At 48.3% G+C, this 247,638-nt stretch overlaps 2 protein-coding genes across 10 annotated transcripts; one reads left to right on the forward strand and one right to left on the reverse strand.

The window, feature by feature from the left end:
* The first annotated feature begins 29,087 nt into the window (after positions 1-29,087).
* TOX2 (TOX high mobility group box family member 2) lies at positions 29,088-164,553 on the forward strand. 9 transcript variants are annotated; one of them, XM_086702269.1, is made up of 9 exons: positions 29,088-29,236; positions 80,947-81,012; positions 115,520-115,765; positions 156,422-156,661; positions 159,058-159,285; positions 159,732-159,812; positions 160,491-160,886; positions 161,581-161,711; positions 164,199-164,553. In XM_086702269.1, exons 1-9 carry the CDS (start codon positions 29,138-29,140, stop codon positions 164,233-164,235), a joined length of 1,524 nt encoding a protein of 507 aa, XP_086558395.1. In that variant the 5' UTR covers positions 29,088-29,137; the 3' UTR covers positions 164,236-164,553. The 9 variants fall into 9 exon arrangements, with proteins under 9 accessions (XP_086558395.1, XP_086558396.1, XP_086558398.1 ...); XM_086702272.1 differs by lacking the exon at positions 29,088-29,236 and adding an exon at positions 30,417-30,573; XM_086702268.1 differs by lacking the exon at positions 29,088-29,236 and adding an exon at positions 39,015-39,176.
* Positions 164,554-169,834: 5,281 nt separating this feature from the next.
* On the reverse strand, positions 169,835-243,270 carry JPH2 (junctophilin 2). The gene is made up of 6 exons (XM_086702265.1): positions 242,081-243,270; positions 220,148-220,943; positions 179,337-179,455; positions 176,833-177,512; positions 175,946-176,040; positions 169,835-174,772 (listed from the first exon to the last, which is right to left on the reverse strand). Exons 1-5 carry the CDS (start codon positions 242,457-242,459, stop codon positions 175,960-175,962), a joined length of 2,055 nt encoding a protein of 684 aa, XP_086558391.1. The 5' UTR covers positions 242,460-243,270; the 3' UTR covers positions 169,835-174,772; positions 175,946-175,959.
* Between the last annotated feature and the right edge of the window lie 4,368 nt (positions 243,271-247,638).

Raw genomic sequence — 247,638 nt, forward strand, 5'->3', positions numbered from 1 at the left:
TGTGTGATGTGTGTTCTGGTGTGTGTGGGGGGCGGTCTGTGTGAATGTGTGCAGGCTCATGTATATTGAGGGGTAGGAGACAGGGCAAACAGAGGCAATGGTGGGAAGATAGAGCAGTGATTCTCAATCCTGGCTGCACATTAAATGTCATCTGAGAAAGCTCTTAAAAGTATTCACAGATAACAGTGATATGTAGGAGAATGTCCTCGTTCCTACGACCTTTGTATTGAAGTATTAGGGATGAAAAGTTATGACATCTGCAACCTACTTTCACTGGTTCAGCAAAACAAAACCAACACCCTCACCCCCACCAGAGAGAGAGGAAGCAAATGTGGCAACATTTGGCGAAGCAAGGTAAAGACCATACCCGTGTTCATTGTATTATTTTTTTCAACTGTTTTATAGGTTTGAAAATTTTTTTTCAGAATACAATGTCAAGAAAATGTATGCTCACCTCCTGACCCAATCCCAGACATTCTGATTTTATTAATGTGTGGTGAGGTGGCTTTTTTTTTTCAACTTCACATCCAATTGTAATGTTGAACCAGGGTTAAAACCTGTTGGGTTGGAGGAAAGCTTTTAAAAGTTCTGTTCTTGCTACTCCTCCTGAAATGCCCTGCTGTCTTTGACAGCCATTTCACCATAGAAGTTGGAAGCAGCAGCCCAGACCTCCAGTGTCAGTGGAATAACAGGGACAGCTAGGTGCTCTGCTGGCCAGGTGGAACCTTGAACTCACAGGCCAAAGCATCGAGACACTGGAGAAGTACATCTGTTATGAAAGAAAGGTGAGAAATTGAATGTATCCCAGCTGAAGCAGAATTATTGAGACAGATGGATCTAGAATTTAAAATAAACATTATAAAAAGAATTAAGGAAATAAAAGGGAAAGGTTAGGAATATGTAGAAAAATTAAGAAATTGTTTAAAAATCAAGTGGAAATGTTAAGCGTGGAAAATATAGTAGTCGAGGTAAAAGGATACAGGAATTGGAATTGATAGCAGGATAGAAACAGCTGAAGAACAAGTTAATGAAATGGAAGATCAGGTTGAAGAACTTGCCCAAGAAGCAGTAGCAAATGATAAAGGGGGAAAATATATACCATTAAAAATGCTTTGGGGGGCACCTGGGTGGCTCAGTCAATTGAGCATCCCCAGGTCATGATCCCAGGGTCATGGGATCAAGCCCCTTGTTGAGCTCTGTGCTGAGCGTGGAGCCTGCTTGAGATTCTCTCTCTCTCTTTCTCCCTCTGCCCTTTGCCCCTTCTCTCTTTATCTCTCTCTCTCTCAAAAAATTCTTTAAAATAGGGAAGATAGGGGCGCCTGGGTGGCGCAGTCGGTTAAGCGTCCGACTTCAGCCAGGTCACGATCTCGCGGTCCGTGAGTTCGAGCCCCGCGTCAGGCTCTGGGCTGATGGCTCAGAGCCTGGAGCCTGTTTCCGATTCTGTGTCTCCCTCTCTCTCTGCCCCTCCCCCGTTCATGCTCTGTCTCCCTCTGTCCCAAAAATAAATAAACGTTGAAAAAAAAATTAAAAAAAATAAATAAAATAGGGAAGATAGAAGTAGAATTGCCAACATTCAGAAAAATAAGAACTCTAGGAGAAGAGGAAAATGGAGAGGATAAAATATTTGGAGAAATAGTAAAAGTTCAACTTTCTGAATCAAAGACAAGAGGTCCTGGCTTGAAAAGGCTTCTAGAACACCATACAAAAAGAGATAGAGAAAAACCTTCACCTGCTTTAGGGTAAAACATAAGAACAGCACAGACACATCCTAAATATTTCTGGAAATGAAGCAGATTGTCAACAAACAAGAATCAGACTGACATCAAGAAGACACTACAAGTAATATGGAAAACAAGGAGGAGTAGGTATAAATATTGTCAAGTTCAAGAAATAAATAAGGGAAATTAAACTTGAGTAGGAGGTTTTTTTTGTTTTGTTTTGTTTTGTTTTGTTTTTTGCGGGGGAGGGGAGAGGAAGGGGCAGAAGGAGAGAGAATCTTAAGCAAGCTCCATGCCTAGCGTGGACCTGACTCAGGGCTCAATCTCACGACTATACATCAAGAATCAGATGTTTAACCATCTGAGTTACCCACGTGCCCCATGAGTATGAGTTTTAAAGACTACTGTAGTGGTTACTACTGACCACAATAAGACCAAAAGCAAAATATGTAGCTTTTTAAATCAGCAAAAGGAAATTCTCCCTATCCAATAGAAACCAAGAAAGAAAGAAAAAGAAAAAAATCCTTATAAGTTGTGAAATTCATATGTTCTAATCTAACAATAATTGCAATAAATGCAGATGAATTAAACTTACTTATTAAAAGATACCTAAGATTAGATGTTTTAAAGAAACAGTCAATATTATTATTTTTTAAAATAAGAAATACACAACATGAAAAGGCAAAGAAAGCAAGGACTGGATTCTAGGCAAATATTAAGAGATCTAGGGTAGCAATTTTAATATGAGACAAAACAACATTTAGGATAAAAATACAATAAACATAGCAAGAGGTTGTATACTAGTAAAAGGAATAGTAAAAAAATCATTACCAACAGGAAACTATATGCCCTTAAAAGTGTACAAATACATCAACAATTAACAGAATCCCAGGGAGATGCTGGTAATCATTATTTGTCATTGGATGTATTATCATATTCCTCTCAGAGTGGACAGATTAGTTAGTGGTCTAAAAATAATCAGAGCTATCTTGAAAAAATCTCTGCTACTGGTGTTTTGAAATTTTATGATGATATGCTATAGCATTGAGTCCATTTTTGTCCATCTTGCTGGGTCCTCACAGGCTTTTTTCAATGTGGCAATTGATGGCCTTCTCTGTGGGGAAAATTGTTATTGTTTTGTTAATGACATTTTGTGATATTGTGAATTATAATAAGAAATATGTATTTGGTCTTCAACCAATTCCTAGCACTGAGCTCTCAAAATCTTTGACATTACCCATGATCAAAGTGTCTTATTATGTTAATGAGGTGACTTTTAGAAAGCCCTTTAGGTAACTTAAGGATGGGGGCTCGTTGCAGGGGGCGGGGGGTGTGTGGAGGGTACTAATCATGTAACCAGAGGTTTGGAACTTTTAGCACCCCACCCCACCCCACCCTCAGAGGATGAGATCAGGGCTGGAAGTTGAATCTATTGCCAATGGCCAGTGATTTAACCATCTTGACCATGGCCTCCATAAAGACCCAGAAGGAAGGGGTTTGGAGAGCTTCTGGGTTGATGAACACCTGGAGATGTGGGGAAAGTGGTGCTCCTAGAGTGGGCATGGAAGCTCTGTGCCCCTTCCCTAGAGCTTGCCCTATGCAACTCTTCCATCTGGCTGTTCTGGAGTTATATCCTTTTATAATCAGCTAGTGATCTGGTAAGTAAATTGTTTCTCTGAGTTCTGTGAGCCACTGTAGCAAATTAATCCAGCCAAAGGAGGGGTCATCAGAACCTTTGATTTACAGCCAGTGGGTGAGAAGTACAGGTAATAACTTGGGCCTGTGATTGGTGTCTGAAGTGGGGCAGGGAGCAGTCTTGTAGGACTGAAATTTTATCTTGTGGAATCTGATGCTGTTTCTAGGTAGGTGGTGTTGGAACAGAGTTGAACTGTAGGACAGCCACCTGGTGCCCAAGAGTTGTTTGTTGGTGTTCAAACTGGTACTTTAACCTATTTACATATTGCCCTCTGTTTCTCTGGAACTCCTCTTATTTAAATGAGGCATCTTCTAGAGAGTTTCTTATCTTTTCTTGCATATTTTCTCTATCTTTTTAATGTACTTTCTGGGAAATTTCCTCACCTGTTTCTTCCAACTCTGCTGCTGACTTTTTGAAATTTCTCCTATCTTTTAACTTCAAGAGCACTTTTTTGTTGTCCGAATGTTGCTTTTCTTAAAAGAGAATCCTGTTCCTAGATCATGCTTGCAATACTTCATTTCTTTGAGGCAATGAATGCTTTTTAAAAAGAAATTCTCCTCTTCTGAAACATCTGTTTCTTGAAATCCCCCTGTATTTGGTTTTTATTGATGCTACAATGAATTAGCACAACTGTAATGTATTGTCTTACTATTCCATAGGTAGAAGTTCAATACGGATTTCACTGGGCTAACATCATGGCATCTGAAGGGCTATGTTTCCTTCTAGAGGCTCTAGGGAAGAATCTGTTTTCTTGCCTTTTCCAGCATTTTAGAGACCACCCACCTTCCTCGACTCATCTTCAAAACTAGTAACCCACATCTCTCTGGCTCTTTGTTTGTTGTCATAGCTCTCTCTGACCATGGCCAGGACGAGTTCTTAGTTTTTAAGGAGGCATGTGATTAGACTGGGTTCATCCAGATACTCCAGGATAATTTCATCTTAGGATCCACTGATGAACAACCTTAATTGCGTTTGTAGGCTTCAAACTGCAAAAGTGCCGTGTCATGTAATATATTCATGGGTTCTAGGATTAGGACATGGACATTTTGTGGGTGCCATCATCCTGCCTGTCTTTTTTTTTTTTAGAGTCATCTCTATGCTCAGTGTGAGGCTTGAACTCATGAGCCTGAGATCATAAGTCACACACTCCTTTGACTGAGCCAGCCAGGCACCCCTATCCTACCTGTCTAATCTCCTTCTCTCTCTCTCTCTCTCTCTCTTTTTTTCTCTGATTTTCACATTAGAGGATTTCCTCAGATGTCTGGTAGTCCTTAGTTATCTGAACATGGTCTTCATCATTCACCCCATTACCATGGCCTCAGAGTGCTGTCTGTGTAGGAAAACGGATCTCTGATTTTCTCATGGCCCATCTGTGTCTTTGTCCTCATGCCTCCAAATTGGAGATAGTGCCATAACTTTTCACTTAGTTTTATAGCCATAGGAATATCCAACACCACATATGCTTAAATTGAGGACAACCAGAATGTAAAGCACCTCCATCCATTTTCCTATTTAGAATAGTCTCCAAATTCTTGGCCAACTTACATATAAAAAACCATTGCAACATAATTGAAATAGATATTTACTTCTAAATTTTATTGGGATAATTTCATTACATATACACATTTACAATGATATATTAGAAAACAATGTACTGCTTTTTTCCTCTTGTATATATTTTTAACTTTTTTTTTTTTTTTTTTTAATTTATTTACTTTTGAGACAGAGAGAGACAGAGCATGAACGGGGGAGGGGCAGAGAGAGAGGAAGACACAGAATCGGAAACAGGCTCCAGGCTCTGAGCCATCAGCCCAGAGCCCGACGCGGGGCTCGAACTCACGGACCGCGAGATCGTGACCTGGCTGAAGTCGGACGCTTAACCGACTGAGCCACCCAGGCGCCCCTATTTTTAACTTTTTAAAAAATGTTTATTTATTTTTGAGAAAGAGGGATAGAGACAGAGCATGAGCAGGGGAGGGGCAGAGAGAGAGGGAGACATAGAATCCAAAGCAGGCTCCAGGCTCTGAGCTGTCAGCATTCATGAGCTATGAGATCATGACCTGAGCTGAAGTCAGACACTTAACCGAATGGGCCACCCGGGCGCCCCTCCACTTATATTTTAAGAAACAATTGTATTCAGACTCTTCACCAGCATCTTGGACATCCGTGTCTTCATCATCAGTAAAGCCATGTTTTGAAACTCCACAGTACATCGTCTTTATTTCCATTTGGGGCATTTGACATACATTAATCTTTGAATCTATATTTTTGCTATCACTGAAATTTGTATCCCAAACCACAATAATCCATGTCAGGACAGGGTTTTGGTTGTTTAATTTGTCCTAGTGGTATATGTGCGTGACTTCCACAGACAACCATTCCCTGTATTGATTTTAAAGTGAGCGTTAAAGGCTTGTTTACAAAGACATGTGACACTTGTAATTGTGAGGTGCTACCTCCAGCAATAATTACTAAATCTGTGTCAAATTTCTTTTGCCTTCTTTATTTACTGATTCTGTCAGGTGCCATCCCTAATCATCCCAAACCAGTATTGATTGAGGTCATTTCAGGTTGATGTTTCCTCTCCAAACAGGATTTTTGTTCAAAATAAGGAAATTGAGAATATATTCCCAATAATGTGAGGGATTTTGTAAGAACTCAGATTTGGGGCAATTCTTTTCTGAGAGATAATTTTTAGAAATATATGATATTTGGAGTGAATTTCATCCTAAATCAGTTTTATTGCTTATTCTCAGTTCCCTCTTATGATCTTCTCATTTCTGGTTGCACATTTTGATCCATCAATCAGCAGCTTTTAAGGATAGGGGTTCTAAATATCATTTACACACTCTATTTTCTACCTCAAGTCCTGCCATTCCCTTCATCTTCAGGTACATATTCACCTGGCAACTCAATACCTCTGATTGATGTGATTGATGTCTATTAGGCATCTCCAACTGATAATGTCCAAAACAGAACACGGAAGTAGCAATGGACCTTCTTGCCCCTTCCAGAACTGTTCCCCCCCTGCCTTCCCATTTCCGTTAACAATGCCATCATTCATCCTGTTACTCACGTTCAGACACCTAAAAGGTATTCTTGAGTCTTCTCTTTCCCTTATCAACTCCCACACTGGATTCCTCCCCAGTTCTATTAACCTGAAGACCACTAGTCTGACCACTTCTGACTTCCTCCACCGCCCCCACCCTGGTTCCAGCGCTCATCTCTCTTCTCTGACTTTTGTAAAAAGCGTCAACACTGGCTTCCCTGTTTTCACTTTCAACTCCAAACAGCCTACACACCACACAACAGCCAGAGGGATCCTTTTTAAAACATAAGTCCTTTGCTCACATCCCTCCTGTGGATTCTTTTCACATGTAGAATAAAATCCAAAGCCTTCAAGTGGCTGACAACAGTGCCTCTCCGTCTTTAACAGGCATCCAAATCATCAGGGGATTTGTTAAAATACAAATCCTGATGCCATAATTCTGGAGCAGAGTCTGAGATTTTGCATTAAGCTTTCAGGTGACGCCCATGCTCTTGGTCTACAGATGGCACTTAGAATGACAGTGGTCTTTAAAACCATTCACAACCTGGCTGCTGTCTTTGTGAGCTCATTCCTACCACGCTGGCTCTTCCTCAGTTTGTACCAGCCATCCTGGGCTTCTTCCTTTTGCATGAAAATGCCTCTTCCTGTGCTATCTCCTCTTTCTTAAATACTTTCCCTCCAGATACACACAGGACTCTTGCTTCATTCAGGTCTGTGCTTAGATCTCATCTTCCCAACTATAGCTTGGTCACACTCTTTCACTTTCAACTTTTCTGTGTCCTATTTTAGATCTATCTCTTGTTAAAGAGCATATAGCATGAGTGTTACACTTTTTATATAGTCTATCTTTGTCTCTTATTTTGGTCATTTAGCCCATGTGTATTTAATGTAGTTATGGGTGTGCTTGAGTTTATATCTACCATTTTACTATGTGATTTATCTTTTTTTCTGTCATATATTTTTTTCTGTTGGATTTGGTGTGTGTGTGTGTGTGTGTGTGTGTGTGTGTGTGTGTGTGTGTGTGTTCTCCCCCTCTGTTATCTTAGTAATGATACATTCTTTTACTATTGTTTTAAAGGCTACCATAGAGATTATAGCATGTATCTTTCATTTATCAAACTCTAATGTTAGTGGGTACTTTTATCTTCTTCCCAGTTAATGCAACTGGGAACCCCACAGCACTGCTTACCTTCTCCCAGCCTATATGCTATTATTGTCACTTATTTCAATATATATCTTGAGCCCCATAAGCCATTATCATTATTATTTTTTTTATAAAGTCAATAATTTATTTCAATCTATCCGTATGTTTATCCTTTCCATTGCTCTTCATCTTTCTTACATCTCTGAGCTTTTCTCTCGGATCATTTTCCTTCTGCAAGACCCGTGGTAATTTTCTTTGTGTGAGTCTACTAATGACAGATTTTCTACATCTTGTGTTTGTTAAGACTTCTGAGACAGAATTCCAGGTTGGAGGGTTTTTTGTTTGTTTGTTTGTTTGTTTTTTGGCCCCTACAGCATATTGAAGATGCCATTCGATTTTCTTCAGCTCATGTTTCCGGTTTTAAGAAGGCAGTTGTAAGTCTGTGTTGCTCTTTCAAAGGTAGTCTGTCTTCTTCCCTTGATGTTTACAAAAGATGTTCTTTGTTATTGGTTTTCAGCAGTTTCAGTTTATTGTGCCCAAGTGTGGATTCTTTTTATTTATTCTGCTTTGTCTTTGCCATGCTTCTTGAAACTATAGGTTGATATCTTTCAACGGTTTTGGAAAATTCTGAGCCCTTGTCTCCTCCAGGATTATTTAAGGGCCATTCTTTCTTTTCCTCCTGACACTCCAATTACACATATGCTGGATATTCTCACTTTATTCTCTATGCTCACTGTTCTCTTTCCTGCGTCTTCCCTCCATTCTTCTCTTACAGAGTGAATATACCTCTGTGTATTTTCTTTTGTTCTGACTTCCAGTTTACTAATTCTGTGTTCTGGTGGGTCTCTTATGTTCTTTAACCCCATCCATAGGGTTCCTCATTTTGGTTACTGTCTTTTTAAAGTTCTAGTATTAATATTGAGTTCTTTTACAACTATGCTATTTTTATTTTAAAAATATGTCCAGTTCTGGGGTGCCTGGGTGGCTCAGTCGGTTGAGCGTCAGACTTGGCCTCAGGTCATGATCTCACTGTTTCTGGGTTCAAGCCCCGTATTGGTTCTGTGCTGACAGCTCAGAGCCTGGAACCTGCTTTGGATTCTGTGTCTCCCTCTCTCTCTGCCCTTCCCCTGCTCACATTGTCTCTCTCCCTCTGTCTCAAAAATAAACATTAAAAACATTAAAAATAAATAAATAAATAAATAAATAAATAAATAAATAAATAATATGTCCAGTCCTATAATGAAATTCTTCATGTTTCCTTTTATTTTACATTTGTATCTGAGTACTCCAAAATCCAGAGTTGCTGTGGGACCATCTCTTTATCCGTTGTTTCTGCTGGTTTTGTGTATGCTGTATCATTGCCTATTTCTTTTGAGAGGTCTGGGTTCGCACCAAAAATCTGATATTAAAGCACTGTTCAAAAATCTTGATTGGCTTTCCATTGCATTCTAAACAAGAGCCTGAGTTTTGGTCTAACACCCATATCTCTCCAGAATATGGTCCCCACTTACCTGTTCAGCCTCCTGTGCAGTTCTCCCCCGGCGTCTACCGTCCCTCTTTGGTTCACCCTTCAAACGGTGCATCGAACCTGCCATTCCACACAATGCAGCAGAGACCATGGAGCTGAGATGCAGGAGACCTGCCACTGACCAGCTGTGTGACCTTGAGAAAGTCGCTTCAACTTTTCAAGTTTTAGTTTGGTCAGCTGTCACAATGGTGACTCAGTCTGCCTATCTCACTCTGTGGTTGTGAGGCTGAAATGCAATAGGTTATGTGAAGAGCCACAGAGGACAGATTTTGCTTAGTCCCACATTCCTCTCTTTTGGGGGAGAGGCTTCTTGTCCTGCTTCTGCCCTTCGCTTGTGTGGGATATCAGTCATTGCAGCTTACTTCCCCGGGCCAATCAGAAGCCTTCCTGGGAGATTTTAAATTCGAATTAAAGGAAGAGATACGGCATCTCTCAGGTGGGAGAGGTGGCAATGCGAGGCAGGGTGTTGGTGTTGGTGGGTTTCTAGTAGGCCCAGAAAGCCCACCTCAGAGTGAAGCCTCTCTGGGTTCTGGAGGCATTTAACTTTGGGATCTGGGTATTTCTGAGGCCAGCTGCAGCTCTTTCCACAGTAAGCAAATTCACCCATCGATGATTCTTTTTGCCCAAGCTAGATTGCTATTCGGTTTTGACTCTTGCGTGAAGTCACCTGACTAACTCAGGGGTCAGAGATCAAGGGACTCCCAGATGAGGTCACTTTCCTCGTCCGTTCTCTCCCCTCCTCAGCGCCCTCATCAGGCCAGTTTTGTCTTGTTGTCCCCTCTGATTCTTATCTTCCCACCAGACCCGAGGCTGTGTGTGAGCAGAAAAATAGTCATCTGACTTGGTGTTCCTGGTGAGCTAGGATGGGGATGTCAGTGGTTGAGGATGAGTTTACTAACTCACAGGCTCAGACAGCGTCAGCAGGCCCTCAGAGTCCTTGCCAGGGAGCAGATACTAGAAAGCTCCAGTGTGGTTTCCAGGACCTTTGGCAGCTTCCAAGGAGGGCTGAATTTGGATTTCTATGAATGTCAATGGCTAAACTACCTTCATTTCTACTCAGATCCACCAAATGCATGTTTCTGGAAGTGGAGCTCAGAGTCTGCATGTCTGTCAAGCATTGGGGACATTTTAATATAACCAGAACTAGAGAATCTCTGAGCTGGGTTTTTTCTGATGCTTTGAGTTAATAGTTTTACTCCTTCAGACCCCTGAGCAGAGAGCAGTTTAGGGAAAGTTATGACCAAAGCAAGCCAGTGAACTTCGCTTCTTGTGTTAATGGTCATAGAGGCCTCATAATGACAGGATAACACAAGTGTCCCGTAATTAGCGTCTGCTGTTCTGTTCCCTGAGGTCAATTGTTCTGCAACAATGGCCATGCTCAGCACTGGACAGCCAGCAGCTCAGCTCGCTCCCCTCCACATTCCATTCTCCTGAGAGAAGAGCCCCTGGGTTCTCGGGACTTTAACCCTCTCCTGCCAGGATCCCAAGGACCAGCACTGAGGTGGGGGAGGTTTATGATCTGGGACTGGGCACCCAGGGAGGTGGAAGAAAGATTTTACAGAATGACTATTTGGGTCGGCGAGCACTTTGCATCTAACTCTGTGTTTCCCAGACCCAACACGCCACCTTTCGGGACCGAGGCACAGGGGTGCTCCTGGGGATTTTGACTGCACCAGGATCTGAGACACACTGACCGATTCCCTACCTCTTCCATGCCGAAGAGTTGGCTGAGACATGTCTCTGTCACTCAGACCGCAAGAACAGCTTTCCCTATCTCAGTGGGATTATGAGTGACCAGCAGCAAAGTGGTGTGGTGACCAGAACACGCATTTGACCCTAAAGCCTGTGTCAGTTCCTGGCTGCCAGTCATCAGCTATGCGATTTCAGGGAAGTTGTTTAATCTCCGAGCTGCAGATTCCTCATCTGTAAAATGAGGCTAAGGATGCTCACCTCTCTTATTTGCGTATTTAGATTGTTTCCAGTTGTTTTCTTCTTTTTTTCTTGGCATTAGCAGTTCAGCATTCAAGGTTCTGGCCACATTGAGGTGTCCACGAAAATCACCTGGGGAACTTTTATGAAACAAAGACCTAGATCCATTGAGTGGAAATCCATGAGGACCCAACTACTTGGAGAATGGGTACTGGGAGAAAGCGCTGCAGGCCCTCCTGAGGGACACCGTTTGTTGAAACCCATCTCTGAGAGACTTGCAAGGACTGTGACATGTAAAAAAAAAAAAAAAGTGTGATTTTGCAGAGGCATCAGTTTCAAGTGTGCACACTGCTCTGTTGGAGCAAACTAGCGAAGAGTGAGCCTAGCCAAGTGCCCAGCATAGACTTGTCTGTCTCTCTCAGGCTCACAATGGTTTCAACACTTTACTTGACTCCCTTATTTAACCTCAAATTTCTATTGCTGGTCTGGGCCGCTGCCCTGAGCTCCAGACCCATGTATCCAGCTACCTGCCGGCTCTCTCCGCTTCGAAGTGGACACTCCTCTCCGGCGGGATTTGTCCCAGCAAAGTTCCTGATCTCCCCAATGCCATTCCACCGTCAGTCTCAGGGGCAACTCACTTCATGGCAATTCTTGCAGTCTCTCAGGCTGAACATTTTGGTCCTCTCCATACTCATGATAAGATAAGAACCTCATGGTTCCTGCTGCATCCTAAGCCACTGTCACCTGTCTCCTGAATAAGTGCTGTAGCATCTGAACGATCTCCCTGTTCATTGCCACCTTAATGGGAGTCCTTCCACAAATGTCCCCCTCAGGTGCAGCCCCCTTCCTCCATTTCATGTTCCTGCTTTGTTTTTCTTTTTTGCACTTACTATTAGCTCTCATTATTTTGTTTATTTTGTGGTTGTCTGAACTCTGATGATATAAGTTCCACAAAGGCATAGATTTTTGTCTCTTTTATCATTACTGGGTCCCCAGTATTTAAAACCATGCCAAGTGATAGACACTCAATATATATTTGTTGAGTGAATAAATGAATTGCCTGCAACATCTAGGCATTATTGTCTTCACTTTATTGGCCAGGAAATGGAGGTTCAGAAGATGAGTTATTTTTTCCAAGGCCACACCATGAGTTGAGAGAAAAGCTGAGTTTTGAAATTAGGACTGACATACTCCAGAGATCATTTTTCCACATGTGGACGAGGGGCCATTTTTGCAGTCTACCACAATTTCCTTCTAAATGTCGCTCCTGCATTTGCATTTCAAATCGAGATTGCTGTACTTATAGAGCAACCCGAAAGCTTAACTTGAAGACAAAGGGGCTTTCTTACCCCAGTCTCCCAAAACTCTGTGCTCTGGACCCAGGTAACCCTGAAGGAAACCACACAGCTGTTGTTGGTACTGACATGATGAGGAGTTGTACCCTCCGTGGCTCTTATGTCCACTGTTCGCACTGGTGAGGAATCATAAGGAGGAAAATACACAAACCATGGCAAGACCCATTTACACAATATTTACCATGGAATTACTCACTCGGTAGAATCCTTGAGAGTTTTAAGTCTGGGCTCCAGGGTCCAATGTTAAGAGGTTCTGGGAGAAGAGAAGGAACCCGAACAGATACCAAAAAGGAGTGACCTGAGAGGTAGAAGGAAGAACAGAGAAGTGTGGTGTCCTGAAAGTCAAGTAAAAAGTGCAGCAAGGAGGATTCTTAGAAACAAGATCAGGAAATGGTCTTATACGGAGAAAATGATGAACTTGCACTGAAGGATATAAAATAGGACCTTAATAAATATAATGGTAAGTAAACAATAGGACTTCCTATCTGGATAAGCAGATTTAGTATTATAAGGATGTTCGTTCTTCTTATGTTAGCCTTTAATTCAATGTAATCCCAATAAACACACATACACATACCCTCACATTGATGGCATTTAATGAGATTATTGTAAATCTGGAACAATGGGTATGAAGAAATAGAATGAAATTTTCTGAAAAGGAAGCATAATCAGTGGGACTTACCTTATCCTTTTCCCAAACCATGTTGTAAAGTAATGAAAACCACAAAAGAGACATGGATGCTGAGAACAGGGCCCAGAGTGTAGGTATAGACCCAAGGACCCATGGCTGTTGGGCGTAGAAGGAAGTTGGTGTTTCACCTTTGGGAAGGAATTGATGAATTATTCAGTAACTCGTATCTAAATTGGCTAGTCATTTGGATTAAAAAGTTAAGCTAGAAACTATTCTCAGGTCTTTACTCCAAAATAAACTTCAGAACTAGATCAAAGATGAAAAGAGAAAAAAAAATGGATCTGTAAATCCATGCAGTATTAAAAAAAAAAAAAAAGAATATTTCAGAAAACTTTAGAAAAACTAAAGGAAAAGATGTACCATTTAATTGCCTGAAGATAGATTTCTACAGAACAAAAGAAGTTATAAAGTTAAAAGATAAGTACCAATGTGGAAGAAAAACTTTTAAAATATGTACGAAGAGGGGCGCCTGGGTGGCTCAGGTGGTTAAGCGTCTGACTTTGGCTCAGGTCATTATCTCATAGTTCGTGAGTTTGAGCCTCACGTTGGGTTCCGTGCTGGCAGCTTGGAGCCTGGAGCCTGCTTCAAATTCTATGTCTCCCTCTCTCTTTGCTCCTCCCCCGCTCATACTCTGTCTCTCTCTCTCTCCTTCAAAAATAAATAGAAACATTAAAAAAAATAAAATATATATAAAGGAAAGGGTTAATATCATTACTATTAATTAGGAGTAGGGATAAAGTTGGGGGCAAATAAATACTTAGGTGGGGAAGGAAGAGCCTTAGGCTCTGTCCACCCCCACTTCTTACAGGTGTTCACCTCTTTGAACCCCTACTAGTAGCTTGCAAGTGGGCAGGCTGGGCCATCAGGATGTTTCTAAATACCAGAAGCTGAACCCTCCTGTCCCCAAACCAATCCTCCATCCAGGGACCCTACGGTTCCTTCCTCTTCCCCAAGTGGTCATCATGGGGACCAGGAGGAGTCCTGTGAGTCCTCTTCCCCTCAGAGAATGAACCTAGGGGACTTGAGGCCTTGCTGGGCATCGGAGTGAGGTGGGGGTGGGGGGTAGGGGGGCTAGGGCTGCTGGGTAGGGGAAGAGGTGGGGTGCAGAGTCCAAGGTTTAAGGTTACAGGTGTGGGGAGGAGATCTGAAGGTCATGAGCAGCATCTGGGAGGGGAGTTGAGGAGAGGAAGATTTGGCGGTAGGGGCCCAGCAAGTAAGATTCAGGAGCAGAGCAGATGCGGGGTGGGTATTGTAGGCCATGATTTGCAATGAGTCCCCTTTGCTAAGGGGAAGTTACCTTCGTGTCCTGTTTTTAGGAAATAATGTGATGTGTGAAAACCCATCTTGAGACATTACTTCTTTGGTTCATTCATTCAACACATCATTTATTATTTACTCTGAGCCACGGGAGCAAGGCTCTGGGATAGTGTATTCCTGTGTGTTCATAAATTTTAAGGCAACGTGAGAATATTTGGATTTAACATCAGATACCACAAATAACCAACCCCCGGCTCTAATTTGCTGCCTTTCACTGGGGTCAGAGAAACACAGGGTGTGTGTGGGTTTCTGTCTTAAGTTTATTAAACCTGCTGTGTGCCAAGCACTGGGTGAGGCACTGGGGGTAGAGGGCTGATGATCCTTGATTCTGGTTTATTTAATTAATTAATTAATTTATTTATTTAAAAAAATTTTTTTTAACATTTATTTATTTTTGAGAGACAGAGACAGAGCATGAGCGGGGGAGGGGCAGAGAGGGAGAAGGAGACACAGAATCTGAAGCAGGCTGCAGGCTCTGAGCAAGTTGTCAGCACAGAGCCTGATGCAAGGCTCAAACCCACAAACTGTGAGATCATGACCTGAGCCAAAGTCGGATGCTCAACCGACTAAGCCACCCAGGCGCCCCTGGCTTATTTAGTTTAATATGAGGTCCCAAAACAGGGTCACAGAGTATCCAAAGTGAAACAGCCTTTGTGACACAGTCTGTTTCAAAGCATTTGAGATCAGTTGCCTTTTTGGCATTTGACTTTTGGTGCTGGGCCAGAAAAAGGTATGTGTGTGGTGGGGGGGGGGGGGGGGGGGACAGACAGAAAGACTTTTACCAAATGCAGCTATTTAATCCACTGTCACTTTGTATGAGTCCCATTGAATTTTTAATGGAGGAGATGTTTTTGTGTGGGTCCAACTTCAGGACAAAGGGAAATGTAATGAACACAGGGCAGAGTTGATAGTGTTTAAAAACATGTTCAAAGATCTTATACTTTGTAACTGAGTTGCTGAGCAATAATGGAAGAATTCCTGACACAGCAGGGTGAGCCTGGCTAAGCCTTGCCCACTGACAACTGGGAGGAGGAGCTTTTATTCCCTAGCAGAATGCAGGCTGGATTTCAACTCCACTCACCTCCTTTGTACAGTACACAACCTATACAACTGTGCATGGTCACCTTGGCTTTGAGCTCCTAAGCCCCAGTTGTGGGCTCCTCCCTCTGGCTTTGCCTCTCCAGCTATATCCAGACCCTGTCTTCCAGGTTCTATCTTCTCTACCAATAGCTGGCTTCATGGGGTGCTCTGCATGTAACAAGTTACTTCATACCACTCTGCCCTTGCTTTTACTGTTTCTTCTGACCGAAGCTCAGCCAGCTCCCAGTCATTCCCAAGACTTTGTTTGGGAAGGTCTTTATCCTGCAAGTCCATCTGTATTCCTTCCATCCTCCCTTCTTACCTCCTGCAGCCTCCATCCCCAATACCTGCAGCCCCTGGGTTACCCCCTTTGGCACTCACTGCCTCCCACTATTGTGTCTGCCCACACATCTGTCTAAACGCAGCTGCTCTAGGGCAAGGATCACCTCTGCCATCTTGGTAGCCTGCCTCAGCCCTGGACCTGGCCACAGAGGAGAGCAGGAAATGGAATCAGATGAGGAAATGGCTTCAGCCTGAAAAAGTGGTTGATAGGATGCAGTGAGTCCACACTGTAGATAAAGTCAGTCATGATTCATTGGTTCAACAAATGCTGTCTGAGTACATGCCGTGTGCCAGGCCCTGTGCTGGCCCCTGGTGCACACTGAGTAACAAGATACTGTTTCCGGCTCTGCTGGGGTCTCAGCTTCCACACACATCACTGGGACAGAGAGAAGTGTGAAGTGGTGATTCTGCTCGGAGGAGCGACAGGGGGAAGAAAAGGGGCTCTGAGAGCCTCAAATGGGCCTAACCTGGCAGGTACAGGGCGTGGAGCCCATGGCTCTGGGAGCAGGAGGAGGGCAGCAGCCCGGGCTGGATGCTGTTTCCTACCCTCCCGTGACCTTTAAGAGCTAGGCCTTCCTCTCAGGTGACCAGCTCAGCCAGCCTGGGCCGGGCACTACCTACCACCGCCCGCCCCCCAATTCCCCACTGCACCTTTGAGGAGGGAGGAGCGTCCCAGGCTGAATGCACTTGAGCCCCAGGTCTGATCCGACCAGTACCTGGTCGGAGCGGGGGGCTGCCCTTAACGCAAGCCCCTTGCTCTCAAGTACAGAGGCTACCCCAGAGCCGAGGGCAGTCAGGCTCCCTTTCTGGGCCGGGGCCAGGCTGCTTGCTAAAATTTGAAGAGCCCATCTGCTCACCTACTGCTGCTAGAGTTGCCATTTTAATAACCAAGTTTAGGAGATTCAATTAAGATTGGGAGCCTCATCCCTCTTCCAGGGAGGCCATACAATTGGTGTTTTTCTTTTCAGGAGCATGAGTGGGGCCCTTTGCAGGGGTTTTTGTACAGCAAACGGCGCAGAGAGAGAAAAGAGAAAAACAACTTTGGTTCAAAGATGCCAATAATAGGGGATTGCTTTTCTCAGTCTCCCCATGGAGGGTTGTCAACGGCACAGGCATAATCAGGCCGGCGGCTGCCCTGCTCCGAGAGGGGGACGTGTGCTCCTTTGTCATGACGGGCTGAATAGGATGTCCCTGCACCCAGACCTGGCCTCCCGGCTGACAAAGGGCCCCTTTGTCACCCCGGGCAAAGAGTGCTGCAGAGGTTGCCACAGCAACTCAGGGACACAGACTTAGCGTGCAAGTGACATTTCAGATGGGAAGCGGGTATCAAAAATTCAAATTTCTTTATGTATAGTGGTTTCCCTCTCTGGATATTTTAAAGAAACAATGTGGCAAATGAAATGAAAACAAGCCAGCGATAAACACATAACCAAGCAAGCAAACATCACTGCCAGTCAGCATGCTGCTTCATCCTCCCTCAATGGGTAAAAAGCCATCGTTGGAGCAAGCTGTGGGTTCTTCTTATCCAAAAGGCAACTGGACACCATTACAGAAAGTTTGAAAAAAAAAATCGTCTGCAATTGCACTTGCTGAACCCAGGACACTTTTTCCTTGTCTCTGTCTCTGCACTCCTTCAGCAGTCGTGGATGATCCACTCCATGCCAGCCCAAGAGCTGGGGCGGGGGATGCAAAGATAAATGAGGTTCTTGTCTGCAAGGGTGTTGGTATAGTGGGGGTGCCCGTGTGCATGTGATCTCCATGCAACTCTACTCAGCCTTTCCTTGGGGTCTAGACAGTGCCCATCAGAGGCACTAACCCATGCTGTATGGGGAAAGGGGGTGAGCAGAGCTTTATGGGGGAGGAGAAATCCGAGAAGTGATTTGCTGCCAGCTGGGCACTTTGTTGGCACTTTGTTGCTATTTGCTGGATGAAATGAGGGAGGAAGGGCTATCTTTGTGTTGTTTTAAAGGAGAAAGCATAGTAAACAGCAGCAGGCAGGTGAAAGTGTCCAATGCAAATGTCTTCTCACAGTAGCTGGTGCAACACCAGAGACACCCCCCCCCCCCAACGTTTTATTTTGGACAGTTTAACAAACACTGTTGAAAGAATGTTACAAGTGAACACCTGACTATGCACTGCTTAGATTTGTTAGCCTTAGCATTTTACTCTCCTGGCTTTATCCTAATACATTTATCCATCTAGCCATTTCTCTGTCCATCCATCGTCCATCTTATTTTTTTTTTCCTGGACGCAATTCAAGCACATCCTTTGACCCTGAAACACATCAGTATGAAATCATTAACGAGAGTCCAGAATTTGTTTACATTTTTTCTTTTGATTTGAAATTTACATGCAATGAAATGGACAAATCTTAAATGTCCATTAACTGAGATTTGACAACCGCATCTGCCTATGTAATCCAAACCTTTATGAAGATATAGGACACTGTGGTCACTCCAGAAGGTTCCCCCGTGCTCCTCCCAAGTCAAGCCCTGCCACACACAAGCTCTCTCACACACACATACCATTTTGTCATTTGCTTCGCACTTACTATTACAGTATAATTACTTCCCGTGTCGCTTCCTGGTCTTCATAGCAATTCATTCTTCTGTAACTCACTTCACCCTTTAGTCACCCAGGGTCTGCTCTCCTCCCATGTGCTGGGGACATGAACCCATATGAGCTGGTGGATCAGAGTTCCAGAGCCAGGTTGTCTGGGTTGAGTCTCAGGGCCAGAGTTGTGTAGGGCTAACCTCACCTAACCTCTCTGAGCTTTGCTTTCCTGACTTAGCCTAGAGACGGATGGTAAGAGCAACCTCCCATAGGTGGCTGGGAGGATTAGGGGAGTAATACATGTCAAACGCTTAATATGTAGTAAGTGCTCAATAAATGGTTTCTTTGAGAGAGTCCACAGCTAAGTGGTTGCTGTCAGCACTGCGGGACTGTGAAACCCTTCTTTTCATGTCCATTAACCAAACTGCTGTCTCTGTCCTATTTAAGACCTAAGTCTTACTCCTCTGGGCTAGGAGATTAGGGCTTCTGCAGGATGATTTCCTGACGCCTCCCGGAGGAGACTTGGAAGGGAGTGGTCAGAAAGTTGTACATCTTTTATTTTAATGTACTGATGTTTCCCATAAGGCTGTGCCTCTACAAAGCCACCAGCAGTTGGGGAGTAACTGTTACTATAAGGAATTTTGCCAGAGTCTTCCTTAAGGTGAGAAGTAGCAACCATTTCTATCTTTATTCTCCTTTGTCCAGGCCAGTACATGACTGAAGCCACTGTAGGTGATAGAAAATACCAGGTGGGTCAGCTGACAATGGGCCCAAGGGTAGAGCTAAGAGACACCCATCTTTTTCATCTGCCTAACTCCTACTCATCCTGCCAGGCCCCACTCAACATCACTTCCTTCAGGAAGCCCTCCTTTCTGTTCCCATTCCACTTTGTACTCACCTTTCTTATGTTGATCACATTGTATTTAAGTGACTATTTGCTTGTCTGTCTCCCCAGTTCAGCTGTAAGCTCCTTGAGAGGACAAACTATGTCTCAATTATAATTGACTAGTCTCTGCCATGTGCTCAAAAATATTTTTCCTATATAAACTTAATGAGTATTTGCCAAAAGCTAAGTTCCAGTTACTTTACAACTATTTTCTTTGTTTTAAAAAATATTAATATTAGGGGCACCTGGGTGGCTCAGTCAGTTAAGCGCCCAACTTCGGCTCAGGTCATGATCTTGTGGTCTGAGTTCAAGCCCCACATGGGGCTCTGTGCTGACAGCTCAGAGCCTGGAGCCTGCTACAGATTATGTGTCTCCGTCTCTCTCTGCCCTCCCCTGCTCACACTCTGTCTCTCTCTCTCTCTCCAAAATAAATAAATGTTAAAACATTTTTTAATGTTAATATAAAAAAACCCAAGTAACTGTAGAAAATTTAGAGTAAAGGAAAATATAGAAAATATAGAATATAGAAAAAAAATATAGTCTAGTGACGTATAGAATATAGAAAAAATATAGTCTAGTGACATAGACAAACCTTGAGCATGATTGATTAAGAAAAAAGGAGGGGCGCCTGGGTGGCTCAGTCTGTTAAGCGTCTGACTTCGGCTCAGGTCATGATCTCATGGTTCACGGGTTCGAGCCCCGCGTCGGGCTCTGTGCTGACAGCTCAGAGGCTGGAGCCTGTTCCGGATTCTGTGTCTCCCTCTCTCTCTGCCCCTCCCCCACTTGCACTCTGTCTCTATCTGTCTCAAAAATAAATAAAAAAAACATTAAAAAAAATTTTTTTTAAAGAAAAAAGGAAAAAAAACATTGATAATAGATACAGTAGAATTTTTTTATTGAAGTATAGTTGACACACAGTGTTACATTAGTTTCAGGTGTACAACTTAGTGATTTGACAAGTCTCTACAGGTTGTGTTCACGGCAAGTGTAGCCACCACCTGTCAGCATACAACACTGTTACAGTTACCATTGGCTATATTCCCTATGCTGTGCCTTTCATCCCTGTGATTTATTCACTCCAGAACTGGAAGTGATACAGAAGAATTTATAAAACCGTAAAATAGTACTAAAGACACCTTTGCACCAATCCATTTGAAAAGTTAGACGAAATGAACAACTTTCTAAAAAAGTATAGTTTACCAACACTTACTGGAGAAAAATATAAGACATAATGATCCAATTATAATTTAAGAAGTTGAACCAGTTACTAAAATTCTTCTTCCCCAAGTCACTAGGCAAAAATAATGATAACCTTGACACACAAAATTTGGCAACAACAGCATAAAAAAAGTACAACCAATTTTAATTATTAACATAGTTATAAACTGAAATAATTTTCTAAATGAAAATTCTAAATGAAATAATATCAAATGGAATTTAGCAGAATTAAAAAAACAAATTACAACCATATATAAGTTCCAGCAGTTTTTGCCAGGAATTCAAGGATGGTTCAATATTAGCTTAGAACATAAAATCCAAATGATTATTTCAATAGATGCTCAAAAAGCATTGTAAACCCTAACTAATGCCAGAAAAAAATTTCTTAGCAGACTAAAAACAAAAAGAAACTATTAATTGATAAGAAGAATTACCAAAAGTTCACAGAAGTATCTTACTTAATGGCTTAATGGTAAATGTAAACAGTGTGTTTATTGAAGTAAATAATAAGACAAAAATTCCTGACATCAACACTTCTATTTAACATTGGTTCTAGTGGTGATGGATAATTTTCCTTCTAGCAGTAAGGAAAAACAAGTGGTAAGATGCTTGGAAAGGAAGAATCTCTCTCTCTGCAGATTACATGATCATTTACACAGAAAATCCAAGCTAATCTACAGAAAGAAAAAAAAATGTTGGCACAAGTAAGAGAATTTGTAAGTTTCTTGGGTACAAGAGAAGCATTCAAAGTTTTCCTAGTATCCTTATACGTTGATATATGTGTACATATATACCTACACACACATATGTACATGTGCATATATAAATCTATATAAAAATATATATTGTATTGACTATTGTCAATATATATGACACTGTCAAATATATATTGACTATGGGATATTTTAAATACATTACATTAAATTTACATTACGTAAATTAAATATACATTATATTAAACATATTAAAATATAATTTATAAATATATATGCAACCTCAATAGATTGAAAGGCTTTATTAAGAAATTTTGGTTCTCCCCAGTTTATCAATTAAGTGTAATTCCAATAAAAACATGAACAGGGTTTTCTTTTTTGCTTAAGCTGAAATTTGTATGTAAGATCAGAGGTGTAGTGAGGTCCAGCAGTCAGGAGTGTGGGCTTTGAGCCAATCCTGGCCACAAGATGTATGTACTAACTGTACGTAAGATACTTGGCCTCTCTGTGCCGAATTTTCCTTACTTCGAAAACAGGGATAATAGTAGTACCTACCTCATGGGGTTTTATCAAGATGACTAGAGGTAAAGCACTTAGCACAGAGTCTGGCACACGTCTGGCACTCAGTAGTTCTTAGCTGTTAGGCATGCTTCTTTTGATTTCCCTGCAGATAGCTGCACCCAGTGATTTCTTTTTTCTTTTTTGAATGGGGTTCAGTCACATTTAACTTTCTTGGCTTCTCTCCGTATTTAACCAGCACACTCTAATACACAGGTGTGCACTTGGCAGACAAAGTTCAGACCTTGACAATTCTCAGGGAGTGTGTTCCAGATAACTCACCCGTTAGAAGCTCCTTGTATTGTAAGACAATAAGCACCATGTAATTTAAACTCAAGTGTCGTGTGTTGTAGAAGGAGCATGGATTTCAACTATGAACCCTAGCTCCGAGAAGTCCTGGCTATTACAACAGCAATATATTGGGACAGACCATAGCTGTACTTGTGGTGAGCACACCGTAATGTGTCAACTTGTGGAATCACTATGTTGCACACCTGAAACTAATGTAACATTGTGCATCAACTACACTCAAAAGAAAGAAGAAGTCTTGGCTCTGGCTGTATGGCCGAGGCTCCAGGCCTTCTCTCTGAGCCTCAGTTTCCTCATTTGTAAAAAAATGCTTTATAAATATCGTTCACTTTGAAGGCTGGTGAGAGTGTCCCAAAAGCTCAGGTGCTGGTTCTCAGCAGGTGCTCCATGAACTTCCCATGGACTCTCCACCCTCACTCCTTACATCCAGCCTTCACTTCCTCTCTGTGGGAAACCCCGAGGAGCGTGGAGTCTCCCAGATGGACCTTGGCATTGCCTTTCTGGAAAGATGGAGAGGAATTCAAGGGTGGGGACTTCAGAATCCTTGACTAGGAAAACATCACTTAATGACTCACAAGTTAATAGTGCTTCAGAGATTTAAAGTGCTTTGCTATTTCATCATTGCTTCTTACAACAAACCCATGGAGTCAGCATTACCACCCCATTTTGCAGAAGTGGAAACTGAGACTCAAAGAGGTGTAGTGACTTGGCCAAGGTCAAACGGAGTTGAAAAGAACTCAGGACTTGAATTCAGAGCCCTTGGCATCTCACGCTTTTTTTCTGTGTAGGGGCCTGAGTGAATCGTCTTGTGCCAAAGCCTCTGCCGCGTGGGCATTGGTCCATTTGCTCTTTGGTCCAGCAGACGTTTGGAATGGAAGCTGTGTGCCATGCTGGCTGCTTCTCAGAGATAAAGGACAGACTGGAATGCGAGGGACACGATGGCCAGGGACCTAGGAATGCCTGGCTACTGCCCCGGATGGTAGTCACCCACCTCAACCAGGTTCCCAAAGAACATGCACACACATAGAGTGAGCATGCCTGAGGGAGTGGGAGTTCTGCCCTGTGACTGGATGGCCTGGAGCCCTGTGGCAGACACTTTCGGTGCTCTGTCCACATCCCCACAAACCTCACCACTCCAGCACACGACCAGCTGCTGAGTGCTGGTACCTGTGTCTCTTCGTCTAATGGCTTTCTCTGGTTGCCAGAGCCCCATTCTGCCTGCCAGGCTGAACTGCCTGGGAATAAGGTCCTTTGGGAAAAGCCTGCAACCAAAACTTTTAGGAGTTGGTGGGTAAAGACCCAACTCCTTGCCCCTCAAGTGAGATAACTCTGGGCACGTGTTCCACGTTGTTTTCCAGAATTGTGCAGTGAAGTTAATTTTCCACAGTGGCCATTTACTTTTTATTGACTGTCTTCCTTTTCTCCTCTTACTTTCCCACCCCCCTGCCTGTGTGTCCTGGGATCACTCTCCAATCAGCTACTTGCACTAGGATCCTTGTGTCAGGATCTGCTAAACTCAGAGAGGTGAGCTTTCCCTTGGGTTCCTCTGTCTTCCACACCCCAATCCAGCTTAACACATCTCACCACATCTTAACCCGAGTCAGATCTTACTGGCCACCAGGAATGCAGAGACAAAGGAGCAGCTATAGCTGGGCTTCTAAATTGTGACCCCCTCTCCCCACCTGCTCACCGGTAAGTGTATCCTGGAATCTGAACAATTTAGAGGCTACTTCTTCCTCTGTGTGTGTGTGTGTGTGTGTGTGTGTGTGTGTGTGTGTGTGTAGATGGGAAGGTCGTTCAAAGCTCTGTCTCCCCTGGAAGAGGGCATGAAGCATCCATGCTGTCTTAGCTCCTGTGCTAATCACTGGAGGCACCAAGATGAGTGAGCCCTTGTCCCTGCCCTGAAGATACTCATGGAGCAAATGCATTATTATGGTTTGGTAACACTTCTGAGTGCAGGCCGTTATTGGGGCAGCAGACTGAAACACTGAGTTGGAGTCTTGCAGCCAAGTCTTCATTAAGAGGTGTCGCTTGAGTTGGGTCCTAGAGGCAGAGCTGGAATTTGTTAGTGTTTCCATGGTGGACAGAAAAGAGAATAGGGTCAAATATGCCCAGATCCTTAAAGCTCCTGCCCAGAAGGGACAAATAGCATTTCCACTTATGTTCCCGTGGCTAATGCGAGTCATACTGTCATACCTAAGTTCAAGAGTGGGGGGGAAGTATAATTCCTCCAAATGCCCATAAGAAGGATGAGACAGAGTATTAATGATGAGACCTAAGGACTCCCACAGCTGGCTACATAGCTTCTCTGCCACAGTTGTTTCTGAAATGTTGGCTGTTTTGATTTAAAGCCAAGACATTCCTCAGGTAAAGGGGCCATAGTTGGAGTAGGACTCCTTTCTCTCTGGGATCCCATGGCTAAGTGGACGTGCCTTGTATGAACCATGTCTTTTCTGTATTTGATGCTTTGACATCTGGGGCCTTGCAGACCCTGGACGGACTGCCCCTTCTAGGGTTAGCCAGTACCTAGAGATAGTCAACAGCTCTGCTGTGCATGTATTTTTCAAATGTACACCAGCCAATCCAGAGCCCATACCAGCAACCTCCTCCTTTACTGAGCTCTCACAACCCATGCCGCTGGCTATCCACCTGCCCTCATCACCCAGGGCCAGGTACCACACAACGAGGGATAGTCCCTAGGCCCAGAGCCCACTGAAATTATTCGAATTAGCCAATCCTAAATCTTCCTGCCTCGCCTGTTCTTTTCCACAGGAGTTCTTTTCCAGACAGTAAACGCTTTTGCCCACACTTCTCCTCTCTCCCTCTGCCTCCTGAACAATGCATATGCTTTCCTGTGTGCCCTGCCCCACCCCACCTCCATGGCGTGGTGTGCCTCCTTCTCTTGGGAGCTGTAAAAAACTGTCTTTTCAATGACCATCGTCTCCTGATCTGTTTGCCTTGCCATATCTACATAATAAAACATATTAAGACATATATGTATTCTGCTATCTCAGCTATTTATGATACTAGAAGCTGAGAACTGGAAGATGTACAAGCAGATATTCTGGGTCCCCTAACTGGCTTGCTGCACGCAGGGCATGACCAAGCTGTCCTGAGCCAGCTGGTCAGGACTCAGGATCTCAGGTGACACCTGAGATTCCCCTCTCGCAGATTCTGTATGGGGTCAAGAGGAAGAGAGGAAGGCTCAAGCCCGACTCCCATCCTGAGGACAACAAATGAGGCTGGCTATTTCTTTGGGGGAACTGAGTCATCAACTTCCTATCTGATCAACTGCCAACGTGAAAGGGCAAGTCCAAGCTTTGGGTCTGCGTGATTTCCTTGCTGGGCTCCCTCCTGGCCTTCCCGGAGACCTCCTTGGTGCTGACCCTCTCCTTAGGGAAGGGAGTGGACAAAAGTGACTGTGTTGGTGGTGTTGCTCCTGGCAGACCCTTAAAGAAGCCAATGGCTGGCTGTAGCTGATTCATTGCACATGGCCTCCAGCCTCTCACGGATGTAGTTCTATAGCTCTGGTCAGAGTTAGTGAGACCAAGACTGTGGAAATATGGGCATCAGGAAGTGCTCCAGGTGAGAGATCTAGGTTTACATACTGCTAATTAGTCCTGCTGTTAAGACTGTGATGTTGAGCATTCCTCCCTGGACCTTATTCTTATCATCTGCAAAATGGCCAAAGTAGTCTTATTTGCTGACCCAGAGGATTGCTGTGAAGATTGACCTCCCCAGCCCACAGCAGAGGTGTCTACAAAAAACCGAAAACAAAACAAAAAAAAACATAACAAAATTAAACAAAAAATGATAGCAAGCTTTATAATCAATTGTGAAATATTGATAGCTTTCCTTCTGAGATCAGGAATGAGATAAGGATGTCTGTTATTATTACTTCTTTCCAACACTGTACTGGTAATACTAGCCAGTGCAACAAAGCAAGAGAAAGAAATAAATGTATAGGGATTGAAAAGGAAAGAACTCTCATTGTTACAAATGAGACAGAATGTGGTATATATATTTTTTAAAGCCACAGAATCTACAGATAAATTGGTAGCCTAAGTGAGTCTAGCAATGTTGCTGAATACAAGGGCAGTATACAAAAATATATATATGTTCCAGATCTATATTGCCAAGTAATAATCTCTAATAGTTTCTGTACATTTAGGATTTGGGAAGGGCTCAGCTGGATGGTCCAGTTTTTCATATGGCTGTAGCCAAACAGTGGCTAGAACTGGAACCGCAGGGGGATGATCCAACTGGAGACTGGCAAGCCATCTTACTCTCCTTTTTAGTCTCAGGGTTGCTGCGTATGGATTCTCTGTGTCAGTTACTTCAGGCTTCTTTATTTTTTAAAAAAAATTATTTATTTTAATTTTATTTTTTATTTTTTAAAACTTACATCCAAATTAATTAGCATATGGTGCAACAGTGATTTCAGGAGTAGATTCCTTAGTGCCCCTTACTCATTTAGCCCATCCCCCCTCCCACCACTCCTCCAGGAACCCTCAGTTTATTCTCCATATTTATGAGTCTCTTCTGTTTTGTCCCCCTCCCTGTTTTTATGTTATTTTGGTTTCCCTTCCCTTATGTTCCTCTGTTTTGTCTCTTAAAGTCCTCATATGAGTGAAGTCATATGATTTTTGTCTTTCTCTGACTGACTAATTTCACTTAGCATAATACCCTCCAGTTCCATCCATGCAGTTGCAAATGGCAAGATTTCATTCTTTTTGATTGTACTTCAGGCTTCTTTAAAGCACAACAGCCTGGGACTTCTTGCCTAGTGGCTGAGGGTTCCAAAAACAAATAACCCAAGAGAGGGAGCCAGGCACAAGTTGTATCAACTTTCATGACCTAGACTCAGAAGCCATGTGTCATTTCTGCCATATTCTATTTGTTAAAAACCATTCACTAAGCCCATCCCTTTTATAGGGGAAAGTTATTAGACCCCCACTCCATGGGAAGAGTGAGGGAATTTGTTGACTTGTCTTAAAATTGCCACATTGTACTTGCAACAAACAGAAAAATAAAAACCTATATAAAGAAACCATTTATAATAGCATCAAAAGTATAAAACACTCAGAACTAAATCTAATAAAAGATGTGCAAGATCTTTACATAGAAAACTACAAAAAAAAAACAAACAAACAAACTACAAAACAATGCTGAGAGAACTTAAAAAAAGAAAACTAAACAAATGAAGGGACATACCATGTTTATGGATAGCAAGACTTAATACTAAAAATGTTGATTTTCAAATTGATCTAAAGATTCAATGTGATAGCAACATAGTAATCAAAATCCCAGCAGGACTGTGTGTGTGTGTGTAAACAGACTGGCTGATTTTAAAATGTCTGTGGAAGTGCAAATGTCAGGAATAGCCAAGGCAGTCCTGAAGATAAGAGTGTGTAGACTTATTCTATGGGGCACTTATTATAAAGCTACAGAAATTCAGACAGTGTGATAATGGCACGGGAAGAGAAAAATAGGCTGATGGAACAGACTCGAGAATTCAGAAATAATACATACACATATGGACGACTTGATTTATAACAAAATCAACACTGTAGAGAAGTGGGAGGAAAGGTGATCTTTTCAATAAAGAGTGCTGGGTCGGTTGGATGTCCAGATGGAAAAAAAAAAAAAAAAAAAAGTAGAGGGGCCAATGGGAAATTCCTTCTGATGAGATATGGCAGTGCATTTCTAGAAACAATGACTGCTGAAATTTATTTGGAATTTTTTCCTTTCTGAGCAGTAATTTCCCTCTGTTGTTCCCAGACCTTTAGCGAAAGCCTGTTTCCCACACCAGTCTTGTATTAGTGGATCTTTGTGGTTACAAATAGTAGTCACAGCTCATGGTCAGGACCAACAAAGCTGTTGGTCAAGAAGCTGTTGGGAGCTCTGTTGTAAGTTGTCTCCTGAGCAGGCAACAGGCTCACTCGCTTTTCTCCAAATAGCATCAAATGTCCAGCTGCCATCCAACAATATCATTGTGACCCGCTTCTGGCTCCCGGCATCCCAGTGTGTCAGAGCCAGGAACCAGTGCACCAGTCGGTAGAGGTGCACCAGTCGGTAGAGGTGAGGGAATAGAGACTGCCAGTGTAGACAATTCTTGGTTGAGAAGGGGAGGAGCAACAGGCCAGCTGCCTGTGATGTGAAGAGTTAGGGAGCTTTTCTTCTGTGGGAGAGGAGCCTGCTTCCCTCACCTTTCTGTTCCACCATGGGAGCCATCCCATTTCTGTTCTCAGGAGACCTTGGGGTAGGGGTGGAGGGGTAAATTCTGGACCCGTCCTCAGGACTTCAGCTTCTAGGCCATCTCTGTGGCCCTCCCTCTACTATCATTAAACGGGTCAGGGTCCTCTGCCTTCTCCCGGTTGTCTCAGACCTGGATCCTCTGGGGGCCGTGGGCCCACACACTTGGAGCTCCGTTACTGAAGTCACCGTCCTTGCCTCAGTTTCCTCATAGGTAAAGTGAGAGTTTAACAGCAGCAACTCCCAGACCTCCAACGGCAGTGACTCAGGATCAGTGGGACAAGGAGGGAAGCCATCCTAAGATCAGTTGCAGGCGCTGGGCCTGGTCCCCCGGGCAAGGCAGCACCCATCTTCGAAAGTGTTCCTGTCACCGCCTTCCTCCCCCGCCCCCACGCCCTAATTATTTAGGGTGGGCAGTGTCCCACTTCTGGGGAGGGGTATCAACCGGGCTTCTCCCTCCCCTCGCCCTTGGTGGCGAAAGGCGGGACGGGAAAGGGCCGTCTGGACAGGCGCGCAGCCCTCCCGGACCCCCAGGGGTGCAGGGCCAGGCGGGGGACCCCGCGGCGGCCCGGCCCGAAGGAGGGGGCCCCCCTCCCCTGGGCCCGGGCCCCCGGCCCTCCGCGGCGCCCGAGGCCGGAACAATAGCGCGCGCGGGCGGGGCGGGGGCGGGGCGCTCCGCCGGGCCCCGCCCCCGGCCCGCCCCCCGCGCTCGCACACCCGCTCGCACACTGGCTCCCACCCGCCGCCCGCCCAGGCACTGCCCGCGGGAGCCGCCGCCGCCGCCGCCGCGCCCGCCATGGACGTCCGCCTGTACCCCTCGGCGCCCGCGGTGGGCGCGCGGCCTGGGGCCGAGCCGGCCGGCCTGGCGCACCTGGACTATTACCACTGCGGCAAGGTAGGCGGGGGCCGGGGGTGGGCGCCGAGGCGGGCGCGGCCTGCCCGCGCCTTCGGACCCCGCGCCGCGGCCGGAGCGTCCCGGGCTGGAGCGCGGGGCAGGAGACACCTGGCGGCTCGGGACCGGGCACTGTCGGAGACCCACGGGGGGAGGTGCCGGCGGTGCCAGCGCGCGGGGGACCCGCACGCATCCGCCCCGCCGACGGGCACATGCCGGTCACACCGATACGTTCGCCGTTACCCTCCGGCCCCGAGTTATTCCGTTCACCGGCAAGAGTCACCTCGACGGCCACTCACACGATGACACAGTGACACGCCCTCCCACGGCCCCCTGACAGCCTCACGCTCATTCCCAGGCTGACACACGGGGACCTACTGTCGCACACACAGACAGCCCTGCACCTGTCTTACCGTCCCGCGCAAGTCACCCTGACAGTCATTGATACACAATGACATGTAGTCACTCGCCCACGCACGCTGTCACATAGACACACACAAGTCACCCATCCACACAGCACGATGCCACACACTCTGATTCATGCCCCCGGTCGCCTGTCACACCCAGCCACAACTGGGGACAGGCACACAAAGAAGTTGCTCCGACAGTCACACGCTCACACTCCCCACGACTCACACGGGCGCGCACTGTCACGCACAGCCACCCATGCACGGTGAACCCGAGAACCACACAGCCACACGCGGTCACACCCGGCCTCCGCGCCGCCCCAGCCCTCACCCCGGTTACCAACTCGCGCGTCGGGGCTTCAACTTCCCGGCGCCCAGACGCACTAATTGGCCGTTCACTAATTGGCCGTCACTCGCCCGGCGGGGCCTGGGATTCCGAGTTGACAGTGGCCAATCGAGGCCTGTCGCTTCCCGGGGACGGTGAGCGGGAGTCCTCACCACCCCCCCCCCCACCCGCCCCCCGCCCCCAGGCTGGGGCCTGCGGTGACGGCCAGCCGCCCCCACCCCCGGCCTTTCCCGAGAGGGCCGCCCCAGCCCGCGGCCGGGTCCCCGCTGTGCTGTCCTGGCGCGTCCTCCCGATGGAAGCTCGCGTGCCCGGTTCCCCGAACCAGGGGCGTGCGACCCCCGCTGCCCAGGCGGAGGCCGGCCCGGGACGCTGAGGTGCGGCGGCGCCGTCCCCGTCTCTCGCCTAGCCGGGGAGGGAACTTTCAAACTTAGTTAGCAGGCCCGACGGTGGGTGCGTCCGGCGGTCGGCGCGTTGGTCCGGGGCCGGAGCCGGGAGCGGCTTTTCGTCACTCGGAGCCCGGATTGAACGGCGCGCGTGGGTCTCCCCGCGGCCCTACCGCAGACGCACGGGCCCCGCGGCGCTGCGTGGTGAGTGCGCGTCGGTGGTCGGCTGGGCGGCCCTCCCGGGGTCTCGGCCTCCGCCTACACCTCCGGAGCTCCTGACCGAGCCCCTTGCTGTGTGGGTGCTGCGGGAAGGGGGCGGCCCCGCGCGGACCGCGGAGTCTGTGGGCTGGGCCTCGCAGAGCGCGTCCTCGGGCGCTGGGGAGCGGTTTCTAGGGTCGCAGGGCAAAGCCCTCCGCAGTTCGCCCAGGGTGAGGGAGTGGGGTCCTGGGCCGCCAGGACCTGGGCGGCGGCGTGGGGACGAGGTGGGGGAGAAGTGAGGTCTCCCAGGAGGTGGGTGTGATTATCTTCTGTCCGGTGACTGGCAAAGTTAGAAGCGGGAGAGGGGGATGGTGTCTTTAAGAGAAGGCCTGTTCTGGGGCTATTTCCAGTCGGATGGAGGGAAAATTGATTACAAGTAGCAAGTGGAGTCTTGAGGGAGAAGAACACCGTTGGATGAGGGGGCAGTTGGTCTGTCTTCTGCCCGTGGCTTTGTTACTTTTTTGAATATCAAGTTGGCAAGGTTCCAGTCCGTGGTTTCAGGGTGTGCTCAGGGGATGCAGGATTTGTGCCTCAGAGTCTGGATGGGTGGATGACCGTTAGCCTGGAGTGCTCCTTTCTGGGGTGGTGTTTCTGTAAATCCCTACAGAGTGGGGTGGTCCCATATGTGGGCCTTTGGGGGGACCTCTGAGGGGGGGCCTTTTGGCACTTAGTTGAGGCCCCAGCTTTACTCGGATAACTCCACAAAGCTCTGACTCAGCACCAAGAACCAGTGTGAAACCCGGCCAGGGAGAGAACCGCTCAGGGAATGAGAAGCCGGGTGATTCTGGTTTCTAAAGTCTGTGACCTAGGACCCCTGGACCAGAGCTAAGCGCATGTCCAGATGAAGGAGGGTGGCAGCTGGGCCACTAAGATAGGTGAGAGAAAGGTCTGACCTTGTACTTGGATGTGAGCCCTGCTTCTCAGGCTTCAGGCTTGTGTCAGGATGAGGCCGGGGAAGTCACTTGGCTCAGCTCGGGTGGGTCAGATGCCTGTTGGTAGCAGATGTCAAGTGGGCAGTCACCTTTAGTGCCGGTGGTTTGGAGGTGGAGCACATTGTGGCCGGGACCTGATGGTGAGGGACTGCCCGGGCTCCCTTCGTACAGCTGATCACTATCAGAACTGGAGGGGAAACTAAGGCCCAAGGCACAGCCATGACCACACTTGGAGCCTGTGAATTGGGCTGCAAAGCTAGGACACAGCCTGCACACTGGGGGCTTGGCCCTGGCAGTCCACATAGGAGGCTCGCCTCCACGGGGAGCTGGGCCTGCGAAACACAAGGGCAAGCTTTTGCCCAAGTGATGCTTGATAACCATGGGACAGATGACCTGGAAGGGCCCTTGGCGACTGTTCCCTTGGTGACTGTCCCCTTAGTGATCCTCTACACAGAGATTCCAGCCACTTTAAACCAAAGTCATGAGCAGTGGCTGTTCTTTTGGTATCTTTTGTTTGAGAAAATACATAATGGCAAAAGCTGCTATGGTTTCATTTTTGCTTTGAAATAGATGTTATTTTATTAATCACAGTAATATTAGCATGCATTTGAAAAATAGCTTACCAGACATGAGGCGGGCACATTACTCATTTCATGTAATAACAGTGCCTGGTGAGCATAGGGGCCTGTGGCCCTGTGGCTCCCAGGATCTGTGGCCCCACTGATCCTCTCCTTCTCCCCTGCTTCACAGAAGGGGCAGCTGAGTCACAGAGTAGTGTACTCACAGGTTACATAGCATGTGAAGAGCAGAATTGAGGCCTGAGCCCAAGTTTCTTGACTCCCAGCTTGACACTTCTGTGGCCCTCAAGTCTCTGCCATGGTTTAGGGGTGGGGAGTGCATTGTGACTTCCTCCTAGGGTATATGTGAGGTGCCTTCGTTCTGATTTTGGCAAGGCACTTTACCTGGCTGAGGGCACTGCTTAGGGCTTCCCACTCAGCTATGGCAGACTCGTGTAAACAGGTCATTGGAATTGGGCAAACCTGGGTTCAAATCTCTAGTTGTGGCTTTGTGACCTAGGGTACATGACTTATAGCTCATTTTTTTTTTTTTACTGAGATATGATTGACATAAAATTAAATGCAAATTTTAAGTGTACAGTTCCAAGAGTTTTGACAAATGTAAACACCCATGTAACCATGATCCCAATCCCCATATAGCCCATTTTCCATGCCCCAGAAAGTTCCCTTATGTTCCTTTCCAGCCTACATTCTTCATCCCCACCTTTATAGGAAATGACTTATCTGATTTCTGTTATCAGCACTTTATTTAAGTTCAGTTTAAGTGTACTAAGTATGTTTAAGTTCTAGAATTTCATGGGCAGCATGTACAGTTTTGCATCTGGTTTCCTTTAGCTTCTTGACATAGTGTCAAGATTCATCTGTGTTGTGTATATCCAGAGTTGTGTTTTATTGCTAAGAAATATTACATTGTATGCCTATGGCTCAGTTGGTTTATCTGTTTACCTGCCAATGGATGTTTGGCTTTGTTTCCTGGTTGGGCTGTGGTAAATAAAGCCTCTGTGAACATTTTTACATAAGCCTTTTTGTGAGAATTGCACATCTAATGAACTCCAGGGTGATGTGCCGGGCGGTCCAGCGACCACACTTCATGTAGCAGTGGTTTGGTTGTTTGTGTACAGGTTTCTGTGGGGCTCCCAGCACCTGGCACCATGCCTGACCCATAACTACTCAGGAAGTATGTGCTGGTGGGTGAGTGATGCAACTTCCCACCCACACAGCCCCGGGCACAGCATCTTATATCTTGATGGGGATAAACACAAGCTCCGCTAGTGAATCACTGGAGTCTCCTTGGGATGAAGATCCACGAAGCGGGGTTGCTGTCTCCGCCTCACCTGTACTTGAGGTTTATTAGTCCTGCTCTGTGTTTCTGGTGGATGAGGTCCCACTGCTTCTCTGTGCAGGGGCACAGGTGGCTGTGAGCCAGGTGAGCTCTGAGCTGAGATGGCTGGTCCCGGGGACTCTGGAGGCTGTTAGGAAGCTCTTCTACTTTTCACCTAAATGTGTTTTCTGTAGCCCCTCCCCTAGTCTGTCTCGAAGGGTCCTTACACCAAAACTCCTGTACCTTATGAATGTCAGGAGCCACAGCCCAGGCTTGGCACTGCTGCCTCCAGTCTCCTGGGTGACCTTGAGCATAACAGTGCCCTTCTCTGGGCCTCTGTTCCCCTCTTGGCAAAGGGCAAGCAAATCAGCAAACATCGGTCTAGTGAGAAGGAGAGCTGTGGTGTGGAGATATAATGAATGAAGGCTGGGTATGGCCTTTGTGACTGTAGAGTGTGGTATACCTAAGAAGGATGAGAATGATGCTTTTTGAGGAGATGGGCCCTCATAAGCTTCAGAGGGCAGGAACCACTGTGTCTATTTTCACTTTTGTATTCCTAGAGCCGGCCTGGCACATAGGTGCCCAATAAATATTTGCTGACTGACAGACTGACTGAATAAATTCAGGGCTCACCAGTTGTCCCCTGTAGCTTGAGGCACTTAGCATCTGTTTGGCTCTTATAAGATTTAGTGAGCCATCAAATCCAGGGCAGGGCAGGGGCCAAGACTCTTTTGGCTGACTGGTCATTCCTAGAAGAGCTTACCCAAGTAGGCCTGGAGTACAGAGCCCAGCACAGAGGGCAGTCAGTAAACCTGAAGAGCAGTTGAGACTATGCATACAGGACAGGGCCCCACACTTCACCCCTGTCCCAAGAATCCCCTTTAAGGACTGCTGGCCCCTTGTGATTCCATAGGGTCAGCTATCTTGCTTCTGATTTCCTAGAACTAGTCTCAACATATGAAGGCAGTGTAAGTTCTGGAACCCAGAGGAACTGGGTTTGAATGCTGCCTTCACCATCATCAGCATAGGCCAGTTATTTCCCTGTGCTTCAGTCTCCTCATCTACAAAATGGGCACAGCAACATTTCCCCTATGGGGTTGCCTTGAGGTTGGAGATCATGCATATATAGCATGTGGCCCCAGCAGGAAATGTTTTCATTTCTATTCATAAAGAGCTGCACAGTTGAAAGTCAAAAAGCTGGAGGAACCTGTTTCAGCACTAGATGCTGGAGGACTGACCAATCCCAGCTGCTGCAGGGGAAGGGTCTTCCTAACATCAGGTGTTTCCATTCCTGGGTCTCTGGATCTGATTTTTCCTGCATCTGGTTTGAGGCCGTCTCTCACTGGACTGCTCAGCATAATGAATTGATAAGGCGCTGCTCATTTCCTTGTGTTCTGTTTCCTTTTTGAATCTGTGTGGGAGCAGAGCTGGATTCATCAGGCAGAGAAGACTGGTTAATTACAGCCTCACCATTCTCTGGAGTGGGCTGGTGACCTCGTGCACATTATTTAACTGCTGCAGGTCTCAGTTTTCTCATCTGTACAAGGGGGCAGTAATGCCTTCCTCATACTGCTGCTACGAAGCTCAGATTAAAAAAACAGACATGGAAGTTCCCTTTGATCTAGAACGGTGTTTCCTAGCCTCGGCACTGTTGACACTTCCGACCTGATAATTCCTTGTTTGGGGGGCTGTCCTGCGCGTTATAGGATGTGTAGTAGCATCCCTGGCTTCCACTGCCAGCAGCCTCTCCTCCGTAGTCGTGATAGCCAAAAATATCCTCACACTTTGCTAAGTGTCTCCTGAGGAGCAGAAGTGCCCCTGTTTGAGAACCATTGGCCTGGAAAATGTGACACAGGTAAACTAGAAAGTGATGGGGATGAGAGTGACAGAGCTTTAGAGCTTGTGCTTTCTGTTCAGTATTTTAGTCCTGTGTCTCCCTGTCAGTAAATTCTGTGCCCACGTGGTTGGCAGTCATCCTATTTACATGGACCAAAAACCTGCATAGTGATTTTTCAGTGTGGTTTGGGAGCAGCAATAAACACATATGGTAAATAATTATTAACTTAATGAGTCGTGGTAAATTGTAATTTTATCTCTTAGTGAAAACATGCTGTATAACACAGGATAATAAATTTTGATCAATTATCCTGATGCTTAAACTTGCCACTGTATAACAACAAACTTCTGGTCCTGCTAGAATGAGCAACAAGACTGTGGTTTTTCACTATGTAATTACCCATTTACTGCTGGGCTTCTCAGATGTTTAGCAGGTTTTTATTGTGTGCCTACTGTGTGCCAGGGGATGCAGCCGTGTCTTGAAGGCTCAGCCACTTAACGGGAAACTTTTATTTGCTAGATGAAAGGCTGTGTGGGTCTGTAACATGGCTTAAAATGCAGAGTCATAATTAAATATATAATTGTCTGGGGATGTGGCAGGGCTGTGGGAAGGCCTCATACAGCAGAGTCTTACAGGATATGCCAGGCGGGCTATGTGGGGGGCATGTAGAATTCTTGGAACAGTGTCCTGGGCAGAGGGGAGAGCAATTATTGCAAGGGGGCCTGGAGGGTGATTTGGGGATACTGTAGCCTAAGGCAGGGAGGCCTGCCTACAGGGGAGCTGAGACACCAGCAGAGATTGTCATAAAGGGTGTCACATCCCAGCTGGTTGGGTTTTAAGTAAAGGAGTGCCTTGGAGCCAGAGGTGTGGAGCAGAGTATGGAATGCTTCATGTTGCTGAATCAGGCTGTTATCAGCAGCTGTCCCTTGGTCTTCTGCTGATGGAAAAGTTTAATGACTTGTGTTTCATTTCACCCAGTAGTCATAGAGGCTCTGCTTCTCAAACTTTAGTGCAATAGAATCACCTGGACAGAGGGCAGTTGAAACACAGATTGCTAGGTGCTGCTCTCAGAAGTTCTGACTCAGGAGGTTTGGGGAGAGGCTGAAAATGTGCAGCGCTAATAACAAGTGATGCTGATGTTGCTGGGAACTTATTGTTGGACTGGGCCATGTGGCCTTGGCTCAGACACAGTCAGGTATCCCAGAGACCCCTGCCTTCTTTAGGCCCTCTGTAGTTACGGGGAGAGTCTCCTGCACCTTGGAGAGTCTTACATCGGGCTTCTTGGAAACAGACTCTGAGATGGAGGGTTGCCTGTGGAAAGTTTTTTTGGGGGGAAGTTCCCAGGAAGTGTACCTGTAAGGAAGTAAGGGAAGCATGATTGTATGGAGGGAGAAGCTGGTCTGGAGCATGGTCACTAATCTGGAGTGGCTTTGTAGCGTTGTCTCAAACTGGGGCAAGGAGGGCTACCTGTGTCTTTGGTTCTTGCAACAAGCAGTCATTAGCTGTAGGGCATCTCCTTGGCCCAGGTGGCTCCGTATAGCAGAGAGGTTCCCAGTGGGGGCTACAGCTGGGACATCCCCATCAGCTGGGCATGAATGCATAGAAAGGGGAGCACTATAGTGCCTGTTTCAGGGAGATGCAACATAGGGAGAAAACTCATCCTTCTCTTGGTTCCCAGGAAATCAAGGGCCAGCATGTTGATGATTTATAGAGACTTTGAGTCACTTGCTGAAGATTCTTCCTTATCTCATGATGTGAGTGAGAACTGTAGGATAATTGCTTCTTAGGTCTGAGTGAAGAAAAATTATAATTAATGGGATTTTCTAGGGCCCAAAGAGATTCTATTACTGAGATGTCACGTACTTTCCTGTGTGGCGGGGAGGACTCCACACTGATTTCTGAGAAACTTCTGGGCCATGCCTCAGGGAGTCAGCTCTGGGCAGGGGACAGTGGCTTTCTCCTTGGGCTGGAGTCCTGTCACAGCTTCAATAAGAGGCTCTTCACCTGGCCCCTGCCTCAGTGTCAGCCCTTGTCCATGGCTGTCCTATCCCCATTGTCTTCACCTTCTCTGAGCTCCCAGGAAGCTCAGAGGTAAATGAGCAGATCATCTGTAGCTATAACATAGGATAGATATCACACACGTCTTTTGCTTATTAACTCCCAATTTCATTTTGCTTTTCTGTCATTTTCCCACTTGATCTTGAGTCCCACCTTTTTTTTTTTTAATTTGTTTTTGTTCTTTGTAAGATACACAGAAATATGGTAGAATATAAAGGAAAACATGGGGGTCCTGCTCGTTCTCATCCCCTCTCCCCACTGCCTTCCCTGCCCTACTCCCTAGGGCTAACCCCTGAGGGTATTGGGTGGAGGTACTTCTAGTCATCACTACTCTTCAGTTTACTTCTAATAAGTTTATTGTCTCTATTCTGTAATCACTTTTTCATTCACAGAATTTTGTATTATTTCTTGATTGATCTTGTATCAGAGTACCCCATTCCTTTTATAAAATGGATATGTGAATATCTTGAGTCTTTTTGAAGATTATAATACAGTTGTTTTTTTTTTTTTTTAAGTTATCTTCTGTTTCCTGCATTAACTCTGTTTTCTTGGTGGTTAGTTCTCTTCACCTTAGGCCTCTTTTTATGCTGATATTTTCTACACATGTCTGGTGATTCTTGATGGACATTTACTTGTAAACAGAGGTCTAGACTGATCTGCTCTGTAGTTGTAAGTTTCCTCAATGCCTGTGAAATCCACAGTTTTGTGGGTAAGCAATGTGAAGTTGATTTTAGGTGCCCTGGATGTGGTTTGTGTGTGGATACTTGAAGCTGGGGACTTCTATTAGCACATGGGACAAGTTCACTTGAGGTTGGGGGCATCTGTTTCCCATGTAGACCAGCAGTTACCCACGGGTACTGGTACACTTTGTTTCTCCTGCCTCATGCCTACCCACAGTGGGGATTCCCTGAGGCAGATCTCTCATTTAATTGGAATTCTCCTCCCTGGCTGGAGGCAGATCCTACAGTCAGCTTTTGTGAGGTCTGTTAAGCTGACACAAAGGTCCAGGTACATCCCTGGCCCAGGGCTTCCAGTCCCTGCTGCTTCTCTTCGGGGATCTTCTGGGGTTCAGTTAGGATAATAGTTTTCCCAAAGGACTGTGTTGGTGTGCTGGTGCCTCGGAGCTGATAGGCTTTCATTGTCAGTCTGACTTCTTACTGCCTGGCACTCTTGGTGTTTCTGATCCCCAGCCCTTTCTTGTGTTCTTCTGGGAGCTCTTTGGAGTTACTCCACTTTAATCCATCTATCTGTCTGAATTATGAATATTAATGTGTGTATATAAGAATTATGAATATATGTGTTATATGTGTGTATATCTTTTTTTTTCTATTCTAGTGTTATTTAGAAAAGAGGCAGAAAGTGTGTGCTCCTTCTGGCATCTTGAACAAAAAGTCCCCTCTCACTGATTTTTATTTTTTAAATTTTGTGCTATTTTATGAAGGAAAGTAGAGTAGAAATAAGTGCAGATTTATTTGCTGAGCATTTACCCATCTCAGGCTCATTCTCGTACCATCTCATTAAGCCTCCTAACTATGCCAGGCACGTGTGTCCCCATTTGTAGGTGACAAAACTGAGATCCAAGTAGATCACGTTACACAAGGCAGCAGAGGAGCTGGTTGGCAGAGCTGGAGTTCAGAGTGTGTTCTCTCTCCTCCTCTCTCCTGCAGCTTCCATGGTGCCGGGTGGAGCTCCTGCCCTCTGCACGGATGGAAGAGTGGATCAGCTTGCCCCTTGGTTTTACTGTTGACACCTTGGCTCTTCTAGGGGCCAGGGGATTCCCAGCTGGGCCTTCTGCCTTGGTTTTCAACTTCAAACATCCCTTGGTAATAGAATGCCTTCATATTACAGCTAATTAAAACGTGCTTATCTCGAAGTTGGGCCTCATTTGCAGAAATGATTTAGAAACTTGTTGGAAATGAATCCAACTCAGTAGTATAACCCAGGGTCAATCTCATGCATAAATTTTATTGTTCCATTTTGCTGTGTTTTGACTTGAACTGAACTTGATAATGTGGAATATGGAAGCTGGGCCTTTTTTTGCTCATTTATTTTGCAGATATTTACTGAGTGCCTAGTGGGTGGTATCTACATTATTTAAGGAGTCCCTTCACCCCAACCCCCATGCTTTTTTCTATTCTATTCATTCACCTGAGCTGTAAGTTAATTGTTTTGCAAAATCAGTGGATTCAAATGTGACTTTGAGTTCAGCGGAAGTGCCTGGCTTCCTATCCTTCCGCTTACAAGCTGTGTGACTTTGTACCTGTCACTTAACTTCTCTGATCTCCTGTGTTCTCACATAACCACACTTCCATCTCAGGTTTGTGGTGAGGCCTCCATGATTTACATGACCTCCCTCATTCCTGCTGCCTAGTACCATTCAGGTCATCTGGGCCCTCTGTAGGACAGCGAACATAGGCTCCATCCCAGGTTTTTTTTGTCTTTTATAAATGGCTGAGTCTCAGGAGCTTTCCCGTTCAGAATAGGTGTAGTGGTGGTTTTGGTTGGGATGGTTTCCTTTCTCTCCGTATCAGTTCCCTTATTTCTGGTTGTATATCCCACAGGGACTTGATGAGGTTCAATTAAACATTCAGACTCACAAGACACACATGGGCGACACTTGGTTCCTGTCTCCTTGAAGGAGCCACCTGCCAGCAGAGCATAGGATCTGTTCCTCTTCTGCAGGAGTAGTTCTAGCCACAGTCTCTGCCTTAGTCCATGGAGGTAGCCACCAGCTCCTCTGTTACCTGCCTCCCCACCCCCCGGGTTTTAGTTTAGGTGCAAGGGAATGAGACCCACAACCGGTAGGTTTGGAAGTCACCCTGCTCACAAGACTTATTCCTCAAATGACCCATATCTGTTGTAGCAATTCCATAGCCTTTAGTTCGAGGGTTTCTTGCAAGGGGGCATGTCAGTTATAAGAGTCACTGCACTCAGGAAAATCTAAAGTTTGGTTTCTTTATCAGATATTTATAATTTATTTATAGTTACTTCCAGTCCAGGTACAGTTTACCAGTCAGGGGTCATTTGTACCATAAGCAGAGTTGCCTAGTAACATAGTTAACATCCTACTTTAATCAGGTTTCCAGGGAGTTATGCTAGACAATTAACAAAGGTGAAATTCTCTTGCAGAAGGGAAAAGGATTTGCTTAACCCTCTACCCCACATACATCATCCTGTTTTCCCCAGAGAAGTGGTGCTTTTCGGCATCTCTTTTGGAGCCATGAATGAAGTCCTGAGTATGGTTATGATATATTCCATGCTTGTTTATGTTTTCTGATTGATCTGTATAAGACACAGACATAAACTCTGGCCAAGAGATATCCTGTGGAGTCAAATTGGCTTGGGATCAAATCCCGGCTTTGCAACTTATTAAGAGTGCATTCATTCATTCATTCAGCCATGCAAAGAACATTCACTGACTGCTGTCTGCAGGGCTTTATGGTAGATGCTAGGCAGGAACAGGTGATTAAGACCTGGTCCTTAACCCTTGAGGAGCCACAGTCTTATTAGAGAGATAGGCAAAGATAAGCAATTCCAAATGGGTGTGGGATTACCAGGCCAGGCTGAGGTGGTCAGGGAAGGCTTCCCAGAGGAGGGGGGACACCTGGTCTATGCTTGAAGGTGAATTGGCCAGGTGAAGAACGTTGAGAAAAGTATTCCAGATAGAAAGAACAACATTTACAAAGGCGTAGAAGGGGTTGAGAGTGTCAAGAGATAAAGCTCAAGAGGGAAACGAGGGCATTTAGAAAGCTACTTAATATCTCAGAACCTCAGTTTCCTCATCTACAAAATGGGGATTACCATTTTGGGATGGGATTAGATTCCTGCTTATGAAATTAAATGAGATAATAAGGTCTGCTTAAGCACCCGGGATAGGTTAATTTTAATTCCCTTTCCAAATCTGTCTATGGATGCCTAAGAGCCAAACTCTGACTTTGAATGAGAGACACGAGACAAGGAGAAACAAACAAACAAACAACCTGGAGGGCTTGGCCACCCACCTGTGCAATGCAAGCTTCTCCTCCAGTGACTCTTCTGTTAGTTGTCTTACCTCTTTTTTGGATGAAGCACTAAACGTTTGCGCTCTGTCTCAGATTATGTCTTAGAATATCAGTGAAGCACATAATTGTGTTTTCCTAATGGCTCGACATTAACAATAAGCCACGACCCTGTTGAGGCGTTCTCTGGGACAATTTTCCATCTGCCAACAGCCTTGTGCCCGTCTGATGCTCTGTCAACACATCCTGTCATTTGCTGCTTTGTCTTGCTTTTCTGAAAGGCGGCCCCCTCCCACACGCGAGCTGGGGATGCTTAGCTTTGGGGGATATTTACTATCTAGTGACCACAAGTCACATTAGGATGAGCTGAGGAGTTATCCCGGCCATGATCAAGATCTTTCTGATGTGTAAATTGGATCCTGTCATTTCTCTGGGTGAAACCACTCAACGGCTCTCTGTTACAGCTTGGTGAACTCTTACCAACCTAAATCAGACCTCTGCTTAAAACCTCCTAGTGGCTCCCTCTGGTGTGTAGATAACATCAAATACCTTTTTTTTTTGGGGGGGGCCCATAAATCCTGGTGTGATCTAGCCCCTGCCTGCTTTTCCAGCCTTACTCCCAGCTGCTCTGTCTGAGGCACCAGACTTTGTGCTGGGGATACGGTGGTGAGCAAAGACAACCTCCCCATGGTTGACCTCATTCTAGCCGTCCTGGCCTTCTTGCTTCCAGCCCCCTCATGCCTCCAGTCTCCCCTACCATGCTCTTTTTAGCTTGAGGGGCTTTGCAAATGCTATTCCCTTTGCCTGGAATGTTCTTGCCTTCACTCTTCACATGACTGGCTCTTACTCATTTTTTTTCGCCTTTTCAAAGACTCTGACCTTCTAATCACTGCGGTTATCCCATTATTTTCCATCACAGCCTCTAGTGTATTTTTTCCCCATCGCACAATGTGTCTATGAGATTACTTGAGTGTCTGTTCCACCTTTCAGACCACTGGGGGTCATGTTTGTTTTCTTTACCACTGAGTCCCCAGCACCTCAGTATGGTGTCTGCTATAAAGTAGGTGCTCAATAAAAAGTTGTTGAAAGAATATATGAGTCAGTGTGGAGGTTATGTTTTCTAGAGATGGCCACTATAACATAACTTAGGCTGTGTTTCCAAGAATAAGTCACTCGCTGTCTCTGGGCCTTTACATGTCTTATGTGTATATTGTTGTCAGGAGGATTAAACATATAAACGTGAGAGGCAGTGTCTGGGGTCTGCAAGCGTTTTGTTTGTTTGTTTTTTGCTTTAGCTTTTTTTTATTTATTTATTTATTTATTTATTTATTTATTTATTTATTTATTTATTTAAAGTAATCCCTACACAACAACATGGGGCTCGAACACACGACCCCGACATCAAGAGTCGCATGCTCTTCCGACTGAGCCAGCCAGGCGCCCCAGCCTGCAACTGTTAATAAATGTGAATTCCCACTGTTACCACATGCCACCCTCCCCTCCAGCTGAGCCCAAGAAAGAAAGTTGAAGTGTAAGTCAAGAGGGATGACGTTTAAAATCGTCTGGATTTTAATCAATGCTTGGCTCTCTGGGGCAAGGGCTGGTAGACCTCAGCCCCCTGTTTTGTCCGCCTCCCATCTCCCTGCCGGTGGTGACCTTGCCGCTTTCAAGGGGAGGGTATCACTCCCTGTTGCCTGGGTTGGGGTATCTGGGGCACGGTGGGCCTGGCCTTCAGAGATAGCACAATCTCCAGCTCGTGGGAACGTTTCTGTTGAGCAAGCAGGAATTTTGGGTGACTTCTCTCCTGAAGGGAGGACCCCCTTCTTTTTATTAAACTGTAAATTATAAAGATTATGTTACCTGCCCAAACGTTTAGGGAATGGGGGAGATCCCCTGCCACGACCCCACCGTGCAGACGAAAGAACAGTGTTGATTTGGGTCCTTTCCTTTCTGAATATTCAGTGCAGACTGTTCTGCCCCACCCGGGTCCTCCAGGAACCCCTTACCTGTCTCATCTTTTCTCTTTTCATGGAACATAACTTGCATTTCTTGTTTATGTCCCACCCCCACTGCTAGAATATCAGCTTCACAAGGACGGGGGTCTGTGGGAGCAGCTCTGATTGCTCTGCCTCTGGTTTGGGCATTTCCCACCTGCCTGGCAAACTCCTGCCCATGTGTCTTCTAGGTTTCTTCTCAAGGGCCAACCCCCCCCCACCCCAGGTCTTTACTGCTGTTCTCTGTGCCGCTGTCATTGCCCCTTCAACACCTGGAACACCTTAGGCTCCCTGAGAGGTGGGATGCTCCCTGTCCCCAGGAGATAGGGCCTTGAAGGCCATGTCTAGGAGCTTGGACTTTGTATCAAAGGGCAGCGGGAGCTGAGGTGTATTGCATTTTAGAAGAATCTTGGCGGCTGTCTTCTGGGGAAAACTTTGGATGAGGGCGAGAGTGGATGCAGGTCCTATTGTTTAGGAGAGACTCGATGATGGCTTCCTGCACTGTCCAACATGATAGCCACTGGCCACATGTGGCTATTTATTTTTTATTTTTTTTAAACGTTTATTTATTTTTAAGACAGAGAGAGACAGAGCATGAACGGGGGAGGGTCAGAAAGAGAGAGGCAGACACAGAATCGGAAACAGGCTCCAGGCTCTGAGCTGTCAGCACAGAGCCCAACGCGGGGCTTGAACTCACAAACCGCAAGATCATGACCTGAGCCGAAGTCGGACGCTTAACCGACCAAGCCACCCAGGCGCCCCCACATGTGGCTATTTAAATTCAATATCAAATCAAATCAAATTGAACTCCTAGGTCACACTAGTGCTTGATAGCCACTGGGCTGTGCAGATACAGAACATTCACACCATTGCAGAAAGACCCAGGCTGTTGGCTGTGGGCCAAAGTAGAACCCAAAGTGAACATTTTTATGGCTCTTGATTTGGATTGTCATGTCATTTTCCAGAAGAGTCATCCACATTCCCTAGCAGCAAGAGAAAGCGTCCATTTTGTCCCACCCTTCTGACGCGGCTTATCGTCTTTTGAGGAACCTTCAATTGTGTATATGCCTCTTGTCAAACCTGCCTTCACTTAGGGTGTAACATGTGGACCATGAGGTCTTTGTGATCAGGGAATTATATGTATATTAATGCAGATTTCAATAAAAAGAGTTATGTTTGCCATTGCGGTACGGTCTGATGCTGTTTAAATGCCTTTGGTAATATCTTCAATCAGATGGCAAATAGAAAACAGGAAAGTTAGTAATAAAAAATGAATTAGGACGATTAGCAAAAGGTGAAGCGCTTCCCTCCTCAGGCAACAGGCAGAGTTGACGGAGCTTTGCAGGGTGTTCCTGTCCAAACACACGTCTGGATTATTGCAGTCTCCGGGGCTGGCCCTGGGGTCTGCTCAGCACATAGGACTTGGTTATTGCCTTTAGTTTTGCAAAGGTCATGGACAACCCCTTAGAGGGTCTCTGAGGGACTCACACCAGGATGAGGGGGCTCATACCCTGGGGTGGCTGGATGGGGCTTCTGAAGAGGGGTTTCTGACTCAGGGCAGGCCAGGAATTTGCTTCTTCCAGGGCAGAGACATCCATGGCCTTGTTCCCCCTCCCTACCCACCAGGATCTTGGAGAATCCTAGCCTCCCCTCTTTCTAGCATCTTCTGCAGGGGTGCCCTTGGGGAACTTTTCTTCGCTGTCTGGTGTTAGGGGTGCGGTCCCCTCAAGAAGGGGTAGAGGCAAAGGCTTTAACTGACTAATGCAGACACTCGACTCATTCCAAAGAGAAACAGAATTCTGGTGACCAAGTAGGGTGTGGGGTTGGAGCTCAGGCCAGAAGGACATGGAGCTTGTATCTTGCTAATGTTGTAACTCACACTCACCAGAGGGTGGGCCATGGAGATAACACACTGGTGTGTGGGGTGGTTATGTCCACATTAGCTGGCTCACCTCCACAGTCAATAATCAGGGTTGGATAATGCCCACGTTAGCTGTATAATTGCTGTAACAGATGGGCGCGTGTTAATACCATGTTTGCTGGATGGTCCCGCAGTTGGCTGGTGACTACCTACCTTAAGCCAGAGCTTCTCAAAACTTGAACGTGCATGTAGATCACATAGAGTCTTGTTAAAATGCAGATCCAGATTTGGGAGACCTGGAGTAGGGCCAGAGATTTTTCAGCTCTTAACAAGGTCTGGAAGATGCTGGGCTGCTGGTCAGCGGACCACAATTTGAGAATCAAGTCCTTTGTGTCAGGCTGAGCTCCCAAGAAGCAGAGCCTGAGACAAGGATGCTTATCAAAGAGATCCAGTGGGGTGCCCTCCTGAGAAGGGTCATGGGGGCCCAGGACAAGCCTGGGGGAGGAGGGGAGCAAGAAGGTGGTCTCAGCTGGAGACCTGCTTCAGCCTGATCCTGCGGGGAACCCTGGAGCAAGAGTGGCACTACAGAGCTGATCCCGTCTTGAGGTCAGGGCTGGGGGTGGCCTTTTGCACACCCTTGTCAGTTGGTCACTGGCCATAGGCTTCCTCAGGGAGGGGTGGGGGAGGGGTGATATGCTTCCTATGCTTTTCTCCTATCAGCCAAGGGCTCTTCTGCAGAGGAAGGGACATTAGCACTCATTTACTGGGGGATGGGTACAGAGCTGAAAAGGGAGATCTGGGTAAGACCCCATCAGTATCCACACACTGTATCCTTGGCTGATAGCCTTGAGAGTGTGGACAAGGAGGCAGGACTGTTTGCTCTTGTTTGAATTTTGCTATGCGACCTTGGGTAAGCCACTTCTGCTCTCTGGGCACTGTGCTGCAGCCTCACAAGGTTTTGCTCATGATTGGTCCTTGGTCTTTGTCCTTAGGTTGTGATGGAGCCTGCAGGTAGGGATGGGCAGATAGGTGGGGCTCTGTACAGGATAAGACAACTCTTACTTCAGAGCTGAAGGGGTGGGGAGGAGGGAGAGAGGAAAAAGAGAGGGAAGAGGGTGGGAGAAGGGAAGATAAAGGGAGGGAGGAGGAGAGGGAGAGAGAGAGAGAGAATCCCTGAGACCTGTAGTGTTCAGGGAGGACTTCCTGGCAGAGGGAGGCATTTAGGCAGGACCTCCAAGAAGGATAGGATGAGGACCTATAGAGGAGGGGAGAGCAGAAGAGCCATTAATTTAGTATCTATCATGGGATGGGTATTTCACTTACATTATTTATTTACTCTTTGCAACCACACTTGGAGTAGAAGCTGATCCCACTGTGCAGATAAGCTGAGGCACCAGGAGTGTGGTGACTGGGCCCTGGTCACACTGGGACTGGAACCCAAACCTGTGAGCTAGGACCCCCATTTTTGGCCTCCATGACTGCACCAAGCAGGGAGGGGGTGTGACCAAGGCCAGAGGGACCAGTGGCTTAGGGAACTATGGCAGAGCTGTCTGGATGGGTATAGGCTTGTGTGGAAGAAGAGGCAAAACCTGCAACTTGGGAAGGGCATTGAGTGCCAGGCCCTGGAGTTTGGGGCCTATAGGGGGGATCCGCAGAGGGCTTTGGGGCAGGCGTGGTGTGTGCAAGGGGAGTGAGCCAGTGTTGTGCCCCTCTGCTCTGGGGCCCTTCCTGGTGCATCTATCTTCCCTGATTCAGCTTATTCATCAGTGTGTGCGTGCGTGCGTGCGTGTGTGTGTCTATGTGTGTACATGTGCATGTGGGGTGGGGTGGGGTGGGGTGGGGTGGAGTCCATCCTCGACCCTTTCTGTAGACCATTTTCTGGGCATTTGGGGTCCTTGGGGCAGAGGGGCTTCCGCTTTTGCTGTAGGCGCTCTGTGGGACGGAAGGCCTGGAATAACACTGCTACCCAGCAGTCTCAGTGTAGGGAAGAGCTGGTTGCCTCTGTGACAAGCCCCCCTTCCTGCCTCCCTCCTTCCTGCGTGGCCAGCCCCAGGCCACACACCCCGTGCCTTGGAGGCAAAGGGAGGAAGGACCACAGACAATTATCCCAGATGAAGGTAGATGTGGGCTCGGGTGTGTCAAGACTTTAAGGCTGAGGATTCAGGTCTGAATCATCTTCAGCCTTCTTTACTCTCTTATCCGTGGCCCGAGTTTTTTCTCCCCCAGTAGAATCTGGCAATACCCAGCTCTTTCTCATTCTTCATGTAAACCTCTCTCTCTCTCTCTCTCTGGATGTTATGTAAGCTACAGTCACAACTTGGCACCTGGCACAAGATGTTGATATCAAACATGGAAACTGTTACTGCCAAGTTGGGTGGCAAGGGGAGTGGTGTGAGAGGTACCCGCTAAGTGGGGGTGGGGACAGAGGAGGAGCTACTATTTACTGGATCCATACTATGTGCCAGGGGTCTTATGTATACTGTTTTACTTAACCCTCACAAGAGTCCTGCAAGGTACATATTATTTTTGCCATGTCACAGACACCTGACACCTGGTCAGGTGACACCAGAAGCTCGGATAGAGAACTTGTCTAAGGTCACACAGCATGCAGGTAGCAGAATGGATCACGAACCAGAATCTGTCTAGCTCTGAAGTCATGATGCTTATTCTGCACCATATGCAAAGTATCTTTAGCTTCCTTTGAGGGGCCCTTTTACATGTGTTCCCTGCTTAGACTCAAACCATCTCAACCTAGAAGACTTGGAGTAGGATGTGTTGTTCCCACTGCACAGACAGAGGTGAGTGCCTGCCTTGTCCAGGCTCAAACCAAGGTCATAGGCCAGTAGGGCTCAAACCCAGGGTTTTAGCTGCTTTCTACGTCCCAAGAGGCATTTGTTGTTCTCAGCTTGATGTTGTATAGACCAGACACACTTGTTCTTTGGCTGTGAGCGTATCGTGGCCAATGCTCTTCTCTTAGCTCCTGTATCAGTTGTCTGTTGCTGCATACAAAGCCACCTAAGATTAGTGCTTCAAAGCAACTGTTTTGTTTAGCTCACAATCTGTGGGTTAGCTGAAGACTCTCTGGGCATGGGCTGGCTGGTCTCTGCGGGGCTCCCTCCTGCATCTGTGATCAGTCGGTCATTTATCTAGCAGCTGGATGATCTAGGATGGCCACACTCACCTGTTTGGTGGTTGGCAGGCTGCTGGCCGGGAGCTGGCTGAATGTTGGCTGGGCTTTCCCCAAAACCTCTTCCTCCAGCAGGCCAGCTCAGGCTCCTTCACTTAGCGCTTCAGGGCTCCTGGCGCAGCAAGACAAGATGCTCTAGTTCACAAGTGCTGTTCAAGTTTTTCCTTATGAAACACTTGCTGCTGTCTCAGTGACCGCATAAAGTCACATGGCTAAGCCCACCTTCAAGGTGTGAAGAAAGACTCCATCTCTTGATAAGAGGAGCAGTGACGTCACTGTGCAGAGGGCCCATGTGTAGAAACGGGAGGACTTGCATTCATCTTTATAATCTATCATGGCTGGCAGCAAACCTTTATGGAGCCCCTGCTGTGTGCCAGGCACTGTGGCAGGAACTCCAGGGTGAACAAGAGACCTATAATGACATAATGGAACACAAAATGGGAGCATGACAAGGTTGGTCAGGAGAGCTGCACAAGTGCTATGAGGCCAGGTAACGGAGGGTCAGAAAGGACTTCAGGAGTTACAGGAAGACGCGTTGCTAGGTGGTGGGGGCAGGGTAGGCATTCTAGATAGAGAGAACAGCATGTGCAAAGGTCCTGTGGAAGGAGAGACTTGGCACATTTAAGCACCCATTGATGTGCCAGTTCCCTCTAAGTGTCAGCATGCTTGGGCTGCGAAAGGAACTTGGGTTCATAGATGTCCCTTGAGCAGCCCCCATGTGACACAGTTTCACTAGGGAGGTGGTGAGAGACCTTTCCATGGGCAACTTATACATTGTGTAGCTGGGCTTGGTGGCCTTTGGGAAGAGGGAGAGATTAATGCTCACGTAGGCACCCAGGAAATCCTGTGGAAGAGGAGGGATTTGGGCGTCGGAAATGACAAGGAGGCAGTGAGGGAGAAGTCATAGGTATAGGATTGAGAGGCAGGTCTAGGGTGCTGGGTTAAGTAAGGGTTTGTATTTAGTTCTGTTGGTCAGTGATCTTTGAACCATGAACTGAGAATGGTATCAGATCTGGGGTGGGGACCTGAGTGCCCAGCCCCCTGGGGAACCACCTACTTACTCCCGTGAGCTGCCTTCGATGTCCCTGAGCCTTCAGCAGGCTCTCTCAAGGCATATCAGACGGTGCAGTTTTAGAAAGGCCTGATCATAAATGAGCCAGCACAGAAGTGGAAAAATGGGACAGGTCAGACAAATTCAAGTTTGAATTCCTGCTCCTTATGACATCACCATGAACCTCCAGGCAAGTGCCACCAGCCTCAAGCCTTGGTTTTCTCATCTGAAAATGGGGGCCTGGTCCCATCCACCCTGGGTTGGACTGAGCCCCTGTGGGGCGGAGTTAATCTTAGTGCCTGTTCTATGCATGCAGGCTCTTCCTGAGTGCAGCCAAGGACAGTGCAGGGGCCTAGGTGACTGCCAAGTCGGAGTATAGCAAATACTCCTCTGTACCGGGCCCCAGAAAAAACAGAAACCACGGCAACTGGGATGCATCACATGGCCGGCAGCCCATCTTGTTGCTGATGGCCAGGGGATGTCACAGATGCCCACCACCGGTGGGGTGACCCTTGGGAACTCCCTTAGCCCTCCTCTCTGCCTGAGGTAGGACCGAGTAGTTCTAGCAAAATCAATCCTGACTTTGGGTTTTATCCAACCTCATATTTTATTATTTAATTTTATTTTTTCAGTCTTGTCCCAGAAAGCATGTCCTAAATGAGATAAGTTGGAGCAAACCTCCCTGCCCTCTCCTTCCCTCTGTCATCTCCTGTTGGATGCCCTGGAAGGAGTTGCCAGGATGCTGCTGGAGGCCAGCACCGAAATAGCAACGCGTCTATTCTGGGAGTGTGGGCACAGGGCCAGTGGTCTCTGCCAGTGTCCACAGACATCCAGCAAGGTGGTGGCATTAATCCCCTACTTTGCAGAGAGGCTCACCCTTACCTGAGAGGTTCACAGCTACTAGCAGAGCTGGGATTTGAACCTGGGTCTTCATGCTTCAGAACTCATTTCCATACTGTCTTTGGTTGAACTGGGGGTTCAGGCACCAGTAGAGCTAGGAAGAGTGTGTTTATCAGCTCCCCATGTGGGGGCCGCTGGCTTGCGATGCCTGCCCCACCACACAGGGGTCCAGGGCAGTGATGGTGGTGGTGGAGGGGCGGCTAAGGTGGCCTTGGAGACTGAGAAGGTTTCCAGTCCTTGTGCTTCAGCCTGTCAGCCTCCTTGTGCACCTCTGGCAGGAGTGGACCTGGACCTTTGCTTCCAGAAGCATGGCTTTGCCTTGGCTGGATGTTGAGAGTGGGGCTTTCTGGAGCCACTGGCTTCTCTCTCTACATCTGCAGCCATCCAGACTGGAGAGTCAAAGTCCAGGCTAGGGTGATCCCTTTGTCTCTTGGAACCTTGACTCATCTGTAAAATGAGGGATCTGGTGACTCAGTTGACAACACCACAGTGAGCGTGGACGGCAGGCCCAGAACCTTCCTTCCAGTCCTGTCTGTGACACTTACTAGCTGTGAGCATCCAGCAAGTTACTTAACTTCTCTGTGCCTTAGTTTCCTCCTCTGTGATATGGGGATAATAATCGCATCTACCTAACAGGGTTGTCTTGAGAACCAATATGTGTAAATGCAGGAAGCAGTACCTGGGACAGAGTATGTGCTGCTGTAAGCGTTACCTTGTGTTGGGAAGTTAGTGTGGCTATCACAGGACCTGTCCCTGTGCTTGGCAGGAAGCAAATGCTCAGAAACTGCTTTTGGCTGAGGAGGGGAGGAAGAAGGTGACACCGCCAGGCCTGCTGTGGGACCTGGGACACCCACCTAACCTCTCAGGGTCTCACTTTTGGTGGTTCCTTGTTTATTTTTGGTTATTCAGTGACAAGAACACATATGAAGCTATAAGAGTATATTTAATACATTCCAAAATTAGAGGCGAAGAAAATATAAAACAGAAAAAATTCTAGGTGGAAAAATGAAAGCAGGTATGTTGGTCCTGGGGCTCTGCAGTTATAGAAATCGGCCTGCAAATCCAGCTCTGGGCTTCCTGGCAGATGAGTGAAAAGGGAAATAGATTTACCCCAGGATTTCTTTGATAAGGGGGAAGAGGCTTGACAGGTCCTCACAAGAAATACTGTCTTAACTGGCATTTGGAGCTGAAAGAAATTCCTCTCACCAGCCTCATGGAAGTTCTCAGGCTTCAGTTTCCCGTAAAATGGGGGGATGAGACCATTCTTCCTTGCTACTCCGGCTGATTGTGGGGATTACGTGGGTATAAAGTACCTGGTGTATGCCCAGTGAGTCGTGGGCTCAGAGGGCACACTTCTTGCCCGTCTGTCCTGTCATGGCTAACTCCTGCCAATTTCTGGATGAAAGCTGAAGTCCAAACATACCCGGCAGTGCCTGGAGAGCACAGCTCTGCTGTTGGGACCCAGTCAGGGGGAGTCTCGTGTGTGGGAGGTGGTGACTGTTTAATAACAGGACAGATGCCAAGGCCAGTGGGGCACTGTGACACAATGAGGCATAAGCCCCACAAGTGAGCATGTGCAGTGTGTCTGAGGACTACATGAAGGCCGCCTGGTGCAGTCAGACATGAGTTCGAATTCCGGGAGGGCTACGGGGTGGTGGAGAGAGTGTTAGGCATTTACAGAGGATGAAGGGAGGCAGGGTCCTGTGTACCGTCAGGTGTCCAGTGCGGCCCCGCAGTGGCTGGCAGTTTTGGCGAGGAGGCACATGGGATTAAGCCCACCACGGTGCCCCAGTGGGTGTGAGAATCCAGACAGGCACCACAGAGGCGCAAAGCGGCTTTAATCACTTCCCTTGGGCGAGATTTATTCAACAGCAGCTCAGAGCCTCCAGCATTTACAGGTGCTGACGGGGGCATCACAATATTGTGAAATTAAGCAGGGAGCCGACTTCATTACAGCTTACCTGGCAAGGAGGCAGCTGCCTTAGTTAGCAGCGATGGCTGGATGTGACAGAGCTAAAATTGAACTTGGCAATTAGGCTTGTGAGAGGTTCTCGGTGCTGTAAAAGGAAGTTCCATGGAAATCAACCCTGGTAATCACAGGGTTTACAATTAGTCAGTTACTATTAAGGTTGCCCTGTCAGCATATACTGCAGGGCAGTGCAGGGGAACAGGGATGGAAACTTGGGTTTTGACTGTCTCGGGTTACCATGTGCTCGCCTGGACCAGCTTTTTCTGTTTTAATGTTTGTTCCGGGGCAGAAGATTGACAGACCCTGTGTTAATGTCATGGTGCAGGTGCAGTGTGCCTATTTGCATTATGGATCATTTTAAAGTCCTTTTTTTTTTTTTAATTTTTTTGGCATGAGCTGGCACCTCTTTCTCATTTTTGGGTTTCTCCTGACTTGTGAGGAGTGTTTTCCCAAACAGCTTCGTATCTCTCCTTGGGATATTGCACATGAAGAGCTCAGCGTTTTGTTGACTCTTGGTACTGGAGAAAGGAATGATGCGATATTATTGAAGGTTTTTGAGCACCCTCATGGAATTATTTTTATTAAGCCATAACTAGAATATTTCAACAACCTCAGAATATTGTCCCCATTTTGCAGATAAAGGCAGTGAGGAGCTGGTGTGCACTTGGCTACTGGTGCTGAGAGAGGCAGACAGAAAGAAAGAACTTACACAGGTTCGCTGCTGAGTTGGCCTGGGGTGTGTGCACTGACCCTCTTGAATGGGAAGATGGAAACTCAAGCCACCTCATTGCTTTGAGCCCCAGTCAATTCATCCGTAAAATGGGAACTTGTGCCCGGCAGCATGTAAGGATTAAGTGAGATAATTCAGCCACAGTAGAAGGTCAGCACAGGTGGCTTTTGTTACTAACACTAATATTTATTGTCCACTCACTTTGTGCCATGAGTGATGGTGGCTTCGCACGAAGACCACATAAGGCAGTCTTAAGTAAACGCAGGCTCAGAGAGGGTATGACTTTGTCCAGGTCTTCTTAGTAAGGGATGGTGCCAGGATTCAGACTCAGGCAGTCAGGCACCCAGAGTCTGGCCCTTGCCCCTGCCCCCAACTCTGGGAGCAGTTGAATGTCAAGAAAACAAGGCAGCCTGGATGAGCTGCTTCTGTGGCTGAGAAGAGAGAAGCTTTAAAACAGAAATATCTTTCCAAAAGGCTTCGGCTCCTTCACATGAAGCTGAGTCATCTCTCTGTGTTTTGAACCGTAACCATCAAGCTGCCTCAAAATGCCCCAAATAAAAATAAAAATAAAAAATGCTGAGTTCTCCCAAGAGGAGCTGAGTAGAGGGTCTGAAGAGCTGGGACCCCTGCCACCCTGCACTGGGTACCTTGGCCCAAGTGTTTAAATGGAGCAGGCGCTCTCAGGGTGAATGGGTCCAGGTCGGGAAGCTGTTCTGTGCCTGAATGCATGGGGACAGCATGGTCACAACCCCAGAATTCCTGCACGTAATGGAGTTCAGTGTTTGATGGAGAATGCAGGGATTTTCTGCACCTGCCCCGTGTCACCCCACCTCTGCCTCTTAACATGCTTCCTCCCGTCTCTGTGTACCCAACCCTGCCCCTCCTTCCACACTCAGCCAATGACACTGAGGTTCTTAGCTGTGAGCACTGTCTCCCTTATATAATATTTTCTCACCTACATACATGAGCTGAGATGTCTTTGGGGTCAAGGACAGTGTCCTAATTACACACTGCCCTTGTGTCTGGAACTGTCCCTTGCATAGAGTAGGAAATAGGCAGAGGGAGGGAACAGAAAATGCTATTGACTGAATGAATTAATAAATGATAATTGAAGGCTTTTTACCTTCACACTTTCTCAGTCACAATAAATTATACCTTTTTCTTCTCAGTCTCTGATTCCCAGTTAGAAAGTTTAACATCCAGCAAGCACTATGGGCTTCTTTCCAGATCAGTGAACGCAGGTCATTTGTCTGGCTGCATACTATTCCATGGTACAGAGAGTTGTGGCTTATTGAGCCTATACCCTATCGATGGATTTTATTCTCATTTTCATTTTCTTATAAATAATGATGTAATAAAGAAATAAATGTCCCTGTGCAAATAAAGTTGAGCCTAGAAAGTCCTTTTCCATCTTAAGCCCATATAAGCATTCAAGGATGGACTTTTCTAGCACTCTCCCAGCTTTGTGTGTATGTTTCCAGATCTTCAGTATATCTGAAATTTCCACCTCTCTATCGTAGTGCAAAATGTACATCTCCCTCTCCTTCACACAAGTTCCATGCGCTTGGAACTAGGCCTTGGATCTACAGATTGTGTGTACTTTCTATTTGTTGAGCACCTGCTGTGTGTCAGGCCCTCTGCTAGGAGATGAGACCCAGAGATGAGCAAGGCAGAGGGGTCCTGGCCATCATGGAGTTCACAGCCTAGTGAAGAAGATGAACAATAAACAAATAAAAGCAGCCATCAAAACAAACAACCAGAAAACATTGGCTGGAGGGGTGTGCTGTGAACAGTGTAATTCAGGGTGGGTGAGTCAGAGGAGCCCTTTCTGGGAAGGAAGGAGATCTTTGAGCAGAATGCGAAGGATGCGAAGTCAGTTGTGTGAAGGCCTGGGCAAGGGAACAGCATGAGAAGGGTGTAGAGGTACGGATGCAAGACTTTTCCTCTCTGGAGCCCCGTCTAGTCCCCCTGCCCCCTCCTCACGCAGATATGCTGGTCATCGGTCTCTTTTATCACCATGTGTTCCCCAGGTCTTTCTTGTCACTTAGTTTATTATTGTTACAAGTGTTCAATATTGGGGTGATTCCCAGAACTCCTCTCACTGAGTTCTGAGTATCCTCAGCTCTGTGAGGCTTCCTCAGCAGCCTCTGGTGTTTCTAAAATGCCCAAAAATGAAAATTGGTTTAACAGGGCCTGGCACAGTACATGGCACTTAATAGGCACTGTCATCCCCATTTTACAGATGAAGAGACTAAGGCGCGGGGACGCTAATTGTTCCAGTAGGCAGAGCCAGGGTTTGAACCCAGTTCTGTCTTATTCCTAAGTCCACATTCTTCACGGAGCCGAGTTAACTGCCCTTGTGTGGAAGCTAATGAGCTTCAGACCGGCCCTGTCCCAAGCCTGATCCAGCCTCATGGTGGGTGACCTTGGGCCTTGGCCTGCTACCCCTCAGGAGTGAGAAGGAACCAGGCAGGCTCTCATGTTTTTGTTTTAAATTACAAATGTCATACATGCTTGTGGAAAAGAGAAAAGAAGAAGAAGAAGGAGAAGGAGAAGAAGAGGAGGAAAAAACAAGACAAGAAAGAAAAAGCAGCAACTGAAAATACCTCCTTATCCTACTCCCCAGGGTGACCACTATTCACAGTTTGGCATCTTTTACAGTGTATATCCAAACACACACACAGTTGTTGTTTTTATAAAAATGGGATCACGTCCTTGATTCTTTCTCCCAACCAGTCCCAAGTCAGTACCTGCAGACCTTCCTCATTCCATCATATTCCACGGAATGGATATATTTTAATCTGTGCAACGCAGCCCTGCTTTGAGACATTCAGCATGCCCCCGATTCTTGTCTGTAACAAACAACATCTGTGGGTGTGCACTGTGCATGCCAGTGCAGGTATTTCCGCAGGACGGATGCTCAGAAGTCTGACTGCCAAGTGAAACGGCATGCAACTTTCACGTGTTGACAGGTGCTGCCAGGCTGCCTTCCAGAAGCTTTTCCAGCTCAATACCTGCTCCCGAGGCAGCATGTGTGAGTGGGGAAGGCTCGTAAGCCACAAACGATGCAGAGCCAGGCTGCTTCCCCTTCCGCTCCCTGAGACCTGGCGTGGAGACCGCTGCCAGGAGCTCCGAACACTCAGGCCCAGATTGGGATAGAAGATGGATTTTGATAAAAGAGATTAAATAACAGGTTTTTCCATTTCACCTTATAGGAATGGGATGGGGGGGGGGGCGGGGGTGCCGGGCCTCCAGCCAATAGAGGACCAAGACTTGTCAGGAGGGCTTATAAAGCTTGCTATTTCTGGCATTTTTTCTCTTTCTCTGCTGATTATGCAGCAGAATCGCACAGAGGCTGTCGCGGGCGCGTTCTCTCGCTGCCAGGGCTTCTGTGGAATGAGACTCGGGCTCCTTCTACTTGGGAGACGCTGGTGCATTGCAGGTGTGTTTCAGCAGAAGGTAAGCAGCGGGTGCCCGCCACCTCCTGAGGTGGAGGCGGCCAGGCCGTTGCTGCGGGGTGAAGACAGACAGTGCCTGGGTGGGGGCAGGCAGCGACCTGGACTGGTGCCTGTCACGTTGTGGAATGAAGATGCTTTGGAGGGTTCCAGGAGGCCTGCACTTGGCAGCTCCTTCTTGAAAGGGAATTCTAAAAGTGGCTGGGATTGGCCCCTGGAGGGGCAGGTCTTGGTGCCCTGAGCATCATAGCTGCCCAGGGTACTCAGGAAGCATTTGTTCATTCACTCGTTCATTCATCCATTCAGCACACCCCGCAGTGGGCCTGGCCAGGTGTGGGTGGGGGGCCTGGCCAACTCAGACCAGAAACAAGGGTGGGGATAACACATGGTATGGCAGGGGCCCAGAAGATACCTAGGGTGAGGAGTGGGAGGGGCTTTTCAAGGCAGGAGGGGTGAGGAGTAGCTGGGGCTGTCACTTAGGAACCAAGTTTGAGCTGCTGCTTCCATTGGATTTTGGAGTTTGTAGAATCAATAAAACTTCCTCCCCAGATTTGCAAGTACCATCTTTTCCTTTTGTCTGTTAAGGATATTGAAAAATAAGCAGTTGGGATCTCCAGTTGCTGTCCTGTTGTAAAAGCAAGGACAGCAAAAGATAAGGAAGGACATTGTCACAGATTTTTTTTTTAAGTTTATTTTTATTTATTTTGAGAGAGAGATGGAGTGTAAGTGGGGGAGGAGCAGAGAGAGAGGGCAACATTGAATCCCAAGCAGGCTCTGCACCATCAGCATGGAGCCTGACCTGGGGCTTGAACTCATGAACCATGAGATCATGTCCTGAGTTGAAATCAAGAGTCGGAGGCTTTACCAACTGAGCCACCCAGGTGCCCTGACATTGTTACAGATTTAAAGGCAAACACATACACACATAATAGGCGACAGAGATTTTGAATGCAGAAACCTACTATTAATGACATTTTCCAGCTGTCGCTGGGGAGATTGTCTTTGTGGAGGGAGTTGGCTGAGCTGGAGGTGGGGCTTGTTGCAGGTGACAGGGCTGCACCCAGCTGAGCAGGAGGCCTGACCTCTTCTGGTGCTCTGATTTATCACAGTCGTTGTGGAGAAGCTGGCTTTGTGCACGTGTGTCCCAGAAACGGAAACCGCCCTCTCAAGCCTGCTTTCCCTTGCTTGGAATGTCCCAAGGGAACCAAGAGAGACCAAGAAAGAGGAGCTTCTGTGCCCCCTGGCGAGATCTCCACTTTCTGCATGCTGGTTCTAAAGGCAAGAGGACCCAGCCCCTTGGTCTGCGGGGGATGGCGTTGGAGCCAGCCAGCCACTGAGGAAACAGCCACGGAGTGCCTCCTGTGTACCAGGGTCTGGGTTAGGTACTGGTTTCAGATCTCAGCTCTGCCACACATACAGTCTGTGACATAGGGCCAGCTTTTGGAGCTTTGCAAGTCTCTGCCTGCTTATCCATAAAATGGGGACACTGATACCTCCCTCCTTGTGTTGTGATGATTGTGTGTTGTGCACACACATGTGCTGCCTAACACTTTGCCTTGTATGTGGTAGGACCTCCATAAACGTTGAGTGAATGAATGAGCAAATGACCCAGAACCCATAGCTCTGCTTAGGAGAACTTCGTGGCTAACACTGTGTGTGTGTGTGTGTGTGTGTGTGTGTGTGTGTGTGTGTGTGCGCACGCGCGCGCACACACACACATATGACCTGGGGAGCTCTCCCCCTTGTGCTTACAGCCAGAGACTTTGTGTTCTGGTTCTCTTCTTAGGGAGCTTGGATGCAGGGCCACATTCTGTTTCACAGTCCTGTCTGGTACGAATTTCTCTATGTCTCTGGTCACATCCATAGCTCTTGACTGGGAGAGGAGGAGTTAATTACAGGGACTTACTGGTTGTCTTGAAACAGGCTGAGTCTTATTTTTAATGCTTGCTGAGAGCCCAGGGTGGGAAGAAAGACTTTGGAAGGGAGATGGGAGTAGTCTTGGAGGGTGTGACTGGAGTATCACCATTCCTGAATACCCCCAGATCTGGAGAACAGAAGCTGAACCCAGGGTTGGTTTTTTTTTTTTTTTAAATGTTTTAGGTTTATTTTATTTTTTTAAAGATAATTTATTTTTGAGAGAGAGAAAGAGAGAGAGAGAGAGAGAGAGAGAGAGAGAGCGAGCAAGCGAGCAGGAGAGGGTCAGAGAGAGAAGAAAAGAGAGAATCCTAAGCAGTTTCCACACTGTCAGCACAGAACCTGATGCGGGCTCTAAACTCACTAACTGTGAGATCATGACCTGAGCCTAAATCAAGAGTTGGACACTTAAGCAAATGAGCCACCCAGGCACCCCTGAAGCCAGGTTGAAGACTTGGCTTTGAGTCCTGGCTCTGCTTTGTGTTTGCTCTGTGGTCTCTGGCAGGTCACTTACCTCTCTGAACCAGTTTCCTTTCCTATAAAATGACAGATTATTAGAATTAAATGGGATTAGGTATATAAAACACTGTGTTGGTGCTCAGTAAATAAAAATACTCTTCCCTCTTGGGGATGGACCCTGGAGCCTTTGACTGGGGCCCAGGGTATCTGCTGGCACACAGGGTTTGGCACACAGCAGATACCTAATGAATATTTATGGAGCGGGTGAAGGTGCCCAGGGAGTGGGAAGTCAGAGTTGTATGTTTATATCCTCCTGTGCAATTGCTTTGCGATCTTGAGTAAGTTCTTTGCCTTCCTTTGGTCTCTGATTCCCTTAGAAAAAAGTAGTTCAGGCTGGTCCTGCAAACTCCTACTATTCTGTTCTGTGTTGGAAATTCAAACATAAACTCATGTTTGAAATTAATTTCCTTTCTGCGATTAGTGGAACCCGTGATGACTGTCTCCCTCCTGCTGCCTCCTGCATTCGCAAACCAGTAATTAACAAAATTGGGAGCAGAGGCAGAGATGCAAGGTTTCCTGAGGAGGCCGCGCGGGCATGGCTGGGGCTCCCTCTGTGGTACCTGCTGTGATTGCCTCCAGGAGTCACCATCTGTGTCCAGTCAGGGGGCCTGGCAAGTGTTCACGTGTATGGATAATCACAAATGGAGCACTGAAATATCATAGATGGGCAGTGGTTTCTCCAGTTTCTCCCAGACCCTGGGGTGCTGTTTTCCAGGGAGGGTGTGGGGTCCTCCTGCTCTTGGGTGTCTGTCCAGATGGGCACTGATAGAGGAATCAGGTAGGCTGGGATCTTCAGTCTTCCCTTTCTTGATTTCTGGCTGAGACTTTAGGCAATGCGCTCACCATCTCTGGGTCTGCCTTGCTGTGCAGCCATGGGGGCAGCAGCCTGTTATGAATGGGGGGATCGTATAGAAAAGCCGCTTTGATTTACACCTTCTCTCCCCAGAGGATTCATCTGAAGAAGACAGTGGCTCTAAATGGTCCTTGTCTTGATTCACACGCCCCACCTTCCGACATGCCCTCCCCTGTCATGCCCATCTTGGTAAACACTGTGACTGTCTGCTCCTTGGCTTGCATCACTCCTGGCCCTTCTCTCTGCCTCACTGCCCGATGTCTGTACCTGCAGGGTAAAACCCCACCTCCCTACTTCACTATTACCTGTCGCTGGGTGATACAGGAACCTCTGCCCAGGCCTCCCTGCCTCCGCCTTCCTTGTAGAGTCCTCTCTCCTCACACAGCTAGCAGGATCTCTGTGAACCACTCCCCTGCTGAAAGCCTTTTGTTGGATGGTTGCTTGTAGCCTGTTGGGCCTGTTCCGATACCCTTAATGTGTATTAATGTGGCCACTTGGGGGGCTGGGACACCTGTCTGCTTTCAGTTTTTGCAGTCAGCAAGCTAGCTTCTGCCTCCTCCCTCCCAAGCAGAATCATTGCTGCTGTACAGCTTCCTGAAGCCCCCTCCCCCACTAACCAAGCTGTCATGCTTCTGGATTTATACATGCAGACCTTTTTGTCCAGAATGTTTCCTCTACCCCTTGAACTTCTGCTCATTATTGCAGACAGAGTTGTGGCATCACTGCTTTCCAGAAGCCTGCTCTGATTGTTCATTCCTCCCACCCCCAACAGTCTGGGCCAGGGACCCTTCCCTGCCCCCACCCCATTGTAATCCTCCTCATCAGTGCTCTGATGCTCTGGGGGACTGAAGCTGGGTATGATGCATTTTATCCTCACACCCTCTGGAAGGTGATGCAACACAGAGTATCTGCTTGGGAAACATTAGTTTAGGTGTAAATGCAAAGAACTCCTTGCAAATTAAAGGCCTTCAGACCTAGGCAGACTGGATTAGATCCTCAGCCTGTGGTTTGATTTGGCTTTGTTACCTTGGAGAAACCATCTAACCTCTCTGCTCTTGGAGGGTCATGAGGATGGACAAGATGACACTTACAACAAATTTCCTGTTATTTCCCGCCTGCTTGACTGTAAATGTCCCCAAAGGCACTTGGAACATTTAAATGGCTCCCCTACTTTGCTCTGAACAGAGCAAACCCAAAGAGGGGCCAGGCCCAGTGGCCCCCAGTACCGTGCACAGAGGAGCCCTGCACAGAACCTCAAACAGGAGCAAAAATAGCACCCATTCAGGCAACCTGAGATGCAGAAGCCACAGGAAGAAGCCGCAGGCCAAGCGGATGTCAGCTGCTCTGAGGCCCCACCGAGGCTCCTCCGATGTACCCAGCTATTGCAGGCTTCACACCTGCCCTTACTGGCTCCTCTGACCACAGCCATCAGATAAGGCCGAGGAAAAAAGTGCTGGCTTCCTCTCTCTGGGGAGGAGTAATCTCAGTGCCATCTGTGGGGTGCACTCCACTCTCTGTTGCCTCTCTGGCGTCTCTCCCCCTGCCTCCTTGCTCGCTTTGCTTACCTTACTGGTCTTCACCCATACAGTCCCACCTTCGGGCTTTTGCACAGGTGGTTTCTCCCCCATTTACTCGCCTGGCTTAGTCCCTTACCTCCTTTCAGTTTGCCCAACTGCCCCTTTCTTAGTGAGGCCCACCATGGCCACCCTCCTTAAACTCACATAGCCTCCATCCAGGCATTCCTGATTCATCTCACCTGCTCACCTTTTCCTTCCTTCCCTAATTCTTGAACCTTCTAACATACTGTGGAAGTGACTTAGTTACTATATTTAATGTTTGCTTTTTGTCTTCAATGCAAGAGGCAGGCTCCAGGGATCTTTGGTCTTAGAATAGTGCCTGGACCCAAGTAGATACTTAATAAATATTATTTCAGGAAATGGATGCATGAGTGAGGGGATAAGAACCAGCCCAGCCATCAGAAGGGGGTCGGGGTGGATTTGTTTGGATTCTTATTTCACATGCACACTCACATGTACGAACACACATGTGTGCTTGCATAGATATCTCTAGCCACTTTTTGAGCCTCTCAATGTTTGAGACAGGGCTGGTCTGAGGTCATCAAATGGCTCATCAAATGTTTGTATGAAGGAAAGGGAGATTGACAGCTGGGCCAGTGTGAAGGAGACCTCGTGCTTTAGGGAAAGGGACTTTCCAGGAGTGGGTCAGCCGGCAGGAGAGGAGAGGTCCAGTGGGAGATGGCAAGGGATGGGGCTAGAGAAAGTGGCAGGAATCAGGTCAAGCAGAACATTGGGACCAAAGAAAAGAGGTGGGAGCCTTTGAAGGACTTTAATCAAGGGAGTGACTTATTGATGATTTAAGACGGGGTTCTCCTGGTTTGTGATTAGGTGGGAAAATTCAGTCTTTGTTCTAAGAGTCAACTATATACCGGACACTCTTGGCTGTGCTTTTCATGAGGTTTCTCATGAACCCATTATGTAGGTGAAAAAATTGAGACTCATGGAAGGCAGTTTCACAGAATCCATCCTCCATATGACAGCCTGAGTCATCTTCTAAAATGTAAATCAGAGCATGCTACTCCTTTGCAAGAACTCTCCAGGGTCTTCCCATTTGGGATAAAACCCAAATCCCTACTATGGCCCCAGGTTTTCATATGCTTTGGCCCCTGCCGACCGCTCTGATCTCAACCTTGTCCCTCCCCTGTGCTCTAGCCACATTATTTCTCCCCCATGTGACAGCTTTCTGCTTGCTGACCTCAAGGACTTTGCCCTTGGTAATCCCTCTGCCCACAGTACTTTTTGAGCCCCTAGGGCTCCCCCAGTTTAACTGTTACCTCTAGAGAGAGATCTTTTCAAGTTGTTCCATGCTGTCTTCTATCTCTGCAAACAAGGGGTTGCTTCACAGCATTTTATCACAGTTGTGCCCATGTTTGTGTGTTTGCTTGTTTGTTGCCTGCCTTCCCCAGTAGGCTCTAAGGTCTGTGGGGGCTGGGATCATGTCTGTGGAGGATGTGGGGAGCTCTGGGCCTGTGTGGCCTGGATGGCTGCATGCCTCTGGACCTGCCTGAGAAGGCCAATGCCTTACGGGGACCCCTGGGAGGGGGGTGGGAAGCACCATGATTCCTGCTGCACCTGGTCTTGACTCACTCCCAATGCCGCCATATTCCCCATAAGATGTTCCACCTGGCATTTCAGCTGCCTGGAGTCCATGAATATATGTGGAAAGATGTCAGGTCTGGGCTCGAATCTCAGCTCAGCCACCTAATAGCTGTGAGATCTTGAGCACTTTCCTTTACCCTTTCTGAGCCTCACTTATCTCTTCTGTAAAATGGGCACACAGAGGGATGATCTGTCAACAAGGTCCTATCACCTGTGTGCCCAGTGCTTGGTTCAGCTCTCAAGTCCCTTATCTGAAATCCGAAAAGCTCCACCACCAAATACTGGTTTGTAAATATGCTGCGAACTCATTTGACCCCAGAACCTGATCTGAACTGACACAAAACTCTTCATAATTTTTACTTAATCCTTGTGTGGATATTCACAGGATATGAATGTGTTTTATTGCAGGTGTGGCCCTGGACCCCACTCCGGCTACTATGTAATTTGTGGGATTTTCACTTCCTTTTTGGAAATCAGAACACATTCTGAATTCTGGAATCCCATGAGTCTGGCTCAGGGGCTTGGATCCGTGTGTGCGAGCTGATACTGAAGACCCTCTTGGGGCCCGGGAGGGTCGGGGGGGCCTGTGACAGCTGTTGCATAGCCAGAAACCTCTTGTTTCCTCTCGGTTTCTTGGCGGCCAGTGTCTTTTTAGCTGCCTGGGGTTACGTTGGGTTTTGTTTGCTCAGGGGCAGAGGTTATGGCTTGGGCAGGGTGAGCTCAGGTGCTCGAGCATTTTTGGTTTGAATTTAAAAGGAGAATTTTTTTTCTTATGAATCATCAGAAAAAGAAATCAGAAGGAAGTGTGTGACCAAAGAGAGGAAATTAGGGTTTGCGAACTGCGTGAGTCACCCCCTCTCTGACTCCTAGGTGATCTCTTGCTCTTGGCAGTTTTCATTCATCTCTGAGACTCTCGGTTCTGTAGTTGGGAAAACATGCCAGGGACTGCCGTGGTTTTATTCTGGCTCCAGCCCCGCTTCCCTTTCTAGCCATCAACATAAATGTCTCTCTTTGAATCACTGCCACACTGTTTTACTTCTTACTGCTTTATCGAATGTTTCTTCTCTGCCCAGGCTCTGGGCAGGCTCCTGCTTGGCTTCCTGGACAGGTTCCAGTCTTACCTTTTCCAACCCATTCTCCATCCTGAAGCCAGAGGCCAGCTTCTAAAATGCAGCCGCCAACCCCCCCCCCCCCCCCGCCACTGCCAAAAGTAGAATAAAGTAAAGTAAAGTAAAGTAAAGTAAAGTAAAGTAAAGTAAAGTAAAGTAAAGTAAAGTAAAGTAAAGTAAAGTAAAGTAAGCAGCTTCATTCTGGGCTTCCAACTCCTTGGTGTAGCCCTGAAAGGCCTATCATGATAAGGTCCTGTTTGCCTTGCATCTCGGCTCTCACTGCCTCTCTGTTCAGTGAATGGGCCCCCTCTCCAGCCCCCAGGTCTTGGTGAGTGCTGTTCCCATGCCCTCTCCCTTCCATTGGTACCTTCTCTCGTCACCTGGCCAGTTATGCTCATGCTGCAGGTGGGTCTACTTAGAAGCCATCTCCTTCGTGAAGTCTTCTCACACGGCCCATCTCTAGGCTCCTGTGAACTCTGGCTCCCAGTACACTCACCATCCATGTTACAGTACCTGGTCCCATTCCCCTCAGTATACCACAAGCTCAGGAGGACAGAGACTGGGTCCCATCCATTGCTGGTACCACCTCCAGCCCTTAGGACAGAAGACCGTTTTTTTTTTTTTTTTTTTAATTTTTTTTTTCAACATTTATTTATTTTTGGGACAGAGAGAGACAGAGCATGAACGGGGGAGGGGCAGAGAGAGAGGGAGACACAGAATCAGAAACAGGCTCCAGGCTCTGAGCCATCAGCCCAGAGCCTGACGCGGGGCTCGAACTCACGGACCACGAGATCATGACCTGGCTGAAGTCGGACGCTTAACCGACTGCGCCACCCAGGCGCCCCTGGACAGAAGACCGTTTTAAGCAAGACTGGATGTACTTGAGACAAATAGGGAGTGTACTGGCAGGGTGACTCCTAAGGCAGGAGACAGGGGTCTTGGGTTTTCATCTACCTTGCTTCTGGCTGGCTGGCTGCCTTGGGAGTGGGTGCCATATTGCTTGCCAGTAGGCTGGAAACTGTTTTCCATGTCAGCAGTGGCATGAAACACCCCTTTCATTATAGTAGGTGTGTTTCGTGTATGTTTTTCTCCTGTCATCGTCAAATCAAGTGCACAGTTTCCCTATATATTTGTTTCTTGCATGATTTTCCTGTTTGTGTCCTGTGTCCTTTTGTTTATCAGCATCTTGCTGTCTCTTTAATTTGACTGAAATGTTTCTACGTCTTATATATTAACTGTCTCATAGTTGGTGCTGATATTTTCTTAGTCTGATGTCCTTTTCATTTTGGTTTTATTATGCTTCTTTCTACAGAAGATATTAATGCATATATATTTGAATCTGTCAATCTCCCTTCCTCTGTGATTGCTTCAAGGGCTGAGGAAGTTATCTTGGTGCCATAGATCTGATAAACATTCTGTTCTGTTTTCTGATTATTTCCCTATAACATGGCTTTTTATACTTAACTCTTTAATCTGTTTAGAGTACATTTTGGTGGGTGGCTTGCAGTGGGTATCTAGTTAAGTGTTCCTAAATAGAAACAGGATAGCCCTGTTATCCCCATTCTGTTTTTTAAATAATTGGTCTTTGTCTCTTTGTCTCCAAAAGGAGAGACAAAATAGAATAGTTGTTATGAGGGTGAACTTTGGCAGAGTTAAGATGCTGGTCTTGCCATTTTCTTTTTTTTTTTTTTTCAACGTTTATTTATTTTTGGGACAGAGAGAGACAGAGCATGAACGGGCGAGGGGCAGAGAGAGAGGGAGACACAGAATCGGAAACAGGCTCCAGGCTCTGAGCCATCAGCCCAGAGCCCGACACGGGGCTCGAACTCACGGACCGTGAGATCGTGACCTGGTTGAAGTCGGACGCTTAACCGACTGCGCCACCCAGGCGCCCCATGGTCTTGCCATTTTCTAGCTGTGTGACCTTTGTTGCTTAAATTTTACCATTAATTTTCTCCTCTGTAAAGTGGGATAATATCTCCCTCATAAGCTTGAGTGAAATATCGTATGGCAAGGCATGTCACATGGCACCTGACATATTGTGAGTGCCCTCTTTCACCATACATTTTCTTTTTTATTTTAATGTTTATTTATTTATTTTTGAGAGAGAGAGAGAGAGAGCCCAAGCTGGGGAGGGACAGAGGGGGGGGGGGGACACAGAATCTGAACCAGACTGTAGGCTCTGAGTTGTTAGCACAGAGCCTGATGCGGGGCTCGAACTCACAAACCATGAGATCATGACCTGAGCTGAAGTCGGATGCTTAACTGACTAAGCCACCCAAGCATCCCCATCATACATTTTCGTACAGAGTTGGGTCTGATTCTGCACTTTCTCTTCTGTTGCACTGATTTAAAGTTCTCCTTTGGCATCATTATCATTCTCCTTTGGTTGTTGCTTCACAGAAAGTTTTAGTCTCCTGCCAAACGAGGCCCCCGTCCACTACTCTTCATTTAGGAATATTGCTGCAAACTCTCCCTGTTTTTTTCAGTGAATGCTGATTCCTCCTGCCCCCTCTGCACTGCAGCCCACCTCAGTGATTTATAGACACCCTCCCGCCTCCCATCATTCATGCCTTGCCTTTGCTCCCTGTGGTCCCTCTGTCTGATAGGTGTGTGTCAGCTGCTCTCACCTGGCCTGTTTCAATCTAGTGCCTTGTCACCCCCACTCCCCCATCATCAGTGCTGGTGCCTGCACTCCCTATGGACCCCAAGCATCCCCAGGGATCATTTTTGTGACTAGTCCTCAGAGCCTGGCACATGGTCAGGTACGTCATAGGTACTCAGATCAGGGATTGGGGAAGGCAGGATAATCCCCATGACCTTCAGCTTTGAGGACAACCGGGCTAACTCTGGCTTCTTTTGGAGGCACAGGCTCAGGGGACCTAGTAACGTAGTGGTTGTAACCCTCAGCATGCTGTTGCCGATAACTGTAGGCCATCTACTAGCTCTGGCCTCAGGTTTCTCCATGGGATAAGGAGAAGGTCTCTGAGGCCCTTGATTTATCTTAAACTGGGTGGCTATAAAGTGATGATGAATTAGAAGAACTCACTGGCATATGCTGTGCCTTGGAGTTTGGGTTGCTCTCTCTTTCTGTTTTCTGGGGAGAAAAGGTCTGTTAGGACACAGGTTCCTCCATTTCCCTCCTGGCCTCTGTGCTTCAGGGACCTCAGGAGAGCCCAGACTTGGTGTGTAAGGGTTCAGTTGTCAAGAACAGAGGGATGGGGGTGGGAATGCAGCCTTCTAGGGCACCTCGGTGTGCCCTCACGCGGCCAGGCTGCCCTCCCAATCTGCCAGCTCCAGTCCTGTTTTATGGGGGAGAAGCCTGAGGTTCTGACAGGTGAGGTCCTTCCCTTGGCCACAGGGCCACTTGGCTGAGTGCGAGCCTGGGAGTGAGTGAACTCAGGGCTGCAGGCTTCCAGAGCTGCACCGCACCAGTGTTCTCAGCTCCCAAGTCCAAAGGCTGGTTTTAAGACGGCCCTTAAAAAATGAAGCAGCAGTGTTTACAAATATCATTTCCTGTGTTATCTGGTACTGACAGAAGGAAGTGAACTTGGTACTTTGTCTGTGTTAGGTTTTGGGGTTAGATGCATAAATGCCAAGTTCAGGTGACCTAGAAAACCTTTCTAGGTCAAATTACTATTTCAAAAGATTTTTTTTTTCTTTTCTTCCTTTTTTTTTTAACCGTCCCACGATTCGACGCTGTCGTTGAGACATATTTCCCCTCCAACAATGCAAGCCCTTTGTGGCATGATTGAGGGCTTGTTTTGTAGAGCCAGGGAGAAAATATCTCCCAAATCATCTGCTGCTCATTGTCTCAGGCACTTGCTCGCCCCACCCCCCACTCCATGCCCCAGTCCCACCCAACACACGCTCATGTGGCCTCTGGTTAATTGTCTTTGGCAAGGATCAGTTTTGGGACTTGTTCCCAACTGCTCGGAGGAAAGATAATTGTCAAGCACGAATACTGGCAGTACTGGCAACCTGAGGCTCTAGACCGCTGACCGCAACCCAGCCTCTGGGGAGGAGACTGGGATTGGCCAGCTCTGCCCTTGCAGCATAGCAGGGCAACACCACAAAAGTGGAGCAGCCTAACTGTTAGAGCATCGGCCCTGGAGGTGGACTTTCTGGGTTTGAGTCCTGATTCTACCACCTACCAGCTGTATGGCCTAGGGCAAGCCACTTACCCTCACTGAACCTCAGTTATCTCATCTGTAAAATGGGAGCCTTGAGAAGATGGTGTGAGTCAAAATTTACAAATCAATTAAAGGAGTGCCTGGCTTCTGCAAGCACTGTGTAAATGTTGCACAAATTAGTTAAAATAAATAAGTGCTCTCTTTTAAAAAAATTTTTTTTAATGTTTATTTTTGACAGAGAGAGAGACAGAGCATGAGTGGGGGGGGGGGGGCACAGAGAGAGAGGGAGACAGAATCTGAAGCAGGCTCCAGGCTCCGAGCTGTCAGCACAGAGCCTGACGTGGGGCTTGAACTTACAGACCGTGAGATCATGACATGAGCCAAAGTGGGATACTCAACCGACTGAGCCACCCAGGTACCCCAATAAATAAATGCTCTTAGCGGTAGCAGACATTATCGTAAGTCACCCATGTCCCTCCTCAACTGAAACACTCATTCTGCTGGCTGTTGAGAGTGGTGGCTGCTGTCGCCTCTCTGGGTATTGCCTTTGTGGAAGGAGGGGGCCTTTCCCAAGCTTCTCCCCCTCCCCTGGGGCAGCCTGAGTCCCGAGGGTGCCTTTATCACAGTTCAACTTGTCCCTTTGCCCAGTCCTGCCTCCCTGCCTTTCCTGTGGTGCCCCCAGTGAAACTCCTACCTTCACTCTCAAGGTCTATTCCCAGGACCTAAAACCACAGGTAGCCACCAGATGTTGAATGGATCTTGACATCCATTTTAAAACACATTTATATCACTTGCTTGCATTTCCAGAAGGTCTTTGAGGAGCAGCCTTGGGGTTTCTGCACCATCCCTGTCCCCCCACATCTCTGTGTGCACCATTGACCTGCCTTGGCAAACTTCCCCTGCTCTGTAGGGTCCTGGTGGAACGTTTGAAGGTAGGTTGGTGATTTCAGGACCCTCTTCTGGCAGAAGAGGAAGGTCTAACTCCGGGATAAACCACCAAAGTTAAGACCAACCAAACTGCTTAAGGGACCCACAGAACCTCACCCATTCAAACCCTTTATGTACAAAAAAGGAAAGTGAGGCTCAGAGAGAGGAAGGTATTGTTGGAAGCCACACAGCGAACAGGTGCCTCTCCTTTTCCCCCCAGAGGAGATAGTGCTTTGGGAAAAAGTGGGACAGGCTGGTCTTAGGAGTCAGACATGAAATAGTCGAGTATGGTGTTATGGTCCAATAAATGCTTTCATGGTGCCCCAAGCAGAGGGCAGCCAGTCTCTTTGGGGGCTTCCTGGACAGGGCAGCATGGAGTGAGTGGGAGTTAACTGCAAAGAAAGGGAAGGGAAGAGAGGTTTGGGGCTGGGGTGGGGGGAGTGCAGAGCCTGGGTGTGTGTGTGAGAGACCTCCTGGAAAGGCAGAGCAGGGGAGGAGCCCCAATGAGGGCCGGGAGGCCACCAGCATGTTTGGGTTGGCAGGGGGCAGGTTTTCAAGTGCTTTCAAAGACTTTGCCCCAGTGGGGAGGATGGGACTTGAAGGAGAGGGTCCTGGGCAGAACCAGACAGGGGCCTTATCTTTCCTGACCTCCTCACTGCCAGCTCAGGTCGCTGCTCAGGGAATAGTTACAGAAGAAATGAGTGAGCGGATGAGGGAAGGGAAGATTGTGCTGGAGAAAGATGGCTCCACTGCAGCGTGGGCAGGGCTGAGCGGAGGCTTTGAAGACACCAGCTCTGGGTTGGGGAGGGCATGCGGCTCCGAGCTGGGAGTTCAGGTCCCTGTCTTCCCTCCTCCCACCCCAGAGAGGCCCACTGGCGCCAGCTGAGAGGAGACTGTGGGCACACGAGGGGTGCAGGTGGGACCAGCTGAGAACACGCACGCCGGCATCTCCTGCCACAGAAGCCCGGTGGGAGGCCCTCCAAGTCTGAGCCAGATCTGATGGGGTCCTTGCCCTGCCCTTGGACAGCCTTTTCTGACCACACCCTGACCCACTTCCCAGCCTGCTCTCTCCAGCCACAGGCAGCGTCTGCAGTCCCCTCGGAAACATTCCCCCTCTCAGCGGCCAAATGAAAATGTTTGTTGAAAACAACATGTGCATAATTAAAGCTTAATGAGCGCTTGTCTGTTTGGAATGTGCAATTAGATTTATAATCGGGGATGGGAGCGAGCTCCAAATGGCTTTAAATGGAGCCGAGAGAGAGGATAATTTTTGCCATAAATCTGCGGTAGCGCGGATGGTGTGTAAGCCACCACCGGCCCCCCAGGCAGCCATGCTGTGCCCGCTGGGCTGCCCTGTCCATCCGGCTCTCCTGGCAGCTGCAGCTGGCCGATGGCCTGTGTGGGACTCACCAGGGGTCTTGAGGTGGTTCTGCTCCGGGCTGGAGCGGGAGCTCCCGTGTGTCTTCCTGCCTGCAGTCTCTGAGCACTGTGATCAGAGCTGACTGTGCAGAGAGGAGGGTTGGTGCCGAGTCCAGCTGCCCCGGTCTGTGAGGGCTTGGCCGAGCAAGGAATGCTGCACCCCCACCACATCACCCCTGGGCTGGGGGGTTGCCCCATGTTTTATTCTCTGCTGTAACCCAGTACCTAGAACTCAAGCAAAATATGAGTGGTGTGCCTCTGTCCCAAACTCTTGCCTTACATCACTCTCTGTGGGCCTCAGTTTCCCCATATCTATCACAGAGAATTCAGCTATTGGTGATGTGGACTCTTCTATCCCCAAGGTTCTGGGTCTACAGCAGAGAGTGGCTGCATCTCAAGCAGTGCTGTCCCGCAGAAATGTCATGCAAACCACATTTGTAATTTTAATTCTCTAGTAGCTACATTGAAAAAAGGAAAAACGGGGGATGCCTGGGTGGCTCAGTCAGTTAAGTATCCAGCTTCAGCTCAGGTTATGATCTCATGGTTGGTGAGTTCAAGCCCTGCATCAGACTGTCTACTGTCAGCGTGGAGCCTACTTCAGATCCTCTGTCCCCCTCTCTCTGCCTCTCTCTCTCTCTCTCTCTCAAAAATAAATAAACATATAAAAAGAGTAAAGAGAAACAGGTAAAATCAATTTTAACAATATATTTTAGGTAGCTTCATATATCCAGAGTGTTATCATTTCAGCACGTAATCGATAGAAACATATTGATGAGGCATTTTACATTCTTTTGTTGTTGTTCTAAATCTTTGAGACTGGTGTGTATTTTATACTAACACACATCTTAATTTGGACTAGCTGTGTTCCAAGTGCTCAGGGGCCGAATGTGGCTGGTGGCCACCATACTGGACAGCACAGGTCTAGATGGAGAATGGCTGGAGCCAGTTGAGAAGGGTCTGCTTCTCCATCTGTAAAATGGGGACACTGACTTCTATCTCCCAGAGGTGGCAGGTGCTGGGTAACCCCACCACTGGAGTTGTAGTGATCACTGTCTTTTTATGCTACCTCTCGGTGTATATTATGACTGAAACAGGAAGCACCATCCACGCCAACTCTTGTCAGCAGTGGGGAGGAGGGGCCTGCAGTAGCCACAGCACTGGGCTTGCTCACAAGCCTGCTCCCAGCCCCACTGGGCATTGTTTCCCCTTACTGGTAGATGAGGCCCCAGGCCCAGAGTTGTGCTCTGGTTCACCCAGCTGGGAAACGGTGGGGCTGGGAAGCCAATATAGGCTTTTAGGGGATCAGCAGCCTGGACTACAGACTCAGCTCTGCCATATCCTGGCCGTGTGGCCTTGGGCAGATCCCCTAACCTCTCAGCCAGTCATAGTGCTGGATTTCTCAGTGGGCAGAATAGGAATGTGCACTATGCCCAGCAATGTAGGTACACCAATAAGGAGAAAAACTTTTTTTGGAGAGAAATGATACTTGATATTTAGAAACAAAGCATGAAAGTCATCATCATGGAAAAGAATCAGCTCTCAGACTCTCTTAGAGATTTTAGTTTACAAATTTTATTTCAAATTATGTATGGCAGGTAGAGGCATTAGGGGGCTTTCCCATGTTTAAGACCTCAGAGGTTTGCATGTAGCCCCACTGTTTCCTCACCTATGGAATAGAGGTAGTTACAACGGCCTCCCAGGGTTGTTCTGAGGATTAAATATAAGTAATAGCTGACAATTATTGAGTTCTATCTGTGTACCGGGCAATGTTCTGAGTACTTTTGTATATTGACTTATTCAATCAAAATGATAGTCATACCCATTTTCCAGATGAGGAAACTGAGACACAGTAACTTAGTTAAAAAGTCACATAGCTTGAAGAGCAAGGCTGAGATTTGGACCTGGGCAGCCTGGCACCAGGGCCCATGTTTGTAACCACAACACTATCATGCTTCTCTAAGTGCATTTGCGCCTGAGGCTCTATCGCTGGCCCCCTTCCATCTGCCCTGTGCCTCTCTGCCCCTCCCTCCTGTCTCCCTGGTCCTGATGTGCATCTCTCTGTGATTCTGCCACGTAAAACCGCACTCTCGGCAGGCCCAGGGTGCAGCTGCCGCAGTCGCTGCCTCTAGCTTTTGAGCCGTGTTTTATCTGTGTAGAAGGAGTGTTCTCACGGCCCGACGTGGGGGCAGGCAGGTGCAGTGTAAGCTGCTTTGATTGTTTCCTCTTTAGATCTCTGTGAGGTGCATCTCTCCGTGTCTGCTACGGGCTGTGCTGGGGGCTGTGCATCCTTGGTCTTTGATCTGTGTCTCTGTGTGGGAGTGGGGAGCAGGGGGAAGAACTTCTATAGAACAACTGTTGCTTTGGTACCTGGAGTCAAGGCCAGGTTCAGAACTGGCTGGGTGGGTTTGGGCAAGCTCTCCAGCCACCCTGAGCCCCTGCCTTGGTCATCTCTATGACAGGGCTGGTCATGCAGCCCTGGCATTTCTGGGAGGGTTCCAGCGATGACCAGGCACAGCTCTCAAACGAGGTCTGGTAGGTGCTCACGGGCCTGAGCTCGCAGCAGCTTCGGATGCCGTGTTCCCTGCTCTTTGCCTCGCCAGCTCCTGTGTGTCATCTGTCATGGAGCTTCCAAGTTACCTTTTAAGGACGCCTCTCTTGAGAGGCCTTCTTCCTTGCTTCCACTCCCCTGTGATAACCTTATCCTGCCATTGTCACATTCATCAAAGAAGAAGCCATTACTTGATATCTGGAGTGCTGAAAACTCATTGCCGTACTTTGCAATGTTAGTCTCTCCAAATCAAGCATGAGCTGAGCTTTGTAGGGCTCCGGGGAAGCACAGAGTCCTAGAGTAGAGGGACTTTCATAAGCAGGAGGTTCTGGGACTAGCTGAGCCCCAGAGGTGGACGTGTGGCTATTGGAGTAAGACTGGCATTGATTGCTTGACTTCCAGAGGCTGGGTGAATGAGAAGCTGTCACTGACCAATTGGGACAGGCTTCAAACAAGTTTGTATAGTTACTTATTCCCATCTTAGGACCAGAACCGCCTGTCTTTGTCACATTTGGAGAGTGGGAACATTTTATTCTTTGAAACTTCTCCATAGAACTGGGGACTCCTTGAGGGCAGGGACTGTGTCAGAATCATTCCTGGGTGCCTTGTGTGTCACTACTATGTTGGGCACATAGTATACACTCTCTAGACGTTCAATAGACAGCAGTTGCCTTTTCTGTAACCTCAGAATCCCTTTGCTTTTGCATTTCTGTGCCTTGTGACAAGTTTTATTTATTGTAAATACTCAGTGGTTGGGAGTTCATTACTTGGTACATTCTGGGTGCTTTAAATATATGATATACAAGGGCATGGACTAATTTCATTTTGCTTCTGCGTATTTAAATTAGATCCTAGACCCAGGACAGAAAATAAGAGTGAATGAGGGGAAGACATGGGAGGGTGGGGTCGAGGTGAATGAGTTGACCTTGAACAGGATGGAGATACTTCACCTTTTCAGACAGAAAGGAAGGAGGTCAGGATGGGCGAGCTGTCAACAGTGTCAGGGAGGGGAGAGATTTGAAGGGGTAGCTAACAGCCTCAGTGACATAGGAGACATGGTCCTGTACTAGACGGAGGGGGTTGTGGCTGACATAGGGATAGGAGTTTAGCACATAATAGCAATGATAGTTTAAATCCAAGGTCACACACAACTGGTTACTGGTGGAAGTAAAACTCCAATTCAGGAATCCATGCTGTTGCCCAGTGTGCCACACTACATGTAGAAGTTGAATTAAGACCAGAGCAACTTGGGATGGAGGCTTTACGGTTGGGCCCAAGAATGCAAGTCTACAGAAGCAAGCAAGGCCACTAAGGGTGGAGCGCACAGCCAGAAACAAAAGACCTAGGGAGAGTTGGATTTCAGTGGGTAGAGAAGGGGAGGAGGGGGATGCTCCACACTGTCTATGGGACAATGTGTGTAAAGTCAGGGGCTCTGGAGGTTCCTGCAACCTTTAGGGAACACTGTGGGAGCTGAGGCTCAGGGGCAGTTGTCATGGAGGGTCCTGTATGGCACAGCTAATGATGTGGTGTCACTGCAGGGTTTTAATCTGAGCACCGAAGTGATCACTAGTGATAGCCAGGGTGGAGGGTGGATTGGGAGTGGGAGTAGCTGAGCACAAAGACACTGTGGGTGTTTGGATTAGGGAAACATAGGAGTGACAGGGTCTAGAGTCATCCTGGAGGTACTGCCTGTGTCCTATGCAGAGGGTGACATCTTCTCTCATGGTGGCAGACCACTTGGAGAAAGAGCAGGTTCATACCCGTGTCATGAGTTCAGTGTGGGGTGTGTGGAATTTGAGATGCTCATGGACCAGATGTCCAGAGGGAGATTGTATGTCAGAATCTGGAGGTAACTTGGCTGAAGATAAGCATTTGAGAGTCAGTGCTGTGTTATAACCCTAAGAAGCCATGACATTGTCCGGGGAAAGTGTGGCTCCAGTGAGAAGGAAATACCAGATACAGTTATCCACCCACGTATCCATCTCACTCACCCATTCAACCCATTCCATCAAACCGGGCATCCCACCCATCTCTCTGTCTCACCCACCATTCCAAGAATCTCCTCATACACCTACCTCTTCATTCTCTCCCCAGCATCCCATCTCATCCCAAATTCCACGCATCCATCCATCTTTCCTACCCTCCCGCATGTCCTGTCTTCTAAATCTGCTATCTAGTCACTGAGTCATCTGTTTATCCACCTTCTGGCCCATCAATTCCATTCATTCCTCCAAACCACTTATTTTCTCTACGCACCTGTCATCCATCTATCCATCAATCCCTTCCTCCTACCGACCCACCTATATACCTACCCACCATCCACCCACTCATTTTACCCATTACAACTATTTCCTTCTTTATTCACTATGTCAACCACCAGCCACATGTGACTTTTGAACACTTGAAGTGTGACTAAGTCTAAACTGAGAGGTGCTATAATGTAAAATACACACCAGATTTCAAAGACAGTACCAAAAAAAAAAAAAAAAAAAGACTGTGCACCATCTCATTCACAATTTTTCTGTTGATCACACGTTGTAATCATAGTCTGGTAAAAATATTGGGTTAAATAAACATGTCATTAAAATTAATTTCCCTTGTTTGTATTTGCTTTTTTAACTGTGACCACTAGAAAATTTAAAATGATATAATGTAACTTGCATTTGTGACTTGCATTATATTCCTATTAGACTGTGCTGATCTATACTATCTATCAGCCATCCATCCATCCATCCATCCATCCATCCATCCATCCATCCATCCATCCATCTTATCCTTCACTCCCTCACTTCTCCCATCCATTTATCCATCCAGTTATCTCATTTGTCCATCCCACAGGTATTTAATTTACAGCTAATATGAATCAGTGACTCTGTGGGTCATAGGAATGAGGAAACTGAGGCACAGAGCAGCTAGGGCACTTGCTCAGGGTAGTGCTGATGGAGCTGGCATCATCTGACTCTAAGATCAGGGCTCCCACCTTTCACCTTGGCTGCCTATTTGCTAAGTGTCCTTAAAGATAAAAATGGGATCTAGGTTGGGAGAGCTGTTGAATAGGAGCCCAGGAACCCCTCTTACCCAGGGACCACATGGCGTGGGGGGAGATACAGACTCTTTAGAAGCCTCTGTGAGCAGAGTCCCTGGTGGCCGTCATGAAAGGGTTATCCCCACACATTCGATATTTGCAAAAATGTGGGTCCTTTCAGATTCCAAAACTCATTTCCATGACAAAACTCTTGGGAAGAGAAGATGAAGGTCTGGCTTTTGCAGAACAATCTTCCAGCTGTAATGAGGACTGAAGATGGCGATGGGAAAAGGAATTATAATTAGAGTATGAAATGGGGAAAATTAATCTATTCCAGTCAGTGGTGAGAGGATGTTCTCCTGGCGTTTCGTGGAAATTCTTAGGCCCTTGTTTCCCCTGCATTCTCCCACTCCCCGATTTTAAAGCATACAGGAGGCTGTGTCGTGTGAAAAAAATATTTTTGGCTGAGGGACTGATAGACTGTGAAATATGCACAGAATTTAAGTTCTTGTGTATCTTTGCTTTGTGTATGTGTCTACATGCTTATGCCTTATATGTTTGTGTGCACATTTATGTGAGTTCTATTTATACAGCTGCAGGTGAATGTATATTTATACACATCTGGGCACCGTTTCTTGTCCGTGTGTGCATCCTGTGGGCATTGTGGTTCAGTCATGTAAAGAGTCCCATGCTTGTGCCGTAGACGCCTCTGTGTTGGTTTGTGTTACCCATGGATGTGGTACGTGTGTGACTAAGTGCATTCTTGAATGCTGTGTTGTGTGTGACATGGTTCCCCCACTGGTTTGTGGTGTGTATGTGGTCACCATGCTTGGGCACGCTGCGTCCATTGTGTTCACTTGTGTCCACATACACACTCAGCATTTGCTGTGTGGTGGCTGTCGATGTGGGCATTCATGATCTTGTGCACACAGAGGAGGAAGTAGCCCTGCTTTGCCCTTTGACTTCTCCCCTTGGCTTACAGGTTCTTTCCCCCAGAAAGCAACCTCCCCAAAAGGGCTGAGGAGGTAAGCCCCAGGCCATAGGACCTTGAGGGCCAAGCCAGAGGAAGCCTGGGACCCTCGGGACCATCCTCTCTCCTTCCTCCTCCTTGCAAGAAGTCTGGCATGGTGGAACACTGGATGGCAGGGGGGGAGCAGAGGACAGACGCCCCCACCCCACCACCACCTCGGGTTCTTGGCTGCTCAGTAGCCAGGTCCCAAGCACTGTGTGCTCCCGGTGGACCCTGCCAGACACCTGGGAGTAACCAGAGGCTGACCCAGGCCCTGCCTTGGGAACCTCTGCCAACTTCTCAGGTCCCTTGAAAGCAAGAAGCAAGCTTTACTTTGGTGTGGGGCAGCTCTTTCTTGGGTGAATAAACAAGTGAATGAATAAACCCCTAGAGGCAGGCTCTGGTGACCTCATGTGGTCCATGGGCCAACCCCCTTGCATCCTCCAGCATACACTCATCAAAATCCAGGGTTTTCTCTCCTCATGTCCCCAGAGCCATCCCCCACGGCTCACTGCAGATAATGCCTCCCTCCCTGAACCACTAACACATGCTTATTGTGTGCCACCTAGTATGTGCCAGGCCCAGGCTAATGATTGGTTCCATAGTGGGGTGCAGCAAAGCCTCGATCCCCCCTCTTGAGGAGCTTCCAGCCTAGTGGGAGAAACCAAACCAAAGAAGCAGACAAGAAGCTGTGAAGAAGCTGTCAAGAAGCTGTGAAGCCCAGCTTGTCACTAAGTGTGCAATTTTGAGGCAGCTGCTAATCCTTCCAACCTGTTTCCTTGGTTTTAAACAGGGAAAATAATACCTGCTTTCACTGGGTTTTTCTGAGGATGAAATAAGATCTTTTATGGAAAGTATTTTGCTCAGTGCCAAGCATATTCATTCATTAACCAAATATTTGTTGAGCGCCTGTTGTGTGCATTGGGGAGAGCAGACGTGTTCCTCCTTTTGTGGTGATTCCGTTGTAGTCAGCAGTTAATAACTGGGCTGTTTCTCGGGCTTTGGGGGGACAGCTTTCCCTTGCTTCTTTGATACATGTTCCTGTATTTTTAACCTCTGCCATACTGTTTGATTACTGTTGCTTTATCAATATTTCAGATATCTGATTAAACTCTAGTCCCCCTCCATTTCTAGTCATTCTTTCTTTTAGGACATACTTATAAATTACGTGTGGTTTTGAAAAACGTTCTACTTTTATAAAAGTAACAAATGGCCATGGTGACACATCAGAAAGTACCCAAGAGCTTAGTCCCTTCTGATGCCAGCCTGTTCCAGGTGCTTGGGGGTTTGGAGATGACTGGACACAGTTCTAGCCTCCATGCTGCTCCCACTCTGGGGCGGAAGACAGATGTGGAGATAATCTGTATTGTAAGAGAGACAGCCAGAGGAGGCGAGAGCATGGCAGGCCTCCTGAGGAGGTGATTTCTGAGCAGGGCCTTGAAGTGTGAGCTCAAGGTGCAATGTGGTGGATGGAGCCCTGCATTTGGGGCTCTAGGCATGCTGCAGCCTTTTCTTTTGTTAATCCTGCAGTCACTGAGGGACTCTGCCCATCCCTATGCCGGGAAGACATTTGGGAATAGCCATCAATCCTACTGCCTTGATGGGGAGACTGCACTAGGAAAAGACAATATGAATGGTGCAGTGGTTGCTTCATTCATTCATTCATTCATTCATTCATTCAACAAGCAATAATTTACTTTCTGCTTTGTGCCAGGCACTATTCTAGGTGCTTAGGAGGTAGCAAGACTAAAGTCCCTGACCTTTGAAAGCCTCAGTTTTAATAGGGGGAATCTACTATAAGCCACGAGCATGGTAAATAAGTAAATGATATAGAACGCTAGAAAGTAAAAGGGTCTATGGAGCAAAGAATGAGGTAGAGCAGGGCAAGGGAATCGGGAAGGATAGTGGTGGTGGGCTCGCAGGACCCACACAGGTAGGAGGCTGGCATCAGAGCCAGTTGTTGAGGAAAGCCTCTCTGAGTGACAAGGGTCCAGATGTCTTGTGCATGATTGTGGGAGGGTCGATTTTTACAGTCTCCATGAAGGTGCTTGGCGATGCCTATCAAAATTACAAATGCACACACAGTTGGACCTGTTATTATTATTCAAACTAATCCTACAGATAAACTCACACCCATGCGAAATGATTCGTGAGCGCACTGCTGGAACAGGGAAAGACTAGAAACAGCTCAATTGCCCGTGAGCTCACCTAGTTAAATATATCTGTTATATCCATACTATGGAATACTAGGTGCCAGAAGACAGAATTATGTTCTGATATAAACAAGTTCCCAAGATGTGTTGCTAGGATAAAAATGAGGTGCAAAACAGTGTGTGTAGTATGTTGCCATTTATGTGAAAGAAACTGCTCTAACATGTATATATGTGGACCATCTCTGAAAGGATATAAAGGAAGCTTGTAGGTACAGTGGTAGCCTCTGGAGAGGAGCGTTGGATGGCTGGGAGGTGGGGTGGGAAGCAGACTTTTCACTCTGTTGCTTTTTGTGCTTTGGAAATTTTGAACCATGTGAATATAACCTAATAAAACAATTAAATTTTCAATTAAAATAAAATGGCCAGCTGCCATTGGGGCCCCACCCAGAACACAGGATCCCTTTACCAGCCTGCACAGCAATCTCCCATCTGCTAGGAACATTGGCTGCAAATGGCTCACAACTGGCACAATTCTCTGGGGAACTGTCCTTGGCCAAATGGGGACTGCCCTGTTCAGAAGATTATGCCTTCCCCTGTCCCCTAAGGGCAGCCCACAGCCAGTGACTGACTTAACTCCGTGGTGCAATTCATGCCCCACAGCCCCCCCTGGGATCAGGCTACAGCAGGCCTCCAGCTGAGATTGTATCTTTGCTTAGGTACTTCCACTGCCCTGTCCTGCTTCCTTCCCTCCCTCATAGTTTCCTAAAGAGCACTTCTCAAAAATCACATGCATTTGAATCCTGGTCTTAGGCTCCAAATTTAGGGAACCTGATCCAAGACACCTATCTCAATGGAAGAGAACTTACTGGAAATGAGCTAAGTGCTCCACGTTTCCGTGAAGCACCCCATGGAGAGGAGACTACTGTCATTATCCTCATTAAACAGATGAGGGACCTCAGAAGTTCAGACCCCTACTCAAGATCACGCATCAGGGGAAACAGCCAGTGGCCCCAAAGCCCACACTTCTCCCACTATATCTTCCTCCTACTGCAGGGAGATCTTTCTGAATCCAGAGTTGGCAGCTTCTCAGAACACAGGATTGCAGTTTCTATGTGTGGTCTTTACCACAGTCCTCTCTGCCTGTGAACACGGGTGGCCTGAAGGGCAAATGTGAGGGGGGCAAAGCTTCTTAGGATGGTAAGACCTGGAGGGCATGTCTGGGGGAAGTGTCATGACCCCCAGGGCTCTGAAGACCTCAGTCCCTCTCCGTCATGTGGAATTCTAGCTCTAGCTGATAGTCTGATGTCATTTTGACCAAGAGAGATATTTGCATACTTCGAGGGAAGGGGAGCTCAGTATCTGACAAGGAACAGCTGCTGCATCTATGGACAGGGCAGAAGGGTTTTCCTCTCTTCATCCTAACTGTGATTAATGGTGCTAATCCAAGCCCACAGGGGCCACAGGACAGGGGCTGCTCGTTTCACCCCAGAGGGAATCCTGCTGAAATGGGATTTGAGCATCTTGGGCTGGAACTTTGCTTCTCTAGGCCCCACAGACAGACCTTGCCCCTCAGTGTATTCAGTCCCCTGACCTACTTGGGCTTCTCCAGGGGTCTTCTTGAAAACCTTACTCAGACCCGCTTCTCTCTCTTTCTCTGTTCCAGTTTGATGGTGACAGTGCCTACGTGGGGATGAGTGACGGGAACCCAGAGCTGCTATCGACCAGCCAGGTGGGTGCTCCACCCTCCCTGTGTGGGGGTCCAGCCTGGAGCTGGCTGGAGCTCAGCTGCTCCAGGGTGGGGCTGGGATGGTGCAGAGCAGCAGGGCATAGCCCACTACTGTCCTCTCTCACAATGATTAATATCAAGAGTCCCCTTAAAAGGGACAGTCCAACTGGGACTACAGTATTTTCTATAGATCACTGACCTGCCTACTGTTGGCTTAAAGTGAGCACCTTTGAAAACTTGGTAAAACTCAAAAGGTGTGACCCACATTCCCGGTGTACAGAGGAGAAATTTTCAGCTGTAGTGAGGCCTCTTGCCGCGACGCAGCACCCATGGGACATACACTGGCACGGAGGCACACACACCCATGAAAAGGCACACAGAGTTCTCCTGCCCACCTAGAGTTGTCTAGTGCCACTGGGGGGGATCGCGGGGTGTGGTACACAGGGAGGAGAGCAGAGGCTTCCTCCGCAGTCCTCCGTGCTCTTGAAGGAAACGGAGTCATCCTTAGGCAAGGCTGTCCTGGTCCCTAGCCCTCTGGGAGTCCCAGATGCCAGCTAGAATATGAATTTCCACTGAGTCTGGTCTCCAGAAGTTAAATTTTCTTTCATCCGGGAGCATCCTCATTGCAGCCTGGAATGAGGTTCTAACTGCAGCTGGGGAGGTTCTAACTGCAGGCTGAGATGCTGGGGAGGGTCCTCACTGCACACTGGGATACAGGGAGGGTCCTCACTACAGATTGGAATGTTGGGGGGGTGGTCCTCATTGTAGACTGGGATGCGAGGGAGGGTCCTCACTGCAGGCTGGGATGTTGGGGAGGGTCCTCACTGTAGGCTGGAGTACAGGGTAGGGTCCTCACTACAGATTAGAATGTTATGGGGGGGGTCCTCATTGTAAACTGGGATGCTAGGGTGGGTCCTCATTGCAGGCTGGGATACCAGGCAGGGTATTCACAGATTGGGATGCTGGGGAGGATCCTCACTACAGGCTGGGATGCTGGGGAGGGTCTTCATTGCAGAGTGGGATGCTGGGGTGGGTCCCCACTGCAGACTGGGATTCAGGGGAGGGTCCTCACTACAGACTGGGATAAGGGGAGGGTCTCACTGCAGACTGTAATGTTGGGGGGTTCTCATTGTAGACTGGGATGCTAGGGAGGGTCCTCACTGCAGGCTGGGACACCAGGCAGGGTATTCACTGCAAGATTGGATTCTGGGGAGGTCCTCACTGCAGGCTGGGATGCTGGGGAGGTTCCTCACTGCAGACTGGGATACAGGGGAGGGTCCTCACTGCAGACTGGGATGCTGGGGACCACATGAGCATCACAGTGCTGCTGCAGAGCTTTTCTATTGCACTGACTCGTGCCAACCTAAAAGACACTCTGCTGGGCAAGACTCCAGGTCCTGGAAATGCTCATTTTGGAAGAGACCACTGAAGTCATTTAATTGTCCATAATTAGCTTGGAAACGTGGTTGTCTCAAAAGAGCAGAGCTTCCTCCTGAACATCTTATCTGAGCCCTTTCACAGTGTTTCAGGTGCATCTTGCTAACACGCTGAGCCCTGGCTCTCAGAGCCATAGCATGGTGGGATCAGTGTGGCTTAAACCCTGATGGAGAGTGTTGGCGCTATACCCCCGTGAGAACGGAAGGTGGGGCTCCGTGTCTGCTCCAGGCTTGGGAGGGGAGTGCAGTCCTTTGGAGAGGAGACACAGGGCAAATTAGTGCCCCAACAAGCTGTTAACAGCTGCGCCCTCACCTGCCTACCCAGCATCTCATGGTTGCAAAACCTTTTCCTTGGTTATTTCACAACAGTCTTGAGAACGACTAGGTTGCCATTAATCCCATTTTATAGATGAGGAAGCTGAGCCTCAGGATATTGACTGGCTCATCCAGGGAGTGGGACAGCTGGGGCTCAAAGCTCCACACATCACTTTGCTGTGTCTGTGGAACACTCCGTTCCCACTCAACACCTGCCACCAACTTGCTTCAGCCTAAATGTCACTTTCTCAGAAAGCTGTTGGTGACCCTGAAATCCAGATTAGGTCCCATCCCCTTGATTCTCTCTCGTGGCACCATGTGCTGTTAATTCATAGCATTTGTCATTGTTTGTGATGGCCTGCTTATCTTATCTGTGTGACGACTTGGTAAACATCTGATTTCCACATTAGACTGTGCCCTCCGTAAGGGCAGGATCCAGTCTGTCGTTCACTGTTGTGTCCCCCAATGTGTTACAAAGCCTGGCACGTAGAAGGCACTCAGGAAAGGTTTGCGTAATGGGTAAATGTGGCCCCTTCTCTTTTCTGGACTTAAATTTCCCTGACAGTGAAATGAGGTAGTTGGATTCCCCAAGGATCCCTTTAAGTCTTGTGTGCTGTCACTCAGAGTCTCCTTAACTTAGCAGTTTATAAAGAAAACATCAGGATTCCCCGTGATTAACTAAGTACCCCTGGTGCCATGAGCCAACCTGGATGTGAACAGATTAGCAATTATAGTCTAGACTCTTACACTGTGCCAGTTGGCTTTTGCTGCATAAGAAACATGTCAAAACTGGGGTGCCTCCAGTTGAGCGTCCGACTTTGGCTCAGGTCATGATCTCGCAGTTCGTGGATTCAAGCCCCACGTCAGGCTCTGTGCTGACAGCTCAGAGCCTGGAGTCTGCTTCAGATTCTGTGTTTCCCTCTCTCTCTGCCCCTCCCCTGCTCATGCTCTATCTGTCTGTCTCTCTCTTTCTCTCTCAAAAATAAATAAACATTAAAAAAATTTTAAAAAAGAAGCATGTCAAAACTCAGCATCTTAAAATAACAAACATTTGTCTAGCTCATAGTTCCAGGAGTTGGCAGTTGGTTGGGTTCAGCTGGATGGCTCTTCCGGTCATGGCTAGGACCCATGTAAGTGGCAGCTGTAAGCCACCAGGTCAGCTGTGGGCTGGTTGGTATGGAGACTCACTTCTCTTCCACACCCCCTGGCAGGCTAGCCTGAGGTTATTCATGTGGTTGGAGAAGGGTTCCCAGAGCAGCAAGAGCAGAAGCTGCCAGACCTTTTGAGGTCTAGGCTTAGAACTGGCACATGACTACTTCTAGCACAGTCTATTGGTCAAAGCAAGTCAGAAAGCCAGTCTAGACTCAAGGAATGGTGAAATAGATCCCACCTGTTTGATGGGAGGAGCTGAAAAGTATCGTGGTCTTTTAACAAACTACCACCTACAGGGAACATGGTATGTTGTTCGTGCTGATTTTACTGGAGAACAGCAGTGGCTTGGTGGGGCTCCAGGACCCCTACTTCTTAATTTTTTCATCCAGTCTTTTCCCTGGAGTGCTTGCCTGAACCCACACACTCACATATGTACATGAACACCCTGTCATGGTGTGGTACTCACCAACTGCAGGAATTATATGGTCCTAGTCATGGGGGGACTGACATAAACATGTGGGCAAAATGAGGGTCTCCTCGCCAATAGCGGATTCAGAGTACAAACACTCTAAATGGCATAAAATGCATTTTATAAATACAGTTAAATGTAAGTTTCACCTATTCAGCAAATGTTTATTGGGCACTTATGTGCAAAGCTCTGGATATAGGCAGGAAGCCATTTCTGGGAGACGTTTGCTTTCTGAACGTACAATTTCGTCATGTTAAAAAACCTGCTCTTTAATGTAACCTTCTCCTGAAACACCATCTTCTTTATTTAGAAACTTGATTGGAGACACAGGTTCCTATGGGGTATATATCAGCCAGCTGTGCCCCCTTTAAAAATTTTCAAACCAGCTCTTAGGGGCTCGAAGTTTCTTTTGCAAATGCATCCTTTGTTGTTTAGTTTTTGCAAGTTTCCACAAAACTCCTGCCTGGCTGCCTTAGCTTTCATACAGTATCCCCTTTCCCCCTCCCTGGACCCTGTGTTTCTTTTGCACCAGACCTGCCTGGGTGGTCTGAGATTGAGATGCACTTCTCAGGCATGGCTCTGGCTCATCAGCAGCTTCTGGGAGGGGAAGGCCTGGTAGAGATCAGCTTTTCTCCCTGTTGAGAGCAGACCCTGGTCAGGAGTTACAAGGATAATGTTTCCTGGTTATGTGATGCTGGGAAGAGTCTCCCTCTTCCTGGGGTGAGGGTGAAGAGGAAAAGAACTGGGCCGTGGGCTCAGCAGACCTAGATTCAAAGCCAGCTCTTGGACATCCCAGCCAGATGCCCACTCTAACCCTATGCAAGCCGTGTCAGCTTTCTGTCAAATGGGAGAACTTCTGCCTCCGAGGGTGTTATAAGTACCTAGTGTGAGTGTTGTGGATTCCCGTCACCAGGCTGGGGCACCCCTCACCCAGCTGTTGTGAATGCTGGCTGGTAACTATTCACAGCTGCCCCTTCTCTGGAGAATTGGCCTCTGCCAGATGGAAACTGTGAACGGGGAGGGGTGTGGGGGATGGCCTAGAAGACCAGGAAGGTCCTTATCTCAAGCAGGGAGCAGTTTCTACAACTCCCCACGGACCTTCAGCTGGTATGGCCTCCTTGCCTAGCTCCTTCCCCTGCTCTGTCCTGCTTCCCTGCCGTCCCCTCTGAGTCACTTCTCAAAAGGAATGCCAGTGTCATAGGAATCCCCATCTCAGTCTCTACTTCAAGGGAATCTAACCTAAGATAGTATATAAACTACCAGTGTTTCATAAAACTAGCTGGGACTTATTTCCATGGTTTTCTTATCATAAATAATGCTTTGGTTACACAGACGAATCTCTGGTCACCTCTCATGCTCATTTATAGCTCTATGCCTTTGTATGCATGGATTCTGATAGGAATCTCCTAGCCATTTTCACCCAACAAATGCCTATTTGTTCTTCCAGGGGTGCTGAAAATGTCACCTCCTCAGTCCACCCTTCCTGGCTGTAGGTAGAATTTTCCACTCTCATGGCTGTAAATATGACTTCTGCTGAACATTTCTGACTTCATGCTAAGAATTATTGAAAGGACATTGTGTGTGTGTGTGTGTGTGTGTGTGTGTGAGACACAGAGAGAGAGAGAGAAAGAGAGGGAGGGAAAGGAGAGAGGAGAGAATTGGCACATGACTACATTCATCACATTCTGTTAGTCAAAGCAAGTCACTGGGCTTTGTTAGTGAGAAAGAGAGATTGATATTGAATAACATGATCAAATAGTGGTTTTAACAGCTCTCAATGGCAAGAGTGGATACAGAGAGACATGGGAGGGTAAATGAAGGATGGTGTTGTCCTCTTTGGTGGTAGAAGCAGAGGAGATGGAAATAAGTGGATGGATCTGGGATCTGTTTTGGAAATAAAGTTGGTACATCTTGACAATGGATGGATCTAGAGGGAGAGAGAAATGAAGGAGTAAAGGATGTCTCCCAGGCTTCTAGCATAGTGCACTTTCCAGATGGTGGTGTCATTTTTGTGAGTGGGAGAAGGCTTGGGGAGGTGCAGGTTTCACAAGGTCAGACTTGGACATGTTACTTTTGAGACACTCCTCCCAGGGGAGATGTCCAAGGCTGTGCAAGTCTGGAACTTCTAGGGAAGTGAACTTGGAAGTTCTTAGCCCATGGTGAGGATCAAATTTGCAAAGACAGAAAGAGAATAGTGAGAACCACAGAGAAGAGCAGAGGACCAATGAGTCTTAAATGTTGAGCTCCAATATTTGAAAGCAAAGCGGAGGAGAAGACTGTGAAATAGGTTGAGAAGTAGACCAGAGAAACAGGAGGAGAACATGGAGGCTTAGAAGCCTAGGGCACACACAGTGTTCTGAGATGGAGGTCAGGAATCTGGGGAAAAACGATGTTGGATCCACAGCTTCTTCCCTGTCAAAGGATAACTTTTAAATAAATCAAAGATTTATATGTACTCATGGAAACCAAAAAGCACCAGAAAAAAAGCCTTTAAGGTATACTTTACAGCTTTGGAGTGGGAAAGACATTTCTATGACTCAACGTCTTAGAAGAAAAGACTTCAATATTTGACCACAAATAAAAATGTGAAACAACTTTTGTATGGCTAAAAAAGTCAAAAGACAAATGAAAAATTGGGCAAAATTATTTTCAACTCACAATATAAATATATAGAGTTCCCAGGAATCAATTCAAAACCCTGGTAGAAAAACAAGGGGGAGATATGAACCAATAGTTTACAGAACAGGAAATGCAAATGGACCTTACATTTATGAAAAGATGCTAAAATTCGTAAGAGAAACAAAACTACCATTTTCCACCTCTTTGACAGAAGTCCAAAGGTTTGGTAATATACTCTGTTGTAGCCCTGTGGGGAAAGAGGCAGTTTGTACATTGCTTGAAGGCAGAGTAAATTGGTGTAACCCTATGGAGAGCAAATTGGCAACATCTATCAAGATTACAAATGCATTGACCTTTAACCCGGCAATTTCCCTTTTGCAAGTGTTTCCCACAGATATATTTGCTTATATGAGAAGTGATGGCCTCAAGATTACTCATTTTTGGTATTGGCATAATGGCAAAATATTGGCAACAACCCAAATATGCAACAATGTGAGAGTAGTTCAATAAATTACGTACATCTATCAAGTGGAATACTGTATGGCTATAAAGAAAGAAGAAAGTGAATAGATATAGAAGTTCTTTAGATACATTATTTACTGAAAAAAGCAAGGTGGCCAATAGTAAGTACAGTATGTTACCATTTGTGAGAAAGGGTACTGAGAATGTGTTTCTAGGTGCTTGTATATGATTAAAGTAACTCTGGAAGCTAATAACAGTGGCTTTGTACATTGTGTGTGTGCCTATATGTGTGTGTTCACATTTGTATGTATGTTTGTGTGTGTGTGTGTGTGTGTGTGTGTGTGTGTGTGTGTGAGTGATGCAAATTGGGCAGGTGGACAGGGATGGAAAGACTTTTCATTGTACCTTTTTAGATTTTAGGGGTTTTTAACTGTAGGGATGATTATTTCAAAAAGTTGAATAAAATGTAAACAAGAAGGAGAGGGTCAAATGATTCTGAGGAATTGGTTGGGATAAAAGTTGAAATGCGTCCAATAGTTTTAAGAACAAGAAGTCATCCTGGATCTCAGAAAAGGCAGCTTTGATGTGTAGTGGGCTTCATGCAGGTCCCAGGGTAGATGAAGAAGGGAGCCTGCATTAAGGATGTAAACAGTGTGTGTAGACAGCTTTTATGTGAAGTCTGGCTGTGCAGGACCAGGGCAAGGGCCATTAGGGCGATGGGATGAGGACTCCAAAGGAGCGACTTTTTTTTTAAACTTGTTTTATTTTTTATTTTTTAAAATTTACATCCAAATTAGTTAGCATATAGTGCAACAGTGATTTCAGGAGTAGATTCCCCAGTGCCCCTTACCCATTTAGCCCATCCCCCCCCTCCCACCACCCCTCCAGCAACCCTCAGTTTGTTCTCCATATTTATGAGTCTCTTCTGTTTTGTCCCCCTCCCTGTTTTTATATTATTTTTGTTTCCCTTCCCTTATGTTCCTCTGTTTTGTCTCTTAAAGTCCTCATATGAGTGAAATCATATGATTTTTGTCTTTCTCTGACTGACTAATTTCACTTAGCTTAATACCCTCTGGTTCCATCCACGTAGTTGTAAATGGCAAGATTTCATTCTTTTTGATTGCTGAGTAATATTGCATTGTATATATAGACCACATCTTCTTTATCCATTCATCCATCGATGGACATTTGGGCTCTTTCCATACTTTGGCTATTGTTGATAGTGCTGCTATAAACATGGGGTTGCATGTGTCCCTTCGAAACAGCACACCTGTATCCTGTGGATAAATGCCTAGTAGTGCAATTGCTGGGTTGTAGGGTAGTTCTATTTTTAGCTTTTTGAGGAACCTCCATACTATTTCCCAGAGTGGCTGTACCAACTTGCATTCCCAAGGAGGGACTTTCTGTTTTTTTGAAGACAAGAGAGTCTTTAGAATGTTTCATTGCCAATGGAAGGCATCCAAGAGAGAGGGTAAAGTTTGGCGTTCAGGGGAGGGAAGAGTTAATTGATGGTTTAAGCTTTGGGAGAAGGTGGGAGGGGCCGGGTCCTGCCAAGAGGTGGAAGCTGTGGCCTTAGCCAAGAGTGGGGACAAAGTGGGAAAGAATGTGTGTCTCTGTAGAGGGTTGCCCAGAAGAGAGGATGCTGCACCTGAAAGCATCTGTCTTCTCCAAGAGATTGGTGGGCAGGTCACTTGCTGAGTCAGGGTGCCAGAGGTCTGAGGGGGTAGAGAAGGTCTGGGATATTTGTGTGGCCTGTGGGAGGCTGAGCTCTTGGCACGGGTGCTATGGGTGCAGACAGATGGGTGGATCCACAGTGGGGATTTGTCAGGCAGGTGTACCAGAAGGACACTCAAGCTTTTTTTTGCAAAAGAGAGACTGAAATGAAGGACCGGGGAATCTAAGCTGGGTAAGGGGGACCTGGGCAGTGAGGACATCTTAGTCATGGAGTGGAAAGTGGGTGATGATCCTGAGAGAAGCAGCTGTGGGCATTGCTGGGGTCCTGGGTGTGTCTGGAGAGTGGGCAGCTGACACTGAGTGGAGCAAGCCCAGCATCAGCATGGTGTCTGAGCTGGAGGGACCCAGGATGAAGCCGAGGTGGGGTTGATGGGAAGCCCTCTGGCACCCGGAGCCAAAGGCTGGGAGCCTGTTGGGTAGGGGGACAAGCAGAGGTGTGTGAGCAGCACGTGGGGCCGGATGCTGATGGAGCTGAGTGGGGTGGGGTGGGATTTGCGGGGAACATGGATGGTGGTCCAGGTGGGGCAGTGGAGAGGGAGGAGGATGTCAAGCCTGCCTTCCAGCCTGACGTGTGTGAGCAGTGGGGGATGGACAGCTCATCCACAGAGGAGACAGGAAGTGAGCAGAAGGCATGTTCTAAGAAGCTCTGGGGAGGTAGGGAATTTTTTATTCTTAGAGTAGGAATCCCAGTGGGTCCAGGGACAATTTGCGAAGCGAGAGGTTCAGGGGGCTCACGTTTGAGGTGCTCCCTGGGGAACTCTAGGACCCATGGAACATGGTCAGCACCACCAACCCTCAGCACTGCCAGGTGTGAGCAGTGTCCAGGGTGGGCCCTGCCTGCCGCTGCTTCTTTTGCACCCCTTCCTAACGTTCCAGCAGAGCGAGTGCGGTGGTGGAATTCTGTCTTAAAGGCCAAGATTCCCACGCTACCAAATGAGGCCTTGCGGTGCCTCGCACCACACCCGGCACACAACAGACACGCAAGGACTTTGAGTGAAGCAGATTCTTGCCGTTGGGTCTGCACACCAGTGTGTGTGTGTGCGGCCAGCTTCCTTCGTAGATCCCCAGGGATGCCTGGTCTGTTTCGCTTACCACTTATATCAAGCATAGGCCTAGAGGGGGCCGATGGTATAACCAGGAACCCAGAAGACCAGAGCTGGTCTCAGTCACGCCTACAGCCTCCTTCCAGCAAGGGATGGTGTAGGATGCCCAGAATGGGGGGAAAGCCCAGAGCTCTGAGTTCCGGGTTCTGTCTGCTCCGTTTCCTTCACCTCTGTTATCTCTCCCAGCCTATTCCTCACGTGAATGATGAGGGTAGATGGTCTGTGGGATTTTCCCAGCCCATGCTGCTGCTGCTGCTGCTTTCGTAGTGCATTTCTGTGGGCTCAGGCACTGGAGCTAAATGTTTTCCATGAACTCTATCAGGTAGCTACTGTTGCTATCCCATGTTACAGATGAGAAAACTGCAGAGCAGAGAGACAGGGAGGTGGTTGAGTGTTTTTGAACCAACCAAACAAACAATGTGCTGGGAGTAAATGCACGGATAGTAAATGCACCTGAGGCAGGCCTCCCTCCTGTCACTGTTCAAATCTAAGATTCTGGCCTCTGAATCTGTGTACATGGTAAAGGGCAGAGAAGACACGGCTTTTATTGCTTTAATTAAAACCTGGGTGAAGAGCTCGCGATTCATATTAAAATGAAATTGTGTTTTGCTGGCCGTGGTGCCGAGAAGGGACCGGCAGTGATTACTGCTAAGATTACAAACAATCAAAGAGAAAAGGCCTTTTGCAAGCATTTCCTATTAAAGCCACAAACATCACACTTTAAAAATAATTATGGTTGTGTTATCGGAACATGATTCATGAATTCTGAATAAATATGAGGGGGCCTTGAAGGAAACTGTTTCAAGACCATAGATTTTGTTCAAATCTGATGAAATTTAATATCATTTCGCAGCTGGAGAATAAAATGCAAGGAGGGGAAAAAAAAACCCATCCTATGTGTATGGAGAGAATTGAGTATATGTCAGACTGAACTAATGAGCCTTCCCTCATCAGTCCTACACACGTGCTTAGAAAAATGGACGAGCCTCTCTTGTTTTCATTGAGAGAAAACCGCTGAGAAGGAGTTGGTACTTACACCTCACAGATCTTCATTTTGCATTCCAGTGGCTAAAAATATATTCACTTTAAAGCTCTGCATTCCTGGCTGTGAGATGTTTAAATATTTGAGGGCGCAGGCATAGAGGCGTTATGGAACGGGCTTGGGGGTGGGGTATCTTGGTCTGCGTTTACCACACCTCCCCTGTAGTAAAGATATTTTTCATACAATGCGGTGAATGTTTACAGCATATAGTTTTGTTTCCTTCCAACTATTATGAGAGAAATTGAATCCCTGGAAACGTTCCCTCTCTCTAAATGGGATGGAAACAATGAAGATGGTGCAGGAAGTTTATGGGTTGGGGGAGGGAACAGCAGTGGGTTGGAAATGTAAGGATTTTCTTTAAAACAGCACCCCTCTCCCACTCTCAGCCACCTTGAACTCAGCATCTTCTATAGGGCCTGGGTCTTTGCTGGGGAGTGTGGGAGAGCCCTCTGGTTTAACACATTTGTTTGTTGCTAAATGAAAGCTAACCCTGGGGGCGTCTGGGTGGCTCAGTCGGTTGAGCGTCCAACTTCAGCTCAGGTCATGATCTCGCGGTTTGTGGGTTCGAGCCCTGCGTTGGGCTCTGTGCTGACAGCTCAGAGCCTGGAGCCTGCTTCCGATTCTGTGTCTCCCTCTCTCTCTGCCCTCCCCCCCCCCGCCCTCCACTCACACTCTGTCCCTCTCTCCTTCAAAAATAAATAAACATTACAAAAAAAAAAAAAAACAAAAACAAGAAAGCTAACCCTGTCATCAAGATGTGAGAGCCAGAGAGCCAGATGCGAGACCTTTCCAAAATGGTGCAGGGTTCTTAGCTTCTGGAGGGTCAGGAGCCTGGTTCTGGCCCCCTTCAGCCTCTTTCACTGTGTGCTCTTGGGTAGGTCATTTGTCCTCCCTGAGCCCTGTTTTTTGTGTCTGTGAATGAGAGTCTGAATGGGTGTCTCTGAGAGACCTTTTAGGTTATATCTGTAGCCAACGGATTGGTTTCCTCCACCTCCTATTTGAGTCTCTAGGAAGGACACTGGTCTGTCCAACAAGCCAGAGCTCCCCTCCCCACATAGCGCCAATGCTAAGGGACCCTTGGAGATGGTGGTCAGTGGTTCTGAGCAGGGTTCCAGCCCACCACTGGTGACAGTAAACAGATGCTGGTAGTCGGATGGGTTATAAGGGTAATGACATGAGAAGACAGACAGACCTGGGCTGAGATTATGGTCTTCAAGTTTCATGACTGGATGACCTTGGACAAATCATCCAGCTTTCCTGAACCTCAATTTTGTCTTTAGAAGTTCCTCAGAGTGATGCAGGGAGAAATAAGTAAATAAAATGTATTTATACCCTGACTTTTTATTACAGTGTTTGGTCCATGGCAAATGACAGTTGCATGAGGTGCTATTAAAGTATCCATCTTACAGATGAAGAAAACTGATTTTCAGGAAGATAAAACAGCCTGCCCAAGGTCATCCACGTAGGGTGTGTGGTGAACCCAGGAGTCAATGCAGCATCAGAGATATCAGCAAGGAGCCAGTCAGCTATTTTATCTAATACAAATCAAATTATGTTAAGGGTTGAAATTGAAAAGATGATATTGGAACTATCTTGTTTTTAAAATGTGCCAAGAAATGTTCCCCCTCAAATAACAAAAACAGTAGATGCCTCCTGGCAGTTACCAGCTCACCAAAGGTGTGTGATCCCTTCCCAGCCCCCTCCATTAGACCTCCAGCCCAGTGTGCCAGGGAACAGCTGGGCCATTTAAGCCTCCTTGATTCACATCTCATTAACATTAAAAGGCCTTCATGTGGTCCAGACAGCCGATTTCTCTGTGTCTCATATACCCAAAGCCCCTGGCTCTGATGAGGAACTAAAGTCCAGGTGTGAGTGAGGTGGTTGCCCATGCTGGGCCTGGCATCCTCTTTGGACAGTGTGGAGCGCAAGGGGCTCAGGTGAGAGTGAGTGGCAGGCCTATGGTCTGTGTGTGACTCCTCCTTCTGCCTTGTTCTTGCTGTGTGGCCTTGACCAAAGTACTTAGCCTCTCTTGGGCTTGCTTTCTATCTCTGTAAAATGGGAGTATTACTCCCTTCCTTGCAGGTTAAGAAAGCCAGAAATAGGTGTAGCTTAGTTAACTAGTTTAGTTTAGTTAGACTAGTTAAGTAAGTGTAGGCTGGTTGAGCGGACTGGTTAAGTGGGTAGAAGGTAACCAGCCTGGCCAGTGCTGATTATATCGGAGCTTGGTAAAGTTTTTGTTGTTGATTTTAGAATTTACAGTTTAGAGAAGAAAAGTGAACTAGTGAAGGAGCTGGGAACATGTTGAGTTGCTCTAATTTTCTGTGAATGTGTGTGTTACGTAGGACCGGGGTGGAATGAACAAGATGAGGTTGGTGGTTCAGGTAAACACAAATCCAGCCCAGGAGCCCTCAGCTCAGATGCACCTGTGCGCCTTGTGGCACAGTCTGTACAAGCACCCAGGGGCACTGAGCCGTTGGGAGGGTGGCTCCCAGGAACCTGGGGGAGCTGGGGTGCTTGAGGGGGAGGTGTGTCAGGCGGGGCGAGGATGGGGAGGTGGGCCGTGTGAACGACTGTTGGCTTTGGAGATGGGGAAGGAGTGCCTTGAGGAAGTCTGGCTTTGCTTTGTGAGGGATGGTTTCTTGGAAGCCACCTTGAGAAAACCTTAAATAGAGTGTTCTGTAACAGCACAGGCCTTGGAGGTTGATCTGGGCTGCTTCTGGCTGTGTCCTATGCTAGAGTGGCCCTCAGGGGCACGGGGGTCGTGGCTAGAGGCTATATCTGTGCGGTACATAAATGCGGGGCAGTGCTGGTTCTAAGCGTCCTGCTGGCCTCATTAACAGTTGCCAGGGATGGCAACGTGAGCCGGATGGCAGGAGAAGGGGTGAGGAAGCATTTTGAAATGTATGAACTACTCCCCACCACCACCACCAAAGGTAGAAAACAGAAAAGACAGAAAGTACCAAGGTGGCAAGAATGTGGAGGAACGGTGCCCTCACACGTTGTTGTGTGAATTAGCACAGCCACTTTGGAAAACCATTTCTCCGTGTCTGAAGCTCTGTGACCCAGGAATGCAGCTCCCAGGTGCTCACTCAAGAGGAACACGTTCATCTGTTCACCCAAAGACACGTGGAAGAATGTCCATAGTGGCACTTTTCATAAAAGCACAAAACTGGAAATAGTTCAAATGTCCATCCACAGTAGACTACGTGAATGATCGCAGAATATTCTTACACGGTGGAGTATTGTGCAGCATAGAAGACCCAGCAGTTTATAACCGCATGCAGTAATATGGGTGAATCTCACAAACCCCAGGTTGAGAGAAGAAGCCAGACACAACCAGAAGCCAGAACATTCTAGATGATTCCATTGACTTAAAGCACATAAACAGGCAAAACCAATCTGTGGTGGTAAAAACTCTGAATTGTGGTTACCCCGCTTGAGGGTGGGTAGTGAGGAGTCTTAAGGGGCTTCAGAGGTCTGATATGGTGCTGTTCACATAAGTCTGTTCACTTCATGAGGATTCGTCCTTGAGCTATATACTTATGACTTGTATCCTTTCTGTTGGTATCTTGTGCTTAAAAAAAGAGTAAAAAAATTTCAAGGTATTTGCACCAGTGTCTCCATTTTTAGAGACATGGTAAGATGGGGAAGGCGACCTAGCCAGATATCTTGTATAGTGTGTTCCCAGTAGGGGTGTGGACGGACTGACCCTTCATAGCTTGGGGAATTTATTTAACTTGCTGGGAGGGGAAGGACTATTTTAGCCTCATAACGGATGATGAACTGTGAAAGTGCTCCTGCCATGGCTCGCTCCAGGGAAACAGGTGGTATGGGCTTATCTGGATCGACTCAGCTCCGTGGGCCCTGACCTTCACTCCTATTTCTCTACAGAATTTTAGGAAATGACTGAAAATATGAACATCTAAGAAAAGAAAGTGTGTGTGCATGTGTGTGTTTTTGGGATGCTGTGTTGTGGTACCAGGAAATCTTGTTTATGGAATATGTGAGGATGTCTGTGGAAAAGAATCCTTCACACACAAATACGAGCATATGTGCATGTCGCACTCATATGGGCACACTTGCCGATACATACCTTTTCACGCATTAAGCATCGCTTTGTGACTCTGAGCAAGTTACTTAACCTCTTGGTGCCTCGGTTTCCCCAATGAAATGGCAAGAATAATAGCACCCAGCCCTTGGGGCTGTTATACACAGATGCACACACAAATTACATTTTTATTTGCGTTTATTTGTTTATGGCTGCCTCCCTCCTAGACTGTTGGTATTGTGGCAGCAGAGACCTGACACGTAGTAGGAGCTGCGTTAAAAAAGGGGGAGGGAGGGAGGGAATGAATGGACAACTCTCACAAATCCACTGGCACACGTGCTGATGTTTAGACACATTGACGTACACATTTGTGCATGTCTGCAGACACATATGATCACATGTGTAGACTTGTATGTAAGCACCCAAGGGTTATGCATGCACACACCCAGACATGTCCAGGCCCAGAGCTCAGGAGGGTGGGGTTAGCTGCAGTTTCAAGACTCTGCCCTGGAAGTCAGAACACAGGGTTCTCTTTGGGGTTCCACATAACTGTCATTTATTATGTGACTTTGGGTAGGTCTTTTTTAAAAAATTATTTTATTTTTTTTTATTGTTTTCCTTGTTTTATTTTTATAAATATAATTTATTGGCAAATTGGTTTCTATACCACACCCAGGGCTCATCCCAACAGGTGCCCTCCTCAATGCCCATCACCCACTTTCCCCTCTCCCCCACCCCCCATCAACCCTCAGTTTGTTCTCAGTATTTGAGAGTCTCTTATGGTTTGCCTCCCTCCCTCTCTGTAACTTTTTTCCCTCTTCCCCTCCCTCATGGTCTTCTGTTAAATTTCTCAAGGTCCACATATGAGTGAAAACATATGGTATCTGTCTTTCTCTGACTGACTTATTTCACTTAGCATAATACCGTCTAATTCCATCCATGTTGCTGCAAAGGGCCATATTTCATTCTTTCTCATTGCCAAGTAGTATTCCATTGTATATATAAACCACATCTTCTTTATCCATTTGTCAGTTGACGGACATTTAGGCTCTTCCATAATTTGGCTATTGTTGAAAGTGCTGCTATAAACATTGGGGTACATATGCCCCTATGCGTCAGCACTCCTGTATCTCTTGGGTAAATTCCTAGCAGTGCTTTTGCTGGATCATAGGGTAGTTCTATTTTTAATTTTTTGAGGAATCTCCATACTGTTTTCCAGAGTGGCTGCACCAGTCTGTATTCCCACCAACAGTGCAAGAGGGTTCCTGTTTCTCCACCTCTCAGAGGTTGAGGACTCCTAGCCAGGATATGACAGAATTGGAATTTGAACCATGGTCTGTCCAGGTCAAAGCATATGCTTTTAATGCCTATGGCATTGCTGTCCACAGTGTGACCCACAGACCTGCAGCATCCCCTGGAGCTTGTTGGAAATGCAGCATGTCAAGTCACACCCCAACCTCCTAAATCACAACCTGCATTTACCAAGTTCCACAGGTGATCTGTGTGCACATTATGGGTTGAGAAGCAGGGCCTAAGGTACACTGTTTCCCTCAAGCATTAAGAGGAAGTAGGGTTCACAAGGCGGGTAGAGCACAGGTGTAGGCACACCCTGAGGACCACCAGAGAGGAGCAATCAGAGAACGAGAGAGGATGCAGCCAGGAGCTACCTGTGGAGACAGAATCAACACGGAGGCTCTGCATTGCACATGTGGGGGCCTAGTCTCTGCTGTTTATAAAGGTGCAGACACAGTCATTAAGGGTACCAATTCATGAGCTAAACTTTTACATTTAAAAACAACACATGTTAATCATCTTGTAGTTCCCATAGGTGAGAAACCCAGGTTTGCATTAACGGGGTGCCTCTGGCTCCAGACCTCTCACTAGGCTGCAGTTCGTGTGGTGATCAGGGCTGCAGCCTCATCGGAAGGCTCGACTGAAGGGAGGTTTGCTCCTGAGCTCATTGGTGGTTGTTAGCGGGATTCAGATCCCTGGAGTGTAACTTTTGAGTTGGGACTTGGCTCTGTCCCTTCCCAGTGGTGTCACTTCCATTGAGTTTCACTCTCAGTGCCTCTGTTTCTTTCTCTGTGAAATGGAGTAATAGCACCTGCCTCATAGAGTTATTGTGAAAACTAATAAATTGATGTATGAAAAGTCTGTAGAACAAGGATACACTTAGCACCTCACAAGCACTATCTATATAAATGCTTGCTGTTATTATTATTATTTGACCAAAAGTGCAGAGAAGCAGGACTACACAAGCTTCGTTCACAGAGGGCCACTTAATAAGCCTTAGGGGAGTGGATGAGCTCTGGGTTTCCTGTGGGGACTTTGGGGCATATTAACAGGAGCATGGGGGTCCAGGCTATAGGAGGAGGCCTTGCTCCATTCTGCTCAGAGTAGGCTTAGAGTGCTGGGCATAGTCCTTGGTACTACCACTTGGGAAGGCACAAGGGTGTTGTGGTGATCCTGAGCAGGAGCAAGTGTCCTCTGGGGGTAGACAGTGGCCCAAGTGGAGGGTCCAGCATCTCCAGGAGTCTGGTGATACCAGAGTATGCATTGTCTGGGGGCTGCAGTGGGCTCACTACGCTTGGTGTTAGGTGATATTGCAGGATCTGGTCCAGGAGGCCTCATATACCAGAAAGATACTGGGACCCTGCTCTGAAGGCAGTGAGCCTTGGAAGGGTCTGAGCAGGGCAGTGTCCCTGGAGCAGCATGGATGGGGGGACTTGCCTACTTAGCCGTGTGTCACAGAGCCTAGAGCACTCACAAAGGCCAGTCTCTGAAAACTTCAGCGCCTTCGTATTCAGGCAGCTGGCTTAGCACATTTTTAGATGATGCCACTTCTGTAGTTTTCAAAAGGTAGAGATGGAAAAGAAAAAAAGGCTGCAAATAGACATAATTTTTTTTTCCAGAAGCTATTTTAACACGGAAATAACTGGAGAGCCTACTCATCATTTTTAAATGCTTTTAAAATTAGTGCTGCCTCATGCCTGCCTGTGGACCTGCAAACCAATGGCACATACGTGAATTCAATTTGGGTTTAAAAATCCCTTGGTCCAACTCTCTCTTTTCATGTGTGGTGTAACTGAACACTAAAATGGGGGGCAGTGACTTTCCCAAGGCCACACAGCCCATCAGGGGCAGAGCTGGGACTCAAGCGCCTTCATAGGAAGATGATTTCTAAGATGAGAACATGGAACCAGGAAGCCCTTGTGAGCATTGTTTCATTCTGAGAAGCCTTTCTAAGGGGAAGACCACTTCAGATGTTTGCTGACTTCTTAGAGCTTACGGGGAAGGTGGTGAAGAGCCCAGCCCCGCGTAACAGCAGGCTGTCAGTACATTCATTCATGCAATCATTCATTCAAAACAATATTTACTGAGCAGCTACCTTGTGTCAGGCAGTGTTCTAGGTGCTAGAGTACGAGTGTGAACACGGCAGTCCAATCCCCGGTTCTCATTCATTCATGTATTGTTTCATTCTGCAAATGTTTATTGAGGCCATACTATGTGCAACCACTGTTCTTGGTCCTGGGTTAATCAGTGACGTTACAGCAGAATATACATTCTGGTGAAGGGAATGGGGAATATGTATTTTTTTAAAAGTCAAGACTCTTGTGTGTTTGATGGGAGAGGTTTGATGGGAAAGAGAAACCACCTTTAGGACAGGGTTCAGCAAACCATGGCCCCATAGGTCAAATCTGGTCTTCTACTTGTTGTTTGTAAATAAAGTTTTATTGGAACACAGCTGTATTTGTTAGGTTAAATATTGTCTATGGCTACTTCCATGCTACAGCAACAGAGATGAATAGTGACAGAGATTACATGATTTACAAGCCAAAAAAGATTTATTGTCTGTACCTTTGCAGAAAAAGTTTGCTGACTTGTCCTCTAGGACATCCAAGGGAAACTGTCAAAAAGGCAGTTGGGTAGGTGATTATAAAAAATATGTTATTAAGGGGAGCCTGGGTGGCTCAGTCAGTCGAGCATCCAACTTCCCCTCAGTTCATGATCTCGTGGTTCCTGAGTTTGAGCCCCATGTCGAGCTCATTCGCTGCTGTCAACATGGAGCCCACTTCAGATCCTCAGTCCTCCTCTCTCTCTGCCCCTCCCCCTCTGCTCACTCTCTCAAAAGTGAATAAATATTTTAAACATATGTTATTAAAATAAATGAAACTCTGCCACTTACTGGAAAAATGAACTTCCTTATCTATAAAATGGAGAGATGCCTGGTGCTCAGGCACAACCCTGACTGGAATGCTGTGGTCCCAAGTTATCCTCAGCTTTGCTACTTGCTGGGACTGTTTCCTCCTAAAGAAGAAGGCAGCTCCACCACTCATGGATCATTTTTCCAGAAACATCCCCCCCCTTCCCCCCAGGTATATCAGTCCGGAAAGCTACCTCAAGCTCAGAGTGTCAGATGATTTCTCAAGCAAAAACACATGGAGATTATCATGTTTGTTCCCAGATAGAGTTTTAGTAAACAAAACTCATGGCTGGGGCGCCTGGGTGGCTCAGTTGGTTAAGCATCCAACTTCAGCTCAGTCTGATCTCACTGTTTGAGTTTAAGCCCTGCATCGGGTTCTGTGCTGACAGCTCAGAGCCTGGAGCCCGCTTCAGATTCTGTGTCTCCCTCTCTCTTTGACCACTCCCCACTCACAATCTGTTTCTCTCTCTCTCAAAAATAAATAAAAATTAAAAAAAATTTTTTTAAACCCTCATGGCTAATGTGACTGGCGGCCATTGTCACATTGTGATGCCTCTGATCTAAGCTTTTCAGGGTCAGAACCACCAGCAGGGGAGTGTTCTACTCCCTCCTTCACTCCCTTGACACAGCTTGGGAGTTCTGCCTGTAAATAAAGGCTTAAAACGATGTTACTCCCCCCTCCCATTCCTCCAGAATCCACGTGTAATTTTAACAATATGGCTTTTTCATTTCCATTTTGTTTATATATGGTATGAGCTTTTATTTGTTTATTTATTTATTTTTAAGAAGCATTTTGAGTCCGGGAAAATGATAGCCCAACAAGAAGGCATAATTGTACTGATTTTCAGAAGTGCAGCAATACTCCAGCTCCGATGTACTGCGAGACATGAATCAGAAAGATTCTATTACACATCTCTGGGACAGGCGACACAGGGGTATTATCCAAGATGATTAATTTGGCTTGGTCATTATGGACACAGACAAGCCTGACAAAATTGCATTTCATTCCCCACTGAATTCATAAAATTGCTGTACACATAATAAGTTATAGCGCTGGGTGCCCTGCTCCTATTGATGGGATTTCAGGTTTGGATAAGGTTTTCCTTGGATAAGGTTTCCTTGTTTTGAAAACAGAGCCAGGAAACACTGAATTGAATGACAGTCTTTTCACTGAGATGTTCTTACAGGGTGTGGATTTTACTTGTGAAAATAGTAGGGTGATAGGGTAGCCGTGTAATTTATTGTCCAAACCAGGACAATTTTATTTTTTTAGTTTTTATTTAAAATTAAAAAAAAAATTTTTTTTGAGAGACAGAGACAGAGAGAAAGTAGGGGAGAGGCAGAGAGAGAGAGAGGGAGACACAGAATCGGAAGCAGGCTCCAGACTCAGAGATGACAGCACAGAGTCCGACGCGGGGCTCGAACTCACAAACCGCGAGATCATGACCTGAGCCGAAGTTGGACGCCCAACCGACTGAGCCACCCAGGTGCCCCTTTTAAGTTTTATTTTAGATAGAGTGCGAGCAGGGGAGAGGAGCAGAGGAAGAGAAAGAGAGAATCTCCAGCAGGCTCCACATGCAGTGCAGAGCCCAGTGTCGGGCTCAATCCCACGACCCTGGGATCATGACCTGAGGCAAAATCAAGAGTCAGATGCTCAACCGACTGAGCCACCCAGGCGCCACCAAACCAGGATGATTTGGGGGTGAAAGAAGGCGCTATGAAAGATTACCCTGAGACAAGAGGCATAAACAGGACTGACCCGGGCTAATCAGGATTAACGTGTGTGTTGGGAGGGGTGCAAATAATGGCAGAGCACGTGTTGGCTCCAGATAGGGCTTCCTGTCTTTATTTCCATAAAAGCTACCCGTGCGACTTCGGATAAGTCATTTTGCCCTTTTGAACCTCAGTTTCTTCATCTGTAAAGTGGAAAAGATATTTAGCACTTGTTGTGCTTACCACCTGATGTCTTTTCTCCCCCTCCTTGGGTATGGGGGAGGGGATCATGTTGATTTTCTGTTCATGTGTTTTCACATCTGTTTCCTTGTGTCGTTCTCTCAGCGGTTAGGTGGAGTTTCATAGATAAGGACACTCAGGAGTAGACAGTTTTGGATAAGTTGCCAGAGGTCCCTCAGCAAGTAAGTGACTGGAATTCCCCCAGGTCAGACTAACCCCAAAGCCAACATTCTGTCTGCAAATGAAAGAAAGAGAGAAAGAAAGAAAGGAAGAGAGAAAGAAAGAAAGAAAAGAAAAGAAAGAGAAAGAAAGAAAAGAAAGGAAAAAGAGAGAGAGAGAGAGAGAGAGAGAGACAAAGAAAGAAAAGAAAAGAAAAGGAAAGAAAGAGAAAGAAAGAAAGCCAACAACCCAGTACTCACTGATTATGTATTCCAAGAAACTTCAAGCATTTCTTGGGAAAAATATTTGAAATACATAAAAGCATTTGGAACCCCAAAGTCCTGTGTCAGTGCAAGGTATTGTTGCTGTCACTCAGGTTATTCAGCAGGCTGGACTTGTACAAGAAGGCAGAGATCCATCCCTCACTCCTTCCTCCGGGCTCATGGCCTTGGGAACCTGCTGTGAGAATGAGGGTGGTCGGTTCCCTTTCCTACCACGCCTACTTCCTCTGCTGCTGCTGGAGACCCTGGGATCGGGCAGGGCGAGGTGGGGCTCAAGAAGTAGGGTCAGAACATCTTGCCGACTAGTGTCCTACCATCCATGCCTGCTGTTCTAGCCGATTTTCACACACTTTCTATGAGGCACACTGAGCTGGGGTTCACACTGCAGCTCATGACCTGCTCCGCGGCTAGTACACCTACTGCCGAGGCCTCCATATCGTATCAGGCCGCTGTCTTGGGTGGGACCCTTTCAGATGCCTTCAGCCCCTGCCTTCCTCAGCTTTCACTTGCTCTCCAGGACCACTCACACATCCTTGCCTTGCCTTGCCAAACCATGCACCTGCAGATTGTTGTCTGTCCCTGTCTCTCTCAACCTGTCTCTCTCTTATTCTCTCAATCTCTGCCATTTCAGGCAGTGCCAGCTATCCTCCCATCTCCCCAAAACCCCCTGAGCCTCTCAACTCTGGGGACACAAGCTGGGTCCTCCTGAGAGCTCTTTCTTGCCAAGCTTCACCAGGGAGTGAGGTACCACCTCCTGTCTTGTGCTGTATCCTGAGTCCCAGCGAGCTGTGCCACTGGGGACCTTTCTTGCTCGGCTCGAAGGTGGGGCTCCCCTACTGCTATAGATTCCCCCCCCAGTGAATCTTCCTCCTTTGTCTTATACAACATGGGGGTGGATGATGGAAGTGGAGTCCAAATTTCAGTCTGAGAACCTTCTGGAAGCATTACCTGGATAAAGTAGGAAACCATCACATTGTGAAAGGCATACTTCCCCAGAAAGATATCAGCAATCTGTAAATACTTAATGACATAGCTCTGAAACAGATGAAGCAGAAATGAAACAGAAATACAAGAAGAAATTGATCAAATCACAATCACAGCAGACATTTTTACCTCATAAACCAAGGATCAAGCAGAAATTTAGACAATTTAACAGAATTAAGCTGGAGATAATAAACATTTATGAAAATTAGCTTTATACTACATTACAAAGGAATTATCATTGACTTTCAAAGGATCGGTATATTTTTCATTCCCTTTTGGGTATTCTCTCTTTTTTTGTCAGTGGTTTTCCCTTTTGTTAGCCTTTTAAAAACACCCATCTGTTCCTTAAATTTATCAAAATTTTTGTTTTATTCCTCTTTCTTCTGACTTTTGGTTTATTTTGTTTCCATGTCTAGCTCTTGAGTTGAGTATTGAGTTTTTTGTTTGTTTGTTTGTTTGTTTTTCTTGCCTTCTGATAAGTTTACTTAGGTAAAATGTTATACATTTTTCATTGTTCACTTCTCACAGGTTTTGTCAGATAGTGTTCTCATTGTCTGTAATTTCGGTTTTGGTTTCCTCTTTAACCCAAAAGTTATTTAGAAGATTGCTCTTGGGGCACCTGGGTGGCTTAGTGTGCTGAGCGTCCAACTTCGGCTCCAGTCATGATCTCATGGTTTGTGAGTTTGGGCCCCGCATAGGGCTCTATACTGACAGCTCAGAGCCTGGAGCCAGCTTCGGATTTTGTGTCTCCCTCTCTCTCTGCCCCTCCCCCACTTGTGCTCACTCTCTCTCTCAAAAATAAAAAAAGATTGCTCTTAAAGGGTCCAAGGATTTAAGAGCATCTGCCTCCCTCCAATTTTTTCTATTCCTTCTTTCTCTACCTTATTTGTTTTTTGTTAAAAACTAGGTTAGTACATTTAGATAGTAGAGTGTGGTCTATATCATTTCTACCTTTTGAAAAATTTGAGATTATCTATGTAGCTAATACATTGTCATGTTTTTTAAGTGTTCTAGGGACATTTGAAAAGAATATGTGTTCTTTAAATAGTGGAAGAAATCAAGAGGGTGAATCGTCTTATTCAGCTTTTGTATCCTTACTGATTTATATCTGATTGATTTATCAATTTTTGAAGAGGAGTGTTAGTGTCTTGTTGTGTTTATGATTTTGTTGAATCATCTTTGTACCTCTAACAGTCCTTTACATTTTATATTCCTGTGGTTTATCAGTCTACATAAAAGTTTATGTCTGTCATTTCTTCTTAGTAGAATGTATCATTTATCAACTTAAGTATTTCTCTTAGTTCCCTCAGTGCTTTTGCCCTGAATTGTACTTGATTTGTTACTAATTTTGGCACGTCTGCTTTTTACTTACCCGACATATCTGTTTATTTTTAACCTTCTGTGTCATTTTACTTAGGGCATGTCTATTATAAATGACATATGCCGGATTCATTTATTTTAACCAAAATATTAATTTTGATCTTTTAACAAACAGATTAAAATCATTCATATTTATTGTGATTAGTAATATTTAACCTTAGTGCTGTCATTTTATGAAGGTTCTTTATTATCATGTTTCATAGTTCATTCCTATTTTCTTTTTTTCTTTTCAGATTTTTGTTAGGTTGATCAGATTCCATTTTCTTTTCCTTTATTTTGATTCCTCCAACGGTGTGGAGTTTCTGCTTTCCCTTAAAATTATAAACAAAAATAGCTAATCAGTGAATTCAGCAAAGTTTCAGGGTGCAAGACTAGCACACAAAAATCAGTTATGTTTCTATATACAATGAAATGAGCAGTCCTAAAAGGAAACCAAGAAAACAACTCCATATATAATAGTGTTAAAAAGAAGAAAATATGTAGGAATAAATTTATCCAAGCAGGTGAAAGACTTAGAACACTGAAAACTACAAAACATTCATGAGAGAAATTAAAGAAGACCTAAAAAATGGGAAAGACATCCCATATTCATGGATGGGAAATCATAATTTTGGTAAGATTGCAATACCATGCAAGCAAGCTACGGATTGAGTATAATCTCTATCAAATTTCTACCAAGCTTTTGGGGCAGAAATGTAATTGATGATCCTCAAATTCATATGAAACTCCAAAGGACCCTGAGTAGCCACAAAAATCTTGCAAAAGAAGAGAAAAGTTGAATAACACACATTTCCAATTTCTACAAAGCCACAATAGTCAGAACAGTGTGGTACTGTTCCAAGGATAGACATACAGATCAATAGAATAGAATCAAAATAGTCCAGGAATAAACCTCTACCTACATATATGGCCAATTAAGTTTTTGACAAAGGTCCCAACACCCTTCGGTGGGGACAGAATAGTCTTTACCAAATAGTTCTGAGACAACTGAATGGCCATGTGCAAAATAATGCAGTTGGACTTTACCTCCTGCCATATGCAAAAGTTAAGTCAAAATGGACTCATTACCTTAGTCTCAGAGCTAAAGCCATAAACATCTTGGAAGAAAACATAGGGATAACCCTTCATAACATTGGATTTAGCTGTGGATTTTTAGGTATGACATCAAAAGTATGAGCAACAAAAGATGAATTGATGAAAAATTAGATGAATTGGACTTCATGACAATTACACACTTTGTGCATCCACAGACATTATGAGAAGGATGAACAGACAGCCTACAGATTGGGAGAAAAACCTGTGCAAATCCTATATCTTATAAGAGTGTGTATCTAGAATACATAAAGAACTCTTATAATACAACAACACAAAGACAACCAAATTTTAAAATGTGCAAAAGATTTGAACAGACATTTCTTCAAAGAAGATATGCAAGTGGCCAGGAAACACATGAAAAGATGCTCAGCATCATTGGTCTTTAGGGAAATACATATCAAAACTATGAGAAGATACCATTTTATACCCCCTAGGATAGCTGTAAAAAAAATAGTGGAACATAAGTTGTTGGTGGTGAGGATGTGGAGAGATTGAAACTCTCAGATGTTGCTGGGTGAAAAATGGTTTGATGGTTTCTCATAGTTAGATGTAGAATTACCATAAACCCAGCAATTCCACTCCTTGCTATATACACAAAAGAACTGAAAAGAGGGACTCTAACAAATATATATACACAAAGAAGCACTAGTCACAATAGCCAAAAGATGGAAATAGCCCACAGGTCCATCAGTGGATGAATGGAGAAACAAATTGTGGTATTTACATACAATGGAATATTATTGAGCCAGAAGATGGAATGAAGTGATAACACACTACAGTATGGATGAACCTCGAAAACATTGTGCTAAGTGAAAGGAACCAGATACAAAAGGTCACATATATGGTTCCATTTACATAAAACTATCCAGAATAGGTAAATCCACTGAAAGAGAAAGCAGATTGGTGGTTACCAGGGGTTGGAGGGGCCAGGAAGAATAGAAACTGCTTAATGGCTATGAGGTTTCCCTTTGGGGTGATGAAAATGTTCTGGAACTAGGTAGAAGGGATGGTTGCAGAACACTGGGAACATACTAAAAGCCATTGAAGTCTTAATTTTTAAATGGTTAACTTTATGTGACAGGAATTTCACCTCCATAAAGTTTAAAAATTGTAACAAATATATTTAAACAACTTTTCCTTACACTGTAAATAATTAATCAGTATCAGTAATTTGCTTCTTTAAGGAAAGAAGACACAGCTTCTAGCTGAAATCCTCCAGATTTTTAGTTGGTGATCATTATTAACTTCTTAATCCTATGCTATCTCTTCTATTTTAGCAATCCTTAGAAAATAGTCACATTAAATCCTGCAGTCACCTTAACAATAGCTATTTTGAATGAATATAAACTGTAGTGGTTTCTGAGCTCACTCCTTCTAAAATTCCTTTTTTGGGTTTACTTTTCATTCTCTAGGTTTGAGCTTTGACAGTATTTGCTTCAGAAAGGAACAATTTGAAAGAATACACACACACACACACACACACACACACATGCGCACAGTATGTATATTTTACTCCCTATGGATGAATTTTGGATTTGTTTGTCATTTTGTTGTAGTAAGTAAAAGAGTATATTCTGATGATTTCATAGAACATAAGCTTATCACCACAACAGGCTTCTGGCCCATTGGCTATTCTTGGATTCGTTCTTCTCTAGCCCCTCCTCAAGGCCCAGAGACCTCCCCTTTGCCCCTGTTTACCCCGCCCCATCTCAAGGAGTCATTGCCTTTGATGTTTACTGAAGATTCTTCCTCCTAGAAACTACAGGGGAAGGCTTACCCTTTCCTGACCCAAAGGGAAAGCCACATACTGGAATCAGCCTAGCATTCTTCCCTTCCTGGAATTCCCTTCCTGGTGCATGAAGAGCCTGTGGCAGTCTGTCCTTCTGCATGCCCCTTCTACCCAAGAAATATTGCTCTGCTCTGAATTCCCATTCCTTAGTTATTTGGAAAGAGAACCACAAATGGGGAAATTGGGGAACAAGGTGATTCTCGCAGCCTCATAACCCACCTCTGTGTGGTTGGCGAGCTCTAACTTCTTGCGTGTTTGTAAACTTCACAACCTGGCCCTGCCATTTGCCTCAATGCTTCTTCTCCTCAACCACTCCCCACAAAGGACAATCAGTTATGGTTTTTCATGCACCACTTCTGGGGAAGGAGGAATGCTGGCCTGGTTCAAACCACCTGTCCTTCCCCTGGGTCACAGCCAAGATAAGCCTTCCCCCACATGGAGAATCTTCATGGTCTGCCAGTCCATTCATTTTCTTACTATTCTTGCTTCTTGGCATTTGGTGAGAAGTTCATTTGTTCACTCATTCATTTACTTTTTGAGCACTCATTACTGTTGAAGAAACTGGGGATACAGCAATGACCAAAACAGATGAAAATCTCCTCCATCATGGAGCTGGAATTCTAATGGGGTGAGACAGGTAATCAATAAAATGTGTAAGGTGTTAGAAATTGATAAACACACAAAAGTGATCAAAACAAACAGAAAATGGATCATGGCCGTGGTTTGCGATTTTAAATTGAACAGTGAGGGTCGAACTCATTGAGAAGGGGATATTTGAGTAAACATGAGTGGCAAAGGAAGGAGCCGTGTGAGTATTTGTGAGAAGAGTGTTCCAGAGAGCAGTGCAAAGGCTCTGAGGCAGAATCATGCGTCGTGTGGCCAGAGTGGCATGAACCAGGAGAATGGTGGGGGATGTCAGGGAGGTGAGGGAGACAGAGGTGTGCGTGAGGGCGTTAGACCATATGGCATGTGGTAGGAGGCCATTGTAAGGACCCTGTTCTTCCTCTGAGTGACAAGGGGACCACTGGAGGGTGGTGAGCAGAGGAGTGCTGCGATCTGAAATTTTAACAGGATAATTCTGGCCCCCGAGGGAGAAAAGACCATAGCAAGGGTGGAGGCAGGGAAGCCCATCTCTTTCTTAGGAGGAGTGAGAAATGAATCTTGAAGAAGCCTCTGATCCAGTGTGGGACAGTGCTGAATCCAGAGTCACAAGACCTGGGTTTGAATCCCATCCAGGACGTACCAGAGACACGACACCCCCACTTTCTGAGCTTCCCCTTCTTCACCTGGAGAGAATAGTCATGTGAGTTCTTTGCAGAATGGATGCGGGTTAAATGGAGAACGCGTGTGGAAAAGCTGGGCTCAATGGCTGGCACACACTAGGTGCTTAGTAAGAAGCAGTAGCCAAGCGGGTTGGTATTCAGGTGTCACGCATTTAGGATTTGATTGCATCCGAGGGAGACATGTAGTGTTTGCATGTTTAGTTATTTTTAAGTGTGCTAATCGCCTTTTTAAATGAATTGTCATAATTGTGTTATTCCAATATTTTGATACAACATATGCTTATTTTTGCAAAAGGCTTCTGGCTGGTTGGGTTGGTTCCAGTGTGTTGAGATTTTGGGTTTTAAAAAAAGGAATGGACTCGTGCAGTCGTTCAAATCTCATTGGGCACATGCTCCGTACTAGCACCTGTTCTGGGAACTGTGGGGGCAGGGAGCAGGCAGGAAGGCGGTGGTGGAGAGAGACATGAGCCATGGATAACTGAAGGGTTTCCAGTCTGCCGGGAGGGACCTAGGTGAGCTCTCAACCTGAAGCCTGGTACCCTCCCTATCTGATGTGCTCACTCACCACATTCTAACTGAGCACCTACTGTGTACCATGTGCTATGCTAGGTGCTGGTGACGAGACAGTCTCGCCCCTGTCTTCAGGGGGTCGGGGTGGGGTTGGGGGGGGGTCACAAGTAAAAGGGAAGTAAAGAATAAAAGATAATTGGAGATGTGTGTGATACTGTGGGGAGCACAAGCAAGGGGCTGAAGAGGGGGAATGTGAATAGGGGAGTCTTGTTGCAGGATGGGTAGGGGAGCAGGGGGAGGCTTCCTGGGACCCTGCTTTCTGGGATGATATGAGGCCCATGGCTGAGTCCCACCTAAAACCAGTCATCCCTCAGCCCATCAGGCCAAAGACAGACGTCACCCCATGGTGTGCAAGCCTGGGGCATGCGGAGGAGGTGTGCAGACCATTCCCAGTGAGGGTACCAAGTACATGAGCTGTGTGTTCTTGGAGTAGTTCCTTAACATCTCTGGAACTCTGAGCAAGGGCAACAATGGCGACAATTACAGCCGGCATTGAGAGGGCTGAGTCAGGACTTTTACACAGTTACTTTTTACACAGCCAGGCAGTGTCAGTACTTTTTACACAGTTACTTTTTACACAGCCCTGTAGCACCTGCTGTTATTACGTTCCTTTCACAGATGAGGAAACTGAGGCAGAGAGCGGTTAAGTAGTGTGCTTCAAGTCACATACCTAGAGTGTGGCAGAGCCAGGATTCAAACTCAGGCCCTCCTGAGCTTCACCACACACTGTATTCCTGTGCAGTGGGGACAAATATCACCTGTGTCCAGGGCAGTCACAAAGGTTGAGTGAGGTGTATGCTCATGGCGTCTGCCCTGGGGCCTGGCTCATACCTGCGCTCAACTAATTATTCTTGAGCTCTTACTTTGTGTCAGGTTCTGGGAAACAGGACCAACAAGGGCTGTCCTAGCAGAACTCACATTGAACTTGAACCAAATAATTATGTAAGCAGTTAGTTAACTGCAGGTTTGATGAGTGCTTCCAAAGAGAATGCAGAGCCACCTGGAGGCATGTAAGGGGCTGTGAGCCACTCTAGAGAGTATCAGGGAAACCATTTAAACCAACCTGTTGTGGAGAGGTGACTAGAAATTAGATGAAGGGACAGCGTGTGGTGGCCACAGCATTCCAGCAGAGGGAACAGCCTACGTGAGGCCCTGGAGGCAGGCAAGGTCACTGTGGCTACAGGGGTGGTGGGGGGCAGCCACGTGAGGATGACAGAGCCATGTTTGGGACTGGGGGGGCTTTATCCTCAGGACAGTGGGGAGCCATCAAAAGCATTGTAAGCATGGGAGTGGCATGCTGGGGTGATGGTCTTTCTAGAGACCCCTCTGGCCACATGGAGGGGATGAACTGGCAGGGAAAGGAGTGGGCTGTGGGAGGCCAGGACAGAGGCTGCTGCATTTGTCCGGGTAAGAGACAGTGTGGCCTGGACCAGGGCAGTGGCGGTGGGAATGGAGAAAAACAGGTATGTTGAAAAGATAGTTTAGAGGAGTTTCACTAGATTTGAGGAATGACCAAGGGTAAGCCCCAAGTCTGTAGCTTTATTAACTGAATGGAGGACTGGATGAGGGAAACACAGGTGCAGGGTAGGGGAGGGCAACATGACTACAGCTTTGCACATGTTGACCCTGAGTGGCTTGTGAGACACTAGGTGAAAATATTGGGTGAGGGGAGGTGTTTAGATGCTCAGATCTGGAGCTCAGATGGGTGCCAAGATTGGAGCTGGAAACATGGCAGAGGAGGCAGGTCCCAGTGGGCTGTGGAGTGAGTGGGAGATGAGGAAGAGGGGGCTACAGGTGAGGACAGCCCTTTTAGGAAGACAGGTATGGACCAGAAGGAGGTGGTAGCAGCTGGAGAGGGATGGGGGAGTGTGCAAGACCAGAGAGAGATGGGCATGTTTCAGTGCTGATGACAGTGGTCCAGCAGAGGGGGAGGCCAAAAAGCCAGGAGCAAGAAGGGTTAATGGGATGCCCAAGGTCCTTGGACAGATGAGGAAGGATCATCACCTATAGAAGCAAGGAGCTTGGCCTTAGGAAAGAGGGGTGGCTCTTCTGGCATCACAACAGGAAGCAAGTTGGTACCAAATGGGCAAGTTTGTGGTTCTGGCATCAGGATGCTGTTAGAGTTATTTTCTGTGTTCCCTGCGAAGTAGAAGGTCATCTGGTCATCTGCACTGGGCGAAGGGGCAGAGAAGGTGCTAGAGGATGAGGAAAGAAGACAGGCTAGGGAGAACTGCCATGGACATGAACAAGCTGGGAGGGACTGGTTCCCAGAAGTATGGAAACACCACAGAGAGCTGGTGACCATGATTTCTGGTGAAATTTGATCAAAGCCTTGCTCAGTTCTCTTGGTGAGGGTGAGAAAGGGTGGGTAGTTGGGTTCATATCATGATGGGGGTCTTATAAGCAAGGTGCTAGGCATAGAAGAGCAAAGAGGGGCACAGAGAACTTTCTCTCCTCCACCATTTCTGATTACTTGGTGGTACTCTGGCCCCTTGTCCTTTCTGCCCCTCTATAGCCATCTCCCTTCACCAAGCCCTGTACCACTCATAGCCTTAACCATAACAGTATGCCAGTTGACCTGTGGGCGCCTTGTCTTGGAGGAGATGTGCTCAAAGGCAAAATTGGCATTGACACCCACCAAAGTGCATCAAAACGCAACCTGAAAAATGATTTTCATCCCCCCAGGGAACCATGCTAAGATGTTTGGAAGATTCTCTCTCTCCGTCTCTTTCTCTCTCTCTCTCTCCCCCACCCCCAGACACTCTCCAGTAGAGATGTACTAGTTTTTAAGCATGGAATGATCAGAATGTATTTATTTGGGAGGTGGGCACTGGGTGCAGAGTGGACAGAGTCTCAGTGGGGGATGGTGCCGGGAGACTCCTTGAAGAGGATACAGATCAGACCCTGTTCCCTCCTAGTGTTGTAACCTGGGTGAAGCCTCTAGATCTTGATTATCTGATTTGTCAAATGGGGATAAATACAGGATTCTTTTAAGAATTGGAGAATTAATTGCATGTCAATTACATCTTAATAAAGCTGGAAAAACTGGGGAACCCGGGAGAACCTGGAAGACATCCATGTCAAGGTAGACTCACCTGGAGAATTAGGGAGATAACCCACACCAGGGTAGATATACCTGGGGAGTTTAGAGAGCTATCCAAGGTCATATTAGACACACATTTGTAATTAGGGAAACATAGGAGGTCATTATAGACATGCCTGGGGTATTATGAGCACATTCCAGGTTTTGTGTCACATGCCTAGGAGATTATGGAGCAAAGACAGGATTGGAGATGGCATGCATATAAAACACCCTGCATGATGGGTGGTCAAGGGTCAGGAGGGTTATTCTAGGTAAGAGACAGAAAGAGGGCTGGGTTGGGGTCCTGTGTAAGGAAATGTGCTTTTGATCTGCACCATTTAGAAGGAGGTGTTGCTTTGCCAAGTTCCTCAATAACAAGGCTGGATCAAAGCCTGTTTCTTGGTCCCCAAGCCCTCAATTTGGCCATGACTTGGCACTGCAACTAAGGATTATGTGCACCCAGATTCTTAGGATCTGTGTCACAGGAAAGGACACATTACCTTCCTTTGGAGACAGTATAAATTGGAGGAAGGGGAAGGTGACTGGAGTTAGGCTTCTTTCTAACTGTGTGACTTTGGGCAAGTAAACGCCCCTCTCTGTGTCTTAGTTTCTCTATCTATAAAATGAGCATATAATACCAGAAACCTCCTTCATTGGATTGTTGTAAGAATTAACTCATTAAATGTTTGTAAAGTGCTTGCACCTGGCATATACTATATGCTCAATAAATGCTAGATACTTACATTTTTTGATAAAAAAAAAAAAAAAAAAAAGCTTGAGGAATTTGTTTACAAAAGATCTGAGACTTACCAGGACATGGTTTCCACCTATGTGTTGAGCTTCATCAAGAGGGACTGAGTCTTCCTTGGGTCTCCTCCCCTGGCCATTCTGTTAACCTCAGGTACCAGCTGTGTGTCCCTTATTGAATTAGATTCAATTTCACAGATATTGATCGAGTAGCTAATATTTTTAGCCACGGAGCTTGAGATGGATGAGATGAGTCCATCCTCCCCTCTCTTTATGCAAATGGAGAAACTGAGTCCAGAGAGGGGCAATGATCATGCAATAAAGAGATTGGAGTGTACATATAGAGCAGTGAGGCAGGGGTCAGTCCCCAAACCTATGCAAGCCTTTCCTGCCCCATCTCCTGAGTCCTGGTCCAGATCTTGGAAGCAGTTTCATGTGATGGGAAGGAGCCAGATCTTGGGGGCAGAAGACTAGATCCCGTTCCTGATGGTTGTAAATGTCCTTTGCCACCAGCATGATCACTTCTTCCCGGACTGCACGTTGTCCATCTGTGAAATAAGCCCGCAGCAGCCCTGCAGAGGGAGCCAGTGAGCAAGAGATGGCTTGGGCTCTGGGTCCAAGGATGGGTGTGAGTGTGGCAAGGCGCTTATCCTCTCGGAGCATGTTTCTGTAGATATGCAGGGCTCTTCCCCGGGCAGTTGTGGTGAGGTTCAAACATGGTGCCTGAGGAGAAAAGTTTTGACACCAAAGAGGTGTTTAGATACCATGTGCTCCTTGCTCTCGCCACACCTCTACTTAAATCCTACTCACCCTTAGCGCTCAGTGGCCTCATCCAACAAGTATTTACTGGGAGCCTACTTACCAGGAAGCCGGTATTGTGTTGGGCTTCAACTACCCTAGTTATTCTAACATACATATTTAACTTATCAAAGAAAACAAGGATGTTGGAAAGATGTCATTTCCCATATTCTACTCTGGTATTGTGGGGTTCCCCCCCCCCCTTTACACATTATGTATTATGATTGTTCTAAGATTTACCATTATATTCGCCGGTACCTCTGGTGTCTTTCTTCAGTTCTGAAATATTCCCAACCATTATCTCTTCAGTTATTCCTCTTCCCTTCTGTCACTCTTCCAGAATGCTGATTGAACAGGTGTCCTTTGGACACCCTCCCTTTGTCCTCAGTGTCCCCTAACTGCTCTTTCCTAGAAGTTTTCTCATATCCATCTTCCCGTCTGCACACATCCTTTCTCTGAGCCCTGATCTCTTTCGGAATATAGAAAAGGGGAGTGATCCCCCAGGCTGACATCACCTCGGTACCAAAACCCAATAAGGGCAGAAGGCAAAGAGGGAAACTACGGGCCAGTCTCACTCATGAACTAGATGCAAAAATCCTGAACAAAATGTCAGCAATCAAGATCCAGCAATGCATAAAAACAGTAATACATCGTGACCAAGTTTATTCCAGAAATGCAAGGTTGCTTGAACATTTTCTAATGTTAAACCAAGTGAAGTAATTTACCATATTAACTGTATTAAAGGAGAAAAGTGACTTGAGCCTTTCAGTAGATGCAGGGAGAAGGATTCCAATAAAAACAACAACAACAGCAGCAGCAACAACAAAAACCCATGCACAGTTGAAAGAAAAAGAAACACCTTGACAAAATAGGAACGCCCTCACTCTGTTACAGAATTCCTGTAAGAGCCTATGGCAAACATTGACCTCAGTGGTAAAACACTGAGCTATTTAAGATAAGGAAGAAAGCAAGGGTCCCCACTTTCACCATTTCTATTCAGCATCGTCCTGGAGCTTCCTTATCAGTGCAGTAAGGTGAGAAAACAACAAACAAGGATTAGAGAGGAAGGTGTCCAGTATGGCTCCTAGCTTGTGCTCCTGGGGGATGTTTGTGCCATTTACCAAGATGAGAAAGACCAAGAGAGGACCCAATTGGACTGGGTGTAAAGGGCGCACAAGGGAAAGGCATCCAACTGCTGTGGAAGACTACCAGGCAGGAAATCAGGATACTTCAGCTCCATCCCAACTCTTCAACTAACCTTGGATGGGCCACTTTCCTCTTGGTGTTTGTTTGTTGGTCTTTTTAAGATTTTAAGTAATCTCTTCACACCCAACATGGAGCTTGAACTTAACCCTGAGATCAAGAGGCACATGCTCTTCCAACGGAGCCAGTACCTCTGGTGTCTTTCCTCTGGTGTCTTTCCCCTGCCACTTTCCTCTTGGACCTGAATTCTCCCATCTGTAAAATGGGTGGGTATAGGAAGATGGGCTCAAAGTGGGCTGCAGTGGCCAGATCTGAATGGAAAATGAAGAAGAGAGGGGAAGGAACAAGAGCTGGTCCCATTCTCCAGGAGGGCAGGTTTTTGTATACAGACCCTCTAGTGAGAGGGAGCACCCATTTAGAGATGGGGCAGGAATCTGACCAAGTCATAGGGCCATCTTGACTGTCTGCCTTGCAGAGGGATCATCCCTTCTTTGCTTTGCCAAGAAGTTGTTACCATTGTTGCTGCTCTTATTGGTGCTATTAAACATGTTCTGCAGTTGTAAGACACTGACTCCTAACAATATGCCCCTTTGATGTTTTAGACCTACAACAGCCAGAGCGAGAGCAACGAAGACTATGAGATCCCCCCGATAACACCTCCCAACCTCCCTGAGCCATCCCTCCTGCACCTGGGGGACCACGAAGCTGGCTACCACTCGCTGTGCCACGGCCTCACGCCCAACGGACTCCTCCCTGCCTACTCCTACCAGGCCATGGACCTCCCAGCCATCATGGTGTCCAACATGCTGGCCCAGGACAGCCACCTGCTGTCGGGCCAGCTGCCCACGGTGAGTCCTTTTCCCCCACCATTGTTCCTGCTGGTTACAGTAGGGAAATGGGTTAAGAAAGAAAAATGCCAATGTTTTGTGTGCTTGTGTGCAAGGTGTGGGCTTGGATGTTTGCATGGGGGTCTGAAGAATATGAGGGCTGGGCATGGAGAATAATCTGTGTCTTCACACAGGTAGCTTCTGGAACTCTCTTTATAATATCTTGGTATTATTTGTTTTGTCATTATTTCTAATGGTATAATCTCATCTTTATTTTTATTTTATAATGGCCTTATTGGGATAGAATTCACACACCATACAACTCACCCCGTTAGAGTATACAACTCAGTAGGTGATACACAGGGTTGTATGAACATCAACACAGTCCATTTTGGATCATTTTCATCACCCTGAAAAGAAACCCTGTACCCCTTAGTCATCATTCTCAACACCCCCAGCCCTACAACCCCCAGCCCCCGGTAACCACTGATCTACTTTCTATTTCTAGATATCTGCCTATTCTGGACATTTTATATAAATAGAATCATAATAGTTTTAAAATAATTGTATTTTGGGGGCGCCTGGGTGGCTCGGTTGAGCGTCTGACTTCGGCTCAGGTCATGATCTCACAGTTTGTGGGTTTGAGCCCCGCGTCCGCCTCTGTGCTGTCAGTTGAGAGCCTGGAGCCTGCTTCCGATTCTGTGTCTCCCTCTCTCTCTGCCCCTTTCCCACTCACGCTCTGTCTCTCTCTGTCTCTCAAAAAAAAGAATAAATGTTAACAAAAATTTAAAAAAAAAATTGTATTTTGTATCTTGTTTAAACTACCAGGGAGAAGGGTGGTTCCCGAGTTAAAGTTTTCAGGATAAGTAGAAATGCGGCAGGCAGACTAGGGCAGGAAAGTACTTTCCAGGTTGGGAGAACAGCATGTACAAAAGTAACAGGCAGGAGGGCTCGCGTCTTGCTTGGAGACAGCACGTGGTTCATTTTCTTTATAGGGCTGGAGACAAAGGACTTGGAGCAAGAGAAAAAGAGGAGATGAAAGAGCTAGCAGGGCCTGGACCACAAGGGTCCTGAATCCCATGATAAGAAAATGTATGATTTCTTAGCATAATGGTGGATTTGAACAATCAAGATCTATAGAAAACTAGCACAGCATTGCTTGTATAATAGAAAAAGACCCTTAAGGGAATTGTAGTACTTCTCCTGAGTAACTATGATTCCTGTTTAGTTTCTGCTTTTTTCCTTCACAGTTAGTATTATATACTAGTCACAACTCTTAAGTTCATTTCTAAGTGACAGGGACCAATCTCAAACTAGCTTACGCAAAAAAGTCTGAAATATCCAGGGGCGGACATGGGGTTTCAGGCATGGCTGGATCCAGAAACCCCAGTAGTGTCATCAGGTCCCTATCTTATGCCCATTTACACACAGCAGGCATGGTGGCTGCTGGTAACCAACATCTTCCCTGACATCTCCGGCAAGTGGCATTCTGGGTCTTCTGGAGGGAGGTGGGAGGGACCACGACGGAGCATGGCTGGACCAAGCATTGTGTCCAGGAGGAACAATCTTCGATATTGTCAGCTTGGGTCACAAACTCACCAGTGGCAGAGGAGAAGGGACTTCATAATTGATTTCCTATCAGAATCACTTGGTATTGGGTGGATCACTTTCGTCTCTGCAGGGGATACTCAGAGGCCACAACCACGTGTTTGGCCCAATTCTAGCTGATGCCCGGGACCTTTGGGCATGCAGTGTGTATTCTAACAATCTTGACTGTGTTTTATTTATTCCTTACTCTTATTATCACCAAATCTTCTTGCTTAAAAAAAAAAATAAGCTGGTATCCTCTATGTATTGTTGTAAACTACATCACATTTTTTTCTTCTTTGAATCCAGGTGAGAAGTAAAAGGAGGGAGAGGCAGAGGGGAGAGGGAGGCAGCCAACTCAAGCTCCACATCTTGTAACGTTCAGGGTCTGACTCAAGTGCTCAGTGGAAATGGATCCTCCATTTTTTGAGGAATGCTTTTCTTTGGGGCCCATCAATAATGCAGGTCCTTGGTTTCCTCTTCTCTAAGAGACCTCAGGATGCCAGAGCCATATGCTTTTAATTCCACTTTTTTAGAATGCTGTGCCTTAGCTGCCTGCGCGGCTAATTGCTCACAAGGCATCACTACTCCAGACCATCTCTTTTGGGGAATTATGGTAACACAAGCAAGGGCAGGGCCCGCAGACGCCTCTGGCATGTGCCCTGGGAAGGGCTGTGAATGCAGGGGTGAGTATGGCTGTAGTCGTGGGCCGCGGTGCTGCGGGCCTCTGGTGTGGTGGACAGGGGAGACAGTGGGTTAGTGGCTAGCATGTGGGCTCCAGAGTCTCACAGACCTGCCTTAGATCCTGGCTCCACCTCCCGAGCTTCATTCCCTTATCTTGGAATCATAACAGTACCCACCTCAAGACTGTAGTGAAGTGTATCTGAGATAATGTGTGCAGTCTTAGCAAATGCCTGGCAGAGAGCAAGCGATCAGGGAATATTTATTAGTAGTAGTAGTAGTAATAACAATGAATTCCCACCGGAACCAAATGGCAATGTTTTCCGTGAACTTCCCTTACCTAAAGGAACAGATTGCAGATACTCTCAGGTACTTTTGTAGGGCCACCTGATTACAGTAGCTCTGATAATTACAAAGAATGCTGTCTGTTAATCAAAAATGATCTTCTGATCCTTCCTCCTAGGATATGTTTTGGTTGGGCTCATTCCAAATAGACACTTTGAGTCATTTTCCATATTTCTTTAAAACTAGCTCATGTTAAAGATGCTTCACAAATTCAGATAGCTTGAATTCTTTCATTAGTTTTCAAGGGTTTGCTGAGTTTTATATTCCCTTGTTATGTAATGAAAGATAAGCTAAACTTTCTTATCCAGAGGAGGGCTACCGGAGCAAATGGGAAACTGGGTAAGCACAGGTCCATCTGTCGGGACTGTCTGGTGAAGAGAGACAAGGCGCCCTTAGAGACAAGTTTTTAAAATTTGTCTGAGCTGTAGGACGCAGGTGTGTGTCTGTGTGCATATGGACGTGCACACTAAGGGTGGGGCTGGAATTTGCTTCGCCACGTGCTAGGTGTCAAGCATGGTGCAGAGGGCTTTACAAACTGCTCACACACTGCTCCCAAGAACCGAGTGCTGCATTACAATAAGGAAACGGAGGCTTAGAGCAGGCAGGTGATTGTATTGGTTTCCTGTGGCTGCTCTAACAAATTGTCACAAACATGATGGCTTAAAACAACCAGAAAGTGACTCTCTCACAGCTCTGGAGGCTACAGGTTGAAATCAGTGTCACTGGGCCAACCTCAAGGTGTCTGGAGGGGTGAGTTTCCTCCGGAAGCTCTGGGGAGATTCCATCCCGTGCTGCTTCTTGCTTCTGAAGGTTGCTGGCCATCCTTGGCTTGTGGCCACAACACTCGAACCTCTGGCCTGTCTTCACATGGCCTTCTCTTATGTCAGTATAGTCTCCTCTGCCTTTCTCATAAGGACACTTGTGATAGCATTTAGGAATAATCTAGGATAATCCCTCCATCTCAAGAGCTTTACCTAATCACACCTGCAGATTTTTTCCCAAATACACCTTCCAGGGATTAGGACCTGACATTTTTAGGGAGCTGTTTTCAGCCTGTGGTATGGTGATCGACCATGCAGCAGCCTTTATTGAGAGCCTACTAAGCACCAGGCATTGTCTGAGCCCTGGGTCTACAAGACGCCCTTTATGCACACACATATATAATGTATGTAAATATATGTAAAATATATGTATGTTACATATGTATATTACATATTACATATGTATACATATGTATATATGTAATAATATATAAATATATATGTTTATATGTGTAAATATATGCATAAACATAGGTATAAACATATATGTAAATATATGTTTATTATTTATTTTGAGAGAGAGAGCATGAGTAGGGGAGGAGCAGAGATAGAGAGAGAGAGAGAGAGAGAGAGAGAGAGAGAGAGAATCTCAAACAGGCTCCATGCTGGCAGCACAGAGCCCAACACAGGGCTTGAGCCCATGAACCGTGAGATCGTGACAGCAGAAACCAAGAGTCAGATGCTCAAGCGACAGAGCCACCCAGCCGCCCCTACAAGATGCCCTTGAGGAACTCCTGGAGCAGGTAGAGAGACAGGTGAAGACTCTTGTTTCTGCTATGTGTGCCCAGAAGAGGCACCTTTAGGAAGTGATGAGCTGACACATAGCAGCTTCTACAAACACTGTATGAATAAATGAATGAATGAATGAATGAATGAATGAATGAATGGATGTCACACAGTTGTTGAGAAACAAACCCAGAATTCCAGCCCAGTTGTGTCTGCTCCCATGCACCTCTCAGTTTCACCAGGTGCCTGAGAGATGGAGCAGCTGGGCTGCAGGGCCGCAGGCGGCACAGGTGTTCCGATGGGCAGGAGGTCACAGATGCTATTTGGACAGGTTGAGATGCATCAAGGATGTTGTTCCTGGAGATGTGGTTGAGGCCAGAGCGTTTGACAGCCATCTCGTTTATGCCCAGCCCTTTTGGCTCTGGTCCAGAGGCCACCGATTCCTTCTGGTCCCCCACCCTGGCCTGGTGGCCTCCTGATGTGCGTGGCCGCCCGGCTTTTCCGCTTTTAAGGTCTGGCTACTGGCAGGAATCCTGTGCAGTATTGGAATTGGGCCCCTTTTACAAAATTAAATATGCTTAAAGCTTCTCACTCGACTTCGGCGTCTTAACTGATTAAACATTCATTTCCAAGACAAAAAGAGTCAATTTAGTATGAAAGATACATTTTGCCGGTTTAATTTAAAGCACTGCACCTCCATCTGACCCCTATTTTCATAACTCAATAATTTTATCCTGTGTTGATTGTCTCATTTTGAGAGAGATATTGTATGTATAAATCAGTTTCTAAAATACCCAAAGAAACTGGAAGAGTGGAATTTATTAAGCGGCCTCTGTTAAGTCTGAAATAATTTATTTTGGAGTCGTCCTTGGGAAATGTTCAAGCTTATGGTCCTGGCACACCCAGGAGAGGAATTCTCCTGGGAAGGGCCAATGCTAGATGCTGCCAGACAAGTCCCGGGGAACCTGCACCTTCTGTGAGACCAGAGAGAGTTGTGGGAGAGTCTTGAGTGGGTGGAGATGGGTCTGATGGAAAATGAGTTCTGGCAAAGTTGTCCCCGCCCCAGCCATGGGTTCTGGTGGTTTGGGAAATGTGGGGTTTCCCTAAGCCGAGCCTTGGGGGTCACTGGAGCTGAGTGGTCCAGTCTTGGTCCTCAGCACAGGCGTGGCATACAAGTGTCATTCAAGCGTTCTCTTCCAGAGTTGACTGTTGTTTACTGTTTCTGGGGCCTTTGACAATTACTGTCCCTCCCAACCTCAGTTTTCCCATCTATTGAATGGGGATTGAGATTCCAGCTCTGGTGAACTCACCAACAGGAAAATGGGAATAATTGCTCTGTCCGCTAGGACACATTGAACAAGTATATGGGTTTGAGGTTGTATAGACCCTCCACTACCACCACCACACATGTCACTGGCCCAGGAGCCTCAGATCTTACCAACTTGGATTAAAATCCTGGGTGCTAGACTGGTAGTTTTAGATACTTTGTGTTCTATGTCCCTGTCCCAAAGCATCTTGGTAGGACTGGTCCTTCTCCCACACAGAGTGGGCTAGGGGCCATGGTTCAGGGACCCCATGCCAAGTGAAAGGTCTTTCCAGACTAGTATCCTGGGGTAGGCTGCTGGGGAGGGAACTGGGCATTCTTAGTTTCCACTTCTCCCCCTTGTTTAGAGGTGGTTCCCATGAGAGAGCCTGCAGCTCTGGGTTAGGGCCTGGGGACTGGGGCAAAGTCTGTATTGACTCTGGGAGGTCCTTGATATACATCCTAACACCTATAGCCTTCTCTTCCTGTTCTCTGCTCTTCCCCTCCAATCTCCTCTCTCTCTCTCCTCCCTTTCCTGCCTTATTCCTCCTCCCCCAGGAGATTTGGTCTACCTCTATTTGATTCTCACAAGCTGAGATGCAGGGGATTCCCCTCCTCAGTCTGAGAAAAAAGGACCAAAGACACCGCCCCCCCCCCCTTGTCTGGATTACTGAGCCACAGTGGGCAGTAAAGACCACCAATCAGACTATTCATTTTGTTGCCCTTAATGCATTTAATTTATTTTTTTGTTTGTTTTGGCTTATGATTGTATCAGTTAGTTTTTGCTATGTAACAAGCTTGAAGCAAACAATGAACTTTTACTATTTCTTGTGATTCTGTGGGTCGATAGGTCTGTTATCTGGACTAGCTTGTCTGATTCCTGGGGCCAGGGTACAGCTTGGCTGGGACGGCCTGGTCTAGGGCGACCTTGTTCACATCCTGGCAGTTGGCCTGATACCAGCTGGGGCCAGTGGTCTCTCATCCCATAGTGGCCGGGCCTGTTTACATGGCAATGGCCACAGGGTTCCCAACAGCATCAAGGAAGGACAGGCCCCAGGTGCAACTACATTTCTTTTTTTTTTTCTTTTTTAATGTTTATTTATTTTTGAGAGAGAGACATACAGAGTGCAAGTAGGGGAGGGGCAGAGAGAGAGGGAGACACGGAATCCAAAGCAGGCTCCAGGCTCTGAGCTGTCAGCACAGAGCCCGATGCAGGGCTCGAACTCACGTAGCTCAAGATCATGACCTGAGCCAAAGTCGGACTCTTAACCAACTGAGCCACCCAGGTGCCCCGAATCACTTTTCAAACCTCCGCTTGCATCACGTTTGCTGATGTCCCAATGGCCACAGCAAGGCATATGGCCATGCCTAGATTCCAGGAGTGAAGAAATCGGCCCCTCTTCTTGAAGGGAGAAATATCAGTGTCACACTGCAGAAAGGTGTGGATGCAGGGAGGGCAGGAATTTGTGGCTGTTTTTGAAATCTGTCATGATAGTGTTTTGTTTGGCTTAGGTGCTTTTGTTTTCTTGACGGTTAGTATCACCTACTAGTTAGGAGCATGGGCTCTGGAGTTAAGTTGACCCAAGTTCAAAACCCAGCTTCACTATTTGTTACCTTTTACCCTGCAACTCAGACCAAGAGGTTAATCCTCTATGAGGCTCAGTTTCCTCATCTGTAAAATGGAGGGAATGTTACTTGCCTTGTAGGAACTTGTGAAGATTTAATGATCAGATGTAGGAAAAGTGCTCAGCTCAGTGCCTGGCACACATTGGGCATTCATAATAAATGTGAGCTACTCTATTAATTTTGCTGGTGGAGTTTGGGTGGCTTCAGCCTCGTCTCTGTCCAGCCTGAGCTGTTAGGGGGTCGGCTTTGTTGGGGCAGTAAGTAGTCAGGCTGGCTCACCTGCAAGGGGCCGGGCCTAGGGTTGGGTGTTGGGAAAGGCAGGTCAGAAACTCAAGTGGAGTGGGTAGGGAGAGGGCCCCAGCTCAAGAGTGGGCTGGAGGAAAGCATGTTACCTCCACTGCGACCTCAGTTGGGGCTCAGAGCTTAAAAGCAACTGCAAATTGACAGTCCCACTACCTGCCAAGAAGGCAGGGCCCCTAGCCTGAATGGCTCAGTCGGCTGGGTGTCTAACTCTTGATTTTGGCTCAGGTCATGATTCCAGGGTCATGGGATCAAAGCCCTGCGTCCAGCTCCACACTGAGCATGGAGCCTGCTTGGGATTCTCTCTCTCCCTCTGCCCCTCTCCCTCACTCACACTCTGTCTCTAAAAGAAATAAAAATAAAGACAGAAAAAAGAAGGCGAGGACCCTAAACCCAACTTTTCTGGGATGCTTGACGGGGAGCAGGATCCATCTCAGTAAAAACAAGGGGCTCATGGGGATACCCCAGCTTGGGTTTTTCCTGGGTGCCATGTTTTTGTCTAATTCCCCTCGGGGGGTGGGAATGGGGGTGCTGGTCTCTGAAATGGGCCTCTGAGGATCCATAAGTGGGGGTAACCAGACGCCCAGAGGTTTCTTTATATTCAGCAGAGTGTGGATGAGACTCCCGCCCCCTGTTTTTCAGAGGCAGTAAGCAAAAGAAATATGTCTTTTTACATTTTATAAAACTCAGAAAAATGGCTTTAAACAGCTTTTGCTCTCCTGCTATAATTATTTATTTTCAAACACTCCTGCAGGGGACTGCTCCGTTTTCTTATCCTGCACTCCTTTTTCTCATAAATGAACCATCACTTCAATAAATCATTATGAAAACAGAGACTAACACCAGCTCTGAAAGGTTGAAAGATTTATGTAACACATTTATGTTTCCCATTTTCTCATTCTGGTACTCGGCTGCAAAAGCTAAGCTAATAAAAGCTGCTATTAATATTTCTTGTTGCCTAGCAACCCCAGAGCGGGAGTAATAGCTTCAGCTAGAAAAATAGATGACCGATAAGGAAAAATTCAATTCTTTTATTATCTCAGGGGGAAATGGCCTTTTACTGGAACATTATGATGTACGAGTGTGAAGTTGAACACAAAAGATTTTTTTGTGTGTTTGTTTTTCTATTTTTAATGAACATTATTTTACCTCCACTAACTCTTTTAGGGCACTTTTGTTTTCCTTTTGCGTTCTCCCCCCCGCCCACCCCATCCCTCATGCTTAATTTAGCAGCTATAGTAGTTAAGAACCTGTCAGCGTTTTTTAGTTTAAAAATGGTTTTTGCAAAGGTTTATAACTCGGTCATAAAAATTCACTCCCTGTGAAAACTCAGGCCAGTGATAAGCCAACACACAGGCTAGTTCTCTGCGAGCAGACTCCCGTTGGTTGAGAGATAAGACTTGTGGTTTTCACTAAAAGAAAGGTCGGAAAAGAACAGAATGTGTTCTTTTCTGTGTCCCAGTTTCCTTTGGAACCTGGGGGTGCTGTCTCTTCGGAGAACTGTTTGCTCTAAAGTTTGAGATGTGTTCAAAGGGGAAAAGGTGGGGGCTTAAGCATTTATTGAATACCTGCTGTGTACAGATTGGTCCCATTGCTTCCTCCCAGCAACCCGTTATTACCCCTATTTTTCAGCTGCAGAAACTGAGACGTAGAGAGGCCAAGCAACTAGCCCAAGGTAGCATGATGCCACGATGTCTCACACGTCCATTCATTAGCATTGGGTTTCTCGACCTAGCACCACTGACACCTGGGGCAGGAAGGCTCTCTGTGGTGGGGGCTGCCCTGTGCCTTGTAGGATGTCCAGCAGTGTCCCTGGCCTCCACCCACTATTCCTGGCCTCTGGGAGCTCTCTGTCAGTCAAAATCACAATAAAAAATGCCTCCAGTGGGTGCCAAATGTCCCCCGGGGCATAAAATCAACCCTTGTTGAGGACCACTGCATGCTGTTTCTTCTGTTTGGAAGGCTCTTCCCCCCTGTCAACCTGCTCAACTCCTTTTCCTGTGTTAGGACCCAGCTCAGAAGTCATCTTCTCTCTGAGGCTGTCTGGACCCTCTGGGCTGGGAGTAGGGCGAGGAGAGTGGGGCATTTGCCTCCATCTAAAAATTTAAGAGAGGGCCAAAAAACTCAGTGATCAAGATGAACAGTATCTTACTGCAGTATTTTTTTTTAATCAAAATTACCACAAAAAACTATGTTGAGCAGTATATGAAAATTTAAATAAAGGTGAGGTCAGTCTGAGTTCATGGATACAGGCAGCTGTCTGTGCTACCAGCCTGGGACGGCCTGGAGGCTGGGTCTGTGCTTAGGCCTTCCTCTGGCACCGGCATCTGGCAAAGGGCCTACCTTAGCGGATAACCCTCAACATCTGTTAACTGACTGAATGAATGGGAGAAGAGAGATGGCTTGTCCAAGGTCATGCAGTGAGAAGAAAGGGGGAGCGAGAACTTGAACCTGCGCCTCTGGCTCCAAACTCAGTGCTCTCTGCACCCTTCTGGCTGTGTACAGGTGAATGGGGGTTGCCTGCAGAGCTGTTGGTACCTAAGCCACGGAGGACTCAAAGATGCCCTGGGGGGCTCATAACGTGGAGGAGGGGCCAGGTAACAGCAGCCATGATTTTAGGTTGGTGTCCACCTGGCTCTCTCTACAGCTCTCACTTTAGGCTTATAACCCGCTTCCCAGGCAGCAGCTGGCAGCTTTCTGAGGCAGAGTGTCTCCAAGAACAGAACCCTGGTGGCCAGCCCCTCAGAGCACTGTTGTCCACATTCACTGTGGTCACAGATTCCTTGTCTTGGCCTTTGGAGAGCGAGGACCACATCTTGTTGGACCCCGTATCCTCTTGGCAAACTTTTCCTAAACGAGTGGCTGAATTACCTCTAACTGTAGTCTGCTAACATTTATTTAGCACTTATATGTGCCTGGCACCCACTTAAGCCCTTTATATTTGTCATCTCATTTGGTCCTTCACCCCAAGAAGGAGGTATTCTTATTGTTGCTCCTTTACAGATGAAAAAGCAGAGGCTTAGAGAGACAAATCACTTGGCCACACAACTATCAATGATGGCCCCAAGATTTGAACCCTGGCAGGCTGACTCCTGGGTATTCTAGTATCTAACCTGAATACCCTTCAGATGAGTGAGTGAATGAAGAATGAGCAAGGGAGTGAGCCAGTCAGGACTGAGACCCACTTCATCTATTCGACTCTGAGCCAGGCCATTCATGTTCATAAGTAAGCACAGCATGAAGTATGAAATGCTAGCTTGGAACAAGGAACACATGAATCCCGAGGAGTTCAGAGGAGAGTAGTAGCAGAGAAGGCTTCCTGGAAGAGGTGGCCTTGGAGGTGGGCCTCAGGGGCCAGAGAAAAGCAGCAGAAGCCTGGGAAAAGGAAATTTCACACCTCTCCAAACTTCCTTGTTCAGACCCAGTCACCACCGTTTCTGCTGGGATTCGCAAAACAGTTTGTGATGTCTTATGATTGCCCTGGTGCCCACCCTCTCCACCCCCTGCTGGGCTCCTAATTGGAGCCATGACCCTCTGGCCGCAAACAGTGCAAGGGCCAGACATTTAACTTCCATTCTGGGCAAAATGCCAAGCTTGGCAGACTACCTCTCGCCCTGAGACCTGCTCCAAGTCGTGAGGGAGAGTTCAGGGAAAGTCCCAGCAGCATCCGTCAGCCGCAGCTGCAGCATTACCCGGCATAATGGCCCTTTCCTCCGAGTGCATATTCAGTACCATGTTTGGGAAAATGAGCTTTTAATGTACCGTCGGCATTGCTCAGAAGCCATCTCCGGCTCCGCAGAGTGTCTGGAGCACATAAAACTTGAGATCTATTGGAGTCATTTTCCCCCTGCTCCGGCTGGATAATAAAAAGTCAGTCTCCTGCGCTCTTTCTCTCGTCTTGTGGCTTTGTCCATTTAGAACTCAGAGTCTTTAGAAAAGGCAGCAAGACAAATAAAACTCATCTAAATATTAAGGCTCCAGAGGAGAGCGTCGGTGCTCTGTTGAAGCCGAGGGGCCAAGAGCACCTCGAGGAGTGTCCGTGGGAGATTTCCGCTCACCAGTGGGGATGGGCTGTGGCTGCGGCTGTGATGCTGCCTCCTGGTGTCCAAGCAATAGTGCATCATGGGAGCCTGGATTCCCAAGGTCCCTGTTCTGCCCTGCTGGGTGGTCTGGTGGCATTATTCTCCCTCTCTGAGCCTCAAGTAGGGTGGAGCTGATGCTATTTACCCAACAGGGTGGTGGTTAGGGTCAAATGTGCTAATAAAATGCTTCTGGTGCTTAGCTTTATGTGTGGGTTGCAGCAGTGTCTCATATGGGTTTGTGGACTGACTGAATGAATGAATGAACAGCAAATGCTGCCTGTGTAAATGGTGTCACAAACTGTAGAGCGCTGCTTACGTCATAGGTGGCGAGGAAGCCAGATGGGGTCCCAAAAGCTTATTCCATCTCACAGTAAAATCCACCTTGTCTCATCTAACCTTGGCGGGAGATGAAATTATCCTCATTTTACAGATGTGTACCTGAGACTCTGAAGGCAAGTGGCTTGTCTGAAGACACACAGCCAGGGAGTGGAGGAGGCACGATGGGAACCTTGTTCTCCTGACCCCAAGTATCTTGTGCCCTCAACATTGTACAGAAGCATTCCTGACCCCAGCCCCCAGCCCCCACCCTGCACCTCTGAACTGGGGGCAGGACTCTCACCCCTGTCAGTCCAGCCAGTGAGGGGTGGTCAGAGCTGTCACCTGAGACAGAGCTAGTAAGAGGGACAAAAATGGCCCCCGGGGCTCTTTCTCCAAACTCTTGGTAGCAAGGTCAAAGGAAAGGAACTTTGGGGTGAGTAGTTGGAGCCTGTCATTGGGCTGAGCCTGTCACATGGAGCCATGGGCCTGGGACGCTGGAGCCTTGAAGAGTCTCTCCCGAATAAGCCATTGTGAGTTTTCCCTGTCACCCCAGAAACTGACGAGAGACCTGGGGTGAGGAAACCCAGGTTCCCGTCCTACCTCTGCCACCACTAATGGATTACGTAAGGCCAGCCACTTTCCTCCCGGCCTCACATTCTTCATATGTTGAGTGGGCAAACCCCACATTGCCACAGGGAGTCGAGGACAGAGGATGTAGGTATAGAGAGCATCTCTGAAATGTGTCCTGCATGGGCCCTGCAAGGGGTTGTTGTCACTGGAGTTGCGGGTCAGAGCCACAGGTCAAGGAGCCTAGGGGCTTGGGAGAGAGTGCTCTGGGGTCAGACATCTGCACGTGTAACCAGTTGTGTGACCTCAGCCAGGCCACTTGACCTGTCTGGGCCACAGTTTCCTGATGGGGTTGTTGTGAGGAGTGAATGGTAGGTGCTGTCCAGATCCGCATTAGAGGGAGGTCCGCCTGGTCCCACAGGGAACTCTCAAGCGTGAATCAGACCACAGAGTTGCCAGCATTTGTGCCCTTGGGTGAGGTGTGAGTCAGTCATTGGTCACAGGCTAGGATGGGGGTGGGACTTGTGCAGAGCTTCCTAGGCAAGACGACTCCTGCTGATCAAGGACAGTTCTGAGAGAAGAGGGCAACTGCGAACCTTTGACAGCTGGCACACCCAGGAATCCATCTGGTGGGGGCTCGGGCAGCATCTGTGTCTAAAATGAGTTCCTGGTAGGATCAACATCACCTGGGAATGTGTTACAGGTGCAGACTCTCAGGCCCCACCCTAGACCCTCAACCTGTGTTTCACCAGCCCTCCGGGGGATTCTGATCCTGCTGAGCACCACTGGATTGCCACCATCCTCAGCGGGGGCCCAGGTTCTGCATGTTTTTAGGGTACACAGAACCGTCACTCATATGTCAGTTTGCCTTGAGGATTTTATCACACTGGTGACAGTTGCAAACCTTATCCCCCAGAGAAACCAGAGAATCCACACCTCTGCCAGTGGCTCCAGACTCTTCTCATCACCTTATGCCTCCCATTGGCACAGGCCTTGAAACAGACCCTTGGGCATGAGGACCATCCCCAGCCTAGGATCTGAAGGACTCCAGGCCAGCTCTCCTTAGATTGTAGACTGTCTTATCCTTGTGAGGTTAATGGGTAATTGTGCACCAGGAGTGGCCCAGAATTAGAAACAAAAGGCAGTAGGGAAAAGAAGGGAAACTCAGGGCAGGGGAGGTCACCGGGACCTCTGTAGGACCGGGAGGGAGGGTTCTGCCAGCTGCTTATGGGGGACTGTGCCTGTGTACCAGGTGTGGGGCAATCAGTGGAGCCTGTTCTTGGAGACCATGAAAGGATGGAGTGTGGGCAGTCAGACAAACAGACTCAAGCTAGACACCTGCAGCACTGGCAGCAGCTGGACAAGAAGAATGGGGCCTTGGCCAAAGGTGACAAAGTGTAGGGCCCCCACCGGACATCCAGGGCCCAGTGGGTCAGCCAAAATGGTCACTCCCCCATCCCGCAGGACTCTTCCTCTCCCTTGGGAACCCCAGACCTTGGGCCCCTTTGCCTTTGCACATAAGACCCCTCCTCCTTGTTCCCTTTCACCTGCCTGTGAACTTGACATATTCTTACTTGCTGTGTGCCTGCTAAGGAGAAGCAGAATTCCAGCCAGCAAATTGGCTGTACCCTTCTCTGCATGTCCTCACCATTGTGACTTTGGTCATACTAAATTGGAACTGTATCTTCCCATAACCCTAAAAGGAGTAGGGAACAGGCTCACTGTGTCCCCAGCATATGGTGGAAGCCTGCCACCCAAGAAGGTGTTCACGGTGCAGGTGACCAGTGGCCAATGATACTGGAGACAAAACTATCTTCTGGGAATAGGGGCTTAGCCTCTGCTGTGGCCCCTTGGCCTAGACACTCACATCATGTCTCTGTGCCCACTGCCATGCTGGAAGGGGATCAGCACTTTGCCAGAATTGATATCACTGGCTTTAGACCTCAAGGGAAATGGATTTAAACCTGAGTTCTTCCAGCTGCTTGCTGTGTTGAGCAAGCTACCCACCCCCTCTGAACTTTAGTTTTCTAATGTGTAAAGTGGATATGTTAATAATTCTTACCGTATGGAGTTGTTTTGATAATTAAATGCTATAATGCTTATAAAATGCTCAGCATGGTAGCCATAACAATGATATTAGTCTCTAAGCACTTTGTGATGAGCTGCCTCTGTTTTTCTTCCCCGCCAACCCACACGGAGAACTCTGTATCCTTTCTGGAACCCAAGAAATCCACCTGCCCAAGTATTGGTGGACAAAGTTGGCTGCCTGGGGGTGTTACGGGGGGGGGGCACCCACCACAGACAGCTGCACATGTCTATGCTGCCAAGTCCCCTTTTTGGCCACACTGACACTGTGATGACCTCTCTCTCTTATCCCTGCCCACATGGCAAGTTCAGTGTCAGGCTCCCCTCTGTTCTGTCTCCCGCTGTGTTCCCCTTAGCCTCTGCATCTCTCCCAAGGTCTACAGTTCCTCTGAGGTCAGCTGAATGAAGGTTCCTCCATTACTAGCACCTGACTTCCTTAGAAGTTAGTTTAGGGCCCCTTTCATTTGAAATGAGCATCTTTGGGGACACCCTCTACCCTGAGCAGGTCATGGTGTGTTTCTCAATACAAGTTAAGTACAGTTTTCTCTCAAAGAGGGATTCTGGTTGCATTTGTTTGAATCCACCAAGAAGCAGCACTAGACAGGATTAGGCAGGTAAGAGATTTATTGAGAGGGAGAAAGAGATGGTGGGAGGTGGGGGGAATTTCAGACCACAATGCAGGCCTGATGCCTGCAGAAAGAGGGGAGGAAGGAGGAGGCTTGAGTATGAAGAGTCTTGGACAGTGTGCAGTTCCCAGAAAGGTTTGGCCAGGCCAGTGGGGGGTCCCCAAACCACAGTCGCTCACTGGAGGAGCTCCTTGTCTCACCAGAGGGTCCTGCCTTGGTATCCCCAGCGTGCTTAGTCATTGACTGGGGGTGGCCCTGGTGAGAGCACGTTCGTGGAGCCAGAGGAGCAGTGGCTGGGGCTCTCAGCATTGCGATTCCCAAAGCAGAAGGGCTGACCAGTGCGTTTCCATGGCCCGCCACAATCCACCCCTTGTGCCACACAGATCTGATCCATGGTTCCCTGGGTCCCTTTTCCCGAAGGACACTTAGTGGAACAAATGACAGTTTCCCTCTCCCTCAGCTATCACCTTGATGGAGCTGGTGGCTTATGTGTCTTACGGGCTCTGGAAAAGTCTGAGTCTTTGGCACTTGTTCAAGTTTGTCACACCTGTCCCTTCACAGTTGCAATGGGAAAGGGGGTGGCAGGACGCATCCAGGTGGGTCCCCTGGGTTACATGTGTATTACACTCCCTGCCCCCACTGGGTCACAGCCACCCTTGTTCCTCCTGCCCATCAGGACTGATTCCCCTGCCCTGATGGTGAGCCCTCTTCTCACCTGCCAGTCCTTAGACATAAGAAGCCCAAAGGCTTCTATGACAGCAGACATAGCTGCTGTGTCCTCTGGCAAGAACACGCCCCATTGGGAGACCAGGTCCTCCAACCCAGCAGAACCCAGAACTGCTGTCAGGAAGCACAAGATGCCCCAGTGAGTCTCTTGGAGTGATAATGAGTAGGGCCACTTCTGCTTCTTCCCCTTGGTTCCTGAACCCATGTATTCTTCATGGAACCATATGGAGGTCCCAGATCTGATGCACATACCACATCAAGAAAGACAGGACCCCATCCCTTCAGTGTTTTCAGGCTAACACTTTGCACCTTTAGAAGGTCATTCCAGCATTCTGTGAGGCATTCTGTGAGCCAGCTTCGGGCTGGTGGGACATGTGATATGGCCAGTAGACCCCCCATGACAGGGGTCCATTCCCTGAAGTGGACCCCCTGGTTGCATAGTATGCCATGTGGGATTCCATGCCTCTGGGCGAGTCTTTCTGTCAGTCTTCAGAGAGCAGTGCTGGCTGGAGTTCTGCTGATAGAGGCAAACCATGCCCAGAATATCTATCCTTGAGAGGACTAACTGCTGGCTCTTGTGTGATAGAGGGGGCCCAGTGTGGTAAACTTTGCATCCAAGGGCTGGTCATTCTCCTCAAGGGGTGGTGCCATGTTGGGTCTCAGCATTGGTCTCTATTGTTGACAGGGTGGATATTCAGAGGCAGCAGCAGCTAAATTGACCCTGAAGGGGGAGTTCATGTCATTGGGCCCATGAACAGCCTCCATCTTTGCCACCTTGGCTATTAGATCCATGTGCTTGGTGCCATTGGGGGGTGGTTGATGATAATGGCTGGCTAGTGGCAATGGGCTGAGCCATTTCATCCACTTGATTATTCAGTGCTTCTTCTATGATGAATGCCTTCTGGTTGGCAAAACGTGATTCAAAGATCACACTTTGTGCTCACTCTTGTATCTCCATCCATATACCTCTCCCCGAGACCAGCTTGCCTCCAAGGTCACATTTCTCTTCCTGCTAGACCCCTGACCAGACAGCCAGGCCCTTAGCTGCTGCTATGAATCTGTATATAATCCATCCCCATTATTGGCAGATTTCTCCATTTGCCACTTCATCTACTAGCTCAAAATTTTTTATAACCCCAAAATCAATATTCACGGGGTGTTCGTAGTCATCTGTGGACATGCACAAAACAGCAAAAAATTCATGTCATCCCCATGTGCACATTCCCAGCTGAGGTCGAACAAGGCAACGGATGCTCTGCCTTCTAGTCTCAGCCCTCATACTCTACACAAGAATCTGTTCTGCAGTCTGTGCGGAGCCACGTTTTTTGCATTTTGTGGCTTATTTCACTATTTAAAGTGGTCCCCAAGCACAGTGCTGAAGTGCTGTCTGGTGCTTCTCAACTCAAGATAGGCCTCACGGAGAAAATAGGTGTGTTCAGGTATGACTTATGGTGCCTTGAATTCCTAATGAGTCAACAATATCAAATACGGTGTTTTAAAACGGGAACACGCATAAGGTTATATATGGGTCAGCAGATGAAAACAGTGTGACCAGAGGCTTGCAGGAACCTATCCCTGTCTTTCCTCTAGAAAGACAACTGTTCAACATTCGCTAATTCAGAAACTAACTACCGTGAATAATGAGAATCGACTTAGTGTCACGGTGGGGGGGCTCCTCCTTCCACACAAAGTAGGTGATAGGATTCAGGGCTCACAGCCCCAGCTGTGGGGAACATCTTTGGGCTCTGTTCTCTTTCAAGGCCCACCGTGTACGTTGCTCAAATGGGGTTCCCCGCCCACTTTTTGGCTGGTACCCATGTGGGTAACTGACCCATGTGTAAGTTGTCCTTGGGCCTTTTCTTCTTGTTTCAGCTGGTTGTACAAGACCGCTCCATGTATCAAATGCCTGTTAAGTATGAATTGAGATGATCATGTGGTTTTTCTTCCTTAGTATACTGGGGTGATGCATTTTATTCATAGATTCCCCAGTATTAATATATTCTACTTGGTTGTGATATTCATGTATACATATATATTTGAACATACATACACATATATTTTTTTCATATGAGGCTAAATTTAAAGCACTATTATTTTACTTAAGGTTTTTATTTAACATTTTTTATAGTGAATAGATCTGTAGTTTTCTTTATACAAGATAGCTTTCTCATATTTCTGTATTGAAACACAGGTTATAACTATAATCTATATAACCATTATCAAGGCTATACCATCTTCATAAAATGAATAGTTCATTACACTAAGATCTACACAGCTATTACCGCTGAATTACATTTAGTAGTAGTCTTATAATTTTTATAGTCTTTGTACCTGTAATTATGTCCCATTCATATTCCTAAAGTTGTATATTGTAGTTTTGCTCTTTTTTCATGTTCTTCTTTATGGGAGGTTCATCCATGTTACTAGTTTATCCAATTTCACTCATTTTATTTAGAGAACCAACCATCAGAGTTACATTTCAATTCTGTTACTTACCTTTTTTCTTAACGCATCCATTTCTCCCTTAAAAAAATTTTTTTTAATGTTTACTTATTTTTAACAGAGAGACAGAGTGTGAGTGGGGGAGGGGCAGAGAGAGAGAGAGGCACAGAATCCAAAGCAGGCTCCAAGCTGTCAGTACAGAGCCAGACGCGGGGCTTGAACCTACAAACCATGAGATCATGACCTGAGCCAAAGTCAAACACTTAACCGACTGAGCTACCTGGACGCCCCTCCCCTTTTTTATCTATTAATTCCTTCTTCTTCCTTTCTTTAGATGTTTAAATTTGTCATTTTAGATTCTTTAGTTCATTTGCTTTTATTATGTAATGATAAAAAAGTTTATGGCTGTGCATTTTTTCTGAGTATGGCTTTGGCTGTATCCTATACATTTTGAAGTGAGGCCTTCTTACATCGTCTACATCTTCCAAAAACAGAGCTGTGTTGATTTTTATAAAAATGACACATGTTCACTGTAAAAGAAAAATTAAACACAAATACAAAGAAGAAATTAAAGGTCATTAAACTGTACTATCCGCAAGTAACTATTATTAACCTAACTATTTGCTGGTTGGGTATCTTTTTAGTCATATCTTTGAACATCATATGAATATCATTTACATAAACAAGATATAGTATGGGGCCTTTTCCTGTACTTTTTAGCCTGTTCTGTTAGAGCTGTTGTGTGGCCTGACGATTTTCTATAGGAGTAGCTAATGGATGTGTTTCCATGTCCATAATTCTAGGTCGTGCCCATATTTTTAGTGCCTGCATAACAGTCCGTTGTGTGGATGTTTCATTGTGAACATAAACAATGTTCTGTTGGCATCTGGGCTTTTTCTGACATTTCTGTACTGTAACACTGTCTTGGGATGGGTTCCTCCTGCATTGTGGAAGTGTTTTTCTGAAGGTGTGGTCTCAGAGAGGGAGGAGAAGAGAGCTTTACCCCAGGCAGACTGCTTCGTCCTCTGAGCCTCAGTCTTATCTGTAAAAATGGGAGTCATCATGGTGCCTGCCTCATGGGAGAGATGTGAGAATAGATGAGGAGCCATTTGTGGCGACTTCAAAACTATATACAGGCTGTGGGGGCCCTAAAACTCATGCCAGAGTGAAGGGCACATAGTCCTGTGACTGGGTCCTGGAAGGGCAGGAACTCTGATCTTTAAGGGTGGAGCCAGCCTGGATTCTAAAACAGCCTGTGTCCCTGAGCCACTTTGGCAACAGTTGGCTGTTGCCTTTAAGAGGCTGGGCACCAAAGAATGCCAGGCTTCCTCTGTTCCTAACATTGTCTCACAGCCAGATGCCCCTACCCCCCTTTCCCAATTACTTTGTAGCAGCCGTGGCAGTGGGAATTGCACCAGAACTCTGAGCCCTGTCTGTGCCTTGGATGCACTGTTACCTGAGGGCCAGTCCTTGCCCTCGCTGGGCCTCCCCTCCTCGGACCCTTCCAGCTTGACCACCTGCAACTTTTCTGAGAAGGGGTATCAGAAGCTTTGCCTCCTGCCTCCAGCCCCTCCCAGGCATTTCAATCTTGGCTTAACCAGGGACTTTCAACAGGCAACGCGTTTCTCGAGAGTTCATAAAAACATGTAAACACGGATGAGGATACAAAATATTGAGCGGCAAGGCAGTAAAACACGCCAGTGTTTGTTGTGTTAATTGAATATTCATGAGCTGACTGTTTAAATTACAGTTCACAACTGTTGCAGGGCCTGATGAATAATTTAAACGAGGGTGGCCAAAGAGATTTCAACACCGCATTAGCAAACTGCTCAGGATCAGCTACAGAGAATTTATAATTAGCTTGGAATATCCTATAATAAATTCTTTGGAAAGATGGTTTTAATTAGCACGTGTGCTAATTCAGAATGTAGAATGTTCAGTGTTCAGGAGGGGTGAGTAACCCTTCACTCTCCTCGTGCTTCCCTCTCCTGTGGGTCCCAGCCACCTGCCAGGAATCTCTGAGCCACGCAGAGCCTACCTCCTGAGTGACTCCCACCTCCACTGCCCCTGCCTTGGGCCTACTGCCCCATCCCAGCTCAGACCTCCCCTGTCATGGCCTGGGCTGGCTCATAAGCCTCTGAGCTGGTCTCCCTGCCTCTGTCTCTCCCCATCTGGTTCATTCATGAGCCGGTTCACTCCCACAGGGGCAGCTAGTGTAGCTTTCTGAAACGCAGATGTGATTCTTCTACTGCATTTAGAGTCCTCCCATTGAGGAAGCCCAGAAGGTGAAGTGGCTGGTCAAGGTCATTCAGGTCATTCAGGTTAAGGTCTTCTCACCCTGAGCACACCAGGACCATCTGACTTCAGCCAGTCTCCAGACTTGGAGAAACAGAGGAACAGCATAAGCAAAGACAAAGAGGCAGATCTGCCACTGGGGAGCAGACAAGGCTTGAAGGAACAGGAGCCCCGGAAGGCGAAGGCGTGGAGTCTCTGGTGTTAGAGGGGGAGGGGCGGAAGCAGTTCCCACTCAGGGGCCGGGTGTCTACTGGGCTGGCCTGGAGCTTGGGAAGCACCCAGGCCTACCTGGCTCGTTCCCTCCACATTTCCTTAGTACCTGCTGTGTGTCAGGCCTGGGGCTAGACATCGGGGGAACCACCCTGAGCAAAGCAACCCGGTCCCCACCTTCATGGCTGGAGCACAGCCAGAATCATGCACACCGGCAGCGAAAGTATTATCCCAACCATGACAAGGCCAATGAAAAAACTAACAAGGTGCCGTGAGAGGCAGTCCACGGGGGGCCCTGGTTTAGGTGAGAGAGCCAGTTGAAGCCCTCCTGGAGGTGGTGACATTTGAGCTAAATCCTGAAGAATGAGTAGGGGCTAGAGAGATAAACTGGGTTGCCAGGCACATGGCACTGGGCCAGCAGGGCGTCACAGCTGCCCCATCCCTGGAGGGTGCTGAGGATGGGGGAAGGGCAGAGTCCCTGGCAGTGGCCTGGGGTGGGGGTGGGGGTGGGGGCTGGACTGGTCATTCGAAAGGGGCATCTGTCCACAGGGAGCTATTGCTGGAAAGGAAACAAGCCCCTTTCTGGTCCCAAACCCTGGCTCCTGTCCTTAAAGTTGTGAGACTTTGAGCAAGACCAGTGGAATTTCTCAGCTTCATTTCATTGGGTTCACTCATGCGCTTGTTCATTCATTCTAGAACCTTTTATTGAGCCCTTACTGTGTACCAGGCATTCTCTCAAGCCCCGAGCAGATGACAGTCCTGATCCATGGAGCTTCCATTCCAGTGTGGTAGGCAGACAAGATAAGGAAATAAAATACACCCTTCCCACCGCTCAGATGGAGAGGCAAAGGCTGGCTGTCAGATAACCAAGTGCATCCTTGCAGAATGTGGCTCAGCCCTAGGGCTGCTGGCACAGGCATCAGGCCCTTTTCGAAATAGGAACTGAAGATCAAATTCGGGAAGGGGGGGGGGTTCCCGGTCTGGGCAGGTCATTGTGGTTATCAGCTCCCTTTGACCGTGGGCGCTGGCTCCACCTCCTCAGTTCTCTCCTGTCCATGACGTCTGCCCCAGGTGCCTCCTGACCCTATCTCTGGCCTCTCGCCCTGAGAACAGGAAACCTGCTGGGCCATCCGCTGCTCATGGCCACCCAGGCTCTCCAGAGCCTGTAGGACCAAGCCCTCACCGTGTGTGATCTACCCCCAGCTTCGTCACTGCCTGGGCCCCAGTGTACCCCCAGTCCTAGTAGCTCCCTGACACCCTGCCCCTGCCCCAGTTCTTCACAGAGGAGAGCTCAGTTGTAGTCAAAATAAGACAGACCTGCTGTGCCGACTCCCCGTGTGGTGATAACAGAGCCGTTCCCTCTCAGATGCTCTGTTGCTGAGGCCCGGTCCAGCCTGGGCTGCACCCCTCCACCCTCAGTAGTGAAAAGAGCTCAGACTGGCAGACTCGGGTGGGGATCAGGGAGCAATTGATGTTACTGCTCTGGGACTCCACGTGCTCATCTGTAAAGTGGGCACAGCAGCATCTACCTCACAGGGCTTGTTAAGAGGCTCACTTAAGACCAAAGATGAGCATGTGGCCAGCAAGAGGCATGCATAGTGGTGCTGTGGCCCCTCAGTTCTGCGGTTCAGGTCTCCAAGGGGGCATTTCTGTGCTTCCCCTTAGCATCTAAGTAGAAGGTCATCCTTGGACCCTGCCACTGTCCGGTTTCTCTCCTGATGGTCCCAGTGAAGCTCCCAGGAGGGGTCATCAACCGTGGTCATATTTCCTCCCCTGCCATTCACTCTGGCTTCTGCCTCCCCCCAACTACAAAACTGCTCCGCTTCGGGACCCTGGTGGCCTCCAAATTGCCAAACCCATCAGGTACGTGCTGCTTCTATCGTCCTTGACATTTAGGGGCCACTCCTTTCTTCCTGAAATGCCTTCCTGTTCTGCTTCCTCAATGTGACTGGAACTCCTGTTCAGACACCCCTTCTCACACCCCTCCCTCTTGGCCTGATTCTCCCCCATGGTGAGTGGGTGCCTCTCTCTGGGTACCTGTTGGTCCCCACCTCTAAATACCAGACCATGTAGTCGACCATCCCCACCTGGAAACCCCACTTGGATGCTGGGCCCAAGCTCAGCCTGCCCACAGCTGCCCACTCCTTCCTACCTGGTTGGACACGTCTCTTCTCTCATGTGACCAGCCCATGAATATCATTAGTGATCTGTTGTCATCCTGGACCACCCACCATGACCAGTCCCAAATCCCAGATCTGCCCTTGGCATCTCTCACAGCCATCTCTTACGTTCCATTATCCGAATCTGAGTAGTGATTATGTGACTTCTCACCTGCCACCTGCCACATAGCAAGCAAGCTGGCCTTTCTAAAATTGAAGTCACTGATCTTCCTAAAATATTTCTGGGTTCTTTGTGACCCTCAGGATGAAGTCCAAATATCTTCACCTGGCATTCAAGGTCCTACCCAGCCTGGCCCCTTCCTGGCTTTCTAAGCTCATCTTTCCAGCCCTCCTCCCTCCTCCCCACTAACCTTCTAACTGGGGCCACTACATAGCCCCAGCCTGCATTGCACAAGCTCACAGTGGTCCGTGGCTTCCCTTTCAGTGCTCATCACCATTGTGACTGCATACTGATTTGGGTGTGGAATTGATTGATGCCTGTCTCCGCCACAAGACCGTCAGCTGCATAGGGCAGGGACCGCGCCTGTATTACTCACCATGAAATCTGTGTTCTGCAGTGCCTGGCACATAGCAGATACTTAGTAAATACAGATGTTTCTGCTATTCTACGAGAGACACAGTTCTACAAAACCTGCAAATTCCTAAAATCAACAGAGCTTGTGGGGAAAACAGGGTTAGGGCAAACCTCTCAAGGTCTATGTAACTTGGTAACCACAGCATTAACAGAAAATCATAGTGATACTAATTCAGATACCTGTACAATTAAAAAACACGTGTTAAATTCTTACTAAAGAAACTCTCAGGGGGCACCTGTGTGGCTCAGTCAGCAAAGCATCCAACTTTGGCTCAGGTCGTGATCTCGGCGATTCATGCATTCAAGCCCCGCGTTGGACTCTATGCTGACAGCTCAGAGCCTGGAGCCTGCTTCGGATTCTGTGTCTCCCTCCCTCTCTGCCTCTCTTTATCTCTCTCTCAAAAATAAATAAATGTTTGGGGCGCCTGGGTGGCGCAGTCGGTTAAGCGTCCGACTTCAGCCAGGTCACGATCTCGCGGTCCGTGAGTTCGAGCCCCGCGTCGGGCTCTGGGCTGATGGCTCGGAGCCTAGAGCCTGTTTCCGATTCTGTGTCTCCCTCTCTCTCTGCCCCTCGCCCGTTCATGCTCTGTCTCTCTCTGTCCCAAAAATAAATAAACGTTGAAAAAAAAATTAAAAAAAAAAATAAATAAATGTTTTAAAAAAAGGAAAAAAGAAACTCTCAGTAAGACCTGGGAAGGTAGCTTCATGGGAGAGGGTAGAAGCTGGGTTATGTAGAAAAGGACAAAAAGAAACACGTAGAAGGAGCTGACCCCTCCGTTGCCTGCTGGGCTCAGCTGGGTTGGCATCCTCTGCATTGAGGCTGGGCCTTGGTGGCACAAAATATTAATGTGCTGGAAGAATCTTGTAGGCCTGAAAAGGACCTCTCTGTGGTGCAGCCGTCCCCAGTTGACAGGCATGGGATAGTCTGTGTCCCAGGAACACAGGCCACAGGGAACACACCGCATTTGTTGACTGGGTGAGAGTGTCCGCAGTGCAGTAATGGTGGGTGCGTTAATAACACGTGTCACACTGCATGACATGGCTGGCTCACTTGTCTTCCTGTTCCACTGGACTTGATGGTCCTTCCTGAGTGACAGGGGCTGTGCCTGCCTTCTTTGTGTCTCAGGATCTGTGGCTCAGGGGCAGTCATCGTGTGGGCTTTGGGGTTGTGACAGATCACAGGCCTCCATTTCTGCCCTTGAGGAACCAAGAATGTGCCATGTGGCATGTGGGAGTTACCCCAAAACTCTTACTGGACAGATCCCTAAACAGCCCATTAAGAGATGTTTCATTGTTCAGGAAAAAGAAATGGGGTCTGTGTTAGGGTTCTCCAGAGGAAAATAACAGGGTATATAGACATCCAGATAAGAGGAAATTTATTATAGGACTTGACTCCTGTGGTTATGGACACGGAGAAGTCCCATGATATGCTGTCTACAAGCCAGGAAACCTAGTGGGATGTGACTTAGTCCAAGTCCAAAGGCCCGAGAGCCTGGAGCTCCAGTGTCTGAGGGCAGGAGAAGATGGATGTCCCAGCTCAAGAAGAGAGAGAATTTGCCCTTTCTCTGTCTTTTTGTTCTCTTTTGTTCCATGTGAGGGTCTTCAGTGGATTGGCTGATGCCCACTTGTATTGGTGAGAGCGACTTTTACAATCATTGGCCAATTCAAATGCTAATCTCTTCTGGAAGCAACCTTCCGAACACCCCAGAAATAACATGTTACTGGCTCTCTGGGCACCCCTTGACCCAGCCAAGCTGACACATAAAATTAACAATCGCTGGCTCTGAACCTTGACAAGAGGGGGTGGACTTGGGAGATCATGAAGAGGCGGTATTGTCCAACCTCGAGGCCAAGAGGTTGTAGGAAGTGAAAGAGGAAGGAGTAGGGACAGATAATTCCTTCAACAAACATTCACTGAATCCCTGCTATGTGTCAGGTGCTATTCTGGAACAATGAAGATGTGAGCCTGTGTGGAACTGGCAGGGGGAGCAAGATAAGAAACAGTAAAATAATAAATGAGTCATATAGTGTGTTCACAGGTGCTCAGTGCATTGGAAGGAAGAAAACAGTGGCATGAAGGTGATTGGGATGGCTGGGGGTGGGCAGAGGGCGGTTTTGGGAGGATGGTCAGGGAAGACCTCATAGGAAGGGGGAGACCCGAACAAGATAGGCAGGAGGTGAGGGAGCTGGCGTAGGTACCCCCTCACTGGGGAAGACCATCCTGTACAGAGGGAGCAGCTAATATATAGGGCTTCCCACCCTTGCCACTGTTGACATTTTGGGCTGGGTCATTCTTCATGGTGGGAGGCTGTCTGGTGCATAGTAGGATGTTGAGCAGTACCCTTGGCCTGGTAACCAGCAGATACAAGTAGCATCTCCCAGCTGTAACTGGCAGTTATTCCCCAAATATTGCCAAATGTCCCCTGGGGTGTGTGTGCAAAGTCACACTGAGCTAGAGAAGGGCCCTGAGACTTGAGCATGCTTGAGTGGGAGTGTGCGTGAGTGGAGTGAATGGGGGGGCGGGAGGGCGGGCAGAGAGGTATCAGGTGCTGCTGGTGGGGTTGTTCTCAGAGCTTGCGGCTTAGCAAGGACTTGGGCTTTTCTGGGAGGAAGGGAGGGAGGGAGCTGGTGCAGGCTCTGAGCAGAGGAACAAGGGCCTGCATCCCAGAGCTGCGCAGCACCAGGACCGCAGCCCCCACCCCAACCCAGGCAGAAATGTCACTCCCCCAGCAGGGCAGTCCCAGACCCAGTGTTTCAGTGACCCTGTTTGCAAACCTTTCTTCAGAGACCAAATCAGCCCTGAAGGGGACAAATTGCTTTCCATTTACATCCTTCCCTGCTGGTGCCTTCATATTCATAACAGGATGATCAGTGTAACCAGGAATGGGGTTGTTGCTTTAAAAGGATAAATTAGTCTGACTCTTAACTCAATAATTAAAACTGTGATGGCGCTCGGCCTGCAGGGATAATGTACTATTATTATAGTCGTTTGTTTCAATTAAATGCTTACTGATTTTACAATAGCAGCTGGGCACCTGTGCACTATAGCTATTACTCTGAACAAGACATCTCAAATTTCAGGAGAAATTTGTCAGCGTGCGAGGGATCTCCCACCAAGCATGAAAGTTTATTAGAAATACTTACTCACAAAAGGCTTCGGAGCGAGAGGCAGGCACTGGGGAAGGCTTCCTATTGGCTTTCTTTTCCTCTCTTTTGTGCTGAAAAAAATTTTTTTTCCTAAAAGAAAATAATTTTCAAATTTTTGACCCTTAAAGCCCAAAGAAGCCTCAGAGAGCTGGTTTGGTTGGCTGAGGAGGGGCTCTGGCCGTGACCTCACACATCATTGATTCCAGGGTGTGGTAGATTAAGTAATGCTACCCTGCCCAGATGACCATGTTCTAATCCCTGAAGCCTGTGCATATATTACCTTATATAGCAAAAGGGATTTTGCAGATGTGACTAAGTAAAAAAATCTTGAGATGCAGAGATTATCCTGGATTATTTGGGTGGGCCTGGGGATGTAATCATGAGTCCTTATGCGGGCGGGGGCAGGAGGGTCCAACACCTAGACTAAGTGGTGTGACAATGGAAGCAGAGGGAGAAAAGCTCTTGTGATGCGGGACCACAAGCCAAGGAATAAGGACAGCAGCCATCCTAAAAAAAAGAAAAAAAGTGAAGACACAGAGTCTCCCCTGGATCCTCCAGAAATAACCGGCCATCCCTGCACCTTGACGGTAGCCTGGTGACATTGATTCCAGACTTCTGGCCTCCAGAACTATAAGGGGTTGAGTTTGTGTTCTTTTTTCTTTTCTTAAGATTTTATTTTTAAGTAATCTCTACACCCAACGTGGGGCTCAAACCCACAACCCTGAGATCAAAAGTCACATGTTCCACTTACTGAGCCAGCCAGGCATCCCAAGTTTGTGTTCTTTTAAGCCACCAAGGTTTTTAAAAAAATTTTTTTAAATGTTTTATTTATTTTTGAGAGAGAGAGAGAGAGAGAGAGAGAGAGGTCAAGTGGGGGGGAGGGCAGAGAGAGAGGGAAACACAGAACCTCAAGCAGGCTCCGAGCTGTCAGCACAGAGCCCAACAGGGGCTCAAACTCACGAATGGTGAGATTGTGACCTGGGCCAAAGGCATATGCTTAACTGACTAAGCCACCCAGGTGCCCCTAAGCCACCAAGTTTGAGGTAATTTGTTACAGCAGCGACAGGAGACAGCCACACTGGCTCTCTGCTGCTTCCCAGTGTCCTGAGACCCTTCTCAGAGTCCCGAGACCGCTTTCCCTAGGCAGGCAGTTCTGTCACAGATCCCAGGACTCCCTGGAGGCTGGTGGCACACAGACCTGGGCTCTGACCCTCCTCTGCTTAAAGCCCGTGGCCATCCACTTAGCACCTGCAGGCATGGGCCCTCCGCCTCGGTCCCCCGAGTGCTCGCCTGTGATGCCCCTTCATCCTTATCTCCCGCTGTTTCGGACACTCCGGCTTGCTTGTGGGCATCTTGCCAAGCTGGTCGTGCCACTCGTGTTAGAGCTCTCCCGAGAAAGAGAATGTCCCAGCACTCAGGCTGGTGAAGTTCCCCATCACTCAGCCTTTTCGTTCCATTCAGGTTTCAGTGGACCGGATGAGGCCCACCAACCTTAGGGAGGACAATCAGCTGTACTCAGTTGACTGATTCAGATGTTAGTGTCATCCAGAAACACTCTCAGAGACATATCTAGAATAATGTAGGAGCAAATGTCTGGCCCCCCTGTGGCCCCGTCAAATTGACAGAGAAATTAACCATCACATTACTCCATGCCTCTGTGCCCTTGCCGAGGCTGTTCCTGCTCCTGGGCATGCCCTCTGCACCCTCCTCATTTCTGCAAACTTCCTCTTCAAGAGCTGGCTCAGTCTTCCCCCATGGAAATGCTTTCTGGCTCACCAGGCACTGGAGGGGCCCCTTCTGTGACCCCCTCCGCCCAGGTCCCTTTGCTGCACTGGTTAAAACAGTGTGGGTGCATCTCTGCCTCCCCCATCAGACTGTGCACTCCAGATGGGGTGTTCTGTTAGTCTGCTCTTAGGGTCCCAGACACAGCAGCCCTCAGGGAATGTCTGTTGAATGAATGAGTGACAGGAGCAGACTTGGGGACCCAAGAGGACTAGAGAAGTAAGACGACCACAGAGGTCGGTTCTGCTAAGGGCAGTTCAAGGCAAAGGCCCAGTCAAGGACCCGAGAAGGAGGCTGCAGGCAGCAAAGGCAGGCCAGCGTCAGAACGGGGGCTAACTACAAGGTCTCTGTGGCCAGTCCAGGCCTTCTGATTTTAAAGAGAGGCTGTAATGCAGTCAGAGCAAGGGCCCAGATGGTGCCCAGAGCAGGGTTTAGTGGAGAGACGGCAGCGAGTGCCTGTTTCCTGGGGCCAGGTCTGGACAAGACGGCGGGCTGGAGGTGTAGTCCCTGAGGACAAGGACATGGCAAGCAGATAGACCTTGACTTGAATCCCAGCTCTACCACTTACCCTAAATGACCGTGGGCATGTTCCTTCCCTTTTTGAGTCTCAGCTGTCACATCTGTAGGATGCTGATGATAAACCTACCTCCTCCCATGGCTGGGTGAGAATTAAATGCGCTCAGAAGGTCAGTGCCTGGCAGATATAACTGCCACCTGAAGGGTAGTGCCTCTACCACTATTTCTGTTTACTTCACATTCAGCTAAAACAGAGATTGGCGGGATGCCTGGGTGGCTCAGTTGGTTAAGCATCCAACTCTTGACGTTGGCTCCGGCCAACATCACAGTTCGTGAGATCGAGCCCTGAGTCAGTCTCTGTGTTGACAGTGCGGAGCCTGCTTGGGATTCTGTCTCTCTGCCCCTCCCCAACGGCATACTCACGCACACTCTCTCTCTTTCTCAAAAACAAAACAAAAACAAAATTAAAAAAAAAATGCAGAGATTGGCAACCTATGGCTATAGGCCAATTCTGGCTCTCCACTTGTTTTTGTAAATAAAGTTTTATTGGAATACAGCCACGATCATTCATTTACATATTGTCTAGGGCTGCTTTTGCACTACAATGGTAGAATTGAATAGTTGTAACAGAGGCCATCTGGCCCGCAAAGCCTAGCATATTTAATATCTGGCCCCTTATAGAAGAAGCCTGCCAACTCCTGATATAACAAATAAATATTTGTGAAGTACTACCCTAGTGCCAAGCCTAATGCTGTTATTTTTATTCTCACTGGAGCCTCCTTTCTGGCTTCTCTCATACTTCTCTCACTTTCCAGACACTTCCATTGTTTCTCACCTCTTAGCCCGGTTGAGATCTGGTTCAAACATCAAGTTTATACCTCCAGCAAGTTTGTGAGGGGATGAAGGAAAGGAACACATACCAGTGCCAGGCTCTGTGCAAAGTTACCTTTTCACTGGATCCTCACAGCTGCCCTATGAGAGCAGGTTCATTACCCTCCACCCGCATTAGAGCCATTAAGATCTGTGTGGGTGCCATGAAAAGATCTCAGTCTCAGAAGACAACCAGAATTCTGACTTTCTCACTTCCTGGCTGTGTGACCTTGGGAGAGTCACTCAACCTCTCTGAGTTTCAGGGTCTTTATTGTAAAATGGGGGTGATAACAGCGTTCATGCAGCTCATGGCATGGTGCCCAGCACATAGTGAGCACACATCCAGTAACATAATAAGTATTTTTAATCATTACCACAATTGTTACCATCCTCTGTAGAACAGAGGGATTAGTATCTGTTGGAAAGAACCACTCTGGACCGTGGGAGGGATTGTACAATGCTGGTCAGTGGTTCGTTAGTTTTCCTTTGGGGTCTGACTGTGCTTAGAAATTAAGAAGTTTCTGTCCCCTCTAGAGCTGAGGCAAAAGCTTCAGTGAAAGGACACAACTGAGCTGAGCTGCTGTCGCCTTCAGAAAAAAGTCCCAATTCTCCAGGCAGAGTGCGAGGCTGTGTTTAATGATACACGTCCCTGCCTCAGAGGAAGCAGGTGGGGTGTTAGTTCTGCGAATCAGCAGAAGGCAGGAAGGAGTGTAGGTGTGACTTCTTATCCTCTCCCCTCCGGGTGGGGGCACCCTGGCACCTGGGGCTCCTCTCCACAGAGGCTGCAAATGGGGAATTTGTGAAAAACACCTTTGTGTTCCTGCCCCTCCGAGAATCTGTTAAGCTAGGCGAATCTAATTAAGTTCACAACGACGCCTCCTTCCTCTTTCCTCTGGCTCATCCTTCCTGAAGAGGCCACAGAAGCGGCTCCTAAGTGTGCCCATATGTTTCCATGAGAGAAGCAGGAGGCTTGGTGCCCCTGGCCACCAGATATCTCCTAAGTGCCAGCTGGATGCCGGGCCATGTCTGCACAGAAGCAGATGCTTAATGCCCACCATGCTGAGCCCTGGGAAAGCTCAGGAAAGGGGTGTGGCTGAAAAGGGAGGTCAGGGGACACATCTCTGAGGAGGTGATGTTTCAGGTAAGCCTCAAAGGATGCTGACATGGAGGGAGGGAGCAGTGAGCCACAGGGGAAAGTCTCCATTTAGAGGGAAGCCCACATGGAGCTCTGGGAAGGATCTGGAAAGGTCAGGAAGACAGAGGTGGTGCATGCAGATCTTTGTTTCACAGGCTAAGACAATGCTAGCAGACCCTGCAGGAGCTTCTGAAGATTCTGAGCAGGGAGGACACCCTTTCTACTTGAGTGGGGTCACTCCAGTGGCCAGCATGGCACCAGAGAGGGGGCTGGTATCTTAATTTGGGACCCCCTCCCTAAATCAGACTCTGATGCAAAGGTTTGGGTGCAAGTATTTTGTTTGGGGGTGACCCCAGGAAGCCATGCAAAGGATGAAGGGAATTGAGACTGGAAGAGAAGAAAACCAGGAAAGGGTGGGCTGGGGAGTTGTGACACTGTGGCCACTGGAACACAGTTCCGCTGCGGACACTCTGAGGAGAGCATGGAACACAACTCGGAATCGCCCCGCCGAGGAGAGAGGGAGCCCAGGCTTTCCCACACGCTCCTGGTCCCTCATGTTTGAAGGGCACTCCTGGACCCTCAACTGTTCAGCACTTCTGTTCTGCCCTGGGCAGAGGATGCTCTCAGGAGACCATGAACAAATAAATGAGCAAAATAATTTATAGCTTGAAATAACCATTATGAAAGAAAGAGACAATATGATGATACAAAATAATGGTCGTGGGTTAGGTTTTTAGACAACGTAGTCAGGGAAGGCTTCTCTGAAGAGGTAACATTCCAGTTAAGAACTGAAAGATGAGGGGCACCTGGGTGGCTCATCTCCCACAGAGGGAGATTCTGTGTCTCCCTCTGTCTCTGACCCTCCCCCGTTCATGCTGTCTCTCTCTGTCTCAAAAATAAATAAACGTTAAAAAAAATTAAAAAAAAAAAAAAAAAGAACTGAAAGATGAGCCACTTGCAGAGACCAAGGGGAGGAAAGCTCAGGTCAGAAACCTGAGGCCGGGGTAGGCCTCTTGCATTTGAAGATCTGAGAGGAGGCCAAAGCAAGCTAGAGGTGCAGTAGGTGCGGTGCGGACAGTGTATACGAAGGGCTGGAGCGTCAGACTGGGGCCCATCATGCACAGCCTTGAAAACCGTGGAAAGTGGAGCACATTTTAGCCTAAGGGAATGGGGACGCTGAGGAAGACTTTTGAGGAGGGGAATAGCATGGTCTCATTCGCTCATTTGAGAGATCCGTCCAGTGATTGTGGGGGAACAGGCTGGTGGGAGGTGGGAGAACAGGCAATGAAACAGGAAAACTGGGAGATGGCAGTGGCTTTGCGGGGGGGGAAGGTGGGGAGAGGTGTGTGTGGGACTTCGGATTCGCTGCAGAGGCCGAGCCAACACAGGTGTGTCTGGGGCAGGAGAGGGGTGCAAGGAACACAGAGAAATCAAGGTTGGGGCCCAGGTGTGGGGCTTGGTGAAGCAGACTGAAGGAGAATTAAGTTCCATTTTCAACATGTAAAGTTTGACGTGCTTGTGGGGCATCCAGTGAAGACGCAGCGAGGCAATGGAATGAAGGTATTTGGGGCCCAAGCTGGAGATCAGGGCACCAATCCTATCTTATTTCAGGATGCATCACATAACCAACTAAGTGATGTGGATGCCAGCCGCCTTCCCAGACTTCCCAGAACCTAGTACATTCAAGTTCAACACCAGGCTTTGAAGAGCCCCTGATTATTATTATTATTATTATTATTGTTAGTTTGGGGTCTATTTTTGAAAAAATAAAATATTACAGATACAAATTAAGCAGGCTTTGTATCTGTCTTTCTTTTCCTGCTTTTCCTGTTTTTAATGCTTTTACTACATTTTTATATGTCCTTAAACACTTTATTGTAATGTTTTATGTTATAAACATGTACATTAAGGTATTTTACTGCATGGATCCTCTTGAAACTCTTTTTATTCGTTATTGTTCCTGAGTTCATCCACCTCACTGACAGGTGTAGCTACAGGTCATTCCCTTGAACTCTGTACAGAATTCCGTTATGTGAATATATCACGGATTTTCACCATTTCCTAATTGGTGAACATTCACATTATTTCCAGTTTTTCTGGAACTTAGAAAATGCCATAGTAATGATCATCTTTATTATAATATATAATTTTTGAAAGGTAACTTCATGACTCTCACACAAATACGAAATGAAGACATGTCAATTTATTTAACTCATTCATTAGTGAGAAAGCCAATAATACATTACAATTGGCTCAAAGGAGAATCTGATGAATAGACATATATATATCAGCAACCCAGAATGATAAAATAAATTTTGTAATAAAGGTAAAACTGGAGCAACAGAATACTGTGTTTGAAATCTTCTTTCTACAAGGTAGAATCAATTGTACCTCTACCAGACAACACTTATTTGCATTTTTATGGACAAGAATCAGTTGCATTCTACCTGATACCCACTAAGATGGCTCCTATAAAAGAAAAGTTACAAGTGGTGGTCAAGAAGTGGAGAAATTGAAACCTTGTGTACTATTGGTGGGAATGTAAAACGGTGCAGCCACTATAGAAAACAACAGGGCAGTTCCTCAAAAATTAAGTAGAATTACTGTGGGATGCCTGGGTGGCTCAGTCGGTTAAGCATCCGACTTCAGCTCAGGTTGTGATCTCACAGTTCATGGCTTTGAGCCCCACATTGGGCTCTGTGCTGATGGCTTGGAGCCTGGAGTCTGCTTTAGATCCTGTGTCTCCCTCTCTCTTTGCCCTCTCCCGCTTGTGCTCTCTCTCTCAAAAATAAAAATAAACATTAAAAAAAAAAAGTAGAATTACTGTATGATCCAGCAACTCTATTTCTGTGTTTATAACCCAAAAAATTGAAAGCAGAGTCTTGAAGAGAAGAGATATTTAAACACCCACGTTCACAGCAACATTATTCACAACAGCCAAAATGTGGAAGCAACCCAAGTGTCCATTAATAGATGAATGGATGAATGCAGCATCCACATACGATGGAATTTTATTCAGCCTTTAAAAGGAAGGGAAGTCATAAGAGACTCTTAAAAACAGAGAACAAACTGAAGGTTGGTGGGGGAATGGGGGAGAGGGGAAAATGGTGATAGGCATTGAGGAGGGCACTTGTTGGGATGAGCACTGGGTGTTGTATGTAAGTGATGAACCACAGGAATCTTCTGCCAAAACCAAGAGCACACTGGATACACTATATGTTAGCCAACTTGATAATAAATTATATTTAAAAAAAGAAAAGAAGAAAAAAATTAAGTAATAATGCAAGGAAGGGAAGTCTGGTATAGGCTACAACGTGGATGAACCTTGAGGACATTTTGCTTGGTGAAATAAGCCGGTCACAGAAGAACAAATTCTGTATGATTCCACTTACAGGAGGTACCTAAGGTAGTCAGATTCATAGAATAGTAGCCAAATGTCACAGTACTAAAATGGTGGTTGCCAGGGGCTGCAGGGAGGGAGGAATAGGAAGTTATTGTTTTATAGGTAGGGTTGCAGTTTTGCAAGATGGAAAGAGCCCTGGAGATGGATGGTGGGGATGGCCGCACAACAATGGGAAAGTGAACTGTACTCTTAAAATTGGTTAAGGTGGTAAATTGTATGTTGTGTGTATTTTACCACACTGGAAAAAATGTAACAATGAAAAAGATGCACTAATTTCATTTTTTTACAAAGTTGTAAAGTTGCCTAGTCAAAGACAAAGGCACACATTCCTATAGAAACAGATAACCCCAGAGCCCCAGGAGCCATGCTCAGCATTCCGTCGAAAGGACAATCATTTGCCCATTCTAATGTCTTTGAGATTTATCCCGCAGTATTTATTTCTTCTTGTGCATCTGGGAAAGCTCCTTATAATAAATATCTTAGAATAGAATTGCTAAGTTACCGAATTACATGTCTTCAGTGTACCTGGGTATTATCAGATTGCTTCCTGAAATGTTTACCTTACTAGCTTACACTCTAACAGCAGTATAAATAGACACCCAAATGGCCAGTAAACGTATGCAAAGGTGTTCAACCTCTCTAGTAGTCAGGACAGTGCAAATTAGAACAAGTTTGAGAGCATTTCGCACTTTGCAGATTTGCAAAAATTCGGAAGTCTGCCATTATCAAATGTTGGCAAAATATGAAATTACAGAGTCAGGAATCTCTGGCTAAAGAATTCTAAGCACGCTGCTGGGAAGAAAAATGAAAAAACAAGTCCTAAACACAGAACCCCAAGGCCATTTTGCCCTTGAGGAAATAATGTCAGACTCTTAAGATTCAGGGAAGGAAGGGTATTTACGCATTGAAGTGGAAAGAGGGATGTTTAGAGATTTTAAATCCTTTGACTGTTATTTCTTGAGAGTTAAATTTTTTCCCCAGCTTTGTTGAGATAGTACTAACATTTAACGTATATTATTTTAAGGTATACAACATGATGATTTAATGCATGCAAATATTTTGTGAAATTACTATTACAGTAAGGTTAGTTAATACCTGCATCCCCTCACATAATTACCTTTGTGTGTGTGATGATTTAAGATCTCTGTTCTTAACGACTTTCAAGTATACAATATAGTATTGTTAATTATAATCCCTGTGCTGTACATTAGGTACCCAGAACTTATTTATGCTGTAGTTGGAAGTTTATTCCCTTTGACCGCCTTTACCCATTTCCCAGCCCCTGGCCCTGGAAACCACCATTCTACTCTCTATTTCTTTGAGTTTGGCTTTTTTAGACCCCACATGAGGGAGAGCACAGTCTGTCTTTCTCTGTCTGCCTTATGTCACTTGGTATAAGGCCCATCCATATTGTTGCAAAAGGCAGATCTCCTTCTTGCTTGTTGCCAAATAACATTGTACCTACATTCCACACTTTCTGTCTGTTCATCTGTTCAGAGAAACTTAGGTTGTTTCCATGCCTTGGCTATGGTAAATAATGCTGCAGTGAACAACGGGGATGCAGATCTCTCTTCAAGGTAGTGATTTCATTTCTTTTGGATCGATACCCAGAAGTGGGATTGCCAAATCACATGGTAGTTCTGTTTTTAATTTTCCAAGGAACCTCCAGACTGTTTTCCAGAGTGTCTGCTCCAATCTACACTCCCACCAACAGTGCACAAGGGTTCCCTTTTTTTTCACAGCCTCACCAACATTTTATCTCGTATATTTTTGATGATAGCCATTGTAACAGATATGAGGTGGTGCCACATTGTGGGTTTGATTTGCATTTCCCTGATGATGAGTGATGTTATGGACCTTTTCATGTACCTGTTGGCCGTTTGTAAGTCTTCAAAGTATCTATTCAAGTTCTTTGCCCATTTTTAAATTGAATTCTTTGTAAAAGTTTCTACTCTTTGAAATAGTTCACTTGAAGTCTGTTTCCTGGGCTTCTTTATGATTAATATAATAATAAAATATAGATTTCACAATATATTATATTAAGAACTCAGAACCAAAATCTACTTACATGCTGTTCACAAGATGCACACTTAAAATGATGAAGGACAGTAATAAACAGTGGGAAAATAGAGGTACTGATCACAGGTGAAGTTGGATCTAAAATAAAAACATTAATTGAGGCAAAGATACTGGGGTTTTTTTATTAAGAAGAAGAAGCCATCATGAAAGTATAGCATTCTGAAACATTTATGGGAATGAATAGCGTCACATCAGTATATGTGAAGAAACCTGTTTAAATTCCATAGAGAAACTGAAGGGAACACAATAGCGGTGGGAGCTGCTTTAACTCATTTTTCTTGAAATCTCACAGCTAGAGTAGTCAAAACAGTTGATTGAATAGACATATAGAGAAATGTGTATATTGGAGCATAAACACGATTTCAGATACACATGAACATTTTACAAAAACTCATCATACCCTAAGCCATAATGAAAACCCCAATACCAAAAAGATAAAATTCTAGGAGTCATGTTTTCTGGCCATAATAACAAAAGAATATATTAAATGAAGACTCCTCTCCAAATAACTTAAGGTAAAAAACAAAACAAAACGAAAAACCAACAAACAACACTTCAGTTGTAGAATATATATTTTTATTTGGGGGGGATGAGTAGGGGCAGAGAGAGAGAGAGAGAGAGAGAGAGAGAGAGAGAGAGTCTCAAGCAGCCTCTATGCTCAGTGTGGAGCCCAATGTGGGACAGGATCCCAGCATCCCAGGATCATGACCTGAGCCAAAACCGAGAGTCGGATGCCCAACCGACTGAGCCACCCAGATGCCCCATAGAATTAAAAAAAAAATTAATGTTTATTTTTGAGAGAGAATGAGAACGAGAGTGAGAGTGAGCACAGGTGGGGGAGGGGCAGAGAGAGAGGGAGACACAGAATCCAGAGCAGGCTCCAGGCTCTGAGGTGTCAGCACAGAGCCCGATGTGAGGCCCAAACCCATGAACTGTGAGATCATGACCTGAGCCAAAGCTGGACGCTTAACCAACTGAGCCATCCAGGCAACAACCCCCCACCCCTGCCCCGCCTAACACTGTAGAATATTTTTTAAAATATTTGTGTGGTATACAATGAGGGAAAAATCATAGTTATGGAGCAGGGGTTCTCAACTTCAACACTACTGACATTTTGGGGTACATAACTCTTTGGGTGTGTGTGTGTGGAGGGGGCATTCTACACATTGTAGGACATTTAGCATCATCCCTGACCTCTACCTGCTAGATGCTGGTAGCACCAACTACACACACACACACACACACACACACACACACACACAGACCAGTTGTGACAGCCAGAAATGGCTCTACATATTTCCAGATTTCTCTGCAAATGGTCCCTGTCTGGACCTCTGCCCTAGATAGTAATATTATTAGAAAAGAAAATCTGAGGGGCATCTGGGTGGCTCAGTCGGTTAAGCATCTGACTTTGGATTTCAACTCAGATCATGATCTCATGGTTCATGAGTTTGAGCCCTGCATCAGGCTCTGTGCTGACAGCATGGGGCTTGCTCAGGATTCACTCTCCCTCTCTTTCTCTCTCTCTCTCTCTCTCTGTCTCTGCCTCTCCCCTGCTTGTGCTCGCTTTCTCTTTCAAAATAAATAACTTAAGAAAATAAAATGTGAAAGTAAATAAATTATTTAATTTGAAAAGCTACATAAAAAGCAACTTATGATACCCGAGGTCAACAGTAATAGAGAGGAAAGCAAAGTTAATAATCAGAAAACTTGTCAAATTTATTTTTTTTTAATATAAGAACTGGTTCTTTGGTAGATAGTTAAAACATATAAACTTTTTGAGAAGGAAATTTTTTTTTTAAATTTTTTTTTCAACTTTTTTTTATTTATTTTTGGGACAGAGAGAGACAGAGCATCAACGGTGGAGGGGCAGAGAGAGAGGGAGACACAGAATCGGAAACAGGCTCCAGGCTCTGAGCCATCAGCCCAGAGCCCGACGCGGGGCTTGAACTCACGGACCGCGAGATCGTGACCTGGCTGAAGTCGGACGCTTAACCGACTGCGCCACCCAGGCGCCCCGAGAAGGAAATTTTAAAACAGCAACATGCATTCACAGTATTGTAATTGGGAATGAGGATTTAACTACAAAAACTATAGAGTAGATTAAAAATATGATAACATTATCCCAGTTATATGCTGTTAATGTTAAAATGTGGACAAAGTAGACAGTTGAAGTATATATGTATGTAACTTACCAGAATTAACTAAAGAGAATATGGAAACTAAAATAACCACGGAAAATATTATGAAAATCAGTCTTTCGAAAAGCACATAACACAAACGCCAACATTGGCCAAAGATAACCCCCCAGAAAATGGAAATGAGGACAAACCTAAATAAGAAAGTTCCTCAGAACTGAGGACATACCAGACAAAATCAAACAAACACACATCCAGGCCAAGACGGCGATGTTCCAATCAGATTCCACTGAATTCAAGGCAAAAGGAGGCACTTTATAATAATAATAATAACATTCATGGGGCACCTGGGTGGCTCAGTCAGTTAAGTGTCCAACTCTTGGTTTCGGCTGAGGTCACAATCTCATAGTTTGTGAGTTCAAGCCCCACATTGGGCTCTCTGCTGACAGTGCAGAGCTCGCTTGGGATTCTCTCTCCCTCTCCCTCTGCCTCTCTCTCTGCCTCTCTCTCTCTCTCAAAATAAATAAATAAACTTTTAAAAATTTCATAAAAAACATTCAATCCATCATGAAGACAGTTTTCTTTTTCCAACAAAAACCAACATTGAGCCCTGTGATGACAGCTCGGAGCCTGGAGCCTGCCTCAGATTCTGTGTGTGTCTCTCTCTGCCCCTCCCCTGCTCGTGCTCTGTCTATCTCAGGAATAAACATTAAATTTTTTTTTATTTAATTAGAAAAAAAAAGAAATTGGATTCTTTTGAGGAGAAAAAAAAAACTCCCACATAATAAAATGGGAAATCCATGAACTTGCCTAATGAAGAGAACATGAGAGGAAAACAGCTCCTCGACATGAGAAATTAACAAAAGGAAAAATAACCACAGATGCAATGGAAATAAAAATAGGGGCGCCTGGCTGGCTCGGTCAGTGGAGCATGTAATTCTTGATCTCGGGGTTGTAGGTTCGAGCCCCACATTGGGTGTCGAGATTACTTAAAAATAAAATCTTTTTTTTTTTTTTTAATTTTTTTTTTTTCAACGTTTATTTATTTTTGGGACAGAGAGAGACAGAGCATGAACGGGGGAGGGTCAGAGAGAGAGGGAGACACAGAATCGGAAACAGGCTCCAGGCTCTGAGCCATCAGCCCAGAGCCTGATGCGGGGCTCGAACTCACGGACCGCGAGATCATGACCTGGCTGAAGTCGGGCGCTTAACCGACCGCGCCACCCAGGCGCCCCAAAAATAAAATCTTTTAAAAACAAGGAAATAAAAATAATTATAAGAGTACGCAAATTGTTATGCCTCACTCAACAGTGTGCGCGTGTATATATAAAATATTTAGGTGAAAAGAACACACTGTTCTACAGATGTATTTAGTATGAGAAATGCCTGTATGTAAAAATCAGGAGCTTTCTTATATTCCAAAAATAACAAGTTAGAAATATCATAGGAAAGATTTGATGAGAAAATTACTGACTTAGAGGAAGAAAAGTACAAAGCTTTATTAAGGGATTTATTTCTTCTATGTGTTTAACAAACACTTATACACAATATATGGCTTACTAGGGGCCAGACACATTTTGTCCTACCCAAACCTAAAAGGTAGTTTTAATTATTATCTGCATTTTTTTGGATGAAGAAACTGAGGCACAGAGAGGTTACATAACTGGGCCAAGGTCACGCAGCTTAGAAGTGGCTGAACCGGGATCCAAAACACAGCCAGCCTCCAGCACCTGTGCTCTTTGCTGTAGCACTGCATAGCGAGTAAATGAACAGACACACCGTGTTCTAAGAGGGAGGACTCAGTATCAGTAAATGGAAAATGATCAGTAAAATGATCAATTCACCGCTGGCCTGAGCTCTCTGGCGAGGGCTGAACTACTAACCATCTGTCCAGGGTGAATGTCAACAGAAGGCAAACCGTAGGCTGCCCCCGGGTGCACCGAATCTCACCCCTGCCCACCCCCCGACCCCACCGCTGGAGCCTGGGGAAGCCCAGCTGGGAGTGGAGCCCCCCAGTCTTCTCTGCATGCCGCTGCTCTGAGTCCCACGGTGCAGAGGTGATGGTGGCCGGCGGGTCCTCCCTAGCTCACAATGCCCTGTCCTATTCTCTTAGATCCAGGAGATGGTCCACTCAGAGGTTGCTGCCTACGACTCGGGCCGGACTGGGCCCCTCCTGGGCCGCCCAGCGATGCTGGCCAGCCACATGAGTGCCCTCAGCCAATCCCAGCTCATCTCTCAGATGGGTATCCGGAGTGGCATTGCCCACAGCTCCCCGTCACCCCCAGGGAGCAAGTCAGCGACGCCGTCTCCCTCCAGTTCAACTCAGGAGGAGGAATCAGAAGCGCATTTCAAGGTAGGGAGGGTGGAGATGCAGAGCCCTAACTGATGCCCTCCTGTCAGCAGGTGGGTGGGCCCTGTGTGGAAATTGGCATCACCTACCTCTAGACAAGACTAGAAGGGTCTAACTGTACCCTTTGCTGGAAGACACGGAGGAGGAAAATCAGCAGGTAGAACGGGACCCACTGGCTGGAACGCCTGGGCAGTGGGGATGGTGATGACTGGAACTCGGGATACCTGGCTTCAGCTGCTAAATTTGCTGAGCATCTTTGACAAGATCCTCAGGGTCACATCTTAGGGCCACACTGGCCTTTTAGGAGAAAATGTGCTGATAAAAATGGGTGGCCCAGCAGAAGGCATCTCTGGACTGCGCTGACCGCAGGATGGGGCACTAAAAACGAACACCACCACCCCAGTCACTGGGGACACGCCCCCCCCCCCAACATCCCTGGAGTCATGGGTGGTCCTGCCTCTTAAGAACAGGTCAGAGGGGAGAGGTCACCAGCTGTCCAGGCTTGTCCTTTCTTTGCACTGACAAATCCCCCTGGCTGTTGGAAAGCATCTTATTTTACTGGGGCCAAAAACAGAGGCCCAGAAAGGCCCAGGATGGAAGCTGTCACTGGGAGCCTCCCAATGAGCCCGTGGCAGAATAAACTTGATCCCACCACTTCCGCCTCCCTTCCTTCTTCATAAGGGCCTCTCACCCCTTTCCACACGGTGGCCCTGCAGACGCCTGGGAGCAGGAGCCATGGCGCCTGTCCCCTCTAGCAGAGACCCTGACCTCCTGGGCTTGGGCGGTGGTGGGGGGGGGGGGGCAGGGGGAGGCGCATCTGGATCCGGTTCAGCTTCATCTTCAGGATAATTTGGTCTCTGCCGTAGGCCAGACAGGAGCCGTTTTTATTTTATTTTTTATTTAATGGACACTTGGGGCCAGACACTGTTCTAAGCACATAACAAGTATGCAGCCATGTAATCCTCACCACAGTCCTGGCGGTAGGTGCCATCATCTGTCTCCAGTTGGCCGATGGGAAAACTGAGGCCCAGAGAGATTGTGTAACTTCTCCAGCGTCACCAAAACAGGATTCAGACTGAGGTGGTCACAGTCTGGCTCCAGCTGATGTGCTCTTGGCCACCTGTAGTGCCCTGTCATCTCTTCCTCATCCAGCGGTGTATCCTCATCCCTCCTCCTGCTAGAGCCTCTCCTGGGGTGGACACAACCGGGCCCGGAGGGCGGCCAGCTGCACATAGAGGCAGGAACAGAACGGGCTCTGCTGCAGACTGCCCCTCACCGTCCCGCAGACTCGGAGGCCTGAATCTTGTCTAGTGGCCCATGGTTTCCCTATCAGTTCCCGGCGTCACTTTCATCTGCTTGGTGCAGGCTGACAGTCCTCATTGCAGGATCCAGGGCCTTTGACCACCAAAGTTCCTGGTCCCTCCTGTGTGGCCTGAAGGGTCCTTTTGGGGACCTGCTGAGGTCTGTGGTGAGCATCCCTATACTGTACCCATCCTGCAAGCCCTGAGTCCGACACTCACGGGATTGCAGTCCTGGAGTCTGATTGCTCCTGAAGGCCAGGTGTCCGGAGTGAGGCCACACCCAGTGAGTCACATAACCCCTTTCCCATCCAGCCATGTCACAGGGCCCCCGGGGACTATGCCCCCTGCCCCAAGTTGCACACCTGAAAATTGGCGGGAGACACTGATCTTCTGTGGTTAAGGATCACCTTTGGGGATGATTTGTGATCACAAGAAAGGAGAGCTGTTAAGAAAAATATATATAAAACTTGGAAATCGGGCCCTGAACAACAGCTGCACGCTCTTTTAGTGGCGTACCACAGCATTGTCCAGCAGGCTTGCTCCAGAATTACGGGTCCTCTGGGAGAATGTGCCGCTGTTGTGATTCATTTCTCATGATCGATTAGGGGACTTTACACCCTGTAAAGTCAGATGTTAACTTGGGAAAGAAGTGGTAGAAATGCAAACAATTTTCGTCTGATTACAAGGCAAATGAATTTTTCCCTGTAGAGATGCAAATGACTTCTGCCCCGTAGAAAAGATTAAAAGCCCCCAAAGCGATAGTTTCATTACTCTGTAGGGCAGTTTTGCTTGTATTTCTTTGAATCAACTTTGCTGCCTTGCTGATTTTCATTAATGAGTTAAGCACAAACCCCGGAGTTCCTGGCTCCTACCCAGCCTGTGCATATGTCTGTTGCCTCCCTCACCTAGAGAGTGAGGAGCATGACCATGTGTTCAAGCCCAGGGTGGTGGCCAGCCCACCACTGCCCATGCATGCATGGAGTCAGACAGGGAGGTGGTGGGGTGCTGAGGAAGGTCCCCTCTGCCTCGGGCTGGGGTGGGTAACCTTTGACAGGAGGCCCCCAGCTTCTGTTTTTCTGACTCCTCTCACCTGCACAGATGTCCGGAGAGAAGAGACCCTCGGCTGACCCAGGAAAAAAGACCAAGAACCCAAAGAAGAAGAAGAAGAAGGACCCCAACGAGCCTCAGAAGCCTGTGTCGGCCTATGCGCTCTTCTTCAGAGACACTCAGGCCGCCATCAAGGGACAGAACCCCAGTGCCACCTTTGGAGATGTGTCCAAAATCGTGGCCTCTATGTGGGACAGCTTGGGAGAGGAGCAGAAGCAGGTGAGTCTCTGTCCCTTTTGGGACCGTCCCTCGAGGCTTTGAGGCCCTGGAGCCAGTGACAGACTTGGAATGTCTGAAACCAGGAAGATGCTCTTACGGAGGTCTTTTCATGGACTCAGTTTGCCCATCTGTAAGCTGGGAAGCTATTCGAGTTCTGCTATTTGCCAGCTGCGTTCTCTAGTGACTTAACCAGTCTGGATTTCGGCTTCCTCATCTGTAAAACACGAATAAGCATCTCCGTCCGTCTTGTTGCTCCAACTGTGTGAGTCTGGAGTCCAGACCAGAGCTTCCTCTCCCACCTACCATGTGCCCATGGCTCGTCTCGTGGGCGTCCAGGGAGGGTAGGGAGCAGAACCAGCCCTAGGCAGATTCCAGTTACCAGCTGCGGGGCCTCGGGCTGATCGCCGGAGCCCTCCCCAGTGTTGCCCATGTCTTGAATCTTTCAGGCCTACAAGAGGAAGACCGAGGCAGCAAAAAAGGAGTATCTGAAGGCTCTGGCAGCCTACAGGGCCAGCCTCGTATCCAAGGTAACACCCTGGACCGTGGGCCCGGCCGTGATGAGGGTGGCACCCCCCCCAAGGGATAGAGCAAGAACTGAGGCCCATGGGAACGGTCAGAGCTATAGTTTGTGGAGAGAGTGGATAAGACCAATGTGGTCACTTCTCCAGTGTGCCTACTATGTGCTGCGCTCATGCTGAGCACTTTACACGTATCTCGTTTCATTTAATTCTTCCAAGAACCCAGCGTTCAGTGAGGTTAAGCAACTTGCCTGACATGATGAGCGTAGGGGCGTTGTCTGAAAGCTATCCTAGAGGACATGGCAGGTGGGTTAGGCCCTAAAGCGTCAAGTGGGGGGAGGGGGGTGTTCCAAGTTGAGGGAACAGCACATGCAAAGGCATAGAGGCCGTAGAGGAGCATAAATAGAGGATGTCCCAGCTGGATGGTGCTGGCCTCACAGGCCAGGCTGAGGAGTATGGGCCTCATGGGCAGGGAAACCCCAGGGATTAGTGCAGGAGGTGGTTGGATGGTCAGAGCCAAGTGCACTGAGGACCCAGAATTACCTCCGGTTAGCCCATAGCTCCCTGCCAAGGAGTCAGAGAGCCAGCCAGGGGCCATGGCAGTGGTTTGCAGACCCCGCTGGTCTCATGGCCCAAGTTCTGGCTTATCCGTCTTCCCCAGAATAATTGGTGTCTGTCTCCTTGCAGAGCTCCCCAGACCAGGGCGAGACCAAGGGCACTCAGGCAAACCCGCCGGCCAAAATGCTGCCACCCAAGCAGCCCCTTTATGCCATGCCGGGCCTGGCCTCCTTCCTGACGCCATCGGACCTGCAGGCCTTCCGCAGTGGGGCCTCTCCCGCCAGCCTTGCCCGGACGCTGAGCTCCAAGTCACTGCTGCCTGGCCTCAGCGCATCCCCGCCACCGCCCCCCTCCTTCCCTCTCAGCCCTCCACTGCACCAGCAGCTGCCGCTGCCGCCCCATGCCCAGGGTGCCCTCCTCAGTCCGCCTGTTAGCATGTCTCCAGCCCCCCAGGCTCCTGTCCTGCCCACCCCCATGGCACTGCAGGTGCAGCTGGCTATGAGCCCCTCACCTCCAGGGCCACAGGTAAGGACGGCCCAGTAGGAACATGCCCTTCAGGACCCCTCGTGGGGAAGGGAGGTGGCTTGGGATTTCAGATACTGGCCCTGCCCCTCACCAACCTAGGCTCCTTACCTCTCTCTGAGCCTCAGTCACATCTATGAACTGGCTCTAGCATACCTTCCCCGAGATATACCGGCTACAGTGAACAGTTGACAAGTTCCCAGACAGATGCTTTGGATCCTTAGGATGTCCCAGGCCCTCCTCTTCTCCTCTGTCCATTTCTGCTCTCTGGCCTGAGGGGCTGAAAGCCATGCAGCTTCTGCCAGACCAGCCCCAGCCCCTGACTCTCCCCAGCGCCTTCAAAGTCTGACCCCACTGATTGTTCCACGGATACTCTTACGAGACTTGTGTGGCTCAGCACGATAACTCCATTTTATAGACTGGGAAACCAAGGCCAGAAAAGGAAAGGCCCCGAAAGCAAGAGTCCTTCCCCCCGCTGATGCAGCTAGGAGAAGGGTTGAATTTTCCAGAAGGTGCTCCGCTAGGGAAAAGGAAGAAGCATTCCAGGCAGAGAGGCAGAGTGGAGGTTTTGTAGAGGCCGGAGGAAGTGTCTCCGTGAACACCCTCAGGCACATAGAGTTCCCATCCCCCGCTCGCTGCTGGAGATGTGCACCCCATTTTCTCCCCTTTGCTCACCTGCCTCCTTTCCCCTGGGCAGGACTTCCCTCACATCTCCGAGTTCCCCAGTGGGTCCGGATCCCGCTCACCCGGCCCGTCCAATCCCCCAAGCAGCAGCGGAGACTGGGACAGCAGTTACCCCAGCGCGGAGTGTGGCGTCAGCACGTGCAGGTGGGTCCTCGCCCTGGCCTCCGCCACAGCCCCGGGGCTGCCAGGGGATGGGAGGGGCAAGGCTCTGTGGGTCACTGTCAGCCCTGCGGGAGTGCCCCAGGGGTGCCCGCAGTCTTGCGAGAAGACACAGGACGAAGCAAGACCCCAGAAGGACTCCGCTGGTCTGACGCCAGGGCCTGGGAGACGGGGCCAGCTTCAGTCTTCCTTTTCCTCCTTCTGTCCTGGTTGTCTCACCGTGACAACCATGTGCCTCTCTCACCATGTGACACTCACCGATGGCTCCTCTGTCCTCAGTCAGGTTCCCTGGAAGCAGAGCTGATGCGGGTGCCTTCGATGGTGCCTTCCGAGGGAGAGCTTGTGGGAGAAGGGAAGGGAGAGGGGCAGGACAGGGCCCCAGAGGGAGCTGAGAGAGCTCAGCCACAGACTCACTTCAGCCTGATCCACCGTGAGCTCGGAGCTCGGCCACAGATGGCCCTGCAGACTTGGTCCCGCTCTGAGGTTAAGGCTTTTTGTACCCATGTCTGTCAGCCATTGGCTCTGGGCTGCCCCAGGGGGTGTGGCCCCCAGGCAAGACAGGTCTTGTCCACTCCCGGGGCAGCTCTCTGGGGAGGGCAGGAGAGGGGGTCTGGGGGAGGCACGAGCAAGAAGGGCCAAGGGGCCAACACGGGGAGCCGCAGACCTTACTGGTACCCCTACTGCCCGCTGCAGCCCAGCACCCCCTCTGACACCCCCCCCCCCCGACTTGGCTGGTCCCTGGTCCTCATGTGGACCTCATCCTCCGACCTCCTCTCCCATCCTTCATTCTCAGCCTCTTAGCCTGTCAATGCCACGCTAACTTTCCTTGCTCTAGAAGGTCTTCCTGACCCAAGAGACAGTGACCCCTCATTTCAGAAAGGGAAATGGGGTACGGATGGCACCTTATTCCTCTACCCACCAGCCCTGACTGCCATCCCCTGGCAAGAACTAACCCTGTGGCCACACCCTGTGTATGTGGTCCCAGCAGCAGCCCCACACCCTGGAAGTCTGGATGGTCATGTTTGGTGGACAGGAGGTGCTCTCTGTTGCCGGGCTCCAGCTGCCCCTAAGCCTGGCTGTCGGCCTCTCTGTTCCTCACCCGGCCAAGCCCGCCAGGGAGCGAGCAGACAGGGCTCGTGCCCCGCTGCTGAGGGCCAGTGCCCGGCCACAGACTCTGCCTGGGTGGGCAGACTGCACTCAGTGGGAATTCCTGTCCCCCTACCTGGGCAGGTGCAGACCGTCCCTCCACGGGCTCCCTTCCCAAGAGTCAGAGTGTGGGGCTGGGGGCTCTACGATGGACATTAGGGAATGCGTCCGAGCTTCCCCCCAACACGGAGGGCAGCCCACAGCTGTGCCCTATTTTACTTATGTTTTAAGTGGAGGTAGAGCTGGCGTATTAGTTTCAGGTGTACCACAGAGTGATCGAATCAGACTTACGCTTCCTGGGAGATGATCACCACAAGAGTCTAGGTAACATCTGTTGCCACTCAGAGTTACAGATTCTTTTCTTGTCCGGAGAACCCTTCAGATCTACTCTCTTAGCAGCTTTCAAGCGTATAAATTTACAAAAATACAGTATTAGTAACTGAGGTCCCCTGCTGTACACGGTATCCCCAAGACGTATTCATCTTCGAGCTGGAAGTTTATTTATACCTTTGGAGCCTTCACCCATTTTACCCATCCCCCCCGTCTCTGGCACCCAGCAGTCTGTTCTCTGTGTCTATCAGCTTGGTTTGGGGTTTGTTTAGACTCGACATGTAAGTGAGATCATCTGATACTGGTCTTTCTCATCTTTCTCGGACTTATGTCACTTGGCACAAGGCCCTCAAGGTCTCCCGCTCTCACAGATGGGCATCCTATTTGTAAAAAAATTTTTTTAATGTTTATTGATTTTTAAGAGACAGAGTGTGAGCAGGGGAGGGGCAGAGAGGGAGGGAGACATAGAATCTGAAGCAGGCTCCAGGCTCTGAGCTGTCAGCATGGAGCCCGATGTGGGGCTTGAACCCATGAACCGTGAGATCATGACCTGAGCCGAAGTCGGATGCCTGACTGACTGAGACACCCACACGCCCTGAGCGTCCTATTTTAAAAACACAGAAGGCACCTTCCTGCCCTCCTCGGATTCCATGTGGAATTTACAAATGGAAATCGACTCCACACGGACCTGAGAGCTGGGGTGTGGTTGGAACACCTTCTCTGAAGGACAGGCGCTCGCAGCCACCTTCCCCCAGCGCTGAGGACCTCGTGGTCCCCAGCCGGGGTTCCAGGAGGGGAGTTTGGTTCTGCCTGGTGGCCCATCAGGGAGGGACCAGTGGTCTCCAGAGGGGCAGCGCATCCAGGGTGAGGGTGAAGGCTAGCGAACAGGTGGCCTAGCACCCTCCGCTCCAGGCCGTGCGTGCGTCCAGGTCCCTGGGAGCCGGAGGGTGCCTGGCTGGGCTCCCCCCGCTCTGACAGCCCCTCCTCTCTCCCCAGCCTGCTCCCCAGGGATAAATCGCTCTACCTCACCTAATCCCGCCTCCCCTCTCCTCCCTGAGGCTTGCTGGAGGGGCACTGCTCCGAGCCTGAAGGGCCCACAGCAGAAGGGGAGCCTTGGCAGGAAGCGGGGTGACCGGAAAGAGACGGCAGTGACACACGGACGCCCCGGGGCCTCGTCTCTTCCTCCACCTCACACCAGACTCTGCAGAGGCAGCCCGCCGCCCCGCCGCCAGCCCAAAGAACCTGCAGGAACCTTCTGCCCCCGACCTGCTTGCTCCAGGGTTACCGTGGACCCCGCTCCTCGCCCTGCACGCCGTACTCTGCGTCTGGACGTCTGGCCCCAGCCCAGGCTCGCGTGGGCTGCCCCCGGAGGGGTCGCCTTCTGACAGAAACCCACCCCCAGATGCACGGGCCCGGGGCCGCCCGGCCACAGACGTGCACATGCGGTTTTACAGTGTGAACAAAGATTATGAAACGTCTAGACTATTGGCTCCACGTAAGTAGTTGACTAAGTGTTTTAGAACCGTGAAGACAGCTGTGAGATTATTTTGTGGGGGAGGGGAGTAGTTTCCTTTTAAGGTGACAACCATTTTCTATGACCCTTAGCACATTTTTGTTTAAGTCTTCTCTTATGGGAGAGGTGCACCAAGCAGCGGCCAAACCGGCTCCCCGCCTGTACAGCACGTGCCGGACGACTTGTAGCCACACTGGGAGACCTTGCGCTTTTTTTCTTAACCCTACGTCCGTCTATTTAAAATTGCCAACACCGACCTTTGTCTATTTATGGAGAAAAGTTGAGAACAGAAATGCAGTCTATCATCAAGTGTGTGTGGTTTTCGGGTTCGGTTTGGGTTTTGGTTCTTAGTGTTGTTTGCAGCTGTTCCCTGGCCCTGGCGGGTGTCCGTCCCGGCGCCCAGTGCTTCTCTCTGTTCCTTTCTAATAAAACTTCCGAAAAGTTGAAACTCGGTCTGTTCCTTCATGCGCTTGGCAAGCCAGACCCAGGCCTTCCGAGGTGCCTTGTGGCAGCAGCTCTGCCCTCGACGTCAGCGGGATCTGGGCCCAGCGTCACCTGCCGTTTACTCACCCGGAGGGGAGGGTCTGTGTGGACGACTGCGCCTCCGTGTCGCGTCTGCAGAAGTAGGACAGCAGTGGCGCCCACACACACCTGCTGGTGACGATGGCGGTCAACGGGGGCGGGGGGCTGGCCGCGCAGGGCGCATCTGCCTGGGGGAGGTGAGATCTGGGTTCGGGGAGCCCTGAGGATGCTCCCAACCTGAACGTAAGGGGCAGCCCAGACAAGGGCGTCTAACCCAGATTTCCCAACAGATGTACAGTGGTGATACCAAAAAAAAAAAAAAAAAAAGTAATAATTATGTGACTATTTTAACTGTATCTGGAAAAATCACAGTTTCTTGGTATGGAGGAGCCCTCCCATCCCCATCCCCACCCCGTCGGCTCTCAGGGCCTCTCCCTCTGCCACCACCCATCACTGTCACCTCCCTTCTCCCAGATAACAGCCCCGGGGCTGGGGCGCAATCTCTCTGTGAGCAGTTTCCTCACTGGAGGGCATTTTGTAATCCACTTTGGAAAAAGAAAAAAGAGAACCAAACCAACAACAAAAACAACATGCTGTCATGTCAGTAGCATCATTGCGATGCGAAGCATAAATATTTCATGTGGTTACAATTTCCTTTCCTGTGTGGAGCTTGTCAGTAACACGGTGATGACTTAGTTTAATATTCGACTCTTGCTTCTACATTTGAGAAAACAGTGTCATTGGGATCCACACAGACAACCCAAAATAATGAGTGTAAAGCTCTCAGGTTCTTGCCGGCCCCCCATTGCTGCCCTGGCCTTTGGAGGTGTCCACGTGCCAAGGCTGACCTCTCCATTGCAACGGGCTCTCCAAGATGCCCAAGCGGAGTCTAAATACCCTGCCTGCAGATGTCAGGGGTTGTCCGGTGGCACCCCCAATCTGCCAACGCCAGTCTGCGTCTGGACCTTAGAGCGGTGCCCCTGACATTGTAAGGACCTTCAGCCCCTGCAGCCCATCTGCCCTGTCCATGGAGCCGACCCTTCCAGGTGTCATGCACCTGCTTCAGATTTTTCCACCTCCTCCCGCAGACAGACTGGAATCCCAGCAGAGGCACAGCTTGGGCAAAGGCCAAGCCTCCAGACCCCAGAGGAAGGGGTGGCTGGTCCCAAGAGTGTCCAGCACTAATCCCTCCCTGGGATTCCACATTAGATTGGAAGATGGACAACACGGCATGGAGGGGCCTTCCAATTACTCTTTAATTAAAGAGTCCACAATGTGGGCACCTGGGTGGCTCAGTCGGCTAAGCGACTGACTGTTGATTTCAACTCAGGTCATGATCTCGCAGTTTATGAGTTCGAGCCCCCTGTGACAGGCTCTGTGCCGACAGTGTGGAGCTTTGCTTGGGATTCTCTCTCTCTCCCTCTCTCTCGGCCCCTCCCATGTGCTCTTACGCTCTCTCTCTCTCTCTCTCTCTCTCAAATAAATGAACTTTGATAAAAAAAAAAAAGAACTAATCGTGGTCAACAGTCCAGTTATATCTTAAAAAAAAAAAAAAAAAAAAGAAGACAAGTCGCCTGGATGGCTCAGTTGGTTAAGCATCCAACTTCAGCTCAGGTCAAGATCTCACGGTTCGTGGGTTCAAGCCCCGCGTCAGGTTCGGTGCTGACAGCTCAGAGCCTGGAGCCTGCTTCAGATTCTGTGTGTGTCTCCCTCTCTCTCTCTCTCTGCCCCTCCCCTGCTGGCACTCTGTCTCTCTCTCAAAAATAAACAGTTAAAAAAAAAAAAAAGAGTCCACTGTGCTGAAATTCAATGTGTTCATTCAGCAAGACTAAAAACAGGTGAGCGGTTACTTTCTGCCCCAGCTGAGCACCGGGGATGCCTGGGGAACCACACACAGATTCCACCCCAGGAGCTCCCTAGCTGTGGTAGCAGAGAAGGAAAATGGTAATAGTCAGCTATAAAAGTGTAAGTGTATATTATTAACCATAAAAATGTAAAATTCACAATACGATGTGACGAGTACGAAAAGGGGCCGGGAGAAGGCAGAAGAGGGGCCCCCAGGCTAGCCAGGGTCCGCAGCGTCTTCCTGGGGGAGGCGATATCTGGCTGCGCCCCATCCAGTGACCGGGACTGAGCCAGAGCACTGACATGTGGTTCTAGAGTGCCGTGCTTTCCTGATTCAGGACCCCCAGAGGCCGTGGCTCTGTGATTGTGAACCTCTGTGATTGTGAATCCCAAAGAATTCTCTCTGGAAGAAGCTGAGGCTGAGTCCACAGAGCTGCGTGGGGATCTCAGAGGCAGGAACAGGGGCGGCTGTCCTCAGGTTGAAGGTGAACCTCAGGCGCAGCGCATGTTCTCACCTGCCAGGGTCTGGGCCAACCGGGCTCCCTGTACGGTGGGGGTGGCTGAGGGTGCCGTGCGTGCAGAGGTGGTGTGAGCGTGGGTAACGTGCCCCTGTGTGTGGGTTGTGTGTAGGGTGGCGAGGTGTGCACGTGTGGTGTGTCTGTATCTGCAGGCTTGTGCTGTGCACCTGTAGGTCTGCAGGGTGCACGTCTGTGCGGTGTGCTTGTGAGTACAAGATGCGACGTGCATGCGGTGTGTGTATGTGTAGTTGGTGTGCATGTAGGAGAGGACACACGTGTGCACTGTGCCCAAAACACAAATGCATGCACACACATCAAACTCACACGGGGGCACATTACACACGCCTGCACCCTACGAGCACGCATGTGCACGTGCACACACATCACACGCATTCACGGTACATAATGCATAGCACGTGGACGTGCACACCAGACACATCACATACCACACGCACACGATGCCCATGCACACATGTATGCTACGTGTGCGTGCATATCATGCAACGACACCACACACATGAGCATGTGCACGCGTACATCACACATATGCACACTACGTTCATACACACAAACCCACCGTGCACATGCATACAAATATCTTCCTTTCACTCACCCGGTGGACACACAAGTGCATATATATATATATATATATATATATATTTTTTTTTTTTAAAGGGGGCAGAGAGCCTGAGGGGGTGAAGAGCAGAGGGGGAGAGAGAGAGAATCCCAAGCAGCCTCCATGCTTAGCATGGAGCTCGTCATGGGGCTCTATTCCACAACACTGGGATCACGACCTGAGCCAAAATCACACGCACAAACCACACATCTGCACATCCTCACGCACGGCACATACGTATCCATGCATAAGTTAATGTGGGAATGAAATGTTCTTGAAAATTTGGAAGAGTTCACATGCAACGAATCTGGCACACAGTTACAGGTTCGGGGGCTTTAAAAAAACTGCCCAGCACCTCCGTTATTACACAGCTCTGCTCCCTAAACCTCCCCAAATGAATAACCCCAAAGCCACCAGAGGCAGAAGGGCAGTCACTCAGAAGTGGCGCGCGGTGGTGAGGAGGGAGGTGGGGCGGAGGGCACCCCTGCAGACTGCGGCTCGGCTGCCCGCTGTGTGCCACGTCCCCCTTCCCGTGTCCTGCAGTATTAACTGTGGGTCAGCGTCCCCTGCTTCCGAGGTGCTGTCACGTAAGCTAACGCTCACTGCTGGACCAAGCCGTGTACCTGAATCTTATTTTTTCCTTGAATAATTTTCTGCTTTTGCTTCTCGTTTCTCGAGTGGTCACTTTCCCAGTCTCTGCCACACGAGCCTCTGGGACCTCACGGCCCTGTGACTCACTCTGCCTGTGCTCGGATGCTGGTGCCAGTCCGTCCTCTTTCTGGAGGTGGCCTCGCCCTGAAGCTTCCTTTCTGTGCTTGTGATTCGCAAACCCCTCTGCTCTCGCCCACCAGAGGGTCCTCTCCTTTCTGGGTTCCATCGAGCCCTCTCTCTGGCGTCGCTTCTCCGTGGTGGCGGGGCGTATCTGCCCCTGGCTTTCTCAGAAAGGGCAAATGGAGAATAAAGGTGCAGTTCCGCCATCATTTTCATTCTCCCTGCACCCCCGGCCCCTGGGTTGACTGGGTGAAGGTGTCTAACTTTCTCTGCGACCCAAGGCACTGCTTCATGGCCTCCTGGTCTCCAGCTTTGCTGCTGGGGAGACTGCTGTCATCCGCTTCTCCGCTCTTTGTCACTTCATGTTCCCCCTTCCCTGGTAGCTTTCAGATTTTCTGTCTCTACATCTCGAGAGGGCACAATGGTGCACACTTTGAGGGTCTTTGCTGTGCCGGCCCCGAGTGGGCCCTTCCAACCTGCAGCGAGCTAGATACGGCATCTCGCCTCCAACTTCGGTCTTACAGACCGTATTTTTTGTAATCAGAAGGCAGGAACTCGGCTTCCTGGCGCTCTTGTCCATGAAGAAATGGTAGCGCCCATCACTAATGGGAGGAGGACGTGGGGGACAAAGCACTTCAGGTAATTGTGCCCCGGAAGTGTCTCGTGGGGGTGGGGGCTGGGAGGACGGGGTCATGCTCCCTCATCTTCCTCTCTCAGGCTGGCCCTTGGCCAGACTCACATCCCCAGCTCAGCCAGCCCTTGTCTAAGCCCCCGGCTTAGCCCCACCTTCCATGAAGACAGAGGACCAGTTTGATAGGGGCGCCATAATGAAACACCAGAGACTGGGTGGCTTACACAACAGACATTTATTTTCTCACAGTGGAGCCTGGAAGTCCAAGATCAAAGTGTCGGCAGGCTTGGTTTCTTCCGAAGCTCCTCTCTTTGGCTCGCAGATGGCTGCCTTATCTCGTGTCCTCACCTGGTCTTTTCTCTGCGCACAAGAGCCCTTAGCATCCCCCCCGTGTGACCAGATTTCCTCTTCTTATAGGGACACCAGTCCAATTGGATGAGGGCCCACCCTAATGGCCTCATTTTGCCTTAATCACCTCTTTAAAGGCCTCCTCTCTAAAGATGGTGACCTTGTTAGGTACTGGGGCTGAGGGCCTCGACATAGGAGTTACAGGGGAGACACAGGTCAGCCAGAACAGACAGAGTGGTTGGTACTGATTAGAAATCCCACAGTGAGGGTTAAGTCCACTCACCGGTTCAAGGGCCAGGCGAAAGGGAACTGTAAGGACACAAACTGGGAAGGATTCCGTCCGGGCGCATAAAACAGCCAGATCACTCCACTGGGAGAAGGCTGCGAAGTCCAAATGTGCCTTGTCTGCCTCCAGCTCGCCATCGCCCGTCCCAGGAGACCCACGCATCTGATGGTGCCTCGCGTGCTGGAATGACTCAGAGAACGCTTCCTCGCCTGTCAGGGGAGAGCGCTGAAGGACGGGACTGCCTCCCACATCCCTGGCATGACACTGGGCCACAACCTCTTGTCATCTCTCCCGGGTGCCTCCCCAAACCAGATCTGATTCCAGTCCATGAAATGTTATGAGCACCAACGGAGGTGCAAATGCAAATGACCTCAGAGTCGGGCAGGTAACATAAACAAAGGACTGAGACAGGATAGCAGGCCAGGGCGCGGCCGAATGGAAGGTGACCTGCCAAAAAGCATTCAAACTCAGGGTGTCTGAGGACACCTCGCTGGCCAAAGCACAACGAGCTTGCCAGCCCAGTGCAGCCTCCGGGCAGTTCGCGCCTCCTACGAGGAGACGGTGAAGAGACGGGCCTTGAAGACAGACCTGGTTTTGAACCTTAGCCTCGTAGTTGCAAAGCACAGTGGTGTTTCTAATCACAGAGCTGGTGTGAGGAAAATATGAATTAATGTATGTAAAGTGCTTAGTGCAGGGCCTGGCACATAGTAAGTGCTTAATTTATAGTAGCTGTTATTACTGTGGTTAAGTCGGAGGATAGCAATGGTGATGAATTTTGTGTAAAAGCAGCCTGCCTTCTCAAGAGCGCATCTGTGAGACCACTCATGTGTGGGGCCGTGGCGCCCCCAGGTGGTCAACATCGATAACTTCAGTGCAGTGGTACAGGCCGAAGAAAATGGTTAGGGGCCAAGTTAAGCTTTAGGGTGAGAAAAAACGGGTTTGCGTCCAGTTCTGCTGTGTGCAAGTAGGTGACGGGCATTCACCTGCACTCTCACCCTCCGTGTCTCTACCTCCAGCAACTAGAATCCCATGGAGCGGCCCTAACAACTTAATAATACCGTCCGCCATGCAAGGGATATGAATATCCCCTAGTAAGTGCTGGCCATGAACCTAGCATGATCCTGCCGCGATGCCAGCACGACGGCAGCGTGAGCCTAGTGCTCAGAACACCACCGGCCCCACACTGCCAACATCCTTCCATCTTGTGGGAAGGAGAAGGTGGATGCCCCTTTGTTATTTACTCTTCTTATTGGGTCGAGCTGACGGGTGACTCTGAGTCCCTGACCAAAAAGAGATGCCCCCTGTGGATACCTGAAATCTCACTGGAGCCAAGTATTCTTTTGATAACTTTTGATAACGCATTGCTTCGTCCAGACTTTTTTACAGTGACAATTCCCCTGTAACTTGCAAATTCCCAGATGAGGATGACAGTGCACCAGCCACTTTCCTCCCAGACAAGAGGGGCCCAGGGGAGACTGGGGTGAGGGACGTGTTGTGATGTCATGATCTCTAGAAAGACCCCCACTCCACACACACACCTTTCACCCCACTTGCTTTTCTGCCCCCACAGGCGACTTCCTTCCTTCCTAGAGACCAGAAGGGGATGAAGGGCCCGCTAAGGGAGGCCTTCCTAGAATGGGAGGCCTGCCCTCCAGCTGTCGAGCCATCCCCAGGAGGTGGAGGACCGAGGCCAGGCCTGGGCTTGGGCTGCATTTCCCTCTGGCCCAGCCACCCCCACACCAGCCCCACTCACGCCTCCTCCCTGGGCTTGTTTTCCAGCAAACTGAAGTTCCTTCTGCCCAGATACCCAGAGAGGCCTCTGCTTGCTCCCTGAGCATCCTTTCCTACCGCCCTGGAAGATTCCTGCCAAGACCCTAAGGTAGTGGTCAGTGATCATAGGCCCTGGCAACGCCCACAGGGTGGTTTCAAGTTCCCCTTTGGCACAAGACACCTTAAATGAACGCTGGACGTGGCAGAGGCAGACGACGGGAGGCGCTTCCCGGAGCTGCGGCTGGCCAGGACTGGGACGGTCTGTGTGCGGCACCTGAGCCACCAGGGGGCGCCCGACTCTGACCAACCTTCCCTGACTGGGAGACTCCAATGGGGGCTCAGGAAGGAGCCTTCTTTATCTTCTTTTTTACCCCTTTCCCACCCCCACCCCCGCCCCCGATGAGCCTTCTTTTCAAACCATCCAAGGCAATTCTAATGCAGTCATCCCTCTGCCCCTACCCCTCGTTCCCACGTCCTACACACACACACCCCCACACATCCCCACCCCTTTGGGACTCCTGGGGTCCTCCATCAAAATGCAAGAGGGCTTTTGAGAGGGCTTGGGCAGTACTGTGGTGTGCAGCCATGATGACCCATGTCTCCATCTCTCCACTTCTCTCTCGGCTGGGCTTTACTACATAAGCGTCAACATTTTGCGGAATCCTCACTGCAGTTGGACATAGCTATTATTATTTCCCCTGCTTTATAGATGAGGAAACTGTGGGTCACAGAAGACAAGGGGCTGAGCAGGACTGCAGGCCAGGAAGACCTAACCTCAGAGTTCGGGCTCTTTCTTCTACCATACGCTACTCAGGGAAGGTTCTGGAAGTCTGCTTTAGAAATTCAGGGTTTGTCCTAGAAGGTCTTTGATCTGCCCCACCAGAACTGAAGCCCTTTGGCTGCCCCTCAAGAGGTTTTAGAGAAACTGTGTGTGTGAGAGAGACAGGACCCCCAGCCTCTCTTGCCCCCCTTGGCCAGTCCCTCAACCAGGGCCCACAAGCAGACACCACAGCCCCACCGCAGCCCACGAGCAGATGCAGGTTTATTATTCCACAGACCGCAGCATCCTGAACCGTCACCCCAAACACCAGCTCTAAAAGTAGGCCTGGGAGCTCTGGTGCCTGCAGGCTTGCCCCCAGCCCTGGGCCAGACCAAAACTCGGGCCGTGGTCTCAGAGCTGAGGCCCGGGGCCCACTGGCCCTAGCAGCACCCCCAGCCCAGCCGTCATTTCTTTGGAGTCCAGAAAAGCCCACACACAGATGCAGAGCCTCGGGCCGGCTGAGGACGGGGGAATCTGCGGGCTCCCCTCCAGAGAAATGCAGTCCCAGATTCCAACCACCCCGTGCAACGTCAGGAGCCCTCAAAACAGCCAGTGTGGGGCTGGAGGAAGCTTCCCAAGTACTGAGGGGGAGAGGCACAGCCGACCTCTCATCAGAAGCAAACTCGAGGTTCGACCACGGCACCGAAGCCCCAAGTCCACAGACACAAAGGCTGTGGAGCGGCCGAGGCACTTCTGCTTGGACGCCACTGCCACAATCCTCCCTGGGTTTGGAGGGGCCTAGAAGCCTTTCCTTCTGTCCTCCCAGGTGCAGGGGCCCCGCGAGCCCTCGGCTTGCACCCGGCCCCCCAAGCACAAGGGAGCGGAGGCCTGGGGTGGCTCAGAACATCTGTAATGAGCTACATGCAAATACCGTCTTCTGCCAAGCAAGCCAAGGGGCTTAGTATCGAACACACCGCACCCACCGGGGCCCCCAGACTTGCTCTCCTCTCCCCGGGAAAGCCTGTCTCCGGCACCTACCCCAGAGTCTGCCCCGGGAAATCTGCCTGGGCTTCCAAGGGCTTCCATGCCCACTCTCCCCTGAGCTGGCAATGGGCCCTGGTGAAGGAAGCGGCACACCAATTCACAGGGTGCCCCGCTAGATTTATCGTGGCAGCCCCGGGGCTCCTGGAGGGTGAGCCTCAGCACTCTGAGCACACTGGAAGCCTGAACGCAATGCCAGCCTCAGGCTCAGGCACGCCAGAGAACAGGGGCATCCTAACTGCCCCTATGCCTGCTTCCCACCCCCACCCCGGGGCCACCTGGTCAGCGGCCTCCCGGCTAAAGGCTCCAGTGCCTTGTGTCTCCCCACCCTCTACGGGTCCAGCAGGGAAGCTAGCTGGACCGGTGGGAGGAGACAGGAGCACCGTATCCCGGGGTTCTCGAACCGAGCGTGTCTGTTTCCTCTGTTGTCATCCAGAACATCTGTAAGCAAGGGACGGAGTGGGTGCTGCGTGGAGACCACGGAAGGCAGGGCCTCTGCTCTGTGGGCAGCTCTCTGGCTCGCCCACCACAGGGATCTGCTGCAAGTTAAAACAAAGCAGGGGAGGGGTGGAAGGAGAGGGGCTGGGAGTTATATTACTGTCCTGGTTCAGTGCTTTCTCCCGAAACACACGAAAGCTCAGGGAAGGGGGACCCTGGCAGCAAGGCGAGGGAATGGATGAGGATGAGGGACAGGAGCGCTCAAGAGACCAGGGCTCCTCCTTCGAGGCCTCCCCTGCCACAGGCACGGAGCTCCTGGAGGATCCCCAGCACATTCTGTTCCTCTGGGCACCATTGGCACCCAGCATAGGCGCCACGGGAGGCCTCCAAAATGTACGTGGTGTGCACGTGAGCTGGATCCCGGGGCTCCAGGTCCAGAGTCCAGTCCTCCTTAGCCACCCTGCCTGGCAGCGCAGAAAGACGGGTCCTCACATCCTCAGCAGGAACTCCTCTGCAGAGAGACAGCAAGAGGGTCAGGCGAGGGAGGGAGGGAGGGAGGAAGTGCTAACTTGCCTGGTACGCTCTTCCCTGCCCTCCTCCTCCTCACTGCCTTCCACCCTTCAGGTCACAAGCTGTCAGTCCCTGCAGCCATCATTCCCAGATCCCCTGTAAAATGAGGCCCCTGCAGAGCTCAGCACTCACCCCCCAGGGCAGCACCTACCAGGCTAATGTCGTCACCGGCTATTTGCAGGGTGACTGGACAGGGATTTTCTTCTCCTCCTCTCCTGGGACGGAGTAGGAACCTCCAGCCCACACTAAGCTAGGATCAAGGGAGGGGGTCTTTGGTTGGGAGCAGGGCAAGAGGCAGAAACTCTGTTAGCATCACCAAGCACAGGCTTTATGGTGTAAAGGCTGGTCCCAGCAGGCAAAGATTTTATTTGTGGTGTGAGTACTTCACCCTGAGACTCATGAGGGCCACTTTCCGTCAGGCCAGCCCAGCCAACCTCCTTTTCCCAGGACCTTACCAAGCCCTCCCAGCTCCATCCTGGGGAAACAACTGACAGCAGTGGGGGGGGGGGGGGGGGGGGGGGGGAGTGTTTCTAGAAAGGAGGACTGGGGGATGGGGAGGCTGGGGGCGGAGGGATTACAGACTGAAGCGGGCAAGAGAGAAAGGGAGGGCAGAGAGAACGGGGCCTGCCCATGCCAGGCAAGCTCCGTGAGACTGTGAGAGTCTGGGGAGAGAGTCAAGAGCTGTTTTGCCTGACATCCGGATGTCTGACTTGTGCCTGTAAGTTAAGGGTTTACTTTCATCTTCACCTTGTTTCTTAGGGCAGGAGTGTGTCCCTCCTGGATCTCTAAATCCCAGCAGAGAAGTGGCCCAGTAAATGGTGATACATTAATGAACAAGCGAGTGAGTGAAACCCCCAGTGCTCACCTGACAGGGAGCAGGTGCTCTGCACGTGTTGAGATAACGAGGTGTGTGTGTGTGTGTGTGTGTGTGTGTGTGTGTGTGTGTGTTGTATTGGGGAAGGCACCATCTATCAAATCCACACTCTAGGTCCCTGCCTCTGTTGGGGGATGGGCCTCAATGAGCCGCAGGACAGATGCCCAGTAGGCAACTTCCCTCCTCCATCACCCTGGTGCCGAGAGCTCTCCACCGGCTCCCACCCCCTGGTAGACACACCTGTTAGACAAGGGTCAGGTCAGGAGGTGAACGAAGAGGATGGCCAGGCCGATGTTAAGCAGGATCACCATGCAGATGAGGACAGTGTTGGGGACCTGGGAGCAGTGGAGAGAAGCTGCCTGAGTTCCCATGGCCTCTGAAACACCCCCTGCCCAAGTCCCTACAAAGCTGGACAGAGGAACAGGAACCTTCGGAAGAACCCTCCTCTGAGCACCCCGCATTTTGCTCACTGCTGTGTCGGGCAACTGGACAGCAGACCATCAGGGCTGGAAGGATTCTGGGAAATAATTAACCAAACCATTTAGGGTCCAGGTCGCAAAGCACAACAGTGGGCAGCACTGGAACTGGAAGCCAGGAACACGCCTTCCTTTCTGCGAATCCCCCCTGGGCCGCATCCATGGGTCCCACAGACCTAGCTTCATTCTGGTCCCTGAGTTTGCAGCTCCCAACCCCTTCTAATAAGCCCTACTGGGCCCTTCCTCCACTGCCAGGAAGCCCTCCCTGCTACACCCTGTAGCAGATGCTGCTGGTGCTCAGCTCAGATAGCCCTGGTCCCGCAGATGCACTCACTCCCTGCCCATCCCCAGCTGCCTAGGGCTCCCAGCACCCCCTTCCCCAAAGCACTGTCTCTGACCAGAGGGACCAGAGGGAAAGGCCTGTCCCCTGCCCCAAGGTGCGGGACTCTGCAGTGAAAGTTACCTTCCCCATGCCTCCAGGGATCAGGCTACACTTGACTAAGCCCACATCCCTGCTGGGGATTTCCCTGCCCTATTCTGTGCGCTCACCCTTCCCATCCCCAAATCATCCTCACTGGAATCCCTCCTGGAGCCCAGCCACCCTGGGGGACCCGACATGGGACACCTCCTTCTGCCACAAGCTTCACTCACCTCCTCCACCTCCACCTCGGCCTCCGCTGCCTGCGCCGCCTCCTTCCGAGCCTTCTTCTTGGCCCCCGCCTTGGTCAGCCCTCGGGCCTCGGTCTTGCGGGCCTTGGCCTTGGGCTCGGCTTTGGGGACGATGGGCTTGGGCTCCAGCTTGGCGGGGGAGTTGGGCGCGGGCTCGGGGGCCCGCACTGGGGCGGCGGCCGGCGACGGCGGCGCGGAGTCGGGCCCGGAGGCCTCGGGCTCGGGCTCGTCCTCGAAGGGCGGCGGCGCGGGCGGCGCGGTGCGCACGGCGTAGCTGTGGTAGCCCCTGTACAGCGCCACCTCGGGCTCGCGCGACGGCGCGGGCGGCGGCTGCAGCGCCTCGATGGCCATGTGATCGGTGGCCGGCCGCGCGGGGCTGCGGCGGCCCGCGCCCTCGGCGCCCGGCTCCCCGTTCCAGGCGCCCGGGCTCGCCGGGCGGTCCTTGGTGGCCCCCGGGCGGGGCCGCTTGGGCTGCGGGGGCGTCCCGGCCGGCGACGGGGGGCCGCCCTCGGGCCCGGGGGGCTCGTGCTCGTGCAGCTGCGGGCTCTCGCGGGTCCGCTGCTGGGGGCCCGCGGCCCCTGGGCCCCGCTCCGGGGGCTCGAGCAGGCTCTCCGAGTTCTCCAGGATCTCCTGCAGCAGCCGACGCTTCTGATACTCCGGACCTGCCGGGAATAACCGGCGAGGCTGGCCTCGAACCCCGGTCCCAATAATGATGACCCTGGGCAAGCCATTCAACCCCAGCCTCCTTTATTTACTCAGCTAACAGCTTCCTACCACCTGGCCTGTGCCCAGCACTGTGCCAAGCAATTTCCAAACAGTAGCTTGTTGAGGTGTTTTAACAACGCTATGAGCTCCGTGCTATTAGCCTCATTTTTACAGATGAAAGAAAGGGAGGCTCGTAGAGGTGGCATCGCTTGCCCCAAGTCACCAGGCTGACAAAGGGCAGAGGCAGGCCCAGATCCAGTCCGAATGGCTCCAGAGTTTATGTTCTTAACTGTGGCACTGGTTTCTTTCCACTCCCTTATCTGAAAAATGGCCTGATCATACCTATTTCACAAATACTAACGCAAGGTTTAATTGAAAAATGCATGTAAAATGCAAAGCTCAGGACCTGGTACAGGTGAAATTGGGGCTGGGAGGTGTCGTTCTTCCTGGGACCAGCAGGGGGAGCGCTGTGACGGGAGGCAACTTAAAGTCTGGGCTCCAAGGTCCCCCAGCCAGTCCCCAGTGGTCTCCTTGCTACAGCCAGAATAACATTCAGAAAATACAAGTTTAATCGTGCCACTTGCCATAAAGCCCTTCGATGCGGAGAACGGTCGCCCACCCCCTGGGCTCCCACTGCTCTGCCCAGGCGCCAAGTCTGTATCTGAGTCAGGGGCTGCAGAATCCTTACTCCGCAGCCGCATTTCCCACCACCTCTGCTGCTTGTTTTACCATCTAGCTTCCTCGCCTGCCACTCCTTTCCGTTTCTGTGCCTTTGCACCCACAGTCCCTTCCTCTTGATGTGCCGGCCCCACATAGCACTACATGGTGCAGTGATTCTCAACGAGTGGCCCCAAACCAGCAGCACTGGCACTTCCCAATCCTTGTTAGAAAATCACATTCATGGGCTCTATTCCAGACCTACCGAATCAAAACCTCGGGGTGGGCCCGGTGTTCTGTGACACGTTTGAGACCCACTGATCCGAGGGCAGCCTTCTCTAACATCGCCCCGCCTGGAGATGTAACTCCCTGGGTTATGTGCTCCCTATGAGCTCCCAGAGCCCCCGTTCCAACCACACAGAACGTACGCTGTGTGGAATTTAATCGTGAAAGGGAGACGACAGCCAACACCAACAGTTATTGAGAGCTTGCCATGGACTAGGCCATGTGCTCTTCACCTGATGTGCATTTAATCTGCTGCCCAAAAAGTATTATTCTTACTCCCATTTTACAGATCAGAAAACAGGTTTACAGAGGTGAAGGAACTGAACAAGGTCTCTGAGCTGGTTAGCAGTGGAGTCAGGACGTGAATACATGCCTCACGCCCTGATATGCTGTCTTCAGGATTCAATGCTCCTCTAGATTCTGGATCCCGGCTTTGTACCCCAGAGCCCAGCACAGTGCCTGACACACGGGCAGCACTCGATTAAACTGAAAGTGATGCGCAAGAGTGGGAGGGCTTAACGCCTCCTCCTCCACAGAGACCTCTCCCTTCACCACACTTCATCAGCTGAACTGCCCTGCCTGCAGCAGAGAGAGGAGGCAGCCAGGAGTGGGGCCAATGTGCAGCTGGGAGCCTCTGATTCCCCACCACGATCTCAGCATGAGTCCCCTGGTGTCACTCTATCCCATGCTTTCACAATCCCCCGTTCTTGGACTCACAGACATTTGTGAACCCACCTGGGTATCTCAGCTTTCCAGCAAACAAACAAAAAGAAAAATGGTCCAACCCTGGGGGCCTCCCCTCACCCTGTCCTGCCCGTCCCCTCCCTGGGTGGCCCTACCTGGCTGGTAGAAGTCTGGAGCCAGCTCCCTGGCCAAAGTGCGGGCAATGCTGGACTCCTGGTTGGCAGCCACGGCGGCCTGTTCCGCTGCCTCAGCTTTGGCCTTGGCGTGGCTTGTCCTACGGAGACAACATGGTAGAGACTCAGAATCCCTCCAGAAAACCAGGCCTCTGCCCACAAAAGATAGGCTGGCCAGAGCATTCATTCACTCGGGCTGTCAATGAATATGTATCGAACCCTGTGGCCCAGACTGCTGTGCACTCCCTAGACCATTCCCTCTTCTTTCTGAGCACACAGATAGGCCACATGTCTCTTGCGATCAGTGTGGTCAGGCAACTGAGTTCTGGCCAACGCACTGTGGGAAGACATGACATATGCTGTTTCCAGGCTGGGCCCATGAAAACTTCTTCTGCAATCTACATCCTCTCCTTTTGCCCTGGTGCTGGCTGGATGGAGGAAAAGCCAACACTCCAGAACAGGGAACTTAACTTCTTTTGGGTCCCAGACCCCTTTGGCATCTGGTGATACTTATGGACTCCTCCTCAGAATAATGTTTTAAAATGCATAAAATACATAGCATTACAAAGGGACACAATTATACTGACACACTGTTACCGAAATACTTAAAGGAACAAACTTGTAATATAATGTCTGGGTCCTTCCTCATTAACACATTGAACAAAATATCTAGCAAGCGTATTAACTACACTCATTTTAAAGTATAGATTAGCATAAAGGGTATTTCAAAGATATCTGCAGTAGGGGCACTGGCTCAGTCAGTGGAGCGTGTGACTCTTGATCTCTGGGTTGTGAGTTCAAGCCCCACACTGGGAGCAGAAATTACTTAAAAAAAATAAAATCCCTTTTTAAAAGAAGATATCTGCAACAATAATAATGTAATGTGAAAGTATATGTGATTTATACCAGTGACAAAGTCACATATATTTCTTCATTTTTTATTTTTATTTTTGAGACAGAGAGAGTGCAAGAGGAGGAGGGGCAGAGAGAGAGGGAGACACAGAATCGGAAGGAGGCTCCAGGCTCTGAGCTGTCAGCACAGAGCCCAACATGGAACTCACACTCATGGACCATGAGATCATGACCTAAGCCAAAGTTGGATGCTTAACCGACTAAGCCACCCAGGTGCCCCAAGTCACAGATATTTCTAGTACTACTATGGTTTTTTGCCTACCTCCATAATTTGAAGCAAATGCTAAATTTCAGTTAGAAGTTAGTAAAAATAAGATAATTTTCCCATCTGTTGTAGAAACTTCTGGCGCTCTGCCCAGATCCCTTCGCTGGGCAAAGGCACCCACCCTTAGCTCCTGTATAGGCTGCTAATGGCTCATTACTGTCCTAGAAAATTGCACCCAACAGAAGCCACATTGCTCTGGAGGTCAAATCGCCACCCACTCCAACCAAGCGGCTCACAACTAATGACTGATGACACCCACCAGGCCCCTCTTGACCCAGGAGGAACCAACTCTGTGGTAGCCACAGAACACTCCCCCACCCCCTGCCGTGGGGTCAGGCTGAGGCGGGACTGCAGGTAAGATTACATCCTTGTTGGGTTCCCTACCCTACTCTGTTTCTGTCACCCTCCCCTCTCCTGAAAGCATCCCCTCAAAAAATCATCTGCTCATGGGGCACCTGGGTGACTCAGTTGGTTAAGCATCCAACTCTTGATCTCGGTTCAGATCATATCTCACAGTTCTTGAGATGGAGCCCCATGTCGGGCTCGGTGCTGACAGCACAGAGCGTGCTTGGGATTCTCTTTTTCCCTCTCCCTGTGCCCCTCCCCGGCTCGCGTATGCACACACGCTCTCTCTCTCAAAATAAATAAACACTTAAAAAAAATAATCTGCTCAAGAATCCCCACCTCAGATTCTGCTTCTAGGGAATCTCACCTAAGACAGCATCCAGGTTCACAGACTCCCTGAATTCCATCCACAGAATCCGCTGTGAACCCCATGTTAAGAGACACAGTGGAAGGAACCGAGGTCCAGAGATGATTATAGATAATGTGAAGTTCCCTTCCCACAGTCCCACACTGGAATGTGGAACATTTAGCCATTACATTTAAACATTCAGTGTGGAACATTTAAAGAAGCCTTAAATGTTTATTGTGTTAACACCTGAGATCTGGGAGATGTTCCTTTCAGCTGTTAGTCTAGCCAGAAGCACCTACTAAAATAACAACTCCATTGTGGGCCAGACACAGTTCTGAAGGAATTATCAAGATTATCTTATGTAATCATCATGATGCCTTAGGGAGCTGGTGCTGTTATTATTTTCCCTATTTTACAGAAAAGAAAACTGAGGCACAGACAGGTTAAATAATTTGCCCTGGGTCTCAGGGTCCTTAAGTGCAGGAGCTAGGAATTTGAACCCAGGCAATAAGGCCCAGCGCTCGTGCTCAAGCACTACTCTGGAACACGTGCCACCCCGGGGCACTGAGGACAGAGACCTGAGGATAAGACCAGCCCTGTCCCTGCCCTCACAGCCAAGTGAGGCAGGAAGGAGGTAAACAAAACAACAAAACGTATTTAATACAATGCAGTTAAATAAAAAGAACTTAACTGCTGTTGTGAGAAGTGCCACGAAGGAAGTGCCATGAAAATATAGAAAAGGTACAGCACATATACAAAAAAAAAAAAATTCTAGAGCAGGAAGACAAATGGATCAGTGACAGATGTGGGACCAGGGAAGGTTTCTTTGAGAATGTGACATTTACTGAGATGAAGAAAAACATAAATTAGACCCTTAACAGGAGAAGTGGGCACAACAAGGCAGAAAGAAGAAAGAGCATGTGCAAAGGCCCTGAGAAAGAGAAAGAGCTCAGTGCTTTGGAGAACTAAACAAATGAGTGTCCACATCTGCTGATGAGACACACCTCAGGGAGCTGATGTGTGTCTTTGCATCTCAATCTCCAGTATATAGAATTGGGCCTGGAATAAGGGAGGACAGGCCCTTTACCTACATTATCCCCTTCAATCCTCAAAATGTCTGGGAGGTAGTTTTTACTGTTTGCACTTTACACATGGGGAAACTGAGGCTCAGAGAGGTATCTTCTCAAGGATGCAAAATAATAGTTAATACTTACAAAGCATTTACCACATGCCACGGGCTTTATAGAAACCAACTCATTTGATCCCCCAATAACACTGGGTAGCAGATATTAATACCACCACCCCTCTTTACTGAGGAGAAATCCAGGGCACAAGGCTTTAAGGAACTAAGGCAAACTTATACAGCCAGGAAGTGACAGAGCAAGATTTCGAACCGAGACATTCTGGGATCCAGGGTCTGTGCCTTTAACTGCAGGCTGTCCGCTCACCCAGTAGGGAACAGTGGAGTTCAAACCCAGAACCCTGTGATTTCCAAGCCCTGCCCTTGCCACCTTGCCACAATAGTGTTTATACTGACAGGGGCGCCTGGGTGGCTCGGTCGGTTAAACGTCCGACTTTGGCTCAGGTCATGATCTCGCAGTTTGTGAGCTCAAGCCCCGCATCGGGCTCTGTGCTGACAGCTCAGAGCCTGGAACCTGCTTCAGATTCTGTGTCTCCCTTTCTCTCTGCCCTTCCCCTGCTCACGCTCTGTCTCTGTCTCACGATAATAAATAAACATTTTTTAAAAATTAAAAAAAAAATTATTTACTGACAAAAGAATACCTAAATATGGGATGTCTGGCTGACTTGGTCAGTAGAGCCTATGACCCTTGATCTCGGGGTTGCGAGTTCGAGGCTCACGTTGGGCATAGAGTTTACTTTAAAGAAAATGAACACTTAAATGAACTCACGCATGTGCACAGGTATGCGTGGAGGGGCAGCACAGGGAACGGTCAAGAGCACAGCTTTGGATTCCAGTTCGGATGCTGCCAAGGCTGGGGCTGAAACTTAGGAGGATGCCAAAAACTCAGCAAGCAAGAGAAAACAATGTTTTAAAGCAATATTTTAAAAGTCAAAAATAATGCCAAAAAATCCTTGATGAACAAGTTGTGAACAAAATTTAGATAAAGACTGGATCAGACCCTGCACTTTGCACGACCTTGATCACTTCACCCTAGTCCTGATCCCACCGTGACTCTAGGACCTTGGGTGAGTTGCTCTGCCTCTCTGTGCCTCAGTTTCTTCATTTGTACAATGGAGATAATAATTTCCCCCTCTTGGAGTTGCTGTGAAAACTCATGATTTAAGAGGCAACATATGAAAGCGTTTAGGCCATGATGTGACTGAGTGGAGGTGGCAGTAATGGTGGTGATGGTGGTGGTGGAGGTGATGGTGGAGGAGGAGGTGATGAAGGAGAAGAAGGAGGGAGATGAGGTTTATGACATCAAAACTGAGTGTGGTACATGCATATCCCAGGTTCATATTTGCCTGCGCACGAATGCATGTGACTCAAACTCCTAAACTTTCCAGAAACACTTCCCTGGCAACCTGAAACCCCAGGTCGGGGGAGGAGGGAAAGTGCTGGGCAAACCTTCAAACAGAGAAAATGTCCTTTTTTGGTAACGCAAGCTGGATGGTGCTTGCTTGTTTCCTTGGTGCCCTGGGAAGCTGTGCTGCAGGACTCCTCCTAAGGCCAGACAGGCAGCCTGCACATAGAGCCCCAGAAGATCTGGGGAGATCAACCGTGGACACCCCCCAGAGCAGCCAGACAAGGGTTGAGAAAGGGGCGGCCACACGGCCCAAGGCAGTGAGGGCTGCTGTGTTCACAGGAAGCTCACTGCTCTTTCCCATGTCCATCAGTCTGGCCGGCTGACCCCCTTGGTCTCTGGTCTCAGGAATGGCTGCCACCCTTCAAGCCAGGCACTCCCGTGTTCTCCCATGCCCTCCTCCTCGGCTCCTTGCGGCAGCCACAGCCATCACTCACCAAGTCCCCTCTCCTAGTCCTGCGAAAGCTCCAGCATCCACAGCCTCTCCCTCCTTGCGTCACTGCTCCTCAAAGCCCCCGTGTGCTCCCTACAACTGATCACAGTGGCATCGTGGGCTGGCTTAATCCAGACGTCCAGAGGCCTCAACTCTTGCTTAAAATCTTTGCAAGGCTTCCTACCATGCTCAAAATAAAGCCCAAGGCACTTAGCACAGCCTTCCAGCCTCTCCAGATCCTCCGCTGAGGCCGTCCTGATGAGCATATCACCAGCTGCCGTCTCAGCGCAGCCCTGGCAGCTCACAGGGTGAGGGCGGGGAGCCTGCTGTTGCCCAGAGGCTCTTGTAGGTCAGGGCCACTCACAGTGTGGCCCATCACCCTCCTGGCCCCTCATCACCTGGGAGCTCATCAGAAATGCAGGTTCGCGGGCTCCATCCCAGACCTACTGAGTCAGAACTTCAGGGTGAGGAACCCAGGAACCTGTGTTTTAGAAGTGCTCCAGAGGCTTCCACTGCTCACTGAAGTCTAAGAAGCATGTGCTGGTAGGCAGACGGAGAAACCAGCTCTATGCTGGGCAGCTCCCAGCCTGCTCAACTCTCCGGGAGCCTTGCTTGAGTGCTTCTCCTTAAGCACCAGGATCCCTTCTCTGGGTTCAGGTCCTGCTAAGGAAATGCTGGACCCGTTTCTTCTCCTGTGACCACTCACTGTGTCTGGGCTGAGATCGCTAGGGGAGGGTCTCCAAGGATGGCTCTGACCTACGGGAAAGGGAACCAGCAGAAACTGGGGCAGGGGGAGGGGCAGGGATCAGTCACTCTTCTTGATTTCATTGGGATTATCTTTCGTCAGCGGGGTTAAAAATAAGGCTGGTGGTTCTGGGACAGGGGCAGGGCGATAACCCAACAGAAGTGCTTCTGAGAGCATCCCCTGCACCCCAGCTCCTTCTCCTCACTCCTAGCTCCCTAACTGCTGGCTACAAGTCAGCTTTGCTGCCCGGTCGTCTCCACCAGGCATCGATGGCTTCATGGACCAAGGGGGATACCTGCTGGAATTATCCCCAACTCTGTGCCTTTGTTCAGGCTGTTCCCCCACCTGGAAGGCTCCTTCCCCTCTGTCCACCCTCCCAGTCTTAAAGGGCCAGCTCAAAATCCACTTCTATATATTGATTCATTCACTTAATATAACTTTCTGGAGTGCCTACTGAGTGCTAGGCGCCATTCTGGGTACTGTGGATCTAAGAGCAAACCAAGCATCTAAAAACCCCTTGCAGAGCTCACGTTCTAGTGCAGCAGGGTCGGCAAACTGCAGCAGCGGGCCAGCCAGTGCTGCCCGTGAACAGAGACTGGTTTGTATATTTTTGAATGGTTGAAAAAACAAAACAAGAGTGATATTTTCTGACACATGAAAATTACATGAAATTCAGAGTTCAGTGTCCATATAATGTTTTATTGGAACCCAGCCACACCCATGTGTTGACACATTGTCTAGAGTTAAGCAGTTGCCACAGAGACCGTGTGACCTGCAAGGCCAAAAATATTTACCATCTGCTCTTTTACAGAAAAGGTTTACTGACCCCTGTTTTAATGCATTCACTCAACAACTGTCTCTTTTAACACTATTAACATCTGTTATTTGTTGACTCCCTTGTGCCCAGCTCTGTGCTATGGCTGCTTTACACAAATGACCTCAGAGAGGTGGAGTCACTTTCTCAAGGTCACACAGCTAGAAAGTCAATCAGCCCGAGCTCTTACCCATTACACCAAGCATCCCCCCCCCCCCCCCCCCCCCCCCCCCGCCGCCACTTGCCAGTAACTCTGGGCCAGGTCCTCCATGTGCTGGGCCCAGAGATGGGGATCAATAGGACCCAGCAGCCACCTGAGCCTAGCGCAGCCATGCCAAGCCAACCACACAACAGCCCTGCAGACCAATGGATGAAGAGAGATGCAGAGCAAAGCCTCTAAACTGCTGGGGAGAGCCGCTAAGAAGAGAGAAACACCAGCTAGGTAGCTTGGGTGAGGGGTCCTAGCACTGCCCCCTTGCAACCAATCTTTGGCAAGTCTGAGCTCCCTGAACCCCGGTCTCCTCATCTGTAAAATGGGGATAATAACAGCAACTACCAGGCAGAAATGATGTAAGAAGTAAATGAACGGACAGTCATCTGGCCCTTAGAGCAGTGACCCGGACGCAGGAAGTCCATACAGTGCTTGTTAATAAAATAAATAAGCATACTTTTTTGGAGAAGCCTAAAAATCCTGGATGTACCACGTGCCGCTGAGTTGTTTAAAAAAAAAATTAAAACTTTTCTCGTTTTTAAAATGAAAAAAAAAATCTTCAGAACAAAAAACCTCTGGTATGCCTGCAGGACAGAGGCAGATAATGAGTCTCCAGCTCAAACCTCTGCCAGCCTCTCTGGAGGCCGCAGAGGTGGCCGGCAGGGACAATGCTGCCAAGTGTCTTCCTGTGGCGGGGGATGCTTCAGATGCCACTGCCCTGCCCTCTCCCAAAATAGCCCCTCGCCCATAGCTCTGGCTGGCCGTGGCCACTTCCTCCAGAACAATCATGGTCAGAGTAATCACAGAGAGGAACCACAGCTGGGGTGTCCAAACACCATCCAGAGAGCTGCCTGGAAGGAAGCCCCCAAGGATGTAGGCAGGGGCATGGTCAGCGAGTCTTGACAGAGGAGGAAACTTCCTCCCCTCTCCACCCCAGCCCCAGGACTTCATTTGGCAAATGGGGCGAAGTCCCTCCAGGAAGCCCCCCTCACCAGAGGGGTTAAGGGCAGAAGCTCCAGTCTAAATAATAGCACCATCACACTAGAGGTATCTGACCTTTGCTCACCAGTCTGTTTCCTCAACTGTGAAATGGGGATAATAATACTTCACAAAATTACTGAGAGTCTGAAATGAGCATAGATGGAGCATTTAACAAACACTAGCTTTCATTATCATGGTTTTTGTAACTATTATAACAATGCTTCCCAGCATTTCTCTTCCAGAATTCTATGGACTGCCAATAAATTGGGATGTAAATATGCATTCTTGTGGAAGGATATGTCCTCTGAACACTGTTCCAAGATTCACCCATTCTGTACCTGTGTCCATACTTTAATCCTTTCTTCTTTTTAATTTTATTTTTATTTTGAGAGAGAGAGAGCATATGTGAGTGGGGCAGGGACACACACACACACACACACACACACACACACACAGAGAGAGAGAGAGAGAGAGAGAGAGAGAGAGAATCCCAAGCAGGCTCCACACTTAGCACAGAGCCCAACACAGGGCTTGATCCCACAACCCTGGAATCATGACTTGAGCCGAAATCTAGAGTTGGACGCTCAACTGACTGAGCCACCCAGGCGCTCCCATACTTCAATCCTTTCTACCAACAAATGTTATTTTACCGTGTGCAACAACTGTATTGAGTTTACCTGTTCTTTAGCTGATGGACATTCGGGTTGTTTCCGCTTCTGCCTGCTGTGAATAATGCCGGTATGGACATTGGTGTACCAGTTTTTGTGTGTCTGTAGGTTTTCATGTGTCATGGGTGCCCACCGAGGAGCAGAGTTTCTGGGTCATGTGTTAAGTCCATGTTTCGGCTGAGGAACCGTCAGGCTTCCTCCCCGGAACATAGGAGGGCTCCCATTTCTCCACATCTTCGCTAACACTTGTTATTATACCCATCTTTTAAATTTTATTCATACTAGTGGTTTGTGAGGTGGTGGTGACAGTGGTGATGGTGGTGGAGGCATCATTAGCCATTGGGGAAATGTCCACCTGCATTTTCCTGATGGCTAATGACTTTGAGCATCTACTCACAGGCTTCGCGGCCATTTGTGGATCTTCTCAGGAGAAACGTCTCTTCGGATCCTTTGTCTTTTTTAAATTGGGTTTTTGTCTATTTTATTATTGAGTAGTTAAAGTTCCTTATATAGTCTAGATATAGTCCCTTATCAGATATGGGTGCCAGTCATGAATTGCAAATATTTTTCCATCCTGTGGCTCGTCTTTCCACTTTCTTGATATCATCCTCTGCAGCATAAAGGTCTTTAAGTTTAATGCAGTCCAGTATATCTGTTTTGTTTTTGTTTTTTCTTTTGTTGCATGTGCTTTTGGTGTCAGATCCAAGAAGGCTTTGTGTAACCTATGGTCACCAAGACTTACTCCCGTATTTTCTTCTGAGAGTTTCCCAGTTTTCGTGCTGATGTATAGATCTATACATATGCATTGCTTCTAATAAGAAAAATGGGAAATAACCTGAAGGTTCATGCCGCCCTGTTGAGTTAGGTACTACCACCATTGTACAAATGAGAAAACGGAGTCACAGAGAGCCTAACTCACTTGCTCATTGCTATTAAAATGAGTGTTGAGGGGCGCCTGGGTGGCGCAGTCGGTTGAGCGTCCGACTTCAGCCAGGTCACGATCTCGCGGTCCGTGAGTTCGAGCCCCGCGTCAGGCTCTGGGCTGATGGCTCAGAGCCTGGAGCCTGCTTCCGATTCTGTGTCTCCCTCTCTCTCTGCCCCTCCCCCCTTCATGCTCTGTCTCTCTCTGTCCCAAAAATAAATAAACGTTGAAAAAAAATAAATAAATAAAATGAGTGTTGAGCCAGAAGGAAAGGAAATCGAGTCTGGTAGGAGAGACAGACAAGACTGAAAAGTCCTGATAGCAGAGCAAACAGAAGTCAACAGAGGAGGAGAAAGCCCATCCGCCGTGTTACGTGTTCATAATTTGTCTTTTGTTACTTTTATATTATATAAAAAAAATAAAAGGTACAGGGGTGCCTGGGTGGCTCAGGCGGTTAAGCCTCCGACTTCGGCTCAGGTCATTATCTCATGGTTCGTGAGTTCGAGCCTCGCGTTGGACTCTGTGCTGACATCTCAGAGCCTGGAGCCTGTTTCAGATTCTGTGTCTCCCTCTCTCTCTGCCCCTCCCTTGCTCTCTCTCTCTCTCTCTTTCTCAAATAAAGATTTAAAAAAAATTTAAAGGGTATAAAACGACATGACTTCATTGTAGAAAAGTCCTGAAAATCAGCAGGTTTTCTTTTTTAAAAGAAAAAAATGCCATCAACGTTTTGGTATTTTGAGGTGGGTAGGAGCACAGTTGTAGGACTGTGGATGACTTACTAAATTTTCTGTGCTTTGGTTTTTCCATCCGTAAAATGGGGCCATGAATAGCCCTCACTTCATTGGGTTGTTGGGATTATAGAGTGAATTAATGTAACAAAGCATTTTGAAGCGGAGGCTCTATGCAAGAGTTTGAAACTTTTCCATAAAGTGATTTTGTTCCAGGTGAAGTGGGCAGCTACACCTGCCACCTCCTCAGGGCCCCAGAGAATACCCCCGCCTTGGAAACCCAGCCTGGAATCCCCAGGCCGTGGACGTGAGGTGTTGCAGATCACGTTATGTTTGTTTTTTTTTTAATTTATTTATTTTGTGAGAAAGAAAGATAGCACAAGCCGGGGAGGGGCAGAGCGAGAGAGAATCCCAACCAGGTTCCTCCACACATCAGGGCGGAGCCCGATGGAGGCTGGAACCCACGAGCTGTGAGATCATGACCTGAGCAGAAACCGAGATGCTCGACCCACGGAGCCACCCAGGGCCCCCCAGATCACGTTTTATAGCGACCCTTCTCCCCTGCTGAAAGAAGGCCTCCTCTGTCTGCATGCCAGCAGGTGTGTAGGACCCCTGCCCCCAGCCTAGAAGGCAGAGGCAAAGTAGTAAGAGTTGCTGTTTACTGAGTGCTATGTGCCAGACATTTGACCTATGTGGTCAGCTGAATAATGACCCAAGGATATCCCCGTCCTAATCCCTGGAACCTGTGAATGTGACCTTATATGGCATAAGGAGCTTTGCAGATGTGATTAAGGATCTTGAGATGTGGGGATTATCCTGGATTATCCAGGGAGGCCCTAAAGGTGATCACGAGTGTCCTTATAAGAGGAGGCAGAGGGAGGTGGGATGGCAGGAGAGAAGGCGAGGTGATGACAGCAGCAGAGACTGGACATGAAAAAAAAAAGAGAGAGGTGCCTGGGTGGCTCAGCCAGTTAAGCGTCTGAGTCTTGATTTCGGCTCAGGTCATGATCTCCCGGTTCACGGGTTCGAGCCCCGTGTAGTGCAGAGCCTGCTTGGGATTCCTTCTCTCCCTCTCTCTGCCCCTTCTGCTCTCTCTCTCTCTCTCTCTCTCTCTCTCAAAATAAATAAATAACCTTAAAAAAAAAAAAGCAGAGACTGGAGCGGTGTGATGTGAAAATGGAGGGGCCATGAGGTGAGGAATGGGGCAGCCACTGGAAGCTGAAAAGCCAAGGAATTGGATTCTCCCCTGGAGCCTTGAGAAGGAATTAGCTGTGCTGACCTTGGCTGTAGTGTGGTGAGACGGATTTCAGACTTCGACCTCCAGAAGTGTAAATGAATAAATCTGTGTTGTTTTAAGGCCCCAAATCTGTGGAAATCTGTTATGGCAGGAACAGGAAACTAAAACAACTTGTGTGATCTCCTGTCATCCTCAAAGACAACTCACTTTGGGGGGGGGGGGCAGGCGGGGAAGAAACGCAGGCTCAGGAAGTCATTTGCCTGAGGCTCGTAGCTCGAAGTGCCAGGGCCAGCTGGAACTGCGTCCAGGGCCGTCTGGCACCAGAGCCTTTGCTGGCCCACGTGTCCGCTGTGCTGCCTCCGTTCAAGCCCACGTTCCAGGAGGGCACAGCGGCCACCACCCAGCCTCTTCCCCAGGGGCAGTGTGAGGCCCTGAGTCCCTGTGCCCCTCCGAGAGGGCCCAGGGCCAGCAGTTACTGGCGGTGAGAACCCTACTTCCCCAGAGAAAGGCTAGTCCATCGGGGCCTGGGGACTGCTGGCTCATTATGTATGGCTGAGATGTGGCTGCACTTTGGTAACTAGTGAAATGACAGGGAGGGGACCTGGGTCTTGCACCCCTCCCCCAGATAAGACTAGGTCCTGCAGTCCAATCTGGAACCTGGCTGCCGGCAGAGTGGCCTCTTCTGCATGGGCTGGCAGATAGACCTTTGGAGCAGCACAGAGAAACTTCCTTTTTAAAACGTTTATACCAGGTTTGAAAGCCAATTTTATAAATTATAAAAGCAGTAATATTAAAGCTGCCGCACCATGAATCCACTGAGCTCCCTGTGCACAACCCAGCTTTTAACAGGGCCGTGAACACAGTAATGATTCAGTTTTGGGGCACAGCGCTTGAGAGTGTGGAACCTGCAATCACACTGCCTGGGATTGAACCTGACTCACACACGAGGCTGTGTGGCCTGGAAAAATTGCTTAACTTCTCTGTGCATCCATCTCTTCTTCAGAACAATGAGTGTGGCAGGCAGATTTCTCAGAGGGCCCCTGGCACTCACACCCTTGTCTAATCCCCTCCCCTCGTGCATGGGCTGGACTTAGGCTCCTAAATAAAAAAACTTGGGAAAGGTGATTCGTTTCTAGAAGACAGTGACTTCTCTCTTGCTAGCAGCTTCTCTTGCTGGCATTGATGGGGACATCCAGTGGCAAGGAACTGAGGGCGGCCTCTGGCCAACAGGAGTGAGAAACTGAGGCCTTCAGTCCAAAGGCCCACGGGAATATTCAGTTAAGTGTCCAGCTTCGGCTCAGGTCATGATCTCGTGGTTCGTGAGTTCAAGCCCTGCAATCGGGCTCTGTGCGGACAGCTTAGAACCTGGAGCCTGCTTTGGATTCTGTGTCTCCCTCTCTCTGCCCCTCCCCCGCTCACACACACACACACACACACACACTCTCTCTCTCTCTCTCTCTCTCTCTCTCAAAAATAAATAAAAACATTTAAAAAATTTAAAAAAAAAAGACTATGTCTACCATGATATTGTGATTTACAAGAAATACAGCTGACCCTTGAACAAGGCAGGGGTTAGGTGCATCAACCCCCATACAGTAAAAAATCCAAGTATCACTTCTGACTCCCCACAAACTCAACTACTAATAGCCTATATTGATCAGAAGCTTTACTGACAATATAAGCAGTTGATTAGCACATATTTTGTATGTTATTTGTACTATATACTGTATTCTTTCAATCAACTAAGCTAGAGAAAAGGAAATGTTATTGAAAACCATAAAGAAGAGAAAATACATTCCCACTACTGTACTTTATCTCTTGAAAAAAACCCGTGTTGGGGCGCCTGGGTGGCGCAGTCGGTTAAGCGTCCGACTTCAGCCAGGTCACGATCTCGCGGTCCGTGAGTTCGAGCCCCGCGTCAGGCTCTGGGCTGATGGTTCGGAGCCTGGAGCCTGTTTCGGATTCTGTGTCTCCCTCTCTCTCTGCCCCTCCCCCATTCATGCTCTGTCTCTCTCTGTCCCAAAAATAAATAAAAACGTTGAAAAAAAAATTTAAAAAAAAAAAAAAAAAAAGAAAAAAACCCGTGTATCAGGGGACCCGTGCAGGTCAAACACCTGTTATTTAAGGGTCAACTTGAGGGTCACTCAGATGACCAAAATATATTTCTCATATATATTTGATCTTCATTCATGGTTCCTGTCTCATGGTTTCCAAAACTCTTGGAATTTCCTGAGTGATAAGAGCAATGGGAGAACCTTTTGTTACAATATTCAGTCTCTTGTCTCCAGTTCCTGAAATCACTTCAGAGTCATAAAAACGAAACAGGTGTCTTGATATTCATAACAAGCCCCTTCCCACCACACCTGCGTTTATGATAAGGAGGTGACTTTTGGAAAGCACCTAATGATGGAGGCTGGTTACCAGGGGCACCAACCAAGAATGGAGGGTTGGAACTCTCAGTCCCACCCAGTGATTTCAGGGGAAGGAAGAGGGGCTGGAGGCTGAACCAATCACCAATGGCCAATGATTTAATCAATTGTGCCTATGTAATGAAGCCTCCATAGAAACCTAAAAGGATGGTGTTCAGAGAGTTTCTGGGTTGGTGAATATGTGAAGGTACAGGAAGAGTGGCACGCTTAGGGCACGGAAGCCCTGCACAGCTCTTAGAAACTGGTAATCTAGAAATAAATTGTTTCTCTGAGTTCTGCGAGCCGCTCTAGCAAATTAATTGAACTCAAAGAAGGGGTCATTGGAACCTCCTACCTACAGCTGGTCAGTCAGGAGCCCAGTGACACCCTGGAGTTGCAAATGGCATGGGGGGATATGCCGTCTCGGAGGACTGAACCCCTGACTTGTAGGCTCTGATGCTTTCTCCCGGTAGATAATGTCAGAATTGAGCTGAATTCCCAGAGCCCCAGCTAGTGTCGGTGAACTGCTTGGTGCCGTGGGGGGGAACCACACCCCCCACCAACCACATGTTGAAACTGGGTGCTAAGACCCCTTACTACCTCCTAGGGTTGCTACGAAAATTAGAATTAATATACACAGCAGTGGCTCGCACAGAGGGTGCACTAAAGGAGTGCACTACTACAGATTTTACACTTAAATAATTTTCTGTGTTTCTGTATATTCGTATTTAGCTTTCATACTGCTCAGCTTTCTCCTTTGGAAATTTGGCATCTACCTCTTTTCAGTGCCAGTGATTCCTCTTCTGGGAATCTGGCCAACAGATACGCTGGAAATGACATATTGCAAAGGCATTTATGGCAACATGGTTTGTAACAGCAAAGGACTGGAAACAAACCCAAAGCTAGCAGTAGGGACCTGGTTAACTACGCTCTGGTACGGCCACCTGAAGGACTTTACGCAGCCAGTACTAAGAATGAGATAGATCTTTAAAACAAAGTGAATCCGGGGCGCCTGGGTGGCGCAGTCGGTTAAGCGTCCGACCTCAGCCAGGTCACGATCTTGCGGTCCGTGAGTTCGAGCCCCGCGTCGGGCTCTGGGCTGATGGCTCAGAGCCTGGAGCCTGTTTCGGATTCTGTGTCTCCCTCTCTCTCTGCCCCTCCCCCGTTCATGCTCTGTCTCTCTCTGTCCCAAAAATAAATAAACGTTAAAAAAATAAATAAATAAATAAATAAATAAATAAATAAATAAAACAGAGTGAATCCTGATAGGTCAAGTTATGGAGCAAGGTGTAAATTAACATATATTGTATGCAACGCTTGTGTAAACAAACAAGTGAGTTTGCTCTTCTATATGTGGAATATTTCTGGAAGGATAGATAAGAAATTGGTCATAAAGGCTGCTTACTGGGATGGGAACTAGATGGCTGGGGGTGGGGGGAGGTGGAAGGGAGGAAGATACACATGCGTGAGCACAAACACACACACACACACACACACACTCATTTGAGCTGGGGACTTTCCTTTTGCCTCATCTCCTCCCCCCTCAGCTCACACATCATTCTCCACCCTGCTCTGCACCCTGGTGACCCTCCTCCACGGTCTGCATTCACAGCACCCTTGCTCTCTGGCTTCCAGCTGGGTTTAGCTGATGGGGGCACCAGCCGAGGGCTGGAGGAGGGAGAGGGAGCGGCTCCCTGTTCCTCTTCAGGGGGGTTCTCTCCTCCACAGCTTGCACCCATCGGCTCTAATGTAACACCATTTCCTCCCCTGGCTCTGTCAGACCCAGGGAACTAATGGCTTCCCATCATTGCTGGTCCCGGGTACCTCAATATCCTGGTTAATTTCCTGCCTACCTGTATAAACATCCAGTTATAACATGAATAAGTTCTGGGGACCCGATATAGAGCATGGTGATTATAGTTAGCAGTAGCGTATTATATGTTTGAGAGTTGCTAAGGGAGTAGGTCTTAAATATTATGTGACACAATGGAGGTGTTAGCTAATGTTAGGGTGGTAATCACTTTGCAATATATAAGTGAGGCAAATCAACACCTTGTATACAGTGTTATATGTCAATTATAGCTCAATAAAGGTGGGGAGAAATCCAGTAGCTTCATGAAACTGTCTGCAGCTGAACTCTTTGAAAATATCCCTTTCTGCCAGGACTCTGACTGATACAGCCCTTTTAGATCTTTTGAATGTGCATATAGTATTCCTATTGCAAGATAGATAGATAGATAGATAAAATTTTAAAAACCTAACATCTATGACTGCTAGGATTTTTAAATGATCTAATTTATTCCTGAAAACAACCCTAAGGGATAGTATTATTATGTCCACTAAATAGACAGGGAGAGCCACATAGCCAGGAAGCGCTCTAGACCCCAGGTTGGCCTGATTCCCAAGCCTGTGTCAGCCAGTGTAGGATGGCCCCATCTCACCTGCTTACCCAGCAGGAAGAGGACAAGGACTGGGCTAAGATCCAAGTTTCCCGATCTGGTCCTGCTCTATCCGATGTTCTACAATGTTTTCTTAGAACTGGAACTCGACTAAGATGTATACAGCAGAGGGATATTAAAAATATTGAGCAAGTGCCATGGGGGGTGGGCACCAACCAATGAGAGTGGTGTGCCAGGTGGTTAACCATTTAGTTGCTGGGTCTGGGGAAGTCAATATCCTGGGCAAGAGGCCAGGTGTACAGGACGGTAATGGGAGGTGGGGAGCACTTAGGGGGCTCAGGGGAGCTGATGGCTGCAAATTGACACAAATCAGAATATTACAAAATGTTAACAACAGGTATGATGCTACAGGAGTGTTCAGCTGGATGCTAACCCTGGATGTAAGTTTTCCTTCTTATGCCCCATCTGGTTCAGGAAGCGTTCCCCAGAGTCTACCCCCAGTAAACATGATCTTGACCCTCTGCTGAAGCCCCCTCAGTGCCTTTCCCAGAGCCTGGAGGATGATGTAGAAATGCATTATTATGCTATGCATATGATTTCATGACCTAGCCCCTGCCAACCTCTCTGGTCTTCATTTAAACCAGCCCTCCAGACAGCCAGAAATTTCCAGGTCCCCACATGTGCTCTACTATTTTCACTTCTGGGGATTTTACACAGGCTGCTCCCATTCCTGGGAACACTTGTTCCCTCCTTCATCTCGTCATCTGGCAAACTCCTATTCATCCTTCGGAACACTCTCTCGGGAAAGCTTACTCTGACTGCCAGCTCTCTGTTCTTGCAGTCCCCTGCACTTAGCTGCAAGGTCACTTTCTCTTCCTCCACTTGGTCTGTGAGCCCCCAAAAGGGGCAGGAGCCTCACTGCTGTGTTTCTACCAAAGCAGTAGCAGGTACGTAACAGGTGCTCAGTAAATATTTGTTAGGTAAATGTGTTACATGCATTACATATTGAACTGTGAGACTCACACATCTCTTCACATTTAATAACACAGTTATAAGATGGAGTAACGGAGACCCAGAGAGACCTGTGTGATCATTATTTTTTAAATGTTTATTTATTTTGAGAGAGAGAAAGAGAGTGCATCTGTAGGGGAGGGGCAGAGAGAGGGAGAGAGAAAAATCCCAAGCAGGCTCCATTGTCAGCACAGAGTCTGCCGCGGGCTCAAACCCACAAAAACGCAAGACCATGACCTGAGCCAAAATCAAGGATGCTTAGCTGACTGAGCCACCCAGGTGCCCCTGATCATTTTCAATATTTGAAAATTAATCATGCTGATGGTTAGCTCTGTTACAGACATGTTAGAAGGGTCACTTACTATGTGACAGGCTCCGGTCTAGGTGCTTAGACACATTACATCACTAAACACAAACAACTGGATGGAAAATACGATTATCACCCTCGGTGTGCAGATGAGAAAGCAGGACTCTGGGCAATTTCAGTAACTGGCTCAGGGACACACGGCCAGCCAGGGATGGGCATCCTGACAGTCTGGCTCCAGAACCTGTGTTTCTCCGACACTCCACTCTGCTGCTGTTCCACAGTGTGGCCACAGGCTCCTTGAGGGACAGCAGCAGGCCCTGCTTCTGGGCACCAGCCCAGACCTGGGTACACAGTAGGTGCTCGTGGAAACCTCGGGCAATCGAGCTGACATAAGAGCATGATTGCACACCAGATATTAACACAGGGTAAAACCCACACCCCTTTCCAATCTCTTGCTCTGGAAATCTGAAAGGCTTCAGACAGGCTAGGAATGGCTCTCTCTACAGGGCCATGATTGTCACTGTGCTCCAGAAGGGGACAGAGCCTGCTGGGAGATGGCCCCATCTTTTGTCCACTCTGCTGCCTGCGTCGCATCCAGTGGGAAGGATGCTGAATCCTGAGAGCCATCACCACATTACTAACAGACAACACATGTTAAGCCCCTACTGTGTGCTGAGCACGATGCTAAATGCATTACTCCATTGAAGCCTCACGATATTCTCCAAGGTAGATATCACTATCGATTCCCATTTCACTGGTGAGAAAACTCAGGGTGACGAGGTTATGTAATGGATCCAACCCCCACAGCCAATAAAGGGGGAAAGCCAGGAATTCCAGTGTGGCTACCGCCAATATAAGAAGGTGGGAACATTAGTTAGCTCGTGTTGGGATCAGAGACCTTGGCTTCAAACCCCAGCACCCCCTGTTCCAAGTTTCACGACCTTTGCCAAATCACAAAACCTCTGTAAATCTCAGCCTTACCACCTGTAAAACGGGTTGATAATTAGCCACCACTAGAATTACTGTGAGGATCAAGTGAACTGTGGCATGTGAAGTGTATATTCACTCCATCGTGACAAGTATTTACTAAGCCCCAACTGTGTGCCAGGTCTTGGGGTAGATCTGGGAGTATAGCCACGAGTAGGAGACATTTACCCCCTGGAGCTTACAGACTGGCTTCACTCAGTGCTCTGTGCACCATAGGTACCCAGAATGGTAGCTGCTATTTTTGTAATTATTACTTAGAGAGTGATTTTTCTCCCCAAGGGTTGAACTTTCCATTGGGATTGCTGGTCCAAGAGCCCACTGATCTGGTTCCAGGAGTGCTCTGCACGCCCCACACCCCCACCCCTGCCGCCCCCAACCTGCCTGGTGAGCCAGCCAGTCATGGCATCCCACAGGCCAGAGTCAGCAGACATCTCCTGCCCAAATAAGGACAAGGCGCCCAGGAGAGCTTTCTGTGAGCCTGAGGAATGTGACAGCTGAGGCCTCCCTGCCCAGCACCCTCCCCCACCTCCGGCCCCTCCCCAGGTGGGGCTTGGGCTCTGGCATTCCAGCTTTTTCCAGAGCAGTCCTGAATGTCCCCAACACCCCCCTCATCCTACTCCAGGCTGCTGTGAAAACTGATAAGGAGCCTTGGGAAGGAATTCCAGGCAGCGACAACTGTTCCTGGGGGCTGGCATCTCTGTCACCACAAGGATGGGGAGGAAAAAACCACGGAGAGGGGCCAAACCCAGCCCCCGTCCTACAGAATCGCATCCCTTGGTTCAAAAAGCATTTCCAGAGATTTTATTTGGCTCAGGCACTGTGCCAGACTCCAGAGGAGAATCTGGCTCCATTGCTGTCCTCCTGTCACAAAACTGTGTCACAGCAGAGTCCTGACTAGGATAAGTGTGTGGGGTGGAGGAGGGGGAACACATCTGGGCTTGAGCACAGGATCAACAAAGACCTCTTAGAAAATCTGAGCTCACAAGCCACACTTTGGGTGAGCATGAGCCCCACCTCTCTCTCTCTCTCTTTGCCCTCGAGGGATTCTCTCTCTCTCTCTCTCTCTCTCTCTCTCTCTCTCCCTCTCTTTCTGCTCCTTGATCACTTGCATCCTCTCTCTCTCTCCCAAAAAAGAAAAGAAAAGAAAAGAAAAAAGAGAAAAGGAAAGGAAAGGAAAGTTAAAGGAAAGGAAGGGGAAAAAGAAAAGAAAGGAAAAGAAAAGAGAAGAAAAAAGGTAAGTTCATGCTCAGATAGTGGTTGAGCGAGAACACTCTGGCCCCAGATGATCTGGGTTCAAAACCTAGCTCTGCTTCTTCCAAGCTGTGTGACCTGAGCAAGTTACTTTTATCACTCTGTCCCTCGGTTTCCCCTTCTTTGAAAGGGGTGAATAACAGAACCAACCTCATAGGGTTGGGAGGGTCACATGCACTGGAATGTGCAATGTGCTTAGAGCAGTCAGAGGCTTTGTTTAGGGTGACTGGAGAGCTTATCCAAACCAGGGAAGCTGAGGCTGAAGGGGAGGCTGCTAATAATTACACCTAGCATGAGTCAGGACCGTCCCGGGCACCTGAAGCCGTGTGGTAATCTCAGCCTTGACCACACTAAGGTGCCAACTGAGGCTGGAGACAGGAGACTGTGCCTGTCACTCTGTAAGCCCTGCAGCACTGGGCAGACCCAGCACATGGAAGGTGTACATAAGGGCTGTTGAGCTTTTGTCTAACAGATCTGATATTCAGACTGTTCGGGAAGAATAGATAACCCACACAAGGAAGACCTGAAGACATTTAAAGCTGCAACTTTGCTCAGAGTCCAAGGGAAAAGTCAAGGATTTCCGTGCGTTAATAGAGATGTTTATTAGACTCTTCATGTGGGGTCCATGCCTGGGCCCTGAGGTGGTGGGGTGAAGGGGGAGGAGAAAGAGGTGTCTCAAGGGAGTAAAGAAGCAAAGGATTCCATTCCTAGTGGCCAACCACGGTTGGCCGGATAACAAGGAAGGATTTGGAGACAAGGCCAGAGACACAGAAAAGACGCCATCAGGGAGGACTCAGGTTGCAGGTGGCCTGAAGGATATGTTCACAGGAAGGGATCCAATGTGGAGAGGGCATGCCAGGGAGGGCACGCGGGTCTGCCTGGGCAAAGGCAGAGAGGTGGGCAGGAAAGGGCCCTGTGGGTAGGGAAGGGCATGTGATGGCTAAGAACCAGGTCCTGGAACCAGATGCCGGGGTCTAAATCCTATCCTCGTCCTCCACGCCCTGACTGACTTCCGGCTCCTCACGTGACTCTACGTCACTTCACTTCCTGTAGCAGGAAAACGGAGCCCTGCGAGGTTTCTGGAAGCTGAATGAGACAGTGCCTGTGAAAGCCCACTCAGTTTGTGGCATGTTGCAAACATAGGACGTAAGCTCCGTGAGGAAGGGATTTTTATGTTTAGTTCATTGCAGAATCCCTGGCACCTAGAACAGAGTCGGGCCCAGAATAGGTGCTGAATAGAACTTTGTTGAATGAAGACACATTACCATCATCATTACTGTGCAGTGATAGGCCTGCCTGGCTGGAACAGAGGATGGAAACAGAGGGGGAAGGATCCGCCTGAGCTCACACGGCCAACAAGTCACAGAGCATAACGGCCCCCCTCACTGGGCTCCTCAGCCCCACCTTGTTCCATCCCTCTTCCTGCCCACCCTCGGTAAGCATCTCCTGGGTGCCTCCTACGTGTGTGCAGGCATCCAACAGTGCAACGGGGGACACAAAGGGCACCGTCCTAGCCATAAGAAGCTGACAGACACATAGAGCAGATCGACAGGAAAACAATCCAGTTTGGATAATGTTCAGGCTCCTAGAGCCAATGGAGGAATTGAGCCCTGGGCGAGCCACGTACAGGAACTGCTTGTCCAAGCTCTTGCTCAAGACAGCCCATCTTGTCACCTGTCTTCCCAACTCTGCACTTCGGGAGCGGGCAACAGTGGCAGTATTTACACCACGGAGATCAGTGGCCTCCAGGAAACAGGCTCCCACCTCCCCTCGCCACCCGCCCCTCCAAGAGCTACTTCCTGAGCACACGACTCCTAGGAACAGACATGAACTATAAAACAGTTAACTGTCTCCGCACTTTCAGACCCTTGTGTTCCTCTTCCTCCTGGGACAGTTCCCACGACTTTGAGAAACAGGTTCCCAGCTTTCTAGCCAGAGCTCTTGAGGTTTGCCATCTCTGACTATAGATCCCCTATCTATTACAGGACAATTCGGGGAGTGGCACCGGTGCATAAAAGAAAACCTACAATCGGCTTTAGGAAGGAGGTGGGAGAGTGGCTGGGGCTGTGGTCATGCTCTCCACACCCCTGTAAGCTGGTCAGTCAGAGAAGACAGGGAAGAAGTGAGGAAAGGCTGTTCTAAATAGAGGGAACTGTGAAAGCCAAGGCACATGAGGTGTTAAAACTAAGAGACACATAGGGTGGCCTGGGTGGCTCAGTCTGTTAAGCATCTGACTCTTGATTTAGGCTCAGGGAATGGTCTCACGCTTTGTGAGATCGACCCCTGCATCGGGCTCTGTGCTGACAGTGCAGAACCTGCTTGGTATTCTCTCTCTCCCCATCTCTCTGCCCTCCCCGCCCCAGTAAATAAATAAACTAAACACATACACACACACACACACACACACACACACACACACACACAATTTAAGAAACCGAGAAAAGTTCAGCCTGATAATGTCAATGTCATGAGTGAATGAAAACATAGGACAGAGGCAGATGATAAAGGACCTTGAGTGCCATGTTCGCTAGGCTGAGACCAGTTTGCAGTTCATCGAGTCAGTTTCCTCTTCTTCCTGGGCACACGCTTAGGCTGTTCCCCAGCCTCCCTTGCAGAAGGTGTGGTCCTATGACTGGATTCTGGCCAATGGAATGTGAGAGGACATGACAAGCCCTGCTCCCTGGCCTGGCCAATAAAAACCACCCACTTGCATCCTTCCGGGTGTTCTCCCTTTTCACTGGCTTGATGCAGAAGAGCAGGTCAACCCTGGAAGCCAAGTGTAGAAGATGGCGGGGCCACAGATGGAAGGAGTCCGGGCACCTGAATCAATTGAAAGAGCGCTGCCCACCAATGAGGGCACCAGTTTTGGATTTTATATGAGCAGGAAACAAATTTGGGCTTGATCTGTTCACCTGTGTGCGTGTTTGCATCCTACAAACGAATGAACAGATGGCAGAAGATGAGGCTGGTCCTGTGCTCCTCCTATCCACTCTGTGTGGCTCCTCTTCCAGTGCTCTCCCAGCAAGACTCAGCTGTGAGGTAAACCATTTGCCATAGGAGGACAGAGCAAGAGGAAGCCATGTCCTCTCTGCACAAGATTTAGGAAGGTACCTGTTCGTCTGAACGCCCATCCTTTCATAAGAGCCCCTCAGGCTCACTGAGAAGTCAGTCACTGACAAGCACTGAGTGCCTACTGTGTGCAAGCCTGTCTAAGCTCGGGCGCCTCTCACTCAGAATTCCACAGAGTCTGGTCCCTGGACCACAGGCCCTTCAAGATCGACTTTCCCTCTCTCTTTCTCTCTGAGGATCCGGGAGGAGGGAGAGGAGAAATCTGTCTCTTCAGGCCGATGTCTATAAAGTGTGGAATGCTTACCACGGGTAGGACCAAAAATGATAGGTGGTACCAGGACATTCATCAGGTAATACTGTTCTTTAACATTCAAATTTCAGGGGCACCTGGGTGGCTCAGTCAGCTGAGCGTCCAACTTCAGCTCAGGTCATGATCTCACGGTTCATGAGTTTGAGCCCTCCCTATATTGGGCTCTGTGCTGACAGCTCAGAACCTGGAGCCTGCTTTCAATTGTGTGTCTTCAGCCCCTTCCCTGCTTGCGCTCTCTCTCTCTCTCTTTCTCAAAAATAAAAAAATAAAATTCAAATTCAAATGTCCTGATTTCATCAATGAGAAAGACTCCTTTGATGCTTATATGTCTTTAATGAGTCTCTTACCTTTCATTTTTTAGCAGAGAGAGTGCACTGTAGCAAGCAGCCTTGATCTGAGCTTTCAGTGAGCAACAGTCAGAGGAACGGTTTAATGATGCTTTGCTCCATTGTATTTCTCTCTTCTTGTGTGTGTGCATGCGCCTTTTTTTTCTTTTTCTTTTTTTGCTAACTTTTTATCTAACACTGGGTTTCTATTTATGGTGATGTAAAAAGTTCTTTTATAAAAATAAATGTAGGTTTAAGAAAGTTAAAAACATTTTTAAAATAGCAAGGAAATAATAACCAGATGGCACATGGTTACGGCACGGCTTAGGAAGGTCCATCAGTGATTGGCATTTGGGAAACCCTGCCTCACTCCATGCTGCCACACCTCTGTGCCTTTGACCATGCTGGTCCCTCTGCCTGCTCTTCCATGCTGACCTCATTGGGCCGCCGTGGCCTTGGCCGGGGCTGAAATCATTTCCCAAAGAAGCTGTGGCAACAGTAGCTGCATGTGGCTGGGGCATGGGAAAGGCCAAGCAAGGAGACGAATCTGGGTCAGCTATTTTTCCCAAGGACAAGTAAAGGAGAGCTCAGTGCTCCAGGAAACAGACCCACAGAGGGCAGGGACCTGCCCAAGGTCTTTCAGGACATCAGTGGCAGAGGCCTTCTTGCCCTCATTTAATGTGGATGGGAAGATAAAATGGGACAACCACTACAGAGAGCCTTTGATCCAGTCACTGCCCTTTGGGGAACTTATCCTAGAGATACACTGACCTGTGGGAGAAATGGTGAGTGTCCAGTTTTATTTAACATAGCAAAATCCCGGAAGCTACCCAGATGATCATGTTCAAGCATGAGGGGCCTGATTAAATAAATTGTGACCCAGCCATACAATGGAATACGATGCAGGTGTTAAACTGATCAAGGTCTTTATTTTGGAAGTTAGGGAAAGATCTCCAATTCACGTACAAAGAAAGCAAAGTTCAGGACAGTATGCGGGATATGCTATCTTTTGTGTAAGAAAGAGGGAAATAGGAATCCAAGTGTGCATTTCCACGTTACGTGGAACTGTATGAAACTGCCATTTTGGAGGTCAGCCATGGTCCATTTCCTGGGTCCCACCTTCATAGTGGGATGCACAAAGTAACTGGAAGGAAAGAAAAGAAACTGCAAACAGTCGCTGCCCATGGGGTGTGGAGGTGTCCTCACGAGGAGGACAGGGAGAGGAGATGGACTCAACATTAAAAAAAAAAAATTTGTTTTAGTTTATGTATCTTGAAAGAAAGCGAGCAGGTACAAGTGAGCGAATGCAAGTGTGGGGGAGGGGCAGAGAGAGGGAATCCCAAGCCCGTTCCACGCTGCCAGCTCGGAGCCTGACTCAGGACTCCATCCCACGACCGTGAGATCGTGACCCGAGCCCAAACTAAGAGTTGAATGCTTAACCGAGTGAGCCGCCCAGGTGCCCCTCTACATTTGTGTAACTTTGGGGTTCTGAACCAAAGGAACATGTGACCTATTTAAGAAAAAATAAGGAAGAAGTAATTCAGGCTCCAGGGTGGCTTTTCTGCTACACGATGGTTGTCTCTGTACCCACCCCAGTTGGGGTGATTAGGGAAGGACTGTTCAGGTCTGGAGCTCAGCGGGGCTGTCTCAGGTTAGCCTCCGACAAATCCCCTTCTATGGCATTTCTGAGCCTCTCCCAGGTGGGTCAGAGCTGAAGGGCCCCCACCCCTAGCCAGGCTTCTAGCAAGGCTGCAAGTCCTACGGGGTACAGTTTAGGCAGCGGGCTTCCACGACCTTGGGGTAACACCCCCTTCCCAGACAGGGTTGCCCGAGCCAGGGCTGATGGGAACGGCGCTCAGCAGTAACGTGACAGCCCTCACACAGAATGTGGCTTGGCCAAAGGTGGCTGTGGAGATGGATCCCACTGAAGCCCCTCCTCCTCTGTGGCCCCACCCCACATCCCTTCTCGAGATGTACAGAGAGAGGCTCTCCCTGGACTGACTGCTGGCATTATGGGAACACCATGGCGACCCCAGCCGAGAGCTCACCTGGTCCGGGCTCCCTGGTTCCTCGTTCAACACCACCAGAAGGACTCACTGAAGTAAGAGCGGTAACAAGTACAATAATAAAGACAACAACTGCCTCTACAGCGTGACTGCTGTGTGTCAGACACTGGCTAGTTCTTGGGTTACCTTGTTTGGACCTCACAACACCCTTAGCAGTAAGTACTAAACTACTTTCCTCCACATTCCACAGCCAAAGGAGCCAGTGTTGTCTGTCCAGCCCCCAAACCTGTGCTCTGACACCAGATGATGTATGTCTGTGCCTCTGTTTCTCCACCTGGAAAACGGAGTCAGTGAGGAGACCTGAGAGCAGAGGCCAACGAAAGGGAACCTGGGGCAGTTAAGACAGTTTTTAAATCTCTGCAGGGATGTGGGTCAAGGGCAGACATTGCCAGCTGCTCACCAACTATCCATTTTCTCCATGGTCCCCACTAACAGAAGGCTAATCTTGTTTAGGAAACATGTCTGGCTAAAAATACTCATTTTCCCAGACTCCTTACACGCAGTGAAGGCCATGCAATCCGTTCTGGAGAACGAGATGTCAGTCCCTGGGGTGGGGTTCACTTACCCATGAAGAGGAGTTGTTGCCTTGTGGCCTCTGCCCTGGAATGCAGAGGTGAAGCCAGGGGATGTGGTGGCCATCTCTGAGGATGAGGGCACAAGACACATGCTCAGGAGAGCAGGGGGGGAAGACAGCTGGAGGCAGGTCACTGTGGGCATCACGGGGCTGCCGCGACAGCCTTGTATGGCCTCTCTGATCTTATGGAAGAAGGTCAGCCCAGACGCTAAGACACTAAAGGCAGGTTCTGACACTGGCGGCTGAGTACTGTTCTAACTGATACAGGCCCCAAGGGCAGAACTGGGTCTGATGCTCAGAAGGTACAGAGAGGCAAAACATTCTTCTGGTTTTAGCAAACCCAAGTCAAAGCTCTCCAAGGTTGGCCTGGACCTTCTCAGGAGGGGTGTCTCCTCTGCCTGGAGATACAGAAGCAGTGACTAAAGGTCCACCTGGCAAGGATGCTGGGAAAGGCATTCTGACATTGTCTGTGTTTGCATGCTTTAATTATACCCACTTTGGGAAGTGAGGAAAGGACCCCCGGATGTGCATCCAGCTATGGACGGGCAAGGTCGCAGGCCCCACCAAGGTACTGTCCAATAGGGCTTTCAATGGGGGAAATGGATTCTGTCTGTGCTGTCCAATGCAGTAGCTACCAGGGCTTGACACATGCCCAATGCAACCTAAGAATGGAGCTTTCGATTTATTTCATTTCAACTAACATAAACTTAAACTGCCACACGTGGCCAGAGGCTCCCATGCTGATATAGTGACCTGTCCTTGCCCCAGCCGCACACTCTCTCTGGCCTCTTCTGCTATTGATCTCCTCTCCCACTCCACATCAGCCACGCTGGTCTCCTTGCTGTTCCCAGAGGACACCAGGCGCATGCACACCTTGGAGCTTCCTCCTGGCTCTGCCCGCACGTGGCTGGGCTGCTCTTCCCCCAGACATCCCACCGGCTGATTCTTTCAACTCCTTTGTGTCACTTTCTCAACGAGGCCTGCCCTGACCACTTATGTAACAAGGCGGCTCACCCCCTACCCCATGCTCTATAATTTACTTCTTCTGTCTGTTCAACTAGAATTTCAACTCCATGAAGGCCAGGATCTTTAGCTTTTCTTCCCCAAGAGCCTAGAACACTACCTGACACATAACAGGTGCTCAATAAACATTTGTTGAATGTATCTGAAGGCTTAAATGAGCTTTAATGAGTCAAATGGAGGGTGCTTCCCATCATGAGATGTTTGGGACCTAACCTTAGTCAGCAACACCTCCTGAGCCCCACTACATGCTGGGTGCCATGACAGGTGCTGGTACGGGGCAGTGAACACGGCAGGCAGGACCCCTACCCTCAAGGAGGATACAACCTAGCAGAGAAACAGGATGGATACAGACAATGGCAGGAGGGCTGCAGTTGAAGCAGGGGCACATAACACAGGGAAGCCAAACCAGAAGAGAGCTCAGAGGAAGCAACATTTGAGCTGAGTGAGGCCTGATGAATGAGAAGGTGTTGTTAGCAAGCTAAAGAGTAAGGGCCGTTTCAGGCAACATGAACAGTATATGCAAAGGACCAGAGGCAGAAAAGAGAAGAACCCTTTGGAGGAACTGTGGCTGAGGCTGGGTGACAGGGACAGCACGTGAGATGGGGCTGGTGGGGTCAGCTGGAGCCAGACAGGAAGGGGCTTATGGGCCAAAGAAAGAAATCTGCAATTTCTGCCAGAAGCAGACATCCCTGATGCCCATATCACATCTCCTCAGTGTTCTCCTAATTTCACCTGCTGCTGTGGAGGGAAGTTACACACATTCCCCTGGCACTGCTGGTGTCTCACCCAAGCACAGCTTTCTGCTTTCTGCCCAGAGCCTGCTCTTATGCTGCAGGAGGCCCCTTCAACCCCACCCCAAGTGCAAGCACACCAGGAAGTAGACAAGGATTTATACCCCCAGGGGAAATCTTCAGGGAATGGGGGGCTGGAGTGGGTGGGCCATGCTTTGTCCACCCACCCTCCATCCTTCAGGTGACAATCTGGGGGGTGTTCTGTACTAAGGTCCCAGCCCATCCATTCCCTGTGGCCTGTAGTAATGCCTCAGCAATACACCCTTAGACTGGCTTTTCCTTCTTCCCTGTCTCTACTCTACCCACTTACCCCTCTTACCTTCTTCCTGCATCACCTCTGAAATCAACTACCTGTACCCAAATCCCTGCCTCAGGCTCTGCTTTTGGGGGAACCCAAACTAAGGGCCCCAGGAAAGTTTTGCTTACCAGAGTGGCATGCTCAGGCTTACATTTACAAAAGCTCACTCCAACTGTTGTGCAGAGAAGAGTACAGGGCAACAAGAGGAGTGAAGAGCTGCTGAGGGGCCCTTACAGTTCTGCAGCGAGAGGGGCTGGTGGCCAGCACCGGGCTGGTGGCAGTGGAGACAGGCAAAAGGGGCTGGAGACTCGTGGATCCCCCTTGGGACCAGAGGCTTGGTGGCAAGGTGGGGTGGTATAGAGGCTTGGCCCGTGCCTGCCTGACTGTGAGAACCAGGTCCGCCAAGTTCTATCCCTCAAGGCCAGCCTGGCTCTGGAGACCAGTTGCAAAGGCACTATTTTTAGAGAGCTGGGTGTTTACTTGAAGGATTTGAAGACTGGGCTTTATTTTTAACTCCTCTCCCAATGGCAGGGACTCACTGGTGTGGACTTAGGAAGTCAAGTGGAAGTTGGACTGGGCTTTGGAAACCCAGGGGAGCAAAAGGGCTTGCACTTGGGGACAGATGAGCTTGGAGGAAGAGCCTGCTGGCCTCTCCATGTTCCGCTTGCCTGAGTTTCTGATGATAAAACTGGCCATGGCCTCTACTCACCAAGCACCTGCTGAGCACCAAGACCATACAAACCCTCTAAGCACACCCCCTCATTTAGTCCCCACCATGACCTAGGAGGCAAAGCTGACACTGTCCCCACTCTACAGGTGGGAACATACCTCTCTAGAGGCTCAGAGAGGACCAAGGACACACAGTCATGTAACAATGTGGGATTCGAACCTCGATTTCCCCATCTTCCCAGCCTATCCCCTCAACTGCTCTGCCATACAAAAGGCCAGCCAGGTGCCAAGGTCCAGGCACCGAATGTCAGATGGGCAGGATAATGATTTGACGGGTTCAAGCTGAAGGACTTCCTCTTTCACCTGTGCTTAAGCGGGCAGAGTCTGGATCTGAGAATTCAAAGACTGGTTGTGTCAGTTACTTTAGGCCTTTGGGCTAGTTTCCTGGCTTACACAATGGGTTATTTATTACATATAAACAGCACCTCACTGTGAGGACTAAATGAGATGGTGTGTATAAAGGGCATCAGCACAGAGCCTGGCACACAGTGGCGGGAACAGGGCACTGATCTGTGCCAAGCACTGACTTCTCATATGCCCATGAGGCAGGTTCTCTCAGGATCCCATCTTAGAGAAACGGAGGTACAGGGGAGTCACTAGCCCATGCGGCCAGCCAGTGTCCAGGACTAGAACCCAGGCAGCCCAGCCCTGAGCTGAGCCCTCGAGCCACTGCCTTCCCTCTGCATCCCCTGTGCTGCTGGAGCTCCACTCAAGTGCCAGACTCAGGGGCCAAGCACTGGCTTCGTGTGGTCAGACCTTTCACAGGATGTGGGGAAACACTTGCATTGAAAGAAAGCAGCATTCTTCTCCTGAACATGCAGGCTGTTGGGCCTGTTTTCTGACTCTGTTATTGAGGCTAAAAAATCAAGCTGGAAAGGTTCTGGAACGGGACTGCAAGCCTAGTTTATAAGGGCTAAGGGTAGGGGAGAGAAAACCATGCCTTTCCACCTTCCAGAGCCCTGTCCTCTTCCTAGTTGATTTGTTAAATGTGACCCAGAAGTCAACTGAGATTTCACCAGAGCCCTCCAACCATGCCTCTATCTCTCTTTCCTCTGCCCCTGGTTCACTGCATGCCCCTGGTTGGGTGCCTATCCCTTTCCAGACCTTAGTTTCCCCGTCTGTGACATGGGCACATTGGGCTGTGTTCTCCCTAAAGTCCAGTTCTGACAGGCTTTTTGATAGGAGCTCACTGGGTCTTTTCTCTGGTTTCCCATTCTCCAAGCTTAGAAGGTCTGGCTCCCCCAAGTACACTGCCTCATAGTTTGAACATCTTCTTGCTGCCAGGGGCCCAAGTAAGGTCTTCTGTCTCCCCAGACCACTCAGCTCAGAGGCCGGCCTCGGAGTCACAGCTGCCTCTTGTATGTCACAGGAGTCCAGCTCTGACAACTCAGGACATTCCATTCACCCCGGTCTTCAGTCTCTGGGAGCAAAGGGATTTTGTCCACTGGCAATTCTCCAAGGAGGGATGTGATGGAGGGCAGGAGTCGAGTGTCAGGGGCCTTTCCAACATCCTCAAGACCTTCTGCAGGGAGTTTAATCCCCCTCAATGGAACCCCAGGCCAAGGAGGAACCTCAAGAGGCAAGCTAAGGGCTAACTTTTGCCTCTACGAGCATGGGTAGTTGATGGTGGTCACTGGGTTTATGGAACACCTGATTGTGCTCAAATAATTTGGCGAGGATGCAAAAGACTGATGATACATGGTGTTGGTGAGAGTTTGAGGAAAACCGCCCTCCTGGGCACTACTGGTGGTGGGGGGAGGGTATAAATTTGGTGCACCCCCTTAGGAGGTTAACCGGGGCTCTGGTAATAATAAAAATGCACATTCTTTTTGAATTGGCAATTCTGCTTCTGGGACTGTAACCCATAAGTGCAGATCTGTGCAAGCAAGGACAGGCAGAGACGTGGGGGGCATGCCAGCAGGCTAACAATCCAACAATTATTCTTAAATATCTATTGAACAGATATGGTGGGGGGACATTAGACAGGAAAGGTTTGGATTTCTGCTTGTTTGTGTAAATCCTTGAGTACTGGAGGAGAGAGACCATCATATTCACATTTTGACAGTGAACGTCAAGAGTTCAGTTCCTTGCAAAGACCCGGGTTAGCTGGCATCATATTTCCCATGCATTCCAAGGACGGTCGAATGTCCCTGATGGAATAAGGGAACGGGCTAAGCCATCCCTTTCGCCAGCCTACTCTTCTGTGAGCAAGAGTATGTGTCCAAGCAGGTTCACTACAGCCTTTTTTGTCAGTGTGAAAGCATGAAATGGTTTCAATGTCCCTCAAGAGAGATCTGGTTAAATAAATCATGGTATTTCTAAACTACGGAATAGTAAGCAACTGTTAAGAACAGGGAAGATTTATGTGTAGAAGACAGGAAAAAAAAACCCCTCAAAACACATGAAGCCAAAAAAGCAAGCTAAAGACCATTATAGAGGTAATCCTCGTTGCAAAAGAAAACAACAAACTCAGAATAGGTAAGAGGAAGAGGGCTGTAAGTGAACGCTTAACAATGGTCACGCCGGAGGTGTGGCTGAGACAGAAGTAGGAGAGGGGTTTGATTCCTTTTTTATCTTTTATTATTCTGAATATCATTTAATTTTAACAAGTATGTTGTTCTGAGCAATGTAAAAAAAAGAAAAGGAAAAAAGAAAAAGGAGAGAGAAGTTCGCTGTATGTGAAATGGTAGTATGGTGGAGGACGATGCAGACGCTGGGGCCAGAATCTCCGCCCCAGCACTTACTAGCTGTGTGACTTGAAGCATGTTAAAGAAATCTCCATGTGCCACCATTAGCATGAGATGAGTGAATTCAGCTGGGCACCTAGAGCAGTGCCCGCACACCACACGTCTGATACTCCTCAAGCTGGCATTCACAGCCCGTCCTACCCTGGCCCTCGGCTGCCTTCCCAGCCTTATCTCCAGTCTATTCCCTGCCCGCTCCAGCTCCCCATGACTCACTGCTCCCAAAATACACCACACACGTTCCCACCTCCGTGCCTCTACCTGAAGCGACCTTTCTCTCCCTCTTCTCCATCTGGCAAACTCCCAGCCAGAGTCACCCACCACCTGCAGGGAGCTTTCCCAGACCACCCCCGGGCAGTTCTTTCCTTGGACCTCCCTCCAACCCACCATGGGCTGTGCTGAAGCCCTGTCTGTCTTTGCCACTAAGCTATGAGTCCCCAGAGGATGCTGACCACACTGGTCCACTGGGTGCCCTGTGCCCCAGCACAAACCTGGCAAAGAGTAAGTGCTAATCAGTATGTGAAAGAAAACCTGCCAAAGGTCAGATAATAGTTAAGAGCATTCTAGAACCAGGTCTTCTGGTTCTGGGGTGTCAGTTCCCAGTTCTGCCATTACTCAGCTGAATGACTATATTTAAGATACTTAACCTGTCTGTGCCTCAGTTTCCTCATCTGTAAAGTGGTAAAATAGTACCTTCTTCATAGGGTTGTTTTGTGGATTAACTAAGTTAACACACATAAGGTACTTAGGATCCTGCCTGGCTCTCAGAAATAAGGACTACATGGATGTTTGTCAAATAAAAATGAAATAAACAAATTGCCAACATCCTCCCTTAGACCTGGTCCAAGGCCAGGCCCTCTTCCCCCTGGGTCTGCATACCCTGGTGGTTCTGGAAATGAGGGTTGGCAGGTACAAAGCCCCAGCCAGAAACAGGGCCAGACCCATGTGTCTTGTTGGTCTAGGACAAACCTTGGCCAGGCGCATATAGGTCTTTCATACCTGTCAATCTCTTGCCAGTGTCTCTCTTTACAAAAAGAGAGCAGACTTCCGGTTTAAGCACCTTTGGTAGTAACAGTTTGACCTCTGTTTCAGAACATGATATTGGTTTTCCATTTTCAACAGTGATCAGAAAGTCTTCCTTTTCAATAAACATATATAAGTACTTTTAAGTAAGTTGATTTAAAGAAAGATATTAAGAAAGTAAGTAGAAAGGGGATGGGATGTACCAAGAATTGGGATGGTGGCATGCACAAGGGGCAAGTTTGGGAAACACAGTTGTAAGGACTGTGACAGAAGATGGGGCTTTCCCTCGGGGCAATTTCATCCTCAGGGAAGACGCTTAGATTAGTACAGAATGATGCATGATTCACAGTAAAGCTTATACTACCTTGCACGCCTTCAACACATAGGCCCTTTATGTGGGCTACTTTTTTTTTTCATTCTCTTCAACAACACTTTGAAGACGGATTCAATTTAATTCTCACTTGACTGAAGAGGAATGTGAGTTTCAGAGAGGTGAGGTAATTTGCCTAGGGTCACACTGCTTATAGGAAGCTGAACCCAGATTCAAACCTGGGTCCATTCAACATCACAGTCCGAACTCTTAGCCACCATAACACACACGCTCCTGCTCACCAGACACATCACCTCCCAGGAACCTGCAAACCAGGTCTAACCTTACACTCAACTGGGGAACTTCCAGGGCCAGTCCAGGGAGGAGATGTGGGGGCGGGGAGCAGAGGAGCAGAAGACAGGCCCACTCAGCAGGTCCTGTCCTCAGGGCCACACTGATGCCATCCTGCACAAAACCTGAGGTGTTCCAAACCTCACACCCTGCGGCAGCTGAGAACTCCTGCAGGGCCAGCCCCTGGCTCTGCCCTAGGGACACAAGAGCAGGAACGAGAACAAGAATACTACGATGACCAAGCAGCTAACATTTACTGGGCTCTTCCTCTTCCAGTCCTGTGCTGAGTGCTTCACATGCAGTCTCTGACTTAAGGTAGTATCATTATTTTCCTTTTAGAGATGAGAGAACTGAAGTCTGGAGATAAGATAAAGCAAGCAAAACACAAGACCAAAGCAGCACTCTTTTTTTAAATTTTTTTTTTTTCAACGTTTATTTATTTTTGGAACAGAGAGAGACAGAGCATGAACGGGGGAGGGGCAGAGAGAGAGGAGACACAGAATCAGAAACAGGCTCCATTCTCCGAGCCATCAGCCCAGAGCCCGACGCGGGGCTCGAACTCACGGACCGCAAGATCGTGACCTGGCTGAAGTCGGACGCTTAACCGACTGCGCCACCCAGGCGCCCCTAAAGCAGCACTCTTAACCCCTCACTCCCTGTGCTCCTTATGGAAGGGAGCCATTTATCATCACAGAGTTGGCATGACAACCAGAAACATTCAGGCACTCCCCAAACATCCAGCTTGCCTCCACCAGGATCTATAACCTTAAAAGGCATTACAAAAAGAATTTTTAGTGGCTCCTGAGAGGCTCAGTCGGTTAAGTACCCAACTCCAGCTCAAGTCATGATCTCACTGTTCATGGGTTCAAGCCCCATGTCAGGCTCTGTGCTGACAGCTCAGAGCCTGGAGACTGCATTGGATTCTGTCTCTGTCTCTGTCTCTGTCTCTGTCCCTCCCCCACTCACGCTCTGTCTCTTTCTCTCTCAAAAATAAGTAAACATTAAAAAAAATTTTTTTTTAAGTTTTTAGCCACAAAATCAGAAGACCTGAGGCTAGTTCCCCCTCGACCACTTAGTGGCCACAGGTATTTCTTTGTCCCTTTCTTACTGCGACTCTCCCATCTGGTCAGGGAAGGGGTTGGACTATCTCCTGGAGCCCTGGATGGGTCTAGAGCAAAACTGTCCAATAAAAATACAATGTGAATCACATATGTAATTTTTAAATTTTCTAACAGCCACATTCAAAAAAGTAAAATGACACAGATGAAATTGATTTAATAATTATGTTACTAACATTATTAACTTAATAATAATATAATGATACATTCTACCCAGCCCAATATATCTAAAGAATCATTTCAACATGCAATCAATATGAAAAATCAATATAAAATTATTTTATACTTTTTTCTTGCTAAGTCTCCAAAACCCAGTAAGTGCATTTCTCCCTTAACAGCACATCTCAGTTCAGATCGGCCCCATTTCAAGAGCTCAGCAGCCACCGAGAGACTACCCTATTGGTGACTGCAGGTCTAGAATATTTTTCAGTCCATAGCCCATTTTAGGGGGACATGCTTTCTCCACTTTCTCTCTTCCCCCTGGAAAAGCTACCCCAATCCTAGAATCTGAGCTGACAAGATCCATGGAAGCCCAGGACCAGGAACTTGAGGCCACAACAGAGAGAAAACCCAGGTCTGCCTGGACCAAGGAGTCTGGTGGCCGCTGGGGATGCTCCCTGTTGCTCTGAAGCTCGATTACTCACCAAAACCCCTGTGAGGGAGACAACCCTGCTTTCCCTCCTAACCCCAAAGATTCCCTTAATTGGAAATTCAGTCTGAGCTTAAAACGGAGCCAGGGAGCTGCCCCCCACATGGCAACAGCCCCATAGGCATACAGAATGTGTTCCCTAGACCCACGAGGAATCCAAATCTTCCCTGTGCTCCCCTCCTGGCAGACCTTGTAGAAGAAGCCAAATACTACTTTCTCACTCCCAAGACTCAGTTCCCAGTTCTAGGCTCGGCAGCTCCAACGGAGCTCGTCACATTCAAGGGCACAGGACTTGGCAGAAAGGACAAGGAGGTCAGGGAAAGCAAGGGGGGCAGAGACGGCGAGATTTTGCCCCCAACAGGGAAGAGCTCAGGGGAAACCCCTCCTTCTTCCCCAGCTTCCATTTCCTCACCTTCCAAACCAAACATGTTAGATGATGACCATGAGTGCTTTGGCTCCTGGCTTCTCTGCACCAGACGTTTTCTAGGCATTAGCTCATCTACTGCTCAAAACAACTGTAGGAGGGAAGAAGATCCGGGGTTCAGAGTGGCGAAGCAATCTGGGCAAAGTCACACAGCTCTGCAGTAGTGGAGCAAGAACTCTAACTCATGATCTCCCAAATCAAGAGCCCAAGCTCTTACCTATTGTGAGCTCTGCCACGTCCCAGGGTGGCCCAGGACAGTGCTGGTTTATGCCTGCCATAACAACACACACTTGGCGAAATAATTTAAAAGGTTCCCTTTGGAGGAAGGGACAGATCTTCCTTCCAGAAGAATTCCAGCTAATGTATGTTGATACTCCTCCCTCTGGAGCTTCATTCCAGAACTTTCTCCCTCTGAGGGGTGGACTGAACCTGGTGTCTGCATTCCAAAGAACAGAGTACGGGAAGGGGGAAATGGTAATCTGGCAGACACCAGGTGATCAAGGTTAACATCATCTGTGACAAGTCATGTTGAGACCATGTGTCTTGATATGATGTGATAAGGACGCCTCACCTCTATATTCTTCTTCCCCGAAACCCATAACCTCCGTCTAACAATGAGACAAGCATCAAACTGAGGGACGTTCTACAAAACACCCGGCTGGTAGTTCTCAAAACTGTCAAGGTCGTAAAAAAACAAAGGAAGGCTGAAAACCTGTCCCAGACCAGAGAAGACTAAAGAAACACAACAATGGCAATGCTGGACACCGGATGGAACCCAGGAACAGGAAACGGACAACAGTGGAAAAACCAGTACAATTCAAACGAAGTCTAGACTTTAATAAATAGTAAGGTACCAGTGTTGGCTTTGACCAGTGTATCATGATAATGTAAGAACTTAACGCTAGGGAAACTGGGGAGAGAGTATGGGTACTTTTCTTAAGATTTAAAAATACCATCTTTCTGTCTTAATGCTACTAACTGCTCACACATTCACAGCAATTTAAAGTTCACAAAGTTCAGAGATAGCTAGACGTGTTCTTTAAAGCTTTTTAGAATCAGAAACGTCGGGGCTGAAGCCTTCGTTCTCTCATTTGCTTGCCAGGCGGTCTCCGGCATATTATGTTCCTTCCTGGGCCTCAGTTTCCACATCTGTATAATGAATTCACTAAATGACGACAGTGAATAGTAATGCTTACTGAGCCCTTGCTGGGTGTCCCACACTGTAGCAGATACTGTGATGTGCCACCCAGTTTCCCCTTTGGGACTGAAGGACTTATTTCTCCTCCCCTCCTCCCCTCGGCCACTCAGAGTGATACCGGCTGTCAGCCCTGTCCAGGGATTGCCCTTGGCTGAACAGAACCGTCCAGCCCCAGCTCACACCCCTTTCTTTCTTTTTTTAATGTTTGTTTATTTTTGAGAGAGAGAGAGACAGAGTGTGAGTAGGGGAGAGGCAGAGAGAGAGACACACACACACAGAATCCGAAGCGGGCTCCAGGCTCTGAGCTGTCAGCAAAGAGCCCGATGCGGGGCTTGAACCCACAAACTGTGAGGTCATGACCTGAGCCAAAGTTGGATGCTTAACCGCCTGAGCCACCCAGGTGCCCCTCACACCCCTTTCTGGAAGGTAGCTGCACCCAATGCAGAGGGTGTAAAGATCCAGCGACCTCACCTCAATTAGGGACAGCTCTGAAGGTCGTCTCCACAGCAGCGTACCCCTCGTGGTTGGCTGAGGCCTTTGTAGGGACTGCACTGCAGCCCAGCGTCTCCTGCCCAATCCAGCTTCCTTCCCTTCCCCACAAATGTTGATCCTGAGTCCTCCCCATAAACTTGCTGTACCCTGATCTCCACCTCAAATTCGGCTTCCAGGAGAACTCGCCCCGTGACAGGACTGTAAACCACAGGACCTGCACTGTCTTTGTTAACCCTCAGACTAACCTTATTTTTCAAGATGACACAATGGAGGTTGAAGAAGAAAACGGACTTGGCCGAGAACATACAACAAAGAAATAGCTGTACCACAGGTGGGGAAACTCAAGCTGGGACAGGCAAACTGATCCGCCCAGCTCTCAGCTGACAGAGGATAGATCCGGGATTTGGTCTTAGGTTGGCTTAACCCTGAAGACCAAAGAGCCACAGCCTCCAGCCCAGGCCATTTAGAGCCACCAGCAGGATTGTCATGGGCACCAGGACAGACGAATGCTTTTCACCACTGTCCTGTCACACCCGCTGATGTCCCTGCAGCTCACTCCACATTTGTGAGATGGCAATAATAACAGTACCTACCTTTTTGAGATGTTACAAAGATTAAGTGAGTTAATATAAGGTCTCAGTTAAGTAAAGGTCTCAGAACAGTGACCGGCCCATAAGGAGCCCTTTATAAGTGGTAGGCTAAAAACAAATCCCATGAGCAGCATATAGCTGCAACTGCAAGATGTTCTAAGAAAACGTCCATGCAGTTAAGTGACAGGGACTGGGTTTCATCAGCCCTCTAAGGGAGTCAGGCTTGACCTGAAGGAAGAGTAGGAATTCGATGGGCAACAAGATGGGGCGCCTCGGTGGCTCAGTCGGTTAAGCGTCCGACTCCTGATTTCAGTTCAGGTCATGATCTTGTGGTTCGTGGGTCCGAGCCCCACGGTCTGGCTCTGCGCTGACAGCGAGAGGAGCCTACTTCTGATCCTCTGTCTCCCTCTCTCTGCCCCTCCCCCGCTCACACGCTTTCTCTCTCTCTCAAAAGAAAGAAGGGAAGGGAAGGGAAGGAAAGCAAAGGGAAGGGAAAGGGGCTAAATGGAAGTGTAGGAACCAGATTTATGAAGGGCCACTCACTATCTGGGTGATTTGGAACAAGTCACTTTATCTCTCTAAGCCTCATTTAGCCGATCTGTAAAATGTAAATAAAAATCGTACCCATCTTATAAAGTCCTTAAGGAAATGAAATGAGTCAATATTTATAAACTACTAAAATAGTGCCATGTGCACAGCAAGAGCTATAAATGTTTGAAGACAACATTAGAACCTTTTCCGAAGTACAATGAGAAGACATGGAGGGATCTGAACGTGAATGAAAGGGTGGTTGCTGAATGGATAGGAAGGTGCCTGGACACAGGGCCGGTAGATGGATGGGTGATAGCAGCTGAGTGAGTGGAAGTTACAGTTGGACACTGGAGGGGATCAGATAGACGGATGATAGATGGGTGCTTGCGTGACTGGGTAGGTGGGTGGGACTGGACGTTGTTTCAGTGGATGGAAGCATGGCTGGGTGATGGGGGTGGTTGGATAAATGGAGGAGATTTGGTGAACGGAGGTGGCTAGGTGAATGAATGCATGGATGGATGTTAACATGGGTGGCTTGGTGCAGAAATGGACCCACAAACGTCTGGCAAACTAATCTTTGACAAAGCAGGAGAATATCCTGCGCAATACGACAGTCTCTTCAGCAAATGGTGCTGGGAAAACTGGACAGTGGCATGCAAAAAAATGAACCTGGACCACTTTCTTACACTATACACAAAAAGAAACTCAAAACGGATGAAAGACCCAAACGTAAGACAGGAATCCTAGAGGATTGCTAGAGAAATCCTAGAGGAGAAAGTTGGCAAACCCTCTTTGACTCTGCCAGCCGCAGCAACTTCTTACCCAATACATCTCTGGAGGCAAGGAAGACAAAAGCGAAAATGAACTATTGGGACCTCATCAAAATAAAAAGCTTCTGCACAGCAAAGGAAACAGTCAGCGAAACCAAAAGGCAACCAACAGAATGGCAGAAGATATCTGCAAATGACATATCAGGTAAAGGGTTAGTATCCAAAATCTATAAAGAACTTATCAAACTCAACACCCAAAAAACAAATAATCCAGTGAAGAAATGGGAAAAAGACATGAATAGACACTTTTCCAAAGAAGACCTCCAGATGGCTAACAGACACAGGAAAAAATGCTCAACATCACTCATCATCAGGGAAATAAATACAAATCAAACCCACAATGAGATACCATCTCACACCTGTCAGAATGGCTCACATTAACAACTCAGGCAACAACAGATGTTGGCGAGGATGCGGAGAAAGAGGAACCTGTTGGCACTGCTGGTGGGAATGCAAACTGGTGCCGCCACTCTGGAAAACAGTGTGGAGCTTCCTCAAAAAATTAAAAATAGAACTACCCTAAGACCCAGCGATTGCACTACTAGGTATTTATCCAAGGCATACAGGTGTGCTGTTTTGAAGGGGCACATGCACTCCAACATTTATAGCAGCACTATCAACAATAGCCAAAGTATGGAACAAGCCCAAATGTCCATTGATGGATGAATGGATAAAGAAGATGTGGTATATATATATATATATATATATATATATATATATATATGTGTGTGTGTGTGTGTGTGTGTGTGTACACACACACACACACAATGGAATATTACTCGGAGATCAAAAAAAATGAAATCTTGCCATTTGCAACTACACGGATGGAACTAGAGGGTATTATGCTAAGTGAAATTAGTCAGAGAAGGACAAATATCAGATGACTTCACTCATATGAGGAACTTAAAATACAAAACCGATGAACATAAGGGAAGGGAAGCAAAAATACATTAAGAGACTCTTAAGTACAGAAAACAAACTGAGGGTTGCTGGAGGGGTTGTGGGCGGGGGGATGGGCTAAATGGGTAAGGGGCACTAAGGAAGACATCTGTTGGGATGAGCACTGGGTGTTATACATGGGGGATGAATCACTGGATTCGATTCCTGAAATCATTATTGTACTGCATGCTAACTTGGATGTAAATTAAAATAATAATAATAATAATAATAATAATAATAATAATAATAATAAATCAATCAGAAGATGGGTGGCTTGGCGGATAGGAGTAGTAGGTGAGTGAACATGGGTGGCTGGTGAATAAGGGGTGGATGGGTGGTTGAATGGGCGGGTGTCTAGGCGGTTGGGTGGACAGGTGGATGAATAGAGGGTTGGGCGGGTAAAAGGATAGAAAGTTGGATGGGTGGGTGGGGGTGGAGGAGGAAGTGGTTGGGTGGGTGGGTGGTTGTCCAGGTAGATGTTAGAGAGGCTGAGTGACTGGAGGTGGTTGTTCGGGCGGGTAGTGGAGAAGTTAGGTGAATGAAGGGGCTGGGAGAATGAATGGATGACTGGGTGGCTGGACGGGTGGCTGGGGGTTGAATGTGTAATCAGAAAGTGGAGTGGGTGGTTGGGGTGAAGAGATGGTCGTCCAGGTGGCTCTTAGAAAGGCTGGATGAACGGAAGGGTTACTGAATGGAGGGTTGGATGAATGGGTGGATGGACAGGGGACCAGAAGCACCTCCAGTTAACTCTCTAAAGGTCGGGGAGAAGCCCTGACGGTGAAAGAAGCAGAACAGCCTTGGAGACCGGGCCTCCAGGGTCGCCCTGCCCCCGCGACCCCCTTCCCCGGCGGGGGCCCACCCCGCCTGCGCCCAGCCCCCGGGGGCCTACCTGGAGGCGGCGATCTCGGCCTTCTGGCGCGCGATGGCGGCGGCGCGCTGGGCGCCCTCCACGCTGTGCTCCACCTTCTGTTGGACCTTGCTGCTCTTGAGCGGCAGCACGCGGCGCTTGGTGCCCTTGACCAGCACGTTGTGGCGGTACTTGCCCTCCTCGCGGTGGCCGTCGGGCAGCGTGGTGCAGCCGTAGCCGTGGCGCAGGTTGTCCAGCCACTCGCCCTCGTAGCGGAGGCCGCTGGAGCGCTCGCTCACGCCGAAGCCCGAGCGCTTGTCGTTCTTCCACTCGCCCATGTAGGTCTCGGTGGTGGTGGCGTCGATGTCGGCCTCGAAGGGCGCGGCCTCGTCGGCGCCCTCCGCGCCCTCGGCGCCCTCGCCCAGGCTGGCGGTGGACGCGGCGTCGCTGGCGCCGGAGCTGAGGTCGCTCTTGAGGAAGCTGACGCGGCTGCGCTGGCTGCCCAGCGACGTGCGCGACTCCGCGCGCCTCAGCCGGCCCAGCAGCGCGCCCCGCTGGAAGAGGCCGCCGCCCTTGGGCGCCCGCGCCGCCTCGGCGTTGGCCAGCAGGCTGAGCGCGAAGCCGCCGCGCGGGATGGCGGCCGGGGGCGGCGTCGGGCCGTCGGGGGCGGGCGACGCGGGCGAGTCCGGGGCCACCGTGCCGTTGCTGTGCTCGCTGCGCAGGGACGAGAGCGACGTGCGCAGCGGCGAGCGCACCACCACGGCCATCCCGTAGGGCACGCTCTGGCGCACGCCGTAGCCGTGGCGCATGCCGTTGGTGAACTGGCCCTGGTAGGTCCCTGCGGGCGAGGAGAGGGCGCGTCAGTGGGCGGCTGGGAGGGCCCTGCGGGCGCGGGGCGAGGCGGGCCGGGGCGACGAGCGCGCGGGTGGGAGGGCGGGCGACGAGCGCGCGGGTGGGAGGGCGGGCGACGCGGGGGGAGGGGGCGCATGGTCCGTGAGGGTGCGAGGACAGAAGTGCGACCGCCCTCTGCGCAGCGCAGTGGCGGGACTATTCCCGGCGGCCACAGTGAGGTCGCGCGAGTGGGCGTCAGCGTGTGACGCTGCGTGAGCGGGCGAGGCCCCGGAGTGCGTGCGGTTAAACGAGTGAGTGGCCAAAAGGAGTCTGCGGGATGGTGTGAATATTTCTGTTGGTAGGAGCACAGCAAGGTCACGAGTATGCCAGGCGGGGTGAGTCAGTTTTAAAGTGCGAAGTTGCCCGAGCAGATGAGGTTCGGTGAGTGTGAATTGGAACGAGTGCACAGATTGTGCAAGAGCATGAGTGGGCAAGACAGTGAGTTTGTGCCGTAGTGTGAATATTTGCATTTGTGGGAGTGTGCAGGGTCCTGGGAGGCTGTCAGATCATGAGTGTGCGAGGCAGTGTGTGCACAGAGGGTGACCGAGATCACATGAGTGTGATGTAATGAGATGTAACGTAAGGTCATGCGAGTATTTGAGGTCTTGCGTATGAAAGGAAAGGCAAAATTGAGTGAGGGTGCAAAACCAGTAGAGGTTCAAAGCGTGCGGACTTGTGGGAGCAGGTACATCTATCTATGTGCGAGGTTAAATGCATGCGCGTAGTCATCATAGCGTGCAAGGTGGGCTAAGTGCCCAAGGTCCTGTGGAGGTGACATCATGGGGATGTGAGATGTTCTAAGTATGCAAGGCTGTCTGAGTGTTAAAGCACAGAATAACATGTGGCACTTGAGGCTGAGTGTATGAGGTTGTGGGCAGCAGGGAAACTGAGACCATGTAAGACCGTGTGTGTACAGGATAATGGCATGTACAAGGAGGTATCATCAGTGCAGGCCTTGCGTGTCCATCGGTGTGAGCACGTGAGCTCCTGGGAACAAGAGCCTATGTGAGTAGCCTGCCGAAAGCCAGCTCCCTGACTTCATCTTTATGCCTTCAGCATGCAGGACAGTATCTGCCATAGTGTTCACGGACTTGTGGGGGGAAATTCAGAGCTTTTGTTTTAACACGAGCTGATACTTTACCCTGGTTAACCAAAAAAGGCCCCAAATGGCCTTCTTTCCAGCAAATGCCCAGGATGTCTAGGGAACTGAAACAGCTGGCCAGGTAAGGGATTCCTAAGCTCAACCCAACAGGCATGCTCCCATTCGGGCCTTTGCACTGGCCGGTATCTCTGCTTGGAACTCCTTCCCTCCAGATACGCTTCATGTCTCTGCTCAGTGAGGCCTATCCTGACCACCCTATTTAAAATTGCCATCTGCTTCAGCACAAGCACCCTTATCTACCCCTTATCTACTGTTTTCTATAGTATGTATCCTCTTCTAACATATCATATGACTTAATTGTTGCATTTATTGCTTTTCTTTCCTCACTAGAATGGAAATCCATGAGGGCAGGGATCTTTCCTGTTTTGGTCTCTGATGTAGCCCCAGCATCTACAATAGGGCCTGGCACATAGGGGTGCTCTGTAAATATTTGCTGATTGATTGGCTGAACCTCCCCAGAAACTCCATCTCATTGTGTGACCTTGGGCAACTCTCTTCCCTTCTTAAGGCCTCGATTGCCCTGTCAATGACATGTTAGATATGAAACTCTCTAAAGTTTGGCCTAACTCTGAGACACTGGAATTCTAGAAGGACCTGCATTGTGACTCTGCAGGGGAAGGACAGCATGTCCCTATGACTCTATACTATCTGGTCCCTCCCAGCCCAGGCTACTCCACCTTGGGCCCCTACTCCCACCCCGCCCCCATCACTTTCTGCATGAAGAGACTGCATTAAGAGTCACGTACAGTGCCGAGGGCTCATTTAAACATCTCAAATTTCCTATCAGGTGGGTCCCTTGACGATGCTCATTTACAGGAGAGGAAGTTGGTGGTCTGAGAGGTTAAGTGACTTGACCAAGGAGGCAGAATCCAAACCCAAGTCTATCTGATGCCCGAAGTTCACACTCTGAGCCCCCAGTTCTCTATCCTGGCTGCCCTTCAGAAGCTCTAAAAAATACCAGTTTCTGGGCCTCACCACCAGAAAGTCTGGCTTAATTTGTTTGCAGCCTCTCTACAGGCAGGCACACAGCCAGCAGTGAGAGGGACATCAGAGCTCTCCTCCTGTCAGTGACCAGCCATGGAAAGCCAATGACCATGGAATATGAGCTATAAAAGGGCCAAAGGGAAGTGGAGAGAGAGAAAGGAGATATCACTGGACATGATCTCATAGAAGAAGATGCAAATATGATCTCCATTTCACAGGTGGATGATTCAGAGAGATTGTGTGACTTGCCCAAAGTCACCTAGTAAGGAAGGAGCAGAACTGGGGTATGAACCCAAGGTCTGACTCAAGCTGAGGAAGTCGGAAAATGGGTTTGTGTGGCAGGTGCAGAGAGCAGAGCAAAGAGAACGTGGTCCAGGGGATGAGAAAGTGGAGAGTTAAAACTAATGTGTTCCCCTTTCTAAGCTCATTCACATGTGGTCACATTATATGGGAGGCAAGGGGACAGACAGAAACTTGCAGTCAGAGACAAACTGATCTCAAATATCTGATCTGAAGAACCTTGGACAAGTTACTTCTTCAGATTTTCAATTTGCTTATCTGGAAAATGGAAAAATAATACCCACCTTCTAGGGTTTGGGGAAGATTAAAAAGGAAACAACAACAAAAAAGGAAACAACCCCGGGTTCCTAGGTGGCTCAGTTGGCTAAGCGTCCGACTTCAGCTCAGGTCATGATTTCATGGTTCGTGGGTTTGAACCCTGCATTGGGCTCTCTGCTAATAGCTCGGAGCCTGGAGCCTGCTTCGGATTCTGTGTCTCCCTGTCTCTCTCTGCCCTACCCCTGCTTGTGTTCTGTATCTCTCTCTCTCAAAAATAAATAAATTAAAAATTTTTTTAAAAAAATGGAAACAACCCAAATGTCCATCAACTGGTAAATGGATGGACGGTGGTCAGCCACACGGTGGAATACTGGTCAGTGTTAAAAAGGAATAGACTGCTGGCATATCCAACACGGATGGATCTCAAAAACATGCTAAATGAATAAAGCCAGAGATGAAAGAATACAAACTGTGCGATTCCAACTACATAAAAGCCTGGGGAAAAAAAACTAAAGTATAGTGACAGAAAGCAGATCTGTGGTTACCAGGGCTGCAGGTAGGAGGGATCTACCACAGAGGGGTACAAGGGAACTTTCCGAACTGATGGAAATGTTCTACACCTTGATTGTACTGGTGGTTACACAGGTGTATACATTTGTCAAGACCGTGCACTTAAAATGAATTCTCTGCCTGGAAACTATACCTTGATGTAATAAATAATCTAATTTGTAAATAAATTTTTAAGAAAAAAACCACTCCAGCACAGCATTCTGCAAATAGCCATTGGAAAATCCTGTCAACTCTCCTTTCCAAGTGAATCTGAAATCCGGCCACTTCTCACACCCCCCTGCTACTAGGCGGTAGCCTGAGCCACTGTTGTCTCTCGTCCTGGATTTTCATAATGGCTGCCACGCTGGTCTCTCTCTGTCCGTGCGCCTCTGTCCATTCCTAGCTCACTAATCACAGGGATTCTGTCCAAATGTAATAAAGTCAAAAATCACGACACTGCTCTGCCTCTTCTCATTCAGAGGAAAAGCTGAAGTCCTTAGTGATCCACAGACCTAACCTGATCTCATCCCCATCGCTCCTCTGTCCTCACATCCCTCCGTTCCTCCTTTCCCTCACTCCACTCTGGCCACAAAGTCCTCCTTATTGTTCCTCCCGTTCCATGAGCCATGCCCCTGCTTCGGGGCCTTTCTGTTTGCTGCTCCCTCTGCCTGAAACAGTCTTCCTCCAGAAATCTGCACAGCTCACTCCCAGAGAGGTATTTAATGGTTCCTATAAGACTCACCCAAGGTGACAAAGCTAATAAATATACCAAAACTCCCATCCATGTCCAGCTGTGCTCCTTACTGTGCTCAGAAGAAAGAAGAAAAACAAATATGTGAAAGGAGAAAGTGAACAAGAATGGAGCAGAGAAGTTGGTAACCTGGGAGAAAGACAGAGGACATCTAATCTCTGGGTTGGACACGTTTGTGAAATTAAATCAACCAGTCTACCTTTAGCTTAAAGTTGGCGTGAGATGGGCTGACATGGTCCCTTTAAGCCCAAGAGAAACTGAGATTGCTCTTGGCCACCAGCTGGGGAGGAAACGGCCAGGCTATATTAGGAAACTTACAAGCAAGTGGCAAGAGGCACAGACACCCAGGGGAGACTGGGAGTGACGGGGCCCTGGGAAGGGGGAAAAGCCAAGTGCTGGGGCCATCCCCAGCCTGACTCTCTCTAAGACAGGACAGCTCTCCCTGGGGACTGGAAGAACGCAGCATCTGCATCTGAAGAGAGGGAAAAGGAGGACCCTGCCCACAGCCATCTGGCTAAGATGAGCTTTCTATGGAAGGAAGTGCTTCCTGATCACCTTTGGGCTGGCCCCTCACTTGGCCTTGTAGACTCTACAGGGATTCTCACTGCCCTCATGGTAAGAGGCAGGATTCTCAGCCTCTGACCCCCTCTCCAGTCACATTTGCCTTTCCACCTCAGGACCTTTGCACATGCTCCCGCCCCCCTCCACCTCTTCTCAGCATGCTCTTCCCTTCTCTCTTCCCCTGGCCAACTTCTTTTGATATTTCAAGTTTCAGCTTAAATATGACTTCATCCAGGAGGGTTTCTTGAACCCTGCCCCCTGAGTACTGCCATATGATGTCATGTCTCCCTGTTCTTCTTGGCACTTTTCCCAATTGCAATTAAATAACTGTTAAGGTCATTTGTCCACCATAAGCCTTTCCCACTGGACTTTGGCTTCCAAGAGGGAGGGAGCCATATCCAGCTTATTCCTGCTATGATCCCAGCATCTAGCACAATTCCCAGGCCCAAGGAAGCCTACAGTAAACGTCTGATGAATCTGTATCTTCTCTGCAGTGATATCACCCTTCCATTCTTCCAGGGGCAGGAACCACATTTTCTTTTTTCCTTCATGACTCAGCACATGGTAAGTACTCAATAGTGACTGGCGGTGGCTGCCAATGTGGTCAGGTCTAGATTTAGCAGCCCAAGCCCTGGAAATTATTGGGGTACATGTAAAAGGCTGGTAAATACCGTTCTGTCCCTCAGACCAGGCTCCTAAAGTTAATAAAACCTGAATATCATCTTCCTGCAGTTGCCCTTCTGGTTTAGTACAGAATAAGCTGGGTTTCAACCTTGACTCTGATGCCAAATAGTTCTAAAACATGTCGAACTATTTAAGCCTGCTGAGCCTCAGCTTGTCCTTCTTAAAATGGAGATAATGATACATACTTTAGATCATTGTTCATTCACTTGTTTGAATTTAACGAGTATTTGCTATGGACCTGGAATTCTTGGTGTTAGATACTGGGGACACAGTGATAAATAGACATGATCTCCACCCTCAAGAGGCATAGAATTGAGCGCCAAGGATAGACTAGATTTAAGCAACCACCACAGAAATAAATGTTAGGCAGCCACACCAGTGATGCAGAGTGATAATGGTCCAGGCCTTAGGTGGTGAGGGAGGATTGGCGGACCAAGGAATAAATGAACCATATGTGAGGCAGCTAGTACACAGTAAGTGCTCAATAAAGGCTAGTTTTGGCAGGCTAGAATCTTTGCTCAGAAAAGCTCGCCCAGAAAGGATTAACTGGAGAGTTGAAAAGGAGCCGGGGAGGACAGAAAGAACTCAGAGGGAGAGAACGAGCCCAGCTCCAATTTTCCACCTACGTCTGCTTGCTTGTAAGAAAGCAGGCTTATGTGCTGGGATGCCCAGGCTTGGCTGCTTTGGCCACATCTGTGACCCAGGAGGCCTTAAAGTTTCTGTCCTTGGGAGGAAGAAAATTTGGGGGGGGGGGGGTCTCTTCATCAATGAGACCTGCCTCCACACCCTCTAGACACACATGAGAGAGTAGTTTCTGGAAACCATATTTATAGTACAAGATCCACCCTTTAGGGGAGAGATTATGACTTAACCGACGTGGACACTGGAGTTTTTTAAAGCACCTCTGATGGCTCAAATATGCAACTTGAGTAAGAGCTGCAAAACTCTACACTAGCCTCTCGTTAACCAGTTGGCTCCGTTCCTTCTGTCAAACCTGTGACATGCTGTACCTGGCAGGTGTCATGCAGATCCCAGTGGTTACCCAATAGCGGATTTCTCCTTTGCTGATGGAACCTCGTTCTGTTCAAGGGCCCAGACCTCCTTCCTGGGCCTCAGAGAAAGGTTCCTTATCCAGGGGTAAATCCTGATTGCTCTCAGCCAGACTTCATGTCTACTTACCTTGCCAATGATTGGATTCGATGTGAGCATTTGATGAAATCCAGCATTGAGACCGGAGGGAGAGTTTGCTGGGGGGCGGGCCAGGGAGGCAGGAAAGAGTTCCTAGTTCTTATAAGGAGAAACATGCAGGCATATACTCTGCTGCTGCTGGGTATTGCTGCATGTGGAGGTGACCCCTGGAGCTGTGGCAGCCAACCTAGTACCATGAAGCCACTGAGAATAGAGTTGACACTATATGGATGCAGAGCAGAACATGGCAGGACCCTGGGTCCTTGTTGACATTGTTGAGCCTCCAAGTTAACCAATCCTGAGACTCTCTTACCTCTGGATTCTTCTTTATGTGAGATTATAAATATCCTTATTGTTTAAGTCTGTGCTGTCCAACATGGCAGCCAGGAGACACAGGTGGTTATTGAGCACCAGATTGCAAAGAATTAGCACCAAAAAAATGTAAAATACATCACTAATAATTATATATTGATTACATGTAGAGATGGTATTTTGGTCAATGGGTCAAATAAAATATATATTTTTTAAGGAGGCTCCACACCCAACATGGAGCCCAACGCAGGGCTCAAGTTCAGACCCTGAAATCAAGCTGAGATCAAGAGTCAGACGCTTAACCAACTGAGCCATCCAGGTGCCCCTAAATAAAATATATTATTAAAATTAATTTCACCTTTTTACATGTGGCTACTAGAAAATTTTAAACTGCATCTGTAGCCCACATTATATTTCTATAGAAAATGCTTATTTAATTCACTTGGAGTTAGGGTTTTCTGTTTCCCACAGACAAAAAAAATACCCTAACAGGTATAGGTGTCATCATTGTGATTTTATAGTTGGAACAATCGAAACTAAGAATTTAAATTACTTGCTTCAAGTACAGCAGCTGTTGGTGGTCACAGCGAGGTGTCCTGACCAGTGCTTTCTCCTCTACGCCTCTAGGAATCTGAGAACATCCCTTATGAGCTAAAGGTTTGCAATCCTTCATCCAGACCTCAGCTCTGAAGGGAGCGGACCATTTCAGAAACCCAAGGGAAGTCTAGGAGATCCAGAACCCACTTTGACCCAGAGAAGAGACATGTGGCCCAGACCAGGGATTCTGCCTCCAAATACAGAATGGACACTGAGAACATCACCCCCTCTGGCCAGTGACACCTGCCTATTTCCAGGAAACTGTCTGAGGTCTGAACACCAGTGTCCCTGGAGGACTGAACAGAGATGGAGAGAGAAGAATCAGGGCTAACTCCTCTCCTGTGGTCCCCGCTGCCTATGGAAGTCCTGACCTGACAGTCCATTGTCTTCATGACCTGGTCCCAATTCACCCTCCTAGTTTTGTCTTCCTAAATCCACCAAAGCCCAGCTTCAAAGTCATCTCCTCCAGAAAACCTTCCTGGAGTATCTTTTTTCCTCCATACTCTCATTGCTTGAGACATTTGTCACTTCTTACCTCTTATACAGCTATCTCATCTATATCTTGTCTATTTGGTCTAATAGCCATTCTTGGTCCTTCCTCAAATCCTTTCCCATAGTGTCAGATGTCAGCACAAGATCTTTGACAGGACTATGGAAGTGTCATCAGCAGATCTCAGACATTGTTTAAGATGGAGAATGGCAGGCAGGGGACTGAGCAACCGAGAGTCCAGAAGTCAGTGGCTCTTGTCCAGGTGCACCAAAATTGGGCCATGTAAACCAGGAATGCACAGCAGTGAACAAGCTTGCCCTTATGCCACAGATACCTATATAGATGCTCCTAAATATAGGGGACCCATCCCAGCTCAACTCTAACCCACCTTGATAAATACCATGGACCCAGTGTCCCTGAGAAAGCAAGCCAGGCCTGAGACATCTTTGGGGGCAGCAGAATAATGGAAATTGTTTGGGCTTTGGAAACAGACAGACCTGACTCTGAATATTTCTTTAATTTCCCCCACTTCTCTTTATCTTCACCCCGTCCATCTAGTCCAGGCTGCACCAGTGCCTCCTGGTTAACTACAACAGCATCTCCCCTGGTCTCCCGCCTCCCCTGATGCTGCAGTCCACCCTTTGCTGCTGCCAGAGTCGTTATCTTAATAAGATGTAGATCTGATCAGGTGACCCCGCCTAAAACCCTGCAGTGGTTTCCGAGTGCCTCAAGGATAGTCTTGGGTCCCTAGGAAGCCAAGATTGCATGTGAGTGATTTTGGGGGAATACTCTTGGGATGAGCATCTGGAAGGAAGGAAGGAAGGAATCTTCTGGATTCAACTGCAGAAGAAGTTGAACTTCTTCAAGTTGAACAAGGCAAGGCTTGTAGTGATCCCATGGGGATCTCTGGAGCTAGTATGGCCCTTCAGAGTTGTCCAAAGAGGCTGGGTCTTTGGACTCCTGTATCAAGCAGTCATTAGCTCTGGGTTGCCCACTGAGCTAGGCAGCTCCTTCTGACAGACAACAGTGCCTGGCTGTGAGCCATCAGTGACCAATGCTCTTGGCAGCAAGGGGAAGGAGGACTCTGCCCCTGGGGGGTATCTGAGGGTGTCCTGCAGCGTCTACTGCTGGAGTATTTACATGGGTTCTCTAGCAGAGCTCTCAGACTCTCATCAACAAATGTTGGCTCCCTTCACCTCATGGGAAAGGATTGCAAGGTAACCAGTCATCCCAGTTTGCCCTAGACTGAGGGATTTCCCAAGATTAGGAGTTTCAGTACTAAAACCAGGACAGTTCCCAGGCAAAGCAGGCTACTTGGTTACCCTTCATCTGGGTGAGAAGGAAAAAAGGGCATGTCATATTAGCACAATGTTCAGTGGTGTGCTGGTAGAATAGCTCTTTGGAAAAATAAACAAACAACCCTGATTTTGTAGTGCTAGCCAATTTCCATCTTGTAAGTATACCCACCGCGGCCAGACAGGCTACCAACAGTTGAACAGCCAGCTTGCAAAATTCCTGAACATTTAGTAATGGGCTCTCATGAGATGGTAGCAGCTGGTGCCAGCACCCCGTATGTAATACAGACTGGTATGTTCCTGATACCTACAAATGTGCAGCATGTTCACTGACAACCTCAACTTCAAGGTGAGACTATCTCAATCCTGAGAATAAGTGGCCCTCCGAGACCACCTAGTTCAAGGCAACAAGTAATCTGTCATATGGTCCATCTCTTACCCACAGTGTGTCCACAACAGTAATTGCTAATCAATCATGATCCTGATATGGCTGAGCATAGGACCCCTTATCACATCTGCAGGTAGCTATAGTCAATTAGCTGGTGTTGCATATAAGAAAAAAGTGACTTACCCTTGGGAGTAAGTGTGGTTCAGCCTCCTCATTTTACAGAGGAAGCTTGCACACAGAGAGGTGGAGGGACCTGCCTAAGGCCACACAGCCCGGCCATAGCTCATCTGAGATTAAAGAATAGATCTACTGCCTTGCCAGCTCTTTCAATCCCGCCTCGCTTTGAACTGCTGAATACCCCAGAATGGAGAGGAACAAAGGGGGATCTTTTGAGATCTGAGCCTAGATTCTGGGGAACTTTGCCTACAGCCTCCAAACCTTTTTTGTACCCTGACAGTTTCTTTTCTTTTCTTTTTTCTTTTTGTTTTTTGGTTTTTTTTTTTTTTTTTTTTTGAGAGAGAGAGAGAAAGGCAGAATGAGAGGGAGAGAGAGGATCCCAAGCAGGATCTGCACCCCCAGCACAGAGCCCAATGCGGGGCTCAAACCCACAAACCATGAGATCATGCCCTGAGCTGAAACCAAGAGTCAGACGCTCAACCAACTGAGCCAACCAGGCGCCTCACCCTGAAGGCTTTTTATTTGTATATGTAAGTGTTGTATATGTGTTGGTGGGCAGGACACTCTTTAAAAATATAAAAGTTGGGGTGCCTGAGTGGCTCAGTCAATCAAGCATCCAACGTCAGCTTAGGTCATGATCTCACAGTTGGTGAGTTCAAGCCCCACATTGGGCTCTGCACTGTCAGCTTCAGATACTCTCTCTCTCTCTCTCTCTCCCTCCCTCCCCAACTTTCTCTCTCTCAAAATAAATAACTTGGAACAAAATTATAAAAATCATATATGCTCACTGCACAAAATTCAAACAATACAGGAGTATTTAAAATAAAAAACAACAACAACAACAACAACTTGTGTGCTATTTCCCCAGGATGAGAAGGGTAATCACTGTTAACAATCTAGGTCCTAAGAGGCCTTTTCTGCTCATTTACAAGGATATACATATAACAAATAGACTAAATGTTTAGCTGTTCCCCCACTCTACCATTAGCCCCATCACTGAAAACACTGCTTAGCACATAGTAAGCACTCAATAAATATTTGTCAAATGGTTCTTGTTTCCTTAAAATGTCTTAGTATAGGTGGGTCTGCCTTTGTCTTTTTAATGGTTTTAGTACTTCATGGCATGGTTCTCTTGAGTTAGTGTAGCAGTCCTTTTGTGTGAGCATTTAGACTGCATTTCTTTTTTCCTATAACAACCCCACGGCCTTGTTCTCTGGCTTGCCTGCAAGGTGGCACCAAACTCCCTTCCCACGGCTCCCAAGTGCTGCCGCCCATCAGAGCTCCACTGTCCCTGGTTTCCCGGGATCACCGAAAGGCAACCCAAAGCGGAGAAGCTGGCAGCATTTGTGACCAGCTCCTGGGAGCAGAGTCAGGTTACAGCGGGTGTAGGACAAGTCCCCGTGGCCTGCAGGGCTCCACCATCCCCACATTCAGAGGCTGCTACCCCGGATGACACCCCACAGGTCACACAAGAAGCAGGGAATTAACCAGGCGACATCACCTGGGTGCTGCCAGCCCTGCACACCAGTCACCTGGGTGAAAGTGCCTTTGCCAGGCTCTGAGTCGGCTCAGTAGCCCTGAGGGCCTGGGAAACCAGAAATAATTGGGTGTAGGGGAGGCAAAAAGATATCAAAGGGAGAGAGTCTGGGTTCAAAGGAGGCCCCCCATGGTCATTCAGGCCCCCTTTTTCTAAATTTTTTTTTAATGTTTGTTTATATTTGAGAGAGAGAGAGAGAGACAGAGAGAGAGAGAGAGAGAAAGAGGAAGTGGGGAAGGGGAAGAGAGAGAGGGAGATAGAGAATCTGAAGGAGGCTCCAGGCTCAAAGCTGTCAGCACAGAGCCCAATGCAGGGCTCAAACTCACAAACTGTGAGATCACGACCTGAGCTAAAGTTGGAGGCTTAACTGACTGAGCCACCCAGGTGCCCCATTTCAGGCCCCCTTTCTATGCTCAGGCCTGCCCACAACCCTCATGCCCAGGTGGCATGTGCAACAGGCATCTCTCACCCACGATGTCCAACACTGAGCTCCTGACCTTCCCTCTTTGAACTCTTGGCCCATCTCAGGTCAGGGCAATGCCAAAGCCTTGGAGCCATCCTGGACTCCTCTTTCTCTCACTCCCCCTATCCAATCTATCAGCAAAATCTATTGATGCTACCTTCATAGTAGATCCAGAATTCAGCCACCTCTCCACCTCTGCCGCCGTCAGATGGTGGCCCAAGCTTGTATTCTCACCTGTCAGTAAGCTCACTGATTTGTTTCCCTGCTTCTACCTTTCTGCACCACCTCCTCTCCCCAGTCTCTCAACAGAGTAGCCAAAGGAATCCCTTTAAACAAGATCTGACCATGTCACTCTTATAGGCCTCATTTTTCTCATAGTAAAAGCCAGATTCTTATGATGGCCTACAAGGCCCTGCATAAACTGCCTCCTCTCCACACCTTCCTGGCAGGAATGGTGTATGTATAGGTGATGCTGTGCCCTCCTCTGTACATCCCATCAAGGGCCTATGTTGTAAGACCGTCCTGTCATCGGTGATGTGAAATTTGATCACTTTACTAAGATGGTACCCATAAAGGATTCAAATTTAATTAAAAATAAAAGTCTTAAAAACATCATGTGTGCAGGGGCACCTGGGTGGCTTAGTCAGCTGAGCGTTTGACTTCGACTCAGGTCATGATCTTACTGTCTGTGGGTTTCAGCCCTGAGTCGCGCTCTGTGCTGACAGCTCAGAGCCTGGAGTCTGCTTCGGATTCTGTGTCTCCCTCTCTCTCTCTGCCCCTCCCCCACTCGTGCTCTGTCTCTCTGTCTCTCTCTTTCTCTCAAAAAATAAACATTAAAAAAATTTTAAAAAACCCATCGTCACTGTGCATGCCAAATAGAGCATTTCCTGCAGGCTGTGTGCAGCCCTCAGGCCTCGGTGTGTGACCCCCACTCTACATTGCCCAGATGATGGTCAACAGCATAGGCTTGGATACTTCCAGGCTCACGGTGCTCACTACTTGCCTGGGGAGAAGGGGTTCTGGCCTTCCCACAGCCCCTGGATCATTCTATAGATTTTTCCAGGTGGGTCTGGGCCAGTCAACTCTCAGTTATAGAGGAACGAGTAGGGGTCCTGGATGCTTCATTCGTGACCGGACCTAATTGTCCACCTACTCTGTGGCTCTAGCTCCAGAAGGGGTAGAAGAGAACAAGGGTAGCCCTCTGGTCTATGGCAGGAAGCAACACCATCCCCCCGTTCAGCCTGCACCCCAACCTCAACCAGGGCCCTCAGAAAATGAGGCTCAACATTCCTCACAAGGGTGTGGCAGCAAGGGCTGGTCCAGGGAACAGCTGTTGGGGACATGGAATTAGCAGGCTCTGGAAACAAGCAAGCCCCATGAATCCCAAGGGCCTGGCCTTGGACAGGAGCACGTGTGCAGAGACTTGGCCAATTGGACACACACATCACAGAAAGCAAAGCTGCAGAGAAGAAAGACTAATTGTGTCCACTTCCCTGTCTCCCTGAGGGTCCGCTCGGCTCTCCTGGGGTCCCAGATAAAGCCAAGAAGCTGCCATGACAGCAGCTCAGCCGGCTGTCACACTGGCCCCCTGGCTGTGAACTGGGACATGAGATTTTCAAGATGAGGTTAAATTATGCTGATTCTACATTCGAAATGGAATCGTGCCTGGCAGGAGTTCCATCAACACTGGCAGGACTCAAGGCAGAACTAATTGAATCAAAGTCTTAGCTTATTAACTGCTCCCAAGTCAAAAGCTAGTTTCTGTGCTGAAACAGTCTCCCCAAAACAGCTGTGGTTCAGACCATACTGAATTAGTTCACCCTCTAGACGGTGAAGGGAATGCAAGAAAGGAGAATAGTTTCAGCACTTTCTATGTGCCAGGCATTATGCTAAGTGCTTTTTATGTGTTATCTCATTCCATTGTTTCAGCCATGTTTTGAAGGAGAATGTGCTATCCCTAAGGGAAAAAAGGAAATGGAAGCTCAGAGTGCCCATGTTCAAAGATTTAGGAAGTGGCACAGCAGGGGAGCACCTGGGTGGCTCGGTTGGTTGAGGGACCAACTTCAGCTCAGGTCATGATCACGTAGTTTGTGAGTTTGAGCCCCGCATTGGGCTCTGTGCTGACAGCTAGGAGCCTGGAGCCTGCTTTGGATTCTATGTCTCCCTCTCTGTCTCAGCCTCTCCCCTGCTCTCTCTCTCTCTCTCAAATAAATTAAAAATAAAAAAATAGAATTAAATTAAAAAAAATTTTTTTTAAAGAAAGAAGTGGCACAGAGGGCATTTGAACCCAGATCTGGCTACTGCAAGCCCCACATGCTAAGTCCCACGTGCCCCTCTTAGGACTTCCACACTTGATTTTTAATAGCAATCGAGAAATTTTAAACTAAAAGATGTTCCTTTTAAATCTGAAAAAGAACAAAAAAAATCCCACTGGAACTAAAAAATTAATTTAGCAGGGTAAATTAATTGATTCAAAGTCAATGACAAAAATAATTGCATTTCTATAACCTAGCAATGAACAATTGGAAAAATGAAATTTAAAATTCCATTTACAATATCGTTTAAAAAGCTTGTAATTTTATTCAATGAAAAAAAGTGTGCAAAACACTGAAAACTCCAAAACATTGCTAAGTGAAATGAAAGACTTAAATAAATAGGGACTTCTACCACGTCCATGGATTGGAAGTGTCACTACTGTTACATTACCCATTCTCTGTAAATTGATGTATAGGTCTAAGGCACTTCTTTTAAGTTTTTGTTTGTTTGTTTGTTTTTGAGAGAGAGGGAGTGAGCAGGGAAGAGGCAGAGAAAGGGAGAGAGAGAGAGAATTCCAAGCAGGCTCTGCACTGCCAGCATGCAGAGCCTGATACAGGGCTCAAACTCATGAACCATGAGATCATGACCAGAGCTGAAATCAAGAGTCGGACACTTAACCTACCAAGCCCCCCAGGCGCCCTAGGTCTAAGGCAATTTTAATCACTTTAATGCGTATCAGTCTTTTTACTAGAAATGACCAAGCTGATTTGATAATGTATATAGAACCGGAAATGACCTAGAAGAACCCAGCCATAAGCAAAAAGAGCAAAGTTGGAAGATTTACTCTGATTTTAATATTTACTATAAAATTGACTATGGGGTGCCTGGGTGGCTCAGTCAGTTAGGTGTCCATCCAACTCTTGAATTCGGCTCAGGTCATGATCTCATGGTTCATGAGTTCGAGCCCCTCATCAGACTCTGAGCTGACAGTGCAGAGCCTGTTTGGGATTCTCTCTCTCTCCCTCTCTCTGTCCCCCCTCCTTGTGCTCTCTCTCTTTTTTTCTCTCTCAAAATAAACTTAAAAAATAAAATTTACTGTAATAAAATAAAATAAAATAAAATTTACTGTAAAGCTCCAGTAACAAAGGCAACATGATATTGGCATAAAGGTAGACAAACAGATCAATAGAAAAGATATTCCTGTGGATAACGAATGAATGAATGAATGAATGAATGAATGAATAAATAAAGTTGCTTCAAGGAACACATATCCCAGGCCCAGATAGTGGAACACTAGGTATTGCTCAGACCCAGATCCTGGCAAATCCATTTTGTTCCCATGTTCAGAGTCAATTGGGCTAAAATGAGCTTAAGCCATCAGCTTTAGGCAAGAGAAAGAAAATTGGATCCAGAGAGCAGAAGCTTGGGTTTTTGACCCAGTTGTCATAGCTAAACATGTAATAATAATAATAATAATAATAATAATAATAATAGCACTAACCCACATGTTAAATTCTGTTCTAAGTGCTGTACTCTATCAGGGCAGAGTTTAATTCTGTCAACAGGATGGAATAAAAGAGACAATAGCAAGTACTGCATATAGGAAGGGAAATATTATTTTCCAGTGATATATTTCAGTTTTACATTTGTGTGTGTATGTCTAGAATTACAATGTGAAATACCTAACTTATAGCGGGTTGTAGTCATAAAGATGTAAACACCGCTAGGGTAGTCAATGAAAGTATTAAGAAGCCTGAATAGTATAAAACGTGTAAGATTCTTAGCACAGAGCCTGGCACAGAGTAAAGACACAGTAAGTGGCTCATGCAGATATGGCCAGTGTCAAGGCCTGCTTCATGAGCATACCCCCTGTGTCATAGCTCCAGGCTCTGCACTTAGAAGGCCCTGCACTTGGTTTAATTCTTGGCTGTCACTGTGTTGAAATTCTTAATGATATTGAAGAAGGGGTCTTGCGTTTTCATTTTGCACTAGGTCTCACCCATGGTGTAGCCAGTCTTATTTTGTATAGTTGTTTATTGTTTATTAAAAATAGTTATACTGTGAAATATTTAATTATCACTTACTACCATCTGATTCTATGTCTGCCTCTTACTAGCTAGAGGAACATGAGTAAGAATACGGTGCTTAAATCATCTGTCTCTGTTTCCTCGTTTGTAAAATCGTGGTGATAACAGTACTTCCCCACGAGGTTGTTGTGAAAGTTTAAATAACATAGCGTGTTCCATGCCAAGAACAGCACCTGGCACATAGTAAGCACACCAAACATATTAACTATTATTATTACTATTGGCTTTATGAACAAAGTCAGCCTTGGGCCTGGTTTTTCCACTGCACATTTGGGGGAGGGGATTACTGACTAGATAAGTAAGTAGTTCTAGAACTTATTGGAGCACCAGATTACTTTAAGAATCAGAGGGCTCTCTGAGGAAAAACACAGATAACCCATATGCATATGCACACATATTGCCTGCACCCTGATGGGCCTTTGAGGCCAAGGCACGGGCCCCAGATCAAGAACCTAGGAAAGCAAAGATCGCCAATGGCCCTTCCAGTCTTGGAGTCTGCGGGTCCCTGGGGTGGAGACAGCTAGGCCGTCAAAGCAGCATTACTACTTAAGGCCTGGGTGTATGCTTGCTTTGGAGCTTTAAGTCAGCAGCTATTTTTAGTTTTGCTATATATGGCCAGGGCAGGAAGAGGGCTGTAGGCAGGGGAGGGGTGCCAGGAGGTTTACAGCAGGGTTTGGGACCCCAGGGGGCACCTTTCCTTCCATCTTCTCCTTCCTGGGGAGGGAGGCTGCTGGAGAGCTTAATTAACCCCCAGCTGAAGTGTCAGGCTTGGAGGAGAGGGAGAGTCTGTGGACGTGGGAATGGAGAGGCTTGGATGAGGGTTCCACGTCAAGTCACTTTAGAATAGTGATTTTCAAATGTTTTTGACCATGACCTGCAGTAGGAAATACATTTATACACACATCATGTAAGAAATACACGATGCGGGGCGCCTGGGTGGCGCAGTCGATTAAGCGTCCGACTTCAGCCAGGTCACGATCTCACGGTCCGTGAGTTCGAGCCCCGCGTCGGGCTCTGGGCTGATGGCTCAGAGCCCGGAGCCTGTTTCTGATTCTGTGTCTCCCTCTCTCTCTGCCCCTCCCCCGTTCATGCTCTGTCTCTCTCTGTCCCAAAAATAAATAAACGTTGAAAAAAAAAATTTAAAAAAAAAAAAAAAAAAAAAAAAAGAAATACACGATGCATGTAAACACAGAAGTTTTTATACACACACACACACACATACACACACACACACACACACACACATTATATCTGTACATATGTCTTCAGCTGAACAAATGTTCCAGGAAACAATGCTTTCTTATCCTCTGTGAAACACTCTGATTTTTCTGTTCTGTTCTTTCATTTCTAAAAATGCAGGTCATGACCCACTAAATTGATTTTACTGCCTATTAATGGGTCAATACCTCCAGTTTGGAAAACTGCTGTTTCTTTTGGTTTATTTTTATAAATTTTTGAATGTTTATTTTATTTATTTTGAGAGAGAGAGCAAGCGAGCAGGGGAGAGGCAGAGAGAGAGAGAGGGAGAGAGAGAATCTCAAGCAGGCTCCATGCTCAGTGCAGGGCCCGATGTGGGGCTCGAACTCATGAACCATGATATCATGACCTGAGCTGAAATCAAGAGTCGGACACTTAGCCGACTGAGCTACCCAGGTACCCCTCCTTTAGTTTAGAGGAGGCAGTCACCTGCGACATTTGACCGCAAGGCAAGGTGGGGACTGGAGGAAATGGAACATATTGTCCCTTTGATCAGTCCTTCCGAAAACTGGGGAGGAGATGCAACTTTCAGCTTTATTTCCCGGATGGCAGTAAGTTCTGGACCTCCTGACCTGCGTGCATTGTTCTCTCCACCTGGGGCACTCATCTCCCACCCTTGTCACCTGGCTTACTCCATACTTCAGAGCCCAGCTTGCCACTTACTCCAGGAAGCCTTCCTGAATGCCTCAGTCTGATTAGTTGCTCACCTCTTCCTCCCTTAGTTCCCAGTACTTTCCTGCCTAGTACCTAACACACTATAGTACAATTTCTTGTTAGATTCTCTGGAAGATAGGGACCTTGCCCATCCTGTTCATGTCTATACTCCTCCCTCCCACCACCAGTATAGTATAGAGCTAGCTTCATAATAATCACTCAATGCATATTATTGAATGAGTTAATGAAAGTGAATAGTAATTATAGCAACTACCATTTATTGAGTACCTGTTTATCTCATGAGAAATCTTATGAGAGATTAGCATAGTCCACTTTATTGGTGAGGAAACTAAGGCTCCAAGAGATTAAATAATAGGATAGAGCCACAATAATAACCCAGGGCTGCCTGACTCCCAGCCGTTTCTAATCACAGGATCTTATTTGTCCACATTCTCTTCAGCACTACCCAGGATGGGGCAAAGGGCAGGTCCTTAACAAACCCTCAGGGAACTGATGACAGGTTGATTAAGGAGATTTTCCGAAGCAGTGGCCACATCTAATTTTGGAGAGTTGCACCTCGTGTGTGGCTTGGGAGAGATCTGAGGTTTCCAGGGCCGCTGGATGTGGGACTGTCTCATTCGGAAGAAGAGTCTGGGCCTCTGACAAACCAGAGGAACAGGCCTTCCAGTTACCTAGCCTGAAGAGCTCCTGTGCACACCCAGAATCAAGCCCTGGGCCCTGCAATGCCTACGTGATCTGGCTCACACCTTCAGCTCCAACATCAACCCCTGCCTGTCCCCCTCCACTCTACTCCTGCCACCCTGGCACTCTTGCTGTTCCTCAAGCATGCCAAGTCCAGTCTTGCCTCAGGGCCTTTGTGACCATCATTCCTTCTGCCTGAAAGTCGTTACTCTCTCCCTAGTCCTCCCATCTTGCTTCCCAGGCTACACCATCCAAAAAGTCACCCTCTTCCTTCTCTGCTATTTGTTTCATAATTTTGCTTGCCCACTGCCCTGGCTCCTGGAACTTGCTGTAGGATGGAGCCTGACACTTGGTTGGTGCCCCATAACATTGGTTGCGTGAATGAATGAATGAATGAATGAATGAATAGGTTTCCCCCTTCAAGACACCTTAGGGAAGGAATATTTGGCACTCTGTGCACCACTCTGCATGAGTATCTGACACCCAGCAAGCACTCAAGGATCATCTCCCTGTTGTAGCCAGAGAAGCTGAGGCCTGCTCTCTACTTGTCCCCAGCGCTCAGTGCAGTGTCCAGCATAAACATCCAGTGAATTGAATTGCACCGAATTGCAGACATTCAGCAAACAGCTGATGGTCACCAAATTAGGAAGCGTGGAGCCAGAAATTGTCCTCAGCGCTGTCCAATTCCAGCCAGTGCTGTGTAGCTGCCATTGCACCCACAGAAACTCCAGGGACACAACCTCATTAACATGCAGATGCATTTGAGGGTGGGTCCTCACCACGGGCTCACCAATGGGCAGCCCAGTCAGGAGCCCATCCTGTACGTGAGGCCCCTCTGTGTATGCCCACCAGCCTCAGCTTGAGCACAACTTCTGCTCTGGGATGGCTCATGCCCCTTCCTGCCCCTCCCCAAACCCACTCTGGGACTGTCCACTGCTCACCCTCTGTCATAGTGATATAATATAACTACGCATGCATCTGACAGATGCCAAAATATATAGTTCTGAGGTATCTGTGTTAGCTCCTCTTCCCAATGGGGCAAGTTATGGAGACTTCATAGAATTATCCTGATCTGGGGGGAAACTAAATGACCATTTAAAGCAAGAGCCAGCCAATTCTCCTGTAAACAGTTGAATAGTAAATAGTATTGGCTTTGTGGGCCAAAAGGATATTATGTAGGGACTTTCATACAATTTCCACATGTCACAAAGTAGTGTTCTTCTTTTGATTTTTTTCAAATATTCCACCCTTAGCTCACAAGCTGTACAAACACAGGCAGCTGGCCAGTTTGGCCCGCTATCTGTCATTTGCAAGCACCTGATCTAAAGCATTGCTTCTTAAATTTTAATGTATATGAAAATTTCTAGGCGGGCTTGTTAAAGCAAATGCCTAGTCCCACCCTCAAGATTTGGATTTGGATTCCGAAGGTCTAGTTGGGGCCCCTGATTTTGAATTTTGAATTGGTGGATAGATGATGCTGATACTGTCTACTGACCACATTTTGAGCAGCGCTGACATTCTAAAACCGATTTTGTGGATGAGGAAACTGAGGCTCAACTAAGTGATACATGCAGTTGTACCCAGTGGATGATGTGATGATATCTTCTCTGCCACTCCCCACGGCTGTTTGCCACAGAAAATTCCTCTCCATTTCCTTAACCCACCGGGCACGCTCATGCTTTTGAGCTTCTTACTTGTTCTCTCCTGCTCTCACACCCTCTCTAAAGCAATTTTCCCAACAAGATCCAGCTCAGATGTCACCTCTTCTAAAGCAGCCCCTGACCTCCTCAAATCTAACTTCTCTGCCACAGCACTCTGTACCTACTCATGTATAATGGCTTGTTTAAAGCCAATCTTTGAAGCCTTGGGCTGTATCTTATTCCTCTTTATATCTAACTCTTTTCATAATACCTGGCAAATAGGAGGTACCACAGAAATATGCACTAAATGAAAGGATGGATAGATGGATGAATGAATGTGTGGGTGGATGATTAGATGGGTGGGTGGGTGGATGGATGGGTGAATGAATGAACACTTCATGATCTATTGCTTGAAAATAACTTTCATGGCAAAGTTGAGATTAGACCCAAATTCTTCTAGAGCACAAGCCAGAGTATATTCCATGGCTGTTTGTAAGCCTAGCATGCAAACAGTAGTAGTTAGGTTTTACTGAATGTGTGTTGAGTGTGTATTTATACAGCAGGTCTTGTCCTAAACACCGCTGCCAGCCCTCTCAATGGCCCTGTCATTGGCCCCACCTTTACTGACAAGGAAATGGATTCTGAGAGAGGTAGGGCAGCTTGCCCGGTGCCACACAGCAAATAGCGTCCTGGCTCCTCTGATTCTGTGTCATATCCCCCCTCCTTCTTCCCACCCTCCACCAGCCTCCCTCACTCATCGGCCCCCTCTGCGGGGCCCCAGGCTGGGCTCACCTCCATCTGCATAGGTCTCCGTGCCGTAGCCATCCTGCAGGCCATTGTTCCAAGTGCCCTCATACTTGGCACCGCTGCTGCTGCTCTGTCGGGTTCCGTAGCGTCCCTTGAAGCCGTGTGTCCACTCGCCCTTGTAGAGCCAGCGTCCCTTGGTCTCTATGCCCAGCCCATGCCGTTTGCCCTGGCTCCAGTATCCCTCGAAGGTGTTCCCACTAGGCCAGGTGTAGACGCCCGCCACTTCGAAACCAAAGTTCCAGGAGCCCGAGTATTCGCCCTGGCCCTTGGGGCCCGTGCACAGTCCATGTCCATGGGCCTTTCCCCCCTCCCAGCCCCCACAGTACGCCCCGCCATCATCAAAGTCAAAGCGGCCCCCACTCATCTCATCGTAGCCCCTGACAACCTCACCGTCCTCCAGCGTGGGGGAGAGAGGGTGATGGGGGGGGGGGTTGCCAGCGACACTCTCCAAGCACACTCAGGGCTGGACGCCCCTGACTCACCACTGTGCCCCAGGAGGGGGAAAGCAAGATGCCACCAGAGACTGAATGAGCCCAGGAGCCAAATCAGCACTGGGTCGGCTGGTCAGTGCCATGCCTGGGAGGCCCCCACTCAACCAGCCAGAGGAAGGCTGCCAGTTGGGAAGGAAGCAGGAGGGCAAGATTCAAAGTCTCCATAGAGCGTCCCAAGTCTGGCTTCCCTAGAGTCAAAGGAAAAACGGTGTGATCCCTTTAAGAAGCACAGTGAAAGGGGTGGGGTGGAGGGGTCCCCAGTCTGTTTCAAAGTGGAGAAATTCCTCCTTGGTGACAGCCCCCAGCCCGAGGCTGAATTCCTGCAGCCGGCTGGCCCCCTTCTCCACCCAGTGGGTGTGCGGGGCTGTCCATCTCCCAGCCGCTGCCCCGCCCCTCTCCAATCCTGCCCTCCTCCTGGGACAGAAAGGTCAGTGTTGCCCTAACAAGGCCATTGGATCTCTGAGGCTGCTCCCAAAATAACCCCCTGGCCAGCCCAGCCTCCTTCAAAGCGGGAGGGGTGTTTCAAATTGGGCTAGTGCTCCAGACCCAGCTGAGAGGCTGGAGGGGCAAGGAAGGGCAGCGGAGAACTAAGTGTAGGCAGCTGGGACAGTTTGGCTTTTCTTCCCCTGGTTATGAGCTCCCTTCCACCTCCAGCGTCCCCCGCTGGCCGGAGTCTGCAGAAAGAGAACAGGCAGAGGGATCCGGGAAGGGAGGGGAAAGGAGGACTAGAGGAACACCCAGTCCTGGAACACTTAAAATCCCCCAGAGCAGAGCGATTGGCAAATCTCAGCCCCACCACTGCTCACATGCCCTAACAGGACCCGGGGCTATCCACGCTGCCAGCCCCATAAAGGAATCTGGTGACCTAAAGAGAAAGGAATGGGCATGGTTCACATATGCTTTTGAAAGCGGAGGAGGGAACTCGGGAAGAGAAGTGAGGTTCTGGAAACAGATTCTGGAAGATAGAGCAAATCTGAGTCCAGGGCTCATGCACAACCTCCAGTCCCTCTCTGCACCCCTGGGAACACCTTGCAAAGAGCCCAGAAAAGGCACCGATGGCTCCCTCTCTCTCTTCTCTGAGGGGCGAGGAGCCTGTCTTTATCTCTGAGACACAGGGTTGCTGATTATTTGGAATGAGGTTGTCTTAGCAGTAGTCAAAGATCATGATTTTTTAAAAATATCCCCTTTCCAAGCTTTCTTTCTCTGATGTCCTCAGGGCCTGTGAGGCCAGACTTCAGAAAGCTCTTGGGGCAGAGTCAGGAGCAAAGGGCCTGCGTGGATTCCTAGCACTCAGGTTCCCACCAAACTCCAGTGAAAGGGACAAATAAATCTCCATGACATGAAGCTGTGGCCAGGATTAATGATTGGAAATCCCAACTGAGCCCAGGGTTAACAGGAGTATAGAGTAATTCTGGGAAAGGTAGGAGACACCAAGAACAGGAAGTGGGTGGGGCGTGGGGGGGTGGGGAGATGTAGAGATATGGAGAGGGGGAGGATAGAAATCACTTAAAAAGGAAGCCCAGAAGGCATTTGAGAACTACTGGACTATTATCTGACTTCAGACTTATCTGACATACTCCAAATCCCACGATGACTCAGGCCACTTGAAGTCACTGTGGAAGATTTGTCCTTGTTTCAGAAATGGACAGAACATGATGTCTCCCTTCATCCCAGCTGACTCCAGTTCTTACTGGTTCCTTCGCTGTTAAAGAGCCCCATCTGGGCCCACGTTTCACCCCCAGGCAGAAACACCCAGCCTCTGAGCTCACCAACACCGGCAGCTTGCAGAGCTGATGGGCAGCAAGTAGCAGTGGATAAAGACTGCATCGTCTAGGTGTTTGACTCACCATCCAGCCAGTGAATGGATTTGACTGACAGATTTTAAGAATGCCTCGCTGCCGGCCCGAGAGAGCTCTGCTTTTGCCACTTATCACCAAGGTCACTGGAGAATCACACGTTTCTTCCCAACTCTGCTCTCAAGGGGAGAGGGGAGAACCGCTCAAAGTGGAAGTTAGAGGGGTTTGAATTGCCCAAGTTAATACTCTTTGTAGTTAAACACTAGGCAAATCACCATAATCCTGTTCTACGACTGGGGGGGCTGCTGTGTCCTACTGTGCTGTTCCACCTGATAAATTTAGCCACTGTTCATCCATGCAGCTCCCTACGGTGGTTCCCTACCAAGGGTGGCTACACTTAAGATTTAAATTCAACTCCTGTTGAACTTAAAAACATAAACATTCCAGAGCCCTCTCCCCCAACCCCAAATCAATGATAGATTGTTCCGGGAAAAACCTCAGGTAGTTTTATTCTTTTTAAAACTCCTCAGATAAACCCTTATCAGTCAGTTAAGCGTCCAACTTCGGCTCAGGTCATGATCTTGCCTTTTTTGAGTTTGAGCCCCACGTCGGTCTCTGTGCTGACAGCTCAGAGCCTGGAGCCTGCTTTAGATTCTGTCTCTCTCTCTCTCTCTCTCTCTCTCTCTGCCCCTCCCCTGCTTGGGCTCTCTCTCAAAAATAAATAAACATTAAATTAAAAAAAAAAATAAAACTTCTCAGACGGATCTGACTCATTTCTGGTTAAGAACCACTGTATGGAGGCACCTGGGTGGCTCAGTTGGTTAAGCATCTGACTTCAGCTCAGGTCATGATCTCACGGTTTGTGAGTTCAAGCTCTTCATTGGGCTCCGTTGCTGATGGTGTGGAGCCTGCTTGGGATTCTCACTCTCCTGTCTCCCTGCCCCTTCCCCACATGCATGTGTGCTCTTGCTCTCAAAATAAATAAATAAACAACAACAAAAAAGAATCACTGTATGTTTTTAAATTAAGAAACTCTTTCTTAATAGCATTTACACATTCATGAATCCAGTACCCTATAGGTACTGGATAAGTATACGGTAGGTAGTTGTGGATTTGTGTTCAAATCCCAGTTCTGCCCCTCACAAGGTGTGACCTTGGACCAATTGTTAATTTCCCTAAGCCACAAACCCTTCAACTGTAAAAGTACCTGTCTCAAAGGATTATTAGTATTCAGGATAACAGTATCTTCCTTCTTTGGTTGGGTGAGGATTATGTAGGTTGGTATCTAAAAAGGCTTAGAACACACTAACACCTAATAAACGTTAGCTAATTAAAAATTATCCTCACATAGGGGCGCCTGGGTGGCGCAGTCGGTTAAGCATCCGACTTCAGCCAGGTCACGATCTCGCGGTCCGGGAGTTCGAGCCCCGCGTCAGGCTCTGGGCTGATGGCTCAGAGCCTGGAGCCTGTTTCCGATTCTGTGTCTCCCTCTCTCTCTGCCCCTCCCCCGTTCATGCTGTCTCTCTCTGTCCCAAAAATAAATAAATGTTGAAAAAAAAAATTATCCTCACATGATAAGTTGCTCTTCAAATAGAATGCTTAATAAGATAGTCACCAATGAGGTAAGAGAGTCACTGCCTAAATACCAAACCCCTTGACACTGAGGCATTCCTTACTCTACACAGTCCATGTTTACTCAACCTTGTCCTGTGGTTTGTCACTTTTTAAACTGATAAACCATGTTATTGGTAAAGGGACACTTTGATTTCTTAAAAGGTTAAGTAAATTTTTTGCCCAGTTTGGTATTGGCCTTAGGTGATTAGTGTTGAACTTGTCACGTTTTTGCCCTTCCCTTTAAGCCAAATGCATTTCAGGGAAAGGGCGACCTCTTGAGGCCATCCGTGTCTGTCAACAGATTGTCCTCAGGAAAACCGAGTTCCTCAGACAGAAGGGAAATTACTAAAACTTGGAATGAATTCTAAACTGCTTTTAAAGGTAGCTGTCCCATTCTTGCTTTTCCCCAGGTCTTTCCGTGCTCCGTGGTTCTGTTCTTTGATCAGAGAGGGTAATCATTCGCTTCCTGTTTCCTTCTCACTTCGCAGGTGGGACTGCTTCCTAGAGAGCCTGGAGGGGAGGGACCCGAAAATCCAGAAGAGAGAGAGAGGGTCTACACCCAGAAATCCACTGGAGTACTTCTCAGCTGCAGAAGCCCCGCCTCCCCAGACAAGGTTGCTGCCTGGGTTAGGTGCCTTCGCACATTCGGGCTCTTCCTCCAAAGTAAGTTGTTTGAAGGATTAGCTTCATTTCAAAAAAAAAAAAAAAAAAAAGCACGAACCCCGTACTAAGTGCCCGGCACTCTGGCCCATCCGTGTCTGCCCAGCGCCTGCACATTGTAGGTGCTCACCTTTCCTTCTCTGCACCACTTGGCAGCTTACAACTCTCTTCTTAAATGCTTTTTCACCTGGCTGATAGGCCTGCTCTCTCTGTTCTGCTCCTGCCTCACTGGCTGCTCCTACTTAGTCTCTGGCTAGTTCCTTTTCATTCTGCCGACTTCTCTACCGTGGGAATGTCCCAGAGCTTGGTCCTCTGTCTGGTTCTTCATCTACGTTCACTTCCTAGGCGGTCTCCTCCAGTCTGAGCTTTAAATGTCCATAGGCTAACGACTCCTAAATTTGTGTCTCCAGCCTATGCCTGCCTCTCTGCTGATCTCTAGTCGTAGGTCCACCACCAACTCAACATGGCCACAGGGTGTCTCATAAGCACCTCGGAAGACAGGAGCAAAATCAGACAGACTCCTGACCTCTCCCGTATCTGCTCCTCGAGCCAACTCCCAGCTTCTGAAATCCTTTAGAGTCCTTAATTCCAGTCTTTCTCTCACACCCTGTATCCAATCCACTGACAAATCCCCTCAGCTCTACCTCCACCATACTTCCAGAATACACCTTTTCCTCTGCACTGCCAAGTGTCCAAGCCACCGAAAGCCATTGCCTGATTTACTGCAGTAGCCTCCTGCCTCCTGGCCTCCTCTTGCCCTGCTCCCCTGGGTCCACACAGAGCAGCCAGTGCCCTCTGTAAAGGCCAGTCTGATACCTCTCCTCCAAACTCCTCTCGCCTCTCCTCACCTCTCCTCCAAACCACCCAATGGCTCCTCACCTCATTCAGGAGTCACAGCCTTTAAAATGGCCTGCGAGGCCCTCTGTGATATGCCCCTGCCCCATGCTTCTGTGACCTTGCCTGCCTCAAGCCTCCTTGTCAT

Source organism: Puma concolor, chromosome A3, assembly GCF_028749965.1.
Source record: "Puma concolor isolate L17-30 chromosome A3, mPumCon1.1.hap2, whole genome shotgun sequence".
Taxonomy (NCBI): Eukaryota; Metazoa; Chordata; class Mammalia; order Carnivora; family Felidae; genus Puma; species Puma concolor.

What these genes read in the sequence shown, in the direction of transcription:
- TOX2 (XM_086702266.1), top strand. Translation starts at nt 56,377, where the DNA reads ATGCAGCAGAATCGCACAGAGGCTGTCGCGGGCGCGTTCTCTCGCTGC. An exon ending in CCTCACCTCCAGGGCCACAG is followed by an intron (nt 160,887 to 161,580) that starts GTAAGGACGGCC and finishes TCCCCTGGGCAG; the next exon opens with GACTTCCCTCACATCTCCGA. An exon ending in TGTGGCGTCAGCACGTGCAG is followed by an intron (nt 161,712 to 164,198) that starts GTGGGTCCTCGC and finishes CTCTCTCCCCAG; the next exon opens with CCTGCTCCCCAGGGATAAAT.
- JPH2 (XM_086702265.1), bottom strand. Translation starts at nt 242,459, where the DNA reads ATGAGTGGGGGCCGCTTTGACTTTGATGATGGCGGGGCGTACTGTGGG. An exon ending in GCCGAGATCGCCGCCTCCAG is followed by an intron (nt 179,456 to 220,147) that starts GTAGGCCCCCGG and finishes TTGTCTCCGTAG; the next exon opens with GACAAGCCACGCCAAGGCCA. An exon ending in CCGAGGTGGAGGTGGAGGAG is followed by an intron (nt 176,041 to 176,832) that starts GTGAGTGAAGCT and finishes CACTGCTCCCAG; the next exon opens with GTCCCCAACACTGTCCTCAT.